Consider the following 252,399-nt stretch of genomic DNA (forward strand, 5'->3'; position numbering starts at 1 on the left):
ACGGAGGGTCAGGGCGACGGAGGGTCAGGGCGACGGAGGGTCAGAGCGACCGAGGGTCAGAGCGACGGAGGGTCAGGGCGACGGAGGGTCAGGGCGACGGAGGGTCTGGGCGACGGAGGGTCAGAGCGACGGAGGGTCAGGGCGACGGAGGTTCTGGGCGACGGAGGGTCAGAGCGACGGAGGGTCAGGGCGACGGAGGGTCAGGGCGACGGAGGGTCAGGGCGACGGAGGGTCAGGGCGACGGAGGGTCAGGGCGACGGAGGGTCAGGGCGACGGAGAGTCAGGGCGACGGAGGGTCAGGGTGACGGAGGGTCAGAGCGACGGAGGGTCAGGGCGACGGAGGGTCAGGGCGACGGAGGGTCAGGGCGACGGAGGGTCAGGGCGACGGAGGGTCAGGGCGACGGAGGGTCAGGGCGACGGAGGGTCAGGGCGACGGAGGGACAGGGCGACGTAGGGTCAGGGCGACGGAGGGTCTGGGCGACGGAGGGTCAGGGCGACGGAGGGTCAGGGCGACGGAGAGTCAGGGCGACGGAGGGTCAGGGCGACGGATGGTCAGAGCGACGGAGGGTCAGGGCGACGGAGGGTCAGGGCGACGGATGGTCAGGGCGACGGAGGGTCAGGGCGACGGAGGGTCAGGGCGACGGAGGGTCAGGGCGACGGAGGGTCAGGGCGACGGAGGGTCAGGGCGACGGAGGGTCAGGGCGACGGAGGGTCAGGGCGACGGAGGGTCAGAGCGACGGAGGGTCAGAGCGACGGAGGGTCAGGGCGACGGAGGGTCAGGGCGACGGAGGGTGAGGGCGACGGAGGGTCAGGGCGACTGAGGGTCTGGGCGACGGAGGGTCAGAGCGAAGGAGGGTCTGGGCGACGGAGGGTCAGGGCGACGGAGGGTCAGGGCGACGGAGGTTCTGGGCGACGGAGGGTCAGGGCGACGGAGGGTCAGGGCGACGGAGGTTCTGGGCGACGGAGGGTCAGGGCGACGGAGGGTCAGAGCGACGGAGGGTCTGGGCGACGGAGGGTCAGGGCGACGGAGGGTCAGGGCCACGGAGGGTCAGGGCCACGGAGGGTCTGGGCGACGGAGGGTCAGGGCGACGGAGGGTCAGGGCGACGGAGGGTCAGGGCGACGGAGGGTCAGGGCGACGGAGGGTCAGGGCGACGGAGGGTCAGGGCGACGGAGGGTCAGGGCGACGGAGGGTCAGGGCGACGGAGGGTCAGGGCGACGGAGGGTCAGGGCGACTGAGGGTCAGGGCGACGGAGGGTCAGAGCGAAGGAGGGTCTGGGCGACGGAGGGTCAGGGTGACGGAGGGTCAGGGCGACGGAGGTTCTGGGCGACGGAGGGTCAGGGCGACGGAGGGTCAGAGCGAAGGAGGGTCTGGGCGACGGAGGGTCAGGGCGACGGAGGGTCTGGGCGACGGAGGGTCAGAGCGCCGGAGGGTCAGGGCGACGGAGGGTCAGGGCGACGGAGGGTCAGAGCGAAGGAGGGTCTGGGCGACGGAGGGTCAGGGCGACGGAGGGTCAGGGCGACGGAGGTTCTGGGCGACGGAGGGTCAGAGCGAAGGAGGGTCTGGGCGACGGAGGGTCAGGGCGACGGAGGGTCAGGGCGACGGAGGGTCAGGGCGACGGTGGGTCAGGGCGACTGAGGGTCAGGGCGACGGAGGGTCAGGGCGACGGAGGGTCAGGGCGACGGTGGGTCAGGGCGACTGAGGGTCAGGGCGACGGAGGGTCAGGGCGACGGAGGGTCAGGGCGACAGAGGGTCTGGGCGACGGTGGGTCAGAGCGACGGAGGGTCAGGGCGACGGAGGGTTAGCGAGTGGGAGGGTCAGAGCAACGGAGGGTCAGGGCGACGGAGGGTCTGGGTGACGGAGGGTCTGGGCAATGGAGGGTCAGGGCGACGGAGGGTCAGGGCGACGGAGGTTCAGGGCGACGGAGGGTCAGGGCGACTGAGGGTTAGCGATTGGGAGGGTCAGGGATACGGAGGGTCAGGGCGACGGAGGGTCTGGGCGACGGAGGGTCAGAGCGACGGAGGGTCAGGGCGACGGAGGGTCAGGGCGACTGAGGGTTAGCGATTGGGAGGGTCAGGGATACGGAGGGTCAGGGCGACGGAGGGTCTGGGCGACGGAGGGTCAGGGCGACGGAGGGTCAGGGCGACGGAGAGTCAGAGCGACGGAGGGTCAGGGCGACGGAGGGTCTGGGGGACGGAGGGTCAGAGCGACGGAGGGTCAGGGCGACGGAGGGTCAGGGCGACGGATGGTCAGAGCGACGGAGGGTCAGGGCGACGGAGGGTCAGGGCGACGGAGGGTCAGAGCGACCGAGGGTCAGAGCGACGGAGGGTCAGGGCGACGGAGGGTCAGGGCGACGGAGGGTCTGGGCGACGGAGGGTCAGAGCGACGGAGGGTCAGGGCGACGGAGGTTCTGGGCGACGGAGGGTCAGAGCGACGGAGGGTCAGGGCGACGGAGGGTCAGGGCGACGGAGGGTCTGGGCGACGGAGGGTCAGGGCGACGGATGGTCAGAGCGACGGAGGGTCAGGGCGACGGAGGGTCAGGGCGACGGATGGTCAGGGCGACGGAGGGTCAGGGCGACGGAGGGTCAGGGCGACGGAGGGTCAGGGCGACGGAGGGTCAGGGCGACGGAGGGTCAGGGCGACGGAGGGTCAGGGCGACGGAGGGTCAGGGCGACGGAGGGTCAGAGCGACGGAGGGTCAGAGCGACGGAGGGTCAGGGCGACGGAGGGTCAGGGCGACGGAGGGTGAGGGCGACGGAGGGTCAGGGCGACTGAGGGTCTGGGCGACGGAGGGTCAGAGCGAAGGAGGGTCTGGGCGACGGAGGGTCAGGGCGACGGAGGGTCAGGGCGACGGAGGTTCTGGGCGACGGAGGGTCAGGGCGACGGAGGGTCAGGGCGACGGAGGTTCTGGGCGACGGAGGGTCAGGGCGACGGAGGGTCAGAGCGACGGAGGGTCTGGGCGACGGAGGGTCAGGGCGACGGAGGGTCAGGGCCACGGAGGGTCAGGGCCACGGAGGGTCTGGGCGACGGAGGGTCAGGGCGACGGAGGGTCAGGGCGACGGAGGGTCAGGGCGACGGAGGGTCAGGGCGACGGAGGGTCAGGGCGACGGAGGGTCAGGGCGACGGAGGGTCAGGGCGACGGAGGGTCAGGGCGACGGAGGGTCAGGGCGACTGAGGGTCAGGGCGACGGAGGGTCAGAGCGAAGGAGGGTCTGGGCGACGGAGGGTCAGGGTGACGGAGGGTCAGGGCGACGGAGGTTCTGGGCGACGGAGGGTCAGGGCGACGGAGGGTCAGAGCGAAGGAGGGTCAGGGCGACGGAGGGTCAGGGCGACGGAGGGTCTGGGCGACGGAGGGTCAGAGCGCCGGAGGGTCAGGGCGACGGAGGGTCAGGGCGACGGAGGGTCAGGGCGACGGAGGGTCAGGGCGACGGAGGGTCAGGGCGACGGAGGGTCTGGGTGACGGAGGGTCTGGGCAATGGAGGGTCAGGGCGACGGAGGGTCAGAGCGACGGAGGGTCAGTGCGACGGAGGGTCAGAGCGACGGAGGGTCAGGGCGACGGAGGGTCTGGGTGACGGAGGGTCTGGGCAATGGAGGGTCAGGGCGACGGAGGGTCAGGGCGACGGAGGTTCTGGGCGACGGAGGGTCAGAGCGAAGGAGGGTCTGGGCGACGGAGGGTCAGGGCGACGGAGGGTCTGGGCGACGGAGGGTCAGAGCGCCGGAGGGTCAGGGCGACGGAGGGTCAGTGCGACGGAGGGTGAGAGCGACGGAGGGTCTGGGCGACGGAGGGTCAGGGCGACGGAGGGTCAGAGCGACGGAGGGTCAGGGCGACGGAGGTTCTGGGCGACGGAGGGTCAGAGCGAAGGAGGGTCTGGGCGACGGAGGGTCAGGGCGACGGAGGGTCTGGGCGACGGAGGGTCAGAGCGCCGGAGGGTCAGGGCGACGGAGGGTCAGTGCGACGGAGGGTGAGAGCGACGGAGGGTCTGGGCGACGGAGGGTCAGGGCGACGGAGGGTCAGAGCGACGGAGGGTCAGGGCGACGGAGGGTCAGGGCGACGGAGGGTCTGGGTGACGGAGGGTCAGGGCGACGGAGGGTCAGGCCGACGGAGGGTCAGGGCGAAGGAGGGTCAGGGCGACGGAGGGTCAGGGCGACGGAGGGTCAGGGCGACGGAGGGTCTGGGTGACGGAGGGTCTGGGCAATGGAGGGTCAGGGCGACGGAGGGTCAGAGCGACGGAGGGTCAGTGCGACGGAGGGTCAGAGCGACGGAGGGTCAGGGCGACGGAGGGTCTGGGTGACGGAGGGTCTGGGCAATGGAGGGTCAGGGCGACGGAGGGTCAGGGCGACGGAGGTTCAGGGCGACGGAGGGTCAGGGCGACGGAGGGTCAGGGCGACTGAGAGTCAGAGCGACGGAGGGTCAGGGCGACGGAGGGTCTGTGCGACGGAGGGTCAGGGTGACGGAGGGTCAGAGCGACGGAGGGTCAGGGCGACGGAGGGTCTGGGCGACGGAGGGTCAGGGCGACGGAGGGGCAGAGCGACGGAGGGTCTGGGCGACGGAGGGTCAGGGCGACGGAGGGTCAGGGCGACGGAGGGTCAGAGCGACGGAGGGTCTGGGCAACGGAGGGTCTGGGCGACGGAGGGTCAGGGCGACGGAGGGTCTGGGCGACGGTGGGTCAGAGCGACGGAGGGTCAGGGCGACGGAGGGTTAGCGAGTGGGAGGGTCAGAGCAACGGAGGGTCAGGGCGACGGAGGGTCTGGGTGACGGAGGGTCTGGGCAATGGAGGGTCAGGGCGACGGAGGGTCTGGGCAATGGAGGGTCTGGGCGACGGAGGGTCAGGGCGACGGAGGTTCAGGGCGACGGAGGGTCAGGGCGACGGAGGGTCAGGGCGACTGAGGGTTAGCGATTGGGAGGGTCAGGGATACGGAGGGTCAGGGCGACGGAGGGTCTGGGCGACGGAGGGTCAGGGCGACGGAGGGTCAGGGCGACGGAGAGTCAGAGCGACGGAGGGTCAGGGCGACGGATGGTCAGAGCGACGGAGGGTCAGGGCGACGGAGGGTCAGGGCGACGGATGGTCAGAGCGACGGAGGGTCAGGGCGACGGAGGGTCAGGGCGACGGAGGGTCAGAGCGACCGAGGGTCAGAGCGACGGAGGGTCAGGGCGACGGAGGGTCAGAGCGACGGAGGGTCAGGGCGACGGAGGGACAGGGCGACGGAGGGTCAGGGCGACGGAGGGTCAGGGCGACGGAGGGACAGGGCGACGGAGGGTCAGGGCGACGGAGGGTCTGGGCGACGGAGGGACAGGGCGACGGAGGGTCAGGGCGACGGAGGGTCAGGCCGACGGAGGGTCAGGGCGACGGGGGGTCAGGGCGACGGAGGGTCAGGGCGACGGAGGGTCAGGGCGACGGAGGGTCAGGGCGACGGAGGGTCTGGGCGACGGAGGGTCAGGGCGACGGAGGGTCTGGGCGACGGAGGGTCAGGGCGACGGAGAGTCAGGGCGACGGAGGGTCAGGGCGACGGATGGTCAGAGCGACGGAGGGTCAGGGCGACGGAGGGTCAGAGCGACGGAGGGTCAGGGCGACGGAGGGTCAGGGCGACGGAGGGTCAGGGCGACGGAGGGTCAGGGCGACGGAGGGTCAGGGCGACGGAGGGTCAGAGCGACGGAGGGTCAGGGCGACGGAGGGTCAGGGCGACGGAGGGTCAGGCCGACGGAGGGTCAGGGCGACGGAGGGTCAGAGCGACGGAGGGTCAGAGCGACGGAGGGTCAGGGCGACGGAGGGTCAGGGCGACGGAGGGTCTGGGCGACGGAGGGTCAGGGCGACGGAGGGTCTGGGCGACGGAGGGTCAGGGCGACGGAGGGTCTGGGCGACGGAGGGTCAGGGCGACGGAGTGTCATGGCGACGGAGAGTCAGGGCGACGGAGGGACAGGGCGACGGAGGGTCAGGGCGACGGAAGGTCAGGCCGACGGAGGGTCAGAGCGACGGAGGGTCAGGGCGACGGAGGGTCAGGGCGACGGAGGGTCAGGGCGACGGAGGGTCAGGGCGACGGAGGGTCAGGGCGACGGAGGGTCTGGGCGACGGTGGGTCAGAGCAACGGAAGGTCAGGGCGACGGAGGGTCTGGGTGACGGAGGGTCTGGGCAATGGAGGGTCAGGGCGACGGAGGGTCAGGGCGACGGAGGTTCAGGGCGACGGAGGGTCAGGGCGACGGAGGGTCAGGGCGACTGAGGGTTAGCGATTGGGAGGGTCAGGGATACGGAGGGTCAGGGCGACGGAGGGTCTGGGCGACGGAGGGTCAGGGCGACGGAGGGTCAGGGCGACGGAGGGTCAGGGCGACTGAGGGTCAGGGCGACGGAGGGTCAGGGCGACGGAGGGTCAGGGCGACGGAGGGTCTGGGCGACGGTGGGTCAGAGCGACGGAGGGTCAGGGCGACGGAGGGTTAGCGAGTGGGAGGGTCAGAGCAACGGAAGGTCAGGGCGACGGAGGGTCTGGGTGACGGAGGGTCTGGGCAATGGAGGGTCAGGGCGACGGAGGGTCAGGGCGACGGAGGTTCAGGGCGACGGAGGGTCAGGGCGACGGAGGGTCAGGGCGACTGAGGGTTAGCGATTGGGAGGGTCAGGGATACGGAGGGTCAGGGCGACGGAGGGTCTGGGCGACGGAGGGTCAGGGCGACGGAGGGTCAGGGCGACGGAGAGTCAGAGCGACGGAGGGTCAGAGCGACGGAGGGTCAGGGCGACGGAGGGTCAGAGCGACGGAGGGTCAGAGCGACGGAGGGTCAGGGCGACGGATGGTCAGGGCGACGGAGGGTCAGGGCGACGGAGGGTCAGGGCGATGGATGGTCAGGGCGACGGAGGGTCAGGGCGACGGAGGGTCAGGGCGACGGAGGGTCAGGGCGACGGAGGGTCAGGGCGACGGAGGGTCAGGGCGACGGAGGGTCAGGGCGACGGAGGGTCAGGGCGACGGAGGGTCAGGGCGACGGAGGGTCAGGGCGACGGAGGGTCAGGGCGACGGAGAGTCAGGGCGACGGAGGGTCAGGGTGACGGAGGGTCAGAGCGACGGAGGGTCAGGGCGACGGAGGGTCAGGGCGACGGAGGGTCAGGGCGACGGAGGGTCAGAGCGACGGAGGGTCAGGGCGACGGAGGGTCAGGGCGACGGAGGGTCAGAGCGACGGAGGTCAGGGCGACGGAGAGTCAGAGCGACGGAGGGTCAGGGCGACGGAGGGTCAGGGCGACGGAGGGACAGGGCGACGGAGGGTCAGGGCGACGGAGGGTCAGGGCGACGGAGGGACAGGGCGACGGAGGGTCAGGGCGACGGAGGGTCAGGGCGACGGAGGGTCAGAGCGACGGAGGGTCAGGGCGACGGAGGGACAGGGCGACGGAGGGTCAGGGCGACGGAGGGTCAGGGCGACGGAGGGTCAGGGCGACGGAGGGTCAGGGCGACGGAGGGTCAGAGCGACGGAGGGTCTGGGCGACGGAGGGTCTGGGCGACGGAGGGTCAGGGCGACGGAGGGTCTGGGCGACGGAGGGTCTGGGCGACGGTGGGTCAGCGACGGAGGGTCTGGGCGACGGAGGGTCTGGGCGACGGAGGGTCAGGGCGACGGAGGGTCTGGGCGACGGTGGGTCAGAGCGACGGAGGGTCAGGGCGACGGAGGGTTAGCGAGTGGGAGGGTCAGAGCAACGGAGGGTCAGGGCGACGGAGGGTCTGGGTGACGGAGGGTCTGGGCAATGGAGGGTCAGGGCGACGGAGGGTCAGGGCGACGGAGGTTCAGGGCGACGGAGGGTCAGGGCGACGGAGGGTCAGGGCGACTGAGGGTTAGCGATTGGGAGGGTCAGGGATACGGAGGGTCAGGGCGACGGAGGGTCTGGGCGACGGAGGGTCAGGGCGACGGAGGGTCAGGGCGATGGAGGGTCAGGGCGACGGAGGGTCAGGGCGACGGAGGGTCAGGGCGACGGAGGGTCAGAGCGACGGAGGGTCAGGGCGACGGATGGTCAGGGCGATGGAGGGTCAGGGCGACGGAGGGTCAGGGCGACGGAGGGTCAGGGCGACGGAAGGTCTGGGCGATGGAGGGTCAGGGCGACGGAGGGTCAGGGCGACGGAGGGTCAGGGCGACGGAGGGTCAGGGCGACGGAGGGTCAGGGCGACGGATGGTCAGGGCGACGGAGGGTCAGGGCGATGGAGGGTCAGGGCGACGGAGAGTCAGAGCGACGGAGGGTCAGGGCGACGGATGGTCAGGGCGATGGAGGGTCAGGGCGACGGAGGGTCAGGGCGACGGAGGGTCAGGGCGACGGAAGGTCTGGGCGATGGAGGGTCAGGGCGACGGAGGGTCAGGGCGACGGAGGGTCAGGGCGACGGAGGGTCAGGGCGACGGAGGGTCAGAGCGACGGAGGGTCAGGGCGGCGGAGGGTCAGGGCCACTGAGGGTCAGAGCGACGGAGGGTCAGGGCGACGGAGGGTCTGTGCGACGGAGGGTCAGGGTGACGGAGGGTCAGAGCGACGGAGGGTCAGGGCGACGGAGGGTCTGGGCGACGGAGGGTCAGGGCGACGGAGGGGCAGAGCGACGGAGGGTCTGGGCGACGGAGGGTCAGGGCGACGGAGGGTCAGGGCGACGGAGGGTCAGAGCGACGGAGGGTCTGGGCAACGGAGGGTCTGGGCGACGGAGGGTCAGGGCGACGGAGGGTCTGGGCGACGGTGGGTCAGAGCGACGGAGGGTCAGGGCGACGGAGGGTTAGCGAGTGGGAGGGTCAGAGCAACGGAGGGTCAGGGCGACGGAGGGTCTGGGTGACGGAGGGTCTGGGCAATGGAGGGTCAGGGCGACGGAGGGTCAGGGCGACGGAGGGTCAGGGCGACTGAGGGTTAGCGATTGGGAGGGTCAGGGATACGGAGGGTCAGGGCGACGGAGGGTCTGGGCGACGGAGGGTCAGGGCGACGGAGGGTCAGGGCGACGGAGAGTCAGAGCGACGGAGGGTCAGGGCGACGGAGAGTCAGGGCGACGGAGGGTCAGGGCGACGGATGGTCAGAGCGACGGAGGGTCAGGGCGACGGAGGGTCAGGGCGACGGAGGGTCAGGGCGACGGATGGTCAGAGCGACGGAGGGTCAGGGCGACGGAGGGTCAGGGCGACGGATGGTCAGAGCGACGGAGGGTCAGGGCGACGGAGGGTCAGGGCGACGGAGGGTCAGAGCGACCGAGGGTCAGAGCGACGGAGGGTCAGGGCGACGGGGGGTCAGAGCGACGGAGGGTCAGTGCGACGAAGAGTCAGGGCGACGGAGGGTCAGAGCGACGGAGGGTCAGGGCGACGGAGGGTCAGGGCGACGGAGGGTCAGAGCGACGGAGGTCAGGGCGACGGAGAGTCAGAGCGACGGAGGGTCAGGGCGACGGAGGGTCAGGGCGACGGAGGGTCAGGGCGACGGAGGGTCAGGGCGACGGAGGGTCAGAGCGACGGAGGGTCAGGGCGACGGAGGGTCAGGGCGACGGAGGGTCAGGGCGACGGAGGGACAGGGCGACGGAGGGTCAGGGCGACGGAGGGTCAGGGCGACGGAGGGACAGGGCGACGGAGGGTCAGGGCGACGGAGGGTCAGGGCGACGGAGGGACAGGGCGACGGAGGGTCAGGGCGACGGAGGGTCAGGCCGACGGAGGGTCAGGGCGACGGGGGGTCAGGGCGACGGAGGGTCAGGGCGACGGAGGGTCAGGGCGACGGAGGGTCAGGGCAACGGAGGGTCAGGCCGACGGAGGGTCAGGGCGACGGAGGGACAGGGCGACGGAGGGTCAGGGCGACGGAGGGTCAGGCCGACGGAGGGTCAGGGCGACGGAGGGTCTGGGCGACGGGGGGTCAGGGCGACGGAGGGTCTGGGCGACGGAGGGTCTGGGCGACGGAGGGTCAGGGCGACGGAGGGTCTGGGCGACGGAGGGTCAGGGCGACGGAGAGTCAGAGCGACGGAGGGTCAGGGCGACGGATGGTCAGAGCGACGGAGGGTCAGGGCGACGGAGGGTCAGGGCGACGGATGGTCAGGGCGACGGAGGGTCAGGGCGACGGAGGGTCAGGGCGACGGAGGGTCAGGGCGACGGAGGGTCAGGGCGACGGAGGGTCAGGGCGACGGAGGGTCAGAGCGACGGAGGGTCAGGGCGACGGAGGGTCAGGGCGACGGAGGGTCAGGGCGACGGAGGGTCAGGGCGACGGAGGGTCAGGGCGACGGAGGGTCAGGGCGACGGAGGGTCAGACCGACGGAGGGTCAGGGCGACGGAGGGTCTGGGCGACGGAGGGTCAGGGCGACGGAGGGTCAGTGCGACGGAGGGTCAGGGCGACGGAGGATCAGGGCGACGGAGGGACAGGGCGACGGAGGGTCAGGGCGACGGAGGGTCTGGGCGACGGAGGGTCAGGTCGACGGAGGGACAGGGCGACGGAGGGTCAGGGCGATGGAGGGTCAGGGCGACGGAGGGACAGGGCGACGGAGGGTCAGGGCGACGGAGGGTCAGGCCGACGGAGTGTCAGGGCGACGGAGGGTCAGAGCGACGGAGGGTCAGAGCGACGGAGGGTCAGGGCGACGGAGGGTCAGGGCGACGGAGGGTCTGGGCGACGGAGGGTCAGGGCGACGGAGGGTCTGGGCGACGGAGGGTCAGGGCGACGGAGGGTCTGGGCGACGGAGGGTCAGGGCGACGGAGAGTCAGGGCGACGGAGGGTCAGGGCGACGGAGGGTCTGGGCGACGGAGGGTCAGGGCGACGGAGGGTCAGGGCGACAGAGGGTCTGGGCGACGGTGGGTCAGAGCGACGGAGGGTCAGGGCGACGGAGGGTTAGCGAGTGGGAGGGTCAGAGCAACGGAGGGTCAGGGCGACGGAGGGTCTGGGTGACGGAGGGTCTGGGCAATGGAGGGTCAGGGCGACGGAGGGTCAGGGCGACTGAGGGTTAGCGATTGGGAGGGTCAGGGATACGGAGGGTCAGGGCGACGGAGGGTCTGGGCGACGGAGGGTCAGAGCGACGGAGGGTCAGGGCGACGGAGGGTCAGGGCGACTGAGGGTTAGCGATTGGGAGGGTCAGGGATACGGAGGGTCAGGGCGACGGAGGGTCTGGGCGACGGAGGGTCAGGGCGACGGAGGGTCAGGGCGACGGAGAGTCAGAGCGACGGAGGGTCAGGGCGACGGAGGGTCTGGGGGACGGAGGGTCAGAGCGACGGAGGGTCAGGGCGACGGAGGGTCAGGGCGATGGAGGGTCAGAGCGACCGAGGGTCAGAGCGACGGAGGGTCAGGGCGACGGAGGGTCAGGGCGACGGAGGGTCAGAGCGACGGAGGGTCAGGGCGACGGAGGGTCAGGGCGACGGAGGGTCAGAGCGACGGAGTGTCAGGGCGACGGAGGGTCAGGGCGACGGAGGGTCAGGGCGACGGAGGGTCAGGGCGACGGAGGGTCAGGGCGACGGAGGGTCAGGGCGACGGAGAGTCAGGGCGACGGAGGGTCAGGGTGACGGAGGGTCAGAGCGACGGAGGGTCAGGGCGACGGAGGGTCAGGGCGACGGAGGGTCAGAGCGACGGAGGGTCAGGGCGACGGAGGGTCAGGGCGACGGAGGGTCTGGGCGACGGAGGGTCAGGGCGACGGATGGTCAGAGCGACGGAGGGTCAGGGCGACGTAGGGTCTGGGCGACGGAGGGTCTGGGCGACGGAGGGTCAGGGCGACGGAGGGTCAGGGCGACGGAGAGTCAGGGCGACGGAGGGTCAGGGCGACGGATGGTCAGAGCGACGGAGGGTCAGGGCGACGGAGGGTCAGGGCGACGGATGGTCAGGGCGACGGAGGGTCAGGGCGACGGAGGGTCAGGGCGACGGAGGGTCAGGGCGACGGAGGGTCAGGGCGACGGAGGGTCAGGGCGACGGAGGGTCAGGGCGACGGAGGGTCAGGGCGACGGAGGGTCAGAGCGACGGAGGGTCAGAGCGACGGAGGGTCAGGGCGACGGAGGGTCAGGGCGACGGAGGGTGAGGGCGACGGAGGGTCAGGGCGACTGAGGGTCAGGGCGACGGAGGGTCAGGGCGACGGAGGGTCAGAGCGACGGAGGGTCAGGGCGACGGAGGGTCAGGGCGACGGAGGGTGAGGGCGACGGAGGGTCAGGGCGACTGAGGGTCAGGGCGACGGAGGGTCAGGGCGACGGAGAGTCAGAGCGACGGAGGGTCAGGGCGACGGATGGTCAGGGCGATGGAGGGTCAGGGCGACGGAGGGTCAGGGCGACGGAGGGTCAGGGCGACGGAAGGTCTGGGCGATGGAGGGTCAGGGCGACGGAGGGTCAGGGCGACGGAGGGTCAGGGCGACGGAGGGTCAGGGCGACGGAGGGTCAGAGCGACGGAGGGTCAGGGCGGCGGAGGGTCAGGGCCACTGAGGGTCAGAGCGACGGAGGGTCAGGGCGACGGAGGGTCTGTGCGACGGAGGGTCAGGGTGACGGAGGGTCAGAGCGACGGAGGGTCAGGGCGACGGAGGGTCTGGGCGACGGAGGGTCAGGGCGACGGAGGGGCAGAGCGACGGAGGGTCTGGGCGACGGAGGGTCAGGGCGACGGAGGGTCAGAGCGACGGAGGGTCTGGGCAACGGAGGGTCTGGGCGACGGAGGGTCAGGGCGACGGAGGGTCTGGGCGACGGTGGGTCAGAGCGACGGAGGGTCAGGGCGACGGAGGGTTAGCGAGTGGGAGGGTCAGAGCAACGGAGGGTCAGGGCGACGGAGGGTCTGGGTGACGGAGGGTCTGGGCAATGGAGGGTCAGGGCGACGGAGGGTCAGGGCGACGGAGGTTCAGGGCGACGGAGGGTCAGGGCGACGGAGGGTCAGGGCGACTGAGGGTTAGCGATTGGGAGGGTCAGGGATACGGAGGGTCAGGGCGACGGAGGGTCTGGGCGACGGAGGGTCAGGGCGACGGAGGGTCAGGGCGACGGAGAGTCAGAGCGACGGAGGGTCAGGGCGACGGATGGTCAGAGCGACGGAGGGTCAGGGCGACGGAGGGTCAGGGCGACGGATGGTCAGAGCGACGGAGGGTCAGGGCGACGGAGGGTCAGGGCGACGGAGGGTCAGAGCGACCGAGGGTCAGAGCGACGGAGGGTCAGGGCGACGGAGGGTCAGAGCGACGGAGGGTCAGTGCGACGAAGAGTCAGGGCGACGGAGGGTCAGAGCGACGGAGGGTCAGGGCGACGGAGGGACAGGGCGACGGAGGGTCAGGGCGACGGAGGGTCAGGGCGACGGAGGGACAGGGCGACGGAGGGTCAGGGCGACGGAGGGTCAGGGCGACGGAGGGACAGGGCGACGGAGGGTCAGGGCGACGGAGGGTCAGGCCGACGGAGGGTCAGGGCGACGGGGGGTCAGGGCGACGGAGGGTCAGGGCGACGGAGGTTCAGGGCGACGGAGGGTCAGGGCGACGGAGGGTCTGGGCGACGGAGGGTCAGGGCGACGGAGGGTCTGGGCGACGGAGGGTCAGGGCGACGGAGAGTCAGAGCGACGGAGGGTCAGGGCGACGGATGGTCAGAGCGACGGAGGGTCAGGGCGACGGAGGGTCAGAGCGACGGAGGGTCAGGGCGACGGAGGGTCAGGGCGACGGAGGGTCAGGGCGACGGAGGGTCAGGGCGACGGAGGGTCAGGGCGACGGAGGGTCAGAGCGACGGAGGGTCAGGGCGACGGAGGGTCAGGGCGACGGAGGGTCAGGGCGACGGAGGGTCAGGGCGACGGAGGGTCAGGGCGACGGAGTGTCAGACCGACGGAGGGTCAGGGCGACGGAGGGTCTGGGCGACGGAGGGTCAGGGCGACGGAGGGTCAGTGCGACGGAGGGTCAGGGCGACGGAGGGTCAGGGCGACGGAGGGACAGGGCGACGGAGGGTCAGGGCGACGGAGGGTCAGGGCGACGGAGGGACAGGGCGACGGAGGGTCAGGGCGACGGAGGGTCAGGGCGACGGAGGGACAGGGCGACGGAGGGTCAGGGCGACGGAGGGTCAGGCCGACGGAGGGTCAGGGCGACGGAGGGTCAGAGCGACGGAGGGTCAGAGCGACGGAGGGTCAGGGCGACGGAGGGTCAGGGCGACGGAGGGTCTGGGCGACGGAGGGTCAGGGCGACGGAGGGTCTGGGCGACGGAGGGTCAGGGCGACGGAGGGTCTGGGCGACGGAGGGTCAGGGCGACGGAGTGTCATGGCGACGGAGAGTCAGGGCGACGGAGGGACAGGGCGACGGAGGGTCAGGGCGACGGAAGGTCAGAGCGACGGAGGGTCAGGGCGACGGAAGGTCAGGCCGACGGAGGGTCAGAGCGACGGAGGGTCAGGGCGACGGAGGGTCAGGGCGACGGACGGTCAGGGCGACGGAGGGTCAGGGCGACGGAGGGTCAGGGCGACGGAGTGTCAGGGCGACTGAGGGTCAGGGCGACGGAGGGTCAGGGCGACGGAGGGTCAGGGCGACGGAGGGTCTGGGCGACGGTGGGTCAGAGCGACGGAGGGTCAGGGCGACGGAGGGTTAGCGAGTGGGAGGGTCAGAGCAACGGAGGGTCAGGGCGACGGAGGGTCTGGGTGACGGAGGGTCTGGGCAATGGAGGGTCAGGGCGACGGAGGGTCAGGGCGACGGAGGTTCAGGGCGACGGAGGGTCAGGGCGACGGAGGGTCAGGGCGACTGAGGGTTAGCGATTGGGAGGGTCAGGGATACGGAGGGTCAGGGCGACGGAGGGTCTGGGCGACGGAGGGTCAGGGCGACGGAGGGTCAGGGCGACGGAGAGTCAGGGCGACGGAGAGTCAGGGCGACGGAGGGTCAGGGCGACGGATGGTCAGAGCGACGGAGGGTCAGGGCGACGGAGGGTCAGGGCGACGGATGGTCAGGGCGACGGAGGGTCAGGGCGACGGAGGGTCAGGGCGACGGAGGGTCAGGGCGACGGAGGGTCAGGGCGAAGGAGGGTCTGGGCGACGGAGGGTCAGGGCGACGGAGGGTCAGGGCGACGGAGGTTCTGGGCGACGGAGGGTCAGAGCGAAGGAGGGTCTGGGCGACGGAGGGTCAGGCCGACGGAGGGTCTGGGCGACGGAGGGTCAGAGCGCCGGAGGGTCAGGGCCACGGAGGGTCTGGGCGACGGAGGGTCAGAGCGACGGAGGGTCAGGGCGACGGAGGGTCAGGGCGACGGAGGGTCAGGGCGACGGAGGGTCAGGGCGACGGAGGGTCAGGGCGACGGAGGGTCAGGGCGACGGAGAGTCAGGGCGACGGAGGGTCAGGGCCACGGAGGGTCAGGGCCACGGAGGGTCTGGGCGACGGAGGGTCAGAGCGACGGAGGGTCAGGGCGACGGAGGGTCAGGGCGACGGAGGGTCAGGGCGACGGAGGGTCAGGGCGACGGAGGGTCAGGGCGACGGAGGGTCAGGGCGACGGATGGTCAGGGCGACGGAGGGTCAGGGCGACGGAGGGTCAGGGCGACGGAGGGTCAGGGCGACGGAGGGTCAGGGCGACGGAGGGTCAGGGCGACGGAGGGTCAGGGCGACGGAGGGTCAGGGCGACGGAGGGTCAGGGCGACGGATGGTCAGGGCGACGGAGGGTCAGAGCGACGGAGGGTCAGGGCGACGGAGGGTCAGGGCGACGGAGGGTCAGGGCGACGGAGGGTCAGGGCGACGGAGGGTCAGGGCGACGGAGGGTCAGGGCGACGGAGGGTCAGGGCGACGGAGTGTCAGACCGACGGAGGGTCAGGGCGACGGAGGGTCAGGCCGACGGAGGGTCAGGGCGACGGAGGGTCTGGGCGACGGAGGGTCTGGGCGACGGAGGGTCAGGGCGACGGAGGGTCAGGGCGACGGAGAGTCAGGGCGACGGAGGGTCAGGGCGACGGATGGTCAGAGCGACGGAGGGTCAGGGCGACGGAGGGTCAGGGCGACGGATGGTCAGGGCGACGGAGGGTCAGGGCGACGGAGGGTCAGGGCGACGGAGGGTCAGGGCGACGGAGGGTCAGGGCGACGGAGGGTCAGGGCGACGGAGGGTCAGGGCGACGGAGGGTCAGGGCGACGGAGGGTCAGGGCGACGGATGGTCAGGGCGACGGAGGGTCAGGGCGACGGTGGGTCAGGGCGACGGAGGGTCAGGGCGACGGAGGGTCAGGGCGACGGAGGGTCAGGGCGACGGAGGGTCAGGGCGACGGAGGGTCAGGGCGACGGAGTGTCAGACCGACGGAGGGTCAGGGCGACGGAGGGTCAGTGCGACGGAGGCTCAGGGCGACGGAGGGTCAGAGCGACGGAGGGTCAGGGCGACGGTGGGTCAGGGCGACGGAGGGTCAGGGCGACGGAGGGTCTGGGCGACGGAGGGTCTGGGCGACGGAGGGTCAGGGCGACGGAGGGTCAGGGCGACGGAGAGTCAGGGCGACGGAGGGTCAGGGCGACGGATGGTCAGAGCGACGGAGGGTCAGGGCGACGGAGGGTCAGGGCGACGGATGGTCAGGGCGACGGAGGGTCAGGGCGACGGAGGGTCAGGGCGACGGAGGGTCAGGGCGACGGAGGGTCAGGGCGAAGGAGGGTCTGGGCGACGGAGGGTCAGGGCGACGGAGGGTCAGGGCGACGGAGGTTCTGGGCGACGGAGGGTCAGAGCGAAGGAGGGTCTGGGCGACGGAGGGTCAGGCCGACGGAGGGTCTGGGCGACGGAGGGTCAGAGCGCCGGAGGGTCAGGGCCACGGAGGGTCTGGGCGACGGAGGGTCAGAGCGACGGAGGGTCAGGGCGACGGAGGGTCAGGGCGACGGAGGGTCAGGGCGACGGAGGGTCAGGGCGACGGAGGGTCAGGGCGACGGAGGGTCAGGGCGACGGAGAGTCAGGGCGACGGAGGGTCAGGGCCACGGAGGGTCAGGGCCACGGAGGGTCTGGGCGACGGAGGGTCAGAGCGACGGAGGGTCAGGGCGACGGAGGGTCAGGGCGACGGAGGGTCAGGGCGACGGAGGGTCAGGGCGACGGAGGGTCAGGGCGACGGAGGGTCAGGGCGACGGATGGTCAGGGCGACGGAGGGTCAGGGCGACGGAGGGTCAGGGCGACGGAGGGTCAGGGCGACGGAGGGTCAGGGCGACGGAGGGTCAGGGCGACGGAGGGTCAGGGCGACGGAGGGTCAGGGCGACGGAGGGTCAGGGCGACGGATGGTCAGGGCGACGGAGGGTCAGAGCGACGGAGGGTCAGGGCGACGGAGGGTCAGGGCGACGGAGGGTCAGGGCGACGGAGGGTCAGGGCGACGGAGGGTCAGGGCGACGGAGGGTCAGGGCGACGGAGGGTCAGGGCGACGGAGTGTCAGACCGACGGAGGGTCAGGGCGACGGAGGGTCAGGCCGACGGAGGGTCAGGGCGACGGAGGGTCTGGGCGACGGAGGGTCTGGGCGACGGAGGGTCAGGGCGACGGAGGGTCAGGGCGACGGAGAGTCAGGGCGACGGAGGGTCAGGGCGACGGATGGTCAGAGCGACGGAGGGTCAGGGCGACGGAGGGTCAGGGCGACGGATGGTCAGGGCGACGGAGGGTCAGGGCGACGGAGGGTCAGGGCGACGGAGGGTCAGGGCGACGGAGGGTCAGGGCGACGGAGGGTCAGGGCGACGGAGGGTCAGGGCGACGGAGGGTCAGGGCGACGGAGGGTCAGGGCGACGGATGGTCAGGGCGACGGAGGGTCAGGGCGACGGTGGGTCAGGGCGACGGAGGGTCAGGGCGACGGAGGGTCAGGGCGACGGAGGGTCAGGGCGACGGAGGGTCAGGGCGACGGAGGGTCAGGGCGACGGAGTGTCAGACCGACGGAGGGTCAGGGCGACGGAGGGTCAGTGCGACGGAGGCTCAGGGCGACGGAGGGTCAGAGCGACGGAGGGTCAGGGCGACGGTGGGTCAGGGCGACGGAGGGTCAGGGCGACGGAGGGTCTGGGCGACGGAGAGTCAGAGCGACGGAGGGTCAGGGCGACGGAGGGTCAGGGCGACGGAGGGTCAGGGCGACGGAGAGTCAGGGCGACGGAGGGTCAGGGCGACGGATGGTCAGAGCGACGGAGGGTCAGGGCGACGGAGGGTCAGGGCGACGGATGGTCAGGGCGACGGAGGGTCAGGGCGACGGAGGGTCAGGGCGACGGAGGGTCAGGGCGACGGAGGGTCAGGGCGAAGGAGGGTCTGGGCGACGGAGGGTCAGGGCGACGGAGGGTCAGGGCGACGGAGGTTCTGGGCGACGGAGGGTCAGAGCGAAGGAGGGTCTGGGCGACGGAGGGTCAGGCCGACGGAGGGTCTGGGCGACGGAGGGTCAGAGCGCCGGAGGGTCAGGGCCACGGAGGGTCTGGGCGACGGAGGGTCAGAGCGACGGAGGGTCAGGGCGACGGAGGGTCAGGGCGACGGAGGGTCAGGGCGACGGAGGGTCAGGGCGACGGAGGGTCAGGGCGACGGAGGGTCAGGGCGACGGAGAGTCAGGGCGACGGAGGGTCAGGGCCACGGAGGGTCAGGGCCACGGAGGGTCTGGGCGACGGAGGGTCAGAGCGACGGAGGGTCAGGGCGACGGAGGGTCAGGGCGACGGAGGGTCAGGGCGACGGAGGGTCAGGGCGACGGAGGGTCAGGGCGACGGAGGGTCAGGGCGACGGATGGTCAGGGCGACGGAGGGTCAGGGCGACGGAGGGTCAGGGCGACGGAGGGTCAGGGCGACGGAGGGTCAGGGCGACGGAGGGTCAGGGCGACGGAGGGTCAGGGCGACGGAGGGTCAGGGCGACGGAGGGTCAGGGCGACGGATGGTCAGGGCGACGGAGGGTCAGAGCGACGGAGGGTCAGGGCGACGGAGGGTCAGGGCGACGGAGGGTCAGGGCGACGGAGGGTCAGGGCGACGGAGGGTCAGGGCGACGGAGGGTCAGGGCGACGGAGGGTCAGGGCGACGGAGTGTCAGACCGACGGAGGGTCAGGGCGACGGAGGGTCAGGCCGACGGAGGGTCAGGGCGACGGAGGGTCTGGGCGACGGAGGGTCTGGGCGACGGAGGGTCAGGGCGACGGAGGGTCAGGGCGACGGAGAGTCAGGGCGACGGAGGGTCAGGGCGACGGATGGTCAGAGCGACGGAGGGTCAGGGCGACGGAGGGTCAGGGCGACGGATGGTCAGGGCGACGGAGGGTCAGGGCGACGGAGGGTCAGGGCGACGGAGGGTCAGGGCGACGGAGGGTCAGGGCGACGGAGGGTCAGGGCGACGGAGGGTCAGGGCGACGGAGGGTCAGGGCGACGGAGGGTCAGGGCGACGGATGGTCAGGGCGACGGAGGGTCAGGGCGACGGTGGGTCAGGGCGACGGAGGGTCAGGGCGACGGAGGGTCAGGGCGACGGAGGGTCAGGGCGACGGAGGGTCAGGGCGACGGAGGGTCAGGGCGACGGAGTGTCAGACCGACGGAGGGTCAGGGCGACGGAGGGTCAGTGCGACGGAGGCTCAGGGCGACGGAGGGTCAGAGCGACGGAGGGTCAGGGCGACGGTGGGTCAGGGCGACGGAGGGTCAGAGCGACGGAGGTCAGGGCGACGGAGAGTCAGAGCGACGGAGGGTCAGGGCGACGGAGGGTCAGGGCGACGGAGGGACAGGTCGACGGAGGGTCAGGGCGACGGAGGGTCAGGGCGACGGAGGGACAGGGCGACGGAGGGTCAGGGCGATGGAGGGTCAGGGCGACGGAGGGACAGGGCGACGGAGGGTCAGGGCGACGGAGGGTCAGGCCGACGGAGTGTCAGGGCGACGGGGGGTCAGGGCGACGGAGGGTCAGGCCGACGGAGTGTCAGGGCGACGGGGGGTCAGGGCGACGGAGGGTCAGGGTGGCGGAGGGTCAGCGAGTGGGAGGGTCAGGGCGACGGAGGGTCAGGGCGACGGAGGTTCAGGGCGACGGAGGGTCAGGGCGACGGAGGGTCAGGGCGACGGACGGTCAGGGCGACGGAGGGTCAGGGCGACGGAGGGTCAGGGCGACGGAGGGTCTGGGCGACGGAGGGTCAGGGCGACGGAGGGTCTGGGCGACGGAGGGTCAGGGCGACGGAGGGTCTGGGCGACGGTGGGTCAGGGCGACGGAGTGTCATGGCGACGGAGAGTCAGGGCGACGGAGGGACAGGGCGACGGAGGGTCAGGGCGACGGAAGGTCAGGGCGACGGAGGGTCAGGGCGACGGAGGGTCAGGGCGACGGACGGTCAGGGCGACGGAGGGTCAGGGCGACGGAGGGTCAGGGCGACGGAGTGTCAGGGCGACTGAGGGTCAGGGCGACGGAGGGTCAGGGCCACGGGGGGTCAGGGCGACGGAGGGTCTGGGCGACGGAGGGTCAGAGCGACGGAGGGTCAGAGCGACGGAGGGTCAGGGCGACGGAGGGTCAGGGCGACGGAGGGTGAGGGCGACGGAGGGTCAGGGCGACTGAGGGTCTGGGCGACGGAGGGTCAGAGCGAAGGAGGGTCTGGGCGACGGAGGGTCAGGGCAACGGAGGGTCAGGGCGACGGAGGTTCTGGGCGACGGAGGGTCAGGGCGACGGAGGGTCAGAGCGACGGAGGGTCTGGGCGACGGAGGGTCAGGGCGACGGAGGGTCAGGGCCACGGAGGGTCAGGGCCACGGAGGGTCTGGGCGACGGAGGGTCAGAGCGACGGAGGGTCAGGGCGACGGAGGGTCAGGGCGACGGAGGGTCAGGGCGACGGAGGGTCAGGGCGACGGAGGGTCAGGGCGACGGAGGGTCAGGGCGACGGAGGGTCAGGGCGACGGAGGGTCAGGGCGACTGAGGGTCAGGGCGACTGAGGGTCAGGGCGACGGAGGGTCAGAGCGAAGGAGGGTCTGGGCGACGGAGGGTCAGGGTGACGGAGGGTCAGGGCGACGGAGGTTCTGGGCGACGGAGGGTCAGGGCGACGGAGGGTCAGAGCGAAGGAGGGTCTGGGCGACGGAGGGTCAGGGCGACGGAGGGTCTGGGCGACGGAGGGTCAGAGCGCCGGAGGGTCAGGGCGACGGAGGGTCAGGGCGACGGAGGGTCAGAGCGAAGGAGGGTCTGGGCGACGGAGGGTCAGGGCGACGGAGGGTCAGGGCGACGGAGGTTCTGGGCGACGGAGGGTCAGAGCGAAGGAGGGTCTGGGCGACGGAGGGTCAGGCCGACGGAGGGTCTGGGCGACGGAGGGTCAGAGCGCCGGAGGGTCAGGGCGACGGAGGGTCAGTGCGACGGAGGGTGAGAGCGACGGAGGGTCTGGGCGACGGAGGGTCAGGGCGACGGAGGGTCAGAGCGACGGAGGGTCAGGGCGACGGAGGGTCAGGGCGACGGAGGGTCTGGGTGACGGAGGGTCAGGGCGACGGAGGGTCAGGCCGACGGAGGGTCAGGGCGACGGAGGGTCAGGGCGACGGAGGGTCAGGGCGACGGAGGGTCAGAGCGACGGAGGGTCAGAGCGACGGAGGGTCTGGGCGACGGAGGGTCTGGGCGACGGAGGGTCAGGGCGACGGAGGGTCTGGGCGACGGAGGGTCTGGGCGACGGAGGGTCTGGGCGACGGAGGGTCTGGGCGACGGAGGGTCAGGGCGACGGAGGGTCAGAGCGACGCTGGGTCTGAGCGACGGAGGGTCAGGGCGACGGAGGGTCTGGGCGACGGAGGGTCTGGGCGACGGAGGGTCAGGGCGACGGAGGGTCAGGGCGACGGAGGGTCAGGGCGACGGAGGGTCAGAGCGACGGAGGGTCAGGGCGACGGAGGGTCAGGGCGACGGAGGGTCAGGGCGACGGAGGGTCTGGGCGACGGAGGGTCAGGGCGACGGAGCATCTGAGCGACGGCGGGTCAGGGCGACGGAGGGTCAGAGCGACGGAGGATCTGGGCGACGGAGGGTCAGGACGACGGAGGGTCAGGGCTACGGAGGGTCAGGGCGATGGAAGGTCTGGGCGACGGAGGGTCAGGGCGACTGAGGGTCAGAGCGACGGAGGGTCTGGGCGACGGAGGGTCTGGGCGACGGAGGGTCAGGGCGACGGAGGGTCAGAGCGACGGAAGGTCAGGGCGACGGAGCGTCTGGGTGATGGAGGGTCTGGGCGACGGAGGGTCAGAGCGACGGACGGTCAGTGCGACGGAGGGTCAGAGCGACGGAGCATGTGAGCGACGGAGGGTCTGGGCGACGGAGGGTCAGGGCAACGGAGGGTCAGAGCGACGGAGGGTCAGGGCGACGGAGGGTCAGAGCGACGGAGGGTCAGAGCGACGGAGGGTCTGGGCGACGGAGGGTCAGGGCGACGGAGGGTCAGGGCGACGGAGGGTCTGGGGGACGGAGGGTCAGGGCGACGTAGGGTCAGAGCGATGGAGGGTCAGGGCTACGGAGGGTCAGGGCGACGGAGGGTCAGTGCGACGGAGGGTCTGGGTGATGGAGGGTCAGGGCGACGGAGGGTCAGGGCGACGGAGGGTCAGAGCGACGGAGGGTCAGAGCGACGGAGGGTCCGAGCGACGGAGGGTCAGGGCGACGGAGGGTCTGGGCGACGGAGGGTCTGGGCGACGGAGGGTCAGGGCGACGGAGGGTCAGGGCGACGGAGGGTCAGAGCGACGGCGGGTCAGGGCGACGGAGGGTCAGGGCGACGGAGGGTCAGGGCGACGGAGGGTCTGGACGATGGAGGGTCAGGGCGACGGAGGGTCAGGGCGACGGAGGGTCAGGGCGACGGAGGGTCTGGGCGACGGAGGGTCAGGGCGACGGAGGGTCAGGGCGACGGAGGGTCAGGGCGACGGAAGGTCAGAGCGACGGAGGGTCCGGGCGACGGAGGGTCAGGGCGACGGAGGGTCAGGGCGACTGAGGGTCAGAGCGACGGAGGGTCTGGGCGACGGAGGGTCTGGGCGACGGAGGGTCAGGGCGACGGAGGGTCAGGGCGACGGAGGGTCAGGGCGATGGAAGGTCAGGGCGACGGAGGGTCTGGGCGACGGAGGGTCAGAGCGACGGAGGGTCTGGGCGACGGAGGGTCAGGGCGACGGAGGGTCAGGGCGATGGAAGGTCAGGGCGACGGAGCGTCTGGGTGATGGAGGGTCTGGGCGACGGAGGGTCAGGGCGACTGAGGGTCAGAGCGACGGAGGGTCTGGGCGACCGAGGGTCTGGGCGACGGAGGGTCAGAGCGACGGAGGGTCAGTGCGACGGAGGGTCAGAGCGACGGAGCATGTGAGCGACGGAGGGTCTGGGTGACGGAGGGTCTGGGCGACGGAGGGTCTGGGTGACGGAGGGTCAGGGCAACGGAGGGTCAGAGCGACGGAGGGTCAGGGCGACGGAGGGTCAGAGCGACGGAGGGTCAGAGCGACGGAGGGTCTGGGCGACGGAGGATCAGGGCAACGGAGGGTCAGGGCGACGGAGGGTCAGGGCGACGGAGGGTCTGGGGGACGGAAGGTCAGGGCGACGGAGGGTCAGAGCGATGGAGGGTCAGGGCTACGGAGGGTCAGGGCGACGGAGGGTCAGTGCGACGGAGGGTCTGGGTGACGGAGGGTCAGGGCGACGGAGGGTCAGGGCGACGGAGGGTCTGGGCGACGGAGGGTCAGGGTGACGGAGGGTCAGGGCGACGGAGGGTCAGAGCGATGGAGGGTCTGGGCGACGGAGGGTCAGGGTGACGGAGGGTCAGGGCGACGGAGGGTCAGAGCGACGGAGGGTCTGGGCGACGGAGGGTCAGGGCGACGGAGGGTCTGGGCGACGGAGGGTCTGGGCGACGGAGGGTCAGAGCGACGGAGGGTCAGGGCGGCGGAGGGTCAGGGCGACGGAGGGTCTGGGCGACGGAGGGTCTGGGCGACGGAGGGTCTGGGAGACGGAGGGTCTGGGCGACGGAGGGTCAGGGCGACGGAGGGTCACGGCGACGGAGGGTCAGGCCGACGGAGGGTCAGAGCGACGGATGGTCAGGGCGACGGAGGGTCTGGGCGACGGGGGCTCAGGGCGACGGAGGGTCAGGGCGACGGAGAGTCAGGGCGACGGAGGGTCAGGCCGACGGAGGGTCAGAGAGACGTAGGGTCTGGGCGACGGAGGGTCAGAGCGACGGAGGGTCTGGGCGACGGAGGGTCAGGGCGACGGAGGGTCAGGGCGACGGAGGGTCTGGGGGACGGAGGGTCAGGGCGACGTAGGGTCAGAGCGATGGAGGGTCAGGGCTACGGAGGGTCAGGGCGACGGAGGGTCAGTGCGACGGAGGGTCTGGGTGATGGAGGGTCAGGGCGACGGAGGGTCAGGGCGACGGAGGGTCAGAGCGACGGAGGGTCAGAGCGACGGAGGGTCCGAGCGACGGAGGGTCAGGGCGACGGAGGGTCTGGGCGACGGAGGGTCTGGGCGACGGAGGGTCAGGGCGACGGAGGGTCAGGGCGACGGAGGGTCAGAGCGACGGCGGGTCAGGGCGACGGAGGGTCAGGGCGACGGAGGGTCAGAGCGACGGAGGGTCAGAGCGACGGAGGGTCAGGGCGACGGAGGGTCAGGGCGACGGAGGGTCAGGGCGACGGAGGGTCAGGGCGACGGAGGGTCAGAGCGACGGAGGGTCAGGGCGACGGAGGGTCAGGGCGACGGAGGGTCAGGGCGACGGAGTGTCAGGGCGACGGAGGGTCAGGGCGACTGAGGGCCAGAGCGACGGAGGGTCAGAGCGAAGGAGGGTCTGGGCTACGGAGGGTCAGGGCGACGGAGGGTCAGGGCGACGGAGGGTCTGGGCGACGGAGGGTCAGGGCGACGGAGGGTCAGAGCGACGGAGGGTCAGGCCGACGGAGGGTCTGGGCGACGGAGGTTCAGGGCGACGGAGGGTCTGGGCGACGGAGGGTCTGGGCGACGGAGGGTCTGGGCGACGGAGGGTCAGGGCGACGGAGGGTCAGGGCGACGGAGGGTCAGGGTGACGGAGGGTCAGGGCGACGGAGGGGCAGAGCGATGGAGGGTCAGGGTGCCGGAGGGTCAGGGCGAGGGAGGGTCAGAGCGACGGAGGGTCAGAGCGACGGAGGGTCTGGGTGACGGACGGTCAGGGCGATGGAGGGTCTGGGCGACGGAGGGTCTGGGCGACGGAGGGTCAGAGCGAAGGAGGGTCTGGGCGACGGAGCATCTGAGCGACGGCGGGTCAGGGCGACGGAGGGTCAGAGCGACGGAAGGTCTGGGCGACGGAGCATCTGAGCGACGGAGGGTCTGGGCGACGGAGGGTCAGGGCGACGGAGGGTCTGGGCGACGGAGGGTCAGGGCGACGGAGGGTCAGGGCGACGGAAGGTCAGAGCGACGGAGGGTCCGGGCGACGGAGGGTCAGGGCGATGGAAGGTCAGGGCGACGGAGGGTCAGAGCGACGGAGGGTCTGGGCGACTGAGGGTCAGAGCGACGGAGGGTCAGGGCGACAGAGGGTCAGGGCGACTGAGGGTCAGAGCGACGGAGGGTCTGGGCGACGGAGGGTCTGGGCGACGGAGGGTCAGGGCGACGGAGGGTCAGAGCGACGGAGGGTCAGAGCGACGTAGGGTCAGGGCGACGGAGGGTCAGAGCGACGGAGGGTCAGGGCGACGGAGGGTCAGGGCGACGGAGGGTCAGGGCGACGGAGGGTCTGGGCGATGGAGATTCAGGGCGACGGAGGGTCACGGCGACGGAGGGTCAGGGCGACGGAGGGTCAGAGCGACGGAGGTTCTGGGCGACGGAGGGTCAGAGCGACGGAGGGTCAGAGCGACGGAGGGTCAGGGCGACGGAGGGTCAGGGCGACGGAGGGTCAGGGCGACGGAGGGTATGGGCGACGGAGGGTCAGAGCGACGGAGGGTCAGAGCGACGGAGGGTCAGGGCGACGGAGGGTCAGGGCGACGGGGGGTCAGGGCGACGGACGGTCAGGGCGACGGAGAGTCAGGGCGACGGAGGGTCTGGGCGACGGAGGGTCAGAGCGACGGAGGGTCAGGGCGACGGAGGGTCAGGGCGACGGAGGGTCAGGGCGACGGAGGGTCTGGGCGACGGAGGGTCAGGGCGACTGAGGGTCTGTTCGACGGAGGGTCAGGGCGATGGAGGGTCAGGGCGACGGAGGGTCTGGGCGACGGAGGGTCAGAGCGACACAGGGTCAGAGCGACGGAGGGTCTGGGCGACGGAGGGTCAGGGCGACGGAGGGTCTGGGCGACGGAGGGTCAGGGCGAAGGAGGGTCTGGGCGACGGAGGGTCAGAGCGACGGAGGGTCAGAGTGACGGAGGGTCAGGGCGACGGAGGGTCAGGGCGACGGAGGGTCAGGGCGACGGAGGGCCAGAGCGACGGAGGGTCAGAGCGAAGGAGGGTCTGGGCTACGGAGGTTCAGGGCGACGGAGCGTCAGGGCGACGGAGGGTCTGGGCGACGGAGGGTCAGGGCGACGGAGGGTCACGCCGACGGAGGGTCTGGGCGACGCTGGTTCAGGGCGACGGAGGGTCTGGGCGACGGAGGGTCAGAGCGACGGAGGGTCAGGCCGACGGAGGGTCTGGGCGACGCTGGTTCAGGGCGACGGAGGGTCTGGGCGACGGAGGGTCAGGGCGACGGAGGGGCAGAGCGATGGAGGGTCAGGGCGCCGGAAGGTCAGGGCGACGGAGGGTCAGAGCGACGGAGGGTCAGAGCGACAGAGGGTCTGGGTGACGGAGGGTCTGGGTGACGGAGGGTCAGGGCGACGGAGGGTCTGGGCGACGGAGGGTCAGGGCGACGGAGGGTCTGGGCGACGGAGGGTCTGGGCGACGGAGGGTCAGGGCGACGGAGGGTCAGGGCGACGGAGGGTCAGAGCGACGGAGGGTCAGGGCGACGGAGGGTCAGGGCGACGGAGGGTCAGGGCGACGGAGGGTCTGGGCGACGGAGAGTCAGGGCGACGGAGGGTCAGGGCGACGGAGGGTCTGGGCGACGGAGAGTCAGGGCGACGGAGGGTCAGGGCGACGGAGGGTCTGGGCGACGGAGGGTCAGGGCGACGGAGGGTCTGGGCGACGGAGGGTCAGGGCGACGGAAGGTCAGAGCGACGGAGGGTCCGGGCGACGGAGGGTCAGGGCGATGGAAGGTGAGGGCGACGGAGGGTCTGGGCGACGGAGGGTCAGAGCGACTGAGGGTCAGAGTGACGGAGGGTCTGGGCGACGGAGGGTCTGGGCGACGGAGGGTCAGGGCGACGGAGGGACAGAGCGACGGAGCGTCTGGGTGATGGAGGGTCTGGGTGATGGAGGGTCTGGGCGACGGAGGGTCAGAGCGACGGAGGGTCAGTGCGACGGAGGGTCAGAGCGACGGAGGGTCTGGGCGACGGAGGGTCAGGGCAACGGAGGGTCAGAGCGACGGATGGTCAGGGCTATGGAGGGTCAGAGCGACGGAGGGTCTGGGCGACGGAGGGTCAGGGCGACGGAGGGTCAGGGCGACGGAGGGTCTGGACGACGGAGGGTCAGGGCGACGGAGGGTCAGGGCGACAGAGGGTCAGGGCGACGGAGGGTCAGGGCGACGGAGGGTCTGGACGACGGAGGGTCAGGGCGACGGAGGGTCTGGGCGACGGAGGGTCTGGGCGACGGAGGGTCTGGGCGACGGAGGGTCAGGGCGGCGGAGGGTCTGGGCGACGGAGGGTCAGGGCGACGGAGGGTCAGGGCAACGGAGGGTCAGGGCGGCGGAGGGTCAGAGCGACGGAGGGTCAGAGCGACGGAGGTTCTGGGCGACGGAGGGTCAGGGCGACGGAGGGTCTGGGCGACGGGGGGTCAGGGCGACGGAGGGTCAGAGCGACCGAGGGTCCGGGCGACGGAGGGTCAGGGCGATGGAAGGTGAGGGCGACGGAGGGTCTGGGCGACGGATGGTCAGGGCGACTGAGGGTCAGAGCGACGGAGGGTCTGGGCGACGGAGGGTCTGGGCGACGGAGGGTCAGGGCGACGGAGGGTCAGGGCGACGGAGGGTCAGGGCGACGGAGCGTCTGGGTGATGGAGGGTCTGGGTGATGGAGGGTCTGGGCGACGGAGGGTCAGAGCGACGGAGGGTCAGTGCGACGGAGGGTCAGAGCGACGGAGCATGTGAGCGACGGAGGGTCTGGACGACGGAGGGTCAGGGCAACGGAGGGTCAGAGCGACGGAGGGTCAGGGCTACGGAGGGTCAGAGCGACGGAGGGTCTGGGCGACGGAGGGTCAGGGCGACGGAGGGTCAGGGCAACGGAGGGTCTGGGGGACGGAGGATCTGGGCGACGGAGGGTCAGGGCGACGGAGGATCTGGGCGACGGAGGGTCAGGGCGACGGAGGGTCAGGGTGACGGAGGGTCAGGGCGACGGAGGGTCAGAGCGATGGAGGGTCAGGGCGCCGGAGGGTCAGGGCGACGGAGGGTCAGAGCGACGGAGGGTCTGGGTGACGGAGGGTCAGGGCGGTGGAGGGCCTGGGCGATGGAGGGTCAGGGCAACGGAGGGTCAGGGCGACGGAGGGTCAGGGCGACGGAGGGTAAGAGCGACGGATGGTCAGAGCGACGGAGGGTCAGAGCGACGGAGGGTCTGGGCGACGGAGGGTCAGGGCGACGGAGGGTCTGGGCGACGGAGGGTCAGGGCGATGGAAGGTCCGAGCGACGGAGGGTCAGGGCGACTGAGGGTCAGAGCGACGGAGGGTCTGGGCGACGGAGGGTCTGGGCGACGGAGGGTCAGGGCGACGGAGGGTCAGGGCGACGGAGCGTCTGGGCGACGGAGGGTCTGGGGTACGGAGGGTCAGGGCGACGGAGGGTCTGGGCGACGGAGGGTCTGGGCGACGGAGGGTCTGGGCGACGGAGGGTCAGGGCGACGGAGGGTCAGGGCGACGGAGCGTCTGGGTGATGGAGGGTCTTGGTGATGGAGGGTCTGGGCGACGGAGGGTCAGAGCGACGGAGGGTCAGTGCGACGGAGGGTCAGAGCGACGGAGCATGTGAGCGACGGAGGGTCTGGGCGACGGAGGGTCAGGGCAACGGAGGGTCAGAGCGACGGAGGGTCAGGGCTACGGAGGGTCAGAGCGACGGAGGGTCTGGGCGACGGAGGGTCAGGGCGACGGAGGGTCAGGGCGATGGAGGGTCTGGGGTACGGAGGGTCAGGGCGACGGAGGGTCAGGGCGACAGAGGGTCAGGGCGACGGAGAGTCTGGGCGACGGAGGGTCAGGGCGACGGAGGGTCTGGACGACGGAGGGTCAGGGCGACGGAGGGTCTGGGCGACGGAGGGTCTGGGCGACGGAGCGTCAGGGCGACGGAGCATCTGAGCGACGGAGGGTCAGGGCGACGGAGGGTCAGGACAACGGAGGGTCAGGGCGACGGAGGGTCTGGGCGATGGAGGGTCAGGGCGACGGAGGGTCAGGACGACGGAGGGTCAGGGCGACGGAGGGTCTGGGCGACGGCAGGTCTGGGCGACGGAGGGTCAGGGCGACGGAGGGTCAGGGCGACGGAGGGTCAGAGCGACGGAGGGACTGAGCGACGGAGGGTCTGGGCGACGGAGGGTCAGGGCGACGGAAGGTCAGAGCGACGGAGGGTCAGGGCGACGGAGGGTCAGGGTGACGGAGGGTTAGCGAGTCGGAGGGTCAGAGCGACGGAGGGTCAGGGCGACGGAGGATCAGGGTGACGGAGGGTCTGGGCGACGGAGGGTCAGGGCGACGGAGGTTCATGGCGACGGAGGGTCAGGGCGACGGAGGGTCAGGGCGACTGAGGGTCAGCGAGTGGGAGGGTCAGGGCGACGGAGGGTCAGAGCGACGGAGGGTAAGGGCGACGGAGGGTCAGGGCGACGGAGGGTCTGGGCGACGGAGGGTCTGGGCGACGGAGGGTCAGGGCGACGGAGGGTCAGAGCGACGGAGGGTCAGGGCGACGGAGGGTCAGGGCGACGGAGAGTCAGGGCGACGGAGGGTCACGGCGACGGAGGGTCAGAGCGACGGAGGGTCAGGGCGACGGAGGGTCAGAGCGACGGAGGGTCAGGGCGGCGGAGGGTCAGAGCGACGGAGGGTCAGAGCGACGGAGGGTCAGGGCGACGGAGGATCAGGGCGACGGAGGGTCAGAGCGACGGAGGGTCAGAGCGACGTCGGGTCAGTGCGACGGAGGGTCTGGGCGACGGAGGGTAAGGGCGACTGAGGGTCAGAGCGACGGAGGGTCTGGGCGACAGAGGGTCAGGGCGACGGAGGGTCAGGGCGACGGAGGGTCAGGGCGACGGAGGGTCAGAGCGACGGAAGGACTGAGCGACGGAGGGTCTGGGCGACGGAGGGTCAGGGCGACGGAGGGTCAGAGCGACGGAGGGTCAGGGCGACGGAGGGTCAGAGCGACGGAGCGTCAGGGCGGCGGAGGGTCAGAGCGACGGAGGGTCAGAGCGACGGAGGGTCAGGGCGACGGAGGGTCAGGGCGACGGAGGGTCAGAGCGACGGAGGGTCAGAGCGACGTAGGGTCAGTGCGACGGAGGGTCTGGGCGACGGAGGGTCAGGGCGACTGAGGGTCAGAGCGACGGAGGGTCTGGGCGACGGAGGGTCTGGGCGACGGAGGGTCAGGGCGACGGAGGGTCAGGGCGACGGAGGGTCAGGGCGACGGAGCGTCTGGGTGATGGAGGGTCTGGGTGATGGAGGGTCTGGGTGATGGAGGGTCTGGGCGACGGAGGGTCAGGGCAACGGAGGGTCAGAGCGACGGAGGGTCAGGGCTACGGAGGGTCAGAGCGACGGAGGGTCAGGGCGACGGAGGGTCAGGGCGACGGAGGGTCAGGGCGACGGAGGGTCAGGGCGACGGAGAGTCAGGGCGACGGAGGGTCTGGACGACGGAGGGTCTGGACGACGGAGGGTCTGGGCGACGGAGGGTCAGGGCGACGGAGCATCTGAGCGACGGAGGGTCAGGGCGACGGAGGGTCAGGACAACGGAGGGTCAGGGCGACGGAGGGTCTGGGCGATGGAGGGTCAGGGCGACGGAGGTTCAGGGCGACGGAGGGTCAGGGCGACGGAGGGTCAGCGAGTGGGAGGGTCAGGGCGACGGAGGGTCAGGGCGACGGAGGGTCTGGGCGACGGAGGGTCTGGGCGACGGAGGATCAGGGCGACGGAGGGTCAGAGCGACGGAGGGTCAGGGCGACGGAGGGTCAGAGCGACGGAGGGTCAGGGCGACGGAGGGTCAGGGCGACGGAGGGTCAGAGCGACGGAGGGTCAGGGCGACGGAGGGTCAGGGCGACGGAGGGTCAGGGCGACGGAGGGTCAGAGCGACGGAGGGTCAGGGCGGCGGAGGGTCAGGGCGACGGAGGGTCAGGGCGACGGAGGGTCAGGGCGACGGAGGGTCAGAGCGACGGAGGGTCAGTGCGACGGAGGGTCAGAGCGACGGAGGGTCTGGGCGACGGAGGGCCAGGGCAACGGAGGGTCAGAGCGACGGAGGGTCAGGGCTACGGAGGGTCTGGGCGACGGAGGGTCACGGCGACGGAGGGTCAGGGCGACGGAGGGTCTGGGGGACGGAGGGTCTGGGCGATGGAGGGTCAGGGCGACGGAGAGTCAGGGCGACGGAGGGTCAGGGCGACGGAGGGTCTGGGGGACGGAGGGTCAGGGCGACGGAGGGTCAGGGCGACGGAGGGTCAAGGCGACGGAGGGTCAGGGCGACGGAGGGTCAGGGCGACGGAGGGTCAGGGCGACGGAGGGTCAAGGCGACGGAGAGTCAGGGCGACGGAGGGTCTGGACGACGGAGGGTCAGAGCGACGGAGGGTCAGTGCGACGGAGGGTCAGAGCGACGGAGGGTCAGGGCGACGGAGGGTCAGGGCAACGGAGGGTCAGAGCGACGGAGGGTCTGGGCGACGGAGGGTCAGTGCGACGGAGGGTCAGAGCGACGGAGGGTCAGAGCGACGTAGGGTCAGTGCGACGGAGGGTCAGAGCGACGGAGGGTCTGGGCGACGGAGGGTCAGGGCGACGGAGGGTCAGAGCGACGGAGGGTCAGAGCGACGTAGGGTCAGTGCGACGGAGGGTCAGAGCGACGGAGGGTCTGGGCGACGGAGGGTCAGGGCAACGGAGGGTCAGAGCGACGGAGGGTCAGGGCTACGGAGGGTCAGAGCGACGGAGGGTCTGGGCGACGGAGGGTCACGGCGACGGAGGGTCAGGGCGACGGAGGGTCTGGGGGACGGAGGGTCATGGCGACGGAGGGTCAGGGCGACGGAGGGTCAGGGCGACGGAGAGTCAGGGCGACGGAGGGTCTGGACGACGGAGGGTCAGGGTGACGGAGGGTCTGGGCGACGGAGGGTCTGGGCGACGGAGGGTCTGGGCGACGGAGGGTCTGGGCGACGGAGGGTCACGGCGACGGAGCATCTGAGCGACGGAGGGTGAGGGCGACGGAGGGTCAGGGCGACGGAGGGTCTGGGCGACGGAGGGTCAGGGCGACGGAGGGTCAGGGCGACGGAGGGTCAGGGCGACGGAGCGTCTGGGTGATGGAGGGTCTGGGTAATGGAGGGCCTGGGCGACGGAGGGTCAGAGCGACGGAGGGTCAGTGCGACGGAGGGTCAGAGCGACGGAGCATGTGAGCGACGGAGGGTCTGGGCGACGGAGGGTCAGGGCAACGGAGGGTCAGAGCGACGGAGGGTCAGGGCTACGGAGGGTCAGAGCGACGGAGGGTCTGGGCGACGGAGGGTCTGGGGTACGGAGGGTCAGGGCGACGGAGGGTCAGGGCGACGGAGGGTCAGGGCGACGGAGGGTCTGGACGACGGAGGGTCAGGGCGACGGAGGGTCTGGGCGATGGAGGGTCTGGGCGACGGAGGGTCAGGGCGACGGAGCATCTGAGCGACGGAGGGTCAGGGCGACGGAGGGTCAGGGCGACGGAGGGTCAGGACAACGGAGGGTCAGGGCGATGGAGGGTCAGGGCGACGGAGGGTCAGGACGACGGAGGGTCTGGACGACGGAGGGTCAGGGCGACGGAGGGTCTGGGCGACGGAGGGTCTGGGCAACGGCAGGTCTGGGCGACGGAGGGTCAGGGCGACGGAGGGTCAGGGCGACGGAGGGTCAGCGATGGAGGGACTGAGCGACGGAGGGTCTGGGCGACGGAGGGTCAGGGCGACAAAGGGTCAGAGCGACGGAGGGTCAGGGCGACGGAGGGTCAGGGCGACGGAGGGTTAGCGAGTCGGAGGGTCAGAGCGACGGAGGGTCAGGGTGACGGAGGGACTGGGCGACGGAGGGTCAGGGCGACGGAGGTTCAGGGCGACGGAGGGTCAGTGCGACGGAGGGTCAGAGCGACGGAGCATGTGAGCGACGGAGGGTCTGGGCGACGGAGGGTCAGGGCAACGGAGGGTCAGAGCGACGGAGGGTCAGGGCTACGGAGGGTCAGAGCGACGGAGGGTCTGGGCGACGGAGGGTCTGGGGTACGGAGGGTCAGGGCGACGGAGGGTCAGGGCGACGGAGGGTCAGGGCGACGGAGGGTCTGGACGACGGAGGGTCAGGGCGACGGAGGGTCTGGGCGATGGAGGGTCTGGGCGACGGAGGGTCAGGGCGACGGAGCATCTGAGCGACGGAGGGTCAGGGCGACGGAGGGTCAGGGCGACGGAGGGTCAGGACAACGGAGGGTCAGGGCGATGGAGGGTCAGGGCGACGGAGGGTCAGGACGACGGAGGGTCTGGACGACGGAGGGTCAGGGCGACGGAGGGTCTGGGCGACGGAGGGTCTGGGCAACGGCAGGTCTGGGCGACGGAGGGTCAGGGCGACGGAGGGTCAGGGCGACGGAGGGTCAGCGATGGAGGGACTGAGCGACGGAGGGTCTGGGCGACGGAGGGTCAGGGCGACAAAGGGTCAGAGCGACGGAGGGTCAGGGCGACGGAGGGTCAGGGCGACGGAGGGTTAGCGAGTCGGAGGGTCAGAGCGACGGAGGGTCAGGGTGACGGAGGGACTGGGCGACGGAGGGTCAGGGCGACGGAGGTTCAGGGCGACGGAGGGTCAGGGCGACGGCGGGTCAGGGCGACTGAGGGTCAGCGAGTGGGAGGGTCAGGGCGACGGGGGGTCAGGGCGACGGAGGGTCTGGGCGACGGAGGGTCTGGGCGACGGAGGATCAGGGCGACGGAGGGTCAGAGCGACGGAGGGTCAGGGCGACGGAGGGTCAGAGCGACGGAGGGTCAGAGCGACGGAGGGTCTGGGCGACGGAGAGTCAGGGCGACGGAGGGTCAGGGCGACGGAGGGTCAGGGCGACGGAGGGTCAGAGCGACGGAGGGTCAGAGCGACGGAGGGTCAGGGCGACGGACGGTCAGATCGACGGAGGGTCAGGGCGGCGGAGGGTCAGAGCGACGGAGGGTCAGAGCGACGGAGGGTCAGGGCGACGGAGGGTCAGGGCGACGGAGGGTCAGAGCGACGGAGGGTCAGAGCGACGTAGGGTCAGTGCGACGGAGGGTCAGAGCGACGGAGGGTCTGGGCGACGGAGGGTCACGGCGACGGAGGGTCAGGGCGACGGAGGGTCTGGGGGACGGAGGGTCAGGGCGACGGAGGGTCAGGGCGACGGAGAGTCAGGGCGACGGAGGGTCTGGACGACGGAGGGTCAGGGCGACGGAGGGTCTGGGCGACGGAGGGTCTGGGCGACGGAGGGTCAGGGCGACGGAGGGTCAGAGCGACGGAGGGCCAGAGCGACGTAGGGTCAGTGCGACGGAGGGTCAGAGCGACGGAGGGTCTGGGCGACGGAGGGTCAGGGCAACGGAGGGTCAGAGCGACGGAGGGTCAGGGCTACGGAGGGTCAGAGCGACGGAGGGTCTGGGCGACGGAGGGTCACGGCGACGGAGGGTCAGGGCGACGGAGGGTCTGGGGGACGGAGGGTCAGGGCGACGGAGGGTCAGTGGACGGAGGGTCTGGGCGAGGGAGGGTCTGGGCGACGGAGGTTCAGGGCGACGGAGCATCTGAGCGACGGAGGGTCAGGGCGACGGAGGGTCAGGGCGACGGAGGGTCAGGACGACGGAGGGTCAGGACGACGGAGGGTCAGGGCGACGGAGGGTCAGAGCGACGGAGGGACTGAGCGACGGAGGGTCTGGGCGACGGAGGGTCAGGGCGACGGAGGGTCAGAGCGACGGAGGGTCTGGGCGACGGTAGGTCTGGGCGACGGAGGGTCAGGGCGACGGAGGGTCAGGGCGACGGAGGGTCAGGGCGACGGAGGGTCAGAGCGACGGAGGGACTGAGCGACGGAGGGTCTGGGCGACGGAGGGTCAGGGCGACGGAGGGTCAGAGCGACGGAGGGTCAGGGCGACGGAGGGTCAGGGCGACGGAGGGTTAGCGAGTCGGAGGGTCAGAGCGACGGAGGGTCAGGGCGACGGAGGGTGAGGGTGACGGAGGGTCTGGGCGACGGAGGTTCAGGGCGACGGAGGGTCAGGGCGACGGAGGGTCAGGGCGACTGATGGTCAGCGAGTGGGAGGGTCAGGGCGACGGAGGGTCAGGGCGACGGAGGGTCTGGGCGACGGAGGGTCTGGGCGACGGAGGATCTGGGCGACGGAGGGTCAGGGCGACGGAGAGTCTGGGCGACGGTGGGTCAGAGCGATGGAGGGTCAGTGCGACGGAGGGTCAGTGCGACGGAGGGTCAGGGCGACGGAGGGTCAGGGCGACGGAGGGTCAGGGCGACGGAGGGTCAGAGCGACGGAGGGTCAGAGCGACGGAGGGTCAGGGCGACGGAGGGTCAGAGCGACGGAGGGTCAGGGCGACGGAGGGTCAGGGCGACGGAGGGTCAGAGCGACGGAGGGTCAGAGCGACGCAGGGTCAGGGCGACGGAGGGTGAGAGCGACGGAGGGTCAGGGCGACGGAGGGTCAGGGCGACGGAGGGTCAGGGCGACGGAGGGTCTGGGCGACGGAGGGTCAGAGCGACGGAGGGTCAGGGCGACGGAGGGACAGGGCGACGGAGGGTCTGGGCGACGGAGGGCCTGGGCGACGGAGGGTCAGAGCGACGGAGGGTCAGGGCGACGGAGGGTCAGGGCGACGGAGGGTCAGGGCGACGGAGGGTCAGGGCGACGGAGGGTCAGGGGGACGGAGGGTCAGGGCGACGGAGGGTCTGGGCGACGGAGGGTGTGGGCGACGGAGGGTCTGGGCGACGGAGGGTCTGGGCGACGGAGGGTCAGGGCGACGGAGGGTCACGGCGATGGAGAGTCTGGGCGACGGGGGGTTAGGGCGACGGAGGGTCAGGGCGACGGAAGGTCACGGCGACGGAGGGTCAGGGCGACCGAGGGTCTGTTCGACGGAGGGTCAGGGCGATGGAGGGTCTGGGCGACGGAGGGTCAGGGCGACGGAGGGTCTGGGCGACGGAGGGTCACGGCGACGGAGGGTCAGGGCGACGGAGGGTCTGGGCGACGGAGGGTCAGGGCGACGGAGCATCTGAGCGACGGAGGGTCAGGGCGACGGAGGGTCAGGACAACGGAGGGTCAGGGCGACGGAGGGTCTGGGCGACGGAGGGTCTGGGCGACGGAGGGTCAGGGCGACGGAGCATCTGAGCGACGGAGGGTCAGGACAACGGAGGGTCAGGGCGACGGAGGGTCAGGGCGACGGAGGGTCAGGACGACGGAGGGTCAGGACGACGGCGGGTCAGGGCGACGGAGGGTCTGGGCGACGGTAGGTCTGGGCGACGGTAGGTCTGGGCGACGGAGGGTCTGGGCGACGGAGGGTCAGGGCGACGGAGGGTCAGAGCGACGGAGGGTCAGGGCGACGGAGGGTCAGGGCGACGGAGGGTTAGCGAGTCGGAGGGTCAGAGCGACGGAGGGTCAGGGCGACGGAGGGTCAGGGTGACGGAGGGTCTGGGCGACGGAGGTCAGGGCGACGGAGGGTCAGGGCGACTGAGGGTCAGCGAGTGGGAGGGTCAGGGCGACGGAGGGTCAGGGCGACGGAGGGTCTGGGCGACGGAGGGTCTGGGCGACGGAGGATCTGGGCGACGGAGGGTCAGGGCGACGGAGAGTCTGGGCGACGGTGGGTCAGAGCGACGGAGGGTCAGTGCGACGGAGGGTCAGTGCGACGGAGGGTCAGGGTGACGGAGGGTCAGGGCGACGGAGGGTCAGAGCGACGGAGGGTCAGGGCGACGGAGGGTCAGGGCGACGGAGGGTCAGGGCGACGGAGGGTCAGGGCGACGGAGGGTCAGGGCGACGGAGGGTCAGGGCGACGGAGGGTCAGAGCGACGGAGGGTCAGGGCGACGGAGGGTCAGGGCGACGGAGGGTCAGGGCGACGGAGGGTCAGGGCGACGTAGGGTCAGGGCGACGGAGGGTCAGAGCGACGGAGGGTCAGGGCGACGGAGGGTCAGGGCGACGGAGGGTCAGGGCAACGGAGGTTCTGGGCGACGGAGGGTCAGAGCGACGGAGGGTCAGGGCGACGGAGGGACAGGGCGACGGAGGGTCTGGGCGACGGAGGGCCTGGGCGACGGAGGGTCAGAGCGACGGAGGGTCAGGGCGACGGAGGGTCAGGGCGACGGAGGGTCAGGGCGACGGAGGGTCAGGGGGACGGAGGGTCAGGGGGACGGAGGGTCAGGGCGACGGAGGGTCAGGGCGACGGAGGGTCTGGGCGACGGAGGGTGTGGGCGACGGAGGGTCTGGGCGACGGAGGGTCAGGGCGACGGAGGGTCAGGGCGACGGAGGGTCACGGCGACGGAGGGTCAGGGCGACCGAGGGTCTGTTCGACGGAGGGTCAGGGCGATGGAGGGTCTGGGCGACGGAGGGTCAGAGCGACACAGGGTCAGAGCGACGCGGGGTCAGAGCGACGGGGGGTCAGGGCGCCGGAGGGTCAGGACGACGGAGGGTCAGAGCGACGGAGGGTCTGGGCGACGGAGGGTCTGGGCGACGGAGGGTCTGGGCAAAGGAGGGTCTGGGCGACGGAGGGTCAGAGCGACGGAGGGTCAGAGTGACGGAGGGTCAGGGCGACGGAGGGTCAGGGCGACGGAGGGTCAGGGCGACGGAGTGTCAGGGCGACGGAGGGTCAGGGCGACTGAGGGCCAGAGCGACGGAGGGTCAGAGCGAAGGAGGGTCTGGGCGACGGAGGGTCAGGGCGACGGAGGGTCAGGGCGACGTAGGGTCTGGGCGACGGAGGGTCAGGGCGACGGAGGGTCAGAGCGACGGAGGGTCAGGGCGACGGAGGGTCACGGCGACGGAGGGTCAGGGCGACCGAGGGTCTGTTCGACGGAGGGTCAGGGCGATGGAGGGTCTGGGCGACGGAGTGTCAGGGCGACGGAGGGTCTGGGCGACGGAGGGTCACGGCGACGGAGGGTCAGGGCGACTGAGGGTCTGTTCGACGGAGGGTCAGGGCGATGGAGGGTCTGGGCGACGGAGGGTCAGAGCGACACAGGGTCAGAGCGACGCGGGGTCAGAGCGACGGGGTGTCAGGGCGCCGGAGGGTCAGGACGACGGAGGGTCAGAGCGACGGAGGGTCTGGGCGACGGAGGGTCTGGGCAAAGGAGGGTCTGGGCGACTTAGGGTCAGAGCGACGGAGGGTCAGAGTGACGGAAGGTCAGGGAGACGGAGGGTCAGGGCGACGGAGGGTCAGGGCGACGGAGTGTCAGGGCGACGGAGGGTCAGGGCGACTGAGGGCCAGAGCGACGGAGGGTCAGAGCGAAGGAGGGTCTGGGCGACGGAGGGTCAGGGCGACGGAGGGTCAGGGCGACGGAGGGTCTGGGCGACGGAGGGTCAGGGCGACGGAGGGTCAGAGCGACGGAGGGTCAGGCCGACGGAGGGTCTGGGCGACGGAGGTTCAGGGCGACGGAGGGTCTGGGCGACGGAGGTTCAGGGCGACGGAGGGTCCGGGCGACGGTGGGTCAGGGCGACGGAGGGTCAGGGCGACGGAGGGTCAGGGTGACGGAGGGTCAGGGCGACGGAGGGTCAGAGCGACGGAGGGTCAGGGCGCCGGAGGGTCAGGGCGACGGAGGGTCAGAGCGACGGAGGGTCAGAGCGACGGAGGGTCTGGGTGACGGAGGGTCAGGGCGGTGGAGGGTCTGGGCGATGGAGGGTCTGGGCGACGGAGGGTCAGGGCGACGGAGGGTCTGGGCGACGGAGGGTCTGGGCGACGTAGGGTCAGGGCGACGTAGGGTCAGGGCGACGGAGGGTCAGGGCGACGGAGGGTCAGAGCGACGGAGGGTCAGGGCGACGGAGGGTCAGGGCGACGGAGGGTCAGGTCGACGGAGGGTCTGGACGACGGAGGGTCAGGGCGACGGAGGGTCAGGGCGACGGAGGGTCTGGGCGACGGAGGGTCAGGGCAGGGCGACGGGGGGTCTGGGCGACGGAGGGTCTGGGCGACGGAGGGTCAGAGCGACGGAGGGTCAGGGCGACGGAGGGTCAGGACGACGGAGGGTCAGGGCGACGGAGGGTCAGGACGACGGAGGGTCAGGGCGACGGAGGGTCAGGGCGACGGAGCGTCTGGGCGATGGAGGGTCTGGGATATGGAGGGTCTGGGCGACGGAGGGTCAGGGCGACGGAGGGCCAGGGCGACGGAGGGTCAGGGCGACGGAGGGTCAGAGCGACGGAGGGTCAGAACGTCGGAGCATGTGAGCGACGGAGGGTCAGGGCGACGGAGGGTCAGGGCGACGGAGGGTCTGGGCGACGGTAGGTCTGGGCGACGGAGGGTCAGGGCGACGGAGGGTCAGAGCGACGGAGGGTCTGGGCGACGGAGGGTCTGGGTGATGGAGGGTCAGGGCGACTGAGGGTCCGGGCGACGGAGGGCCAGGGCGATGGAAGGTGAGGGCGACGGAGGGTCTGGGCGACGGAGGGTCAGGGCGACTGAGGGTCAGAGCGACGGAGGGTCTGGGCGACGGAGGGTCTGGGCGAAGGAGGGTCAGGGCAACGGAGGGTCAGAGCGACGGAGGGTCAGGGCGACGGAGCGTCTGGGCGATGGAGGGTCTGGGATATGGAGGGTCTGGGCGACGGAGTGTCAGGGCGACGGAGGGCCAGGGAGACGGAGGGTCAGGGCGACGGAGGGTCAGAGCGACGGAGGGTCAGAGCGACGGAGGGTCAGAGCGACGGAGGGTCTGGGCGACGGAGGGTCAGGGCGACGGAGGATCAGGGCGACGGAGGGTCTGGGCGACGGAGGGTCAGGGCGACGGAGGGTCAGAGCGACGGAGGGTCAGGGCGATGGAAGGTGAGGGCGACGGAGGGCCTGGGCGATGGAGGGTCAGGGCGACTGAGGGTCAGAGCGACGGAGGGTCTGGGCGACGGAGGGTCTGGGCGACGGAGGGTCAGGGCGACGGAGGGTCAGGGCGACGGAGGGTCAGGGCGACGGAGCGTCTGGGTGATGGAGGGTCTGGGTGATGGAGGGTCTGGGCGACGGAGGTTCAGAGCGACGGAGGGTCAGAGCGTCGGAGCATGTGAGCGACGGAGGGTCAGGGCGACGGAGGGTCAGGGCAACGGATGGTCAGACTGACGGAGGGTCAGGGCTACGGAGGGTCAGAGCGACGGAGGGTCACGGCGACGGAGGGTCAGGGCGACGGAGGGTTTGGGGGACGGAGGGTCAGGGCGACGGAGGGTCAGGGCGACGGAGGGTCAGGGCGACGGAGGGTCTGGACGACGGAGGGTCAGGGCGACGGAGGGTCAGGGCGACGGAGGGTCTGGGCGACGGAGGGTCTGGGCGACGGAGGGTCAGGGCGACGGAGCATCTGAGCGACGGAGGGTCAGGGCGACGGAGGGTCAGGACAACGGAGGGTCAGGGCGACGGAGGGTCTGGGCGATGGAGGGTCAGGGCGACGGAGGGTCAGGACGACGGAGGGTCAGGACGACGGAGGGTCAGGGCGACGGAGGGTCTGGGCGACGGTAGGTCTGGGCGACGGAGGGTCAGGGCGACGGAGGGTGAGGGCGACGGAGGGTCAGAGCGACGGAGGGACAGAGCGACGGAGGGTCTGGGCGACGGAGGGTCAGGGCGACGGAGGGTCAGGGCGACGGAGGGTCAGGGCGACGGAAGGTCAGGGCGACGGAGGGTCAGGGCGACGGATGGTCAGGGCGATGGAAGGTGAGGGCGACGGAGGGTCTGGGCGACGGAGGGTCAGGGCGACTGAGGGTCAGAGCGACGGAGGGTCTGGGCGACGGAGGGTCTGGGCGACGGAGGGTCAGGGCTACGGAGGGTCAGAGCGACGGAGGTTCAGGGCGACGGAGCGTCTGGGTGATGGAGGGTCTGGGTGATGGAGGGTCTGGGCGACGGAGGGTCAGAGCGACGGAGGGTCAGTGCGACGGAGGGTCAGAGCGACGGAGCGTCAGAGCGACGGAGGGTCAGAGCGACGGAGGGTCAGTGCGACGGAGGGTCTGAGCGACGGAGGGTCAGGGCAACGGAGGGTCAGAGCGACGGAGGGTCAGAGCGACGGAGGGTCTGGGCGACGGAGGGTCAGAACGTCGGAGCATGTGAGCGACGGAGGGTCAGGGCGACGGAGGGTCAGGGCGACGGAGGGTCTGGGCGACGGTAGGTCTGGGCGACGGAGGGTTAGGGCGACGGAGGGTCAGGGCGACGGAGGGTCTGGGCAACGGAGGGTCAGGGCGACGGAGGGTCAGGGCGACGGAGGGTCAGGGCGACGGAAGGTGAGGGCGACGGAGGGTCTGGGTGATGGAGGGTCAGGGCGACAGAGGGCCAGGGCGATGGAAGGTGAGGGCGACGGAGGGTCTGGGCGACGGAGGGTCAGGGCGACTGAGGGTCAGAGCGACGGAGGGTCTGGGCGATGGAGGGTCTGGGCGAAGGAGGGTCAGGGCAACGGAGGGTCAGAGCGACGGAGGGTCAGGGCGACGGAGCGTCTGGGCGATGGAGGGTCTGGGATATGGAGGGTCTGGGCGACGGAGGGTCAGGGCGACGGAGGGCCAGGGAGACGGAGGGTCAGGGCGACGGAGGGTCAGAGCGACGGAGGGTCAGAGCGACGGAGGGTCAGAGCGACGGAGGGTCTGGGCGACGGAGGGTCAGGGCGACGGAGGGTCTGGGCGACGGAGGGTCAGGGCGACGGAAGGTCAGAGCGACGGAGGGTCCGGGCGACGGAGGGTCAGGGCGATGGAAGGTGAGGGCGACGGAGGGCCTGGGCGATGGAGGGTCAGGGCGACTGAGGGTCAGGGCGACTGAGGGTCAGAGCGACGGAGGGTCTGGGCGACGGAGGGTCTGGGCGACGGAGGGTCAGGGCGACGGAGGGTCAGGGCGACGGAGCGTCTGGGTGATGGAGGGTCTGGGTGATGGAGGGTCTGGGCGACGGAGGTTCAGAGCGACGGAGGGTCAGAGCGTCGGAGCATGTGAGCGACGGAGGGTCAGGGCGACGGAGGGTCAGGGCAACGGAGGGTCAGACTGACGGAGGGTCAGGGCTACGGAGGGTCAGAGCGACGGAGGGTCACGGCGACGGAGGGTCAGGGCGACGGAGGGTTTGGGGGACGGAGGGTCAGGGCGACGGAGGGTCAGGGCGACGGAGGGTCAGGGCGACGGAGGGTCAGGGTGACGGAGGGTCTGGACGACGGAGGGTCAGGGCGACGGAGGGTCAGGGCGACGGATGGTCTGGGCGACGGAGGGTCTGGGCGACGGAGGGTCAGGGCGACGGAGCATCTGAGCGACGGAGGGTCAGGGCGACGGAGGGTCAGGACGACGGAGGGTCAGGGCGACGGAGAGTCTGGGCGATGGAGGGTCAGGGCGACGGAGGGTCAGGACGACGGAGGGTCAGGACGACGGAGGGTCAGGGCGACGGAGGGTCTGGGCGACGGAGGGTCTGGGCGACGGAGGGTCAGGGCGACGGAGGGTCAGGGCGACGGAGGGTCAGGGCGACGGAGGGTCAGAGCGACGGAGGGACAGAGCGACGGAGGGTCTGGGCGACGGAGGGTCAGGGCGACGGAGGGTCAGGGCGACGGAGGGTCAGGGCGACGGAAGGTCAGGGCGACGGAGGGTCAGGGCGACGGATGGTCAGGGCGATGGAAGGTGAGGGCGACGGAGGGTCTGGGTGACGGAGGGTCAGGGCGACTGAGGGTCAGAGCGACGGAGGGTCTGGGCGACGGAGGGTCTGGGCGACGGAGGGTCAGGGCTACGGAGGGTCAGAGCGACGGAGGTTCAGGGCGACGGAGCGTCTGGGTGATGGAGGGTCTGGGTGACGGAGGGTCTGGGCGACGGAGGGTCAGAGCGACGGAGGGTCAGTGCGACGGAGGGTCAGAGCGACGGAGCGTCAGGGCGACGGAGGGTCAGAGCGACGGAGGGTCAGTGCGACGGAGGGTCTGAGCGACGGAGTGTCAGGGCAACGGAGGGTCAGAGCGACGGAGGGTCAGAGCGACGGAGGGTCTGGGCGACGGAGGGTCAGGGCGACGGAGGGTCTGGGCGACGGAGGGTCAGGGCAACGGAGGGTCAGAGCGACGGAGGGTCAGGGCGACGGAGGGTCAGAGCGACGGAGGGTCAGAGCGACGGAGGGTCTGGGCGACGGAGGGTCAGGGCGACGGAGGGTCAGGGCGACGGAGGGTCAGGGCGACGGAGGGTCAGGGCGACGGAGGGTCAGGGCGACGGAGGGTCAGTGCGACGGAGGGTCAGGGCGACGGAGGGTCAGGGCGACGGAGGGTCAGGGCGACGGAGGGTCTGGGCGACGGAGGGTCAGGGCGACGGAGGGTCAGGACGACGGAGGGTCAGGACGACGGAGGGTCAGGGCGACGGAGGGTCTGGGCGACGGAGGGTCAGGGCGACGGAGGGTCAGGGCGACGGAGGGTCAGGGCGACGGAGGGTCAGAGCGACGGAGGGTCAGAGCGACGGAGGGTCTGGGCGACGGAGGGTCAGGGCAACGGAGGGTCAGAGCGACGGAGGGTCCGGGCGACGGAGGGTCAGGGCGACGGAAGGTGAGGGCGACGGAGGGTCTGGGCGACGGGTGGTCAGGGCGAATGAGGGTCAGAGCGACGGAGGGTCTGGGCGACGGAGGGTCAGGGCGACGGAGGGTCAGGGCGACGGAGGGTCAGGGCGACGGAGCGTCTGGGTGATGGAGGGTCTGGGTGATGGAGGGTGTGGGCGACGGAGGGTCAAAGCGACGGAGGGTCAGTGCGACGGAGGGTCAGAGCGACGGAGCATGTGAGCGACGGAGGGTCTGGGCGACAGAGGGTCAGGGCGACGGAGGGTCTGGGCGACGGAGGGTCAGGGCTATGGAGGGTCAGAGCGACGGAGGGTCTGGGCGACGGAGGGTCAGGGCGACGGAGGGTCAGGGCGACGGAGGGTCTGGGGGACGGAGGGTCAGGGCGACGGACGGTGAGAGCGATGGAGGGTCAGGGCTACGGAGGGTCAGGGCGACGGAGTGTCAGAGCGACGGAAGGTCAGGGTGACGGAGCGTCTGGGCGACGGAGAGTCAGGGCGACGGAGGGTCTTGGCGACGGAGGGTCAGGGCGACGGAGGGTCAGAGCGACGGAGGGTCAGGGCGACGGAGGGTCAGAGCGACGGAGGGTCTGGGCGACGGAGGTTCACGGTGACGGTGGGTCAGGGCGACGGAGGGTCAGGGTGACGGAGGTTCAGGCGACGGAGGGTCAGGGCGACGGAGTGTCAGAGCGACGGAGTGTCAGAGCGACGGAGGGTCAGGGCGACGGAGGGTCAGGGCGACGGAGGGTCAGGGCGACGGAGGGTCTGGGCGACGGAGGGTCAGGGTGACGGAGGGTCAGGGCGACGGAGGGTCAGGGCGACGGAGGGTCAGGGCGACGGAGGTTCAGGCGACGGAGGGTCAGGGCGACGGAGTGTCAGAGCGACGGAGGGTCAGGGCGACGGAGGGTCAGGGCGCCGGAGGGTCAGGGTGACGGAGGGTCAGGGCGATGGAGGGTCAGGGCGACGTAGGGTCTGAGCGATGGAGGGTCAGAGCGAAGGAGGGTCTGGGCGACGGAGGGTCTGGGCGACAGAGGTTCTGGGCGACGGAGGTTCAGGCGACGGAGGGTCAGAGCGACGGAGGGTCAGAGCGACGGAGGGTCTGGGCGACGGAGGGTCAGGGCGACGGAGGATCAGGGCGACGGAGGGTCAGGGCGACGGATGGTCAGAGCGACGGAGGGTCTGGGCGACGGAAGGTCAGAGCGACGGAGGGTCCGGGCGACGGAGGGTCAGGGCGATGGAAGGTGAGGGCGACGGAGGGTCTGGGCGACGGAGGGTCAGGGCGAATGAGGGTCAGAGCGACGGAGGGTCTGGGCGGCGGAGGATCTGGGCGACGGAGGGTCAGGGCGACGGAGGGTCTGGGCGACGGAGGGTCAGAGCGACGGAGGGTCTGGGCGACAGAGGGTCAGGGCGACGGAGGGTCAGAGCGACGGAGGGTCAGAGCGACGGAGGGTCAGGGTGACAGAGGGTCAGGGCGACGGAGGGTCAGGGCGACGGAGGGTCTGGGCGACGGAGGGTCAGAGCGACGGAGGGTCTGGGCGACGGAGGGTCAGGGCGACGGATGGTCAGGGCGACAGAGGGTCTGGGCGACGGAGGGTCAGGGCGGCGTAGGGTCAGGGTGGCGGAGGGTCAGCGAGTGGGAGGGTCAGGGCGACAGGGTCAGCACGACGGAGGGTCAGGGTGACGGAGGGTCAGGGCGACGGAGGGTCAGGGCGACAGAGGGTCAGAGCGACGGAGGGTCAGGGCGACGGAGGGTCAGGGCGACGGAGGGTCAGGGTGCCGGAGGGTCAGCGAGTGGGAGGGTCAGGGTGACAGAGGGTCAGGGCGATAGAGGGTCTGGGCGACGGAGGGTCAGGGCGACGGAGGGTCAGGGCGACGGAGGGTCAGGGCGACGGAGGGTCAGGGCGACGGAGGGTCAGGGCGACGGAGGGTCAGGGCGACGGAGGGTCAGGGCGACGGAGGGTCAGGGCGACGGAGGGTCAGAGCGACGGAGGGTCAGAGCGACGGAGGGTCTGGGCGACGGAGGGTCAGGGCGACGGAGGGTCTGGGCGACGGAGGGTCAGGGCGACGGAAGGTCAGAGCGACGGAGGGTCCGGGCGACGGAGGGTCAGGGCGATGGAAGGTGAGGGCGACGGAGGGTCTGGGCGACGGAGGGTCAGGGCGACTGAGGGTCAGGGTGCCGGAGGGTCAGGGCGACGGAGGGTCAGGGTGCCGGAGGGTCAGCGAGTGGGAGGGTCAGGGTGAGAGAGGGTCAGGGCGATAGAGGGTCTGGGCGACGGAGGGTCTGGGCGACGGAGGGTCAGAGCGACGGAGGGTCAGGGCGACGGAGGGTCAGGGCGACGGAGGGTCAGGGTGCCGGAGGGTCAGCGAGTGGGAGGGTCAGGGTGACAGAGGGTCAGGGCGATAGAGGGTCTGGGCGACGGAGGGTCAGGGCGACGGAGGGTCAGGGCGACGGAGGGTCAGGGCGACGGAGGGTCAGGGCGACGGAGGGTCAGGGCGACGGAGGGTCAGGGCGACGGAGGGTCAGGGCGACGGAGGGTCAGGGCGACGGAGGGTCAGAGCGACGGAGGGTCAGAGCGACGGAGGGTCTGGGCGACGGAGGGTCAGGGCGACGGAGGGTCTGGGCGACGGAGGGTCAGGGCGACGGAAGGTCAGAGCGACGGAGGGTCCGGGCGACGGAGGGTCAGGGCGATGGAAGGTGAGGGCGACGGAGGGTCTGGGCGACGGAGGGTCAGGGCGACGGAGGGTCAGAGCGACGGAGGGTCAGAGCGACAGAGCATGTGAGCGACGGAGGGTCTGGGCGACGGAGGGTCAGGGCAACGGAGGGTCAGAGCGACGGAGGGTCAGAGCTACGGAGGGTCAGAGCGACGGAGGGTCTGGGCGACGGAGGGTCAGGGTGACGGAGGGTCAGGGCGACGGAGGGTCTGGGGGACGGAGGGTCAGGGCGACGGAGGGTCAGGGCGACGGAGGGTCAGGGCGACGGAGGGTCTGGACGACGGAGGGTCAGGGCGACGGAGGGTCAGGGCGACGGAGGATCTGGGCGACGGAGGATCTGGGCGACGGAGGGTCTGAGCGACGGAGGGTCTGGGCGACGGAGGGTCTGGGCGACGGAGGGACAGGGCGACGGAGGGTCTGGGCGACGGAGGGTCTGGGCGACGGAGGGACAGGGCGACGGAGGGTCTGGGCGACGGAGGATCTGGGCGACGGAGGGTCAGGGTGACGGAGGGTCTGAGCGACGGAGGGTCTGGGCGACGGAGGGTCAGGGCGACGGAGGGTCAGGGCGACGGAGGGTCAGGGCGACGGAGGGTCAGGGCGACGGAGGGTCAGGACAACGGAGGGTCAGGACGACGGAGGGTCAGGACGACGGAGTGTCAGGGCGACGGAGGGTCTGGGCGACGGTAGGTCTGGGCGACGGAGGGTCAGGGCGACGGAGGGTCAGGGCGACGGAGGGTCAGGGCGACGGAGGGTCAGAGCGACGGAGGGTCTGGGCGACGGAGGGTCAGGGCGACGGAAGGTCAGGGCGACGGAAGGTCAGGGCGACGGAGGGTCTGGGCGACGGAGGGTCAGAGCGACGGAGGGTCTGGGCGACGGAGGGTCAGGGCGACGGAGGGTCAGGGCGACGGAGCGTCTGGGTGATGGAGCGTCCGGGCGACGGAGGGTCAGGGCGACGGAGGGTCTGGGCGACGGAGGGTCAGAGCGACGGAGGGTCAGGGCGACGGAGGGTATGGGCGACGGAGGGTCAGGGCGACTGAGGGTCAGAGCGACGGAGGGTCTGGGCGACGGAGGGTCTGGGCGACGGAGGGTCTGGGCGACGGAGGGTCAGAGCGACGGAGGGTCTGGGCGACGGAGGGTCAGGGCGACGGAGGGTCTGGGCGACGGAGGGTATGGGCGACGGAGGGTCAGGGCGACTGAGGGTCAGAGCGACGGAGGGTCTGGGCGACGGAGGGTCTGGGCGACGGAGGGTCAGGGCGACTGAGGGTCAGAGCGACGGAGCGTCAGGGCGACGGAGGGTCAGGGCGACAGAGGGTCAGGGCGACGGAGGGTCAGAGCGACGGAGGGTCAGAGCGACGGAGGGTCAGGGCGACAGAGGGTCAGGGCGACGGAGGGTCAGGGCGACGGCGGGTCTGGGCGACGGAGGGTCAGAGCGACGGAGGGTCTGGGCGACGGAGGGTCAGGGCGACGGAGGCTCTGGGCGACGGAGGGTCAGGGCGACGGCGGGTCTGGGCGACGGAGGGTCAGAGCGACGGAGGGTCTGGGCGACGGAGGGTCAGGGCGACGGAGGCTCTGGGCGACGGAGGGTCAGGGTGGCGGAGGGTCAGCGAGTGGGAGGGTCAGGGCGACAGAGGGTCAGGGCGACGGAGGGTCAGAGCGACGGAGGGTCAGAGCGACGGAGGGTCAGGGCGACAGAGGGTCAGGGCGACGGAGGGTCAGAGCGACGGAGGGTCAGAGCGACGGAGGGTCAGGGCGACAGAGGGTCAGGGCGACGGAGGGTCTGGGCGACAGAGGGTCTGGGCGACGGAGGGTCAGGGCGGCGGAGGGTCAGGGCGGCGGAGGGTCAGGGTGGCGGAGGGTCAGCGAGTGGGAGGGTCAGGGCGACAGAGGGTCAGGGCGACAGAGGGTCAGGGCGACGGAGGGTCAGTGCGACGGAGGGTCAGGGCGACGGGGGGTCAGGGCGACGGAGGGTCAGGGCGACGGAGGGTCAGGGCGACGGAGGGTCAGGGCGACGGAGGGTCAGGGCGACGGGGGGTCAGGGCGACAGAGGGTCAGAGCGACGGAGGGTCAGGGCGACGGCGGGTCAGGGCGACGGAGGGTCAGGGCGGCGGAGGGTCAGGGTGACGGAGGGTCAGGGCGATAGAGGGTCTGGGCGACGGAGGGTCAGGGCGACGGAGGGTCAGGACGACGGAGGATCTGGGCGACGGAGGGTCTGGACGACGGAGGGTCAGAGCGACGGAGGGTCAGAGCGACGGAGGGTCAGGGCGACGGAGGGTCAGGACGACGGCGGGTCAGGACGACGGAGGGTCAGGACGACGGCGGGTCAGGGCGACGGAGGGTCTGGGCGACGGTAGGTCTGGGCGACGGTAGGTCTGGGCGACGGAGGGTCTGGGCGACGGAGGGTCAGGGCGACGGAGGGTCAGGGCGACGGAGGGTCTGGGCGACGGAGGGTCAGGGTGACGGAGGGTCAGGGCGACGGAGGGTCAGGGCGACGGAGGGTCAGGGCGACGGAGGTTCAGGCGACGGAGGGTCAGGGCGACGGAGTGTCAGAGCGACGGAGGGTCAGGGCGACGGAGGGTCAGGGCGCCGGAGGGTCAGGGTGACGGAGGGTCAGGGCGATGGAGGGTCAGGGCGACGTAGGGTCTGAGCGATGGAGGGTCAGAGCGAAGGAGGGTCTGGGCGACGGAGGGTCTGGGCGACGGAGGTTCTGGGCGACGGAGGTTCAGGCGACGGAGGGTCAGAGCGACGGAGGGTCAGAGCGACGGAGGGTCTGGGCGACGGAGGGTCAGGGCGACGGAGGATCAGGGCGACGGAGGGTCAGGGCGACGGATGGTCAGAGCGACGGAGGGTCTGGGCGACGGAAGGTCAGAGCGACGGAGGGTCCGGGCGACGGAGGGTCAGGGCGATGGAAGGTGAGGGCGACGGAGGGTCTGGGCGACGGAGGGTCAGGGCGAATGAGGGTCAGAGCGACGGAGGGTCTGGGCGGCGGAGGATCTGGGCGACGGAGGGTCAGGGCGACGGAGGGTCTGGGCGACGGAGGGTCAGAGCGACGGAGGGTCTGGGCGACAGAGGGTCAGGGCGACGGAGGGTCAGAGCGACGGAGGGTCAGAGCGACGGAGGGTCAGGGTGACAGAGGGTCAGGGCGACGGAGGGTCAGGGCGACGGAGGGTCTGGGCGACGGAGGGTCAGAGCGACGGAGGGTCTGGGCGACGGAGGGTCAGGGCGACGGATGGTCAGGGCGACAGAGGGTCTGGGCGACGGAGGGTCAGGGCGGCGTAGGGTCAGGGTGGCGGAGGGTCAGCGAGTGGGAGGGTCAGGGCGACAGGGTCAGCACGACGGAGGGTCAGGGTGACGGAGGGTCAGGGCGACGGAGGGTCAGGGCGACAGAGGGTCAGAGCGACGGAGGGTCAGGGCGACGGAGGGTCAGGGCGACGGAGGGTCAGGGTGCCGGAGGGTCAGCGAGTGGGAGGGTCAGGGTGACAGAGGGTCAGGGCGATAGAGGGTCTGGGCGACGGAGGGTCAGGGCGACGGAGGGTCAGGGCGACGGAGGGTCAGGGCGACGGAGGGTCAGGGCGACGGAGGGTCAGGGCGACGGAGGGTCAGGGCGACGGAGGGTCAGGGCGACGGAGGGTCAGGGCGACGGAGGGTCAGAGCGACGGAGGGTCAGAGCGACGGAGGGTCTGGGCGACGGAGGGTCAGGGCGACGGAGGGTCTGGGCGACGGAGGGTCAGGGCGACGGAAGGTCAGAGCGACGGAGGGTCCGGGCGACGGAGGGTCAGGGCGATGGAAGGTGAGGGCGACGGAGGGTCTGGGCGACGGAGGGTCAGGGCGACTGAGGGTCAGGGTGCCGGAGGGTCAGGGCGACGGAGGGTCAGGGTGCCGGAGGGTCAGCGAGTGGGAGGGTCAGGGTGAGAGAGGGTCAGGGCGATAGAGGGTCTGGGCGACGGAGGGTCTGGGCGACGGAGGGTCAGAGCGACGGAGGGTCAGGGCGACGGAGGGTCAGGGCGACGGAGGGTCAGGGTGCCGGAGGGTCAGCGAGTGGGAGGGTCAGGGTGACAGAGGGTCAGGGCGATAGAGGGTCTGGGCGACGGAGGGTCAGGGCGACGGAGGGTCAGGGCGACGGAGGGTCAGGGCGACGGAGGGTCAGGGCGACGGAGGGTCAGGGCGACGGAGGGTCAGGGCGACGGAGGGTCAGGGCGACGGAGGGTCAGGGCGACGGAGGGTCAGAGCGACGGAGGGTCAGAGCGACGGAGGGTCTGGGCGACGGAGGGTCAGGGCGACGGAGGGTCTGGGCGACGGAGGGTCAGGGCGACGGAAGGTCAGAGCGACGGAGGGTCCGGGCGACGGAGGGTCAGGGCGATGGAAGGTGAGGGCGACGGAGGGTCTGGGCGACGGAGGGTCAGGGCGACGGAGGGTCAGAGCGACGGAGGGTCAGAGCGACAGAGCATGTGAGCGACGGAGGGTCTGGGCGACGGAGGGTCAGGGCAACGGAGGGTCAGAGCGACGGAGGGTCAGAGCTACGGAGGGTCAGAGCGACGGAGGGTCTGGGCGACGGAGGGTCAGGGTGACGGAGGGTCAGGGCGACGGAGGGTCTGGGGGACGGAGGGTCAGGGCGACGGAGGGTCAGGGCGACGGAGGGTCAGGGCGACGGAGGGTCTGGACGACGGAGGGTCAGGGCGACGGAGGGTCAGGGCGACGGAGGATCTGGGCGACGGAGGATCTGGGCGACGGAGGGTCTGAGCGACGGAGGGTCTGGGCGACGGAGGGTCTGGGCGACGGAGGGACAGGGCGACGGAGGGTCTGGGCGACGGAGGGTCTGGGCGACGGAGGGACAGGGCGACGGAGGGTCTGGGCGACGGAGGATCTGGGCGACGGAGGGTCAGGGTGACGGAGGGTCTGAGCGACGGAGGGTCTGGGCGACGGAGGGTCAGGGCGACGGAGGGTCAGGGCGACGGAGGGTCAGGGCGACGGAGGGTCAGGGCGACGGAGGGTCAGGACAACGGAGGGTCAGGACGACGGAGGGTCAGGACGACGGAGTGTCAGGGCGACGGAGGGTCTGGGCGACGGTAGGTCTGGGCGACGGAGGGTCAGGGCGACGGAGGGTCAGGGCGACGGAGGGTCAGGGCGACGGAGGGTCAGAGCGACGGAGGGTCTGGGCGACGGAGGGTCAGGGCGACGGAAGGTCAGGGCGACGGAAGGTCAGGGCGACGGAGGGTCTGGGCGACGGAGGGTCAGAGCGACGGAGGGTCTGGGCGACGGAGGGTCAGGGCGACGGAGGGTCAGGGCGACGGAGCGTCTGGGTGATGGAGCGTCCGGGCGACGGAGGGTCAGGGCGACGGAGGGTCTGGGCGACGGAGGGTCAGAGCGACGGAGGGTCAGGGCGACGGAGGGTATGGGCGACGGAGGGTCAGGGCGACTGAGGGTCAGAGCGACGGAGGGTCTGGGCGACGGAGGGTCTGGGCGACGGAGGGTCTGGGCGACGGAGGGTCAGAGCGACGGAGGGTCTGGGCGACGGAGGGTCAGGGCGACGGAGGGTCTGGGCGACGGAGGGTATGGGCGACGGAGGGTCAGGGCGACTGAGGGTCAGAGCGACGGAGGGTCTGGGCGACGGAGGGTCTGGGCGACGGAGGGTCAGGGCGACTGAGGGTCAGAGCGACGGAGCGTCAGGGCGACGGAGGGTCAGGGCGACAGAGGGTCAGGGCGACGGAGGGTCAGAGCGACGGAGGGTCAGAGCGACGGAGGGTCAGGGCGACAGAGGGTCAGGGCGACGGAGGGTCAGGGCGACGGCGGGTCTGGGCGACGGAGGGTCAGAGCGACGGAGGGTCTGGGCGACGGAGGGTCAGGGCGACGGAGGCTCTGGGCGACGGAGGGTCAGGGCGACGGCGGGTCTGGGCGACGGAGGGTCAGAGCGACGGAGGGTCTGGGCGACGGAGGGTCAGGGCGACGGAGGCTCTGGGCGACGGAGGGTCAGGGTGGCGGAGGGTCAGCGAGTGGGAGGGTCAGGGCGACAGAGGGTCAGGGCGACGGAGGGTCAGAGCGACGGAGGGTCAGAGCGACGGAGGGTCAGGGCGACAGAGGGTCAGGGCGACGGAGGGTCAGAGCGACGGAGGGTCAGAGCGACGGAGGGTCAGGGCGACAGAGGGTCAGGGCGACGGAGGGTCTGGGCGACAGAGGGTCTGGGCGACGGAGGGTCAGGGCGGCGGAGGGTCAGGGCGGCGGAGGGTCAGGGTGGCGGAGGGTCAGCGAGTGGGAGGGTCAGGGCGACAGAGGGTCAGGGCGACAGAGGGTCAGGGCGACGGAGGGTCAGTGCGACGGAGGGTCAGGGCGACGGGGGGTCAGGGCGACGGAGGGTCAGGGCGACGGAGGGTCAGGGCGACGGAGGGTCAGGGCGACGGAGGGTCAGGGCGACGGGGGGTCAGGGCGACAGAGGGTCAGAGCGACGGAGGGTCAGGGCGACGGAGGGTCAGGGCGGCGGAGGGTCAGGGTGACGGAGGGTCAGGGCGATAGAGGGTCTGGGCGACGGAGGGTCAGGGCGACGGAGGGTCAGGACGACGGAGGATCTGGGCGACGGAGGGTCTGGACGACGGAGGGTCAGAGCGACGGAGGGTCAGAGCGACGGAGGGTCAGGGCGACGGAGGGTCAGGGCGACGGAGGGTCAGGGCGGTGGAGGGTCTGGGCGACGGAGGGTCAGGGCGACGGAGGGTCAGGGCGACGGAGGGTCAGGGCGACGGAGGGTCAGGGCGACGGAGGGTCTGGACGACGGAGGGTCTGGGCGACGGAGGGTCTGGACGACGGAGGGTCAGGGCGACGGAGGGTCAGGGCGACAGAGGGTCAGGGCGACGGAGGGTCAGGGCGGTGGAGGGTCTGGGCCACGGAGGGTCAGGGCGACGGAGGGTCAGAGCGACGGAGGGTCAGAGCGACGGAGGGTCAGCGAGTGGGAGGGTCAGGGTGACGGAGGGTCTGGGCGACAGGGTCTGGGCAACGGAGGGTCTGAGCGACGGAGGGTCAGGGCGACAGAGGGTCAGGGCGACGGAGGGTCAGGGTGGCGGAGGGTCAGCGACTGGGAGGGTCAGGGCGACAGAGGGTCAGGGCGACGGAGGGTCAGGGCGACAGAGGGTCAGGGCGACGGAGGGTCAGGGTTGCGGAGGGTCAGCGAGTGGGAGGGTCAGGGCGACAGAGGGTCAGGGCGACAGAGGGTCAGGGCGACGGAGGGTCAGTGCGACGGAGGGTCAGGGCGACGGGGGGTCAGGGCGACGGAGGGTCAGGGCGACGGAGGGTCAGGGCGACGGGGGGTCAGGGCGACAGAGGGTCAGAGCGACGGAGGGTCAGGGCGACGGCGGGTCAGGGCGACGGAGGGTCAGGGCGGCGGAGGGTCAGGGTGACGGAGGGTCAGGGCGACAGAGGGTCTGGGCGACGGAGGGTCAGGGCGACGGAGGGTCAGGACGACGGAGGATCTGGGCGACGGAGGTTCTGGACGACGGAGGGTCAGGGCGACGGAGGGTCTGGGCGACGGAGGGTCAGGGCGACGGAGGGTCAGGGCGACGGAGGGTCAGGGCGACGGAGGGTCAGGGCGGTGGAGGGTCTGGGCGACGGAGGGTCAGGGCGACGGAGGGTCTGGGCGACGGAGGGTCAGGGCGACGGAGGGTCAGAGCGACGGAGGGTCAGGGCGACTGAGGGTCTGGGCGACGGAGGGTCAGAGCGACGGAGGGTCAGGGCGACGGAGGGTCAGGGCGACGGAGGGTCAGGGCGGTGGAGGGTCTGGGCGACGGAGGGTCAGGGCGACGGAGGGTCAGGGCGACGGAGGGTCAGGGCGACGGAGGGTCAGGGCGACGGAGGGTCTGGACGACGGAGGGTCTGGGCGACGGAGGGTCTGGACGACGGAGGGTCAGGGCGACGGAGGGTCAGGGCGACGGAGGGTCAGGGCGACGGAGGGTCAGGGCGGTGGAGGGTCTGGGCGACGGAGGGTCAGGGCGACGGAGGGTCAGAGCGACGGAGGGTCAGAGCGACGGAGGGTCAGCGAGTGGGAGGGTCAGGGCGACGGAGGGTCTGGGCGACAGGGTCTGGGCAACGGAGGGTCTGAGCGACGGAGGGTCAGGGCGACAGAGGGTCAGGGCGACGGAGGGTCAGGGTGGCGGAGGGTCAGCGAGTGGGAGGGTCAGGGCGACAGAGGGTCAGGGCGACGGAGGGTCAGGGCGACAGAGGGTCAGGGCGACGGAGGGTCAGGGTGGCGGAGGGTCTGGGCGACGGAGGGTCAGGGCGACGGAGGGTCAGGGCGACGGAGGGTCAGGGTGGCGGAGGGTCAGCGAGTGGGAGGGTCAGGGCGACAGAGGGTCAGGGCGACGGAGGGTCAGGGTGGCGGAGGGTCCGCGAGTGGGAGGGTCAGATGTAAGGCTAACTGGCCTGTAGCTTCCTCCTTTCTGTCCTTTTGATAAAGGAGTTACATTCGCTATTTTCCAATATAATGGAACCCTTAAAAGAATCGAAGGAGTTGTGGAAAATTAAAACCAACACATTAATTCCCCAAACTCAATTTCTATAGGAGTCACTTTGTTAACTCATCTTTTTGAAGTATCTATAGAAACACTTACTGTCATTGGGCGGCACAGTAGCACAGTGGTTAGCACTGTTGCTTCACTGCTCCAGGGTCCCAGGTTCGATTCCCCGCTGGGTCACTGTCTGTGCAGAGTTTGCACGTTCTCCCCGTGTCTGCGTGGGTTTCCTCCGGGTGCTCCGGTTTCCTCCCACAGTCCAAAGATGTGCAGGTTAGGTGGATTGGCCGCGCTAAACTACCCTCAGTTTCCAAAAAAAGGGTTAGGTGGGGTTACAGGGTGGAGGCGTGGGCTTATGTAGGGTGCTCTTTCCCAGGGCCAGTGCAAACTTGATGGGCCGAAAGACCTCCTTCTGCACTGTAAATTCTATGATTCTATCATACCTAACTTTCCCCTCATTAATCTTTTAGTCATTCTTTGCTGAATATGAATTGAAATAGCTTCTTTGAGGTGTGATCCACACTGTGCTGTCTGAGTGTGTGGTTTGAGGGTTTAGTGGGACTTGATTCACCCCAAAATTGATCAGAAACTGAACTGGACCAGCCATATAAATACTGTGGCTACCAGGGCAGGTCAGAGGCTGGGAATCCTGCAGTGACTAACTCACCTCCTGACTCCCCAAAGCCTGTCCACCATCTACAAGGCACAAGTCAGGAGTGTGATGGAATACTCTCCACTTGCCTGGATGAGTGCAGCTCCAACAACACCATCTCAACACCATCCAGGACAAAGCAGCCCCGCTTGATGGGCATCCCATCCACTCCCTCCACTTTTGTTTGTTCGCTCTCAAAAATATTGGGGCTTGGAGGGCAGGAAAACTGTCAACTTAAGTTGCAAACCTACTCCTTTCTGTAATCCATTATAGGCAGGCATTAATGTATCTATTAATGTAGACAATGAACTTTTGAATTTGCCACAAATCAAACATCCACAAATTTGAGCTCTACCAGCCTTGATTCTGCTCTCCCAACACCCCCCTCCCCATCCCGGTTCCAATGATCTCCAAACACAGCCTGGCACTGTTTCAAGACCCAAAAATAACACTCGCAGACACTTCTTCATGTAAAAAACATCTTTATAAGTCGCAAAGAAACATTACAGGAAGAATCTCCACATTCAAGAAATGGAACAATCATTCAGACAAAGGATACAAACAAAATGTATTTCTACTAATGAAGGGAAATAGTGCGAAGGGAGTAAAGTTAGTTCATCAACTTCAACATTGGTACAAGTTAAAAATGGAACCACAGACTACAAGGAGCCATTCATGATATTCAATGTGAGGAACACAGATCGACCAGATTTCCTAATGGCTAAGTGCGTAATACTGATTCATGCAGAGATGGAGGGGCAAAGGGTTAATTCTCCAATCTGGGACCGTCATGGACCAAAATCTGGTACAAACAGCCATTCGGCCCCACCAGTCCATGCTGCCGTTTATGCTCCACTCAAGCTTTTTATCATCCAAATCTATCATCATAACCCTCTATTTCCTTCTCCCTCATCTGCTCGTCTAGTTTCCTGTTTAATGCATGTCTCCGATTCACTTGCTCTGCACTGTCCTGTAACCCATACCTGAGAGTCTGTACATCAGTAAGGACAGCAAGGGGCCCAGATGTGCAGACGCTACAGTTTCCTTCTTGCGTCTGGTCAGAAAGGACAGCTTTTCGAGCCAGGCACCAGAGAACAGCCAACGGTGTTGAATTAATAGGTCTGAATTAACACCTTCAGAAGTCCCAAATAGTGGTACCAAATAATGAATGAGCCTCGCCTGTTAAACACTGGTGTAACATCACAACATTCGAACAGCTGACTGACCAACCAGCCTGAAGGAACCCGAGCAGGGTGAAAATCCCACAACTGCCGAGGGCTGGTGCTGTAACCACATTCACTGGAAGTTTAGAGACTTTAGACCACCAGATAATTCAGTCTGGTAGAAACCTGTTTTAATCTGAGGGAAGAATTTGTTATAAACTCAAAGGCTTTCAAATTCCCCACCTTCATCCGCTGAAAGTTGCAAAGTCAAAGCCCAGTCAGAGCTGAATTTTTAAAAGAACATCCTAATTCATGTTCCTGTGCAAACAGACTGTGTAACAGGGCCCTGTTGTAGTGTACAGAACATCAACAGGATCCATTCCAGTCTATGTGATGGGGCCCTGCTGTAGTGTACAGACCATCTACAGGATACAGGCAGTCTATGTGATGGGGCGCTGTTGTAGTGTACAGAACATCTACAGGATACAGGCAGTCTATGTGATGGGGCCCTGTTGTAGTGTACAGAACATCTACAAGATACAGGCAGTCTGTGTAACAGGGTCCTGTTGTAGTGTACAGAACATCGACAGGATACAGGCAGTCTGTGTAACAGGGCCCTGTTGTAGTGTACAGAACATCTACAGGATACAGGCAGTCTGTGTAACAGGGCCCTGTTGTAGTGTACAGAACATCTACAGGATACAGGCAGACAGTGTAACAGGGCCCTGTTGTAGTGTACAGAACATCTACAGGATACAGGCAGTCTGTGTGATGGGTCCCTGTTGTAGTACAAAGAACAAAGAAATGTACAGCACAGGAACAGGCCCTTCGTCCCTCCAAGCCCGTGCCGACCATGCTGCCCGACTAAACTACAATCTTCTACACTTCCTGGGTCCGTATCCTTCTATTCCCATCCTATTCATATATTTGTCAAGATGCCCCTTAAATGTCCCTATCGTCCCTGCTTCCACCACCTCCTCCGGTAGCGAGTTCCAGGCACCCACTACCCTCTGCGTAAAAAACTTGCCTCGTACATCTACTCTAAACCTTGCCCCTCTCACCTTAAACCTATGCCCCCTAGTAATTGACCCCTCTACTCTGGGGAAAAGCCTCTGACTATCCACTCTGTCTATGCCCCTCATAATTTTGTATACCTCTATCAGGTCGCCCCTCAACCTCCTTCGTTCCAGTGAGAACAAACCGAGTTTATTCAACCGCTCCTCATAGCTAATGCCCTCCATACCAGGCAACATTCTGGTAAATCTCTTCTGCACCCTCTCTAAAGCCTCCACATCCTTCTGGTAGTGTGGCGACCAGAATTGAACACTATACTCCAAGTGTGGCCTAACTAAGGTTCTATACAGCTGCAACATGACTTGCCAATTCTTATACTCAATGCCCCGGCCAATGAAGGCAAGCATGCCGTATGCCTTCTTGACTACCTTCTCCACCTGTGTTGCCCCTTTCAATGACCTGTGGACCTGTACTCCTAGATCTCTTTGACTTTCAATACTCTTGAGGGTTCTACCATTCACTGTATGTATATTCCCTACCTGCATTAGACCTTCTAAAATGCATTACAGTGTACAGAACATCTACAGGATACAGGCAGTCTGTGTGATGGGGCCCTGTTGTAGTGTACAGAACATCTACAGGATACAGGCAGTCTGTGTGATGGGGCCCTGTTGTAGTGTACAGAACATCTACAGGATACAGGCAGTCTATGTGACGGGTCCCTGTTGTAGTGTACAGAACAGCGACAGGATACAGGCAGTCTGTGTGATGGGGCCCTGTTGTAGTGTACAGAACATCGACAGGATACAGGCAGTCTGTGTGATGGGGCCCTGTTGTAGTGTACAGAACATCGACAGGATACAGGCAGTCTGTGTAACAGGGCCCTGTTGTAGTGCACAGAACATCTACAAGATACAGGCAGACTGTGTAACAGGGCCCTGTTGTAGTGTACAGAACATCAACAAGATACAGGCAGTATGTGTGATGGGGCCCTGTTGTAGTGTACAGAACATCTACAAGATACAGGCAGACTGTGTAACAGGGCCCTGTTGTAGTGTACAGAACATCAACAAGATACAGGCAGTATGTGTGATGGGGCCCTGTTGTAGTGTACAGAACATCTACAGGATACAGGCAGTCTGTGTAACAGGGCCCTGTTGTAGTGTACAGAACATCTACAAGATACAGGCAGTCTGTGTAACAGGGTCCTGTGGTGGTGTACAGAACATCTACAGGATACAGGCAGTCTGTGTAACAGGGCCCTGTGGTGGTGTACAGAACATGCACAGCGTACAGCAAGTCCACGGGGATGGCGTTCTGATGTGATCATGGACAGAGTTTCAGTTACTCCGCACAACCAAGATATCGCAGCCACCTCCAGGATAACTCGAAGCTGATCCACTTGTGAATTGTTTCACCATGTCATAAACAGGTGGGTGGAGTCTAACATATATATAAGCGAGTTCAGTTTGAGAGATTTTTAATATTAAATGCTGAAAATCACTGACCCTCGTCTGCAAGTGAAGGATTCAAACAATCTTACATTCAATCTGCTGAAGACGTCACTGATATTTCCAACACTTGGAAACTATAAACATGTGCTGTGTAGTTTCCTAAATAAATCCCAGAATTGACAGTATATCATTAACAGTCAGATAACTGACAACATCTCTCCTTCCATCCATGCATCCCTCCCATTTAAAACCTTCAACCTCAAAATGAATGAATGGATGGGCACACGAGCTGACATCACTGGGATGTCATGGCTGCTGACCTATCAGAGGATACTATGCAGACAGCAAGAAAGTTCTGAAAGAACAGGGCAGCACGGTGGCACAGTGGTTAGCACTGTTGCTTCACAGCTCCAGGGTCCCAGGTTCGATTCCCCGCTGGGTCACTGTCTGTGCGGAGTCTGCACGTTCTCCCCGTGTGTGCGTGGGTTTCCTCCGGGTGCTCCGGGTTCCTCTCACAGTCCAAAGATGTGCGGGTTAGGTGGATAGGTCACGTTAAATTGCCCTTAGTGTCCAAAATGGTTCGGTGGGGTTACAGGGTAACGGGGATAGGGTGGAGGTGTGGGCTTAAGTAGGGTGCCCTTTCCAAGAGCCAGTGCAGACTCGATGGGCCAAATGGCCTCCTTCTGCACTGTAAAGTCTATGATTCAAATTTGGCAACAACAGTTAGATGCTAGAGGTTGTAGACAATCAATTTGTCAAAGAAAAGGTTACCATTTGGGGGGTGGGAGGGGGTGATAATTGATGTTTTTCTGTCTGCATAGTGAGACCCACCCAGACACCAGGAAACCAAACCCTTCTCCTTACCCCAGGATACTCAAATATCCCATTAGTACATCATAGGTGGATGAGCTAGAACACTATCCTCTCACTCTCGGAGTAAGGTTGCTGCAGTTCGAAGTTCACCGTAAATTGGCCATTTGATTTTCTCACCTCCGTTGTGCTGTCAAATAGAAATGGGAGCTTACTTTCTATAATACCAAACACCTGTTGTCTTTTCACTGTAGAGGTTTTCTGTCTTCATCCTCCTCAGACCTCACTATGTTTGTGTATTGAACTGCATGCATATAAACAACACCATCAGTCCACCTCCAACAGATTCCTGCCCAGCGTTCACCTCATAGCCCAAACAGTGTAAGTGTCCTTTGCCCTGAGAGCTAATAGCAACTGTCAATCAGGGTGTGAGGTCCACTGGGAGAGTATTTGAAAGGTCAAGAGCTGCTGGAGATATTTACACTGGTCGAAGAATGAAGAAAAAGGACCTGACCCTTTGAGTTGCGTGTCTGCTGATTCATACAGTTCTGGAATTTGTAACGGTGATGAAATGGGAAATGATAAGTACTCAATCGCAAATAACGTCTGCCACCACCCTTACATCTCCGATTGGCATTAGAGAAAGCTGCAGTGCAAAATAAAGGAAGCAATTGTGCTTGAGATTTAACATTTGGCTATTTACTCTGCTGGATTATACTTAAGAGGCAGGGTTTAGCCGAACAGTATTAAAGTGAGACAATTTGCTGCTTACAGGCCTATTGTGTCGCACTGAATAACACCGTGTTTAAACTAATACAGAAGGGCATTAAATCATTCTGGCTTCAAAAGTAAACAATTGAATAGGGTATATATGAAATGGTACCTTCAAAAGAAATACTTAAAGATGAATTTTGACAGCATAAAAAGCCACATTGGTGGCCCACAAGACAACGACTATATGTCTTGCAGTGATTGAGCAACAAACAAATTGGAAAACATGCAGGCTGAGACACACGCAATCCAAGATTATTTCACAAAGGAGCCACACACTTATCCTGATTATTCTTTATGTGCATGGGGAACATGGTTTTCTATGCTGGTCACTAAGGTACACATTTCCCTGACGGGTGATGTGCCATGTTGGTCTGCTTCCCATGACAGGCCCCCTTTCATCAATGAAGGACGAGGTGGAGTGGTTTGCATTGTAATCGATGCCTATTGATAAGAGGCAGCAGGCCCTTTCTCTGTCAGACCGCTGAAAAATGATTCAGGCAGGTAACAAACTGGGGAAGTCGAGAGGTTTCTTCATGGTTGCAGGAACTGGTTCCGAGAGAGACACACAAACAGACCATGGTGTGGAGACTTCTGGCTAGAGTGCCACATGTTATCTACTTGCCACCTGCGACGAGCTAAATAAACTGGTTGTTCACTAATAACCTTGACCGATATTTGCTGTGCAATGATAACTAGCTCATGCCATGACCACGGGATTGCTGGCTGTGAGTGGAACAGTGGAACCACATTCATAATCCAAATCCACGATGGTGTGAATGTTTGTGTTTAGACTGCTCATGGATGTTGCTGTCTGACGATCTCGGATACTCTGAATGTAGCTCTAGAGGGGAAAGAGAGAAAAATTATTTTCAAAATAACAGAGCACAGAGAAGGAGGCCATTTGATCACATTTGAGCTGCTTCTTTGATGGAGCTAGCCAATTAATCCCACTGCCCTGCTCTTTCCTCATAGCCTTTCAAACTCTTCCCCCCAAGTATTTACATACATACATAGAAGATAGGAGCAGGAGGAGGCCTTTGGCCCTTCGAGCCCGCTCCACCATTCATCACCATCATGGCTGATCATCCAACTCAATAGCCTAATCCTGCTTTCTCCCCATAGCCTTTGATCCCATTCCCCCCAAGTGCTATATCCAGCCGCCTCTTGAATATATTCAAAGTTTTAGCATCAACTACTTCCTGTGGTAATGAATTCCACAGGCTCACCACTCTTTGTGTGAAGAAGTGTCTCCTTATCCAATTCTGTTTTGAAAATCAATGATTGAATCTTTCAGACAGTGCATTCCAGATCCTAACAACTTGCTGTGTAAAGTTTTTTTCCCTCATGTGGACTCTGGTTCTTTCTCATGCATAAATTGGGACAGTAACCACTTCCCAGAATAAATCTGAAGGATTGCTTTTTATTTTGTCGAGGCAGCACAGTGGTTAGCACTGCTGCCTCCCAGCTCCAGGGACACGGGTTCAATTCTGGCCTTGGGTGACTGTGTGGAGTCTGCACATTCTCCCTGTGTCTGCGTGGGTTTCCTCCGGGTGCTCCGATTTCCTCCCACAAGTCCCGAAAGATGTGGTTAGATGGGGTGACAGGGATAGGATGGGGGAGTGGGCTGAGGGAGATTGATCTTCCAGAGGGTCGGTGCAGACTCGATAGACCGAATGGCCTCCTGCACTGTCGGAGGTCTATGGATTCTAAAACACTTGCATTTTCCATCAGAGTTGCTGAGGCTTCCCAGTCTAACACCAGGAGACATCGGTGGGAAATTGGTTAAGAATCTGCTCCTCTCCCCCCTCTGCATCCTCCGGTCTGTTCCCCAATCCCTTCCCCCACTCCCCTCAGGTGGCAAGATCTGCAGCCTCCCTACCCACCCTCAATTTCGGCTTCCCAATCGAGCTGAGAATGCCAACAGAAAATTGGTTGGGATCAGATTGGACAGAACTCTTACTACACTGGCATTACACCAGAATTCAACCAAAGTTGAAGCCTTGGCTTGCACATGAAGAATGGCACAAGGACAGTCGGTGGAATCACACACCACAAGAAGCCAACATCTTCTGGAGAGCTGGGGAACAAACGCAGGGCAGCATGGCCCGCCCCGAGACTGCAAATTCCCACCCAAGGTCTATGGACTTTTGAATGGTTTGTCAAATTGCCCACCCCACCCATCACCATTCCCTCATTGGGCAGGAATGGAAAATATACCCCTGGGTAAAAGCGCTCGGTGAGTAGCAGGGTGCTCTATTACATCACTCAGTCTGATTCCTTTCCTATAATTCGCTCCCATGTACACACGACTGGTAATTCTTTGTAGATTAATTATCTTACTCGACTCATGTGTTGGGATTGGTTATATATAACCACATAAATAACTGAGGCAAATCACAGAGATGCCATTGCGGGGAAGCTAGATAGGTGCATGAGAGAGAAAGGTTATGTTGACAGGTTAGGTGAAGAGGGGTGGAACATAAATACTGGCAGCAGTTGGGCTGAAATGCCTTTTTCTGTGCTGTATACCCGAAGTAATTCTGTATCTATATAGCTTAATATTGTACAGAAGAATGGAGATGGTAAGATCAAAGGGGCCCCACTCTCACTTCTCTTCACTCCAGTACTCGAGTGAAGAGAGGTTGATATCTCATACTTTACCGGTGATAGGATGTCTCCCGTGTACCGTTTGACCGGGTATGGTTTCCTGCGGTATGTGCCCTCTGTCTGAGATGCCCTCTGTCGCTTCTTTGCTTCCTGCTGTCGTATTCTCATCAACTGCACTCGTTTTTGTCGTTTACTGATAATAACTGCAGGAAGAAGAAAAGTTAGTGGCAATAGAATTTGTGTTAGTTAACAGCTTCAATGCCTTTTCTTCCTTGCCCACCCTTTACAGAATGCCTCCATCTTTACTGAAGAACAGAACAATTGAGCTAAAACCCGTTCCTGTTATTCCCATTTTCTTCTCCCTCAGCAGCAAGGTGTTTGGACCGAGCAATGTTCTTCAGTAAGAAACTGGTCATCAAATAAACAGCAGAACAGCGCCAGTCAGCAACTGAGCAGGACAATATAATGAGTCCAGCAAATCCTCCAATAGATCCACACCAAAGCACTGATTGCAGGTGGCACGGTGGTGCAGTGGTTAGCACTGCTGCCTCACGGCGCCGAGATCCCAGGTTCGATCCCGGCTCTGGGTCACTGTCCGTGCGGAGTTTGCACATTCTCCCCGTGTCTGCGTGGGTTTCACCCCCACAACCCAAAGATGTGCAGGGTAGGTGGATTGGCCACACTAAATTGCCCCTTAATTGGAAAAAATGAATTGGGTACTCTAAATTTATAAAAAAAACAAAGTACTGATTGTCCAGTGTGAGAAGCTTATCATTCAAATGGTTCAGTGGCTAAAATCATCATCCAGTATGTTCCGTGCACACAAACGAACAATGCGTAAGGTTTGATCCCCTATCTTTCATGAGTTAAGTGGAGGAAGTGCTGGGGACACTAGAATTGGCTTTGGGCCTCCCCCCAGACTAAAGGAAAGGGACAGGTATGTTTCTGCCACTGATCGCTATCCAGTGACCCCTGCTCTGAAGTGCATGCATGCGGGCACTAGATGGCAGCAAGTCCAGGCTCAGCTGGATGGCAATCACCCATTGACACTCATTGCCTGGGCTTATAGATGACAAGAGTGACAAGTTGGCAAAGTACCCAAGAGTTGTCAGCATCCATCCAACAATCCCCTCATGGCAATCTGTTTGATTACAGATAGAGAAGTAGAAAATCCTTTCCTAAAAGTTTTCCAAAAACCATTAATGTAAAAAAGAATCCCCCCTGGGCATGAGCTGGTCTTACCTTCAGTGTGTGAGTAACCTTCAGCTGTCAGTTTCCATTGGACCAGAATTCCCAGCATGCTCAGCACTGGCCAAATGCCAAGGATCACCCAACTGTACCAACAAATCGGCAGCGAGGGAGAAATCTTGAGCCTCTCGTAGACATATTGAGCCAACAGAAACAGCTCGATGAAATAGTCCACAGTCATTGTAATGATAGCACCACCAAAGACTGCAGTGGAGATAATGGTGAAGAGTTTTTGCCACTGTAAAGTTAAGACAGCGAACAGCATCCCGACACCAATAAGGAGCCCCACTGGAATCCAGATGGTGTGTGGGTGATAGAACTGTTCCATCACAATGAGAGTGACAGTTGCTACCAGCAGGCCAAGCACCAAGCCAATCATGAAGAGGCCAACACTGCGGACAAGCATGGTGACCAGTCCACACAGGATTCCGATGCCTAGACCAATACCAGCACTGGCCTCCACGCTCAACTGAATGTCCAGAACTCGCTCCTTGTAACACAGCAGGAAAATGATGATGGAGCCAAACATCAATCCGCAGAGGAACATGACGGCCTTGAAACAGCGATAACCTGCAACAAAGGTTTCAAAAAGTTACACTAATAACTTTTACACTGTAACCCAGACACAGAAACAATAACCATCATGCGGCCTGATGCTTAACACCTCCCTCACAATAGCAAACAGACAACAGTAATTCCTATGCAAACACAAGGTTGTGCAGGAGCGCACTTGCTGCCAAGGTGAAGATTGGAGTCATTACTATTTCATCACCACACTGAGGCACGTTTGTCAACAGATTCAAAAACTAGCTGATAAGTGGCATCTGGAAGACAGCAGTTTATGTCTAACAGCGGTTCTGATAAAAAGTCATCAATCTGAACCGTTAACTCTGTTTCTCTCTAGGGTGGCGCAGTGGTTAGCACTGCTGCCTCATGGCGCCGAGGTCCCAGGTTCGATCCCGTCTCTGGGTCACTGTCCGTGTGGACTTTGCACATTCTCCCCGTGTCTGCGTGGGTTTTGCCCCCATAACCCAAAGCTGTGCAGGGTAGGTGGATTGGCCACGCTAAATTGCCCCTTAATTGGAAATAAATCAATTGGGTACTCTAAATTTACAAAGAAAAAAAAATATGAATAAAAAAGAATTGCGTACTCTAAATTTATTTTTTAACAACTCTGTTTCTCTCACCAGCCTGACCTGCTGACTATTCCCAGCATTTTCTCTTTTTATTGCAGATTGACCAGTCATGGTTTGGTTTGGGGTAGCCACGGCTCTCTGGCCTCGTAAAACTCCAGAATGCGCCAATATTCTGAGATCTGTCAGGCATTTGGCAAGGTCACTACGACAATTTGGGATCTTTCCAGATTTATGAAGATACAATCTAGAAAGAAACAACTTGCACTTTATATTACGATCCCATTTGGTGTTATAACTGGAGGGGTAGATCCCAGATTGGAACCAGGCTCAAAAGACCGTAACTTTTATTTTTAAAAATAAAATGTGGAGGAACAGAGTCATAGGACCGCTAATTATTTTTAACAATAAGAAAAAAAGTATTAAACAAGAAAAAATTGGATTAATGTACAATACTCCTTTACGCCCCCTTAGCTTAACAATTAAACACAGATTTTAAAACCAACACGGATTACAAAGTACATCTTAAATGACAATGGCCTCATTAATACACAAAGTCCTCTTTAAGCACACAAGCTGACTGCGGTAAGACGCACTCCTCTCTGAACCCAAGTGAATGTTTGTGGATTTCTTGATTCTTATCCCGTGAGCTGCCTTGTCTCACTGAACTCTGGCTTCCACACCAGTGATTTCAAGTTCCACTTTCAAAAGTCACACTTTCAAATCTTCTTTTAAATGATGCCCCCCCCCCCCCCCCCCGGCCCACTGTTTCCATCAAGGTTTTGCTTATACCTCCCTGTTTTTTTGTCTTAAAGGCCAAGGTCCAGCCACTGATTCCCACAATTGTTTCAAATAATGTCTCCCAAATTGTGGTAATTTCTCTCAAACCTGCACTACTGCAGGTATTTTCCTGGTCTCTCACAATCCAATGCCTTTTCAACTCTCTGTGACTTTACTGAACAGTAATCTGTCCTGGTTTCCAGTTTCCTCTGTTCTGATAACTCGAGACTTCTCTTCATTTTGTTAGCTTCCTTTTGTTCTTTGTGACAGTTTTAGATAGAGGATCTGGATCAGCGCAGGCTGGGAGGGCCGAAGGGCCTGTTCCTGTGCTGTAATTTTTCTTTGTTCTTTAACCAGCTGGACTTTAGATTTCCAGCATCTGTTTTCTGAAAATACACTCACTGAAGTGTACTCTCACTGAGCCAAGACTGACATGCAAAGCAGAAAACAAATATCATTAACTTCATGCCAGTACTGAACAAAATCAGCTCTGAATTTTTAAGTTGGCAATTCAAGAAATGCATATTCCATATTATGGCTTTTTTTCTAGCAAGACTAAGAGCGTAGTTTCCTCTTTAGCCTTCGCAAACCAACTGCTTCCAGCAGAGCTGTCTTCTCTCTCACTACCTATCTCCAACTGCAATTAGCTAAACTTAAAAGTTTCTCTACCTTACAAGGCCCCAGTTTATAAGCAACCACTGCTGGTTTATTTACTTTTCATGCCGTACCCCGCTCTAAGCACAATGGAATCGAAACCAACCCCACACATAAAAGCACCTTTGTCCAGCATGAATCTAACTACAGGTTTTACCAGGCACAGAAAGATTAAATTAAACCCACTTAAAACTAGACCCTAATCCTAATGTTTACCAAATACAAATATAAATCCCTTAAAACTACCTTTGTTTTCCTAACACTTATATAAGGGGTGGGATTCTCACCCTTATATAGGTCTTGAACACAGAGAAACTCAGGTAGGCGGATGGAAATCAGACAGGAAAGGGAAATTAGAAGGGCAGATCAAAAACATTGTCAGAGAGTGATGGAGATTGAGAAGGTTCTTCAAGAAAGAGCCTGCATTCCTATATATAGCACCTTTCACGGCATCAGGATGTCCTCAAGCACTTTGCAGCCATTGCAATACTTTAGAAGTGCAGTAACTGGTGTAATTTAGGAAACGCAGCAGCCAGTCTGTGCACAACAAGACCCCACAAACTACAAGAAGGTAAACAAACATGTCATCAGTTTTTCTTTGAATTTGGTTGACTGATAAATGTCTGCTCTTCCTGGATAAGTGCCATGGTATCTTTTACACTGGCCTGACAGGGTAGCCTCAGTTTTATGTCTCACTGGTGCCTCTGACAAGTGCAATACTGAGGGAGTGATGCACTAAGTGTCAGTCGATCTTATGTACTCAAAAGCTCTGGAACGAGCCTCTGACCTTCTGTCTCAAAAGTGAGTGTACACTCACTGAGCCATGACTGACATGCAAAGCAGTAAACAAAAATCATTAACTTCACGCCAGTGCTGAACGAAATCAGCTCCGAATTCTTAAATTGGAAATTCAAGAAATGCACGTTGACAAATTTGGAGTCAGATTAAAAAGTGACGGCGAGTATGAAATGTGCAGATTCACTGCTCCGAAATTGAAACCACGTCCTGCAGGACCTGAAATAACTTTGAAGCAGATTCACAGTAAGAATTTTAGCCTTGTCCTAAATTCAGGCCAAGTTAGCACATCTTTGGCAATTTGAAACTGAGCAAATAGTCCCACCATGGCTCCCACAGACTTTCCTCAAGTTTGAATGATTGTTCTGGATGACAAATGAAAGCCAACATGGGCACAGGCAGCCACAGGAGCTTTTGTTAGAAGTTGTTCAGGCCCCCCCCACGAGCCAAAAGATGTGCAGGGGAGGTGGATTGGCCACGGAGTCTATCTAGGGGACAGTGTTTGGAGTGGAGACTTGAGACAACGGCTTAAGTTTTCTCATTATTAAATTGGACGAAATTTCTGCTCATCCGGTACTGGATGTGGGATAAGCAGTCTGATAATTTTGAGACAGTGGAGGAGGCGAGAGAGGTGGGGGTGAGGTCGAGCTGGCTGTCCTCAGTGTGAAAACTAACGCTGTGCTTTCCGATGATGTCACTGAGGGACAGCACGTCGATGTGAAATAGGAGGGGGTCAGGGATAGATCCTTGGGGGGGAGACCAGAGGTAACGGTGCAGGAACAGGTAAAGAAGCCATTGCCGGTGATTCTCGGACTACGATGAGATAGATCAGAATGGAAGCAGGTGAGAGCTGTCCCCACCCAGCTGGACGACAGTGGAGAGGGTGTTGGAGGAGGATGGGGGGTCAACACGTGTCAAAGGCTGCGGGACAGGGAGAGAAGGACAAGGGGGAAAGTTTCCCATTGTCCCAGTCACACAGAATCTCATCTGTGACTTTTAAAAATAAATTTAGAGTGCCCAATTCATTTTCCAATTAAGGGGCAATTTAGCGTGTCCAATCCACCTACCCTGCACATCTTTGGGTTGTGGGGGCGAAACCCACGCAGACACGGGGAGAATGTGCAAACTCCACACGGACAGTGACCCAGAGCCGGGATCGAACCTGGGACCTCAGTGCCGTGAGGCTGCAGTGCTAACCACTGTGCCACCATGCTGCCCTGTCATTTGTGACTTTGACAAGAGCTGTTTCAGTCCTGTGGTAGGAATTCAAACATGGAGACAAGTTCAAGGACTGCAAAAAAGAGGCGACCCCCTTCAACACTTCATCTGACCTGCAAATAACCTGAGTTGTATTTAAGAGAACAAATAATATTTTATTTGAGGCATATTTCCAAAGTAATCTCTAATTTCATAATCACAACATTCTCCCTTGAGAAAAAGGTGCAGTGTTATAGTCTGCTGCAAATTGCCTGTAGTACCGAAATCTATCGACAGAGGGTGCCACTGTGCCCTGGCTGAACTTAACTGAACGATTGGACCACAAGATAGCAGCAGGCTCAGAGGCAATAGAAGGATCCACAACACAAACAAAACCGACCTTCCAGCAATTTGTAAATTGTTTTTTCCTTTCTCTCGAATGGCCATTTGCCTTTCATATTAGTTGGAGTGGGGGTGGGATATTTGAAGAAGTTCATGGTAAGGGGTTGAGAGCAATGACATCCATATTGGCTCCATGACCATTGAGTCATCTTTGGCAAAGATCTCACAAAATAACTTGGACAGCATCCTTAAAAAACCCCAGCTTGGCTTCTAACTCTGATTTCAGCTTCACATCTGCACCGTTCAACCGCGGTGATATCACTATATGCCTTTCACTTAAGTTTTCTCAATTGGAAACAGACACAATAGCCAGAATTTTACACACTAGAAGCGGATGAGCATCTTACCCGAGCTGGTGTGAAATTGCATTGGAAGATGTCAGTCGAACGTTGCAACGTCATCCAGGGGTCAGAGGGCACCCACTGGCAATTAAGCCCATTAAAAAGCCAATTGTATAGAAGTTTACATTGCCGTTGTGATTTAAAAAAAAAAAATTTAGAGTACCCAATTATTTTTTCCAATTAAGGGGCAATGTAGCGTGGCCAATCCACCTACCCGGCACATCTTTGGGTTGTGGGGGCGAAACCCACGCAAACACGGGGAGAATGTGCAAACTCCACACGGACAGTGACCCAGGGCCGGGATCGAACCAGGGTCCTCGGTGCTGTAGCCACCTGAGTTGGCCACTTCCCGACTTAAAATGGAGAATCGCAGAGGCTGAAGGGAAATTCAGCCAACACAGGCAAAGACTAGCAAATACAGAAATCATGTGTATTGAAACTTGCAAAACAACCAGACAGCACTGAAACCAGCAGCCATCTGCATAGTAATGAGCGATTCCAAGGCACAATGGCAACAGTGAAGGTGAATAAAGCCAAGCCAGTCTCCTCGGCGCCAGCAGGAGCCAAGACAAAGGAAGGCCAACGGACACTCAGGGACCGCCCAACGATCAGGGAACAGCTCCAGTATTGGAGAAATCGATCCAAGTGATCGGAATGCAGTCCAATCACTTGGAACCAGGTACAGGTTCCGCCCCGAAGGGCAGGAAGCCCCTGGGGACTATAAAGTAAAGCCCCCAAGTTCAAATCGTCCTTCTTGACAGGGTCACTCAGCAACGCGAAGCAACCCCTGAGAGTGAACTGTCCAGCGGCCGCCAACCAAGTAAGTCTCAAGTCAACGCTCGCTACGAGATAGGCGCTCCTAGTTACCAGTCCATACCAGCTTTGAATCCAGCAGACTCAGGACCTGAACGGAAGGCCATTTGTTCCCCTGACCTGGTGGGCCAGTCCGAAGCTAAGTATTGGCCTTTTAGTGATAGGAATAGTCTAGAAAGTAGAGTTTATGCATGAGTAGTGATTTACTGTGTATAATAAATGTGCTTTGATTTGAATCTTACTAATTGGTGTGTTAAATTATTGATCATTACTTGAACTTGAACCTCGTGGCGGTATCATAAAGATACCTGGCGACTCGAGAACAAAGGTTCAGGGAGCTGGCCCTGCTCTACTTAAATCCCCCGTTGGGTCCCCATTGCACCTAGTGCCCAACACAACCAGCCCGCCCCCCCCCGCCCCCAATGGCAGCACTAAGTCTAGGTCCTGCTGTGTTTCAAGCTATCTGCCCTTAAATGGCCAGTTTGCATGAAATCATGTCCAGCTCGCAATCACGGGTGGGAGTAAATACCACATCCGCTTCCGGACCTGCCTATCGCATGAACACTGGCTTGTGTATTTTCACACCAGTGGCATTGCGAAGATTCTCTTTGGTGTTCTAACATCTCAGCAGCCCACAATATACATGCCGCTTTTAATAGAATTAAAACATGCGGCTGTGCAGAGAGACCTGGGTGTGCTAGTGCATGAGTCGCAAAAAGTTGGTTTACAGATGCAACAGGTGATTAAGAAGGCGAATGGAATGTTGTCCTTCATTGCTAGAGGGATGGAGTTTAAGACTAGGGAGGTTCTGCTGCAATTGTATAAGGTGTTAGTGAGGCCACACCTGGAGTATTGTGTTCAGTTTTGGTCTCCTTACCTGAGAAAGGACGTACTGGCACTGGAGGGTGTGCAGAGGAGATTCACGAGGTTAATCCCAGAGCTGAAGGGGTTGGATTACGAGGAGAGGTTGAGTAGACTGGGACTGTACTCGTTGGAATTTAGAAGGATGCGGGGGGGGGGGGGGGGGGGGGGGGGGGATCTTATAGAAACATATAAAATTATGAAGGGAATAGACAGGATAGATGCGGGCAGGTTGTTTCCACTGGCGGGTGAAAGCAGAACTAGGGGGCATAGCCTCAAAATAAGGGGAAGTAGATTTAGGACTGAGTTTAGGAGGAACTTCTTCACCCAAAGGGTTGTGAATCTATGGAATTCCTTGCCCAGTGAAGCAGTTGAGGCTCCTTCATTAAATGTTTTTAAGATAAAGATAGATAGTTTTTTGAAGAATAAAGGGATTAAGGGTTATGGTGTTCGGGCCGGAAAGTGGAGCTGAGTCCACAAAAGATCAGCCATGATCTCATTGAATGGTGGAGCAGGCTCGAGGGGCCAGATGGCCTACTCCTGCTCCTAGTTCTTATGTTCTAATATACAGTACCAACTCAGTACAATAAGAGTGGGACACAGTTAGGGAGAATTGTGTAACGAGCCAAGAAAAGGATGGAGTGCACAGCATCCATTCTGAAATGGAAACAAAATTGACGTGTCCAATTACTGCTTGTGGATAATTCTGGCACATCAGACGCCTCCAAAGCTGTGTATGTTGAAGCTGTCCGAAACTATCCCATGTTTCCATCCCACATTCTGTTGCTTCCCTTTTAATGCATTTGTATTACTTGGCAGTAACAGCACCTGTTTCCAGTCCCCGCAGACTGGATACAGATCCATATACATCAGACACTTAAAAAATAGGGATGTGAAGCCTTCACCTTAGTTAGGAATCTGAGAAGATTATATGGACTGTCTCTATTTGGATGGGAAGGATCCAATTAAGTTGGCTCACACGGGATCATTTTTTGTTGCCTTCTAATTTTGTTAAGGAATCGGGACATTTAATCCATCGCAGTTTAAGCCAGGTCAATAAATTGGAGCATCAAACTTCCTGTAAGAGGTTTAACTCACAGCAGCCATTTTGTAAAGCACTTGTTTTCAAAATGGAGGCTTTCACCAGCACCAATGATTTGTCATACAAGGATTTCTTCAATTGAAAAATCCCAAAAATGAATCTGGAAGCTCCCTTTAGGATGTGTAAGCTGGTCTGTAGCCCTCACTTAGAGGCACATGGTGAGAATGCCTGATGATGAACAAAAAAATGCTCCAAGGCCCCAAACTTGCAATTTCCTCTCTAAAACCTCTCCACTGCTCTCTCTTCAAGATGCTCATGAACACCTACGTCTTTGACCAAGCTGTTGGTAGTCTGCATTAATATCACCTTAATGTTTGATTATGCTCCTTTGAAACACCCATGAAATATGAAGCTGTTTTCAGCTGGCTTATTTCAGCTCCCCCTTGTCCTCAGGCAAGTCTGCACTGCTTTAAATACCATTAATCTCTTTTTAACTAAACTGCAGAGTGCAAAACCTGACTTGCGGTCCCAACTTCATCCAGAACTGAACTGAAAATGCTTTCTCAAAAAGCCTGATGTATTTGTTCCACCCAGCAAGACATCATCTCAACAGGCTGAAAACTAATTAACTCCCCAGAGAATCCTCTTGATCAAAACAAAATTGCATGAGCCCAAACCTTTTACATCTGTTAATTGCACCTCTGGCTCCTAGAAGCTTTGTTGTCTTTTAACCTAAGAATCTTTGAAAACATGACTTCAGCAGTCAAACACACTCTAACCCAGGCTTTTAACCCTTACTTCACCAAATATGTATAATGCAATGGGCGTGATTCTCTAATAAAGGGGCTATGTCCCCACGCCGGCGTGAATGCAGAGAACGTCCGGCGTATTACCGCGCATGCGCGGAATGGCCGTCATATTCACGTGCATGCGCAGGGGTTACTTTCTCCGTGCCGGTCCCCGGGCAATATGGCGGAGCCCTACAGGGGCCCAGAGCGGAGTAAAGAAGGCCCCCGCAGAACCAGCCCACCCGCCAATCGGTCGGCCCCGATCGCGGGCCAGGCCCCCGTGGGCCCCCCCCCCGGGCTCGGATCCCCCCGCAAGCCCCCCACCCCCTCCAGGCGGCCCCCGCACACTCACATTCCAGGTCCCACCGTGAGGGAGGTGAGTAATCCACGCCGGCAGGACTGGGCCAAACTCATCGGCTACTTGGCCAATCGGGGCCCGGAGAACCGCCAGGAGCGGGGGGGGGGGGGACCGGCGTGGCAGCGATCCCGCCAGCGCCCGAAAAATGGCGCCGGAGAATGGGGAAGCTGGTGATAGTGACACCAAGAATACAAGAACAAATGTGAGAGCAGCACTGAGAATGGGCAAGAGCGATATCTCCCTTTCCTACGAAAGCAAGAGCAATGTAAAGGCACCAATAATAAAGAATTTGCATTTACGCAGTCCCTTTCACAGCCTAAGGACATCCCCAAGCGCTTTACAACCAATGGAGTACTTTTTGTCAAGTGAAGTCATCATTACAATGTCACAAATGTGACAACCAATTTACACACGGCAAGATTCCACTAACAGTAATGCAACAATGACCAGATAATCTGGTTTTCGATGTTGGTTGAAATTAAACATTTGCCAGATCACCAAGAAAAACTCCCTTGCTCTTCTTTCAAATAGTGTCTGAGGATAACTTAACGAATGGTAACAAGGCAGAGCTCCCTCAGTAAACTCAACACCATTTGAAATGCCCATGTTAAAACAGGCAATCACCTATAACGGTCAAAACACAAAATCCATTTGCGTCTGCACATTTTAAACTTCCTGATTATAGCATTTTTAATTTTTTTTTATTGGAGGCAGAAAGAGCTGTATTTCCTCACATGTGAGATTGGACGAGGGTCGATTGTATCACAAAAGGATTATAAATATCATGGATCATGGAATTTACAGTGCAGAAGGAGGCCATTCGGCCCATCGAGTCTGCATCGGCTCTTGGAAAGAGCACCCTACCCAAGGTCAACACCTCCACCCTATCCCCATAACCCAGTAACCCCACCCAACACGAAGGGCAATTTTGGACACTAAGGGCAATTTATCACGGCCAATCCACCTAACCTGCACATTTTTGGACTGTGGGAGGAAACCGGAGCACCCGGAGGAAACCCACGCACACACGGGGAGGATGTGCAGACTCCGCACAGACAGTGACCCAAGCCGGGAATCGAACCTGGGACCCTGGAGCTGTGAAGCAATTGTGCTGTCCACAATGCTACCGTGCTGCCCACACGAAGTATATATTTATACTTCCTTTTGAGCAATTGACACATGTGCTAAACACCAAATATATGACAACCAAAACAGTCTGTTCTGCAGAGCGAACTATGTGTCGCGCTCTCATAAATTGCCAATGCCCAGGGTGTCGCTCTGTTTTACTTTGTTGCCAGACCCCAGTCTTTAGGAATCTTATAATCTGCTCGTGTCTCGAGTTTAAAACTCTTATAATATGCAGCCAGAGTATAACACTGTTATAATCTGGTGCCAGTGTCCAAAGTTAAATGCAATCTTTACTCTAATCAGCAATGCCTTGTCTGCCACAGCAGCAACTGATTTGAATCCTTCACTGGCAACTCAACTGTGCCAATGAGATATGCAAAGCTAAAGAGAAATACCCCCCATTTCAGTCCCAACCAATTAACAGGTCCGGGCAACGGTCACCCGGCCTGACTATCTGCCTCTCTTTCTCAGCCGGGTGTCCCTAGAGAGGGAGCTTGCAGTGTCCACGGGCAGCATTGAAGCCTCCCATTGCCCAATGGGAGCCGCAGGGTCTGGGGTGCTTTATTAACCCTTTTAATCACATTTCAGTTTGATGTTTTAAGGTTAATTTGTTTTTGTTTAAAGCAGTACCCCTTTAAGGGGATGCCCGCTTTAATTTGTCCCTCAGTCTGTTTAATTTAGTTTTTAGGGGCGGGGGGCTAGTCAGGCTTAATGGAGAAGCAGAAACACTCACTAAGGGGGAAGTGCATGGACAGAGATCCGAGGGAAATAGAGGGCTGAGGGACAGGCCTTTCTCAGGAATCCTGACCACTCACTTAGGTTTCCTTCTCTTTGCAGTGCACCCTCACACTACATCTCGGTGTTCCCCCAGGATCCACACCCGAGGTGGTGGTCTGCTGACTCCCACGCCCTGTTGCCGGAGATGACCTTGGGTGGGCGTCCCCTGGGATCCTGGACCATGAGAGTCCGGGCCTACTTTTGAGCTGCATGGGTGTTGTAGTGCTGCCCTCCTCAGTGTGCGGAGCTGGAGGTGTGTCGCTCACAGGGAGGGGGATGTCAGATGGACTGGATATTCCCACGGCCTCCTGGGTGGCGGGCCCCGGGCTGCGCTCCTGCCAATCCTCTTCCTTTCGAGCGCCAGTCGGGCCCTGGGCTCCTCTACGGGATAGCGGGGCAGCTGGGGTGAGGTCCAGAAGCCTGTCGCCTTCTGGTGCGGACACACATGGATTTCCACCAGGGCCTGCACCGTGCTGTTGAAACCCTCAACCACAGAGGTCATGCCCTCAGCCAGGGAGCGGACATCCCCCGCTATGGAGTGCATGTCCTGCAGCAGGGTTTCAACTATGGATGCCGCCCTTGCCGTGTTGGCCTCAGGGTGGCGGAGTGACAGCAGGGTGGCACAGTGGTTAGCACTGCTGCAACACAGCGCCCGGGTCCCAGGTTCGATTCCGGCCTTGGGTGACTGCGTGGAGTCTGCACGTTCTCCCCGTGTCTGCGTGGGTTTCCTCTCGCAGTCCAATAATGTACGGGTTGGGTGGATTGGCCACTTCATCGGCCAGGAGCTGAGCAGTGTCCCGGACTCCGGCATCCCTCCGAGAGCCGGTTCCCTGGGACATCCCTGCCTCCACCTGCTGTGGATCATCAGCTGGAAGGACATTGTGACAGGCGGACAACCCGTGAGGTCAGTGGGCGAGAGATCACCTTGGAGGTACGAGGAGTGTGTGACGGGGTGTAGCGAGAGGCTGGAGGTGGCAGGCTTACCCTGGCAGCACAAAGAAGGTAATTGACCTTCTGCACTGCTGCCCCATCCTCTGCTGCAGTGAGCTGGCACTGACCAAGGCGGTTAATGCCTGCCAGGCGGGGGTGGGTGACGATGATGGTGAGCCGCCTCCTGAATACCGGGTAGCGTACACCTGATGCACAATCAATTACTCTCGAGACAAGGTGAGTCATAACTAATAGGCTTTAATCAGCTAGAACTGTTCCCAGCAGCTTCGATACAGAAAGTGAAGGCTGCTGGGATGGCATTGGTTCTTATACCCCGCCTCTCAGGGCGGAGCTATGTGTGTTAGCCAATGGTAGACTCCTAGGTCTAGCCAATGGTCATCCACCTCTCAGGTACTGCAATACCTGGTATTACCACAACACCCCTCCTCTGCTGCACCCCATCCAGGTAACTGGTCAGGGCTCCCTCAGTAAAAACGCGGAGCTGGCTCCCCTCGAATGGATCTGGAACAAGTGCTGGTGAGGCGTTTGTATGGAGCTCCCCAGTGATTGCACTGATTAAGTTTCCCAGTGCTGCAAGACCGAGCCGGCGGATTCCTCGCCAGTTTTCATGCCCGAACCGACACTTGGCTGTTTGTTGGGAAGATCCCGCCCATACTGTGTGGCTTTTCCGACACAAAAAAAAATTCTCTTCCCCAAAATCGTGCACCTACATCTCACTGTTTATTCATTTGTTTTGTAACTACACTCGCCCCACATGCATTGCCTCAATCCTTGTCTCTCAATCCACAGCCTCCCAAGTATTCACTTCAATCCCCTGGTGACTCCACATCGCCCCACATGACAGTCATTTCAAATCTCCCATCGCCATCCTCCACGCAAAACGCACACCGCATTCTCCGGTCGCTGCTTTCGCAATGCTCCGCCCCCTCCAAAGCGAGTACGCCGCGCCACGTATTGACGGCCTCAGGCCATTGGCTGAGGCCTGCCCCCCGATGCTCCGCCCCCAACCAGCTGAATTCCCGACGCCGTGGGTCTCCCATGGTCTCACCCATCAAGAACTCGGCGTGGGGAGGCTGCAGTCCAGTGCCGCCGCAGTCGGGGGAGGGCCGATCCATGGGGGGGCATGGTGGGGGGGATCCGGGGCGCGCGAACCGGCCGAAGGGACTATTCATGGGTCAGGTTCACGAGCGGCCGCCATTGTGCGCGTGCGCGGCCACGGACTCGGCAATTCTCCGGGGCGTATCGGCAGCTAGAACCGGGTGCTCTACGCTGCTGTCCTGCCCCAGCAAAACGGGGAACCGGTGGCCGTTTTGCGTCAGTTTTTCTGGTGTAAAACGCCACCCTTCCCACGCTGCATAGCCCTAGAATCGGAGAATCCAGGCCGTGATATTCACAAAAATTTACATCCATTTAAACAATGCTTCCAACTACTTCCTCTGTGTTCCCAGGAGGGACTGCTTCAGTTTACAAAGACTTTTAATCTTAACGATCCCCAAGATTAAGAAACATTTTCTTCAACAGGATAAATGTTGAGTAGAGCAGCAATAGACGTGGAACAGCAATCGAGCATTAGCACCGCATTCTGCCTGGACAAATCCACTTTGAAATGTGTTCTTGCTCACAATGCAGAAGGCCCCTTGGTGTCCCACACACATTTGTCAATGCCTCACTCACCAAAGAAGCAGTAGATGATCCCAAAAAGGCAGCACATGGCACAAATGATGGATGGAATGAGTTGATAATTCCTTTCCACCTCCAGGTCGCACCGGTTCACAATGATGTCCTCCTGATCTGTGCCCATGAGGTTCAAGTTGTCGAGTGTCGAGGACATAGCTGTCCAAAGTCGACAGGGGAAGGCGCAAGAACGTTAGGTGGGTCTGTCCATCCAATCAGAGCACCGCACGTCCTGCAAGAGAGAGACACAAAACCAATAGAATTACATCCAACAGCTGTAAATCTGACAGGAAACAGGATTACATTTTTATTAAACTAGTGGCCATTCCAAGGGGATCCGGGGTTATGGGGAGAAGGCAAACATGTCAGCCATGATTGAATGGCGGAGCAGACTCGATGGGCCGAGTGGCCTAATTCTGCTCCTATGTCTTATGGTCTTATCCCATTGTGCCCCTGTGTCCTGACCCCCACGAGGCCCTCGGAAACCATTGTCGATCTCCCTGCAGGGCTTGTGGAGTACGGGCCTCCCGGGTAGGGGGCGGAGGCCACCCAGCGAGAGCTCGTTAGAACTGAACATAACAGCTGGCCCGAGCAGGGAGCGGGGAGTTTGTTGTCCCACCAGAGACGGGGATTGTGGGTAGTTACTGCCAAGAGCAGATTATTGTCAATAGTTCAAGTAAATCTTTGCTTCCTACTGCTGGCTTCCTCAGTCATCAATCCGCGGAACGTCAGAATGGAACCAAGTGCATTTGGATTTAGATTTGTCACGCGTACCGAGGTACAGTGAAAATTATTGTTCTGCGTACAGTTCAGACAGATCGTTCCATACATGAAAAACATAGGACATACGATAAATACACAATGTATAGACTAAGGCATCGGGTGACGCATACGGAGTGTGGTACTACTCAGTAGAGAAGATGTGTGGAGAGATCAGTTCAGTCCATAAGAGGGTCATTTAGGAGTCTGGTAAAAGCGGGGAAGAAGCTGTTTTTGAGTCTGTTCGTGCGTGTTCTCAGACTTCTGTATCTCCTGCCCGATGGAAGAGAGACTAACCCGGGTGGGAGGGGTCTTTGATTATGCTGCCTGCTTTCCCCAGGCAGCGGGAGATGTAGATTGAGTCAATGGATGGGAGGCAGGTTCGTGTGATGGACTGGGCGGTGTTCACGACTCTCTGAAGTTTCTTGCGGTCCTGGGCCGAGCAGTTGCCATACCAGGCTGTGATGCAGCCTGATAGGATGCTTTCTATGGTGCATCTGTAAAAGTTGGTAAGAGTCAATGTGGACATGCCGAATTTCCTTAGTTTCCTGAGGAAGTATAGGCGCTGTTGTGCTTTCTTGGTGGTAGCGTCGACGTGGGTGGACCAGGACAGATTTTTGGTGATGTGCACCCCTAGGAATTTGAAGCTGTCAACCATCTCCACCTTGCCACAGACAGGGGTGGGTACGATTTTTTATAATAATAATAATCTTTATTATTGTCACAAGTAGGCTTACATTAACACTGCAATGAAGTTACTGTGACAATCCCCTCGTCGCCACATTCCGGCACCTGGTCGGGTCACTGAGGGAGAATTCAGAATGTCCAATTCACCTAACAGCATGTCTTTCGGGACTTGTGGGAGGAAACCGGAGCACCCGGAGGAAACCCACGCAGACACGGGGAGGACGTGCAGACTCCGCACAGGCAGTGACCCAAGCCGGGAATCGAACCTGGGACCCTGGAGCTGTGAAGCAACAGTGCTAACCACTGTGCTACCGTCCATTCATGATATTGTAGGTGTGGGTATGGGACTCTGCAGTTTATGGAGTGTGTCTAGCCACAGATCACATCCAAGGAGACCCCAACTGAATTATCCTCATGCTGCTTAATAGATTACACAAATATGGTCCAATTTGGGATTGAATGCACTGGCTCTCTACAAATGCATCATTATGGTGTCAAAATGCCCATCTGCATAGCCTGTGGCAAACACTTTCCTCCAAAAAACCATTTGCAATAATGTTTTTTTTAATTCCTCGCTGACATTCAGAACAACACAAACAGGCATCACCTGTTGCTTAAAATCCTCACATACTTTGTGTGGTGATATACATCACTGTAAATACACAAGGGGTTAATGTAAATTCACTACGACTAAGTAACCACTAGAGGGAGCACCAGAGATGTCATGACATGCAGACATACAGCCAATGGGTCATTACAACAGGACACAACCAATGGGTAATCAGGACACCCAGAGGTAGCATTACCACAAGGGGGCACTTCACAACCCATATAAAAGGACAGGGCACACATGCTCTGCCTCTTTCCACAGTAAGAAGTCTTACAACACCAGGTTAAAGTCCAACAGGTTTGTTTCGATGTCACTAGCTTTCGGAGCGCTGCTCCTTCCTCAGGTGAATGAAGAGGTCTGTTCCAGAAACATATATATAGACAGATTCAAAGATGCAAGACGATACTTGGAATGCGACCATTAGCAGGTGATTAAATCTTTACAGATCCAGAGATGGGGTAACCCCAGGTCACCCTGGGGTCTTTCCACAGACAGACATCTAGAGAGTACATCAGGGATCAGGGTTGTTCAGAAGCATCACACCCCAGCACGTGGCTTAGAGCAGATTGGTTTAGTTAGACTGAGTTACTACAGTTAGATTAGCAGGAGAGTCAAACTCATTTAAGAACTGTGTTAATAGTTCAATAAACATATTGAACTCGTTACACAGTCTGGACCTTCCTTTGTCAAAGCATACATCAACGAAGCAGCTTATGCTACACGAAGCAACGTAACACAACACTTTGTACCGGCGTAACTGTAGAGATAGGAAAAGAAATACAGCCTTTTATCATTAACACATAACTAAACAACAGTTACTGCACTTTTAAAGCTAATGGCTGCAAAGGGGTGAGGCATGGTAAGGTGCTATAAAAATGCAAGTTTCTCTTTCGAATACGAACAATTGGATTCATAACTCAGATCATTTGAATATATTCAGCCAACTGAATGTCAACCAAGTCAATAGATTGTTCCTACTGGAGCCCAGATGTTGACACAATTTACTACATTTAAATTGCCAGTTTAAAAATCTTGTTCATTGATGCAGAACTAAACTTCAGTCTGGATGCTGCTCAAATACCCTGGGCTCAGAATCGGCACTGTCTGAAGCAAAGTTTAATTTGAAAGTGGGTTTTATCAGGGTAAGTTTATTCCACTGTCAGAAATACTGCAGAAAAAGATAGTGCTGTCTCTCAGACAAACTCTTATCACCCATTTGAACACCAGCAACTGCTCGTCAGACGGTCAGGGGAACTGCTCCTGTGTCTGAAGCCAACCTACAAATTCACATTGAAACTTCACGACACTGCAAAAAATGCATGGACTCTTCCCTGGTTCCCTTTAACGAGCAATCAGCCTCATGCACGATCAATTGCACAAAGACTAAGGTTGGGGACAACTGTGGCTTTATTACAGTCAGATGCGTGGCCTCCTGCTGCAGCTGGCGAAATGGCAGCTGAATGGAGGACATGCATATTTATACTCCTCCTACTGGGCGGAGCCAGCCGGCTGGGGCTACTGGCGAACCTGTGGTACATGTCCTACCTTACATCCCCTAATACGGGTGTACAGTGGTTCACCACACAGCCTTGGCCCAGTGTGTCGCATTCTCGTCTCTGAGTCAGAGGTATGGGACAAGTTCCACTTCAAAGGCATGGGCACAGAATCAGGCTGACACTCTGAGGGAATGCGGCGCTGTCTTTCAGGTGAAAGGTTAAGCAAGGTGGGCCTAAAAGATCTTGTGACATATTTCTAAGAAGGGGAGTTCCCCTGGACAGTTTTTATCCTTCAGCCAACATCATAAATACAAGTTACCTGGTCATTACCACATTCCTGTTTGTTGGAGCTTGCTGCATTCAAAATGGCTGCCAGGTTTCTGACATTACAAAGAGTGACTACACTTCAAAAAGTATTTAATTGGTTGGAAGGTGATTTGCGATGTCCAGTGGTCATGAAGAAATCCTATTAGTCTTTGTACAGTATCACATCAGCTGAACAACATTTACACAATCGACATCTGACATTGTTTTTTTTAAAAAATATATATTTTATTGAAAATTTTTGGCCAACCATCACCATATATTGTGTATCCTTTACACAATAATATAACAATATAAATAACAATGGCCTGTTTTATAAACAAAAAATAAATAATATATAACAAAAACTAAAACTAAAACTAAATGGCAACTGCCTTGTCTCAGATAAACACTCTCCAAAAATATGATTTAACAGTCTAATATACAATTATCTATAACAACAACCTATACATATTATACATATATATTAACAACCCTGAGAGTCCTTCTGGTTCCTCCCCCCCCCCCCCCCCCCCCCCCCCCCCGATCCTGGGCTGCTGCTGCTACCTTCTTCTTTTCCACTCCCTCTATCTTTCTGTGAGGTATTCGACGAACGGTTGCCACCGCCTGGTGAACCCTTGAGCCGATCCCCTTAGGACGAACTTAATCCGTTCCAGCTTTATAAACCCTGCCATGTCATTTATCCAGGTCTCCACCCCCGGGGGCTTGGCTTCCTTCCACATCAACAGTATCCTGTGCCAGGCTACTAGGGACGCAAAGGCCAAAACATCAGCCTCTCTCGCCTCCTGCACTCCCGGCTCTTCTGCAACCCCAAATATAGCCAACCCCCAGCTTGGTTCGACCTGGACCCCCACTACTTTCGAAAGCACCTTTGTCACCCCCACCCAAAACCCCTGTAGTGCCGGACATGACCAGAACATGTGGGTGTGATTTGCTGGGCTTCTCGAGCATCTCGCACACCTATCTTCTACCCCAAAAAATTTACTGAGCCATGCTCCAGTCATATGCGCCCTGTGTAACACCTTAAATTGTATCAGGCTTAGCCTGGCACACGAGGACGATGAGTTTACCCTACGTAGGGCATCAGCCCAAAGCCCCTCCTCAATCTCCTCCCCCAGCTCTTCTTCCCATTTCCCTTTCAGCTCATCTACCATAATCTCCCCCTCATCCCTCATTTCCCTATATATATCTGACACCTTACCGTCCCCCACCCATGTCTTTGAGATCACTCTGTCCTGCACCTCCTGCGTCGGGAGCTGCGGGAATTCCCTCACCTGTTGCCTCGCAAAAGCCCTCAGTTGCATATACCTGAATGCATTCCCTTGGGGCAACCCATATTTCTCGGTCAGCGCTCCCAGACTTGCAAACTTCCCATCCACAAACAGATCTTTCAATTGTGTTACTCCTGCTCTTTGCCATATTCCAAATCCCCCATCCATTCTCCCCGGAGCAAACCTATGATTATTTCTTATCGGGGACCCCACCAAGGCTCCCGTCTTTCCCCTATGCCGTCTCCACTGCCCCCAAATTTTCAGAGTAGCCACCACCACCGGGCTTGTGGTGTATTTCTTCGGTGAGAACGGCAATGGGGCTGCCACCATAGCTTGTAGGCTAGTCCCCCTACAGGACGCCCTCTCCAATCTCTTCCACGCTGCTCCCTCCTCTTCTCCCATCCACTTACTCACCATTGAGATATTGGCGGCCCAGTAGTACTCACTTAGGCTCGGTAGTGCCAGCCCCCCCCTATCCCTACTACGCTGTAAGAATCCCTTCCTCACTCTCGGGGTCTTCCCGGCCCACACAAAACTCATGATACTCTTTTCAATCCTTTTGAAAAAAGCCTTCGTGATCACCACCGGGAGGCACTGAAACACAAAAAGGAATCTCGGGAGGACTACCATTTTAACCGCCTGCACCCTCCCTGCCAATGACAGGGATACCATGTCCCATCTCTTGAAGTCCTCCTCCATCTGTTCCACCAACCGCGTTAAATTTAACCTATGCAATGTACCCCAATTCTTGGCTATCTGGATCCCCAAATAACGAAAGTCCCTTGTTACCTTCCTCAGCGGAAAGTCCTCTATTTCTCTGCTCTGCTCCCCTGGATGCACCACAAACAACTCACTTTTCCCCATGTTCAGTTTATATCCTGAGAATTCTCCAAACTCCCGAAGTGTCCGCATTATCTCTGGCATCCCCTCCGCCGGGTCCGCTACATATAGCAGCAAATCGTCCGCATACAGAGATACCCGGTGTTCTTCTCCTCCTCTGAGTACTCCCCTCCATTTCCTGGAACCCCTCAACGCTATCGCCAGAGGCTCAATCGCCAGCGCAAACAATAATGGGGACAGAGGGCATCCCTGCCTTGTCCCTCTATGGAGCCGAAAGTATGCAGATCCCCGTCCATTCGTGACCACACTCGCCACTGGGGCCCTATACAACAGCTGTACCCATCTAACATACTCATCTCCAAAACCAAATCTCCTCAGCACCTCCCACAAATAATCCCACTCCACTCTATCAAATGCTTTCTCGGCATCCATCGCCACCACTATCTCCGCTTCCCCCTCTGGTGGGGGCATCATCATTACCCCTAGCAGCCTCTGTATATTCGTATTCAGCTGTCTCCCCTTCACAAACCCAGTTTGGTCCTCGTGGACCACCCCCGGGACACAATCCTCTATCCTCATTGCCATTACCTTAGCCAGAATCTTAGCGTCTACATTTAGGAGGGAAATAGGTCTATAGGACCCGCATTGCAGCGGGTCTTTTTCCTTCTTTAGGAGAAGCGATATCGTTGCCTCAGACATAGTCGGGGGCAGCTGTCCCCTTTCCTTTGCCTCATTAAAGGTCCTCGTCAATACCGGGGCGAGCAAGTCCACATATTTCCTATAAAATTCAACTGGAAATCCATCCGGTCCCGGGGCCTTTCCCGCCTGCATGCTCCTAATTCCTTTCACCACTTCTTCTACCTCGATCTGTGCTCCCAGTCCCACCCTTTCCTGCTCTTCCAACTTAGGAAATTCCAGCCGGTCCAGAAAGCCCATCATTCTCTCCCTCCCATCCGGGGGTTGAGCTTCGTATAATTTTTTATAAAATGCCTTGAACACTCCATTCACTCTCTCCGCTCCCTGCTCCATCTCTCCTTCCTCATCCCTCACTCCCCCTATTTCCCTCGCTGCTCCCCTTTTCCTCAATTGGTGGGCCAGCAACCTGCTCGCCTTCTCCCCATATTCGTACTGTACACCCTGTGCCTTCCTCCACTGTGCCTCTGCAGTACCCGTTGTCAGCAAGTCAAATTCTACGTGTAGCCTTTGCCTTTCCCTGTACAGTCCCTCCTCCGGTGCCTCCGCATATTGCCTGTCCACCCTCAGAAGTTCCTGCAGCAACCGCTCCCGTTCCCTACTCTCCTGCTTTTCTTTATGTGCCCTTATTGATATCAGCTCCCCTCTAACCACTGCCTTCAGCGCCTCCCAAACCACTCCCACCTGGACCTCCCCATTATCATTGAGTTCCAAGTACTTTTCAATGCACCCCCTCACCCTTAGACACACCCCCTCATCTGCCATTAGTCCCATGTCCATTCTCCAGGGTGGGCGCCCTTCTATTTCCTCGCCTATCTCCAAGTCCACCCAATGTGGAGCGTGATCCGAAATGGCTATAGCCGTATACTCCGTTCCCCTCACCTTCGGGATCAACGCCCTTCCCAAAACAAAAAAGTCTATTCGCGAATAGACTTTGTGGACATAGGAGAAAAACGAAAACTCCTTACTCCTAGGTCTGCTAAATCTCCACGGGTCTACACCTCCCATCTGCTCCATAAAATCTTTAAGCACCTTAGCTGCTGCCGACCTCCTTCCAGTCCTGGACCTCGACCTGTCCAGCCCTGGTTCCAGCACCGTATTGAAATCTCCCCCCATTACCAACTTTCCCACCTCTAGGTCCGGGATGCGTCCTAGCATACGCCTCATAAAATTGGCATCATCCCAGTTCGGGGCATATACGTTTACCAAAACCACCGTCTCCCCCTGTAGTTTGCCACTCACCATCACGTATCTGCCCCCGTTATCCGCCACTATAGTCTTTGCCTCGAACATTACCCGCTTCCCCACTAATATAGCCACCCCCCTGTTTTTCGCGTCTAGCCCCGAATGAAACACCTGCCCCACCCAACCTTTGCGTAGTCTCACCTGGTCTATCAGTTTCAAGTGCGTCTCCTGTAACATAACCACGTCTGCCTTAAGTTTCTTAAGGTGTGCGAGTACCCATGCCCTCTTTATCGGCCCGTTCAGCCCTCTCACGTTCCACGTGATCAGCCGGGTTGGGGGGCTTTTTACCCCCCCCCTCGTCAATTAGCCATCCCCTTTTTCCAGCTCCTCACCCGGTTCCCACGCAGCTGTGTCCCCCCCAGGCGGTGCCCCCCCGCCCACCCCACCCCATGCCAGCTCCCCCCCTCTCCCCAGCAGCAGCAACCCAATAACTCCCCCCCCCACCCCCCCTGCTAGATTCCCCACTAGCGTAGTTACACCCCCCATGTTGCTCCCAGAAGTCAGCAAACTCTGGCCGACCTCGGCTTCCCCCCGTGACCTCGGCTCGCACCGTGCGACGCCCCCTCCTTCCTGCTTCCCTATTCCCGCCATGGGCCCCGCCCCCAATGGCCAACGCCCCATCTCCTCCACCTCCTTTCCTCCCCCCACCGCCACCTGTGGAAGAGAGAAAAGTTACCACATCGCAGGATTAATAACATAAAACTCCTCTTTCCCCCCTTCTTCGTCCCCCATACTCGCCCCACCACTTTGTTTCAAACGTTCTTTTTTAATAACCCGCTCATTCCAATTTTTCTTCCACGATAAAAGTCCACGCCTCATCCGCCGTCTCAAAGTAGTGGTGCCTCCCTTGATATGTGACCCACAGTCTTGCCGGTTGCAGCATTCCGAATTTTATCTTCTTTTTGTGAAGCACCGCCTTGGCCCGATTAAAGCTCGCCCTCCTTCTCGCCACCTCCGCACTCCAGTCTTGGTATACGCGGATCACCGCGTTCTCCCACTTACTGCTCCGAGTTTTCTTTGCCCATCTAAGGACCATCTCTCTATCCTTAAAACGGAGGAATCTCACCACTATGGCTCTAGGAATTTCTCCTGCTCTCGGTCCTCGCGCCATCACTCGGTATGCTCCCTCCACCTCCAGCGGACCCGCCGGGCCTCCGCTCCCATTAACGAGTGCAGCATCGTGCTCACATATGCCCCGACGTCCGCTCCCTCCGCACCTTCAGGAAGACCAAGAATCCTTAAGTTATTCCTCCTCGCGTTGTTCTCCAGCGCCTCCAACCTTTCCACACATCGTTTATGGTGTGTCTCGTGCATCTCCGTCTTCACCACCAGGCCCTGTATGTCGTCCTCATTCTCGGCAGCCTTTGCCTTCACGACCCGAAGCTCCCGCTCCTGGGTCTTTTGTTCCTCCTTTAGCCCTTCGATCGCCTGTAGTATCGGGGCCAACAGCTCCTTCTTCATCTCCTTTTTAAGTTCTTCCACGCAGCGTTTCAAAAACTCGTGTTGTTCAGGGCCCCATGTTAAACTGCCACCTTCCGACGCCATCTTGGTTTTTGCTTGCCTTCCTTGCCGCTGCTCTAGAGGATCCACCGCAATCCGGCCACTTTCCTCTCCTTTTTTCATCCGTATCCAGGGGGGATTCCCTTCTGGTTTACCGCACAGTACTTTTAGCCGTTAAAGTTGCCGTTGGGGCTCTTATTAAGAGCCCAAAAGTCCGTTCCACCGGGAGCTGCCGAAACGTGCGACTTAGCTGGTCATCGCCGCACCCGGAAGTCCCACATCTGACATTGTTAAGGTTATGAAGGTTTGAAAGGGTTCAGGTAAAGAGGATATTTCCACTCCTTGAGTGTTGGGGGTGGCGGGGTGACTAAAACTAGGAGTCATCAATATAAGATAGAGGGCAGCACGGTGGCGCAGTGGTTAGCACTGCTGCCTCACGGCACTGAGGTCCCGGGTTCGATCCCGGCTCTGGGTCACTGTCTGTGTGGAGTTTGCATATTCTCCCCGTGTTTGAGTGGGTTTCGTCCCCACAACCCAAAGATGTGCAGGGTAGGTGGATTGGCCGCGCTAAATTGCCCCTTAATTGGAAAAATTGAATTGGGTACTCTAAATGTATTTTAAAAAATATAAGATAGTTATGAATAAATTCAATAGGGAATTCACGAGACATTTTGTTGACCGTTGCCCACGCGCAGGGTCGCCACATTCCGCTGATTTCCGCCCGTGTAGTTTTTTCCCTCCCGGTGTGACTGAAGTGATTCACACGTAAAGCGAGGACAAGTGAAGTGAGGTGTGTGCTGATTGCTCACAACATTGAGTGTGAGAGGCGTACTCTGTGTCCAAAGTGGAAATATTTGTATTGTTTTCACCATTTGAAGTTGATGACAGTTCTATTAATATATAACGATGAAGCATTTTCTATAACTCGTTATGAAATATTCGGCGTGTATTAAATGTATTTAATCTTATTGATGGGGTCACGGCTAGTGAACAATCCTGAGTTCAATCTTGTGGCCCACTGAGATGAAGGAGGGTCACTCATGCGGCCCACTCACTGGCTGGGGTTGTCCATCACTGGGTCAGATGAATGGAGGTGGGAGAAGGCTCATGTGGAGTACAAAAAACCGCATGCAACAGTTGGATCAAATGGTCTGTATCTCTGCTCTAAATTCTATATACTAAATCATAAATGTGCATTCCGGGGCGGCATAATGGCGCAGTGGGTTAGCACTGCTGCCTCACGGCGCCGAGGTCCCAGGTTCGATCCCGGCTCTGGGTCACTGTCCGTGTGGAGTTTGCACATTCTCCCCGTGTTTCTATGGGTTTCGCCCCCACAGCCCAAAGATGTGCTGGGTAGGTGGATTGGCCACGCTCAATTGCATTTTAATTAGAAAGAAATAATTGGGCACTCTAATTTTTTTTTTTAAATGTGCATTCCTTCCAGTTCTGAAGTAAAAGACAGATTTGGGATTTGATCAGCACTGAATTCGCTGACTTCCGCCGGGGTGGCAAGCAGCAGAGTTGCTGTCCCGAGTCACTATCCAGTGACCCTGATAGGAAGTACACGTGGGTGGGATGTACAGCAAGAGCAGAACTGGGCCTTCCCCCACAACTGATTAACCTGCTAGCACACATTGTTTGGGATAACTTACAGGATAAAGGATACCAGAGGCTCCTAAAATTGACCCTCAGAAGGAGTGAAAACCACGGAATAAGACAGTGAAACAGAAAATAATAGGGGCGGGATTCTCCATTGCCTGACCCTGATATCGTAATCGGCAATCGGGTGGAGAATCCAATCTGACGTCCAGATCGGGGCCGGCGCCAGTTTGATGCAGTCAGCCATGCTCCGCCCCCTCCAAATTGGCGTAATCACGCTGCGCGCCGCGCACTGTTGCAACGGCGTTGGCGCATCATCGGCCAGCCCTCCCGCGATGCTGCGCCCCCGATGGGTCGCGTTGCCGACGGCACGGGGCCCGTGTGGTCTCAGCGGTCGTGAACCGGGCATGGCGGCTGCGGACTGCGTGCAGCGGCGCCACACTCGGCTGGGACACGTGCCCCTAGCTGGAGGGTCTTCCGCGAGATGGGGGAGGGGGGGGGACTGGTGGGAGGTGGCCTGTGGGGTCACGGATGGCAGGTTGAGTCCGCGCACGGGCCGGCACCTGGTTGGACGGCGCGACCGCTGCAGGTCGTCGCCGTCCGCATGCGTGGCCAGGGACCCGCCCATTCTCCCGGCGTTTTTCGGCACCGGAGTCTCACCCAGTACCGCTGCGAGCCCCCTCACCGGTCCCGGAATCAGTGAGGGGCTGGCGCCGATTTCTTCCGGCGTAGAACTCCCGCTAACTCTCCATTCCAGCCGCCACTTAGCCGCTGAAAGGAGAATCCAGCCCCAGATCTATGAGTTACAAGTGTTGCACTCAGATCTGACGGAAACTGGTCTGTATACACATCAGTACCCATGAGCAGCTGGTTTCAATATGTCGCTCACAGATGGCTGAGACAGAAACAAAAAATACTAATTTTATTTCTATTGCTTAGGAAAATCTAAACATTGGAGGTGAAAAATTGGTCATTGTCTAATAAATAAACCGAACTAATTCTATGACTAACAGCCCATGTACAGAGCCAGAATCCCCGATACTGTACAGGCTTAGGGGTTTAGACAGCTTGCTGAACAACACACATATTATTCAGGGTCAGAATGACCACTTTCTTGTCTCAGAAACTGGCCAGCACAGCAAGCAACTAATATCTGTGCTCGAGAAATGAATCTTAGTCCTGGATAAACTGACACAATTAGCAGCTTTTCCTTCCCGGTGCGAAACAATCATCTCATTCATCTGACTGATCTGCTTAGCACACTGTGAACCATCTTATTATCACTAAACCTTTTTGCTCATGGCCAAGTCAACAAGCTTGTTCCTCAATTGGCTCTTTGTGTTCTCCAACGGCCAGACATACACCAACGCTGAAATGTCAGCTTGGCTCTGTCACTCGCACCCATGCCTCTAAGAAGTTTATGGGTTCGAGTACCACTGTAAAGACTTGAGCACATCCAGATCAATATTCCAGCTGGGGTGCGGAGAGAGCCAATAGCATTGTCTTTTGGATGAGCTGTTCAAAACGTGACCATATCGGCCTAATCAAGTGGCGTTAAAGAGCCCATGGCACTATTTGAGGTCGAGCAAGAGAGTTCTGCCTTGTGCCCTCCTCATACAACATGTTAAAAAAAAAACCTCAAAATTAACTTTGGGTGGCACAGTGGTTAGCACTGCTGCCTCAGCACCTGGGTTCGATTCCAGCTTGGGTCACTGTCTGTGCGGAGTCTGCACGCTCTCCCCGTGTCTGCGTGGGTTTCCTCCGGGTGCTCCGGTTTCCTCCCACAGTCCAAAGATGGGCAGGTTCGGTGGATTGGCCACGATTGGCCCCTTAAATGTCCAAAAGGTTAGGCGGGGTTACGGGGATAGGGCCAGAGGATTGAGCCTAGGTAGGGTGCTCTTTCAGAGGGCCGGTGCAGACTCGATGGGCCGAATGGCCTCCTTCTGAACTGTAGCGATTCTATGATTGTATGAACTCGCCATTTGCAGCTGAGCTAGGGAGAATAGTGAATTGTGAGGATGACGCTGAGCGATTCCATAGGGACATTGACAAGTTGGTCAAATGGACAGATACCTGGCAGATGAATCTCAATGCAGCGAAATGTAAGGTAATGCATTTTGGCAGAAGAAACATGGGGAGACAATACAGGCTCAATGGCACAACTGTGAGGGGAGCACAGGAGCAGAGGGACCTCGCGGTTCAAGTGCATCATTCTCTGACGGTGACCAGGCAAGTTGAAACAGTTGTTAAGAAGGCTTATAGGATCCTTGGGTTTATAAATAGAGGCATAGAGGATAAAAGCAAGGAAGTGATGCTACACCTCGACAAATCAGACCACATTTGGAGTATCGTGTTCAGTTCTGGGCACCTTATTTAAGGAAGGATGTTGAAGCCCTGGAGACAGTGCAGAGGAGATTTACTGGAATGATACCAGGAATGAGGAATTTTAGATACAAGGAAAGATTGGGGAAATTGGACATTGTTCACCTTGGAGCAGAGAAGATTCAGAGGTGACCTTATTGAGGTGTTCAAAATTCTGAACAGTTTTGACAGGGTTAAAGAAGGCTATTCTGTTTCCACTAGTTGGTATGTCAGTGACTAGGGGGTCACAATTTCAAGATGGCCAGTAAGAGAGCTAGGAGATGAGGAGGCAGCACGGTAGCATAGTGGTTAGCACGGTGGCTTCACAGCTCCAGGGTCCCAGGTTTGATTCCCGGCTTGGGACACTGTCTGTGCGGAGTCTGAACGTTCTCCCCGTGTCTGCGTGGGTTTCCTCCAAGTGCTCCGGTTTCCTCCCACAGTCCAAAGACGTGCAGGTTAGGTGGATTGGCCATGATCAATTGCCCTTCGTGTCCAAAAAAGGTGAGGAGGGATTATTGGGTTGTGGGATTGGGTGGAAGTGAGGGTTTAGGTGGGTCGGTGCAGACTTGATGGGCCGAATGGCCTCCGTCTATGCTGTAAATAACAAACTCAAACTCATTGCTGCTTGTGTGCAAAATGGTTGTTGCATTTACCGACGCAATCAAGATCACTGCACTTCTAAGTAATTCACCGTACGTGAAGCATGTTGAGATACAGTATGCGATTCATTCAGGGTAAGCATGCTTCCCCTGACTACAATTGCCTCCTCCCCTCTAATCTTCTCACTTTCCAGCAGGCAATCGCTACATAAAATTATGTTGAGTCAGTGTTGATTTTGTTCCAACGACACAGGAATTTCGCTCTGCTGGGGGATTTCTTGATCGGGACGTCAGTCAGAAATACACACAGAATGGGTAACACTTGCCCAATGAACCAAGGCAACACCATTACTGTGAATGACCAATGGAGATACCCAAACGCTGATGTTACGATAAAATGACTGCAATGGGGGTTTCCCCTTCGGCTCAGTGAACCGATGAGTGCCCGAGACTTATGGTCCATTCTTCGCTGCCCTCAGCCTCGGTGGCAGTTGGCTGCTAACAACTGGGCCTCAGCACCCATGGGTAGGTTGACTGCCCCCTCCCCTCCCACTCCCCCTGGTGTGAGGCACTCCTTATCCTCAGTGTGGCCACTGGGTGGAAGCAGAGACAAACACATGCCCCTCGGTAGATGAGCAAATGGGTTTTTATCGGCATCAAGCTGCTATCTAAATGTTCCAACTTGAAAGGATTAAGGCCGAGTCGAAATAAATCCAAATGGAGTTGAGTTGGACGACTTAAGACTGTCCAATGTAGTTCGATGCATTGGTAATGTTGGATTTGTAGTGAGGAGTAGGAAAATATTACATAAGAAGCAGGAGCAGGTGTGGGCCATTCGGCCCATTCAATAAGACCACTATCCCCAAATTGCTTAATTCCTCAGTGTGCAAAAATGGTGGAGGAAGTAAGAAAAGACCTTCAACGGTGGGGCTCACTCCCACTCTCCCTGGCGGGGAGAGTGCAGACGATCAAGGTGAACGTACTGCCAAGGCTCCTCTTCCTGTTTAGATCCATCCCGATCTTCATCCCCAAGGTCTTTTTCCAAAACATAGACAGGCTAATCATGGCGTTTGTGTGGGGGGGGGGGGGGGGGGGGGGGGGGGACCCAAACCCAAACCCGAGAATTCCCAAACAGACACTGCAAAGAGGGAAAGTCAGAGGGGGCCTGGCTCTACCGAACCTACAATACTACCACTGGGCAGCAACGGCAGAAAGAGTGAGGGGATGGGTACCAGAACCCGACACAGATTGGGTACAACTGGAGGAGGCATCCTGTAAAGGAACGACCGTCCGGGCCCCGGCCACAGCAGGACTCCCATCCTCCTCAACAAGGTACACAATGAGCCCAGTGGTAGCGGCCACGCTGAGAACGTGGACCCAGTTGAGACAACACTTCGGGATAACCAAAATGTCCCTTATGGCTCCCATCTGCGGCAATCACAGATTCCCCCCCAGCCATGCTGGATACCACCTTCAAAAGATGGAGGCAGGACTGACGGTCGGGGACTTCTACGTAGGGCACAGACTGGCGACACTGGACAAACTGACGAGGAAGTGGAAACTAGCAAAAGGACAGGAATTGAGACACCTTCAAATAAAACACTTCCTCCTCAAAGAGACAGTAGGGTACCCCAGGGCCCCAGAAACCACACTACTAGAGGACCCGATAGGCACAAGCAACGAGAAGCTATGTGGGAAAATATACGGACAGCTACTGGACAGAGCCTGGACTCCACTGGATGAGACCAGCCAAAAATTGGGAGGATGAACTGGGGACAGAGGTAGGGTGGGAACTCTGGAGCGAAGCACTGAGCAGGGTGAGCTCCTCCTCCTCCTGCGCAAGGCTCAGCCTCATGCAGCTCAAAGTGGTGCACAGAGCGCACCTGACCAGAACCCGAATGAGCAGGTTCTTCCTGGAGGTGGAGGACAACTGTGAGCGGTGCCAGAGGGGCCCGGCCAACCACATCCACACGTTCAGGGCCTGCCCCAGGCTTGTCGGGTTCTGGACAGCCTTCTCCGAGGCAATGTCCAGAGTTGTGAGGGTGAAGTCCTGCCCGAGAGTGGCAATCTTCGAGGTATCGGAACAGCCAGAACTACACATGGGGAAGGGGGCCAACGCCCTCGCTTTCGCTTCCCTAATCGCACGCCGGAGAATCCTGCTCGGCTGGCGATCGGCAGCACCGCCCACAGCTGCAGATTAGCACTGCTGCCTCACAGCTTCAGCAACCCGGGTTCAAATCTAGGCCTCGGGTGACTGTCTGTGTGGAGTTTGCACTTTCTTTTTTGAAAAAAATATATTTATTAAAGTTTCTCAACACAATCTTTCTCCCTTACAAACAATAACCCCCCCCCCCCTCCCCCCCCCTCCCCCCCCCCCCCCCCCGTAACAAAAAAAAAGTGAGAAATCGCGCAGAGCAAGATATATACATGGCAAAATAATATATTTACACAGCTTTGTACACTGGCCCTCACCCGTACGTGCCAGTTTCCCCTACCCTTCATGTTATCTCTTGCCCATCCACACTCCCAGGCAGCCCCCCCTTTACCCCCCCCCCCCCCCCTCCCAGGACGTCCCCCCCCCCCCCCAAGGTTGCTGCTGCTGCTGACCGACCTTCCTCTAACGCTCCGCGAGATAGTCTAGGAACGGTTAAATTGTCCCTTAGTGTCCAAAGATGTGCAGGTTAGGTGGATTGGCCATGTTAAATTGTGCCTTGGTGTCCAAAGATGTGCAGATTAGGTGGATTGGCCATGATAAATTGTCCCTTAGTGTCCAAAGATGTGCAGGTTAGGTGGATTGGCCATGATAAATTGTCCCTTAGTGTCCAAAGATGTGCAGGTTAGGTGGATTGACCATGATAAATTGTCCCTTAGTGTCCAAAGATGTGCAGGTTAGGTGGATTGGCCATGCTAAATTGTTCCTTAGTGTCCAAAGATGTGCAGGTTAGGTGGATTGGCCATGATAAATTGTCCCTTAGTGTCCAAAGATGTGCAGGTTAGGTGGATTGACCATGCTAAATTGTCCCTTAGTGTCCAAAGATGTGCAGGTTAGGTGGATTGACCATGCTAAATTGTCCCTTAGTGTCCAAAGATGTGCAGGTTAGGTGGATTGGCCATGATAAATTGTCCCTTAGTGTCCAAAGATGTGCAGGTTAGGTGGATTGACCATGCTAAATTGTCCCTTAGTGTCCAAAGATGTGCAGGTAAGGTGGATTGGCCATGTTAAATTGTCCCTTAGTGTCCAAAGATGTGCAGGTTAGGGGGATTGGCTGTGCTAAGGAAGGAAGTGAAGGAGACGTTATTGCAGCACGGTGATCAACTTGCCTCGATGGGGAAAGAGATGCGGAAGGTGATGGATACTAACAAGGATCTGCGAGGAAAAATGGAAGACCTGGAAAACCGATCCAGGCGACAGAATCTGAGGGTCGTGGGGCTGCCCCAAGTAGTTGAAGGACCGAAGCCGACTGAGTATTTTGCCGCGATGCTGGCAAAACTACTGGGGGAGGGGGAGGATCCCTCCCGATATGAACTGGATCGGGCTCATCGGTCGTGGAGGCCTGTACCAAAGGTGAGTGAGCCGCCAAGGGCAGTGACTCTGTGCTTCCGTAGGTACAGGGTGAAGAAGGTCCTGAGCTGGGCCAAGCAGAAGCGGGTGGTGCAGTGGGCTGGAGCTGGTATACGTGTATACCAGGACTTTACGGTGGAGCTGGCAAGGAGGCGGGCTGCCTTCAACCGGGTGAAGAGGGCACTGTACATTAGCAAGGTGCGGTGCGGCATTGTATATCCAGCGAAGCTGAGGGTGACTTACAAGCTCAGGGACTTTTATTTTGGAACGGCGGAAGCAGCGGAGGAGTTTGCGAAGGCAGAAGGACTGTGGCAGAACTGACAAATTGAGGAATGGCCATGTGCCGATGTAACCTCATGACTGTATTTTCTTCTTTTTTGTATCACTGCGCACGGGTGTAGAGATTAAAGGAGCCAATGTGGTATATATTTGGACAAGGGAAGGGACGGGACTTTCATTCGAAATGAGGGCTCTTTGGGGTGTAGGTGGATATGCGGGGTTTGTGTGCTAAAATGGGATCTTTGGGCTTTCCTGGGGCCGGGCAAGTGGGAAAGGGACCCGGGCGGGGGCCTCCACGCTGGCCGGTTTAAGCCGGCCAGTGAACGGGAGTGAGGTGGGGGGAGGGGCTGCGGCCATCGGAGCCTGGCAGAACAGGGTCCGAGTGGTCTAGCTGGGGTGGAAAGTTGGGGGGAAGGAACCGAGGTTGGGAGGAGGAGTTTTACAAGAGGCAGTGGACGGGAGGAGCTGGAGACTGGAAGTGTAAAAACAAAAATGATATTGAGCCACGTAAAGAGATATTAGGGCAGGTAACTAAAAGCTTGGTCAAAAGAGTCTTCAAAGAGAAGAAAGAGTAGGACAGGTTTAAGGAGGTCATTCTGGAGCTAAGAGCCAAGCAGGTGAAGGCGTGGCCACCAATAGTGGAGCAAAGGGATTGCGGATATACACAAGGCCATTATTGGAGAGGCGTTAATATCTCAGAGGGTTGTTGAGCTGGAGGAAATAATGGAGATGGGATTGGCTGAGGTCGCGGAGAGATTTGAAGACAAGGATGAGCATTTTAAAATCAATCTGCTACAGATGGTTATCACAGCGGAGAGTCCTTCAAACTCAGAGCGTAAGGAAAAAACAAATTAAAGTGATCTAAACACTAGTCCAGGAGAAGCTCTCATTGCCAAATCTCTCAGTAAACATCAAGTATAGATGGAGAAAGGTAAATACGAATGTCACATAGTCCGAGTGGTCTAGCCGGGGTGGAAAGTTGGGGGTAGTCCCACCCTCACTCGCGGAGCAAAGCTGCTCAAACCCCCCCCATCATGCATCAGGATAATGGATTTTGTGCATCCAGCCCATTTGACCCCATTCTGACCTTTATTGCTTTGACATATGTTGGATTTAATTTGTATATCTGTTAGTGACAAGTGGCGTTACGTGATTTATCTTTTAACATCACGAACCACATGTTGGTCAGTTCAGAATAGCTTTATTTTCAAAAGTTCCAGGAAATGATGATTGTGTTAAATGGGACATGTGCGACTTAATACCCAAAATCTAAGCGCTTCCTCAAGATACTTGATGTGTGGTTACATATTTAGTTTGCCTCGATCTACAATTAAATATATGTTTAAGGGTAACTCATTAATTAGTATACAGGTTGGTTGGTGAGAGTATTAGGGGACCAGTCTCCAGTTGACCACATGGGTATTTTAGTGGAGCCCCGTTGTATGGGTTTGACTAGAGTGACCACAAGAGCAAGCTTGTTCTCAGTTCTCTTCTGTTTCCTGTCTTTCCTGCCCCTTCACACACACACACACGCCCAGACACCCGGTTTCTTTTGATTTTTAGGCACTGTGAGGTAAAACCTTCCGTTCCTTCACTCATGGAGCACGCTGAGGGAAGAATCATAGAATTCCTGCAGTACAGCAGGCTACTCGGCCCATCGAGTCTGCACCGATCCTCTGTAAGAGCACCCTACCTAAACCCACTGCCCCCCCATCCTCGCAACCCCATAACCTTACCTAACCTTTGAAAACTAAGGGACAATTTCTCACGGCCAATCCACCCAACCTGCACATCTTTGGGTTGTGGGGGCGAAACCCACGCAGACACGGGGAGAATGTGCAAACTCCACACGGACAGTGACCCAGAGCCGGGATCGAACCTGGGACCTCGGCGCCGTGAGACAGTAGTGCTAACCACTGCGCCGCCGTGCTGCCCCGAGTCAAAGAACATTTCTCAACTCAGAGACATTGGTGGCCTATTCCACCGTCGTCCTTGCAAGGGTTAATGAGGGGTTTCCTGCCCCTGCCCTCAAAGGTCACAGCACATTCTCCGTCAAGGCCAAGAAATCCATTTCTTTCTGCCCAAAATAAAGGAGGATTCCTTCAGCGATTGGGCTGTCCCACCTCGGAGCGTCGGTGTGCGACATTTTCCATGACCCATGAAATCCTCACAGCCGGCCGAGTGAGTCATTGCAGAAACATTCTCCCCTTCACATCTGGTTAATAGTCTCTAAACCGTGGCTGCAATAGACTGGGGATCAGGCTGGAAAGTCTGGCAGGGGTCCATGCACCATGTGAGGAATGAGGAGTTTCCACAACGACTTTCAGCACAGATGTCACCACAAACAAAGTCTGTTTTCCATTTCCCATTTAAGGGTCTGTCACGTCTTGGAGGGAGTAGAGAAGAAACCAAATGAGTTGCTGTAAGAGACTGAATTTTTACTCAATATAATAGAGCCTCTACAACATCACAATGGCATCTTCCTGTGGAGTATTATTTCTGACAGGTTTTTTCCGAACACTTTGGCCAATATACCAAACTCTAACCACAGTTTAACAGGGCAAGATACTTGTAGACCTTCCAATGTTTTTTTGAAAGAACTTGCTGACTTAACAATTGGCCACATCACATAAAGAAGACCAGTGCCAATTCTACCCGATGAAACAGGGAATGAGACTCAATGAGTCAAGTCTCAATTGTATTTCCATTTTGTGCTATCCATGAGCGAGCACTCAAAGATGCGCATCCAGTCACAATCATAGGTTAACCCAATCATGTCTTGTCACTCAGACAGTGCTGTTTGGAACCACATTTTCCAGGCAAAATGAGCACAGAAGATTGTAACCTTGCACCAATTTCTTCACATGTTTAAAGGCAGCACGGTAGCACAGTGGTTAGCACTGTTGCTTCACAGCGCCAGGGTCCCAGGTTCGATTCCCAGCTTGGGTCACTGTCTGCGCGGAGTCTGCACGTCCTCCCCGTGTCTGCGTAGGTTTCCTCCGGGTGCTCCGGTTTCCTCCCACAAGTCCCGAAAGACGTGCTTGTTAGGTGAATTGGACATTTTGAATTCTCTCTGTGACCCGAACAGGCGACTAGGAGCTTTTCACAGCAACTTCATTGCAGTGTTAATGTAAGCCTACTTGTGACAATAAAGATTGTTATAATTAGTAAAGGACAAAACTTCTGGCGAAGTAAGAATTGCCACTGGTTACTGTGCAGTGACACAGGGAATGTGTCTGAAAAACACAAATTTCTGACGTCATGACACGGAACAATTCCTTCCCCAAAGTTGACTTTAGGTGGCTATGTGAATGCAGGTTGTTGTTGTGGCCTCACTCCTTGACGGGAGTATCAGGTCCCAGTTTCTTTAAGACGTTTCAGTATTTGGTGCATTGCTTAAACAGTGAAACCAGCAATGCAAGGAGTCTTGCTATTTCCAATATGACTCAACTCTGCCCATCCAAAGTTTCTATGTCGGATTTTGGATGGTCTGTGCTTACAAGTTGCTCCAAGAACCGCAATTAAGAGCATAATGAGCAGCATTTTTACAAATAAACAAATAAAGACTTGTATTTGGACAGTGGACGGCAAATTCTCACAAACAACAATGTGACATGCACCAGTTTATCTTTTGTTTATTCGTTCATGGGCACCACGGGCTGCGCCAACATTTATTGCCCATCCCTGAGGGCAGTTAAGGCCCAACCACATCTGCTTTCGTGATATCAGTTGAAGGATAAATATTGGCCAGGACACTGGGGAGAACTTTCCTCCTCTTCTTTGAAAAGTCCCTTGGGATCTTTTACATTGTTGCGGTAGCACAGTGGTTAGCACTGTTGCCTCACAGCGCCAGGGTCCCAGGTTTGATTCCCGGCTTGGGTCACGGTCTGTGCAGAGTCTGCACGTTCTCCCCGTGTCTGCGTGGGTTTCCTCCGGGTGCTCCGGTTTCCTCCCACAGTCCAAAGATGTGCAGGTTGGGTGGATTGACCACACTAGCACTGTTGCTTCACAGCGCCAGGGTCCCAGGTTCGATTCCCGGCTTAGGTCACAGTCTGTGCGGAGTCTGCATGTTCTCTCCGTGTCTGCGTGGGTTTCCTCCGGGTGCTCCGGTTTCCTCCCACAAGTCCCGAAAGACGTGCTTGTTAGGTGAATTGGACATTCTGAATTCTGCCTCTGTGACCCGAACAGGCGCCGGAATGTGGCGACGAGGGGATTTTCACAGTAACTTCATTGCAGTGTAAATGTAAGCCTACTTGTGACACTAATAAAGACTATTATAAGGGGGCTGCACGGTGGCGCATTGGTTAGCTCTGCTGCCTCACGGCGCAGAGGTCCCAGGTTCGATCCCGGCTCTGGGTCACTGTCCGTGTGGAGTTTGCACATTCTCCCCGTGTCTGAGTGGGTTTCGCCCCCACAACCCAAAGATGTGCAGGTTCGGTGGATTGGCCACGCTAAATTGCCCCTTAATTGGAAAAAATTAATTGGGTACACTAAATTTATATTTAAAAAAAGAGATTCTTATAAAGAAAGACAGTTTCTGCAACAGGGCAGCACTCCCGCAGTACTGCAGCAGGAACATCAGCCTGAATTATTCACTCAAGTATTGGAAGTGGGGGCAGCACGGTGGCGCAGTGGGTTGGCCCCGTTAGCCCTGTTGCCTCACGGCGCTGAGGTCGCTTATTGTCACAAGTAGGCTTCAATGAAGTTACTGTGAAAAGCCCCTAGTCGCCACATTCCGCCGCCTGTTCGGGGAGGCTGGGACGGGAATTGAACCCACGCTGCTGGCATTGTTCTGCATTGCAAGTCAGCTGTTTAGCCCGTTGTGCTAAACCAGATCCTATTAAACTCCTGTGAAGGAAGACTGTTCTTCCGGTGCCAATCTGTGTCGGCAACATTACTGCCTCACCAGAAAGGCAGCACGGTAGCACAACGGTTAGCACAATTGCTTCACAGCTCCAGGGCTCCAGGTTCAATTCCCGGCTTGGGTCACTGTCTGTGCGGAGTCTGCACGTTCTCCCCGGTTTCCTCCAGTCCGCTGAGGGCTGAACACACTCGCAACGCCAGCCCTGAGCAATTGGCGCCGCTTAACAACTGCAAAAGTGGGACCGTGACATTCGGCACCTGGGTGCATGCCCTTGTTCCTTTCTCGTCAGCCGTGGCCCGGTTGGTAACGCCCTCGCCTCTCGGGTCAGAAGCCCTGGGTGCAAGTCGCACTCCAGAGAACGTAACCCCGGTGCCCTGGCCAATATTAATCCCTCCATCAGCATCACTAAAACCGATGATCTGGGGTCATTATCACATTGCCGTGTGTGGGAGCTTGCTGTGTGCAGATTGGCCGCTGTGTTTCCGACATTACAACAACACGTCCAAAAAACGAACTCAGTAGGGGTGGGATTATCTGACCCTACCCGCCAGCGGGATCTTCCAGTCGCGTCGAAGTCGGCAGCTTCCCCAACGCCGGGACAGGCGAGCCATGCAAAACGGGACTTCAGCCGGACCGGGAAATCCAACTGCTCGCCACATCCGCAGTGGGAAGATCCGCCACAGGGGGCTCCACTGACGGTACAGCGCTTTGCGATGTCCTGTAGGTGTGAGAGACACTGGGCGGGATTCCCCGTTGCCAGCCCCGCCACCGCTGCGAGCTTCAAACAGAACCAATCCTCTAACCTGCACGTTAACCCTTGACAGACTTTCGAAATACACGCCCTGAATTTGGGACACTCTCCCACTTCTGTTTCACACCGTCCACTTTATTCCTGAGTGTTTCTGTCAAATCTTTTGCGAGGGAGCAGAGCGCATTTTTGCAATTACCTTCAGGGCGATTTGCTCAGTACAGACTGTGCTATTATCATAGCCCCAACAATAAGGAGTTTAACATGGTGCATTACATTAGTCTGGATGAATTCAGCCAGCACAAAAGAAGACACTGTTTAAGTGGGCCAGCAAGAATTACCCGTTATATTACGTCACAAATTCCTTGTGTCAAGCCAGGGCAGTGCTTAGTATTAATTAGAAGCCAGAGAAGAACAATTCTTGTTCAGCATGAAATTCTTTTCTTCAAAAACAAAGCTACCATCAAGGCAGATATTTATGCCCACGTATTTCACACGGAGAGATGGTGGAGCATCATCGGGTTTGATTAAGTCATAGATTATACTCGTAGGGCTATGAATACATTCAAACTTATTCTCTATTCATTCACGTTCAAATTCCTGGAGTTCGCAAAAGGAAGCCTTAATCTTCCAACTGGAGCTGAAGCCTTCCAAATTCGTGGTGTTTTCCAATTCATAGAATCATAGGATCCCTACAGTGCAGAAGGAGGCCATTCGGCCCATTGAGTCTGCACTGACCCTCTCAGCATCCCACCTAGGCCCACTTACCCACAACTCCGAAACCCCACCTAAACTTTGGACACGATTTGTATAATTCCTTCTTGCCCTGGTGGTGAGGTAGATTTTTCCTTCAAAATGGTAGGATGCTCCCTCTATTCTGAGAGTCAAAGATTCTCCTGATGTGGAGGTTTGGTTGTGTTTTCCCCAGCCAGCATTTTTTAAAAGATTAATACCTATATAAAGGTAAAGTCGCCATAGTTCCAGATGACCGTAGGCTGCTTTCCCCTTTGAGAGGGGGAGCTGACTGGTGGTGATTTAACCTGAGGGTCACCACACCTCAGGTGAGGGGCAAGGTTGAGAAGGCGGGGCCTAAATACAGTTGTGCATTTGGCTCCCACGTCCCACTTGGGCGGGATTCTCCATCCCACCGCGCCCGTTTCCCGGTGCGGCGCGCCCCCGCCGGCAGTGGGATTCTCCGTCCCGCCAGCCGGCCAATGGGGTGTCCCATTGTGGGCACCCCTGTGGCGTCGGGAAATCCGCGGGCGTGAATGTGCTGTCGGCAAAGCGGAGGATCCCGCTGATGGAGAATGCAGTCCCTCATATTCATCACCTGACTGTGGACAATTTACCATTTTCCATTACGTTGGACAGCTTCGGGAACAAAGAACAAAGAACAAAGAAATGTACAGCACAGGAACAGGCCCTTCGGCCCTCCAAGCCCGTGCCGACCATGCTGCCCGACTAAACTACAATCTTCTACACTTCCTGGGTCCGTATCCCTCTATTCCCATCCTATTCATGTATTTGTCAAGATGCCCCTTAAATGTCACTATCGTCCCTGCTTCCACCACCTCCTCCGGTAGCGAGTTCCAGGCACCCACTACACTGTGCGTAAAAAACTTGCCTCGTACATCTACTCTAAACCTTGCCCCTCTCACCTTAAACCTATGCCCCCTAGTAATTGACCCCTCTACCCTGGGGAAAAGCCTCTGACTATCCACTCTGTCTATGCCCCTCATAATTTTGTAGACCTCTATCAGGTCTCCCCTCAACCTCCTTCGTTCCAGTGAGAACAAACCGAGTTTATTCAACCGCTCCTCATAGCTAATGCCCTCCATACCAGGCAACATTCTGGTAAATCTCTTCTGCACCTTCTCTAAAGCCTCCACATCCTTCTGGTAGTGTGGCGACCAGAATTGAACACTATACTCCAAGTGTGGCCTAACTAAGGTTCTATACAGCTGCAACATGACTTGCCAATTCTTAAACTCAATGCCCCGGCCAATGAAGGCAAGCATGCCGTATGCTTTCTTGACTACCTTCTCCACCTGTGTTGCCCCTTTCAGTGACCTGTGGACCTGTACTCCTAGATCTCTTTGACTTTCAATACTCTTGAGGGTTCTACCATTCACTGTATATTCCCTACCTGCATGAGACCTTCCAAAATGCATTACCTCACATTTGTCCGGATTAAACTCCACCTGCCATCTCTCCGCCCAAGTCTCCAAACAATCTAAATCCTGCTGTATCCTCTGACAGTCCTCATCGCTATCCGCAATTCCACCAACCTGCAACAGCCCTTGACTCTCTGGTTGGAAACCACCCTGTGAAAATGGACACTCCAGAATGTTAAGATCTGCTCCAGGAGACTCCAGACAAATGGAATGAACACTATGGAGTAAAATATATTGGGCTGTTTTTATAATTAGTATGCCAGTTGCTACAGTACCATATCTCAGCAATCTATAATAAACTCAATATCACCACAGCAGAGGCAGAGATCTTCAGAAGGGTACCATTAGCAAATACTTCATGAGCACTGAAGCGAGATATAAGAGTTTAATACAACGTTATTTCAAGTATGCAAGAGAAAATTCATGAGTGCTACAGATGCTAACACGGCTCGGGGTCTCACAATGGTCTGACACTGGCTTATTCCACCCAAAGGTTACAGGAGATGGGCCTCCTGATTGGCATCTGCCCCTGGCTGCCCATGGGAGGGGAAACACCGAATGGTGCTTCCTCCCTTTGCACTGTCGCCAGAACTGGCAGCCCTCTGGAAAGGTCCCCACAAGGCGTAGGGACATGGGTGAAAAGGGTTTCAGAAAGGTTTGAGATGTAGCTGGAGCAGAGGGAAACCGTTCCCAAGCACCGAGGAAGAACAGTAGGAGATTCTCCGCTAAGCACTGAGCAGTCAGTGGAGGAACAATACACGTGGTCACATCCAGGGCAAGGAGTTAAATGAATGGGTTTTGTCTCTCATATTCCCAGTAACTTCATCTACTTGTGGCACTAATAATAATAATTATTAACTAACTGCGGTATTGGAACTCTTACACAATTATCTAACCAGTTGTCATCGTAAGTCAAAGACATACAAAAGTGTTTTGTGCAACAGAAGTAATCTAAACCAAAGAATAGATGCCCAGGAGAACACCAGCACGGTGGCACAGTGGTTAGCACTGCTGCCTCACAGCGCCAGTGACCTGGGTATGATTCCGGCCGTGGGTGACTGTGTGGAGTTTGCCCGTTCTCCCCGTGCCTGCGTGGGGTTCCTCCCACAGTCCAAAGATGTGCAGGTCAGGTGGGGTTACAGGGATAGGGTGGGGGAGTGAGCCTAGGGAGGGGTGGTCTATCGGGGGCAAATGGCCTCCTTCTGCATTGTAGGGATTCGATGAATGCAATGAGAATTGTAACGTGCAAAGCCCCTCAAACATCAGCACAGCCTAAAAAGACGAGATGTGTACCAGCGAAACGGAGAAAAAGCTGACACACTTCACAAGCCTGTCAGCATTAAATCTGAGTCACAGTCATGTCATTACAATACACATCAACCTCAAATATGTGTTACACTCAGAAGCAAAATGCAACAGGGGGTGGTCACGATATCATCAATCTCTCTCCTTTTCATCTGCAGCCAACTCGATTAATCTCCTCGGGACAAGATCTGCAGAAATGTTCCCTGTCCCACAAAAGGTAATGAAGACAGACCCCAGAATAGACACACCCACCTTCCGCCACCCCCCACCCAAATCCCATTCCAGTCCTGTCTCCAGGAGACCCTCTGATCAGATTGGGGGGGGGGGGGGGGGGGGCGGGGGGGGGAGGTTGAATGGACCTTGCTGGTGTGAGATGCTGGGAGACGGCAGTAAAGGCTCGGACTCAGCTGCTGAAATTTGATGTCCCAGGTGCCACCTTGTTCAGGAGACTTGATAGTCAGGGTTAATGTTTCCAGGTGCTACAGTTTCAGGTACATTACCCTCCTCCACAAAGACACTACCAGAACTAGTGTCCACACCGTTAACAAAAGCTTACTCACAGTAGCAAATCATTATCTCCATTCACTAAGGCACTCAGTGTCCCTTAAGAACATAGAACATACAGTGCAGAAGGAGGCCATTCGGCCCATCAAGTCTGCACTGACGCACTTCCACCCTATCCCCATTACCCAATAACCCCTCCTAACTTTTTTGGTCACTAAGGGCAATTTATCATGGCCAATCCATCTAACCTGCACGTCTTTGGACTGTGGGAGGAAACCGGAGCACCCGGAGGAAACCCACACACACACGGGGAGGACGTGCAGACTCCGCACAGCCAGTGACCCAAGCCGGGAATCAAACCTGGGACCCTGGAGCTGTGAAGCCACAGTGCTAACCGCTGTGCTATCGTGCCACCATTGAGCCCCAAACGATATTGGTAGATCTCACATCTACACCTCAGGGCAAAAATCTCCGTTGGGAGACAAAGGGGGCGATTCTCTGAGCCCCGCGCCGGGCCGGAGAATCGGCGCAACCGCGCCACGACACCCCGACGCCGGCGCGGATTCTCCGCGGTGAGGAGAATCGGCGCCATTTGCGCCGGTACGTTTGGTGCGGCACCAGCCGCTGGAATCGGCGGGGCCGCTGATTCTCCGGTCCGGATGGGCCGAGCGGCCGCGCCGATACGACAGAGTCCCGCCGGCGCCGTTCACCCCTGGTCACTGCCGGCGGGAACTCGACGCGAACGGTCGGGGGGCGGCCTGTGGGGGGGAGAGAGGGGGGTTCCTTCACCGGGCGGGGCCTCCGATGGGGTCTGGCCCACAATCAGGGCCCACCGATTGGCGGGCCGGCCTCTCCCCCCCCCCCCCCCCCCGCCACACCCCCCGGGCCTACTTTCTGGCTCGGCCGGCCCCTGAACACCGACTCCATCTTGAGTTGGGGCCGGCGCGCTAAAGAAGTCCCCCGCGCATGCGCGGGATGGAGTTGGCCCACTGCGCATGCGCGGATTGGCGCAGCGCCCATTTGGCACCGCGAAAGGAGGCTGGAGCGGCGTGAACCGGGGCCAGAATCAGACGTAACGACGGCGCGAACAATCGGGCCCAATATTGGAGAATTGCCCCCAAAGTGTTGACGCTCGGGGGCGAAATTCTCCCCCAACAGCGTGATGTCCGCCGCCTGGCGCCCAAAACGGGGCCAATCAGACGGGCATCGAGCCGCCCCAAAGGTCCGGAATGCTCCGCATCTTTGGGGGCCGAGCGTCAACATTGAGGGGCTAGGCCGGCGCCGGACGGACTTCCGCCCCGCCAGTTGGCGGAAATGGCCTTTGTTGCCCCGCCAGCTGGCGCGGAAATGACATCTCCGGGCGGCGCATGCGCGGGAGCGTCAGTGGCCGCTGTCAGTTTCCCGCGCATGCGCAGTGGGGAGAGTCTCTTCCGCCTCCGCCATGGTGGAGACCGTGGCGAAGGCGGAAGGGAAAGAGTGCCCCCACAGCACAGGCCCGCCCGCGGATCGGTGGGCCCCGATCGCGGGCCAGGCCACCGTGGGGGCACCCCCCGGGGCCAGATCCCCCCCGCGCCCCCCCCAGGACCCCGGAGCCCACCCGCGCAGCCTTGTCCCGCCGGTAAATACCTACTTTAATTTACGCCGGCGGGACAGGCAATTTCTGGGCGGGACTTCGGCCCATCCGGGCCGGAGAATCGAGCGGGGGGGCCCGCCAACCGGCGCGGCCCGATTCCCGCCCCCGCCCAATCTCCGGTACCGGAGACTTCGGCAACCGGCAAGGGTGGGATTCACGGCGGCCAACGGCCATTCTCCGGTACGCTGGGGGGTCGGAGAATGACGCCCCAGGATTCAATTGTGTGCGGTTCAAGTTCCCGTTGGGGGCGCTATTTGTGGAGCAATTCAGGACATGCCAATTCTCGGCCAGATGGGATTTATCCTAGGATTCTCTGGGCAGCTAGGGAGGAGATTGCTGAGTCTTTGGCTTTGATCTTTAAGTCATCTTTGTCAACAGGAATAGTGCCAGAAGACTGGAGGATAGCAAATATTGTCCCCTTGTTCAAGAAGGGGAGTAGAGACAACCCCGGTAACTATAGACCAATGCGCCTTACTTCTGTTGTGGGCAAAATCTTGCAAAGGTTTATAAGCGATAGGATGTATAATCATCTGGAAAGGAATAATTTGATTAGAGATAGTCAACACGGTTTTGTGAAGGGTAGGTCGTGCCTCACAAACCTTATTGAGTTCTTTGAGAAGGTGACCAAACAGGTGGATGAGGGTAAAGCAGTTGATGTGGTGTATATGGATTTCAGTAAAGCGTTTGATAAGGTTCCCCACGGTAGGCTACTACAGAAAATACGGAAGCATGGGATTCAGGGAGATTTAGCAGTTTGGATCAGAATTTGGCTAGCTGGAAGAAGACAAAGGGTGGTGGTTGATGGGAAATGTTCAGACTGGAGTCCAGTTACTAGTGGTGTACCACAAGGATCTGTTTTGGGGCCACTGCTGTTTGTCATTTTTATAAATGACCTGGAGGAGGGCGTAGAAGGATGGGTGAGTAAATTTGCAGATGACACTAAAGTAGGTGGAGTTGTGGACAGTGCGGAAGGATGTTACAAGTTCCAGAGGGACATAGATAAGCTGCAGCGCTGGGCTGAGAGGTGGCAAATGGAGTTTAATGCAGAAAAGTGTGAGGTGATTCATTTTGGAAGGAATAACAGGAAGACAGAGTACTGGGCTAATGGTAAGATTCTTGGCAGTGTGGATGAGCAGAGAGATCTCGGTGTCCATGTACATAGATCCCTGAAAGTTGCCACCCAGGTTGAGAGGGTTGTTAAGAAGGCGTACGGTGTGTTAGCTTTTATTGGTAGAGGGATTGAGTTTCGGAGCCATGAGGTCATGTTGCAGCTGTACAAAACTCTGGTGCGGCCTCATTTGGAGTATTGCGTGCAATTCTGGTCGCCGCGTTATAGGAAGGATGTGGAAGCATTGGAAAGGGTGCAGAGGAGATTTACCAGGATGTTGCCTGGTATGGAGGGAAGATCTTATGAGGAAAGGCTGAGGGACTTGAGGCTGTTTTCGTTAGAGAGAAGAAGGTTAAGAGGTGACTTAATTGAGGCATACAAGATGATCAGAGGATTGGATAGGGTGGACAGTGAGAGCCTTCATCCTCGGATGGTGATGTCTAGCACGAGGGGACATAGCTTTAAATTGAGGGGAGATAGATATAGGACAGATGTCAGAGGTAGGTTCTTTACTCAGAGAGTAGTAAGGGCGTGGAATGCCCTGCCTGCAACAGTAGTGGACTCGCCAACACTCAGGGTATTCAAATGGTCATTGGATAGACATATGGACGATAAGGGAATAGTGTAAATGGGCTTTAGAGTGGTTTCACAGGTCGGTGCAACATCGAGGGCCGAAGGGCCTGTACTGCGCTGGAATGTTCTATGTTCTATGTTAATGGGCCAGCACTCTGCTGGTACGAATTCTGAATAATTCCAGGCCCAGCGGGCGTTCTAACTCCTGGGGCCGGAGTGAGTGATAAAGAGCCTGCCAGCTGGAGGTGATTTAAACGCTCCATTGCTGCCACCAAGATGGCTCACAGAAGACCTGCCCCCCCAAGGTCAGGAGTATGAGGGTGTCCAGAAGCTGACGTCTGCGGGTGTCCAGAGGGGCGGCCTGGGTGGGCTCCCACATCACCAGAGGCTCTCTGAGCATTCACAGGACACAGTGAGCAGTCAGCAGTGTGAGCAGCCAGGAACCTGTCAGTAGCACCAAAGGGGTGGGTTTAAAAGACAGACTGCAGCAATGGGGTCTGAGCCAGGCCACCCCGATTCAGAGGGGGACGCCCCGAATCCACGGACTTGCCACCAAGTCACTACCCGCTACTGCCCCCAGCCCGGGCAGCCATCCCACAATAAGCCTGAGAGTTTTCAAAGGTTTTTCAGTGTTTATTTAGCCTAATGCTCCCCCAGTCCACATTTGTCAATATTTCTAGTAATTCACACCCGTGAAACCTCCGCCTGAGAGGAGCATCACAGAAGGGCGGAGCTTACTGTGTCCAACCCGCTAATCACGGGCAGCACGGTAGCATTGTGGATAGCACAATTGCTTCACAGCTCCAGGGTCCCAGGTTCGATTCCGGCTTGGGTCACTGTCTGTGCGGAGTCTGCACATCCTCCCCGTGTGTGCGTGGGTTTCCTCCGGGTGCTCCGGTTTCCTCCCACAGTCCAAAGATGTGCAGGTTAGGTGGATTGGCCATGACAAATTGCCCCTCAGTGTCCAAAATTGCCCTTAGTGTTGGGTGGGGTTATGGGGATAGGGTGGAGGTGCCCTTGGGTAGGGTGCTCTTTCCAAGAGCCGGTGTAGACTCGATGGGCCGAATGGCCTCCTTCTGCACTGTAAATTCTATGATTCTATGATCACATTTAAACGCATGCAAATGCCGGGTTTGCATGCTGCCAGCGGGGGGCGTAAACCTAGTTATCGCCAGCAGAGAGGGACCGGAGCATGGCGCCCGAATTGGCATCAGGCGCGGACTTTGATTTTGGCTGGACGCCTCATTCCCCACCCGATCGAGGTTCACGTTTACGGCATTGCGAGGCGGAGAATTTCGCCCTCAATTTCCCAGCAACCTCACTGAAGCGAATTGCAAGATGAGAAAAGACGAGATCACAAGTCTGCTGCAGAGGCCTAGTCAGGGCTTCCAAGCTGTCGTTCACATCACCTTTTACACCCATGTGACTGTTATGCAGCTTTTATACCGCCACAGTTTTGACTGCGTGTCTTTCAGAATGGAGACATTTCATCGACTTTGCTTTCGGGGATCACACAAAACCTCACCACTGAAGAAGCACTTTGATTACAGCAGTGAAATTGCAGGAACCGGAAAGTATTGGTTAAACACGGCAGGATGGGCCTCTTCCGGACACTGCGAAGCTGCGCCTGGATGACGCTGGAGAGCTGTCCGCCAATCTGATTGGCCGACAGCTCTCCAAGCCGTGATGGAATTCCCGCCTGCACCAGTCAATACTCGCTTGAGCGTAAAATGGAAGCAGGCCTGTCTGGGTTCGCGGGGTTGTGTTTCCGCCGACTCTCCGGATGTGGCGGTCGAGCTCTTACCATCCGAAAAATTTAGGCCATTAAAAAAAACATGGCCAGGATTTTAGCTCCCCTCCCGCCCAATGTGATGTTACGGTCCTGGTGAGGCCCAATTTAAATGGCCTGCCGCATTCACCAGGGAGTTGGGGGGAGGGGGGCTATAAAATCCTGGCCATTCAGGCATTTCTGTAAACGCCCAAATTTTCAAAAATGTCTTCAAAATACAGGAAAATTACAAGTAGAGAAACTGGAGAGAACGAGGCTATCTGTACACTTCATAGAATCAGAGAATCGCCCTACAGGGCAGAAGGAGGCCAATCAGCCCATCGAACCTGTACCGACCCTCTGAAAGAGCACCCCACCTAGGCCCAATCCCACTGCCCTATCCCTGTAACCCCATCTAACCTGCACACCTTTGGACACTAAGGGGTAATTTTAGCACGGCCAATCCAGCTCAGCTTGGGGAGAAATCTTTTTTACCCGGCAAGGTGTTGTGATCTGGAAGGTGCTGCCTGACAGGGAGGCAGATTCAACAGGAACTTTTAAAAGGGGGAAATTGGAGAAATACTTGAAAAGGAAAAGGGGCAAGTGGGGGGGGGGGGGGGGGGGGGAATAAAAAACAGGGAAATGAGACTATTTGGATAGAGCTTCCTGCATAGCCGCCATTGGTCAAATGGCCTCCCTTTGTGGTGGATCATTCGATGATTTTATAAAGGTTCCTTTCTGTCTTTCAAAAAAAAAAATGCACTTTGATCAAAACGTTTATCTTTCAGCCGCACTAACCTGACCTCCAAATCTTACTTATTCATGATATCGGCACATTTTGGAGCTGGAGACTGAAGCTGTTGTTGAGGCTGTAATCTCGACCCCACACACTCCTGACTTTGGACATCGTAAATGAAGCCTTTTGTTAAAGGAATTGCACCCCTTTTGTCCAGAAATGCTGGCTCCGATCGAAAGCAATCGAGCGAACCACTCAGTTCTGTAGATTCTTACAAATGTAATTTTATTAATAGCCTTCCAGAGGCTCTTCAAGGAAGCAGTGTTAACTGAAGAGCTGTCACATTCTGTCTGAAATAAGGTCGCATTTGAAGTTTGTCCACTAATATTTATTGAAAATGGAAGATTTAAAAGTGCATTCCTTCTTAAATGGGCTTTAAAGATTATATTGTGTATAATTTAGCATTGATTGCACATTATACAGTGTGCAAATTGCGACACCATCCACACCAGATAGAGCCGTGAAGAAGGCCTATAGTGTGTTAGCGTTTATTAACAGGGGGATTGAGTTTAAGAGCCGCGGGGTTATGCTGCAACTATACATGACCCTGGTGAGACCACATTTGGAGTATTGTGCACAGTTCTGGTCACCTCATTATGGGAAGGATGTGGAAGCATTGGAAAGGGTGCAAAGGAGATTTACCAGGATGTTGCCTGGATTGGAGGGTAGGTCCTATGTGGAAAGGTTGAGGGAGCTAGGGCTTTTCTCATTGGAGCGAAGGAGGATGAGAGGTGACTTAATAGAGGTTTATAAGATAATGAGGGGGATAGAGTGGACATTCAGAGACTATTTCCTCGGGTGGATGTAGCTGTTACTAGGGGGCATAACTATAAGATTCAGGATGGGGATATAGGAGGGATGTCCGAGGTCGGTTCTTTACTCAGAGAGTGGTTAGGGTGTGGAATGGACTGCCTGCTGTGATAGTGGAGTCGGACACTTTAGGAACTTTCAAGCGGTTATTGGATAGGCACATGGAGCACACCAGAATGACAGGGAGTGGGATAGCTTGATCTTGGTTTCGGACAATGCTCGGCACAACATCGAGGGCCGAAGGGCCTGTTCTGTGCTGTACTGTTCTATGTTCTATCAGGCTTGTTGTTGAGTACAGCCTATTTATCAAGGAGGAAATCTGGGGCGGGATTCTCTGACCCCGTGGCAGGTTGGAGAATCGCCGGCCGTGACGCGCATGCGCGGACCCGCGCCGGCCGTGCTGGGGCCCGTATCGGCAGCTGGAGCTGCGTGAGGCTCTCCCGTGCCGTGCTGTGCGGCGCAGGAACGCTGCTCCTAGCGGCCAGATGACGCCGTCGCAAAACGCTCCGGCGTTTACAATGGCGTCAACACACTTAGCCCCATTAGAACATAGAAAATACAGCACAGAACAGGCCCTTCGGCCCACGATGTTGTGCCGAACCTTTGTCCTAGATTAATCATAGATTATCATTGAATTTACAGTGCAGAAGGAGGCCATTCGGCCCCCTGAGTCTGCACCAGCTCTTGGAAAGAGCACCCTACCCAAGGTCAACACCTCCACCCAACACTAAGACAATTTTGGACACTAAGGGCAATTTATCATGGCCAATCCACTAACCTGCACATCTTTGGACTGTGGGAGGAAACCGGAGCACCCGGAGGAAACCCACACAGACACGGGGAGGACGTGCAGACTCCGCACAGACAGTGACCCAAGCCAGAATCGAACCTGGGACCCTGGAGCTGTGAAGCAATTGTGCTAACCACCATGCTACCGTGCTGCCCTTAAGAACAAATTAATCTACACTATATCATTCTACCGTAATTCATGTACCTATCCAATAGCTGCTTGAAGGTCCCTAATGTTTCCGACTCAACTACTTCCACAGGCAGTGCATTCCATGCCCCCACTACTCTCTGGGTAAAGAACCTACCTCTGATATCCCTCCTATATCTTCCACCATTCACCTTAGATTTATGTCCCCTTGTAATGGTTTGTTCCACCCGGGGAAAAAGTCTCTGACTGTCTATCTAGTCCCCTGATCATCTTATAAACCTCTATCAAGTCGCCCCTCATCCTTCTCCGTTATAATGAGAAAAGGCCTAGCACCCTCAACCTTTCCTCGTAAGCCCTACTCTCCATTCCAGGCAACATCCTGGTAAATCTCCTTTGCACCTTTTCCAAAGCTTCCACATCCTTCCTAAAATGAGGCGACCAGAACTGTACACAATACTCCAAATGTGGCCTTACCAAAGTTTTGTACAGCTGCATCATCACCTCACGGCTCTTAAATTCAATCCCTCTGTTAATGAACGCTAGCACACCATAGGCCTTCTTCGCAGCTCTATCCACTTGAGTGGCAACTTTCAAAGATCTATGAACATAGACCCCAAGATCTCTCTGCTCCTCCACATTGCCAAGAACTCTACCGTTAACCCTGTATTCCGCATTCATATTTGTCCTTCCAAAATGGACAACCTCACACTTTTCAGGGTTAAACTCCATCTGCCACTTCTCAGCCCAGCTCTGCATCCTATCTATGTCTCTTTGCAGCCGACAACAACCCTCCTCACTATCCACAACTCCACCAATCTTCGCATCGTCTGCAAATTTACTGACCCACCCTTCAACTCCCTTATCCAAGTCATTAATGAAAATCACAAACAGCAGAGGACCCAGAACTGATCCCTGCGGTACGCCACTGGTAACTGGGATCCAGACTGAATATCTGCCATCCACCACCACTCTCTGACTTCTATCGGTTAGCCAGTTCGTTATCCAACTGGCCAAATTTCCCACTATCCCATGCCTCCTTACTTTCTGCATAAGCCTACCATGGGGAACCTTATCAAATGCCTTACTAAAATCCATGTACACTACATCCACTGCTTTACCTTCATCCACATGCTTGGTCACCTCCTCAAAGAATTCAGCGAGACTTGTAAGGCAAGACCTACCCCTCACAAATCCGTGCTGACTATCCCTAATCAAGCAGTGTCTTTCCAGATGCTCAGAAATCCTATCCTTCAGTACCCTTTCCATTACTTTGCCTACCACCGAAGTAAGACTAACTGGCCTGTAATTCCCAGGGTTATCCCTCGTCCCTTTTTATCGGAGAATCCCGCCTGATTTCAGAGATTGCCACTTGCTGCTTGGGACATTGGCAGGACCTGCATCCAAAATGGGGGAATTGCAGGATACTCCACGTTAAAAAGGCGAACATAACTCCCCCCCCCCCACCCCCCCCCCCCACCCCCACCCCCCTCCCCCCTCCCCCCACCACCAAAAAAAAAAAAATCCAAAGCAGGTTTTCATTTAAGGCCCTTTACAAAACCTTGGGAATTGGGGAATACGTCGCAGAGTGTTGGACCGCTTTCAAAAAGCAATCAGGAAAAGATAGCTCGAGGGTAACGAGTTCCGTCTCCAGAATTCAGCGGCCAATCAGACAGAATCTGGGCTCGGACACCTCAGCAACTCTTGATCATTCGCAAGACCGTCCCGCACATAAAGAAAACTCTCGGCGCTTTAGTCTTCTGTGATGGTGGATCATTAACTTTGCTTTCCCGTGCGCTCAAACCCTTCTCATTTGCATATCCACAAGGGAACACTGTGAGACAAACAAAAAATGCTGTAAGTCAGGGATTAATTGATTGGGCCAGAAATCAGAGCCAATTCAAAGTGGGTCACTTGTACTGTGCCAAAACAAAGCTTAACTTACTCAGTGCTCCCACTTCCTGCTTTCAATTGAAATGTTTTTGTCTATGCTCCTATAAGGCATTGATTCCATGCTCCGCGACAGTCTTATCGGCACTGTACATCCCCCAGTTCCTCTCACCAATGGTTGGTGCTCATACACGTCCCAAATGCCAGTGAGCTATTTTAGGTTTCCTCCGGGTGCTCCGGTTTCCTCCCACAGTCCAAAGATGTGCAGGTTAGGTGGATTGGCCATGCTAAATTGCCCCTTAGTGTCCAGGGATGTGCAGGTTAGGTGGGGTTACAGGGATAGGAAGCACAGCCACATAGTGGTTAGCACAGTTGCTTCACAGCTCCAGGGTCCCAGGTTCGATTCCGGCTTGGGTCACTGTCTGTGCGGAGTCTGCACGTTCTCCCCGTGTCTGCGTGGATTTCCTTCGGGTGCTCCGGTTTCCTCCCACAGTCCAAAGATGTGCAGGTTAGGTGGATTGGCCATGATAAATTGCCCTTAGTATCCAAAAAGGTTAAGTGGGGGTTACTGGGTTTTGGGGATAGGGTAGATACGTGAGCTTGAGTAGGGTGCTCTTTCCAAGAGCCGGTGCAGATTCAATGGGCTGAATGGCCTCCCTCTGCACTGTAAATTCTATGATTTTATGATGGGGTGGGGGGGGGCCTAGTTAGGGCACTCTTTCAGAGGGTCGGTGCTGACTCAATGGGCCGAATGGCCTCCTTCTGCCCTGTAGGGATTCTATGATTCTATTGGGGTGTCGTCTGTAGCAAAACAAGAGTCATCCAGTTCCAATTTCTGTCGATTGGAGGAGTTAATCCTGACCTAATCCTGATGCAGTCACCAACACGATGAGAGTTCCCTGTGGCACACAGTCCCACATAAATCACGTAATTAGCTGTCATTTTGGCTTTTGGGAGGTTGACCTTGAGAGAAATGTCCAAGCTTGGGAAAAAAACGGCCGTGAGAAAGGGGGTTAACGAAAGTCAGCCGGTGAGTGGAAATGTCAGCGCAGGAACTGGAAGGAAAGCGGAGGCTGGAGCACCGGGGAGGCCGCATCGCTCACAGCAGAAGAAATGACCAAGGTGATGGCTGTGGAACTTGAAAAACAGTTCACAAAGCACATGGAAGCGATGGAGGAGGAGATGGGGGTGGTATGGAAAGTGCTGGTGGAGGAGGCGATCTCCCCGGTGAGGGCGGCGGTATCGAGCGCAGCGGTGGAGGTGCGGGAGCAAGGTGAGGCACTGAAGTGGAAGAGGCATTATCGCAGCACATCAACTCACCTCGATGGGGATGGAGTTGCGGAGGGTGATCGAGACCAACAAGGGTCCGCGAGCCAAAATGGAAGATCTGGAAAACAGATCCAGGCAGCAGAACCTGAGGATTGTGGGTCTGCCCGAAGGGGTGGAAGGCCCGAGGCCGACGGAGTATTTTGCCACGATGTTGGCGAAGCTATTGGGGGAGGGGGACGATCCCTCCTGGTGTGAACTGGATCAGGCTCATCGGTCATGGAGGCCTGTACCAAAGGCAAGTGAGCCGCCAAGAGTAGTAACTGTGTTTTCAGGTGGTGCAGTGGGCTGGAGCTGGTATACGTGTATACCAGGACTTTACGGTGGAGCTGGCGAGGAGGCGGGCTGCCTTCAGCCGGGTGAAGAAGGCACTGTACATCAGCAAGGTGCAGTGTGGCATTGTCTATCCAGCTAAGCTGAGCGTGACCTACAAATCCAAGGACTTTTATTTTGGGACAGCGGAAGCAGCGGAGGAGTTTGCGAAGGCAGAAGGACTGTGGCAGAATTGAGAAATGGTCGTGTACCGATGTAGCCTCATGTAACTTTATTTTGTCACTGCGTGTTGGTGTACGTACTAAATGAGTTGCGCTGTATATTTGGTGAATGGAGCAAAATGCATCCTCAAGTAGACCACCATCTTGCTCCCAATGAAAAACAAATTGCACCGGACCATCAGTGCGGTCTTCAGTCAATGAATGACAGAATGTCTGGGAAATGCCAACATATCCCCCATTGTATCTTTTACTCCTATTCCTTTGGACAAAAGACAATTCGCAAAAAAGCTGTTTGCTCGTTAGTTGTTGAAACACGAAGTGATGTAATCGTCGCTTCTGGGAACAATCTGACAATCAAAATGGCTTCTTTGTGACCAATCCGTGGAGTGAGCATTTCAACATTGAATCATAGAGCACAGAAGGAGGCCATTCGTCCCATCGGGCAGGATCTTCCGGCCCCTACTCTTTTGAAGAGGATTCTAATTAGTCCCACTCCCCTGCTCTTTCACTATAGCCCCACAATGTTTTGTTTCCTTCTTTTTAAAGTACCCAATTCGTTTTTTTTCCAATTAAGGGGCAATTTAGCGTGGCCAATCCCCCTACCCTGCACATCTTTGGGTTGTGGGGGTGAAACCCACGCAGACACGGGGAGAATGTGCAAACTCCACACGGACAGTGACCCAGAGCCGGGATTGAACCTGGGACCTCGGCGCCGTGAGGCAGCAGTGTGGTTTCCTTTTCAGGTATTGATCCAATACCCTTTTGAAAATTACAATTTAATCTGCATCCACCACCCTTTCGGGCAGTCCATTCCAGCTGCTCAAAACATACCATGTCAAAAAAAGGATTCTCGTCTTCCCTCTCGTCCTTCTGCCAATTCTTTTTCAAAATGTTTCTTGAAACATTGAAGTTTTATCCAGCTCAATACAGACCAATAAACACCTCCCCCTCACCCTGACCCCACTCCACAATGACCCGATAGCAATGAGACGCCTGAAGAGGCAGGAACTCTGGTGTTGTACTGGAGACGTCTTGTTAAAACCAATCGCAATGTGGGTGCATTGTAAAATATTCCAGTTCAAAGTGCTGGTGTCATATTTTGTTTGATAACACTCCTGCACTTTGGAATGTTTCATCACACTAAAGGTGCTACACAAATGCAGGGGGGTTTCATTCAAGGGATGTGTGTGTCGCCGGCGAGACCAGCAATTATTGCCCATCCCTAATTGCCCGTTGAGAAGGTGGTGGTGAGCTGCCTTCTTGAACCGCTGCAGGCCCTGTGGTGTAGGTACACCCACAGTGCTGTTAGGGAGGGAGTTCCAGGATTTTGACCCAGCGACAGTGAAGGAACGGCCGATATATTTCCAAGTCAGGATGGTGAGTGACTTGGAGGGGAACCTCCAGGTGGTGGGGCTCCCAGGTATCTGCTACGCTTGTCCATCTAGATAGTAGCGGTCAGGGGTTTGGAAGGTGCTGCCTAAGGAGCCTTGGTGAGTTGCCGCAGTGCATCTTGTAGATGGTACACACGGCTGCCACTGTGCGTCGGTGGTGGAGGGAGTGAGTGTTTGTGGATGGGGTGCCAATCAAGCGGGGCTGCTTTGTCCTGGATGGTGTTGAGCTTCTTGAGTGTTGTTGGAGCTGTACTCATCCAGGCAAGTGGGGAGTGTTCCATCACACTCCTGACTTGTGCCTCGTAGATGGTGTGGTGATATGCATCACTGTAAATACACAAGGAGTTAATGTAAATACACTATGACTAAGTAAACACTAGAGGGAGCACCAGAGACGTCATGACATGCCGACATACAGCTAATGAACACATAGAATGGGACACGACCAAAGGGCAGTCAAGCCACCCAGAGTGACACTACCACAAGGGGGCATTACACAACCCATATATAAGGACAGGGCACACATGCTCTGTCTCTTTCCACAGGCGACACTTAGAGAGTAGGACAGGGGCAGATCAGAAGCATCACACCCACCACGTGGCTTCGAGCAGACTGGTTAGTTAGACTGAGTTACTATAGCAAGATTAGCAGGAGAGTCAAACTCATAGAGAACTGTGCTAATGGTTCAATAAATCACATTGAACTTACTTCAAAGTCTGGAGTATCTTTTGGTCAAAGCTGCATCGAGTTGCAGCCTGTGTTATCCCAGAGTACATAACACAACAGATGGTGGACAGGCTTTGGGGAGTCAGGAGGGGAGTTACTCACCGCAGGATTCCCAACCTCTGACCTGCTCTTGTAGCCACAGTATTTATATGGCTGGGTCCAGTTCAGTTTCTGGTCAATTGCCACTTGCGGAAGAGAGTTCCAAACATCTATCACTCTTTGTGTGGAGAATTGTCCCTTCTGAAAGGTCCGTCTCTAATATTTAGACAGTACCCACTCATTCTCCAACCAACGGGGAATTGTTCCTCCCGATCTACCCTATTTGTTCTCCTATTTCTTACGATGTGCGAGCTCTGCCCCAGGTGCTATAAACAGAACTCCACTTCTGCTGGCTCTCTGCCAGGATTAATGTGTCCTTACCTTTGTCACAGTGATCTTTAGCTTTCGAGTATTGGTGCAGAGAAAAAAAAAATCAAGGTCAGGAGTTTACAGCCAGCGAAATGCACCACCTCGGGTGCAGCTCCCCAACCCGTTCCCAAACCTGGTTGCCCTTCCATGCAGGCTTTCCCAGATTTTAGCTCGTTCCAGGGCTCCGTCTTGCTCTGTCAACCACTTGCTTGGGGAGACTGGGCAGTAACCCAACAAGAGCCAGTGGCAAGAGAGAAGGGGATATTTTAACCAAAGCTTGGGGTAAAATAACTAGAGTGATTAAATAACAGGGAATATTATATTGACTTGTTAAATTTGTGGATGTGGCCTAATTAGGGTTTTATGGATCACATATGGGAGTGTGCGACACGGGTTTAAAACAATAGTAAAAATTAAATTAAAAGCATGTGCGGTGAAAGAAACCTTCTCATTTGTATTGTTTCGCTAGACGCTGGTTACAAACCCACCCAAATAATTCAGCATATTAATTTAAGTCTGAGTCATATTTGTTGTAATAAACAGCAAGCCAATTGTCAAACCTGTTTTTTAAAACTATATATATTATATATATAGTTGCAAACAGGGTGGAGAGGCACATAAAGGGATCAGGGGTTATGGGGAAATGCAGGAGAATGGGGATGAGAAACATAGATTTTATTTTATACACTGCCGGATATTTCATAGATTTCATAGAATTTGCAGTGCAGATGGAGGCCATTCGGCCCATCGAGTCTGCACCGGCTCCTGGAAAGAGCACCCCACCCAAACCCACCCCCCCACCGTATCCCCATAACCCAGTAACCCCACCCAACACCAAGGGCAATTTTGGACACTAAGGACAATTGATCATGGCCAATCCACCTAACCTGCACATCTTTGGACTGTGGGAGGAAACCGGAGCACCCGGAGGAAACCCACGCAGACACGGGGAGGATGTGCAGACTCCGCACAGACAGTGACCCAAGCCGGGAATCGAACCCGGGACCCTGGAGCTGTGAAGCAATTGTGCTATCCACAATGCTACCGTGCTGCCCTATCAGCCATGTTCGACTGGCGGGGGTGGCACAGGGGTTAGCACTGCTACCTCACGACGCTGAGGACCCGGGTTTGATCCCGGCCCCGGGTCACTGTCCGTGTGGAGTTTGCACATTCTCCCCGTGTTTGCGTGGGTTTCACCCCAACAACCCAAAGATGTGCAGGGCAGGTGGATTGGCCATGCTAAATTGCCCCTTAATTGGAAAAAATGATTAGGTCCTCTAAATTTATTTTTAAAAATAAATAAATAAAAATGATTGAATGGCGGAGCAGACTCGATGGGCCGAATGGCCTAATTCTGCTCCTATATCTCTTTTTAAAAATGTTTAGTTCCACTCGAGCCTCCTCTCATCCGATCATCACAACCTTCTATTCCCTTCTCCCTCACGTGCTTATTCCAGGATCTCGCCCTGACTCACATTCTTTGGCTGGGAGGCTTGGAATAGCTATTCGACACTGCACACAGCACCGGCAATCGGATCGATAGCCTCCTGTGCAATCCCGACAGCTCTTGCCAAAGTTCCAGGGGTTTACATTCACTGCTGCCTCGAGTAGCTGAAAACAGCCCTGCTCCCCTCACAAAATGGATGCTCCCCATAGGGGAATATGAGCTTCAACAAGATTTATTTTCTGTGCTGAGGAGACCTTTCTTGAAGCATTATTTATTTTATCCAGGGGACCCCCTCGTTGATGGTGCCCCTGAGCGATGCTGAACACGCTGCATTCCAAAAGGCTATTTAAGCGTCCTCTCCTCAGAGACCCCCACAACCAAAATAGCCAATTACCAAGGTGACTGGAATTTGACCGCAGTAAAGATTTCCCTGCCAAAGATTTTGAAATGCTGCGACGCATATTGCTTGAAAAGGTGGATGATTGTAAAGCAATCACATGTTCTTTTTGCATCAATATTTGCCTCCAATATTTCCATCTGCACTTTTGAAATTAGTCTTCCCACATCTCTCACTGGGTAAATATGGTGCCAATAGCAGCCAATCCATCACACGCCAGGTACAATCCGTGATCAGGTCCAGCTGTTCTGAGATTTGCTCAATCTCAGCTGGTTTAACAGTAGAAAGCATTACAGGAATAAATACAGGTCCCCACTCTTAATTCTGCTATCCCAGTTTTATCTCATTAGCTCCTTATTGTAAAGGGATTTTGTTGCAGACAATGGTCTTTTGTGGAAAACACATTTATTTACATTCTAGCTAGTTCGATAAATACTGTGGCTTCAAGTCCAGATCAGAGGCTAGGAATTTTCTTTCATTTCTCTTCCCCCCCCACAAGTCAGAAGTCAGCAGTGTTAAGTAATGGGTTAAGAGACATTGAAATTAGTTGTCTCATTTATGTTTAAGGGGCTTCAGGTGGCCTCTGTCAGGTGATGTAAAGTGAGAGTTTTGTGCAAAGGCTGTTGGAAGGAAATAAATGTGTGTTTGTGAAAAAGGAACAGAACTTTAGACTCTTCATATCATAGCAACTAAAACGTCTAACAAGGAGTGTGATGGAATACTCTCCACTTGCCTGGATGAGTGCAGCTCCAACAACACTGAAGAAGCTCGACACCATCCAGGACAAAGCAGCCCCGCTCGATTGGCACCCCATCCACAAACATTCACTCCCTCCACCACCGACGCACAGTGGCAGCCGTGTGTACCATCTACAAGATGCACAGCAGTAACTCACCAAGGTTCCTCAGACAGCACCTTCCAAACCCATGACCACTCCCATCTAGAAGGACAAGAGCAGCAGATACCTGGGATGCTCCCCTTAGGTTCCACCTGGAGGTTCCCCTCCAAGTCACTGACCATCCTGACTTGGAAATATATCGGCCGTTTCTTCACTGTCACTGGGTCAAAATCCTGGAACTCCCTCCCTAACAGCACTCTGGGTGTACCTACACCGCATGGACTGCAGCAGTTCAAGAAGGCAGGGCGTCATGCGGCGCAGTGGATAGCACTGGGACTGCGGCGCTGAGGACCCGGGTTGGAATCCCGGCCCTGGGTCACTGTCCGTGTGGAATTTGCACATTCTCCCCGTGTCTGCGTGGGTTTCACCCCCACAACCCAAAGATGTGCAGGTTAGGTGGATTGGCCACGCTAAATTGCTCCTTCATTGGGGAAAAAAATAAAATTGGGTACTCTAAATTTAAAAAATAAAATAAAATGTGGGGTTTCGGGGATCGGGCCGGGGAGTCGGCCACGATTAGGGTGTTCTTTCAGAGAGTCAGTGCAGACTCAATGGGCTGAATGGCCTCCTCCAACACGGTTGGGCTTCTACGATTCTCCATTGCAGCAAACATCACAAAGAATATTTCTTTAACTTTATGTACAGAGGAAAATATAATCGAATATTGCATTGACTTGTCCTGGCCAACATTCCTCCCTCAATCAACACTTATCAAAAACAGATTAATTGGACACATAGCTCATTGTTGTTTGTGGAATGTTGCAGTGTGCACAATGGCATAGTAATTAGCATTTATATAGCAGCTTGAATGCAGCAACATTTTCAAGGTGCTATGTCAAACAATTTTGCACTGAGCAGCATAAGGAGATATTAGAACAGGGAGCCAAAAGTTTGATCAAAGAGTTTTACGGTGCACCTTAAAGGAGAAAGCGAAGGAGAGAGTGTGGCGAGGTTTCGCACAGCTGAAGGCACGATCACCGATGGTGAAGCAATTAATTTCAGGGATGCTGAGGAGGCCAGAATTGGAGGAATACTGTGAACCCGGAGGGTTGTAGAGTTGGAGGAGATTAAAGTAAAGTCACCAGAGTCCCAGATGATGCTTTCCCCTTTGAGGGGGAAGAGCTGACTGGTGGTGATTTAACCTGAGGATCACCACACCTCAGGCAAGGGGCAAGGTGGAGAAGGCCCTTCATGAATAACCTCAGTTGGTATGGGGATTGAACCCGCACTGTTGGTCTCGATCTGCGTCACGAACCAGCTGTGCAACCAACTGAGCTAAACCGGTCCCCAATTTCTGGGATAGCGAGAGGGCTAAGGCAGTGGAGAGATTCAAACACAAGAATGTGGCAAGTTACAAGTGCAAGTTTTTCTTAATTTCTCCGTCACAGAAAAAAAGAGGCATATTTGTATGCCACTGTAGAGCTGTGATAGGCACCAAGAACCCTTTTTCAACATGCACTCAAAACTGTTACCATCCAATTATGGGCAGTATGCATACATGGTACAATATCTACGACTGCCAAAACCTTAAACAACTCTCACCGTCTATAAGGCAGAGGACCTCATGATTTGGGAACCATGGCAGTGCCTGTTGCAGAGTCTCCGTCCCCGACTGAGCCTCAAGAACAAGTCACACATAGGGAGTCCCTCGTCCTGCTGATCAAACAACTGCTGCGTTTCCAGCTAGCCAGCTTTTAATTTAATTAAGAGCTCTGACCGGATTAGACAGCAACCTGCTAAACACAGTCGGACTTTACTGCTGCAACAAGCAGCTTACAATGGCCTCAGACTGTGTAATGTGAGCCACTCTTTAACACACATGCTGTAGAATTAGGAGTCTTCTTTTGTACCTGAATCAACAGCCACCTGCCCAAACACCGTATCGCTCAGCCGGTTTATGTAGTCTCCCCCAGGCTATCCCAAACCTCAATTTGACGGTTAAAAATGATCCTCATTTCCCCCAAAGCTTAATTCTTTTACGCTATGTCAGTAATAGAGCACTGAGCAAGTGTTGTCACCAGCAACTTATGCTACAGGGCATTGATTTTAAAATACTTCTGTAAAGTGTAAATCTATAAGCTTAGAAAATGGAGTTTTAATGTTGACCTTTTCTTACTTCTCCATGTCCCTGATTTCGGGTGCGATCCAACGGCCACACTGCAGCTGAAAAGTAGCTCGCCGCGCGCGGGGCAGCGTGGCTGATAGAAGCCGGGTGACCGAGATCTGCCCAGCTCGCAACGCCTCACGAGATATAACGCAATCTCGCGAGACTTTGCAGTGCAAATTCCGCCCATTGTGGGCGGGATCACTTTTCTAGCAAATCTGCACTCTAATGTGCAGATTCCCGAGGTAACCTGGCAGGGGGCCAGCCTGTCACTGCCCAGGTGCCCAGGTGGCACTGCCAGCTGGTGGGCACTGCCAGGTTGGCATTTTTTTGTGTGCTTGCAATCAGGCCGGAGGTGCCCTGCGCGGGTCGGAGGTCGCGCGGGGGCCTTGGAGATCGGGATGCCATTTAAAAATGGCGTCCCGATCTCTCGCTACACTGAGGAGTTCTGGGAAGCGGCGTTCCTCAGTGTACAAAATGGGGTATGTGCAGCTTCGGTCGGCCGTTCCCCACTTAGGCCCCTTATCAAACCCGAGTCGCGTTTTATAGCCATGGCCACAACGTCCTTCCTTTTTTGTTCACTTCCTCTCGCAATAAAGGACCATATTCCATTTGCATATTTAATTACTTGTTGTACTTGCATACTAACTTTTTGGGACTCATGCACTAGAACACCCAGATCCCTCTGCACCTTGGCATGAACCTTAGTTAGGCCACACTTGGAGTATAGTTTTCAATTCTGGTCGCCACACTACCAGAAGGACGTGGAGGCTTTAGAGAGGGTGCAGAAGAGATTTACCAGGATGTTGCCTGGTATGGAGGGCATTAGCTATGAGGAGCGGTTGAATAAACTCGGTTTGTTCTCACTGGAACGACGGAGGTTGAGGGGCGACCTGATAGAGGTCTACAAAATTATTAGGGGCACAGACAGAGTGGATAGTCAGAGGCTTTTTCCCAGGGTAGAGGGGTCGATTACTAGGGGGCATAGGTTTAAGGTGAGAGGGGCAAGGTTTAGAGTAGATGTACGGGGCAAGTTTTTTACACCGAGGGTAGTGGGTGCCTGGAACTCGCTACCGGAGGAGGTGGTGGAAGCAGGGACGATAGTGACATTTAAGGGGCACCTTGACAAATACATGAATAGGATGGGAATAGAGGGATACGGACCCAGGAAGTGTAGAATATTTTAGTTTAGTCGGGCAGCATGGTCGGCACGGGCTTGGAGGGCCGAAGGGCCTGTTCCTGTGCTGTACATTTCTTTGTTCTTTGTTCTCCTGCTGCATACTCTGCTTTCTTATTCTTCTCGCCAAAGCGAACTTCATCACTTCCTCCCACATAATACTCCATCAGCCAGATTTTTGCCCACTCACTCAACCTATCTATATCTGTTGGCAACCTCCTCATGTCCTCTTCACAACATACTTTCCTACCTTTCTTTGTGTCATCTGCAAATGTAGCTACCATGCCTTTGCTCCCCTCATTGGTATAAATTGTAAAAAAGCTGAGGCCCCAACACAGACTCCTGCTGTGCTCTAATCATCCTATCCTGACAATCAGAAAAATACGCATTTATGAGCACTTTCTTTTCTGCCAGTCCGCCAATCTTCTATCCATGCCAATGTTACCCCCTACACCATGAGCTTTTATTTTCCACAATAACCTTTGATGTGGCTCCTTATCAAATGCCTTCTGGACATCCAAGTACAGTACATCTACAGGTACCCCTTTATCCACAGTGCATGTTACTCCTTGAAATAAATTGGTTAAACATAATATCTCTTTCACAAAACCATGGGGACTCTTCCAGGTTACCCTGAGTTTTAAGACCTGGGTTTGTGGTTCATCAGTACCCAGGGGCTTGTCAGCCACAGCTACATCAGTTTGTTCAGTACAGCTTCCCTAGTGATTGTAATTTCACCAAGTCCCTCTCTCCCTTCCACCTCCTTTCCAGCGATTACTGGAATGTTTGTCGTATCTTCAGTGAAGACAAACAAAATATTTGATAATTTCATCTGCCATTTCTTTATCTGCTATTAACTGCCTGCTTGTTAGAGAACCAACACTGGCTTTTACTGACTCTTTTTCTGCTTAAATAGCTGTCAAAATTCTTACCATCGGTTTTTATATTTCTAGCTAGGTTCCGCTCATACTCTAATTTCTTTCTCCTAATTCACCTTTTAGTCATTCTCTGCTGTCCTTTACACTCTGACCAATCAACTGACCTGCCACTCATCTTTGTGCACTCTTTTCTTTGCGTTTGTGCTTTCCGATAACTCGTTTAGTTAACCACGGATGATGGGTCCTTCCCTTAGTAGCCAATATAACCTCCTTAAAATCTGCCACTGCTTCTCCATTGATCCATTTGGCAGCACAGTAGCACAAGTGGTTAGCACTGTGGCTTCACAGCGCCAGGGTCCCAGGTTCAATTCCCCGCTGGGTCACTGCCTGTGCGGAGTCTGCACGTTCTCCCCGTGTCTGCGTGGGTTTCCTCCGGGTGCTCCGGTTTCCTCCCACAGTCCAAAGATGTGCAGGTTAGGTGGATTGGCCGCGCTAAATTGTCCCTTAGTGTCCAAAAAGGTTAGGAGGGGTTACTGGGTGCCGGGGATAAAGGTGGAGGCGTGGGGCTTAAGTAGGATGCTCTTTCCAAGGGCCGGTGCAGACTCGATGGGCCGAATGGTCTCCTTCTGCACTGTAAGATTCTATGAATCTTAGTGCCTCTATTTCCTTTTCCATATGGTGGCCAACAACTCTGAGGGGGGTCTAATGAAAGACAGGGAACATCAGAATCCCTGCTTATACAGAGCCTACCCTCCCCACCCATCAACACGCACACACACACACTGTTTAGGTCTTTGTTCAGGGCATATGAAAAGCATAATTTGTATGAAATCAGGGACACTTCAATAAGGAAAGGAAACAGGCGTTCCTCAAACACAGGCTGGTAAAGTACTCACCACCTCACACCCAACTGTGCCCAGCAACGTCAGTCTCAATACCCTCCGCGGGCAATGTCTCAGCTCACAGCTCCTTCCCAAATGAGCAGGAAAAACAGGCTGCAATCAACTGCTTAGCTACGGACACAGGGTGACTGTGGAGAATTTGCTGCAGATTGCAGCTTTCTACCAAGTGCAGAACAAGACTGTTGACATATGGTTTTCATTTTTGAAAAAAAGAGAGGGGAAGGTTTTATTATTTTTTTTCAAAAAGACCCCTTTATCCATCAGTGAGAAACTACATCAGACCAGACTTTATTCTGCTTTCCGTGCCAGGTACTGGCTAGCGAACAATTCTCTACAATCTCTAGACGTCCTCCAACCCAGCCCCAAGCACCGCTTCCACCCACCGCACACACACACACACGTGTTTCAAACGTAATGTGACACAGAGCCACATAAGGAGATCAGGACGGGTCAGCAGGGTAAGGAGTGTCGTAGAGGAAGAGAGAGAAAAGCAGAGAGGTTTATTGAGGGCATTCCAGGGCTTAGGGCCTAAGCAGCTGACCGCAGGGCTGCCAACGGTTAGAGGCCAGTAATGGAGGGGCACACATACTTCAGAGGGTTGGGGATCTGTAGGGGATTTGATGTTAATATTCTTTTGGGGGATGCGAGCGTTGTTGGTTAGGCCAGCATTTGTTGTCCGTCCCCAGTTATAGAGCCATACAGCACAGAAAAGGCCCTTCGGTCCAGCGAGTCTGTGTTGGTCAAAAACAACCACCTAACCAAATTAAAAAAAAAAAAATTTACAGTACCCAATTATTTTTTCCAATTCAGGGGCAATTCAGCGCGGCCAATCCACCTACCCTGCACATCCTTGGGTTGTGGGGGCGAGACCCACGCAGTCACGGGGAGAATGTGCAAACTCCACACGGACAGTGACCCAAGGCCGGGATTCGAACCCGGGTCCACAGTGCTGTAGGCAGCAGTGCTAACCACTGCGCCACCGCGCTACCCCCAGCTAACCATTCTAATCCCATTTCCCAGCTCTTGGCCCATAGGCCCTGGGATCGCAAGGGCACATCTAAATATTTCTTCAATGTTATGAGGGTCTCCGCCTCCATACCCCTTTCAGGCAGCGAGTTCCAAACTCCCAGCACCCTCTGGGTGAAAAGGTTTTTCCTCACATCCCCTCTAAACCTCCTGTCCCTTACCTTAAATCTCTGCCCCCTGCTCATTGACCCCTCCACCAAGGGGAAATGTTTCTTCCTGTCTACTCTATCTGTGCCCCTCAATTTTATCCATCTCAATCATGTCCCCCCTCAGTCTCCTCTACTCCAAGGAAAACAAGCCCAGTCTATCCAATCTCTCTTCATAACTAAAACTCTCCAGCCCCAGGCAACATCCTGGCAAATCTCCTCTGCACCCTTTCCCAGTGCTCCCACATCCCTCCTATAATGTGGATTCCAGAACTGCACACAATTGCCCCTTGAGAAGGTGGTGGTGAGCTGCCTCCTTGAACCGCTGCAGTCCATGTGGTGTAGGTACATCCACAGTGCTGTTAGGGAGGGAGATAAGGATTTTGACCCAGCGACAGTGAAGGAACGGCCGATATATTTCCACGTCAGGCTGGTGCGTGGCTTGGAGGGGAACCTCCAGGTGGTAGTGTTTCAATTTGCCTATGCCCTTGTCAATCTAGATGGTTGAAGAAGGAATCATGTGCCTCCCCACAGGCATGGGGAGAATGTGCAAACCCCACACAGGCAGTCACCCAAGGCCGGAAGCGAATCCAGGTCCCTGGCACTGTGAGGCAGCAGTGCTAACCATGGTGCCCCCCTGCCACCTTTCAGGAGTCATCACCTTCAGGGCAGGAGGGTGAATGTGAATGGCCTTTGGTGACATAGTCAGGACTGGAATTACATTCCAACGGCTTCGTGGTGCCTCTGAAGCCCCCTCCCCCCCCCCCCCCCCCCCCGCCCCCCACAACCCCTCCTCCTGCATGCCTCCGCCATTGAACGTTTGGTGTCACAAATCAGAATGAACCGGGAGAGCCACAGAGTCCAGGCTAGAGGCAGATATCCATGCTGTGAGCCTTCACAGTGAGTGCTGGGTTATTTGACCACTGGGGCATCGCAGTCAAGCCCAATCATTCCATCAGACAACATCCACAGGGCTACTGATGTCACTGACTATGGCAATCAAGAGCTGGACCCACCCTTGGATTCATTTCCTCCTCTCGGCCCTCTTCAGTTTTACACCTAGCAGTGAACCATCAGCAGACTAAAGGGTTAATTAAGGAATCCTGTTGGAAGGCCCCTGACTGTAGGTATTGTTATCGGCGACAAAATGACACATCCTGTTTACGCTCAGCCACCGTGCTGGTGCTGCCATGATTTATGAACTGCACCTGGGACCAGTTGTCAGCATGAACTCTGACCTTTGACCCATCATCAAGCGGAGGGGAAAAAGGCTGTTTTTGTGTTGCGAGCGGGTTTCCAGCAATCGCTTCAGGTCAGCGCCGACGCAGAACAAAGAACAGGAAGAAGCTTGGCCAGATTTCTGCAGAGCCATTTTCCGTTCACCATTTCGGGCAGGGAACAGAAAAGAGCGCGCTGGAGGTGGAGACGTTTAGTGAGAAAGTGTGCGTCGGTTTAGCCTCTAGTTTAAATACAGGGTCGGAGTCAAGTTGGAAAATCAATTTGCTTCAAGCACAGACTACATAACGTTTCGCTTTGTGGTATTTCATTGCCTTTTTCCAGCACATATCTGAACCTCTTTTCAGGAATTTGGACAAAAAAGAGTGAGTGAGACGGCATGTTGGGCAGTGGTTAGCACTGCGGCCTCACGGTGCCGAGGTCCCAGGTTCAATCCCGGCCCTGGGTCACTGTCCGTGTGGAGTTTGCACGTTCTCCCCGTGTCTGCGTGGGTGTCACCCCCACAACCCAAAGATGTGCAGGGGAGGTGGATTGGCCACGCCAAATTGCCACGCATCCGGTGGGTGTGCGTCGAGCCGGAAAACGCGGCTTCCAGGGAAACCCCCCCGTGGTCTTTTTAATTTTAGGACCACAATATCTAATTCAAAAGAAAACAAATACAGGACTATGGGGAGGGCACAGAGGAGGAGTGGAACTAATTGTTTTTTTTCTAAGGGCTAGTATAAATATGATGGGCTGAATGCCCTCCTTCTGTGCAATCTGATTCGAAAGCGACAGCCTGGTGATGTTAGGGAGACTTAAAAGAGTGATAGTTTAAAAATAATTTGACAAGGGTGTTCAGGCAAAGGCCAGACATTAAGTCCTGGAGTTTAGTAACCTCACGTGATTGACGAGCCGCTTCATTGCTCCTTCAGACATACTCTGGGAGAGTTTGTCTGCCACAGTAGTAATCTGCTGTACGCGTCAGCTAATTTGGTTTCATTTTGAAGGTGCCGCACTGAATTAATGCCTGCAGCCACTTCCAAAAAAAGATTTCAAAGTTAAAACCCTGTCTCCAAATGCGACTGGTCTCCATTCAACAGAATTTCCCACATTGTTCACATCATTTATATTTACTGTACAAAATGCGACTCATTTTGACAGATCTATCCCTTTAGGTTCCTTGGAAGCCTAACTCACTCTTGCTGGTTATAAATCTCATTCCCAAGGTTTCACTGGGTTTGTTCCTCACTCAATCCCAAGCCAAAGGCCCCAATTTCCATGAAGCAGTGGGGACAACATGGACTACTTTAATATAAAAAGCTAAAATAAATGCAAATTACTGCTGGAATCAGAAACAAAAAAACACTGGACAATCCCAGCAGGCCTGTCAGCATCTGTGGAGACAGAAAATGAAGCTAATGTTTCGACAAAGCTTTGACGAAGAGTCATCCAGACTCGAATCGTTAACTCCCTTCTCTCTCCATGGATGCTGGCAGGTCTGCTGAGATGGAATATTTTCATGTTTCCTGCTCTAAGATGAAATTCCTTTTGGGATGGTTTACTTTGGCTGAAACCTGTTATAGTCCCAATGTTTCTGCTCCACAGGGAATCTTTCCCGGAGATCTGTGCGCTCCCCTAATTCTGGCCTCTTGAACATCCCCGATTCCCGTCGCTCCACCATTGGCATCCGTGCCTTCAGCTGCCCGGGCTCCAAGCTTTAGAATTCGCTCCCTAAACCTCTCTGCTTCTTTCTCTTCGATAAGACACTCTCCAAAACCAACGTCTTTCTTGGACACCAGCCCGAACATCTTGCGTGGCCCCGGTGTCAAATTTTGTTTGGCAATACTCCAGTGAAGCACCTCGAGACATTGTCACTACATGAAAGGTGCCATATCAATGAAGGTTATTGCTGCTAGCATCCTAGATCAGCAAAAACCCTGTTAAGTGGTTCCTCTTCAAACGGGATTGAAGAGGGGATTTGATAGAGGTGAACAAGGTTATAACAGGTTTACAAAAGGTAGACAAAGAAAAGCTGTTCCCAATGGCTGATTGTACAAGGACCAGTGGACACCAACTTAAGATTTTGGGCAGGAGGGGCAGCACGGTAGCACAGTGGTTAGCACTGCTGCCTCACGCCGCCGAGGTCCCAGGTTCGATCCCGGCTCTGGGTCACTGTCCGTGGGGAGTTTGCACATTCTCCCTGCGTCTGCGTGGGTCTGACCCCCACAACCCAAAGATGTGCAGGTTAGGTGCATTGGCCATGTTAAATTGCCCCTTAATTGGAAATAAATGAATTGTGCATTCTAAATTTAATTTTTTTTAAAGATTTTAGGCAGGAGATACGGGGGGGGGGGATAGAAGGACCAATTGTTTTCCTCAGCGAGCGGTAATGAGCTGGAACGCGCTCCCTACGAGGGGGGTGGAAGCGGAGAGGGTGAATGATTTCAAAAGGGCGTCGGATGGGCGTTCCGAGGGAAATAAATTTACAGGGTGTGGTATTATAGGTATTACGGTACCTGAGAGTACCATTGGTAGAACCTGTATGCTTGCTATTGGCTAGAGTGTATAATAGCTCCGCCCTGCTAGGCGGGGTATAAGAGCCCGTGCCGCCCCAGCAGCCCTCATTCTGTACCTGAGCTGCTGGGGAAACATCTAGCTTATTAAAGCCTTCAGTTGGACTACAACCTTGCTTTAGTGGTCATTGATCGCGCATCAATTTAATAAACTAGTTTTTTAAGAAGAAAGGATGGAGCTCCGAATCAAGCCGGAGTGTCTGCAACTCAGCCCCCACGCAGCGAACTCAGCGGCAATCTTCAAGCACTGGCTGGCGTGCTTTAAAGGGTATCTCGAGACGGCCGAAAACGCACCCACAGGAGAGCAGAAACTGCACGTCCTGCACTCAAGGGTGAGCCCAGAGATTTACACCCTCATCGAGGAAGCGAAAGACTTCGATGCAGCAATCAAGCTGCTAAAAGGACAGTATATTCGCCCGGTAAACCAGGTCTACGCCCGGCACCTGCTTGCAACATGGCGACAAACCCCTGGGGAATCGCTGGAGGAATTCTACCGTGCACTCCTGGTGTTGGGCAGAAGCTGCGGCTGCCCGCAAGTTTCGGCGAGCAAGCACACAGAACTCTTAGTCCGGGACGCTTTCGTGGCAGGTATGCTTCCATCTCAAATCCACCAGCGCCTGTTAGAGAAAGACACCCTGGGTCTTAGGGAGGCACGGGCCCTTGCAGGCTCCCTGGATGTGGCCTCCAGGAATGCCCGCGCCTACATTCCCGACCGCGCGGCAGCCCCTGGGCAGCGTGGAACCCGCAGCGGCAGACCCCGAGACTTCCCCCATTCCCCCACAGGCCTGCGCTGCAAGGCGGCCTGGCAACCCCGAGGGGCCCCGCTGCTACTTTTGCGGGCAGGCCAAGCACCCCCGCCAGCGCTGCCCGGCCCGTGCATCCACCTGCAAGGGATGCGGCAAAAAGGGCCATTTCGTGGGGGTATGCCAGGCCCGGGCAGTTGCCGCGGTCTCCAGCGGCGAATCCGGACCACCACCGCAAACTTCTCCACGGGCTCCGTGTGGCCAGCAGTCGCCGCCACCTCTATATTCCAGGGCCACGTGCGGACCCCGGACGCCGCCATCTTGTTCCACGGACGCCACGCTTGAGGGACAGGCACCACCATTTTGTGCACCCCCAGCCATGTGCGACCAATGGGAGACGCCATCTTGGATGGGGCCCCAGGACCCCAGCTCGGCCGACCACACACTGCCTGAACAGAATTCTCAACTACTGCGATTGGCCTCAGTGACTCTGGATCAATCTCGACCTCGAACACTCTCAACCGTTATGACAACTGTTTTCATCAACGGCCACGAGACGTCCTGCCTAATCGACTCTGGGAGCACGGAGAGCTTCATACACCCCGACACGGTAAGGCGCTGTTCTCTCCTCATCCACCCCGTTAATCAAAAAATCTCACTGGGCTCCGGTTCCCACTCAGTGGAGATAAAGGGGTTTTGTGTAGCAAACCTCACAGTCCAGGGAAGGGAGTTCAAAAATTTCCGTCTCTACGTCCTTCCCCACCTCTGCGCGGCGACACTCCTGGGTTTAGACTTCAAGTGTAACCTTCAAAGTGTGACCTTCCAGTTCGGCGGCCCTATACCCCCCTCACTGTCTGCGGCCTCGCGACCCTCAAGGTCGATCCGCCTTCCCTGTTTGCGAACCTCACCCCTGATTGCAAACCCGTCGCCACCAGGAGCAGACGGTACAGTGCCCAGGACCGGATCTTTATTAGGTCAGAGGTCCAAAGGCTACTGAGGGAAGGGGTCATTGAAGCCAGTAACAGCCCCTGGAGAGCTCAAGTAGTGATGGTAAGGACTGGGGAGAAGCATAGGATGGTCATCGACTACAGTCAGACCATCAACAGGTTTACGCAGCTGGACGCGTATTCGACCTGGTAAACAGGATCGCGCATTATAAGGTCTTCTCCATGGTGGATCTCAAGTCCGCCTACCACCAGCTCCCCATCCGCACTAGCGACCGCAAATCCACTGCCTTCGAGGCAGACGGGCGGCTCTATCACTTCTTAAGGGTTCCCTTTGGTGTCACTAACGGGGTCTCGGTCTTCCAACGCGAGATGGACCGAATGGTTGACCGGTACGGTTTACGGGCAACATTCCCGTATCTCGATAATGTCACCATCTGCGGCCACGACCAGCAGGATCTTGACACCAACCTCAGAAAATTCTTCCAGACCGCAAAGATCCTTAACCTAACGTACAATAAGGATAAATGCGTGTTTAGCACCGACTGTCTAGCCATTCTCGGCTACGTAGTGCGAAATGGAGTTATAGGCCCCGACCCTGAATGCATGCGCCCCCTTATGGAGTCCCCCCTCCCTCACTGCTCCAAGGCCCTGAAGCGCTGCCTAGGGTTTTTTTAGCTACTACGCCCAGTGGGCCCCCAGCTACGCGGACAAGGCCCGTCCCCTGATCCAAACCACAGTTTTTCCCCTGTCGATAGAGGCCCGCCAGGCCTTCAGCCGCATCAAAGCAGACATTGCAAAGGCCACGATGCACGCCATCGACGAGTCCCTCCCCTTCCAGGTCGAGAGCGACGCGTCTGACGTAGCTCTGGCGGCCACCCTCAACCAAGCGGGCAGGCCCGTGGCCTTCTTCTCCCGTACCCTCCATGCTTCCGAAATCCGCCACTCCTCAGTCAAAAAGGAGGCCCAGGCCATAGTAGAAGCTGTGCGACATTGGAGGCATTACCTGGCCAGCAGGAGATTCACTCTCCTCACGGACCAACGGTCGGTGGCTTTCATGTTCGATAATGCGCAGTGGGGCAAGATAAAAAACGACAAGATCTTGAGGTGGAGGATCGAACTCTCCACCTACAACTACGAGATCTTGTATCGTCCCAGGAAGCTAAACGAGCCTCCTGACGCCCTGTCCCACGGCACATGTGCCACCGCACAAGTGGACCGCCTCCGAGCCCTCCACGAGGACCTCTGGCACCCGGGGGTCACTCGCTTTTTCCATTTCGCCAAGACCCGCAACCTGCCCTACTCCATCGAGGAGGTCCGGACTGTCACCAGGGACTGCCAAATCTGCGCGGAGTGCAAGCCGCACTTCTACCGGCCAGAGAAAGCGCACCTGGTAAAGGCTTCCCGTCCCTTTGAACGCCTCAGCATGGACTTCAAAGGCCCCCTCCCCTCCACCGACCGCAACACGTACTTCCTGAACGTGATTGACGAGTACTCCCGCTTCCCATTCGCTATCCCCTGCCCAGACATGACTGCCTCCACCGTCATCAAGGCCCCCCATAGCATCTTTGCACTGTTCGGGTTCCCCGTTTACATACACAGCGATATTTATGAGCGATGAACTGCGTCAATTCCTGCTCAGCAAGGGCATCGCCTCGAGCAGGATGACCAGTTACAACCCCCGGGGTAACGGACAGGTAGAGAGGGAGAACGGAACAGTCTGGAAGACCGTCCTACTGGCCCTACGGTCCGGGACCCTCCCAGTCTCTCGCTGGGAAGAAGTCCTCCCGGATGCCCTCCACTCCATCCGGTCACTCCTTTGTACAGCCACCAATCAGACACCTCACGAACGTCTCCTTGTCTTCCCCAGGAAGTCCTCCTCCGGGACCTCGCTCCCGACCTGGCTGGCAGCACCCGGACCCATCCTGCTTCGGAAACACGTGCGGGCGCACAAGTCGGACCCGTTGGTCGAGAGGGTCCATCTGCTGCATGCTAACCCCCAGTACGCTTACGTGGCGTACCCCGACGGCCGACAAGATACGGTCTCCCTACGGGACCTGGCACCCACCGGAACCCCACGCACATTCCAGCCACCAGTCACAGCCTCCCCTCCACCGCAGCACCCTACAGGAGGATCGGTCCTTCCGCCGCCCCTGCCTAGGCCCCCCCACCCACCGACGCCCCCCCCCCCCCGCAGGCGCTCCCTCCCCAGGTCAGCTGTTTTCCCCACCAGCGCCGTCTAGGGGTGACGAAGCTGCCATGGAGATCGAAGCCACGCTCCCGGAGTCACAGACGCCCGAGCCTCCACCGGAGTCACCACCGAGGCTCCGACGATCACAGAGGACGATCAGGGCCCCCGATCGACTGATTGCTTCATTTTAACTGTAATCTGTAAATATAAACCACCAAATGTACATAGTTACCAGACTTGTAAATAGTTACTAAACACTGTACGGAGATATTACGGTACCTCCATAACTAATTATACCATGTTATGTTTTGTAGTTGCTGGCCACCACCCCCGCCGGACTTTTTTTAAACAGGGGGTGAATGTGGTATTATAGGTATTACGGTACCTGAGAGGCTGAAGTACCATTGGTAGAACCTATATGCTTGCTATTGGCTAGAGTGCATAATAACTCCGCCCTGTTCGGCGGGGTATAAGAGCCCGTGCTGCCCCAGCAGCCTTCATTCTGTACCTGAGCTGCTGGGGGAAACATCTAGCTTATCAAAGCCGTCAGTTGGACTACAACCTGGTTTTAGTGGTCATTGATCGTGCATCACAGGGATGCGGCCCTCGAGCCGGGGGGGGGGGGGGGGGGGGGTACATCAATAGAAGATGGTGACTAATAAATCCAGTCGGGAATTGAGGAGAAACTTTCGAGAGAGCGGTGACAATGTGGAACTACTAGCACAGGGAGGGGCCTAGATAAACACACCCACGGAGAAAGGAATAGAAGGTTTAACTGATGGTTGGGAGAAGGCTTGTGTGCAGCATAAACATTAGCAAGGATCAGTTGGGTCAAATGGCCTGTTTCTGTGCAGTAAATGCTTTGCAATGCTCTGTAAAACTGGAAATTGAGCCTGGAATCTCCCTGGCCTGCAGGTCTCAACATTGAACCACATGGTGCATTGACTCACCAATGTTGCATGTCCTGAGGATTTGCTACATGAATGCACCTTCTTCCCTGCCCATGTCCTCCACGGCTCAGAGGGAGAGTGACGTCTGTGTGCTGACTCCCCGTGTTCCCATTGGTAAAATATACCCTGACTGTAGGATTGTAGTCCCTTTTTCACCCAAGGGTTTCTGGGGCCCTCACACCTCTTGAGTTGTGGGTTCACGTTCCACTCCACAGACTCTCGCCCCATGCCACCCCGGTGCACATGCACACTGCTGGGATATTGAGGCCCCATCGGCCCCCTCAGCTGTGCACAAATTCACCGCCACGTTTCCTGCGTTAAAAAAAACTGCAGTTCAAAAACACTTCAGTGCTTTGGGATGTGAAAGGGGCTGTATAAATGCAGGATTCCCCTGTGGGAAGCAAAAAGAGTTGCATGCGTGGTGTGGAAGGTATTCTTCAACGGCAACACAATTGATTGAATAATGTCCTGTGACAAGCAGCAGGTAGAAATCAGGGCAGATTTGCGTTAGGAAATGCCGGCTTTCTGCTTTGCAATGCAGTAGAATTCCTACAGGATCTGTCTGGGATTGATTCCAGAAACTCGCTCAAATGAACTGTTGCCAGTGGGAGCAGCTGTTATCATCCGCTCCGTTCTGTGGCAAGCCCCACATCTCATTGAAATCAATGTGAGACCAGATTGCATTAAGTCTACAGGCCATTCGGCCCATCTGGCCCATGTTGGTATTGATGCTCCACATAAGCTGCACACCCCCACATCGTATGTTAACTGCGGAGTCGTTGGCGATACCCCAGTGCTGCTTTGACCCGCAGACTGATAGGTGTCCCACGCCGGGTCTCCCAGTGAAGTTCAAATCCTATGGGCCTGTCCAAGGCACCAGCAAACAAATCCTTTCCAAATCTAAAGCTTTTTCTCGAGAATGTAGCGGTGGTTAAAAAATTGTTCGGAGCATTTAGCCCCTTGAGCCCGCTGCACTTTTCGGAGACTGTGGCTGATTCGTATCTTAATTCCATCAATCTGCCTTGGCTTCAAGTCCCTTAATTTCCTCACAGCTCTCAATCTCGGTTTTGGAATTTTTAGTTAGTCCTCCGACCTTAGCGTTTTTGGAGGAGAGTTTTAGATTTCCATTGCCCTTTTCGTGACGATGTGCTTCCAGGACATCACCCCTGAATGGGCTGGCTCTAATTTTAAGGTCATGTATCCTTGCTTTGGATTCTCCCCTTGTCAGAAGAAATGGTTTCATCCTATTGACCCTTTGAACTCAGTTACTGCTTTCTAAAGGAAACAAGCAGCCAAGGGAGCTGCCAAAACATCTTAGATTCACCCTTTGGGGGGGGGGGGGGCGGGGGGTTGCCATGGCATCTCTTTAATTGCATAAAGCAAACACTGAATTTAATGAATAGCAGACTGGGGTTAGGGAGGATGGTGAGAGGAGAGGGAGGAAGCACTCACAAAGGGCAGCACGGTAACATTGTGGATAGCACAATTGCTTCACAGCTCCAGGGTCCCAGGTTCGATTCCCGGCTTGGGTCACTGTCTGTGCGGAGTCTGCACGTCCTCCCCGTGTGTGCATGGGTTTCCTCCGGGTGCTCCGGTTTCCTCCCACAGTCCAAAGATGTGCAGGTTAGGTGGATTGGCCATGATAAATTGCCCTTAGTGTCCAAAATTGCCCTTCATGTTGGGTGGGGTTACTGGGTTATGGGGATAGGGTGGAGATGTGGACCTTGGGTAGGGTGCTCTTTCCAAGAGCCGGTGCAGACTCGATGGGCCGAATGGCCTCCTTCTGCACTGTAAATTCTATGAAAAACTGAGTCCAGATTAACCATCTTCACTGACATCCCAAAAGCAAAAACAGCTCTCGGAGGAACATACAGGAAAGGGTAAATCTGTCACAACGCACTTGAGCAGTGAATTTCATAGAATAGGATTTATTACAAACTTGGCATGAGAAATGGTCCAGAGATGTGAGTATGGGATCAATTTCCCCTGTTTCGGAATGTTCCTCAGCCATAATTACACCGGATTCGCTCGAGTTAGATTCCAACAGCTGTTTCCATTCAAATACGCTTACACTGGGAGTTCTCCACCTCACTGACAGAGAGAGCAACGAGCTTACCAGGGCAGAAAAAAGGTAAGTCAACAGTTGCTGACAGGGATTATTCCAAACTGGCTCGCCCGTCCCTCAATGATAGAGAGCAAGTTGGAACTTAACACTGAGGTGACGTCGCACTGTCAGTTACCAACTCTGCTTGGACTTATTCCTGGAGATTTCATCACATGACGTCTCATCTCTAACTGCCCCGTCAAGTCAAATAGCTCGTTTCATCCCCCATCTCCATTACTCAAAGCTAATTAACAACAATGCTGAACAAAACATTTTAAATAACATTTTTCTGAATTTTTCTCCTGGGTTTTTGCACGTTTCCCAGGATCTCAATCGTTAATTTCTGAAGGGTTGGCACCTCTATGTCGCATTGAAACAGAATATCCAGTGGATCCACAGTTGCCATCACAGATTGCAATTGTGCCAGTTACTATCCAAGGCCAGTGCCCACCTTGAACTGTGCCACCCAGCTGAGGTTAACCCCAACTTCAATGCCAGGGGAGTTGGCGCCACTGCCTCAAGGAATGCCAAGAGCTGCCTGAAGAGATGGCCCTCTTCCTGCAACTTTTGCACGCTAGGTTGCCAACCCTCCAGGGCCTGGTGTCTCCACGAATTAAATGCTGTTTCCAGAAAAAGCGTCAAGAGCATTTTTCCAAAAGGTTTTCTCTTCTGAATGACTTTGAACACTTTGTTCTAACGGTGTCAGGAGATGGCGGCGTGTTTGGATGGGGTGGCGAAACGGGCTGTTTGATTGACAGTCAAGAGTCACTAATTAGGGGCGGCATATGGCGCAGTGGTTAGCACTGCTGCCTCACGGCTCCGAGGACCCGGGTTCGATCCCGGCCCCGGGTCACTGTCTGTGTGGAGTTTGCACTTTCTCCCCGTGTCTGCGTGGGCCTCACCCCCACAACCCAAAGATGTGCAGGGTAGGTGGATTGGCCACGCTAAATTGCCCCTCAATTGGAAAAAAAATAATTGGGTGCACTAAATTTTAAAAAAAGAATCACCCAATTGGATAACTGAGAGTGAGTTTCCTTTCCAATTGGTGAGGGAATAAGGCGTACTGCAATAACGGACATGCTGGGCGGCCATTAGCAAAAACATGGAGGTGGGACAGGCTGGAGGCAGGAGGGACATGTGATAATACCTCCAGGAATACATCCAACCCAGATTGGCAACCCAATTTGAAATCCCTGCTGTTCCTGGCAGCTACTGACCGTCAGGGTCATTAATACACCAGAAAAGGAGGCCACTTGGCCCATCAGGTCCATACTGGAGGTAGTGACACGTTTTTGTTAGGCAGCCTGTACAGTTCATTGAAACTGTGTTTTTTCCCCCCTAATTGTTGGTTGGTACAAAGTATTCCTGAAGCACGAGAGCAAGAACCAAAATCAGTCCGCCCCTTTTCCCTTCTGTTACCCAATCAGTGTGGGGTCCACCCTCGGAAAAGGGGCGAATTCTACATGGAGACACACTGTGGATCTGCACCTCTGTCTCACTTGGCATTGGGCAGCGGCGATTTGTGACCCTTGTCCATTCGAGGGAAATCCAAAAATCATGCTCTCGCCTGTCGAGGAACACTTCAAATGACAATCTCGGAAAGTATGAAACTCCCTGGAGACTTGCCGTATTCCAGAGAGAACAGATGTTGTGGAGACGCCAGACATTATTGACACTGGTTGTCGCTGGAGTTCCTGTAGCTTAACACAAGCTCAAAGAAGCCCCATTTCAAAAAGGACTTGCACACATGCCAACCTCAAATGCTAACAAAAGCTTTTAAAAAGCAAACAACTCAAAAACACTCCTAAATATAAGCCGCCAACATATCCTAAACCCTTTGATAAAGTGCTTCCTGACATCACCCCTGAGCGACGTGGCTCGAATTTTAGGTTAGACCATAAGACATAGGAGCGGAAGTAAGGCCATTCGGCCCATCGAGTCCACTCCACCATTCAATCATGGCTGATTTCAACTCCATTTACCCGCTCTCTCTCTCCATAGCCCTTAATTCCTCGAGGTTCTGTCCCCCCCACCTGTTCTGGACCCTGTCACAGAAACTATCTACCCCATCGATTCCCTTAATCAGTTTAAACACCTAATACGATCATCTATACTCAAGGGAATACAACTTTAATGTATGTCGTGCCTTTAATGTGGTAAACATCCCATGGTTCTCAGGAGCATTAAGAAACAAAATTTGATATCAAGTGACATTAAGACAAGTAGCTGGTCAGAGAGCTGGGCCTGGATTCTCCGCTTCCCGACGCTGAAATCGTGTTCGGTGACAGGGCGGAGAATCCGTTTTGGCGCCGAAATTGGGAGCGCCGCCGATTTTTCAATTCCCCGCCCCCTGAAAATCGGTGTACTCGTGGAGTACGCCACGCCGAGAATCCACCGCCTCAGGCCACTGCCTGAGGCCCACTCCGCGATGCTCCGTCCCCGACCGGCCGAAATCCGTCGGCGTGCCTTACGTCTGCTCACACCGTCTGGGATCCTCGCGTGTCGCGGCTGTGGACTCAGTCCGGCGGCACCACAGTTGGGGGAGGGCCGATCGACGGGCAGGGGGGCTTCATTCGAGGCTGCGGGGAATGTGGGCGGGCGGTCCAGGCCAACGCTGTGTGCATGCGCGGCCTCTGACCTGGACGTGCGGGGGGCCGGATCGGCAGCTAGAGCTGGGAGCTCTACCCCGGCTCCCTGCCAACCCCCAGCAAAACGGGGAATCTGTGGCCTTCTGATGCCAGTTTTCCTGGCGTAAAGGACCACTGTTTTCATGCTGGTGTGGGAACTTTGTCTCCAAAGCGGAGAATCCAGCCCGTGAGCTTTAAAGAGCATCATAAAGGGTTTAGGGAAGGAATTCCAGAGGTTAGGGCCTAGGCAATGAAGGCTCAGCCACCAATAGTGGAACTATTCAAATTAGGAATATGCCTATAATCTGTAAACTACCTCGAATGTCAATCTGTCACCTGATAGTACTTTTTATAAGCTTTTTAAAAAATAAATTTAGAGTACCCAATTCATTTTCCAATTAAGGGGCAATTTAGCGTGGCCAATCCACCTACCCAGCACATCTTTGGGTCGTGGGGGTGAAACCTACGCAGACACAGGGAGAATGTGCAAACTCCGCACAGACAGTGACCCAGAGCCGGGATCGAACCTGGGACCTCAGCACCGTGAGGCAGCAGTGCTAACCACTGCGCCACCGTGCTGCCCTGAAGACATTCTTTTTTATTTGGGAAGTTCGAGAGACAGACCATCTGTTGGTCAAGGAGGGAAATTCCCTCTCGACAAATCACAGGAACGCGTTGACGCTCGGGTGCGAGACCTCAAATTTCTAACAAACAGGGATGGAAAAATTCAGGAGGGGAAAAATACACTTTTTTCCATGCTTGCAATCATACTTTCCTGCTCCTCCTCCGGAATGTCATTTGTCACAGTCTGTACATTTTCTTGACATCTCTTGGAATCTGAGATTTGGGAGCGGTGGGGGCAGAGGTGGGGGGAGGGGGTGAAATAAAACATTTCTTCGTGTCGCAACACTTTGTTTTTTAAAAATTGCCTACGGTATTTAAAATGACACCGCCACCCTCTCAGATTGCTGCGTTAGAATTGTCACTTTTCAAACCAAGTGGCGTTCCCACAGGTGCAAAACTCACACGGCTGATTGCGACATTCTGGAACACTCTCCCCTCAAGCCTTTGGTGCTGGCGGGTAATTGGAACAATATTTTATTGGATAAGGGTAGTGACGGTTCTGGAGTAAAGGCAGGCAGATAGAGTTGAGGTACAGATCAGTTCTGATCCAATTGCAGACTAGGGTCCAGAGGAGGTTCACAAGAATGATCCCTGGAATGAAGAGCTTGTTGTATGAGGAACGTTTGAAGACTCTGGGTCTGTACTCGTTGGATCTACTTGGGGATCTTATTGAAACTTACAGGATACTGCGAGGCCTGGATAGAGTGGACGTGGAGAGGACATTTCCACTTGTAAGAAAAGCTAGAACCAGAGGACACCATCTCAGACTAAAGGGACGATCCTTTAAAACAGAGACGAGGAGGAATTTCTTCAGCCAGAGGGTGGTGACTCTGTGGAACTCTTTGCCGCAGAAGGCTGTGGAGGCCAAATCACTGAGTGTCTTTAAGACAGAGATAGATAGGTTCTTGATTAATAAGGGGATCAGGGGTTACGGGGAGAAGGCAGGAGAATGGGGATGAGAAAATATCAGCCATGATTGAATGGCGGAGCAGACTCGATGGGCCGAATGGCCTAATTCTGCTCCTATGTCTTATGGTCTTATAGGCCATGGGGTAAAATGGTCTCCTCCTGTTCCTAAAGACTCCCCATTAGTTCACAGAAAGGTTACAGCATAGAAGTAGGCCCTTCAGCCCATTGTGTCGATGCTAGCTCTCTGCAAGAGCAATTCATAGTGCCGCTCCCCCACCTTTTGAATGCCTTAGTTCACCAAGCCTTCACCATACACTCAGGCAGTGCATTCCAGACCCCAACTAGCTGCGCGAAAACAAAGTTCCCTTTTGCTATCGGCGTTCTTCTTCTGCCAATCATCTTCGATCAGTGTCATCTGGATGTCAACATCATTTTGCCCCTATCTGTCCAGACCCGCTCATGATTCTGAACACCTTTATCAAATTCCCCCTCTACCTCCTTTCGAAGGAAATCAGTCCCCGGTTCTCCAACCTGTCTATGTAATGGAAGCCCCTCATCCCTGCAACCATTCTCTCGTGAATCTTTTCTGCCCTCTCTCTAAAGCCTTCACATTCTAAAGTCCAGGGCCAGAATCATCCCTTCTCATGTGGACTTTGCAGCTCTCCGAATGGGAATAAAGGATTTTGTTTCTTGTTTTCCCCATCCTCGACCTGTCTTCAATTCTTCTAGGTGTCAGATATATCATGGTGCAGACACACACTGATGGACACACAGTGGGACCAATCAACACACACAACACCGCAGCCAATCACCAGTGAGAGCACACGCACTATAAAGACAGGGGGCATCAGAGTTCCCGCTCATTCGAGTAGCAGCTAGCTAGGAGCACAGAGCTCACAGCCTGCAACACAGACATTCACCATGTGCTGAGTGCATCGACTGGTTAGGACAAGGCAAAGGCCTTTAGTTAAAGCTGGTATCGTATTTACCCACAGTTCAAGTATGTTTAAATAGTTAACCTTTTAATAAAATAGTGTTGCACTACTTCAAGTGTTGGTGACCTGTATGTGATCCAGAACACACAACACATCACTCGGGAGTTCCGGATTGATTTTTAGTGGCTTTTTTCTCTCTCAGTTTCGATCTCTCGGGCAGGTGCTGCCGATGCAAGTCATTGAAGGATGGCAGCTGCCGTTCCATCTCAGTGCTGGTCCCGTCTAATCAGCCGCTCGTAACTTTATTTTAACAAGTATAATTTTGAAATAAATGCCTTTTAAAAGCATGAGAAGATAGTGCACAGGAATCATCATCCTGTTACGGTTTATAAACCCAAACATAACTTAATCATGTCAGAACAAAAAATTGAAAAGTTAAAACAGACAGGCTGGCATTTGCTCATCTTGGCTACTATTTTTAATCACATGTCGGCATCGCTCGCAAGGCCCAGTATGTATTGCCCATCCCTAATTGCCCTTGAACTGAGTGGCGGGCTCGGCCATTTCAGAATCAACCACTTTACTGTGGGTCTGGAGTCACAAGTAGGCCAGACCAGGTAAAGACGGCAGATTTCCTTTCCTAAAGGGCTTCCATGAAACAGATGGGTTTTCACAATAATCAGTGGTATTTGTCATGGTGACCATCACGGGTAGTAGCTTTTTTTTAATGTTCCAAATTTATTAATTGAATTTAAATTCCACCAGCTGCCCCAGAGGATAGGCCTGGGCCTCTGGATTACCAGGCTGGTGTGGAACTAGCCTGGGCCTCTGGATTACCAGGCTGGTGGGGAACTAGCCTGGGCCTCTGGTTTGCCAGGCTGGTGTGCAACTAGCCTGGGCCTTTGGATTACCAGGCTGGTGGGGAGCTAGCCTGTGCCTCTGGATTACCAGGCTGGTGGGGAACTAGCCTGGGCCTCTGGATTACCAGGCTGGTGTGGAACTAGCCTGGGCCTCTGGATTACCAGGCTGGTGTGGAACTAGCCTGGGCCTCTGGATTACCAGGCTGGTGTGGAACTAGCCTGGGCCTCTGGATTACCAGGCTGGTGTGGAACTAGCCTAGGCCTCTGGATTACCAGGCTGGTGTGGAACTAGCCTGGGCCTCTGGATTACCAGGCTGGTGTGGAACTAGCCTGGGCCTCTGGATTACCAGGCTGGTGTGGAACTAGCCTGGGCCTCTGGATTACCAGGCTGGTGTGGAACAAGCCTGGGCCTCTGGATTACCAGGCTGGTGGGGAACTAGCCTGGGCCTCTGGATTACCAGGCTGGTGGGGAACTAGCCTGGGCCTCTGGATTACCAGGCTGGTGGGGAACTAGCCTGGTCCTCTGGATTACCAGGCTGGTGTGGAACTAGCCTGGGCCTCTGGATTACCAGGCTGGTGTGGAACTAGCCTGGGCCTCTGGATTACCAGGCTGGTGGGGAACTAGCCTGGACCTCTGGATTACCAGGCTGCTGTGGAACTAGCCTGGGCCTCTGGATCACCAGGCTGGTGGGGAACTAGCCTGGGCCTCTGGATTTCCAGGCTGGTGTGGAACTAGACTGGGCCTCGGGATCACCAGGCTGGTGGGGAACTAGCCTGGGCCTCTGAATTACCAGGCTGGTGTGGAACTAGCCTGGGCCTCTGGATTTCCAGGCTGGTGTGGAACTAGCCTGGGCCTCTCGATTACCAGGCTGGTGGGGAACTAACCTGGGCCTCTGGATTACCAGGCTGGTGTGGAACTAGCCTAGGCCTCTGGATCACCAGGCTGGTGGGGAACTAGCCTGGGCCTATGGATCACCAGGCTGGTGGGGAACTAACCTGGGCCTCTGGATTACCAGGCTGGTGTGGAACTAGCCTGGGCCTCTGGATTACCAGGCTGGTGTGGAACTAGCCTGGGCCTCTGGATTACCAGGCTGGTGGGGAACTAGCCTGGGCCTCTGGATTTCCAGGCTGGTGTGGAACTAGCCTGGGCCTCGGGATCACCAGGCTGGTGGGGAACTAGCCTGGGCCTCTGAATTACCAGGCTGGTGTGGAACTAGCCTGGGCCTCTGGATTTCCAGGCTGGTGTGGAACTAGCCTGGGCCTCTCGATTACCAGGCTGGTGGGGAACTAACCTGGGCCTCTGGATTACCAGGCTGGTGTGGAACTAGCCTAGGCCTCTGGATCACCAGGCTGGTGGGGAACTAGCCTGGGCCTATGGATCACCAGGCTGGTGGGGAACTAACCTGGGCCTCTAGATTACCAGGCTGGTGTGGAACTAGCCTGGGCCTCTGGATTACCAGGCTGGTGTGGAACTAGCCTGGGCCTCTGGATTACCAGGCTGGTGGGGAACTAGCCTGGGCCTCTGGATTTCCAGGCTGGTGTGGAACTAGCCTGGGCCTCTGGATTACCAGGCTGGTGGGGAACTAACCTGGACTTCTGGATTACCAGGCTGGTGTGGAACTAGCCTAGGCCTCTGGATCACCAGGCTGGTGGGGAACTAACCTGGGCCTCTGGATTACGAGGCTGATGTGGAACTAGCCTGGGTCTCTGGATTACCAGGCTGGTGGGGAGCTAGCCTGGGCCTCTGGATTACCAGGCTGGTGGGGAGCTAGCCTGGGCCTCGGGATTACCAGGCTGGTGTGGAACTAGCCTGGGCCTCTGGATTTCCAGGCTGTTGGGGAGCTAGCCTGAGCCTCCGGATTGCCAGGCTGGTGGGGAGCTAGCCTGGGCATCTGGATTACCAGGCTGGTGTGGAACTAGCCTGGGCCTCTGTATTACCAGGCTGGTGGGGAGCTAGCCTGGGCCTCTGGATTACCAGGCTGGTGTGGAACTAGCCTGGGCCTCTGGATTGCCAGGCTGGTGTGGAACTAGCCTGGGCCTTTGGATTACCAGGCTGGTGTGGAGCTAACCTGGGCCTCTGGATTACCAGGCTGGTGGGGAACTAGCCTGGGCCTCTGGATTACCAGGCTTGTGTGGAGCTAGCCTGGGCCTCTGGATTACTAGGCTGGTGGGGATCTATCCTGGGCCTCTGGATTACCAGGCTGGTGGGGAGCTAGCCTGGTCCTCGGGATTACCAGGCTGGTGTGGAACTAGCCTGGGCCTCTGGATTTCCAGGCTGTTGGGGAGCTAGCCTGAGCCTCCGGATTGCCAGGCTGGTGGGGAGCTAGCCTGGGCATCTGGATTACCAGGCTGGTGTGGAACTAGCCTGGGCCTCTGTATTACCAGGCTGGTGGGGAGCTAGCCTGGGCCTCTGGATTACCAGGCTGGTGTGGAACTAGCCTGGGCCTCTGGATTTCCAGGCTGATGGGGAGCTAGCCTGGGCCTCTGGATTACCAGGCTGGTGTAGAACTAGCCTGGGCCTCTGGATTTCCAGGCTGTTGGGGAGCTAGCCTGGGCCTCCGGATTGCCAGGCTGGTGGGGAGCTAGCCTGGGCCTCTGGATTACCAGGCTGGTGGGGAGGTAGCCTGGGCCTCTGGATTACCAGGCTGGTGTGGAACTAGCCTGGGCCTCTGGATTACCAGGCTGGTGTGGAACTAGCCTGGGACTCTGGATTACCAGGCTGGTGTGGAACTAGCCTGGGCCTCTGGATTCCCAGGCTGGTGTGGAACTAGCCTGGGCCTCTGGATTACCAGGCTGGTGGGGAGCTAGCTTGGGCCTCTGGATTACCAGGCTGGTGTGGAACTAGCCTGGGCCTCTGGATTACCAGGCTGGTGTGGAACTAGCCTGGGCCTCTGGATTTCCAGGCTGGTGTGGAACTAGCCTGGGCCTCTCGATTACCAGGCTGGTGGGGAACTAACCTGGGCCTCTGGATTACCAGGCTGGTGTGGAACTAGCCTAGGCCTCTGGATCACCAGGCTGGTGGGGAACTAGCCTGGGCCTCTGGATTACCAGGCTGGTGGGGAACTAGCCTGGGCCTCTGGATCACCAGGCTGGTGGGGAACTAGCTTGGGCCTCTGGATCAACAGGCTGGTGGGCAACTAACCTGGGCCTCTGGATTACCAGGCTGGTGGGGAACTAGCCTGGGCCTCTGGATTACCAGGCTGGTGGGGAACTAACCTGGGCCTCTGGATTACCAGGCTGGTGTGGAACTAGCCTGGGCCTCTGGATTACCAGGCTGGCGGGGAACTATCCTGGGCCTCTGGATTACCAGGCTGGTGGGGAACTAACCTGGGCCTCTGGATTACCAGGCTGGTGTGGAACTAGCCTGGGCCTCTGGATTACCAGGCTTGTGTGGAGCTAGCCTGGGCCTCTGGATTACTAGGCTGGTGGGGATCTAGCCTGGGTCTCTGGATTACCAGGCTGGTGGGGAGCTAGCCTGGGCCTCTGGATTACCAGGCTGGTGTGGAACTAGCCTGGGCCTCTGGATTTCCAGGCTGTTGGGGAGCTAGCCTGAGCCTCCGGATTGCCAGGCTGGTGGGGAGCTAGCCTGGCCCTCTGGATTACCAGGCTGGTGTGGAACTAGCCTGGGCCTCTGGATTACCAGGCTGGTGGGGAGCTAGCCTGGGCCTCTGGATTACCAGGCTGGTGTGGAACTAGCCTGGGCCTCTGGATTACCAGGCTGGTGTGGAACTAGCCTGGGCCTCTGGATTACCAGGCTGGTGGGGAACTAGCCTGGGCCTCTGGATCACCAGGCTGGTGGGGAACTAGCTTGGGCCTCTGGATCAACAGGCTGGTGGGCAACTAACCTGGGCCTCTGGATTACCAGGCTGGTGGGGAACTAGCCTGGGCCTCTGGATTACCAGGCTGGTGGGGAACTAACCTGGGCCTCTGGATTACCAGGCTGGTGTGGAACTAGCCTGGGCCTCTGGATTACCAGGCTGGCGGGGAACTATCCTGGGCCTCTGGATTACCAGGCTGGTGGGGAACTAACCTGGGCCTCTGGATTACCAGGCTGGTGTGGAACTAGCCTGGGCCTCTGGATTACCAGGCTTGTGTGGAGCTAGCCTGGGCCTCTGGATTACTAGGCTGGTGGGGATCTAGCCTGGGTCTCTGGATTACCAGGCTGGTGGGGAGCTAGCCTGGGCCTCTGGATTACCAGGCTGGTGTGGAACTAGCCTGGGCCTCTGGATTTCCAGGCTGTTGGGGAGCTAGCCTGAGCCTCCGGATTGCCAGGCTGGTGGGGAGCTAGCCTGGCCCTCTGGATTACCAGGCTGGTGTGGAACTAGCCTGGGCCTCTGGATTACCAGGCTGGTGGGGAGCTAGCCTGGGCCTCTGGATTACCAGGCTGGTGTGGAACTAGCCTGGGCCTCTGGATTACCAGGCTGGTGTGGAACTAGCCTGTGCCTCTGGATTACCAGGCTGGTGTGGAACTAGCCTGGGCCTCTGGATTACCAGGCTGGTGTGGAACTAGCCTGGGCCTCTGGATTCCCAGGCTGGTGTGGAACTAGCCTGGGCCTCTGGATTACCAGGCTGGTGGGGAGCTAGCCTGGGCTTCTGGATTACCAGGCTGGTGTGGAACTAGCCTGGGCCTCTGGATTACCAGGCTGGTGTGGAACTAGCCTGGGCGTCTGGATTTCCAGGCTGGTGTGGAACTAGCCTGGGCCTCTCGATTACCAGGCTGGTGGGGAACTAACCTGGGCCTCTGGATTACCAGGCTGGTGTGGAACTAGCCTAGGCCTCTGGATTACCAGGCTGGTGTGGAACTAGCCTGGGCCTCTGGATTACCAGGCTGGTGGGGAACTAGCCTGGGCCTCTGGATCACCAGGCTGGTGGAGAACTAGCTTGGGCCTCTGGATCACCAGGCTGGTGGGGAACTAACCTGGGCCTCTGGATTACCAGGCTGGTGGGGAACTAGCCTGGGCCTCTGGATTACCAGGCTGGTGGGGAACTAACCTGGGCCTCTGGATTACCAGGCTGGTGTGGAACTAGCCTGGGCCTCTGGATTACCAGGCTGGTGTGGAACTAGCCTGGGCCTCTGGATTACCAGACTGGTGGGGAGCTAGCCTGGGCTTCTGGATTACCAGGCTGGTGTGGAACTAGTTTGGGCCTCTGGATTACCAGGCTGGTGTGGAACTAGCCTGGGCCTCTGGATTGCCAGGCTTGTGTGGAACTAGCCTGGGCCTTTGGATTACCAGGCTGGTGTGGAGCTAACCTGGGCCTCTGGATTACCAGGCTGGTGGGGAACTAGCCTGGGCCTCTGGATTACCAGGCTTGTGTGGAGCGAGCCTGGGCCTCTGGATTACTAGGCTGGTGGGGATCTAGCCTGGGCCTCTGGATTACCAGGCTGGTGGGGAGCTAGCCTGGGCCTCTGGATTACCAGGCTGCTGTGGAACTAGCCTGGGCCTCTGGATTTCCAGGCTGTTGGGGAGCTAGCCTGAGCCTCCGGATTGCCAGGCTGGTGGGGAGCTAGCCTGGGCCTCTGGATTACCAGGCTGGTGTGGGACTAGCCTGGGCCTCTGGATTACCAGGCTGGTGGGGAGCTAGCCTGGGCCTCTGGATTACCAGGCTGATGTGGAACTAGCCTGGGCCTCTGGATTTCCAGGCTGGTGGGGAGCTAGCCTGGGCCTCTGGATTACCAGGCTGGTGTGGAACTAGCCTGGGCCTCGGGATTTCCAGGCTGTTGTGGAGCTAGCCTGGGCCTCCGGATTGCCAGGCTTGTGGGGAGCTAGCCTGGGCCTCTGGATTAGCAGGCTGGTGTGGAACTAGCCAGGGCCTCTGGATTACCAGGCTGGTGGGGAGCTAGCCTGGGCCTCTGGATTACCACGCTGGTGTGGAACTAGCCTGGGCCTCTGGATTACCAGGCTGGTGTGGAACTAGCCTGGGCCTCTGGATTACCAGGCTGGTGTGGAACTAGCCTGGGCCTCTGGATTACCAGGCTGGTGTGGAACTAGCCTGGGCCTCTGGATTACCAGGCTGGTGTGGAGCTAGCCTGGGCCTCTGGATGACCAGGCTGGTGTGGAACTAGCCTGGGCCTCTGGATTACCAGGCTGGTGTGGAACTAGCCTGGGCCTCTGGATTTCCAGGCTGGTGTGGAACTAGCCTGGGCCTCTCGATTACCAGGCTGGTGGGGAACTAACCTGGGCCTCTGGATCACCAAGCTGGTGGGGAACGAACCTGGGCCTCTGGATCACCAGGCTGGTGGGGAACTAACCTGGGCCTCTGGATTACCAGGCTGGTGTGGAACTAGCCTGGGCCTCTGGATTACCAGGCTTGTGTGGAACTTGCCTGGGCCTCTGGATTACCAGGCTGGTGGGGAACTAGCCTGGGCCTCTGGATCACCAGGCTGGTGGGGAACTAGCTTGGGCCTCTGGATCACCAGGCTGGTGGGGAACTAACCTGGGCCTCTGGATTACCAGGCTGGTGGGGAACTAGCCTGGGCCTCTGGATTACCAGGCTGGTGGGGAACTAACCTGGGCCTCTGGATTACCAGGCTGGTGTGGAACTAGCCTGGGCCTCTGGATTACCAGGCTGGCGGGGAACTATCCTGGGCCTCTGGATTACCAGGCTGGTGGGGAACTAACCTGGGCCTCTGGATCACCAGGCTGGTGGGGAACTAGCCTGGGCCTCTGGATTTCCATGCTGGTGTGGAACTAGACTGGGCCTCTGGATCACCAGGCTGGTGGGGAACTAGCCTGGGCCTCTGAATTACCAGGCTGGTGGGGAACTAACCTGGGCCTCTGGATTACCAGGCTGGTGTGGAACTAGCCTGGGCCTCTGGATTTCCAGGCTGGTGCGGAACTAGCCTGGGCCTCTGGATTACCAGGCTGGTGGGGAACTATCCTGGGCCTCTGGATTACCAGGCTGGTGGGGAACTAGCCTGGGCCTCTGGATTACCAGGCTGGTGGGGAACTAACCTGGGCCTCTGGATCACCAGGCTGGTGGGGAACTAGCCTGGGCCTCTGGATTTCCAGGCTGGTGTGGAACTAGACTGGGCCTCTGGATCACCAGGCTGGTGTGGAACTAGCCTGGGCCTCTGGATTACCAGGCTGGTGTGGAACTAGCCTGGGCCTCTGGATTTCCAGGCTGGTGTGGAACTAGCCTGGGCCTCTCGATTACCAGGCTGGTGGGGAACTAACCTGGGCCTCTGGATCACCAGGCTGGTGGGGAACGAGCCTGGGCCTCTGGATCACCAGGCTGGTGGGGAACTAACCTGGGCCTCTGGATTACCAGGCTGGTGTGGAACTAGCCTGGGCCTCTGGATTACCAGGCTTGTGTGGAACTAGCCTGGGCCTCTGGATTACCAGGCTGGTGGGGAACTAGCCTGGGCCTCTGCATCACCAGGCTGGTGGGGAACTAGCTTGGGCCTCTGGATCACCAGGCTGGTGGGGAACTAACCTGGGCCTCTGGATTACCAGGCTGGTGGGGAACTAGCCTGGGCCTCTGGATTACCAGGCTGGTGGGGAACTAACCTGGGCCTCTGGATTACCAGGCTGGTGTGGAACTAGCCTGGGCCTCTGGATTACCAGGCTGGCGGGGAACTATCCTGGGCCTCTGGATTACCAGGCTGGTGGGGAACTAACCTGGGCCTCTGGATTACCAGGCTGGTGTGGAACTAGCCTGGGCCTCTGGATCACCAGGCTGGTGGGGAACTAGCCTGGGCCTCTGGATTTCCATGCTGGTGTGGATCTAGACTGGGCCTCTGGATCACCAGGCTGGTGGGGAACTAGCCTGGGCCTCTGAATTACCAGGCTGGTGGGGAACTAACCTGGGCCTCTGGATTACCAGGCTGGTGTGGAACTAGCCTGGGCCTCTGGATTTCCAGGCTGGTGCGGAACTAGCCTGGGCCTCTGGATTACCAGGCTGGTAGGGAACTATCCTGGGCCTCTGGATTACCAGGCTGGTGGGGAACTAGCCTGGGCCTCTGGATTACCAGGCTGGTGGGGAACTAACCTGGGCCTCTGGATCACCAGGCTGGTGGGGAACTAGCCTGGGCCTCTGGATTTCCAGGCTGGTGTGGAACTAGACTGGGCCTCTGGATCACCAGGCTGGTGGGGAACTAGCCTGGGCCTCTGAATTACCAGGCTGGTGGGGAACTCACCTGGGCCTCTGGATTACCAGGCTGGTGTGGAACTAGCCTGGGCCTCTGGATTTCCAGGCTGGTGTGGAACTAGCCTGGGCCTCTGGATTACCAGGCTGGTGGGGAACTAACCTGGACTTCTGGATTACCAGGCTGGTGGGGAACTAGCCTGGGCCTCTGGATCACCAGGCTGGTGGGGAACTAGCCTGTGCCTCTGGATCACCAGGCTGGTGTGGAACTTGCCTGGGCCTCTGGATTTCCATGCTGGTGTGGAACTAGACTGGGCCTCTGGATCACCAGGCTGGTGGCGAACTAGCCTGGGCCTCTGAATTACCAGGCTGGTGGGGAACTAACCTGGGCCTCTGGATTACCAGGCTGGTGTGGAACTAGCCTGGGCCTCTGGATTTCCAGGCTGGTGCGGAACTAGCCTGGGCCTCTGGATTACCAGGCTGGTGGGGAACTATCCTGGGCCTCTGGATTACCAGGCTGGTGGGGAACTAGCGTGGGCCTCTCGATTACCAGGCTGGTGGGGAACTAGCCTGGGCCTCTGGATTACCAGGCTGGTGGGGAACTAACCTGGGCCTCTGGGTTACCAGGCTGGTGTGAAACTAGCCTGGGCCTCTGGATTACCAGGCTGGTGTGGAACTAGCCTGGGCCTCTGGATCACCAGGCTGGTGGGGAACTAGCCTGGGCCTCTGGATTTCCAGGCTGGTGTGGAACTAGACTGGGCCGCTGGATCACCAGGCTGGTGGGGAACTAGCCTGGGCCTCTGAATTACCAGGCTGGTGGGGAACTCACCTGGGCCTCTGGATTACCAGGCTGGTGTGGAACTAGCCTGGGCCTCTGGATTTCCAGGCTGGTGTGGAACTAGCCTGGGCCTCTGGATTACCAGGCTGGTGTGGAACTAGCCTAGGCCTCTGGATCACCAGGCTGGTGTGGAACTAGCCTGGGCCTCTGGATCACCAGGCTGGTGGGGAACTAACCTGGGCCTCTGGATTACCAGGCTGCTGTGGAACTAGCCTGGGCCTCTGGATCACCAGGCTGGTGGGGAACTAGCCTGGGCCTCTGGATTACCAGGCTGGTGGAGAACTAACCTGGGCCTCTGGATTACCAGGCTGGTGGGGAACTAGCCTGGGCCTCTGGATCACCAGGCTGGTGGGGAACTAGCCTGGGCCTCTGGATTACCAGGCTGGTGGAGAACTAACCTGGGCCTCGGGATTACCAGGCTGGTGGGGAACTAGCCTGGGCCTCTGGATCACCAGGCTGGTGGAGAACTAACCTGGGCCTCTGGATTACCAGGCTGGTGTGGAACAAGCCTGGGCCTCTGGATTACCAGGCTGGTGGGGAACTAACCTGGGCCTCTGGATTACCAGGCTGGTGTGGAACTAGCCTAGGCCTCTGGATCACCAGGCTGGTGGGGAACTAGCCTGGGCCTCTGGATTACCAGGCTGGTGTGGAACTAGCCTGGGCCTCTGGATTACCAGGCTGGTGGGGAACTAGCCTGGGCCTCTGGATCACCAGGCTGGTGGAGAACTAGCTTGGGCCTCTGGATCACCAGGCTGGTGGGGAACTAACCTGGGCCTCTGGATTACCAGGCTGGTGGGGAACTAGCCTGTGCCTCTGGATTACCAGGCTGGTGGGGAACTAACCTGGGCCTCTGGATTACCAGGCTGGTGTGGAACTAGCCTGGGCCTCTGGATTACCAGGCTGGCGGGGAACTATCCTGGGCCTCTGGATTACCAGGCTGGTGGGGAACTAACCTGGGCCTCTGGATTACCAGGCTGGTGTGGAACTAGCCTGGGCCTCTGGATTACCAGGCTTGTGTGGAGCTAGCCTGGGCCTCTGGATTACTAGGCTGGTGGGGATCTAGCCTGGGCCTCTGGATTACCAGGCTGGTGGGGAGCTAGCCTGGGCCTCTGGATTACCAGGCTGGTGTGGAACTAGCCTGGGCCTCTGGATTTCCAGGCTGTTGGGGAGCTAGCCTGAGCCTCCGGATTGCCAGGCTGGTGGGGAGCTAGCCTGGCCCTCTGGATTACCAGGCTGGTGTGGAACTAGCCTGGGCCTCTGGATTACCAGGCTGGTGGGGAGCTAGCCTGGGCCTCTGGATTACCAGGCTGGTGTGGAACTAGCCTGGGCCTCTGGATTACCAGGCTGGTGTGGAACTAGCCTGTGCCTCTGGATTACCAGGCTGGTGTGGAACTAGCCTGGGCCTCTGGATTACCAGGCTGGTGTGGAACTAGCCTGGGCCTCTGGATTCCCAGGCTGGTGTGGAACTAGCCTGGGCCTCTGGATTACCAGGCTGGTGGGGAGCTAGCCTGGGCTTCTGGATTACCAGGCTGGTGTGGAACTAGCCTGGGCCTCTGGATTACCAGGCTGGTGTGGAACTAGCCTGGGCCTCTGGATTTCCAGGCTGGTGTGGAACTAGCCTGGGCCTCTCGATTACCAGGCTGGTGGGGAACTAACCTGGGCCTCTGGATTACCAGGCTGGTGTGGAACTAGCCTAGGCCTCTGGATTACCAGGCTGGTGTGGAACTAGCCTGGGCCTCTGGATTACCAGGCTGGTGGGGAACTAGCCTGGGCCTCTGGATCACCAGGCTGGTGGAGAACTAGCTTGGGCCTCTGGATCACCAGGCTGGTGGGGAACTAACCTGGGCCTCTGGATTACCAGGCTGGTGGGGAACTAGCCTGGGCCTCTGGATTACCAGGCTGGTGGGGAACTAACCTGGGCCTCTGGATTACCAGGCTGGTGTGGAACTAGCCTGGGCCTCTGGATTACCAGGCTGGTGTGGAACTAGCCTGGGTCTCTGGATTACCAGGCTGGTGGGGAGCTAGCCTGGGCTTCTGGATTACCAGGCTGGTGTGGAACTAGTTTGGGCCTCTGGATTACCAGGCTGGTGTGGAACTAGCCTGGGCCTCTGGATTGCCAGGCTGGTGTGGAACTAGCCTGGGCCTTTGGATTACCAGGCTGGTGTGGAGCTAACCTGGGCCTCTGGATTACCAGGCTGGTGGGGAACTAGCCTGGGCCTCTGGATTACCAGGCTTTTGTGGAGCGAGCCTGGGCCTCTGGATTACTAGGCTGGTGGGGATCTAGCCTGGGCCTCTGGATTACCAGGCTGGTGGGGAGCTAGCCTGGGCCTCTGGATTACCAGGCTGCTGTGGAACTAGCCTGGGCCTCTGGATTTCCAGGCTGTTGGGGAGCTAGCCTGAGCCTCCGGATTGCCAGGCTGGTGGGGAGCTAGCCTGGGCCTCTGGATTACCAGGCTGGTGTGGAACTAGCCTGGGCCTCTGGATTACCAGGCTGGTGGGGAGCTAGCCTGGGCCTCTGGATTACCAGGCTGGTGTGGAACTAGCCTGGGCCTCTGGATTTCCAGGCTGGTGGGGAGCTAGCCTGGGCCTCTGGATTACCAGGCTGGTGTGGAACTAGCCTGGGCCTCTGGATTTCCAGGCTGTTGTGGAGATAGCCTGGGCCTCCGGATTGCCAGGCTTGTGGGGAGCTAGCCTGGGCCTCTGGATTAGCAGGCTGGTGTGGAACTAGCCAGGGCCTCTGGATTACCAGGCTGGTGGGGAGCTAGCCTGGGCCTCTGGATTACCACGCTGGTGTGGAACTAGCCTGGGCCTCTGGATTACCAGGCTGGTGTGGAACTAGCCTGGGCCTCTGGATTACCAGGCTGGTGTGGAACTAGCCTGGGCCTCTGGATTACCAGGCTGGTGTGGAACTAGCCTGGGCCTCTGGATTACCAGGCTGGTGGGGAGCTAGCCTGGGCCTCTGGATTACCAGGCTGGTGTGGAACTAGCCTGGGCCTCTGGATTACCAGGCTGGTGTGGAACTAGCCTGGGCCTCTGGATTTCCAGGCTGGTGTGGAACTAGCCTGGGCCTCTCGGTTACCAGGCTGGTGGGGAACTAACCTGGGCCTCTGGATCACCAGGCTGGTGGGGAACGAACCTGGGCCTCTGGATCACCAGGCTGGTGGGGAACTAACCTGGGCCTCTGGATTACCAGGCTGGTGTGGAACTAGCCTGGGCCTCTGGACTACCAGGCTTGTGTGGAACTAGCCTGGGCCTCTGGATTACCAGGCTGGTGGGGAACTAGCCTGGGCCTCTGGATCACCAGGCTGGTGGGGAACTAGCTTGGGCCTCTGGATCACCAGGCTGGTGGGGAACTAACCTGGGCCTCTGGATTACCAGGCTGGTGGGGAACTAGCCTGGGCCTCTGGATTACCAGGCTGGTGGGGAACTAACCTGGGCCTCTGGATTACCAGGCTGGTGTGGAACTAGCCTGGGCCTCTGGATTACCAGGCTGGCGGGGAACTATCCTGGGTCTCTGGATTACCAGGCTGGTGGGGAACTAACCTGGGCCTCTGGATTACCAGTGTGGTGTGGAACTAGCCTGGGCCTCTGGATCACCAGGCTGGTGGGGAACTAGCCTGGGCCTCTGGATTTCCATGCTGGTGTGGAACTAGACTGGGCCTCTGGATCACCAGGCTGGTGGGGAACTAGCCTGGGCCTCTGAATTACCAGGCTGGTGGGGAACTAACCTGGGCCTCTGGATTACCAGGCTGGTGTGGAACTAGCCTGGGCCTCTGGATTTCCAGGCTGGTGCGGAACTAGCCTGGGCCTCTGGATTACCAGGCTGGTGGGGAACTATCCTGGGCCTCTGGATTACCAGGCTGGTGGGGAACTAGCCTGGGCCTCTGGATTACCAGGCTGGTGGGGAACTAACCTGGGCCTCTGGATCACCAGGCTGGTGGGGAACTAGCCTGGGCCTCTGGATTTCCAGGCTGGTGTGGAACTAGACTGGGCCTCTGGATCACCAGGCTGGTGTGGAACTAGCCTGGGCCTCTGGATTACCAGGCTGGTGTGGAACTAGCCTGGGCCTCTGGATTTCCAGGCTAGTGTGGAACTAGCCTGGGCCTCTCGATTACCAGGCTGGTGGGGAACTAACCTGGGCCTCTGGATCACCAGGCTGGTGGGGAACGAGCCTGGGCCTCTGGATCACCAGGCTGGTGGGGAACTAACCTGGGCCTCTGGATTACCAGGCTGGTGTGGAACTAGCCTGGGCCTCTGGATTACCAGGCTTGTGTGGAACTAGCCTGGGCCTCTGGATTACCAGGCTGGTGGGGAACTAGCCTGGGCCTCTGGATTACCAGGCTGGTGGGGAACTAGCTTGGGCCTCTGGATCACCAGGCTGGTGGGGAACTAACCTGGGCCTCTGGATTACCAGGCTGGTGGCGAACTAGCCTGGGCCTCTGGATTACCAGGCTGGTGGGGAACTAACCTGGGCCTCTGGATTACCAGGCTGGTGTGGAACTAGCCTGGGCCTCTGGATTACCAGGCTGGCGGGGAACTATCCTGGGCCTCTGGATTACCAGGCTGGTGGGGAACTAACCTGGGCCTCTGGATTACCAGGCTGGTGTGGAACTAGCCTGGGCCTCTGGATCACCAGGCTGGTGGGGAACTAGCCTGGGCCTCTGGATTTCCATGCTGGTGTGGAACTAGACTGGGCCTCTGGATCACCAGGCTGGTGGGGAACTAGCCTGGGCCTCTGAATTACCAGGCTGGTGGGGAACTAACCTGGGCCTCTGGATTACCAGGCTGGTGTGGAACTAGCCTGGGCCTCTGGATTTCCAGGCTGGTGCGGAACTAGCCTGGGCCTCTGGATTACCAGGCTGGTGGGGAACTATCCTGGGCCTCTGGATTACCAGGCTGGTGGGGAACCAGCCTGGGCCTCTGGATTACCAGGCTGGTGGGGAACTAACCGGGGCCTCTGGATCACCAGGCTGGTGGGGAACTAGCCTGGGCCTCTGGATTTCCAGGCTGGTGTGGAACTAGACTGGGCCTCTGGATCACCAGGCTGGTGGGGAACTCACCTGGGCCTCTGGATTACCAGGCTGGTGTGGAACTAGCCTGGGCCTCTGGATTTCCAGGCTGGTGTGGAACTAGCCTGGGCCTCTGGATTACCAGGCTGGTGGGGAACTAACCTGGACTTCTGGATTACCAGGCTGGTGGGGAACTAGCCTGGGCCTCTGGATCACCAGGCTGGTGGGGAACTAGCCTGTGCCTCTGGATCACCAGGCTGGTGGGGAACTAGCCTGGGCCTCTGGATTTCCATGCTGGTGTGGAACTAGACTGGGCCTCTGGATCACCAGGCTGGTGGGGAACTAGCCTGGGCCTCTGAATTACCAGGCTGGTGGGGAACTAACCTGGGCCTCTGGATTACCAGGCTGGTGTGGAACTAGCCTGGGCCTCTGGATTTCCAGGCTGGTGCGGAACTAGCCTGGGCCTCTGGATTACCAGGCTGGTGGGGAACTATCCTGGGCCTCTGGATTACTAGGCTGGTGGGGATCTAGCCTGGGCCTCTGGATTACCAGGCTGGTGGGGAGCTAGCCTGGGCCTCTGGATTACCAGGCTGCTGTGGAACTAGCCTGGGCCTCTGGATTTCCAGGCTGTTGGGGAGCTAGCCTGAGCCTCCGGATTGCCAGGCTGGTGGGGAGCTAGCCTGGGCCTCTGGATTACCAGGCTGGTGTGGAACTAGCCTGGGCCTCTGGATTACCAGGCTGGTGGGGAGCTAGCCTGGGCCTCTGGATTACCAGGCTGGTGTGGAACTAGCCTGGGCCTCTGGATTTCCAGGCTGGTGGGGAGCTAGCCTGGGCCTCTGGATTACCAGGCTGGTGTGGAACTAGCCTGGGCCTCTGGATTTCCAGGCTGTTGTGGAGCTAGCCTGGGCCTCCGGATTGCCAGGCTTGTGGGGAGCTAGCCTGGGCCTCTGGATTAGCAGGCTGGTGTGGAACTAGCCAGGGCCTCTGGATTACCAGGCTGGTGGGGAGCTAGCCTGGGCCTCTGGATTACCACGCTGGTGTGGAACTAGCCTGGGCCTCTGGATTACCAGGCTGGTGTGGAACTAGCCTGGGCCTCTGGATTACCAGGCTGGTGTGGAACTAGCCTGGGCCTCTGGATTACCAGGCTGGTGTGGAACTAGCCTGGGCCTCTGGATTACCAGGCTGGTGGGGAGCTAGCCTGGGCCTCTGGATTACCAGGCTGGTGTGGAACTAGCCTGGGCCTCTGGATTACCAGGCTGGTGTGGAACTAGCCTGGGCCTCTGGATTTCCAGGCTGGTGTGGAACTAGCCTGGGCCTCTCGATTACCAGGCTGGTGGGGAACTAACCTGGGCCTCTGGATCACCAGGCTGGTGGGGAACGAACCTGGGCCTCTGGATCACCAGGCTGGTGGGGAACTAACCTGGGCCTCTGGATTACCAGGCTGGTGTGGAACTAGCCTGGGCCTCTGGATTACCAGGCTTGTGTGGAACTAGCCTGGGCCTCTGGATTACCAGGCTGGTGGGGAACTAGCCTGGGCTTCTGGATCACCAGGCTGGTGGGGAACTAGCTTGGGCCTCTGGATCACCAGGCTGGTGGGGAACTAACCTGGGCCTCTGGATTACCAGGCTGGTGGGGAACTAGCCTGGGCCTCTGGATTACCAGGCTGGTGGGGAACTAACCTGGGCCTCTGGATTACCAGGCTGGTGTGGAACTAGCCTGGGCCTCTGGATTACCAGGCTGGCGGGGAACTATCCTGGGCCTCTGGATTACCAGGCTGGTGGGGATCTAACCTGGGCCTCTGGATTACCAGGCTGGTGTGGAACTAGCCTGGGCCTCTGGATCACCAGGCTGGTGGGGAACTAGCCTGGGCCTCTGGATTTCCATGCTGGTGTGGAACTAGACTGGGCCTCTGGATCACCAGGCTGGTGGGGAACTAGCCTGGGCCTCTGAATTACCAGGCTGGTGGGGAACTAACCTGGGCCTCTGGATTACCAGGCTGGTGTGGAACTAGCCTGGGCCTCTGGATTTCCAGGCTGGTGCGGAACTAGCCTGGGCCTCTGGATTACCAGGCTGGTGGGGAACTATCCTGGGCCTCTGGATTACCAGGCTGGTGGGGAACTAGCCTGGGCCTCTGGATTACCAGGCTGGTGGGGAACTAACCTGGGCCTCTGGATCACCAGGCTGGTGGGGAACTAGCCTGGGCCTCTGGATTTCCAGGCTGGTGTGGAACTAGACTGGGCCTCTGGATGACCAGGCTGGTGTGGAACTAGCCTGGGCCTCTGGATTACCAGGCTGGTGTGGAACTAGCCTGGGCCTCTGGATTTCCAGGCTGGTGTGGAACTAGCCTGGGCCTCTCGATTACCAGGCTGGTGGGGAACTAACCTGGGCCTCTGGATCACCAGGCTGGTGGGGAACGAGCCTGGGCCTCTGGATCACCAGGCTGGTGGGGAACTAACCTGGGCCTCTGGATTACCAGGCTGGTGTGGAACTAGCCTGGGCCTCTGGATTACCAGGCTTGTGTGGAACTAGCCTGGGCCTCTGGATTACCAGGCTGGTGGGGAACTAGCCTGGGCCTCTGGATCACCAGGCTGGTGGGGAACTAGCTTGGGCCTCTGGATCACCAGGCTGGTGGGGAACTAACCTGGGCCTCTGGATTACCAGGCTGGTGGGGAACTAGCCTGGGCCTTTGGATTACCAGGCTGGTGGGGAACTAACCTGGGCCTCTGGATTACCAGGCTGGTGTGGAACTAGCCTGGGCCTCTGGATTACCAGGCTGGCGGGGAACTATCCTGGGCCTCTGGATTACCAGGCTGGTGGGGAACTAACCTGGGCCTCTGGATTACCAGGCTGGTGTGGAACTAGCCTGGGCCTCTGGATCACCAGGCTGGTGGGGAACTAGCCTGGTCCTCTGGATTTCCATGCTGGTGTGGAACTAGACTGGGCCTCTGGATCACCAGGCTGGTGGGGAACTAGCCTGGGCCTCTGAATTACCAGGCTGGTGGGGAACTAACCTGGGCCTCTGGATTACCAGGCTGGTGTGGAACTAGCCTGGGCCTCTGGATTTCCAGGCTGGTGCGGAACTAGCCTGGGCCTCTGGATTACCAGGCTGGTGGGGAACTATCCTGGGCCTCTGGATTACCAGGCTGGTGGGGAACCAGCCTGGGCCTCTGGATTACCAGGCTGGTGGGGAACTAACCTGGGCCTCTGGATCACCAGGCTGGTGGGGAACTAGCCTGGGCCTCTGGATTTCCAGGCTGGTGTGGAACTAGACTGGGCCTCTGGATCACCAGGCTGGTGGGGAACTAGCCTGGGCCTCTGAATTACCAGGCTGGTGGGGAACTCACCTGGGCCTCTGGATTACCAGGCTGGTGTGGAACTAGCCTGGGCCTCTGGATTTCCAGGCTGGTGTGGAACTAGCCTGGGCCTCTGGATTACCAGGCTGGTGGGGAACTAACCTGGACTTCTGGATTACCAGGCTGGTGGGGAACTAGCCTGGGCCTCTGGATCACCAGGCTGGTGGGGAACTAGCCTGTGCCTCTGGATCACCAGGCTGGTGGGGAACTAGCCTGGGCCTCTGGATTTCCATGCTGGTGTGGAACTAGACTGGGCCTCTGGATCACCAGGCTGGTGGGGAACTAGCCTGGGCCTCTGAATTACCAGGCTGGTGGGGAACTAACCTGGGCCTCTGGATTACCAGGCTGGTGTGGAACTAGCCTGGGCCTCTGGATTTCCAGGCTGGTGCGGAACTAGCCTGGGCCTCTGGATTACCAGGCTGGTGGGGAACTATCCTGGGCCTCTGGATTACCAGGCTGGTGGGGAACTAGCGTGGGCCTCTGGATTACCAGGCTGGTGGGGAACTAGCCTGGGCCTCTGGATTACCAGGCTGGTGGGGAACTAACCTGGGCCTCTGGGTTACCAGGCTGGTGTGAAACTAGCCTGGGCCTCTGGATTACCAGGCTGGTGTGGAACTAGCCTGGGCCTCTGGATCACCAGGCTGGTGGGGAACTAGCCTGGGCCTCTGGATTTCCAGGCTGGTGTGGAACTAGACTGGGCCGCTGGATCACCAGGCTGGTGGGGAACTAGCCTGGGCCTCTGAATTACCAGGCTGGTGGGGAACTCACCTGGGCCTCTGGATTACCAGGCTGGTGTGGAACTAGCCTGGGCCTCTGGATTTCCAGGCTGGTGTGGAACTAGCCTGGGCCTCTGGATTACCAGGCTGGTGTGGAACTAGCCTAGGCCTCTGGATCACCAGGCTGGTGTGGAACTAGCCTGGGCCTCTGGATCACCAGGCTGGTGGGGAACTAACCTGGGCCTCTGGATTACCAGGCTGGTGTGGAACTAGCCTGGGCCTCTGGATCACCAGGCTGGTGGGGAACTAGCCTGGGCCTCTGGATTACCAGGCTGGTGGAGAACTAACCTGGGCCTCTGGATTACCAGGCTGGTGGGGAACTAGCCTGGGCCTCTGGATCACCAGGCTGGTGGGGAACTAGCCTGGGCCTCTGGATTACCAGGCTGGTGGAGAACTAACCTGGGCCTCTGGATTACCAGGCTGGTGGGGAACTAGCCTGGGCCTCTGGATCACCAGGCTGGTGGGGAACTAGCCTGGGCCTCTGGATCACCAGGCTGGTGGAGAACTAACCTGGGCCTCTGGATTACCAGGCTGGTGTGGAACAAGCCTGGGCCTCTGGATTACCAGGCTGGTGGGGAACTAGCCTGGGCCTCTGGATTACCAGGCTGGTGGGGAACTAACCTGGGCCTCTGGATTACCAGGCTGGTGTGGAACTAGCCTGGGCCTCTGGATTACCAGGCTGGTGGGGAACTATCCTGGGCCTCTGGTTACCAGGCTGGTGGGGAACTAGCCTGGGCCTCTGGATTACCAGGCTGGTGGGGAACTAACCTGGGCCTCTGGATTACCAGGCTGGTGTGGAACTAGCCTGGGCCTCTGGATTACCAGGCTGGTGTGGAACCAGCCTGGGCCTCTGGATTACCAGGCTGGGGGGGAACAAGCCTGGGCCTCTGAATTACCAGGCTGGCGGGGAACTAGCCTGGGCCTCTGGATTACCAGGCTGTTGTGGAGCTAGCCTGGGCCTCTGGATTACCAGGCTGGTGTGGAACTAACCTGGGCCTCTGGATTACCAGGCTGGTGTGGAACTAACCTGGGCCTCTGGATTACGAGGCTGGTGGGGAGCTAGTCTGGGCCTCTGGATTACGAGGCTGGTGGGGAGCTAGCCTGGGCCTCTGGATTACCAGGCTGGTGGGGAACTATCCTGGGCCTCTGGATTACCAGGCTGGTGGGGAACTAGCCTGGGCCTCTGGATTACCAGGCTGGTGGGGAACTAGCCTGGGCCTCTGGATTACCAGGCTGGTGGGGAACTAACCTGGGCCTCTGGGTTACCAGGCTGGTGTGAAACTAGCCTGGGCCTCTGGATCACCAGGCTGGTGGGGAACTAGCCTGGGCCTCTGGATTTCCAGGCTGGTGTGGAACTAGACTGGGCCTCTGGATCACCAGGCTGGTGGGGAACTAGCCTGGGCCTCTGAATTACCAGGCTGGTGGGGAACTCACCTGGGCCTCTGGATTACCAGGCTGGTGTGGAACTAGCCTGGGCCTCTGGATTTCCAGGCTGGTGTGGAACTAGCCTGGGCCTCTGGATTACCAGGCTGGTGTGGAACTAGCCTAGGCCTCTGGATCACCAGGCTGGTGTGGAACTAGCCTGGGCCTCTGGATCACCAGGCTGGTGGGGAACTAACCTGGGCCTCTGGATTACCAGGCTGGTGTGGAACTAGCCTGGGCCTCTGGATCACCAGGCTGGTGTGGAACTAGCCTAGGCCTCTGGATTACCAGGCTGGTGGAGAACTAACCTGGGCCTCTGGATTACCAGGCTGGTGGGGAACTAGCCTGGGCCTCTGGATCACCAGGCTGGTGGGGAACTAGCCTGGGCCTCTGGATTACCAGGCTGGTGGAGAACTAACCTGGGCCTCTGGATTACCAGGCTGGTGGGGAACTAGCCTGGGCCTCTGGATCACCAGGCTGGTGGGGAACTAGCCTGGGCCTCTGGATCACCAGGCTGGTGGAGAACTAACCTGGGCCTCTGGATCACCAGGCTGGTGTGGAACTAGCCTGGGCCTCTGGATTACCAGGCTGGTGGGGAACTAGCCTGGGCCTCTGGATTACCAGGCTGGTGTGGAACTAGCCTGGGCCTCTGGATTACCAGGCTGGTGTGGAACTAGCCTGGGCCTCTGGATTACCAGGCTGGTGGGGAACTAGCCTGGGCCTCTGGATTACCAGGCTGGTGGGGAACTAACCTGGGCCTCTGGATTACCAGGCTGGTGTGGAACTAGCCTGGGCCTCTGGATTACCAGGCTGGTGGGGAACTATCCTGGGCCTCTGGTTACCAGGCTGGTGGGGAACTAGCCTGGGCCTCTGGATTACCAGGCTGGTGGGGAACTAACCTGGGCCTCTGGATTACCAGGCTGGTGTGGAACTAGCCTGGGCCTCTGGATTACCAGGCTGGTGTGGAACCAGCCTGGGCCTCTGGATTACCAGGCTGGGGGGGAACAAGCCTGGGCCTCTGAATTACCAGGCTGGCGGGGAACTAGCCTGGGCCTCTGGATTACCAGGCTGTTGTGGAGCTAGCCTGGGCCTCTGGATTACCAGGCTGGTGTGGAACTAACCTGGGCCTCTGGATTACCAGGCTGGTGTGGAACTAACCTGGGCCTCTGGATTACGAGGCTGGTGGGGAGCTAGTCTGGGCCTCTGGATTACGAGGCTGGTGGGGAGCTAGCCTGGGCCTCTGGATTACCAGGCTGGTGGGGAACTAGCCTGGGTCTCTGGATTACCAGGCTGGTGGGGAGCTAGCCTGGGCCTCTGGATTACCAGGCTGGTGGGGAGCTAGCCTGGGCTTCTGGATTACCAGGCTGGTGTGGAACTAGTCTGGGCCTCTGGATTACCAGGCTGGTGTGGAACTTGCCTGGGCCTCTGGATTACTAGGCTGGTGGGGATCTAGCCTGGGCCTCTGGATTACCAGGCTGGTGGGGAGCTAGCCTGGGCCTCTGGATTACCAGGCTGGTGGGGAACTAGCCTGGGCCTCTGGATTTCCAGGCTGGTGTGGAACTAGCCTGGGCCTCTGGATTACCGGGTTGGTGTGGAACTAGCCTGGGCCTCTGGATTACCAGGCTGGTGGGGAACTAGCCTGGGCCTCTGGATTACCAGGCTGGTGGGGAGCTAGCCTGGGCCTCTGGATTACCAGGCTGGTGTGGAACTAGCCTAGGCCTCTGGATTACCAGGCTGGTGTGGAACTCGCCTGGGCCTCTGGATTACCAGGCTGGTGTGGAACTCGCCTGGGCCTCTGGATTACCAGGCTGGTGGGGAACTAGCCTGGGCCTCTGGATTACCAGGCTGGGGTGGAACTTGCCTGGGCCTCTGGATTGCCAGGCTGGTGTGGAACTAGCCTAGGCCTCTGGATTACCAGGCTGGTGGGGAGCTAGCCTGGGCCTCTGGATTACCAGGCTGGTGTGGAACTAGCCTAGGCCTCTGGATTACCAGGCTGGTGGGGAACTAGCCTGGGCCTCTGGATTACCAGGCTGGTGTGCAACTAGCCTGGGCTTCTGGATTACCAGGCTGGGGGGGAACTAGCCTGGGCCTCTGGATTGCCAGGCTGGTGTGGAACTAGCCTGGGCCTCTGGATTACCAGGCTGGTGTGGAACTAGCGTGGGCCTCTGGATTGCTAGGCTGGTGTGGAACTAGCCTGGGCCTCTGGATTACGAGGCTGGTGGGGAGCTAGTCTGGGCCTCTGGATTACGAGGCTGGTGGGGAGCTAGCCTGGGCCTCTGGATTACCAGGCTGGTGGGGAACTAGCCTGGGTCTCTGGATTACCAGGCTGGTGGGGAGCTAGCCTGGGCCTCTGGATTACCAGGCTGGTGGGGAGCTAGCCTGGGCTTCTGGATTACCAGGCTGATGTGGAACTAGTCTGGGCCTCTGGATTACCAGGCTGGTGTGGAACTTGCCTGGGCCTCTGGATTACTAGGCTGGTGGGGATCTAGCCTGGGCCTCTGGATTACCAGGCTGGTGGGGAGCTAGCCTGGGCCTCTGGATTACCAGGCTGGTGGGGAACTAGCCTGGGCCTCTGGATTTCCAGGCTGGTGTGGAACTAGCCTGGGCCTCTGGATTACCGGGTTGGTGTGGAACTAGCCTGGGCCTCTGGATTACCAGGCTGGTGGGGAACTAGCCTGGGCCTCTGGATTACCAGGCTGGTGGGGAGCTAGCCTGGGCCTCTGGATTACCAGGCTGGTGTGGAACTAGCCTAGGCCTCTGGATTACCAGGCTGGTGTGGAACTCGCCTGGGCCTCTGGATTACCAGGCTGGTGTGGAACTCGCCTGGGCCTCTGGATTACCAGGCTGGTGGGGAACTAGCCTGGGCCTCTGGATTACCAGGCTGGGGTGGAACTTGCCTGGGCCTCTGGATTGCCAGGCTGGTGTGGAACTAGCCTCGGCCTCTGGATTACCAGGCTGGTGGGGAGCTAGCCTGGGCCTCTGGATTACCAGGCTGGTGTGGAACTAGCCTAGGCCTCTGGATTACCAGGCTGGTGGGGAACTAGCCTGGGCCTCTGGATTACCAGGCTGGTGTGCAACTAGCCTGGGCTTCTGGATTACCAGGCTGGGGGGGAACTAGCCTGGGCCTCTGGATTGCCAGGCTGGTGTGGAACTAGCCTGGGCCTCTGGATTACCAGGCTTGTGTGGAACTAGCGTGGGCCTCTGGATTGCTAGGCTGGTGTGGAACTAGCCTGGGCCTCTGGATTACCAGGCTGGTGTGGAACTAGCCTGGGCCTCTGGATTACCAGGCTGGTGTGCAACTAGCCTGGGCTTCTGGATTACCAGGCTGGGGGGGAACTAGCCTGGGCCTCTGGATTGCCAGGCTGGTGTGGAACTAGCCTGGACCTCTGGATTACCAGGCTGGTGTGGAACTAGCCTGGGCCTCTGGATTACCAGGCTGGTGTGGAACTAGCCTGGGCCTCTGGATTACCAGGCTGGTGTGGAACTAGCCTGGGCCTCTGGATTACCAGGCTGGTGTGCAACTAGCCTGGGCTTCTGGATTACCAGGCTGGGGGGGAACTAGCCTGGGCCTCTGGATTACCAGGCTGGTGTGGAACTAGCCTGGGCCTCTGGATTACCAGGCTGGTGTGGAACTAGCCTCGGCCTCTGGATTACCAGGCTGGTGTGGAACTAGCCTGGGCCTCTGGATTGCCAGGCTGGTGTGGAACTAGCCTGGGCCTCTGGATTACCAGGCTGGTGTGGAACTAACCTGGGACTCTGGATTGCCAGGCTGGTGTGGAACTAGCCTGGGCCTCTGGATTACCAGGCTGGTGTGGAACTAGCCTGGGACTCTGGATTGCCAGGCTGGTGTGGAACTAGCCTGGGCCTCTGGATTACCAGGCTGGTGTGGAACTAGCCTGGGACCCTGGATTGCCAGGCTGGTGTGGAACTAGCCTGGTCCTCTGGATTGCCAGGCTGGTGTGGAACTAGCCTGGGCCTCTGGATTACTAGCCTGGCCTCTGGGCCAGGCTGATGGGGAACATTAAACCTGGACGGTACGTGTTCCTCGGCTGTGCATCCATTGTGGTCTGATTCCGTCCTCAACTTGGATACAAAGGGTTTGAAGAGATTTGCGGAATAGGATGGGAGTGAAATTATGGTAGAAGACCCTTGAATTGAACAGGAGGCTGAAGGGGCTGAATGGCCTCCTCCTATTTGTCTGTTATGTCACTCACACATCTATTACCCAGCAGGAGCCTCAAGGGGTTTGTCTTTTCATCCCTGCAACCTCGCTTCTTGTATTTGTGGACCCAGCGCCATTTACAGACATAGCCACCTTAACTGGTTCAAAGATGAAATAAGTTATTCAAGGCTGACTCCACAACATGTTGCCAAGTATCCTTCTGTAATGATTGAAGCCAAGGCACGAAGCATCGGCAAATGCTCGCCCTTGAACGAGCTTTGCAAATCCCCCTCACCCCACCCTATGTGGATGGGTCAGAGATCTCACAGTATCTAAGAGGCCGCTTCCCATCGTGCCCCCAACCCCCTCCCCACCCAAATCAACAACAAGCTGCATTTATGTAGCAGCCTTAACTTGGGAAAAATATCCCAAGGCGCTTCACAAGCGTGATTAGCAAACACAGTGCGGCATCCCTGTATCACCCGCATTCGGATGCAATGAGACAACATGAAACATTATCAGACTTAAAATATCGGGACTTCTGCAAATCCAGAATAAAATCAGAAAATAGCAGAATGATACAGCAGGTCAGCCAGCGTCTGTGGAGAGAGGAAGGTGAGGGTTAAATGTTCAGATCAATCGCCTTTCGTCAGAGGATGTGACAGATGAGCCGCATATAGAATCATAGAATCTACAGTGCAGAAGTGGGCCATTCGGTCCATCGAATCTGCACTGGCCCTTGGAAAGAGCAATATAAGGAACAGAGCCAGTAAAGAGACCACACTGTGAGGAGGCAGTGTACTGAGCTTGAAGTTTAAGTAAGCCACTGTTTCACCTGGAAGGTGGCACGGGCGGTGGTGAAAGGGCAGGTGAGGCATGTCCTCCCACCCGCAAGTGCCAAACTGAGATACTGGTCAGGTTGATTGGCCGCTCCAGTCCCACACTGTCATTGTGTCCTCATGGTTCTACTTTACAGCGGCACAGTGGTTAGCACTGCTGCCTCACAGCGCCAGGGACCCGGGTTCAACTCCGACCTCGGGTCACTGTGCGCGCGGGGTCTGCGCGTCCTCCCCGTGTCTGCGTGGGTTTCCTCCGGGTGCTCCGGTTTCCTCCCACAGTCCAAAGATGTGCTTGTTGGGTAGGGTGGAGGGCATAGAGTGGGGGATTGGGCCTAGGTAGGGTGCGCTTTTGGAGGGTCGTGCGGGCGCGATGGGCTGAATGGCCTCCTTCTGCACTCTCAGGATTGGATGGAATTCTCTGGCCTTAACCGTAACAAAAGGGTGAGTCTGCACTCTCCGCGACCACCTGCCTCAATTTTAAAACAAAATCATTCACTGGCTAGGCCGACATTTATTGCCCATCCCTAATTGCCCCTTGTGAAGGTGGGGGTGAGCTGCCTTCTTGAACCGCTGTAGTCCCTGTGGTGTAGGTACACCCACAGTGCTGTTAGGGAGGATATTCCAGGATTTTGACCCAGCGACAGTGAAGGAACGGCCGATATATTTCCCAGTCAGGATGGTGAGTGACTCGGAGGGGAACCTCCAGCTGGTGGGGTTCCCAGGTATCTGCTGCCCTTCTCCTTCTAGATGGTAGAGGTCATGGGTTTGGACGGCGCTGTCTAAGAGAGGGTACACACGGCTGCCACTGTGCACCAGTGGTGGAGGGAGTGAATGTTTGTGGATGGGGTGCCGATCAAGCGGGGCTGCTTTGTCCTGGATGGTGTTGAGCTTCTCGAGTGTTGTTGGAGCTGCGCTCATCCAGGCAAGTGGAGAGTATTCCATCACACTCCTGACTTGTGCCGTGTAGATGGTGGACAGGCTTTGGGAGGTCAGGAGGTGAGTTACTCACCGCAGGATTCCCAGTCTTTGAGCTGCCCTGGTAGCTGCCATAATATCCACTCATGTATATAATGAGATGCAGACAGGCAGTGATTGACACACCGGATAACCAATGAACACACACGACACAGAACAACCAATCACCAGACAGGACACCACCACTGTAAAGCACACAGGGCATTAAGACTCTCTCTCCCACAGGACACAGCTACTGAGATAGTTAGAGTGCACAAGCCAGTGAGCACTATCACCATGAGGTAGAGAGTTAGTCTGGTCAAGCCAGTGGGAGGTTATCAGTTAGATTAATAGAGTGTCAACTCACAGCAGACTATGTACAGCAATCAGGAAGTTCAATAAAACAGTGTTGGACCATCTCCTGTGTCAGAAGCCTGTTTCTAGTTTCACTGCATCCAGTTGCAGTCAACGCTGAACCAACTCACATAACACATCAGTAGCCACAGTATTAATGCGGCTGGTCCAGTTCAGTTTCTGATCAATGGTAACCCCCAGGATGTAGATAGTGGGGATTCAGCGATGGTAATGCCATTGAATGTCAAGGGGCGATGGTTAGATCCTCTCTTGTAGGAGATGGTCATTGCCGGGTACTTGTGTGGCGTGAATGTAACTTGCCACTTGTCAGCCTGAGCCTGGATATTGTCCAGGTTTTGCTGCATTTGGACATGGGCTGCTTCATTATCTGAGGAGTCACGAATGGTGCTGAACATTGTGTAGTCATCCGCAAACATCCCCACGTCCGACCTTATGATGGAAGGGAGGTCATTGATGAAGCAGCTGACGATGGTTGGGGCCGAGGACACTACCCTGAGGAACTCCTGCAGTGATGTCCTGGAGCTGAGATGATTGACCTCCAACCATCACAACCATCTTCCTTTGTGCCGGGTATGACTCCAACCAGCGGAGAGTTTCCCCCCTGATTCCCATTGGCTCCAGTTTAGCTCGGGCTCCTTATGGCAATACTCGGTCAAATGCTGCCTTGATGCCAAGGGCAGTCACTCTCACCTCACCTCTGGAGTTCAGCTCTTGTGTCCATGTTTGAACCAAGGCTGTAATGAGGTCAGGAGCTGAGTGACCCTGGGCGGAACCCAAACTGAGCGTCCGTGAGCAGGTTATTGCTGAGTAAGTGCCGCTTGATAGCACTGTTGCTGTCTCCTTCCATCACTTTGCTATGATGGAGAGTAGACTGACAGGGCGGGAATTGGCTGGGTTGGATTAGTCCTGTTTCTTGTGTACAGGACACACCTGGGCAATTTTCCACATTGCCGGGTAGATGCCAGTGTTGTAGCTGTACTGGAACAGCTTGGCTAGGGGTGCAGCAAGTTCTGGAGCACAAGTCTTCAGTACTATTACCGGGATATTGTCAGGGCCTATAGCCTTTGCAGTATCCAGTGTCGTCAGCCGTTTGGACATCACATGGAGTGAATCGTATTGGCTGAAGACTGACATCTGTGATGCTGGGGACCTCTGGAGGAGTCAGAGTGGATCATAGATCATAGAATTTACAGTGCAGAAGGAGGCCATTCAGCCCATCGAGTTGGCACCGGCCCTTGGAAAGAGCACCTCACTTAAGCCCACACCTTCATCCTATCCCAGTAACCCCACCAAACCTTTTTGGACACTAAGGGCAATTTAGCGTGGCCAATCCACCTAACCTGCACATCTTGGGACTGTGGGAGGAAACCGGAGCACCCGGAGGAAACCCACACAGACACAGGGAGGACGTGCAGACTCCGCACAGACAGTGACCCAAGCCGGGAATCGAACCTGGGACCCTGGAGCTGTGAAGCAACAGTGCTAACCACTATGCTAACGTGCCCCCCACCCCCACTCGGCACTTCTGGCTGAAGATTGTTGCGAATGCCTCAGCCTTGTCTTTTACACACGGGCTGGGCTCCTCCATTATTGAGGATGGGGATATTTGTGGAGCTTCCTCCTCCAGTGAGTTGTTTAATTGTCCACCACCATTCACGGCTGGATGTGACAGGACTGCAGAGCTTAGATCTGATGCATTTGTTGTGGAATCGCTTAGCTCTGTCTATCGCTTGCTGCTTCTGCTGTTTGGCACACAGGTAGTCCTGTGTTGTAGCTTCACCAGGTTGACACCTCATCTTTCGGTATGACTGATGTTGCTCCTGGCACGCTCTCCTGCAGACTTCATTGAACTAGGGTTGATCCCGTGGCTTCTAGGTAATGGTCGAGTGGGGGCCATGATTGAGGTTGAATACAACCCTGCTGCTGCTGATGGCCCTCAGCGCCTCATGGAGGCCCAGTTTTGAGTTGCTAGATCTGTCCCGTTTAGGATGGTCGTACACAACACAATGGAGGGTATCCTCAGTGTGAAGACGGGACTTGTCTCCACAAGGACTGTGCGGTGATCACTCCTACCAATACTGTCAGGGACAGATGCACCTGTGATAAGCTGATTGGTGAGGATGAGGGCAAGTAGGTTTTTCCCTCTTGTTGGTTCCCACCTGCTGCAGTCCCAGTCTAGCAGCGATGCCCTTTAGGACCCGGCCAGCTCGGTCTGTGGTGGTGCTACCGAGCCACTCTTGTGATGGACATTGAAGTACCCCACCCAGAGCATATTCTGCACCCTTGCCACCCTCAGTGCTTCCTCAAGTGTTGTTCAACATGGAGGGGCACTGATTCATCAGCTGAGGGGGCTGCAGTAGATGGTAATCAGGAAGGTTCCTTGCCCATGTTTGACCTGACGCCACGGGATTTCATGACATCCGGAGTCGATGTTGAGGACTCCCAGGGCAATCCCCTCCTGACTGTATATCACTGTGCCGCCGCCTCTGCTGGGTCTGTTGGTGAGGTAGGACATACTCAGGAATGGTGGTGGTGTTGTCTGAAACATAGCCATACTCATGAAATCATGCCTTCACGACAATATCAGGCTGTTGCTTGGCTAGATTGTGGGACAGCTCTCCCAATTTTGGTACAAGCCCCCTGATGTTAGTCAGGAGTTTGCAGGGTCGTCAAGGCTGCCTAATTAGATGCCGGTTGGTCTGTCTGGTTTCATTGATGGTGGTTTGATACAACTGAGGGACTTGCTAGGCCATTAAGAGTCAACCACATTACTCTGGGTCTGGAGTCACATGTAGGCCAGACCAGGTGAGGACGGCAGATTTCCTTCCCTAAAGGACATGAGTGAAGCAGATGGGTTTTTACAACAATCGACAAGGGTTTCATGGTCATCATTAGACTTTTAATTCCAGATTTTTAACTGAATTCAAATGTCACCCTCTGCGATGGTGGCATTCCTGGTCATCACCCAGGATTTCTAGATTACTAATCCAGCAACCATACTGGACACCACAGCCTCCCCAGAGATCGTGCCGGCAGCAAACAACTGATAAGGATTTATTTTAAACAAAACGTCACCAAAAGCTTCTGCCATTAGCTTTAGTGGGTAACTAGAACCATAGAATGCGTCCAGCGCAGGAGAAAAAAATCGAGTTACCTTCTGAAACAATTTAGCTGAAACCAAAAGCTCAATAATGGGGATTCTTCGTTGTAGCTTGGCGAATAAGCACAGAAGAGAAAGCTTTCTGTGCGCCTGCAATGCTGATTACAGAGTAAAGTTAAAGAACTATCAAACCACAGGACATTTTGTCTCTCGAGATTTCTCTGCAGTAATCCTCAGGCCAAATTTTTTTTTTCTCTGGAAATGTCTTTGGCTCGTAATTGTTTCCACAGTCATCAGAAGGGTTTCGGCAAACAGAACACGACTGTTTAACCTGAAGGGACTGAGGTCAAGAGGGAATGAGCCGCTGTCTGAAATCAATTAAAAAGGCACAAAGTGGTCCAGATGCTCAATCTCCAGCCCCCCGCACCCCGACCCTCCCCCAACTGGAGACTTCTAGGCATACATCACGTTCAAACTCAAACACTCGGTGCATTAAAACTGTGGCATTGCTCAGAATGAGGCAAATAAACAATGCAGCAACTTGTGAAAATTTGCAGTTAACAGAAAAGTAATCTCCAAACACGAGGACAGCAACTTGCATTTATATAGTGCCTTTACCTCAGTAAAACTTCCCAAAGTGCTTCATTGGAGCAGTTAGCAACTAAAATTCAACTTTGAGTCACAAAAAGAGATTTTGGTGTCGAATGTGTATTCATGTATATATATTGCCATGATCTGTAGACAGGAAGTGACATGTCGGTGGTGCGGGAAGTTCTCACTGGTTACAGGCCACAGATGAGGCCACATATTGGGGCCGCGATTCTCCGAGCCCGCGCCGGGTTGGAAAATCGACGGGGGCGGGGGAAATTCCCGTCGTGCCGTTCCGACGCCAGGCTGCCAATTTTCTGGCGACCGGAGAATCGGCACCAATCGCACTTGCGTGGTCGCCGCGGCGCCAGTTGGGGGCCGCTCAAATAGGCCCCCGCGGTGATTTTTCGCCAGCCGAACTCCCGCCGGTGGGGTTTACATGTGGTACCACCCGGCGGGAGCTGGGATTCGTGGCCGCAGTGGCAGTCCTGGTGGGGGGAATCTGACTCCGGGGGGAGGCGTCAGCGATGGCCAGGCCCGCGATCTGGGGGGGACCTACCTTTCTCCTCGCGGGCCCGCTGTGAGGCTCCGCCAGTTAACAGAGATTGCAGAGTCCACAACAAGCTTATTCACAGCCCTGCCCACTGGAGGTGGTGGTTAGAAATCCTCACTCGCTGCACAGTCTGCTTTTAATCTGGCCAGATTGTGTAACTGTTGTGAGAATATCCCAACACCAGCACCACTAAAATCATTGTTGCCAGCATCGCCGCCAACACTTCCAGCTGCTAGCACCAACACCTCCGCTAATGACACCACCGGCACTGCCAGCACCAAGTTAGCAAGTAAGACGAAGCGCGTTTAAGTTTAAGACAGGGCAGGTGAGGTCAGCCGAGTAATGTGTGACCTGTCATATGTGGGAAGTCGTGGGCCACAAAGAAAAAGGAGAGTGTGTACAGGCCGAAAATGTTCCCTTCAGCGGGAAATATAGGAGCAACAAAGCCCAGAGAACCTTGGATGTCGAGGAATATTCAGGACTGGACAAGAAAGAAAAGAGAGGCTTTCAGCAGGTACAAAGGGAGCAAATCAGCAGAGACCTTAGTGGAGAATAGAAAGTGTGGGAGGGAACCTAAGAAAGCAATTAGGAGAGCAAAGAGCAGGCATGAAAAAGTACTGGGGGATAGGATTAGGGAGAATCTAATATATTCTATAAGTATATTAAAGGGAAGATGATAACCAGAGAACGAGTAGGGCCCATTAGGGACCAAGGGCTCAAGTTGTGCGTGGAGCTGGAGACCATTGGTAGGGTGTTAAACGAATACTTCATATCGGTCTTCATTCGGGAGGAGGAGGACGTAGGGACGGAATTCAGGGAGAGGGATTTGACACAGGGAGTGAGGAGGGAGTGAGGAGGTCTTGGAGGTTTTGGCCAACTCCGAGTTCCGGATGAGGTGTATCCCAGGCTGCATCCTGAGCAAGGATGGTGACTCCAGGGGCTCTGATCCAAATTTTTAATTCCTCTCTGGCCAAAGGGGAGGGACCAGAGGATTGGAGGACAGCTAATGTGATTCCACTTTTCAAGGAGGGTGGTAGAGATAAACCTGGGAATTGCAGACCAGTGAGTCTGACGTCAGTGGTAGGGAAACTATTGGAGAAAATTAATCTCCACTGGGAGAGGCAAGGTTTGATAAGACATAGTCAGCATGGCTTTGTCAGAGAGAGGCCATGCCTAATGAATTTGATTGAATTTTGAGAGGAGGTGACCGGATGTGTAGATGACAGTAGTGCAGTGGATGTAGTGTATATGGATTTCAGCAAAGGAGACTGAGAAAGAAGGTAAAGGCACATGGGATCCAGGGTGACTTGGCAAGTTGGATCCAATACTGGCTTAGTGGCAGGAGACAGAGGGTGTTAGTAGAAGGCTGTTTGTGTGACTGGGACTTGCTGGGTCCCTTATTGTTTGTGATATGTCTAAATGATATAGATGAGAATGTGTGTGTGTGTGTGTGTGTTGGGGGGGGGGGGGGGGGGGGTGATAATTAAGTTTGTAGATGACCAATCTCGGTGGATTGGCCACGCTAAATTGCCCCCTAATTGGAAATAAATAAATAAATAAGTGTGCGGATGACACGAAGATCAACAGGGTGGATAATAGTGAAGAAGGTGATGTTCTGGTCACCGCACAATAGGAAGGATGTGATTGCACTGGAGAGGGTACAGAGGAGATTCACCAGGATGTTGCCTGGGATGGAGAGGTTGGGTAGGCGCAAGTTGTTTTCTCTGGGGCAGAGAAGGCTAAGAGGGGACCTGATTGAGGTGGACAAGACTGTGGGGGCTCTGGGCAGGGTGGATAGGGAGCAGCTGTTCCCCATTCCCCAGAGTTGAAGGGTCAGTAATGAGGGGGCAGAACTCGAAGGTGAGGGGCAGGAGGTTTCGAGAAACGTTTGTTTCACCAGAGTGAGGTGGGAGTGTGGAATGCACGGCCTGGGAGGGGAGTACAGACCAGAACCATCACAACATTTAAAAACTATGTGAAGGAGCAGTTGAAATGTCGCGGTGTTGGAACGTGGGATTAGTGGGGATTTAGTGTAGTTTTGTCAGTGCTGACTTTTCAGTAATCTATGACTCTCTGACATCACCGCTGCCGACACTGCCAATACCTCCCCCGATGACACTGCCAGCACGGCAGAAACCACTGCGGCCAACACAGCAACCTCCACACCCCCAGCAATGCAGCCCCCAGCAACGCAGCCCCCAGCAACGCAGCCCCCAGCAACGCCGCCCCCAGCAACGCAGCCCCAAGCAACGCAGCCCCCAGCATCGCAGCCCCCAGCAACGCAGCCCCCAGCAACGCAGCCCCCAGCATCGCAGCCCCCAGCATCGCAGCCCCCAGCAACGCAGCCCCCAGCAACGCAGCCCCCAGCAACGCAGCCCCCAGCAACGCCGCCCCCAGCAACGCAGCCCCCAGCAACGCAGCCCCCAGCATCGCAGCCCCCAGCATCGCAGCCCCCAGCAACGCAGCCCCCAGCAACGCCGCCCCCAGCAACGCCGCCCCCAGCAACGCAGCCCACAGCATCGCAGCCCCCAGCATCGCAGCCCCCAGCAACGCAGCCCCCAGCATCGCAGCCCCCAGCATCGCAGCCCCCAGCAACGCAGCCCCCAGCATCGCAGCCCCCAGCAACGCAGCCCCCAGCAGCGCCGCCCCAGCAATGCAGCCCCCAGCAACGCAGCCCCCAGCATCGCAGCCCCCAGCAACGCAGCTCCCAGCAACGCTGCCCCTGCAACGCCGCCCCCAGCAACGCAGCTCCCAGCAACGCCACCCCCAGCATCACAGCCCCCAGCAACGTAGCCCCCAGCAACGCAGCCCCCAGCAACGCAGCCCCCAGCAACGCAGCCCCCAGCAACGCCGCCCCCAGCAACGCAGCCCCAAGCAACGCAGCCCCCAGCATCGCAGCCCCCAGCAACGCAGCCCCCAGCAACGCAGCCCCCAGCATCGCAGCCCCCAGCATCGCAGCCCCCAGCAACGCAGCCCCCAGCAACGCAGCCCCCAGCAACGCAGCCCCCAGCAACGCCGCCCCCAGCAACGCAGCCCCCAGCAACGCAGCCCCCAGCATCGCAGCCCCCAGCATCGCAGCCCCCAGCAACGCAGCCCCCAGCAACGCCGCCCCCAGCAACGCCGCCCCCAGCAACGCAGCCCACAGCATCGCAGCCCCCAGCATCGCAGCCCCCAGCAACGCAGCCCCCAGCATCGCAGCCCCCAGCATCGCAGCCCCCAGCAACGCAGCCCCCAGCATCGCAGCCCCCAGCAACGCAGCCCCCAGCAGCGCCGCCCCAGCAATGCAGCCCCCAGCAACGCAGCCCCCAGCATCGCAGCCCCCAGCAACGCAGCTCCCAGCAACGCTGCCCCTGCAACGCCGCCCCCAGCAACGCAGCTCCCAGCAACGCCACCCCCAGCATCACAGCCCCCAGCAACGTAGCCCCCAGCAACGCAGCCCCCAGCAACGCAGCCCCCAGCAACGCCACCCCCAGCATCGCAGCCCCAAGCAACGCAGCCCCCAGCAGCATCGCCCACAGCAACGCAGCCCCCAGCAACGCAGCCCCCAGCAACGCAGCCCCCAGCAACGCCGCCCACAGCAGCATCGCCCACAGCAACGCAGCCCCCAGCAACGCAGCCCCCAGCAACGCAGCCCCCAGCAGCGCCGCCCCCAGCAGCATCACCCACAGCAACGCAGCCCCCAGCAACGCAGCCCCCAGCAGCGCCGCCCCCAGCAACGCAGCCCCCAGCAACGCAGCTCCCAGCAACGCCGCCCCTGCAACGCCGCCCCCAGCAACGCAGCCCCCAGCAACGCAGCCCCCAGCATCGCAGCCCCCAGCAGCATCGCCCACAGCAACGCAGCCCCCAGCAACGCAGCCCCCAGCAACGCAGCCCCCAGCATCGCAGCACCCAGCAACGCAGCCCCCAGCATCGCAGCCCCCAGCAGCATCGTCCACAGCAACGCAGCCCCCAGCAACGCAGCCCCCAGCGGCACTGCCCCCAGCAACGCAGCCCCCAGCAGCATCGCCCACAGCAACGCAGCTCCCAGCAACGCAGCCCCCAGCATCGCAGCACCCAGCAACGCAGCCCCCAGCATCGCAGCCCCCAGCAGCATCACCCACAGCAACGCAGCCCCCAGCAACGCAGCCCCCAGCAACACAGCCCCCAGCATCGCAGCCCCCAGCAACGCAGCACCCAGCATCGCAGCACCCAGCAACGCAGCCCCCAGCATCGCAGCCCCCAGCAGCATCGCCCACAGCAACGCAGCCCCCAGCAACGCAGCCCCCAGCAACGCAGCCCCCAGCAACGCAGCCCCCAGCATCGCAGCACCCAGCAGCATCGCCCACAGCAACGCAGCCCCCAGCAACGCAGCCCCCAGCAACACAGCCCCCAGCATCGCAGCCACCAGCAACGCAGCCCCCAGCGGCACTGCCCCCAGCAACGCAGCCCCCAGCATCGCAGCCCCCAGCAACACAGCCCCCAGCATCGCAGCCCCCAGCATCGCAGCCGCCAGCAACGCAGCCCCCAGCGGCATCGCCCACAGCAACGCCGCCCCCAGCAACGCCGCCCCCAGCAACGCAGCCCCCAGCATCGCAGCCCCCAGCATCGCAGCCCCCAGCAACGCAGCACCCAGCAACACAGCCCCCAGCATCGCAGCCCCCAGCAATGCAGCCCCCAGCAACGCAGCCCCCAGCATCACAGCCCCCAGCAACGCAGCCCCCAGCAACGCAGCCCCCAGCATCGCAGCCCCCAGCATCGCAGTCCCCAGCAACGCAGCACCCAGCAATGCAGCCCCCAGCATCGCAGCTCCCAGCAATGCAGCCGCCAGCAACGCAGCCCCCAGCAGCACCGCCCCCCAGCAGCACCGCCCCCAGCAGCGCAGCCCCCAGCAATGCCGCCCCCAGCAACGCAGGCCCCCGCAACGCAGCCCCCAGCAGCGCTGCCCCCAGCAACGCAGCCCCCAGCAACGCAGCACCCAGCAACGCAGCCCCCAGCATCGCAGCCCCCAGCAATGCAGCCGCCAGCAACGCAGCCCCCAGCATCGCAGCCCCCAGCAACGCAGCCCCCAGCAACGCAGCCCCCAGCAATGCAGCCCCCAGCGGCACTGCCCACAGCAACGCAGCCCCCAGCAGCATCGCCCACAGCAACGCAGCTCCCAGCAACGCAGCCCCCAGCATCGCAGCACCCAGCAACGCAGCCCCCAGCATCGCAGCCCCCAGCAGCATCGCCCACAGCAACGCAGCCCCCAGCAACGCAGCCCCCAGCAACACAGCCCCCAGCATCGCAGCCCCCAGCAACGCAGCCCCCAGCATCTCAGCACCCAGCAACGCAGCCCCCAGCATCGCAGCCCCCAGCAGCATCGCCCACAGCAACGCAGCCCCCAGCAACGCAGCCCCCAGCAACGCAGCCCCCAGCAACGCAGCCCCCAGCATCGCAGCACCCAGCAGCATCGCCCACAGCAACGCAGCCCCCAGCAACGCAGCCCCCAGCAACACAGCCCCCAGCAACGCCGCCCCCAGCAACGCCGCCCCCAGGAACACCGACCCCAGCATCGCAGCCCCCAGCATCGCAGCCCCCAGCAATGCAGCCCCATCAACGTAGCCCCCAGCAACGCAGCCCCCAGCATCGCAGCACCCAGCAACGCAGCCCCCAGCATCGCAGCCCCCAGCAGCATCGCCCACAGCAACGCAGCCCCCAGCAACGCAGCCCCCAGCAACGCAGCCCCCAGCAACGCAGCCCCCAGCATCGCAGCACCCAGCAGCATCGTCCACAGCAACGCAGCCCCCAGCAACGCAGCCCCCAGCAACACAGCCCCCAGCAACGCCGCCCCCAGCAACGCCTCCCCCAGCAACGCCGCCCCCAGCAACGCAGCCCCCAGCATCGCAGCCCCCAGCATCGCAGCCCCCAGCAACGCAGCACCCAGCAACACAGCCCCCAGCATCGCAGCCCCCAGCAATGCAGCCGCCAGCAACGCAGCCCCCAGCATCGCAGCCCCCAGCAACGCAGCCCCCAGCAACGCAGCCCCCAGCATCGCAGACCCCAGCATCGCAGCCCCCAGCAACGCAGCACCCAGCAACGCAGCCCCCAGCATCACAGCCCCCAGCAATGCAGCCGCCAGCAACGCAGCCCCCAGCATCGCAGCCCCCAGCAACGCAGCCCCCAGCAACGCAGCCCCCAGCAATGCAGCCCCCAGCAACGCCGCCCCCAGCATCGCAGCCCCCAGCAACGCAGCCCCCAGCAACGCAGCCCCCAGCAACACAGCCCCCAGCATCGCAGCCCCCAGCATCGCAGCCCCCAGCATCGCAGCCCCCAGCAACGCAGCACCCAGCAACGGAGCCCCCAGCATCGCAGCCCCCAGAATCGCAGCCCCCAGCAGCATCGCCCACAGCAACGCAGCCCCCAGCAACGCCGCCCCCAGCAGCGCCCGCCCCAGCAACGCAGCCCCCAGCAGCATCGCCCACAGCAACGCAGCCCCCAGCAACACAGCCCCCAGCATCGCAGCCCCCAGCAACGCAGCCCCCAGCATCTCAGCACCCAGCAACGCAGCCCCCAGCATCGCAGCCCCCAGCAGCATCGCCCACAGCAACGCAGCCCCCAGCAACGCAGCCCCCAGCAACGCAGCCCCCAGCAACGCAGCCCCCAGCATCGCAGCACCCAGCAGCATCGCCCACAGCAACGCAGCCCCCAGCAACGCAGCCCCCAGCAACACAGCCCCCAGCAACGCCGCCCCCAGCAACGCCGCCCCCAGCAACACCGACCCCAGCATCGCAGCCCCCAGCATCGCAGCCCCCAGCAATGCAGCCCCATCAACGTAGCCCCCAGCAACGCAGCCCCCAGCATCGCAGCACCCAGCAACGCAGCCCCCAGCATCGCAGCCCCCAGCAGCATCGCCCACAGCAACGCAGCCCCCAGCAACGCAGCCCCCAGCAACGCAGCCCCCAGCAACGCAGCCCCCAGCATCGCAGCACCCAGCAGCATCGCCCACAGCAACGCAGCCCCCAGCAACGCAGCCCCCAGCAACACAGCCCCCAGCAACGCCGCCCCCAGCAACGCCTCCCCCAGCAACGCCGCCCCCAGCAACGCAGCCCCCAGCATCGCAGCCCCCAGCATCGCAGCCCCCAGCAACGCAGCACCCAGCAACACAGCCCCCAGCATCGCAGCCCCCAGCAATGCAGCCGCCAGCAACACAGCCCCCAGCATCGCAGCCCCCAGCAACGCAGCCCCCAGCAACGCAGCCCCCAGCATCGCAGACCCCAGCATCGCAGCCCCCAGCAACGCAGCACCCAGCAACGCAGCCCCCAGCATCACAGCCCCCAGCAATGCAGCCGCCAGCAACGCAGCCCCCAGCATCGCAGCCCCCAGCAACGCAGCCCCCAGCAACGCAGCCCCCAGCAATGCAGCCCCCAGCAACGCCGCCCCCAGCATCGCAGCCCCCAGCAACGCAGCCCCCAGCAACGCAGCCCCCAGCAACACAGCCCCCAGCATCGCAGCCCCCAGCATCGCAGCCCCCAGCATCGCAGCCCCCAGCATCGCAGCCCCCAGCAACGCAGCACCCAGCAACGGAGCCCCCAGCATCGCAGCCCCCAGAATCGCAGCCCCCAGCAGCATCGCCCACAGCAACGCAGCCCCCAGCAACGCCGCCCCCAGCAGCGCCCGCCCCAGCAACGCAGCCCCCAGCAGCATCGCCCACAGCAACGCAGCCCCCAGCAACGCTGCCCCCAGCAACACCGACCCCAGCATCGCAGCCCCCAGCAACGCAGCCCCCAGCAACGCAGCCCCCAGCAACGCCGCCCCCAGCAACGCCGCCCCCCAGCAGCACCGCCCCCCAGCAGCACCGCCCCCAGCAGCGCAGCCCCCAGCAATGCCGCCCCCAGCAACGCAGGCCCCCGCAACGCAGCCCCCAGCAGCGCTGCCCCCAGCAACACAGCCCCCAGCAACGCAGCACCCAGCAACGCAGCCCCCAGCACCGCAGCCCCCAGCAATGCAGCCGCCAGCAACGCAGCCCCCAGCATCGCAGCCCCCAGCAACGCAGCCCTCAGCAACGCAGCCCCCAGCAATGCAGCCCCCAGCAACGCCGCCCCCAGCATCGCAGCCCCCAGCAACGCAGCCCCCAGCAACGCAGCCCCCAGCAACACAGCCCCCAGCATCGCAGCCCCCAGCATCGCAGCCCCCAGCAACGCAGCACCCAGCAACGCAGCCCCCAGCATCGCAGCCCCCAGCATCGCAGCCCCCAGCAGCATCGCCCACAGCAACGCAGCCCCCAGCAACGCCGCCCCCAGCAGCACCGCCCCCAGCAACGCAGCCCCCAGCGGCACTGCCCCCAGCAACGCAGGCCCCCGCAACGCAGCCCCCAGCAGCGCTGCCCCCAGCAACGCAGCCCCCAGCAACGCAGCCCCCAGCATCGCAGCCCCCAGCAACGCAGCACCCAGCAACGCAGCCCCCAGCATCGCAGCCCCCAGAATCGCAGCCCCCAGCAGCATCGCCCACAGCAACGCAGCCCCCAGCAACGCCGCCCCCAGCAGCACCGCCCCCAGCAACGCAGCCCCCAGCGGCACTGCCCCCAGCAACGCAGCCCCCAGCAGCGCCCGCCCCAGCAACGCAGCCCCCAGCAGCATCGCCCACAGCAACGCAGCCCCCAGCAACGCTGCCCCCAGCAACACCGACCCCAGCATCGCAGTCCCCAGCAACGCAGCCCCCAGCAACGCAGCCCCCAGCAACGCCGCCCCCAGCAACGCCGCCCCCCAGCAGCACCGCCCCCCAGCAGCACCGCCCCCAGCAGCGCAGCCCCCAGCAATGCCGCCCCCAGCAACGCAGGCCCCCGCAACGCAGCCCCCAGCAGCGCTGCCCCCAGCAACACAGCCCCCAGCAACGCAGCACCCAGCAACGCAGCCCCCAGCATCGCAGCCCCCAGCAATGCAGCCGCCAGCAACGCAGCCCCCAGCATCGCAGCCCCCAGCAACGCAGCCCCCAGCAACGCAGCCCCCAGCAATGCAGCCCCCAGCAACGCCGCCCCCAGCATCGCAGCCCCCAGCAACGCAGCCCCCAGCAACGCAGCCCCCAGCAACACAGCCCCCAGCATCGCAGCCCCCAGCATCGCAGCCCCCAGCAACGCAGCACCCAGCAACGCAGCCCCCAGCATCGCAGCCCCCAGCATCGAAGCCCCCAGCAGCATCGCCCACAGCAACGCAGCCCCCAGCAACGCCGCCCCCAGCAGCACCGCCCCCAGCAACGCAGCCCCCAGCGGCACTGCCCCCAGCAACGCAGGCCCCCGCAACGCAGCCCCCAGCAGCGCTGCCCCCAGCAACGCAGCCCCCAGCAACGCAGCCCCCAGCATCGCAGCCCCCAGCAGCGCAGCCCCCAGCAGCATCGCCCACAGCAACGCCGCCCCCAGCAACGCAGCCCCCAGCAGCATCGCCCCCAGCAACGCAGCCCCCAGCAGCACCGCCCCCAGCAATGCAGCCCCCAGCAGCATCGCCCCCAGCAACACCGACCCCAGCATCGCAGCCCCCAGCAACGCAGCCCCCAGCAACGCAGCCCCCAGCAATGCCACCCCCAGCAACGCAGCCCCCAGCAGCGCCACCCCCAGCAGCGCCGCCCCCAGCAATGCCGCCCCAGCAGCACAGCCCCAAGCAACGCAGCCCCCAGCAGCTCTGCGCCCAGCAATGCCGCTCCCAGCAATGCCGCCCCCAGCAACACAGCCCCCAGCAACGCCGCCCCCAGCAACGCAGCCCCCAGCAACGCAGCCCCCAGCAGCACCACCCCCAGCAACGCAGCCCCCAGCAGCGCCGCCCCCAGCAACACCGCACCCAGCAATGCAGCCCCCAGCAACGCAGCCCCCAGCAACGCAGCCCCCAGCAACGCAGCCCCCAGCAACGCAGCCCCCAGCAACGCAGCCCCCAGCAATGCCGCCCCCAGCAACGCAGCCCCCAGCAACGCAGCCCCCAGCAATGCAGCCGCCAGCAACGCAGCCCCCAGCAATGCAGCCCCCAGGAATGCAGCCCCCAGCAACGCAGCCCCCAGCAACGCTGCCCCCAGCAACTCAGCCCCCAGCAACGCAGCCCTCAGCAACTCCGCCCCCAACAACGCCGCCCCCAGCAACGCCGCCCCCAGCAACGCAGCCCCCAGCAACGCAGCCCCCAGCAACGCAGCCCCCAGCGGCACTGCCCACAGCAACGCAGCCCCCAGCAGCTCTGCGCCCAGCAATGCCACTCCCAGCAACGCCGCCCCCAGCAACGCAGCCCCCAGCAACGCAGCCCCCAGCAGCGCCGCCCCCAGCAACACCGCCCCCAACAATGCCGCCCCCAGCAATGCAGCCCCCAGCAATGCAGCCCCCAGCAATGCCGCCCCCAGCAATGCTGCCCCAAGCAACGCTGCCCCCAGCAACGCCACCCCCAGCAATGTAGCCCCCAGCAACGCCGCCCCCAGCAACGCAGCACCCAGCAACGCAGCCCCCAGCATCGCCCCCAGCAACGCTGCCCCCAGCATCGCCCCCAGCAACGCAGCCCCCAGCATCGCAGCCCCCAGCAGCATCGCCCACAGCAACGCAGCCCCCAGCATCGCCGCCCCCAGCAACGCAGCCCCCAGCATCGCAGCCCCCAGCAGCATCGCCCACAGCAACGCAGCCCCCAGCATCGCCGCCTCCAGCAATGCAGCCCCCAGCATCGCAGCCCCCAGCAGCATCGCCCACAGCAACGCAGCCCCCAGCATCGCCACCCCGAGCAACGCAGCCCCCAGCATCGCAGCCCCCAGCAGCATCGCCCACAGCAACGCAGCCCCCAGCATCGCCGCCTCCAGCAACGCAGCCCCCAGCATCGCCGCCTCCAGCAATGCAGCCCCCAGCATCGCAGTCCCCAGCAGCATCGCCCCCAGCAACGCAGCCCCCAGCATCGCCGCCTCCAGCAACGCAGCCCCCAGCATCGCAGCCCCCAGCAGCATCGCCCACAGCAACGCAGCCCCCAGCATCGCCGCCTCCAGCAACGCAGCCCCCAGCATCGCCGCCCCCAACAACGCCGCCCCCAGCAAAGCAGCACCCAGCAACGCAGCCCCCAGCATCGCCCCCAGCAACGCAGCCCCCAGCATCGCCCCCAGCAACGCAGCCCCCAGCATCGCAGCCCCCAGCAGCATCGCCCACAGCAACGCAGCCCCCAGCATCGCCGCCCCCAGCAACGCAGCCCCCAGCATCGCAGCCCCCAGCAGCATCGCCCACAGCAACGCAGCCCCCAGCATCGCCGCCTCCAGCAATGCAGCCCCCAGCATCGCAGCCCCCAGCAGCATCGCCCACAGCAACGCAGCCCCCAGCATCGCCGACCCCAGCAACGCAGCCCCCAGCATCGCAGCCCCCAGCAGCATCGCTCACAGCAACGCAGCCCCCAGCATCGCCGCCTCCAGCAACGCAGCCCCCAGCATCGCCGCCTCCAGCAATGCAGCCCCCAGCATCGCAGTCCCCAGCATCGCAGCCCCCAGCAACATAGCCCCCAGCAACGCCGCACCCAGCAACGCAGCCCCCAGCAACATAGCCCCCAGCATCGCAGCCCCCAGCATCGCCGCCTCCAGCATCGCAGCCCCCAGCAACGCAGCCCCCAGCAACGCAGCCCCCAGCAACATAGCCCCCAGCAACGCAGCCCCCAGCATCGCAGCCCCCAGCAACATAGCCCCCAGCAACGCCGCACCCAGCAACGCAGCCCCCAGCAACATAGCCCCCAGCATCGCAGCCCCCAGCATCGCAGCCCCCAGCATCGCCGCCTCCAGCATCGCAGCCCCCAGCAACGCAGCCCCCAGCAACGCAGCCCCCAGCAACATAGCCCCCAGCAACCCAGCCCCCAGCAACGCAGCCCCCAGCAACACCGCCCCAGCAATGCCGCCCCAGCAACGCAGCCCCCAGCAACGCAGCCCCCAGCAGTGCCGCTCCCATCAGCGCTGCCTCCAGCAACACCGCCTCCTGCACCGCCGCCTCCAGCAGCCCCACCGTCCACACCAGAGCCACGCTGGTCACACCACCGCTGCCCACACCAGCGTGTCACTGGCACCATTGTGACATCACCAGCATTATCGCTATATTTCCGTGGAGAACGCACCAGGGAACAGTTCTACAGTTATACAGTTACGTTGCCAATCAATCAGCAACCTTTTCACGTCGTATAACTTGTTCTTTTTGAAATTTTGCATTCTCACATCTGTCCTGATCAGTGCAAGACGAAAAGCTTCAACAGCATGTCTCTTTGCAGCAATACTAAAGAATGTGAAAGTTCCCCCCCGATGTCCCGGTCAATATTAATCCCTCAATCACATCACGAAAGCGGATTATCTGATCATTATCACATTGCTGGGTGTGGGAGCTTGCTGTGCGTGAATTGGCCGCCACATTTCCTCAATTCCAATAGTGACTACACTTCAGAAAGTACTTCTGTGAAGTGCCCTCAAATGTTGTGATGGCGAATAAGGCACCAATGGAAATGCAAGCCTGTCTTATCTTTGTGAGCACAGTAAGAAGTCTTACAACACCAGGTTAAAGTCCAACAGGTTTGTTCAAACACTAGCTTTCGGAGCGCTGCTCCTTCCTCAGGTGAATGAGCAATGCTCCGACAGCTAGTGACATCGAAACAAACCTGTTGGACTTTAACCTGGTGTTGTAAGACTTCGTACTGTGCCCACCCCAGTCCAACGCCGGCATCTCCACATCTTATCTTTGTGAAGCTGCGATCTGTCAGTCCACTGCGCAGGGCTCCCATCCGGCTCAGCCAAGGCATGAAGGGCCCTAAATGCAGGAACAGGTTCCTGCAGGTGGATCTGTCTCCTGGTAATGGAGGGGACGAGCTCGGAGAGGAGGTTAGAAAAAAAATTGGGACTCCTCCACCTTGAGAAGGGGATGAATGAGAGTGATCCTTTTGGAAGGTACAAGACAGTGGAGGGAATAGAATCATCATAGAATTTACAATGCAGAAGGAGGCCATTCGGCCCATCGAGTCTGCACCGGCCCTTACAAAGAGCACCCTACTCAAGCCCATGTATCTACCCTATCCCCGTAACCCAGTAACCCCCACTTAACCCTTTTTGGATACTAAGGGCAATTTAGCATGGCCAGTCCACCTAACCCACATGTCTTTGGACTGTGGGAGGAAACCGGAGCACCCGGAAGAAACCCACGCACACACGGGGAGGATGTGCAGACTCCACATAGATAGTGACCCAAGGCTGGAATTGAACCCTGGAGCTGTGAAGCAACTGTGCTAACCACTGTGCTGCCGTGCTGCCCACGGTGATGTGATTGAGGGATAAATAGAAAGGGTTAATCCCAAGGACTCAGTCAGGTTGAACCACAACCACAGGGACACGCGTGCAAACTGACAAACTCAGGAATGTTGTCAGGAAGTTCTCCTTCACAGACAGTGGCCAGTCCCCACAATGGTATCCCCAGAATCAAGAGGTGGAGAGAACTCTGAGGCGGCGATCATCTTTGTGACCACAATATTAAATCATGTCAGACATGGGAAATGTTCAGAATGGAGTACAGTCACAAGTGGAGTACCACAAGGATCTGTTCTGGGGCCGTTGCTGTTTGTCATTTTTATCAATGACCTAGAGGAAGGCGCAGAAGGGTGGGTGAGTAAATTTGCAGACGATACTAAAGTCGGTGGTGTTGTCGATAGTGTGGAAGGATGTAGCAGGTTACAGAGGGATATAGATAAGCTGCAGAGCTGGGCTGAGAGGTGGCAAATGGAGTTTAATGTAGAGAAGTGTGAGGTGATTCACTTTGGAAGGAATAACAGGAATGCGGAATATTTGGCTAATGGAAAAGTTCTTGAAAGTGTGGATGAGCAGAGGGATCTAGGTGTCCATGTACATAGATCCCTGAAAGTTGCCACCCAGGTTGATAGGGTTGTGAAGAAGGCCTATGGAGTGTTGGCCTTTATTGGTAGAGGGATTGAGTTCCGGAGTCAGGAGGTCATGTTGCAGCTGTACAGAACTCTGGTACGGCCGCATTTGGAGTATTGCGTACAGTTCTGGTCACCGCATTATAGGAAGGACGTGGAGGCTTTGGAGCGGGTGCAGAGGAGATTTACCAGGATGTTGCCTGGTATGGAGGGAAAATCTTATGAGGAAAGGCTGACGGACTTGAGGTTGTTTTCGTTGGAGAGAAGAAGGTTAAGAGGAGACTTAATAGAGGCATACAAAATGATCAGGGGGTTGGATAGGGTGGACAGTGAGAGCCTTCTCCCGCGGATGGATATGGCTGGCACGAGGGGACATAACTTTAAACTGAGGGGTAATAGATATAGGACAGAGGTCAGAGGTAGGTTCTTTACGCAAAGAGTGGTGAGGCCGTGGAATGCCCTGCCTGCAACAGTAGTGAACTCGCCAACATTGAGGGCATTTAAAAGTTTATTGGATAAACATATGGATGATAATGGCATAGTGTAGGTTAGATGGCTTTTGTTTCGGTGCAACATCGTGGGCCGAAGGGCCTGTACTGCGCTGTATTGTTCGATGTTCTATGTTCTATTAATTGACCCTGCTGCCAATGAAGGAAGCAAGCGGGAACCTTTGCAGCAACACACATGTCTGCTTTTCTCACGTGTGTCCCTGGTACCACCTTGGGCTCAATGCCAGGACCTCATTGGAGAATGGGTAGCGAATCGTGAACCACCTTTCTCTTCCCACGGGTTCGGACTGAGCCCGTCTCTCACATGTGACTGTGAAGTCCCTTGTCTCTCCCCAGCCTGATTGACTTCTTGCTGTGTGGGTCCTGTCCCCTTGCACGCACCATTATCCCACGTCTCCCCAGCCTGAGGAAGGAGCAGTGCTCCGAAAGCTGGTGACTTGAAACAGGACTTTAACCTGGTGTTGTAAGACTTCTTACTGTTCTCCCCAGCAACAGGGCTTCCCCTCTTGCCTAGAGCCTGAGCGATACTCGATTAACAGAGCAAAGGGAACTCCCGGACTGCAGGACTGAGCTGGGAGAAGCAAAGCTGTGGCTGAACAGCTTCAGCGATAGATCTGTCAGCCCGGCCTCGTGCAAACAGTGAACAAAAGCCGGCAGGCAACACACGTTACTCACCCTTGAATCGAGCAGCCTCTCAGCACTTGTGTGCTGAAACCATTTCCTCTGGAGGGGGGTAAAAATATCTCGAGTGCCAACGACTGCACAAAGCAACTTCCAAATTCCTCCTGAACTCCTTGTGAATCATGCACTAGACTCGGTGGCCTTTGCAGAAACTGGTCCCCACACACTGGGAACAAGCTTTCCCCAGCAGGAAGGGAGAGAGACACAGAGAAACCAACTGCTCACTGGAAGCCGAGCCTGCAAGTCCCTCAGTTTGGGGCTGGCATTTAACTATTTCCTGTCTCTCCAAATATGAGTGTCAGTCCTTTTCTCTGAGTGTGTCTGTCTCTGCTCACTCACTATTCTTTCACAGAGTTTCGCTGTCATTCATTTCTCACAACTCTTATTTCTCACAAACTAAGTTTGAAACTTTATATCCTCTACTAACTGCCCCCCCTCTCTCTCTCTCCTCTACTAACTGCCCCCTCTCTCTCTCCTCTACTAACTGCCCCCCTCTCTCTCTCTCCTCTACTAACTGCCCCCCTCTCTCTCTCTCCTCTACTAACTGCCCCCCTCTCTCTCTCTCCTCTACTAACTGCCCCCCTCTCTCTCTCTCCTCTACTAACTGCGCCCCCTCTCTCTCTCTCCCCTACTAACTGCCCCCCTCTCTCTCTCTCCTCTACTAACTGCCCCCCTCTCTCTCTCCTCTACTAACTGCCCCTCTCTCTCTCTCCTCTACTAACTGCCCCCCTCTCTCTCTCCTCTACTAACTGCCCCCCTTCTCTCTCTCCTCTACTAACTGCCCCCCTCTCTCTCTCTCCTCTACTAACTGCCCCCCTCTCTCTCTCTCCTCTACTAACTGCCCCCCTCTCTCTCTCTCCTCTACTAACTGCCCCCCCCTCTCTCTCTCTCCCCTACTAACTGCCCCCCTCTCTCTCTCTCCTCTACTAACTGCCCCCCTCTCTCTCTCCTCTACTAACTGCCCCCCTCTCTCTCTCCTCTACTAACTGCCCCCCTTCTCTCTCTCCTCTACTAACTGCCCCCCTCTCTCTCTCCTCTACTAACTGCCCCCCTCTCTCTCTCCTCTACTAACTGCCCCCCCTCTCTCTCACTCCTCTACTAACTGCCCCCCCCTCTCTCTCCTCTACTAACTGCCCCCCTCTCTCTCTCTCCTCTACTAACTGCCCCCCTTCTCTCTCTCCTCTACTAACTGCCCCCCTTCTCTCTCTCCTCTACTAACTGCCCCCTCTCTCTCTCTCCTCTACTAACTGCCCCCCTTCTCTCTCCTCTACTAACTTTCCCCTCTCTCTCTCTCCTCTACTAACTGCCCCCTCTCTCTCTCTCCTCTACTAACTGCCCCCCTCTCTCTCTCTCCTCTACTAACTGCCCCCTCTCTCTCTCTCCTCTACTAACTGCCCCCTCTCTTTCTCTCTCCTCTACTAACTGCCCCCCTCTCTCTCTCTCCTCTACTAACTGCCCCCCTCTCTCTCCTCTACTAACTGCCCCCCTCTCTCTCTCCTCTACTAACTGCCCCCCCTCTCTCTCTCCTCTACTAACTGCCCCCCTCTCTCTCTCCTCTACTAACTGCCCCCCTCTCTCTCTCCTCTACTAACTGCCCCCCCCTCTCTCTCTCCTCTACTAACTGCCCCCCCTCTCTCTCTCCTCTACTAACTGCCCCCCTCTCTCTCTCCTCTACTAACTGCCCCCCTCTCTCTCTCCTCTACTAACTGCCCCCTCTCTCTCTCCTCTACTAACTGCCCCCTCTCTCTCTCCCCTCTACTAACTGCCCCCCTCTCTCTCTCCTCTAGTAACTGCCCCCCTCTCTCTCTCCTCTACTAACTGCCCCCCCCTCTCTCTCTCACTCCTCTACTAACTGCCCCCCTCTCTCTCTCTCCTCTACTAACTGCCCCCCCTCTCTCTCTCCTCTACTAACTGCCCCCCCTCTCTCTCTCCTCTACTAACTGCCCCCTCTCTCTCTCTCTCCTCTACTAACTGCCCCCCTCTCTCTCTCCTCTACTAACTGCCCCCTCTCCCTCTCTCCTCCACTAACTGCCCCCCTCTCTCCCTCTCTCCTCTACTAACTGCCCCCCTCTCTCTCTCTCTCCTCTACTAACTGCCCCCTCTCTCTCTCTCCTCTACTAACTGCCCCCCTCTCTCTCTCTCTCCTCTACTAACTGCCCCCCTCTCTCTCTCTCTCCTCTACTAACTGCCCCCCCTCTCTCTCTCTCCTCTACTAACTGCCCCCTCTCTCTCACTCCTCTACTAACTGCCCCCCTCTCTCTCTCTCCTCTACTAACTGCCCCCTCTCTCTCTCCTCTACTAACTGCCCCCCTCTCTCTCTCTCCTCTACTAACTGCCCCCCTCTCTCTCTCTCCTCTACTAACTGCCCCCTCTCTCTCTCTCCTCTACTAACTGCCCCCCTCTCTCTCTCCTCTACTAACTGCCCCCCTCTCTCTCTCTCCTCTACTAACTGCCCCCCTTCTCTCTCTCCTCTACTAACTGCCCCCCTCTCTCTCTCCTCTACTAACTGCCCCCCTCTCTCTCTCTCCTCTACTAACTGCCCCCCTTCTCTCTCTCCTCTACTAACTGCCCCTCTCTCTCTCTCCTCTACTAACTGCCCCCCTCTCTCTCTCCTCTACTAACTGCCCCCTTCTCTCTCTCCTCTACTAAGTGCCCCCCTCTCTCTCTCCTCTACTAACTGCCCCCCTCTCTCTCTCTCCTCTACTAACTGCCCCCCTTCTCTCTCTCCTCTACTAACTGCCCCCCTTCTCTCTCTCCTCTACTAACTGCCCCCCTCTCTCTCTCTCCTCTACCAACTGCCCCCCCCTCTCTCTCTCCTCTACTAACTGCCCCTCTCTCTCTCTCCTCTACTAACTGCCCCCCCTCTCTCTCTCTCCTCTACTAACTGCCCCCCCTCTCTCTACTCTACTAACTGCCCCCCCTCTCTCTCTCCTCTACTAACTGCCCCCCTCTCTCTCTCTCCTCTACTAACTGCCCCCCTCTCTCTCTCCTCTACTAACTGCCCCCTCTCTCTCTCTCCTCTACTAACTGCCCCCTCTCTCTCTCTCCTCTACTAACTGCCCCCTCTCTCTCTCTCCTCTACTACCTGCCCCCTCTCTCTCTCTCCTCTACTAACTGCCCCCCTCTCTCTCTCCTCTAATAACTGCCCCCTCTCTTTCTCTCTCCTCTACTAACTGCCCCCTCTCTCTCTCTCCTCTACTACCTGCCCCCTCTCTCTCTCTCCTCTACTAACTGCCCCCCTCTCTCTCTCCTCTACTACCTGCCCCCTCTCTCTCTCTCCTCTACTAACTGACCCCTCTCTCTCTCTCCTCTACTAACTGCCCCCCCTCTCTCTCTCCTCTACTAACTGCCCTCCCTCTCTCTCTCTCCTCTACTAACTGCCCCCCTCTCTCTCTCTCCTCTACTAACTGCCCCCCTCTCTCTCTCCCCTCTACTAACTGCCCCCCTCTCTCTCTCCTCTACTAACTGCCCCCTCTCCCTCTCTCCTCTACTAACTGCCCCCCCTCTCTCTCTCTCCTCTACTAACTGCCCCTCTCCCTCTCTCCTCTACTAACTGCCCCCCTCTCTCTCTCTCTCCTCTACTAACTGCCCCCCTCTCTCTCTCTCCTCTACTAACTGCCCCCCTCTCTCTCTCTCCTCTACTAACTGCCCCCTCTCTCTCTCTCCTCTACTAACTGCCCCCCTCTCTCTCTCTCCTCTACTAACTGCCCCCTCTCTCTCTCTCCTCTACTAACTGCCCCCCTCTCTCTCTCTCCTCTACTAACTGCCCCCCCTCTCTCTCCTCTACTAACTGCCCCCTCTCTCTCTCCTCTACTAACTGCCCCCTCTCTCTCTCTCCTCTACTAACTGCCCCCCTCTCTCTCCTCTACTAACTGCCCCCTCTCTCTCTCTCCTCTACTAACTGCCCCCTCTCTCTCTCTCTCCTCTACTAACTGCCCCTCTCTCTCACTCCTCTACTAACTGCCCCCTCTCTCTCTCTCCTCTACTAACTGCCCCTCTCTCTCTCTCCTCTACTAACTGCCCCCCCCTCTCTCTCTCTCCTCTACTAACTGCCCTCTCTCTCTCTCTCCTCTACTAACTGCCCCTCTCTCTCTCTCCTCTACTAACTGCCCCCCCCCTCTCTCTCTCCTCTACTAACTGCCCTCTCTCTCTCTCTCCTCTACTAACTGCCCCCCCTCTCTTTCTCCTCTACTAACTGCCCCCCTCTCTCTCTCCTCTACTAACTGCCCCCTCTCTCTCTCTCCTCTACTAACTGCCCCCCCTCTCTCTCTCTCCTCTACTAACTGCCCCCCCTCTCTCTCACTCCTCTACTAACTGCTCCCTCTCTCTCTCTCTCCTCTACTAACTGCCCCCCTCTCTCTCTCTCCTCTACTAACTGCCCCCCCCTCTCTCTCTCCTCTACTAACTGCCCCCCTCTCTCTCTCTCCTCTACTAACTGCCCCCTCTCTCTCTCTCTCCCCTCTACTAACTGCCCCCCTCTCTCTCTCTCTCCCCTCTACTAACTGCCCCCTCTCTCTCACTCTCTCCTCTACTAACTGCCCCTCTCTCTCACTCTTCTACTAACTGCCCCCTCTCTCTCTCACTCTTCTACTAACTGCCCCCTCTCTCTCTCTCCTCTACTAACTGCCCCCCTCTCTCTCTCTCCTCTACTAACTGCCCCCTCTCTCTCTCCTCTACTTACTGCCCCCCTCTCTCTCTCCTCTACTAACTGCCCCCCCTCTCTCCTCTACTAACTGCCCCCCCTCTCTCTCACTCCTCTACTAACTGCCCCCTCTCTCTCACTCCTCTACTAACTGCCCCCCCTCTCTCTCTACACTACTAACTGCCCCCTCTCTCTCACTCCTCTACTAACTGCCCCCCCTCTCTCTCCTCTACTAACTGCCCCCCTCTCTCTCACTCCTCTACTAACTGCCCCCTCTCTCTCACTCCTCTACTAACTGCCCCCCTCTCTCTCTCACTCCTCTACTAACTGTCCCCCTCTCTCTCTCTCCTCTGCTAACTGCCCCCCTCTCTCTCTCTCCTCTACTAACTGCCCCCCCTCTCTCTCACTCCTCTACTAACTGCCCCCCTCTCTCTCTCACTCCTCTACTAACTGCCCCCCTCTCTCTCTCTCCTCTGCTAACTGCCCCCCTCTCTCACTCCTCTACTAACTGCCCCCTCTCTCTCTCTCCTCTACTAACTGCCCCCCTCTCTCTCTCTCATCTACTAACTGCCCCCCCCCTCTCTCACTCCTCTACTAACTGCCCCCCTCTCTCTCTCCTCTACTAACTGCCCCCCTCTCTCTCTCACTCCTCTACTAACTGCCCCCTCTCTCTCACTCCTCTACTAACTGCCCCCCTCTCTCTCACTCCTCTACTAACTGCCCCCCTCTTTCTCTCCTCTACTAACTGCCCCCTCTCTCTCACTCCTCTACTAACTGCCCCCCCTCTCTCTCCTCTACTAACTGCCCCCTCTCTCTCACTCCTCTACTAACTGCCCCCCTCTCTCTCTCTCCTCTACTAACTGCCCCCCTCTCTCTCTCTCCTCTACTAACTGCCCCCTCTCTCTCTCTCCTCTACTAACTGCCCCCCTCTCTCTCTCACTCCTCTACTAACTGCCCCCTCTCTCTCACTCCTCTACTAACTGCCCCCCTCTTTCTCTCCTCTACTAACTGCCCCCCCTCTCTCTCTCTACACTACTAACTGCCCCCCCTCTCTCTCTCTCCTCTACTAACTGCCCCCCTCTCTCTCACTCCTCTACTAACTGCCCCCTCTCTCTCTCTCCTCTACTAACTGCCCCCCCTCTCTCTCTCTCCTCTACTAACTGCCCCCCCTCTCTCTCCTCTACTAACTGCCCCCCTCTCTCTCACTCCTCTACTAACTGCCCCCCTCTCTCTCTCTCCTCTACTAACTGCCCCCTCTCTCTCTCTCCTCTACTAACTGCCCCCCTCTCTCTCTCTCTCCTCTACTAACTGCCCCCTCTCTCTCTCTCCTCTACTAACTGCCCCCTCTCTCTCACTCCTCTACTAACTGCCCCCCTCTCTCGCTCTCCTCTACTAACTGCCCCCTCTCTCTCTCTCTCCTCTACTAACTGCCCCCCTCTCTCTCTCTCCTCTACTAACTGCCCCCCTCTCTCTCACTCCTCTACTAACTGCCCCCTCTCTCTCACTCCTCTACTAACTGCCCCCCTCTCTCTCTCTCCTCTACTAACTGCCCCCCCTCTCTCTCTCTCCTCTACTAACTGCCCCCCTCTCTCTCTCTCCTCTACTAACTGCCCCCCCTCTCTCTCTCTCCTCTACTAACTGCCCCCCCTCTCTCTCTCCTCTACTAACTGCGCCCCCTCTCTCTCTCTCCTCTACTAACTGCCCCCCCTCTCTCTCTCTCCTCTACTAACTGCCCCCCTCTCTCTCTCTCCTCCACTAACTGCCCCCCCTCTCTCTCTCCTCTACTAACTGCCCCCCTCTCTCTCTCTCCTCTACTAAATGCCCCCCTCTCTCTCTCCTCTACTAACTGCCCCTCTCTCTCTCTCCTCTACTAACTGCCCCCCTCTCTCTCTCCTCTACTAACTGCCCCCTATCTCTCTCTCCTCTACTAACTGCCCCCTATCTCTCTCTCCTCTACTAACTGCCCCCCCTCTCTCTCTCTCCTCCACTAACTGCCCCCCTCTCTCTCTCTCCTCTACTAACTGCCCCCTATCTCTCTCTCCTCTACTAACTGCCCCCCTCTCTCTCTCTCCTCTACTAACTGCCCCCCTCTCTCTCTCTCCTCTACTAACTGCCCCCCTCTCTCTCTCTCTTCTACTAACTGCCCCCCCTCTCTCTCTCCTCTACTAACTGCCCCCTCTCTCCCTCTCACTCCTCGACAAACTGCCCCCCTCTCTCTCCTCTACTAACTGCCCCCTCTCTCTCACTCCTCTACTAACTGCCCCCTCTCTCTCTCTTCTACTAACTGCCCCCCCTCTCTCTCTCTCCTCTACTAACTGCCCCCTCTCTCTCTCTCCTCCACTAACTGCCCCCCTCTCTCTCTCCTCTACTAACTGCCCCCCCTCTCTCTCTCTCCTCCACTAACTGCCCCCTCTCTCTCTCTCCTCTACTAACTGCCCCCTCTCTCTCTCTCCTCTACTAACTGCCCCCTCTCTCTCTCACTCCTCTACAAACTGCCCCCTCTCTCTCTCTCCTCCACTAACTGCCCCCCTCTCTCTCTCCTCTACTAACTGCCCCCCCTCTCTCTCTCTCCTCCACTAACTGCCCCCTCTCTCTCTCTCCTCTACTAACTGCCCCCTCTCTCTCTCACTCCTCTACTAACTGCCCCCTCTCTCTCTCTCTCCTCTACTAACTGCCCCCCCTCTCCCTCTCTCCTCTACTAACTGCCCCCTCTCTCTCTCTCCTCTACTAACTGCCCCCCTCTCTCTCCTCTACTAACTGCCCCCCCTCTCTCTCTCCTCTACTAACTGCCCCCTCTCTCTCTCTCCTCTACTAACTGTCCCCCTCTCTCTCTCTCCTCTACTAACTGCCCCCCCTCTCCCCTCTCTCTCACTCCTCTACTAACTGCCCCCCTCTCTCTCTCTCCTCTACTAACTGCCCCCTCTCTCTCTCCTCTACTAACTGCCCCCTCTCTCTCTCTCCTCTACTAACTGCCCCCCTCTCTCTCTCCTCTACTAACTGCCCCCTCTCTCTCTCTCCTCTACTAACTGCCCCCTCTCTCTCTCTCCTCTACTAACTGCCCCCCTCTCTCTCTCCTCTACTAACTGCCCCCTCTCTCTCTCTCCTCTACTAACTGCCCCCTCTCTCTCACTCCTCTACTAACTGCCCCCTCTCTCTCTCTCCTCTACTAACTGCCCCCCCTCTCCTCTCTCCTCTACTAACTGCCCCCCTCTCTCTCTCTCTCCTCTACTAACTGCCCCCCTCTTTCTCTCTCCTCTACTAACTGCCCCCCCTCTCTCTCACTCCTCTACTAACTGCCCCCCCTCTCTCTCCTCTACTAACTGCCCCCCCTCTCTCTCTCTCCTCCACTAACTGCCCCCCTCTCTCTCTCTCCTCTACTAACTGCCCCCTATCTCTCTCTCCTCTACTAACTGCCCCCCTCTCTCTCTCTCCTCTACTAACTGCCCCCTCTCTCTCTCTCCTCTACTAACTGCCCCCTCTCTCTCTCTCTTCTACTAACTGCCCCCCCTCTCTCTCTCCTCTACTAACTGCCCCCTCTCTCCTCTCACTCCTCGACAAACTGCCCCCCTCTCTCTCCTCTACTAACTGCCCCCTCTCTCTCACTCCTCTACTAACTGCCCCCTCTCTCTCTCTTCTACTAACTGCCCCCCCCTCTCTCTCTCTCCTCTACTAACTGCCCCCTCTCTCTCTCTCCTCCACTAACTGCCCCCCTCTCTCTCTCCTCTACTAACTGCCCCCCCTCTCTCTCTCTCCTCCACTAACTGCCCCCTCTCTCTCTCTCCTCTACTAACTGCCCCCTCTCTCTCTCTCCTCTACTAACTGCCCCCTCTCTCTCTCACTCCTCTACAAACTGCCCCCTCTCTCTCTCTCCTCCACTAACTGCCCCCCTCTCTCTCTCCTCTACTAACTGCCCCCCCTCTCTCTCTCTCCTCCACTAACTGCCCCCTCTCTCTCTCTCCTCTACTAACTGCCCCCTCTCTCTCTCACTCCTCTACTAACTGCCCCCTCTCTCTCTCTCTCCTCTACTAACTGCCCCCCCTCTCCCTCTCTCCTCTACTAACTGCCCCCTCTCTCTCTCTCCTCTACTAACTGCCCCCCTCTCTCTCCTCTACTAACTGCCCCCCCCTCTCTCTCTCCTCTACTAACTGCCCCCTCTCTCTCTCTCCTCTACTAACTGCCCCCCTCTCTCTCTCTCCTCTACTAACTGCCCCCCCTCTCTCTCACTCCTCTACTAACTGCCCCCCCTCTCTCTCTCTCCTCTACTAACTGCCCCCTCTCTCTCTCCTCTACTAACTGCCCCCTCTCTCTCTCTCCTCTACTAACTGCCCCCCTCTCTCTCTCCTCTACTAACTGCCCCCTCTCTCTCTCCTCTACTAACTGCCCCCTCTCTCTCTCTCCTCTACTAACTGCCCCCCTCTCTCTCTCCTCTACTAACTGCCCCCTCTCTCTCTCTCCTCTACTAACTGCCCCCTCTCTCTCACTCCTCTACTAACTGCCCCCCTCTTTCTCTCCTCTACTAACTGCCCCCCCTCTCCCTCTCTCCTCTACTAACTGCCCCCCTCTCTCTCTCTCTCCTCTACTAACTGCCCCCCTCTTTCTCTCTCCTCTACTAACTGCCCCCCCTCTCTCTCACTCCTCTACTAACTGCCCCCCCTCTCTCTCCTCTACTAACTGCCCCCTCTCTCTCACTCCTCTACTAACTGCCCCCCTCTCTCTCTCTCCTCTACTAACTGCCCCCCTCTCTCTCTCTCCTCTACTAACTGCCCCCTCTCTCTCTCTCCTCTACTAACTGCCCCCCTCTCTCTCTCACTCCTCTACTAACTGCCCCCTCTCTCTCACTCCTCTACTAACTGCCCCCCTCTTTCTCTCCTCTACTAACTGCCCCCCCTCTCTCTCTCTACACTACTAACTGCCCCCCCTCTCTCTCTCTCCTCTACTAACTGCCCCCCTCTCTCTCACTCCTCTACTAACTGCCCCCTCTCTCTCTCTCCTCTACTAACTGCCCCCCCTCTCTCTCTCTCCTCTACTAACTGCCCCCCCCTCTCTCTCCTCTACTAACTGCCCCCCTCTCTCTCACTCCTCTACTAACTGCCCCCCTCTCTCTCTCTCCTCTACTAACTGCCCCCTCTCTCTCTCTCCTCTACTAACTGCCCCCCTCTCTCTCTCTCTCCTCTACTAACTGCCCCCTCTCTCTCTCTCCTCTACTAACTGCCCCCTCTCTCTCACTCCTCTACTAACTGCCCCCCTCTCTCGCTCTCCTCTACTAACTGCCCCCTCTCTCTCTCTCTCCTCTACTAACTGCCCCCCTCTCTCTCTCTCCTCTACTAACTGCCCCCCTCTCTCTCACTCCTCTACTAACTGCCCCCTCTCTCTCACTCCTCTACTAACTGCCCCCCTCTCTCTCTCTCCTCTACTAACTGCCCCCCCTCTCTCTCTCTCCTCTACTAACTGCCCCCCCTCTCTCTCTCTCCTCTACTAACTGCCCCCCCTCTCTCTCTCTCCTCTACTAACTGCCCACCCTCTCTCTCTCCTCTACTAACTGCGCCCCCTCTCTCTCTCTCCTCTACTAACTGCCCCCCCTCTCTCTCTCTCCTCTACTAACTGCCCCCCTCTCTCTCTCTCCTCCACTAACTGCCCCCCCTCTCTCTCTCCTCTACTAACTGCCCCCCTCTCTCTCTCTCCTCTACTAAATGCCCCCCTCTCTCTCTCCTCTACTAACTGCCCCTCTCTCTCTCTCCTCTACTAACTGCCCCCCCTCTCTCTCTCCTCTACTAACTGCCCCCTATCTCTCTCTCCTCTACTAACTGCCCCCTATCTCTCTCTCCTCTACTAACTGCCCCCCCCCTCTCTCTCTCCTCCACTAACTGCCCCCCTCTCTCTCTCTCCTCTACTAACTGCCCCCTATCTCTCTCTCCTCTACTAACTGCCCCCCTCTCTCTCTCTCCTCTACTAACTGCCCCCTATCGCTCTCTCCTCTACTAACTGCCCCCCTCTCTCTCTCTCCTCTACTAACTGCCCCCCTCTCTCTCTCTTCTACTAACTGCCCCCCCTCTCTCTCTCCTCTACTAACTGCCCCCTCTCTCCCTCTCACTCCTCGACAAACTGCCCCCCTCTCTCTCCTCTACTAACTGCCCCCTCTCTCTCACTCCTCTACTAACTGCCCCCTCTCTCTCTCTTCTACTAACTGCCCCCTCTCTCTCTCTTCTACTAACTGCCCCCCCTCTCTCTCTCTCCTCTACTAACTGCCCCCTCTCTCTCTCTCCTCCACTAACTGCCCCCCTCTCTCTCTCCTCTTCTAACTGCCCCCCCTCTCTCTCTCTCCTCCACTAACTGCCCCCTCTCTCTCTCTCCTCTACTAACTGCCCCCTCTCTCTCTCTCCTCTACTAACTGCCCCCTCTCTCTCTCACTCCACTACAAACTGCCCCCTCTCTCTCTCTCCTCCACTAACTGCCCCCCTCTCTCTCTCCTCTACTAACTGCCCCCCCTCTCTCTCTCTCCTCCACTAACTGCCCCCTCTCTCTCTCTCCTCTACTAACTGCCCCCTCTCTCTCTCACTCCTCTACTAACTGCCCCCTCTCTCTCTCTCTCCTCTACTAACTGCCCCCCCTCTCTCTCTCTCCTCTACTAACTGCCCCCCTCTCTCTCCTCTACTAACTGCCCCCCTCTCTCTCTCTCCTCTACTAACTGCCCCCTCTCTCTCTCCTCTACTAACTGCCCCCTCTCTCTCTCTCCTCTACTAACTGCCCCCCTCTCTCTCTCCTCTACTAACTGCCCCCCTCTCTCTCTCCTCTACTAACTGCCCCCTCTCTCTCTCTCCTCTACTAACTGCCCCCCTCTCTCTCTCCTCTACTAACTGCCCCCTCTCTCTCTCTCCTCTACTAACTGCCCCCTCTCTCTCACTCCTCTACTAACTGCCCCCCTCTTTCTCTCCTCTACTAACTGCCCCCCCTCTCCCTCTCTCCTCTACTAACTGCCCCCCTCTCTCTCTCTCTCCTCTACTAACTGCCCCCCTCTTTCTCTCTCCTCTACTAACTGCCCCCCCTCTCTCTCACTCCTCTACTAACTGCCCCCCTCTCTCTCACTCCTCTACTAACTGCCCCCCTCTCTCTCACTCCTCTACTAACTGCCCCCCCCTCTCTCTCTCCTCTACTAACTGGCCCCCTCTCTCTCTCACCTCTACTAACTGCAACCTCTCTCTCTCTCTCTCCTCTACTAACTGCCCCCTCTCTCTCTCTCCTCCACTAACTGCCCCCCCTCTCTCTCTCTCCTCTACTAACTGCCCCCCTCTCTCTCTCTCCTCTACTAACTGCCCCCTCTCTCTCTCTCTCCCCTACTAACTGCCCCCCTCTCTCTCTCTCCTCTACTAACTGCCCCCCTCTCTCTCCCCTCTACTAACTGCCCCTCTCTCTCTCTCCTCTACTAACTGCCCCCCTCTCTCTCTCCTCTACTAACTGCCCCTCTCTCTCCTCTACTAACTGCCCCCTCTCTCTCTCTCCCCTACTAACTGCCCCCCTCTCTCTCTCTCCTCTACTAACTGCCCCCTCTCTCTCTCTCCTCTACTAACTGCTCCCTCTCTCTCTCTCTCCTCCACTAACTGCCCCCCTCTCTCTCTCTCCTCTACTAACTGCCCCCTCTCTCTCTCACTCCTCTACAAACTGCCCCCTCTCTCTCTCCTCTACTAACTGCCCCCTCTCTCTCTCTCCTCTACTAACTGCCCCTCTCTCTCTCTCCTCTGCTAACTGCCCCCCCTCTCTCTCACTCCTCTACTAACTGCCCCTCTCTCTCTCTCCTCTGCTAACTGCCCCCCTCTCTCTCTCTCCTCTACTAAATGCCCCCCTCTCTCTCTCCTCTACTAACTGCCCCCTCTCTCTCTGTCCTCTACTAACTGCCCCTCTCTCTCTCTCCTCTGCTAACTGCCCCCCCTCTCTCTCACTCCTCTACTAACTGCCCCTCTCTCTCTCTCCTCTGCTAACTGCCCCCCTCTCTCTCTCTCCTCTACAAACTGCCCCCCTCTCTCTCTCTCCTCTACTAACTGCCCCCCCTCTCTCTCTCTCCTCTACTAACTGGCCCCCTCTCTCTCTCTCCTCTACTAACTGCCCCCCTCTCTCTCTCCTCTACTAACTGCCCCCTCTCTCTCACTCCTCTACTAACTGCCCCCCTTTCTCTCTCTCCTCTACTAACTGCCCCCCTCTCTCTCACTCCTCTACTAACTGCCCCCCTCTCTCTCTCTCCTCTACTAACTGCCCCCTCTCTCTCTCACTCCTCTACTAACTGCCCCCCTTTCTCTCTCTCCTCTACTAACTGCCCCCTCTCTCTCTCACTCCTCTACTAACTGCCCCCCCTCTCTGTCTCTCCTCTACTAACAGCCCCCCTCTCTCTCTCCTCTACTAACTGCCCCCCTCTCTCTCTCACTCCTCTACTAACTGCCCCCCCTCTCTGTCTCTCCTCTACTAACAGCCCCCCTCTCTCTCTCCTCTACTAACTGCCCCCCCTCTCTCTCCTCTACTAACTGCCCCCCTCTCTGTCTCTCCTCTATTAACTGCCCCCCTCTCTCTGTCTCTCCTCTACTAACTGCCCCCCTCTCTCTCTCTCCTCTACTAACTGCCCCCTCTCTCTCTCTCACTCTTCTACTAACTGCCCCCTCTCTCTCTCTCCTCTACTAACTGCCCCCCTCTCTCCGTCTCTCCTCTACTAACTGCCCCCCTCTCTCTCTCCTCTACTTACTGCCCCCCCTCTCTCTCTCCTCTCCTAACTGCCCCCTATCTCTCTCTCCTCTACTAACTGCCCCCCTCTCTCTCTCTCCTCTACTAACTGCCCCCTATCGCTCTCTCCTCTACTAACTGCCCCCCTCTCTCTCTCTCCTCTACTAACTGCCCCCCTCTCTCTCTCTTCTACTAACTGCCCCCCCTCTCTCTCTCCTCTACTAACTGCCCCCTCTCTCCCTCTCACTCCTCGACAAACTGCCCCCCTCTCTCTCCTCTACTAACTGCCCCCTCTCTCTCACTCCTCTACTAACTGCCCCCTCTCTCTCTCTTCTACTAACTGCCCCCCCTCTCTCTCTCTCCTCTACTAACTGCCCCCTCTCTCTCTCTCCTCCACTAACTGCCCCCCTCTCTCTCTCCTCTTCTAACTGCCCCCCCTCTCTCTCTCTCCTCCACTAACTGCCCCCTCTCTCTCTCTCCTCTACTAACTGCCCCCTCTCTCTCTCTCCTCTACTAACTGCCCCCTCTCTCTCTCACTCCACTACAAACTGCCCCCTCTCTCTCTCTCCTCCACTAACTGCCCCCCTCTCTCTCTCCTCTACTAACTGCCCCCCCTCTCTCTCTCTCCTCCACTAACTGCCCCCTCTCTCTCTCTCCTCTACTAACTGCCCCCTCTCTCTCTCACTCCTCTACTAACTGCCCCCTCTCTCTCTCTCTCCTCTACTAACTGCCCCCCCTCTCTCTCTCTCCTCTACTAACTGCCCCCCTCTCTCTCCTCTACTAACTGCCCCCCTCTCTCTCTCTCCTCTACTAACTGCCCCCTCTCTCTCTCCTCTACTAACTGCCCCCTCTCTCTCTCTCCTCTACTAACTGCCCCCCTCTCTCTCTCCTCTACTAACTGCCCCCCTCTCTCTCTCCTCTACTAACTGCCCCCTCTCTCTCTCTCCTCTACTAACTGCCCCCCTCTCTCTCTCCTCTACTAACTGCCCCCTCTCTCTCTCTCCTCTACTAACTGCCCCCTCTCTCTCACTCCTCTACTAACTGCCCCCCTCTTTCTCTCCTCTACTAACTGCCCCCCCTCTCCCTCTCTCCTCTACTAACTGCCCCCCTCTCTCTCTCTCTCCTCTACTAACTGCCCCCCTCTTTCTCTCTCCTCTACTAACTGCCCCCCCTCTCTCTCACTCCTCTACTAACTGCCCCCCTCTCTCTCACTCCTCTACTAACTGCCCCCCTCTCTCTCACTCCTCTACTAACTGCCCCCCCCTCTCTCTCTCCTCTACTAACTGGCCCCCTCTCTCTCTCACCTCTACTAACTGCAACCTCTCTCTCTCTCTCTCCTCTACTAACTGCCCCCTCTCTCTCTCTCCTCCACTAACTGCCCCCCCTCTCTCTCTCTCCTCTACTAACTGCCCCCCTCTCTCTCTCTCCTCTACTAACTGCCCCCTCTCTCTCTCTCTCCCCTACTAACTGCCCCCCTCTCTCTCTCTCCTCTACTAACTGCCCCCCTCTCTCTCCCCTCTACTAACTGCCCCTCTCTCTCTCTCCTCTACTAACTGCCCCCCTCTCTCTCTCCTCTACTAACTGCCCCTCTCTCTCCTCTACTAACTGCCCCCTCTCTCTCTCTCCCCTACTAACTGCCCCCCTCTCTCTCTCTCCTCTACTAACTGCCCCCTCTCTCTCTCTCCTCTACTAACTGCTCCCTCTCTCTCTCTCTCCTCCACTAACTGCCCCCCTCTCTCTCTCTCCTCTACTAACTGCCCCCTCTCTCTCTCACTCCTCTACAAACTGCCCCCTCTCTCTCTCCTCTACTAACTGCCCCCTCTCTCTCTCTCCTCTACTAACTGCCCCTCTCTCTCTCTCCTCTGCTAACTGCCCCCCCTCTCTCTCACTCCTCTACTAACTGCCCCTCTCTCTCTCTCCTCTGCTAACTGCCCCCCTCTCTCTCTCTCCTCTACTAAATGCCCCCCTCTCTCTCTCCTCTACTAACTGCCCCCTCTCTCTCTGTCCTCTACTAACTGCCCCTCTCTCTCTCTCCTCTGCTAACTGCCCCCCCTCTCTCTCACTCCTCTACTAACTGCCCCTCTCTCTCTCTCCTCTGCTAACTGCCCCCCTCTCTCTCTCTCCTCTACAAACTGCCCCCCTCTCTCTCTCTCCTCTACTAACTGCCCCCCCTCTCTCTCTCTCCTCTACTAACTGGCCCCCTCTCTCTCTCTCCTCTACTAACTGCCCCCCTCTCTCTCTCCTCTACTAACTGCCCCCTCTCTCTCACTCCTCTACTAACTGCCCCCCTTTCTCTCTCTCCTCTACTAACTGCCCCCCTCTCTCTCACTCCTCTACTAACTGCCCCCCTCTCTCTCTCTCCTCTACTAACTGCCCCCTCTCTCTCTCACTCCTCTACTAACTGCCCCCCTTTCTCTCTCTCCTCTACTAACTGCCCCCTCTCTCTCTCACTCCTCTACTAACTGCCCCCCCTCTCTGTCTCTCCTCTACTAACAGCCCCCTCTCTCTCTCCTCTACTAACTGCCCCCCTCTCTCTCTCACTCCTCTACTAACTGCCCCCCCTCTCTGTCTCTCCTCTACTAACAGCCCCCCTCTCTCTCTCCTCTACTAACTGCCCCCCCTCTCTCTCCTCTACTAACTGCCCCCCTCTCTGTCTCTCCTCTATTAACTGCCCCCCTCTCTCTGTCTCTCCTCTACTAACTGCCCCCCTCTCTCTCTCTCCTCTACTAACTGCCCCCTCTCTCTCTCTCACTCTTCTACTAACTGCCCCCTCTCTCTCTCTCCTCTACTAACTGCCCCCCTCTCTCCGTCTCTCCTCTACTAACTGCCCCCCTCTCTCTCTCTCCTCTACTAACTGCCCCCTCTCTCTCACTCCTCTACTAACTGCCCCCCTCTTTGTCTGTCCTCTACTAACTGCCCCTCTCTCTGACTCCTCTACTAACTGCCCCCCTCTCTCTCACTCCTCGACTAACTGCCCCCTCTCTCTCTCTCCTCTACTAACTGCCCCCTCTCTCTCCTCGACTAACTGCCCCCCTCTCTCTCTCTCCTCTACTAACTGCCCCCCTCTCTCTCTCTCCTCTACTCACTGCCCCCCCTCTCTCTCCTCGACTAACTGCCCCCCTCTCTCTCTCTCCTCTACTAACTGCCCCCCTCTCTCTCTCCTCTACTGCCCCCTCTCTCTCTCTCCTCTACTAACTGCCCCCCCTCTCTCTCTCTCTCCTCTACTAACTGCCCCCTCTCTCTCTCTCTCCTCTACTAACTGCCCCCCTCTCTCTCACTCCTCTACTAACTGCCCCCCTCTCCCTCTCTCCTCTACTAACTGCCCCCCTCTCTCTCACTCCTCTACTAACTGCCCCCCTCTCCCTCTCTCCTCTACTAACTGCCCCCCTCTCTCTCACTCCTCTACTAACTGCCCCCCTTTCTCTCTCTCCTCTACTAACTGCCCCCCCTCTCTCTCTCTCCTCTACTAACTGCCCCCCCTCTCTCTCTCTCCTCTACGAACTGCCCCTCTCTCTCACTCCTCTACTAACTGCCCCCTCTCTCTCTCACTCCTCTACTAACTGCCCCCCCCTCTCTCTCTCCTCTACTAACTGCCCCCCTTTCTCTCTCTCCTCTACTAACTGCCCCCCTCTCTCTCACTCCTCTACTAACTGCCCCCTCTCTCTCTCTCCTCTACTAACTGCCCCCCCTCTCTCTCACTCCTCTACTAACTGCCCCCCCTCTCTCTCTCCTCTACTAACTGCCCCCTCTCTCTCTCTCTCCTCTACTAACTGCCCCCCCTCTCTCTCTCCTCTACTAACTGCCCCCCTCTCTCTCTCCTCTACTAACTGCCCCCTCTCTCTCTCTCCTCTACTAACTGCCCCCTCTCTCTCTCACTCCTCTACTAACTGCCCCCCTCTCTCTCACTCCTCTACTAACTGCCCCCCTCTGTCTCTCTCTCCTCTACTAACTGCCCCCTCTCTCTGTCTCTCCTCTACAAACTGCCCCCTCTCTCTCTCTCACTCTTCTACTAACTGCCCCCTCTCTCTCTCCTCTACTAACTGCCCCTCTCTGTCTCTCCTCTACTAACTGCCCCCTCTCTCTCTCTCCTCTACTTACTGCCCCCCTCTCTCTCTCTCCTCTACTAACTGCCCCCCTCTCTGTCTCTCCTCTACTAACTGCCCCCCTCTCTCTGTCTCTCCTCTACAAACTGCCCCCTCTCTCTCTCTCCTCTACTAACTGCCCCCCTCTCTCTCTCTCTCACTCTTCTACTAACTGCCCCCCTCTCTCTCTCTCCTCTACTTACTGCCCCCCTCTCTCTCTCTCCTCTACTAACTGCCCCCCTCTCTGTCTCTCCTCTACTAACTGCCCCCCCTCTCTCTCCTCTACTAACTGCCCCCCTCTCTCTCTCCTCTACTAACTGCCCCCTCTCTCTCTCTCCTCTACTAACTGCCCCCCTCTCTCTCTCTCCTCTACTAACTGCCCCCTCTCCCTCTCTCTCCTCTACTAACTGCCCCCTCTCTCTCCCCTACTAACTGCCCCCTCTCTCTCCTCTACTAACTGCCCCCTCTCTCTCACTCCTCTACGAACTGCCCCCCTCTCTCTCTCTCCTCTACTAACTGCCCCCCTTTCTCTCTCTCCTCTACGAACTGCCCCTCTCTCTCACTCCTCTACTAACTGCCCCCCCTCACTCTCTCTCCTCTACTAACTGCCCCCTCTCTCTCTCTCCTCTACTAACTGCCCCCTCTCTCTCTCACTCCTCTACTAACTGCCCCCCTTTCTCTCTCTCCTCTACGAACTGCCCCTCTCTCTCACTCCTCTACTAACTGCCCCCCCTCACTCTCTCTCCTCTACTAACTGCCCCCTCTCTCTCTCTCTCCTCTACTAACTGCCCCCCTCTCTCTCTCCTCTACTAACTGCCCCCCTCTCTCTCACTCCTCTACTAACTGCCCCCCTCTCTCTCTCTCTCCTCTACTAACTGCCCCCTCTCTTTCTCACTCCTCTACTAACTGCCCCCCTTTCTCTCTCTCCTCTACGAACTGCCCCTCTCTCTCACTCCTCTACTAACTGCCCCCCCTCACTCTCTCTCCTCTACTAACTGCCCCCCTCTCTCTCTTCTCTACTAACTGCCCCCCTCTCTCTCACTCCTCTTCTAACTGCCCCCCTCTCTCTCTCCTCTACTAACTGCCCCCTCTCTCTCTCCTCTACTAACTGCCCCCCTCTCTCTCACTCCTCTACTAACTGCCCCCTCTCTCTCTCTCCTCTACTAACTGCCCCCTCTCTCTCTCCTCTACTAACTGCCCCCCTCTCACTCTCTCCTCTACTAACTGCCCCCCTCTCTCTCCTCTACTAACTGCCCCCTCTCTCTCTCTCCTCTACTAACTGCCCCCCTCTCTCTCACTCCTCTACTAACTGCCCCCTCTCTCTCTCTCCTCTACTAACTGCCCCCTCTCTCACTCCTCTACTAACTGCCCCTCTCTCTCTCTCTCCTCTACTAACTGCCCCCTCTCTCTCTCCTCTACTAACTGCCCCCCTCTCACTCTCTCCTCTACTAACTGCCCCCCTCTCTCTCCTCTACTAACTGCCCCCTCTCTCTCTCTCCTCTACTAACTGCCCCCCTCTCTCTCACTCCTCTACTAACTGCCCCCTCTCTCTCTCTCCTCTACTAACTGCCCCCTCTCTCACTCCTCTACTAACTGCCCCCCTCTCTCTCTCTCCTCTACTAACTGCCCCCCTCTCTCTGTCACTCTTCTACTAACTGCCCCCCCTCTCTATCTCCTCTACTAACTGCCCCCTCTCTCTCTCTCTCCTCTACTAACTGCCCCCTCTCTCTCTCCTCTACTAACTGCCCCCCTCTCTCTCTCTCCTCTACTAACTGCCCCCCCCTCTCTCTCTCCTCTACTAACTGCCCCCTCTCTCTCTCCTCTACTAACTGCCCCCTCTCTCTCTCTCTCCTCTACTAACTGCCCCCTCTCTCTCTCCTCTACTAACTGCCCCCTCTCTCTCTCTCTCCTCTACTAACTGCCCCCTCTCTCTCTCCTCTACTAACTGCCCCCCTCTCTCTCTCTCCTCTACTAACTGCCCCCCTCTCTCTGTCACTCTTCTACTAACTGCCCCCCCTCTCTCTCTCCTCTACTAACTGCCCCCTCTCTCTCTCTCTCCTCTACTAACTGCCCCCCTCTCTCTCTCCTCTACTAACTGCCCCCTCTCTCTCTCTCTCCTCTACTAACTGCCCCCTCTCTCTCTCCTCTACTAACTGCCCCCCTCTCTCTCTCTCCTCTACTAACTGCCCCCCTCTCTCTGTCACTCTTCTACTAACTGCCCCCCCTCTCTCTCTCTCCTCTACTAACTGCCCCCTCTCTCTCTCCTCTACTAACTGCCCCTCTCTCTCTCTCTCCTCTACTAACTGCCCCCCTCTCTCCCTCTCCTCTACTAACTGCCCCCCTCTCTCTCTCTCCTCTACTAACTGCCCCCCTCTCTCTGTCACTCTTCTACTTACTGCCCCCCTCTCTCTCTCCTCTACTAACTGCCCCCCTCTCTCTGTCACTCTTCTACTAACTGCCCCCCTCTCTCTCTCCTCTACTAACTGCCCCCCCTCTCCCTCTCTCTCCTCTACTAACTGCCCCCCTCTCTCTCTCTCCTCTACTAACTGCCCCCCTCTCTCTCCTCTACTAACTGCCCCCCTCTCTCTGTCACTCTTCTACTAACTGCCCCCCTCTCTCTCTCTCCTCTACTAACTGCCCCCCTCTCTCTGTCACTCTTCTACTAACTGCCCCCCTCTCTCTCTCCTCTACTAACTGCCCCCCTCTCTCTCACTCCTCTACTAACTGCCCCCCTCTCTCTCTCTCTCCTCTACTAACTGCCCCCCTCTCTCTCTCTCCCCTACTAACTGCCCCCTCTCTCTCTCCTCTACTAACTGCCCCCCTCTCTCTCTCTCCTCTACTAACTGCCCCCCTCTCTCTGTCACTCTTCTACTAACTGCCCCCCTCTCTCTCTCTCCTCTACTAACTGCCCCCTCTCTCTCTCTCTCCTCTACTAACTGCCCCCCTTTCTCTCTCTCCTCTACGAACTGCCCCTCTCTCTCACTCCTCTACTAACTGCCCCCCCTCACTCTCTCTCCTCTACTAACTGCCCCCTCTCTCTCTCTCTCCTCTACTAACTGCCCCCCCTCTCCCTCTCTCTCCTCTACTAACTGCCCCCCTCTCTCTCCTCTACTAACTGCCCCCCTCTCTCTCACTCCTCTACTTACTGCCCCCCCCCTCTCTCTCTCTCCTCTCCTAACTGCCCCCCCTCTCTCTCTCCTCTACTTACTGCCCCCCCTCTCTCTCTCTCTCCTCTCCTAACTGCCCCCCCCTCTCTCTCTCTCCTCTACTTACTGCCCCCCCTCTCTCTCTCTCTCCTCTCCTAACTGCCCCCCTCTCTCTCTCCTCAACTTACTGCCCCCCCCTCTCTCTCTCTCTCCTCTCCTAACTGCCCCCCCTCTCTCTCTCTCCTCTACTAACTGCCCCCCCTCTCTCTCACTCCTCTACTTACTGCCCCCCCTCTCTCTCTCTCTCCTCTCCTAACTGCCCCCCCCTCTCTCTCTCCTCTACTTACTGCCCCCCCTCTCTCTCTCTCTCCTCTCCTAACTGCCCCCCCTCTCTCTCTCTCCTCTACTTACTGCCCCCCCTCTCTCTCTCTCTCCTCTCCTAACTGCCCCCCTCTCTCTCTCTCCTCTACTTACTGCCCCCCCTCTCTCTCTCTCTCCTCTCCTAACTGCCCCCCCTCTCTCTCTCCTCTACTTACTGCCCCCCCTCTCTCTCTCTCTCCTCTCCTAACTGCCCCCCCTCTCTCTCTCCTCTACTTACTGCCCCCCCTCTCTCTCTCCTCTCCTAACTGCCCCCCCCTCTCTCTCTCCTCTACTAACTGCCCCCCCTCTCTCTCACTCCTCTACTAACTGCCCCCCCTCTCTCTCTCTCCTCTACTTACTGCCCCCCTCTCTCTCTCTCTCCTCTCCTAACTGCCCCCCCTCTCTCTCTCCTCTACTAACTGCCCCCCCACTCTCTCTCCTCGACTAACTGCCCCCCTCTCTCTCTCCTCTACTAACTGCCCCCCCTCTCTCTCTCTCCTCTAGTAACTGCCCCTCTCTCTCTCTCTCCTCTACTAACTGCCCCCTCTCTCTCTCTCCTCTACTAACTGCCCCCCCCTCTCTCTCTCTCTCCTCTACTAACTGCCCCTCTCTCTCTATCCTCTACTAACTGCCCCCTCTCTCTCTCCTCTACTAACTGCCCCCCTCTTTCTCTCTCCTCTACTAACTGCCCCCCCTCTCTCTCCTCTACTAACTGCCCCCCTCTCTCTCTCCTCTACTAACTGCCCCCTCTCTCTCTCCTCTACTAAATGCCCCCTCTCTCTCACTCCTCTACTAACTGCCCCCCTCTCTCTCTCTCCTCTACTAACTGCCCCCCCCTCTCTCTCTCTCCTCTACTAACTGCCCCCCCTCTCTCTCTCTCCTCTACTAACTGCCCCCCCTCTCTCTCTCTCCTCTACTAACTGCCCCCCCTCTCTCTCTCTCCTCTACTAACTGCCCCCCTCTCTCTCTCTCCTCTACTAACTGCCCCCCTCTCTCTCTCTCTCTCCTCTACTAACTGCCCCCCCTCTCTCTCTCTCCTCTACTAACTGCCCCCCCTCTCTCTCTCTCCTCTACTAACTGCCCCTCTCTCTCTCTCTCCTCTACTAACTGCCCCCCTCTCTCTCTCTCCTCTACTAACTGCCCCTCTCTCTATCTCCTCTACTAACTGCCCCCCTCTCTCTCTCTCCTCTACTAACTGCCCCCCTCTCTCTCCTCTACTAACTGCCCCCCTCTCTCTCACTCCTCTACTTACTGCCCCCCCCCTCTCTCTCTCTCCTCTCCTAACTGCCCCCCCTCTCTCTCTCCTCTACTTACTGCCCCCCCTCTCTCTCTCTCTCCTCTCCTAACTGCCCCCCCCTCTCTCTCTCTCCTCTACTTACTGCCCCCCCTCTCTCTCTCTCTCCTCTCCTAACTGCCCCCCTCTCTCTCTCCTCAACTTACTGCCCCCCCCTCTCTCTCTCTCTCCTCTCCTAACTGCCCCCCCTCTCTCTCTCTCCTCTACTAACTGCCCCCCCTCTCTCTCACTCCTCTACTTACTGCCCCCCCTCTCTCTCTCTCTCCTCTCCTAACTGCCCCCCCCTCTCTCTCTCCTCTACTTACTGCCCCCCCTCTCTCTCTCTCTCCTCTCCTAACTGCCCCCCCTCTCTCTCTCTCCTCTACTTACTGCCCCCCCTCTCTCTCTCTCTCCTCTCCTAACTGCCCCCCTCTCTCTCTCTCCTCTACTTACTGCCCCCCCTCTCTCTCTCTCTCCTCTCCTAACTGCCCCCCCTCTCTCTCTCCTCTACTTACTGCCCCCCCTCTCTCTCTCTCTCCTCTCCTAACTGCCCCCCCTCTCTCTCTCCTCTACTTACTGCCCCCCCTCTCTCTCTCTCTCCTCTCCTAACTGCCCCCCCCTCTCTCTCTCCTCTACTAACTGCCCCCCCTCTCTCTCACTCCTCTACTAACTGCCCCCCCTCTCTCTCTCTCCTCTACTTACTGCCCCCCTCTCTCTCTCTCTCCTCTCCTAACTGCCCCCCCTCTCTCTCTCCTCTACTAACTGCCCCCCCTCTCTCTCTCTCCTCTAGTAACTGCCCCTCTCTCTCTCTCTCCTCTACTAACTGCCCCCTCTCTCTCTCTCCTCTACTAACTGCCCCCCCCTCTCTCTCTCTCTCCTCTACTAACTGCCCCTCTCTCTCTATCCTCTACTAACTGCCCCCTCTCTCTCTCCTCTACTAACTGCCCCCCTCTTTCTCTCTCCTCTACTAACTGCCCCCCCTCTCTCTCCTCTACTAACTGCCCCCCTCTCTCTCTCCTCTACTAACTGCCCCCTCTCTCTCTCCTCTACTAAATGCCCCCTCTCTCTCACTCCTCTACTAACTGCCCCCCTCTCTCTCTCTCCTCTACTAACTGCCCCCCCCTCTCTCTCTCTCCTCTACTAACTGCCCCCCCTCTCTCTCTCTCCTCTACTAACTGCCCCCCCTCTCTCTCTCTCCTCTACTAACTGCCCCCCCTCTCTCTCTCTCCTCTACTAACTGCCCCCCTCTCTCTCTCTCCTCTACTAACTGCCCCCCTCTCTCTCTCTCTCTCCTCTACTAACTGCCCCCCCTCTCTCTCTCTCCTCTACTAACTGCCCCCCCTCTCTCTCTCTCCTCTACTAACTGCCCCTCTCTCTCTCTCTCCTCTACTAACTGCCCCCCTCTCTCTCTCTCCTCTACTAACTGCCCCTCTCTCTATCTCCTCTACTAACTGCCCCCCTCTCTCTCTCTCCTCTACTAACTGCCCCGCTCTCTCTCTCCTCTACTAACTGCCCCCTCTCTCTCTCTCTCCTCTACTAACTGCCCCCTCTCTCTCTCTCCTCTACTAACTGCCCCCCTCTCTCTCTCTCCTCTACTAACTGCCCCCCTCTCTCTCACTCCTCTACTAACTGCCCCCTCTCTCTCTCTCTCCTCTACTAACTGCCCCCCTCTCTCTCTCTCCTCTACTAACTGCCCCCTCTCTCTCTCACTCCTCTACTAACTGCCCCCTCTCTCGCTCTCTCCTCTACTAACTGCCCCCCCTCTCTCTCTCTCCTCTACTAACTGCCCCCCTTCTCTCTCTCTCCTCTACTAACTGCCCCCCCTCTCTCTCTCTCCTCTACTAACTGCCCCCCTCTCTCTCTCTCCTCTACTAACTGCCCCCCCTCTCTCTCACTCCTCTACTAACTGCCCCCCTCTCTCTCTCACTCCTCTACTAACTGCCCCCCCTCTCTCTCTCCTCTACTAACTGCCCCCTCTCTCTCCTCTACTAACTGCCCCCCTTCTCTCTCTCTCCTCTACTAACTGCCCCCCTTCTCTCTCTCTCCTCTACTAACTGCCCCCCTCTCTCTCTCTCCTCTACTAACTGCCCCCCTCTCTCTCTCTCCTCTACTAACTGCCCCCCTTTCTCTCTCTCTCCTCTACTAACTGCCCCCCTCTCTCTCTCTCTTCTACTAACTGCCCCCCTCTCTCTCTCCTCTACTAACTGCCCCCTCTCTCTCTCTCCTCTACTAACTGCCCCCCTCTCTCTCTCTCCTCTACTCACTGCCCCCCTCTCTCTCTCCTCTACTAACTGCCCCCCTCTCTCTCTCTCCTCTACTAACTGCCCCCTCTCTCTCTCTCCTCTACTAACTGCCCCCCTCTCTCTCTCTCCTCTACTAACTGCCCCCTCTCTCTCTCTCTCCTCTACTAACTGCCCCCCTCTCTCTCTCTCCTCTACTAACTGCCCCCCCTCTCTCTCACTCCTCTACTAACTGCCCCCTCTCTCTCTCCTCTACTAACTGCCCCCTCTCTCTCTCTCACTCCTCTACTAACTGCCCCCCTCTCTCTCTCTCTTCTACTAACTGCCCCCCTATCTCTCTCTCCTCTACTAACTGCCCCCTCACTCTCTCTCTCTCCTCTACTAACTGCCCCCTCTCTCTCCTCTACTAACTGCCCCCCTCTCTCTCTCTCCTCTACTAACTGCCCCCCTCTCTCTCTCTCACTCCTCTACTAACTGCCCCCTCTCTCTCTCCTCTACTAACTGCCCACCTCTCTCTCTCTCACTCCTCTACTTACTGCCCCCCCCTCTCTCTCTCTCTCCTCTACTAACTGCCCCCCCTCTCTCTCTCCTCTACTAACTGCCCCCTCTCTCTCTCTCTCCTCTACTAACTGCCCCCCTCTCTCTCACTCCTCTACTAACTGCCCCCTCTCTCTCTCTCCTCTACTAACTGCCCCCTCCCTCTCTCTCCTCTACTAACTGCCCCCCTCTCTCTCTCTCCTCTACTAACTGCCCCCCTCTCTCTCCTCTACTAACTGCCCCCACCTCTCTCTCTCCTCTACTAACTGCCCCCCTCTCTCTCTCTCCTCTACTAACTGTCCCCCCTCTCTCTCCTCTACTAACTGCTCCCCCTCTCTCTCCTCTACTAACTGCCCCCCCTCTCTCTCTCACTCCTTCATTAACTGCCCCTCTCTCTCTCCCCTCTACTATCTCTCTCTTTCACTCTCTCCTTCACTAACTGCCCCCTCTCTCCCTGTCATGATATGCAGACACACACATAATGATATACAGACAAGCAGCTAATGGACACAGAGAACAGGACATGACCAATAAGCAGGCAGGACACTCGGGGGTGGGATAAAGAACAACAAAGAACAAAGAAATGTACAGCACAGGAACAGGCCCTTCGGCCCTCCAAGCCCGTGCCGACCATGCTGCCCGACTAAACTACAATCTTCTGCACTTCCTGGGTCCGTATCCCTTTATTCCCATCCTATTCATATATTTGTCAAGATGCCCCTTAAATGTCACTATCTTCCCTGCTTCCACCACCTCCTCCCGTAGCGAGTTCCAGGCACCCACTACCCTCGGTGTAAAAAACTTGCCTCGTACATCTACTCTCAACCTTGCCCCTCTCACCTTAAACCTATGCCCCCTAGTAATCGACCCCTCTACCCTGGGGAAAAGCCTCTGACTATCCACTCTGACTATGCCCCTCATAATTTTGTATACCTCTATCAGGTCGCCCCTCAACCTCCGTCGTTCCAGTGAGAACAAACCGAGTTTATTCAACCGCTCCTCATAGCTAATGCCCTCCATACCAGGCAACATCCTGGTAAATCTCTTCTGCACCCTCTCTAAAGCCTCCACATCCTTCTGGTAGTGTGGCGACCAGAATTGAAAACTATACTCCAAGTGTGGCCTAACTAAGGTTCATGCCAAGGTGCAGAGGGATCTGGGTGTTCTAGTGCATGAGTCCCAAAAAGTTAGTATGCAAGTACAACAAGTCCCCTGAGGAGCATGTTCCCCGTCTCCAGCAGGTATTCCGCCATGTCCACGCCAATGGCCTGAAGCTGAACAGGGCCAAATGTTGCTTTGGCCTGTCGACACTCAAGTTCCTCGGTGACCAGATCTCTCAGCAGGACGTGTGCCCCGACACGGACAAGGTCAAGGCCATCGCAGCCATGAAAGTCCCGTAACACAAGAAGGAGGTATTGCGCTTCCTGGGCATGGTCAATTTTCTGGGCAAGTTCATCCCAAACATGGCCTCACACACCACGGCCCTACGAAACCTAGTGAAGAAGGCCACTGCCTTTGAGTGGAAGGCGGCCCATCAGGCAGAGTGGTTGGAGCTGAAAGCCAAGCTCACCACTGCACCCGTATTGGCATTTTTCGACCCAGACAGGGAAACGAAAATCTTGACAGATGCGAGCCAGGATGGCATCGGTGCGGTCCTGCTGCAACGCGATGACACTTCATCCTGGGCACCAGGTGCCTACGCATCAAGGGCAATGACGCCCACCGAACAAAGATATGCACAAATCGAGAAGGAATGCCTGGGCCTTCTCACTGGCATTCTCACGTGTCACGACTATGTCTACGGCCTGCCGACATTCACAGTCGAGACCGATCACAGGCCCCTGGTCCACATTATCCACAAGGACCTTAATGACATGACGCCTCGGTTGCAGCGCATCCTCCTCAAACTCAGAAGGTACGACTTTGACCTGGTCTACCCGCCTGGCAAGGAGCTCATCATTGCCGATACATTGTCCCGCCCCATCGCTGTGCCTAGTGAACCACCGAACGTCATCCATCAAATTGAGTCACAGGTCGAGTCACAGGTGTAGCTATGTGCTAGCACCCTCCCGGCATCTGATGAGAAGGTGATTCGTATCCGTGAGATGACAGCCAAAGACCCCCCTCTTACAGCGTGTTATGCAACACCTAGCCAGTGGCTGGCAAAAAGGGCAGTGCCTTCAATTTTTCAATGTAAAGGACGACCTGACGGTGATTGATGGTATCCTCCTCAAACTGGACCGGATTGTAATTCCACACAGTCTCCAGAGCTTGGTGCTCCGTCAAATCCATGAGGGCCACCTGGGTGTGGAAAAGTGCAGACGCAGAGCCAGGCAGGCTGTCTACTGGCCCGGCATCAGCCAGGACATCGCAAACATGGTCCTTAACTGTGCGACCTGTCAACTCTTCCAGCCAGCGCAGAGTAAGGAGACACTTCAGCAGCATGAAATCAAAACCTCTCCGTGGTCCAAGGTTGGCATCGACCTCTTTCACGCAAACGGTCGTGATTACATGTGAATCACTGATCAGTTTTCCAATTACCCTGAAGTCGTGAAGCTCTCAGACCTCACATCTCGGACCTTTATCAAGGTCTGTAAGGAGACGTTCTCCAGGCATGGTATCCCACTCACTGTCATGAGTGACAATGGCCCGTGCTACAGCAGCCACGAATGGTCTCTGTTTGCCCAGCCGTATCAGTTCAAACACGTCACTTCCAGCCCACACTATCCGCAGTCAAACAGAAAAGTTGAGAAAGGGGTGCACATAGTGAAGCAGCTCATCTGCAAGGCCGCGGATTCTGCGCCTGACATTCACCTTGCGCTGCTTGCATACAGGGCGACCCCACTGTCCACTGGCATGTCGCCGGCTCAACTCCTGATGAACAGGGACCCGCGGACGACACTTCCAGCCATACACCTGCCCAACCTGGATCACCTCCCGGTGCTGCAGAAGATGCAGCAACTCCGAGACCGGCAAAAACAGGGCTATGAGGCTCATGTCACCGATTTACATAAGAACATAAGAACTAGGAGCAGGAGTTGGCCATCTGGCCCCTCGAGCCTGCTCCGCCATTCAATGAGATCATGGCTGATCTTTCGTGGACTCAGCTCCACTTTCCGGCCCGAACACCATAACCCTTAATCCCTTTATTCTTCAAAAAACTATCTATCTTTATCTTAAAAACATTTATTGAAGGAGCCTCAACTGCTTCACTGGGCAAGGAATTCCATAGATTCACAACCCTTTGGGTGAAGAAGTTCCTCCTAAACTCCGTCCTAAATCTACTTCCCCTTATTTTGAGGCTATGCCCCCTAGTTCTGCTTTCACCCGCCAGTGGAAACAACCTGCCCGCATCTATCCTATCTATTCCCTTCATAATCTTATATGTTTCTATAAGATCCCCCTCATCCTTCTAAATTCCAACGAGTACATTCCCAGTCTACTCAACCTCTCCTCGTAATCCAACCCCTTCAGCTCTGGGATCAACCTAGTAAATCTCCTCTTCACACCCTCCAGTGCCAGTACGTCCTTTCTCAAGTAAGGAGACCAAAACTGAACACAATACTCCAGGTGTGGCCTCACTAACACCTTATACAATTGCAGCATAACCTCCATAGTCTTAAATTCCATCCCTCTAGCAATAAAGGACAACATTCCATTCGCCTTCTTCATCGCCTGTTGCACCTGTAAACCAACTTTTTGCGACTCATGCACTAGCACACCCAGGTCTCTCTGCACAGCAGCATGTTTTAATATTTTATCATTTAAATAATAATCCCTTTTGCTGTTATCCCTACCAAAATGGATAACCTCACATTTGTCAACATTGTATTCCATCTGCCAGACCCTAGCCCATTGACTTAGCCTATCCAAATCCCTCTGCAGACTTCCAGTATCCTCTGCACTTTTTGCTTTACCGCTCATCTTAGTGTCGTCTGCAAACTTGGACACATTGCCCTTGGTCCCCAACTCCAAATTATCTGTGTAAATTGTGAACAATTGTGGGCCCAACACTGATCCCTGAGGGACACCACTAGCTACTGATTGCCAACCAGAGAAACACCCATTAATCCCCACTCTTTGCTTTCTATTAATTAACCAATCCTCCATCCATGCTACTACTTTCCCCTTAATGCCATGCATCTTTATCTTATGCAGCAACCTTTTGTGTGGCACCTTGTCAAAGGCTTTCTGGAAATCCAGATATACCACATCCATTGGCTCCCCGTTATCTACCGCACTGGTAATGTCCTCAAAAAATTCCACTGAATTAGTTAGGCACGATCTGCCCTTTATGAACCCATGCTGCGTCTGTCCAATGGGACAATTTCCATCCAGATGTAGCTAAAGGACACAGCGAACAGGACATGACCAATAAGCAGGCAGGACGCTCAGGGGTGGGATCTGACTATAAAAGACACGAGGCACTCACACTCCGCCTCTTTCCACTGATGAACATCTAGAGAGTCAGTCAAGGGTGTTGTTACAATCTCACACCTCCACCACGTGGCTGAGAGCTAGTCTGGTTTAGTTAGACAGAGTAACCACACTTAAGTTAGCAGAGAGTCGAACTCACAGAGAACTGTGCTAACTGTGCTATTAGTTCAATAAACCTGATTGAACTAACTTCAACATCTGGAATATCTTTCTGATCTAAGCTGCATCCAGTTGCAGCCAGTGTTAGACCGGTGTACCTAACATGACACTCCCCTCTACTACCTCTCTCTATCACTCTCTCCTTCACTAACTGCCCCTCTCCCTCTCCCCTCTACTCTCTCTCTATCACTCTCTCCTTCACTAACTGCCCCTCTCCCTCTCCCCTCTACTCTCTCTCTATCACTCTCTCCTTCACTAACTGCCCCTCTCTCCCCTCTACGCTCTCTCTTTCACTCGCTCGCACACTAACTGTTCTCCCTCACAGATTGAATTTAACATTTTCTCCCCACACTCAGTTAGCAATGACCTCACTTCCAGACTCGACCATTTAAGCAGACCAGTGAATGGAGAGAGAGAGAGAGGGAAATCTTCACCTCCCAGTATTGCTGCTTTACAATTGAGTGTAAAATGGTACATTCCTGTAATGCAATCCTTCACGTTTGAATTTTAAAGAACAGCTGAGATTGTTTTGCATGAACTTAAACCTACTTTTCGTGTTCCCATTTAACAGAGAGACACAGTGCTGCATTCTAATGACAGATAATTGCGGTACTAATTTGGGGCTATTCATGTTCTTGACGGTCCCTGTGTGCCTGTCTTAGAACAAGTGATTTTGCCGGAGTGGGGTTGAATCGAATAATCCACCTCTTAACGAACGTGTCAACAGTTCTCCAATAATAGTTTCTTTCACTTATCAAATATTATTGCTGGTTGGAGACTGAGCTTTAGTCTTGACTCCAGCTTATGTTTCCATCCCCCAAAAACCCCAGAGATCATTCTGTGCCTCAGGTCAGTCAGCGACTCTTGTGGAGTTAGTGACACTGGCGCTGGGAGCCGTCTGTATGATCTCGAAGTATCAGTTAGAAGGTGGGGGATCGAGCCCCACTCTCGGACTTTGGATGCTTCATTTAGGTAGATGTTCTGCAGGCAGCACTGGGGAGGGTGTAATGTGGCCTTTTGAATGAGGTGTTCGACTGAGGGCACTTGTGCCCAGTCAGGTGGGTCGAAAAGACCCCATGGCATTCAATAAAGAGGAGCAATTGCTCTACCCCTTCAACCAAGAACCCCCCCCCAAAAAAGCTGATCATTAACAGTGGGACCGCACTGTGCGCAAATTGGCTGCCGCGTTCTCTACATTACAACAGTAATTACACTTCGAAAGTGTTTCATTGGCTGGAAAGCACTTTGAGACATCCTGAGGGCATGATATTTCAGTCCAAGTCATTCTTTACCACTGTGAGGTGAAATGGGACTCCTGTCAATCAAAGTCTAATTTATGCCTTTACAATGCAGCCTATTTACCCAGAAAACAAACAGTCTGCATGGGCCACAGCAGACAGGACTCCTGTCTGAAAATACCGCAAACTCTCCCGACAAAAGCGGCATTATTTGTCCAGCAAAATACAATAAGTGGAGAAATCTCGATCCCAGTCATTTGGGGGCTCAAAGCATGATTGACAGGGGAAATACCAAATCATCTCCATTCTGGACTCGTACATAGCAGCCTAAAAACAACAGGGGCAGGGTTCTCCGTTTTTGGGACTAGGTCCCCACGCCATCGTAAACACTGTGGCCTTGCACGCCAGAAAAACTGGCGTCAAAAGGCGCCATAGTCAGGGGCTGAATCTCGCAGCTTTAGCTGCCGGTACGGGCCCCCGCACATCCGGGTCAGAGGCCGCACATGCGCAAGGTGGCGTCCTCCAGCGGACTCAGACCGCGGAGCTGGACTTCCTAAATAGCGTCTCCGATCCACCGCGCGCCCCGACCCTGACTGCCTGCCCAAATATAGCCCGGTCCAGACCATGGCGAGGCAGGACCACATTAGAAATACGCTGTTGGGACTTCGGCTGGTGCGGGGGCGGAGAATAGCGGTGTGGGCCTCTGACAGGTAGGGGCTACGCGGCGTGGCGTACTCTCTGAGCACGCCGCTTTTCGGGGGGGCCGGAGAATCGGGGAACGGCGCCGGTCCCGATCCCATGCGCGGAAATGAATCCTCCGCCCCGGCGCCGGACGCGGCAACGGGGGGCGGAGAATCCCACCCCAGACCTTTCCTGAAAACAGGTTTCTTTTGAAGATGCTCCAGACCTAGTTCAAAACTAGGTCAACGAGGTCAACGATATAAGAGAGCCTCGAAGAAATCCAACCGGGGAATTCGAGAGAAACTTCTTTCCCCAAAGAGTGACCTGGGAGTGCATGGACTACACACGGACCGCAGCAGTTCAAGAAGGCATCTTCTCAAGGGCAATTAGGCATGGGCAATAAATGCTGACCTAGTCAGAAATGCCCTCTGTAATAATCCAGGAAACACAAAGAAGAAAGCTAGATAGGTTTATTTTAACTCAAAAGTTAAAGCCGCTCCCACGACATACAACACAAATGTCCCAATCCTTGACTATCGGAAGTCCGGGAGGAGTATTTGAAGGGCTCACTCACGAGTCCTGGCTGGGAGGCCGTCCACCGAAATTCGAACTCTACGAGCCCCACGGGGAGATCGATTCGTGATCCCCCCTGATCCTCGTGACGGTTACCACACCTCTGTCATGTTCTGTAGACTGGCCAAAATAAATGATAAACCTACAGAACATCTAATTTAAAGAATTTATTATTTAACAACTGTTTGATTCAGATAACTAAACTACTGAACTATTAACAGTAGAGCTACTGTAAAATACGTCTGTCTCCAAGCACAATCTACTCCCAACTCCCAGAACCAGAGTCACGTGGTGGGTTAACACTGCCATCTATTTGGGGGTCCAGGTGGCCAGGAGCTGGGGGGCCCTGCATAGGCTTAACTTTACAAGGCTGGTGGAGCAAATGGAGGAGGAGTTCAAGAGGTGGGACGTGCTGCCGTTGTCCCTGGCGGGTAGGGTGCAGTCAGTCAAAATGACGGTGCTCCCAAGGTTTTTGTTCCTGTTCCAGTGCCTCCCCGTGTTTATCCCGAAGGCTTTTTTCAGGCGGGTTAACAGGAGTATAATGGGGTTTGTGTGGGCGCGAGGGACTCCGAGGGTGAGAAGGGTGTTCCTGGAGCGGAGTAGAGATAGGGGGGGCTGGCGCTGCCCAACCTCTGTGGGTACTACTGGGCCGCCAATGCGACAATGGTGCGCAAGTGGGTGATGGAGGGGGAGGGGGCTGCATGGAAGAGGCTGGAGACGGCGTCCTGTGTGGGTACGAGTCTGGGGGCGCTGGCAACGGCACCGCTGCCGCTCCCTCCAAGGAGGTATACCACGAGCCCGGTGGTGGTGGCGGCCCTCAAAATTTGGGGGCAGTGGAGGCGGCATAGGGGGGAAGTTAGGGCCTCGGCGTGGACCCCATTACGGGGGAACCACCGGTTCGCCCCAGGAAGTACAGGTGGAGGGTTTTCGGGGTGGCACAGGGCAGGCATACGAAAGTTGGGGGACCTATTTGTGGACGGGATGTTCACGAGCTTGGGTGAGCTGGAGGAGAAGTACGGGCTCCCCCCCGGGGAACACCTTCAGGTACTTACAGGTAAGGGTGTTTGCCAGACGGCAGGTGGTGGAATTCCCACGGCTACTGCCACACACAGTACAGGACAGGGTGCTCTCGGGGGGGGTGGGTGGGAGTGGGGAAGATCTCGGAAACTTACCAGGTGATGCAGGAGGAGGAGGAGGCCTCGGTGGTGGAGTTGAAAGGTAAGTGGGAGGAGGAGTTGGGAGAGGAGATCAAAGAGGGGACGTGGGCAGATGCCCTAGGGGGGGGGGGTGAACTCTTCCTCTTCCTGCGCGAGGCTCAGCCTCATACAGTTTAAGGTGTTGCACAGGGCACACATGACCGGGACAAGGATGAGCAGGTTCTTTGGGGGTGAGGACAGGTGTGTTCGGTGCTCAGGGAGCCCAGCAAATCACACCCATATGTTCTGGGCATGTCCAGCGCTGGAGGAATTTTGGAAGGGCGTAGCGAGGACGGTGTCGAGGGTGGTAGGATCCAGGGTCAAACCAGGCTGGGGGCTCGCAATATTTGGGGTGGCAGAGGAGCCGGGAGTGCAGGAGGCGAAAGAGGCCGGAATTCTGGCCTTTGCGTCCCTGGTAGCCCAGTGGAGGACTCTCCTTCAGTGGAAAGATGCGAGGCCCCCAAGCGTGGAATCCTGGTTCAGCAATATGGCAGGGTTCATTAAATTGGAGAGGGTGAAATTCGCCTTGAGAGGGTCGGTACAAGGGTTCTTTAGGCGGTGGCAACCGTTCTTAGACTTTCTGGCAGAACGATAGACATTGGTCAATGGCAGCAGCAGCTCGGGGGGGGGGTTTACTTTATTTTTGTTTATGTTATTTACACTGGAAGGGTCTGAGGGGGTGTATACATCTGTTGTCTTAAGTCGGGGTGTGAATGTTAATTTATTATTTAGGTACGGGGGGGAAGGGTTTGGGGGGTTGCTTTTTTAGATTGTGTTTTGTACTTAACCCTGTTGGGTTCTTTTTTCTTTCTCATTTTGTTATTGATATTTTATGAAAACCTTTAATAATTTTTTTTTCTTTTTTAAACACTGCCATCTAGTGGTTGGAGGTTGTGCATTAACATTATCTACATAACATTTTTAAAAATAAATTTAGAGTACCCAATTCATTTTTTCCAATCAAGGGACAATTTAGCGCGGCCAATCCACCTACCCTGCACATCTTTGGGTTGTGGGGGTGAAACCCACGCAGACACGGGGAGAATGTGCAAACTCCACACGGACAGTGACCCAGAGCCGGGATCGAACCTGGGACCTCGGCGCTGTGGAGCAGCAATGCGACCCACTGCACCACCGTGCGGCCCTCGTAATAGGCTTTTCACAGTAACTTCATTTTGAAGCCTACTTGTGACAATAAGCGATTTTCATACACAGAACTACATTTTGCATTTCATCACAATCTCCATGAATGAAGTTTTCAGAAAGAATGTGGAACTCGCTCCCACAGAGTGTGGTTAGGGTGACTAATAAAGTGCTGCATTTGAAGAGAAGCTGGATGAGCACGAGGGAGAAAGAAAGATGCTGATTGGGTGAGATGAAGTAGGGTGGGAAGAGACTAGTGTGGAGCATTAACACATGTACAGACTGGGCCAAATGACCAGTTCTGTAGATTCTATGTAATTCTCTGTTAACTGTTTTCCCACCAGGGTGAATCACAACTGGCTGTAAACAGTCCACCAGCCTCCGATCCTCCTTGGGAAAAAATACAGGAAGATATATCTGAAAACAGATTTAGGTTGAGAGGCGGTAGATTTAGAACTGAGACGAGGAGGAACTACTTCTCGCAGAGGGGGGTGAATTTGTGGAACTCGCTGCCCCACAGTGCGGTGGAGTCGGAATCATTAAATGGTTTCAAGAAAGAGATAGATATATTACTGATTTTAAAAACAGGTTGAAGGGATATGGGCAACAGGTAGGGACGTGGCTTTGAGACCAGGAAAAGATCAGCTATGATCTGACTGAATGCTGGAGCACGCTTGAACGGCTGAATTGCCGACTTTTGCTCCTAATTCTTCTGTTCCTCTGACCTGAACCAGAGCCCTAAGCTCTGGCATCCCCTCTCTCCCACCTCAGTGGAGAAGGAGGCCATTTGGCCCATCAAGTCTGCACCGACCCTTGGAAAGAGCACCCTACCTAAGCCCACACCTCCTCCCTATCCCCGTAACCCAGTAACCCCACCTCAACGTTTTTGGACACTAAGGGCAATTGATCATGGCCAACCCACCGGACCTGCACATCTTTGGAGTGTGGGAGGAAACCGGAGCACCCGGAGGAAACCCACGCACACACGGGGGAGAACGTGCAGACTCCGCACAGACAGTGGCCCAGCGGGGAATCGAACCTGGCACCCTGGAGCTGTGAAGCCACAGTGCTAACCACTGTGCTACCGCGCCACCCCTTTAAGGCAGTTCCTTTAGTCACCAGCCTCAACACCTCCTTGTGTGGTTTGGCATTGCATTTTGACTGGCAACATCCTTTGAGATTTTTGCCACATCGAAGGGGGGGGGCGGTATGTAAAGTCAAGTTGTTGTGCACCAGCTACCCCAACACCACTGAGCTATGTGACAGAGATAGTACAAGAGCTTGCCCCACACTCCATTCCATCCGAACTTGCACGGTTGCAAAAAATTGATGGATGTGAATTCATTTCATCTGACTCCACTTTTTATTTTTGATTGTTGTGGCCTGGCGGTACTGAATCTTTCCCCTGGGTAAGACTCTCTGTACTGTCACACACCAGCCTCTCTCTCCCTGCAGCCTGTGGGGCAGTGAGTCCCTCTTGCTCTTTTGATTCTGTCGGTTATTGAGCTCACAGTAAAATGGGGAGGGCTATAGTTCTTGTGGTGTTGGGTGTTCTGACACACAGATGAGCCAACACGGTTGTATATGGTACAACGCTATTTTATTCAAACTTACTATGTACAGTTGTGTCTTTGCACTCTGCACGTGGGGGTTCCCTGCTTGTGATGTTGTAACAGCTCTTCTCTGTTTCTTTATCCCCAGACCTACTGACCACCAGGTGTCGTGCTCGTGCTTTTTATGTGGTTGGTGTTCTTGTCTGTGATTGGTTGTGGTGTTGTGTGCTCTGATTTGCCTGTTGGTGTGTCCATCATGATGTGTGTGTTTGAATATCATGACATCCCCCCTTTTTACAAAGATATGTGCCTACGTGGTAATAAATATGATCGTGTCGTGAGTGCATCTAAGAGTGTGTGTGTGTCGTGTGCAGCATGTGCATATGACGGAACTAAGTACATGGGGCGATGTCGGGTGCGTCACATGAACCAAGTTGTACCATAACATAACATAAATGCGAACGAGAGAAGAAGAAAAAAAACTTGAACAGTTGTCCAGTCAGACGACATCTGGAACGATAAACAACAACAGGTTATCATGTAAAATTGTGCAACTTGTTAAACATATGAACGGTATTATAAGTCCAGTCTAATGGGCTTGCGACGAGTTTGGGTTGACCGTCAGGGTGGCACACCACTCATCGGCTGGATTGATGGCATTGACCTTGTTGACATCGATGACGGAAACGCGGAAGGCATCCTGGTCATCTGCATCACTTAACTGGAAGTCTTGATGCGTGGGCTGGACGGTCCTGACTTGTCTGCGAGATTGTCGAGGATGCGCCGGATCCATGGGTTGAGCCGAACGACAGTGGGCTGCGTAGTGGCCCATCTTGCCACATCTGAGGCACTGTCGGTTTTTTGCAGGACATTGCCCTTTTAAATGTAGAGCTCCACAATTGCCGCACGTCATGACGTCACGGCGTTCGTTGCGCCACTGCGCATGCGCAGTGCGATCTTGCGGTGGGCGCGCCTGCGCAGTGCGTCCCTCGTTGTGGCCGTTATTTTTGGCGCGCACCTGCGCGGGAGACCGCGAAAAGCGCGGGAAGCGGCCGCTGTCGTCCGGGCCGTGGGTCGGGAAGTAATCGACGGCCTGGATGCGTTCGACGTCGTGGGCGGCCTGGCTTGCCGATTCGACGGCTGGGGACCCCCTCCGTGCCAACTCGGACGCCTGAAATCGGGCAAAACGGCAGGTAGCATTTTCGTGGAGGACACAGGCTTCCACAGCAGACGCTAAGGTGAGGCTTTTCATTTTAAGAAGCTGCTGGCGTAGGCCACTAGAGGCAACGCCAAAAACAATCTGGTCCCTGATCATGGACTCTGTGGTGGTGCCGTAACCGCAGGACTGCGCTAGAATCCGGAGGTGCGTCAAGAAGGGTTGAAAAAGCTCCTCCTTACCTTGCAGGCGTTGCTGAAAGAGGTATCTTTCAAAACTTTCATTTACTTCAACTTGAAAGTGCTGGTCCAGTTTGAGGATGACCGTGTCATATTTGGATTGGTTTTCGCCTTCTTCGAACACCAGTGAGTTGAAGACGTCGGTGGCGTGCTGACCTGCGTAGAAGAGGAGCATTGCAATCTTCGTGTCATCCGAGGCACTCTGTTTTTCGGTGGCACGGATGTACAGGTCAAATCGCTGCCTGAAGAGCTTCCAATTGGTACCTAGGTTCCCCGCGACTTGCAACGGCTGCGGTTTGTCGGTGCGGTCCATGTCCAGAATGGCAGGTTAGTAGGCAGGTATCGATCCACTCCTGTACCATGTGGTGTTGGGTGTTCTGACACACAGATGAGCCAACACGGTTGTATATGGTACAACGCTATTTTATTCAAACTTACTATGTACAGTTGTGTCTTTGCACTCTGCACGTGGGGGTTCCCTGCTTGTGATGTTGTAACAGCTCTTCTCTGTTTCTTTATCCCCAGACCTACTGACTACCAGGTGTCGTGCTCGTGCTTTTTATGTGGTTGGTGTTCTTGTCTGTGATTGGTTGTGGTGTTGTGTGCTCTGATTTGCCTGTTGGTGTGTCCATCATGATGTGTGTGTTTGAATATCATGACAGTTCTGTGTAGATCATAGAATCTACAATGCAGAAGGAGGCCATTCCGCCCATCGAGTCTGCACCGGCTCTTGGAAAGAGCACCCTACCCAAGGTCAACACCTCCACCCTATCCCCATAACCCAGTATCCCCACCCAACACTAAGGGCAATTTTGGACACTAAGGGCAATTTTAGCATGGCCAATCCACCTAACCTGCACATCTTTGGACTGTGGGAGGAAACCGGAGCACCCGGAGGAAACCCACGCACACACGGGGAGGATGTGCAGACTCCGCACAGACAGTGACCCAAGCCGGGAATCGAACCTGGGACCCTGGAGCTGTGAAGCAATTGTGCTATCCACAATGCTACCGTGCTGCCCTAAAATGATCACCCGGACAGGGACTTGAACCCTGGACCCTCAAATTAAAAGCCTGATGCTCTACCGACTGAGCTACCCGGGCTCTCGATTTAGCCACTCTCTTCCCCAGCCCCTGGCTGGCACCCCAATTCTGTCTGTTTAATTGACAAATTTGGTTGTAACTGTTGAACAGTCAGGGGCCTTTGAGTCAGTTTGTCCGAATCCAGCGCTTAGCTGCTTCACACAATGAGTTACTTTTTTAACTGCAATGACTATGCACAGTGCTCACATTCACTTGAACAATGACTTGCAGCTCACTGTTATATAATGAAGGGCCCCAAGCTATCCTGTGGGTGTTTATATCAATCCTAGCGCAGCGACGTGACCTCTGACCCAATCCAACACGAGGATGAATGTGCAGTGGGCGGCCCCTCCCCCCCGACACGGTTTTATCTCTCACGTTTCGCCATTCAGCTCTCAAATCTTCCACGTCGCTTTTTTTAATGTTGTCCTCCCCCGCCCTTGCCCGCTTTCTCCTGAGGTAATCATTCTTGCGCTGGCACCGTGCCAATGTTCTGTTGGCCACACCTGCGTGGCGTGGGGAGGGAGCGGGCATTACAGCTAAACCTCACCCGGCCCTCAATGTCGACACGTGCGCTTGTCAATAAACGTCGGTGGGGACCGTGCTTTCGGAGGCATTCCTCTGCTGTTTTAACGGAGATTTTTTTTCGTTCTTTTTTTCAAATAAATTCAGTGTACCCAATTCATTTTTTCCAATTAACGGGCAATTTAGCGTGGCCAATCCACCTACCCTGCACATCTTTGGGTTGTGGGGGCGAAACCCACGCAAACACGGGGAGAATGTGCAAACTCCACACAGACAGTGGCCCAGAGCCGGAATCGAACCTGGGACCTCGGCGCCGTGAGGCAGCAGTGCTAACCCACTGTGCCACCGTGCTTTAATGGAGGACTTAAGCCTTTGAAAAGAAGAGTGAGTGCCCATGCTGAAATAACAAATCCAGCCTTAATTAATCCCTAATTATTTTCCTGCTTAAGTAGGGTGCTCTTTCCAAGGGCCGGTGCAGACTCGATGGGCCGAATGGCCTCCTTCTGCACTGCAAATTCTATGATTCTCTGATATCACCGGGTCACTGTTTCCTTTCAAACAATGTGTGCTTTTAGATAACTGATCTATGAATCATATAGCCTCTCTCTTACATCTTCCTTTTACTTGTTTCTCTCTCTGTCTTTTTCCTCATTCCTTCCTTCCCACTACCCCGCCCCCACCCCATCGTGTGTGGGAGCTTGCTGTGAGCAAATTGGCTGCTGTACTTCCTGCATTCCTGCAGTGATTCCAGCCAGTGAAACATTTTTTTGAAGTGTAAAGTGCCCTGGGACACCCTGGTGGTGTGAAAGGCGCTACAGAAATGCAGATTGTTCTTTGCTTTCCGATACAGCCCGGTTGTTCGATATGCACAAGCGGACAGTGTGACAATCGTATCCTACCAGACCTGCACTCCGAGTTCTGTGCAGAGCAATGAAAATGATGCAATTTGCCCCAGTCTGTGCTTGCCCACCAACTCGCTCGCGGACATGTGAACATGGAAGACAAATGATAAATCAGGACTTCCACCCTGGAGACGGCATTGGATGAAACGGGCAATGGGAGTTTTAGGTCCTCAGTCAATGGCGATTATTGATGCAGGACTGAAGGGAGTTCAGTTAATGTTTCCGCAAATGCTCTCAAACCATTTAAAGATCACCCCTTTCTGGCTCCATCTACTTCCCTTCAGATCTTCTTGATGCTCAGCGAGATCCTCAGAACTACAGTACTTCCAACGCGAGGGAAATGTTACGAGGAAGTGAGCACATTTCCAAGCGATCCGGAGATGCTTTCGCCCCCTGGGAACTCGGAATTCTCGCAAAATCGTTGCCGCCTTTTTCTCTCGAAGAGAGAATGCTGGGAAGGTGTCCTGTAGAGGGCTTTCGAATTCTTGATAGGGTTGGGTAAAATAAAAAAAATGCTACTACTTGTAGGGGAGTCGGAAATAAAATAAAGATAAATAAATCCCAGAGGATTCATGAGAAACGTTTATGCTCTCGAGAATTGAGAATCTGGAACTCGCTACCACAGGGAGTGGGTAAGTTAATATTATAATACATTTTTTTTTTAATTTAGAGTACCCAATTAATTTTTTCCAATTAAGGGGCAATTTAACGTGGCCATTCCACCTACCCGGCACATGAAATGAAAATGAAAATCACTTATTGTCACCAGTAGGCTTCAAATGAAGTTACTGTGAAAAGCCCCTAGTCACCACATTCCGGCGCCTGTTCGGGGAGGCTGGTACGGGAATTGAACCGTGCTGCTGGCCCACCTTGGTCTGCTTTCAAAGCCAGCGATTTAGCCCAGTGTGCTAAACCAGCCCAACATCTTTGGGTTGTGGGGGTGAACCCCACGCAAACACGGGGAGAATGTGCAAACTCCACACGGACAGTGACCCAGAGCCGGGATCGAACCCGTGCAGTGCAGTGCTAACCACTGCACCACCGTGCTGCCCAGCATAAATATATTTAAAGGGAAACTGGATAAACACATGAAGGAGGAGGGGATAGAAGGATATGCGGGTAGGGTGAGATAAATGAAGGAGTTTATAATAATAATAATCTTTATTAGTGTCACAAGTAGGCTTACATTAACACTGCAATGAAGTTACTGTGACAATCCCCTCGTCGCCACATTCCGGCGCCTGTTCGGGTCACTGAGGGAGAATTCAGAATGTCCAATTCACCTAACAGCTCGTCTTTCGGGACGGACTTGTGGGAGGAAACCGGAGCACCCGGAGGAAACCCACGCAGACACGGGGAGAACGTGCAAACTCTGCACAGACCGTGACCCAGCGGTGAATCGAACCTGGGACCCTGGAGCTGTGAACCAACGGTGCTAACCACTGTGCTACCATGTGGAGAATAAACACCAGTATGGACCAGAAGGGATGAATGGCCTGTTTCTACACTGTAGACTCAATGTAACTTTCTTTCACAAGATGGTCATTTCTTTCATTTCATATCACAGGGAATATTTATAGTTTGGAGATTACAATCTGTCGGCGGCTGGTTAGAAATGAATAGACGGTGGAAGAGCTGAAGACATCCAAACCGAGTGCTGCCGCACCTATGTTCAGCTGTGTAGAGCGGTTCCTGAGGTAAATGTAACAGGGTTTAAAGATGCAAGGTATACGATACTGGAGAGATCAAACGCAGGCCTTCCCTACCCCAGGGGAAAGCAAAGGCCTCTTTCTGTTGATCAGAATTGGTGGTCCTGCCATATGGAGTTCAATTCGATGGAAAACCTCACACTTTGGTGCTGAATAATTTGAGGCCCACCCCAGCCGTTTGCTTTCGAAGCATTTATTTTCAAGCCCAAAATGTTGGCGCTCCTTGGCTTTGGTTGTCAATTTAAGACAATGAAAGGATTTGCAAGGGTAGAGAGAAACTATTGCCTCTGGTGAGAGAGTCCAGAACAGAGGAGGTAGTTTAAATAAAGGATATTCTCTTTGTAGTGAATACAGAGCAAATCAGAACAAAAATCCATTTGTTTTATGACAGCAAACATTTCGTAATTGGATTTGAAGGAAAACTGCAACATAAACTCCATACTGCTGTCATCTGATGCCTAACACAGCCCTAAAATGTGTTTATTTAAAAAAGCTCTTTGTGTTTTAAAATGTATATTTTTAAAGGCAAACGGTATTTCAATTTGCCGCCTGTCCCCTCTCACCACAGCCACATCTTTTTTCAGGAGAGACAATTCCAGATTTCTATCATCTTTTTGTAAAGACTTTGGGCTGGATTCTCCGATTTTCAGGCTATGTCCCTGTCATAATACACACCAGTATATCATGGTGCAGACACACACTGATGGGCACACAGTGGGACCAATCAACACACACAACACCGCAGCCAATCACCAGTGAGAGCACACGCACTATAAAGTCAGGGGGCAGCAGAGTTCCCGCTCATTCGAGTAGCAGCTAGCTAGGAGCACAGAGCTCACAGCCTGCAACACAGACATTCACCATGTGCTGAGTGCATCAACTGGTTAGGACAAAGCAAAGGTCTTTAGTTAAAGCTGGTATCGTATTTACCCACAGTTCAAGTATGTTTAAATAGTTAACCCTTTAATAAAATAGTGTTGCACTACTTCAAGTGTTGGTGGCCTGTATGTGATCCAGAACACCCAACACATCAGTCCCCACACCGACGTGGGAACGGTGGCGCTTTACGACCGAAAGTTCGGTGCAAATCGGCCTCCGATTCCCCGTTTGGTGGGGGGGCTAGCAGGCAGGCAGCATAGAGCACCCGGCTCGAGCTGCCGATACGGCCCGGAGAATTGCCGGGTCCGTGGCCGCGCATAAGCACGGCCTGCAGCGGCCGCGCGGTGCAACATGGCGCTGGCCGCGCGTGGAGCCGGCCTGCCAAATCGTGCCCCCCCTTTTGGCCGGCCCGTGACCCCCGGATCACACCCCCCCCCCCCAACACTGCCCCCAGCCCTTGCCAAAGTCCCCCCTGCCCGCGGATCGTCTCTCCCCCGACTGTGGTGGCGCTGGACTGAGTCCGCAGCCGCCACGCCATGTCCCCGACAGGTAATACCATGAGAGACCCACACAGCCGGGGACACGGCCGGTCGGGGGTGGAGCATCGGGGGGGGGGGGCGAAATCAGGCAATGTGCTGAGGCCGTCGATATGGCGGCGCACTCCTAGAGTACGTCACTTTGGAGGGGGCGGCGCCTCGCGAAAGCGGCGCCTCCCCCGATTTCGGAGTGAACGTTGCTTCTCCGGCCGATCGCCGAACGCAATTTTGGCGTCGGCGAGCAGCGAATCCCGCCCGTTATTCCTGACATCACCCTCTGAATGGGCTGGCTCCAATTCATGTTTTATTCCCCCCCAAACCTCCTCTGGACTCTCTCACCAGAGGCAATAGTTTCTCTCCACCCTTGCAAATCCTTTCATTGTCTTAAACACCTCAATTAGATCATCCCCTAATCTTCGATACTGAAGGGAACACAGACCCAGTCTGTGCAATTTGCCCTCATAATTTGATTGTTTCGCGGGGAGAAGGGAATTGGAACGGAATGGAGAGGTTGGTCGGAAACGGGAAGGAAGCAGATGGAGCAGGGATCAGAGGAGAGGGAAGGATTCTATCTGGATGATCTCTATTATGTGAATAACGTATTTACCAACCAAGGCACCAGACTAGTTTTGTAAGAAACTTGCATTTCCTAAATCTGAAGGTTTACCCTTTTAAAAGACGACATTTCAATGACTACGCACCAAATTGCATTTGGGGACAGATCAGAGGAACACTCATGGCACCACAAATGATTTAAGTGGTGGTTGCCATGGGGACTGCAATAAAGTAACTACGGCAGCATCACAGACAGATTGACTCATTGGCAGTGGCTCTTCCTAGTCCGGACAAGATGTAAAGAAGCAACTTGCATTACGTAACATCAGGCCACTTGAGTGTGTAACAGTCACTTTTGAACTTCTGTCATGTCGGAAATGCAGCAAATTACTTTGCACATCGCAAGTTCCCACACCAGCAATGTGGAAATGAGAAGATCGGTGTGAGCTGAGGGATACATGTTGGCCCAGGCACTGGGGAGAACGCCCCTGACCGTTGTTGCCTCTCTGTTCACCTGAGAAGCAAGACCGACTCCCGTTTACTGCCTTACTTGAGAGGCAGCACCTCTGACAGTGACGCACTCCCTCAGAACTGTACTGGAAGTATCACTTCCGATTATCTCCTCCAACCTCGAGAATGGGGTTTGAAACTGCAACCTTTGACCCAGAGGTAGACCTTTGACCCACAACGACTGACAATCATCTGAATGTGGGATTTTTATTGGCTGGAAAAGCAACTTTTATTTAATAAATTTAGAGTACCCAAGTCATTTTTTCCAATTAAGGGGCAATTTAGCGTGGCCAATCCACTTAACCTGTACATCTTTGGGTTGTGGGGGCGAAACCCACGCAAACACGGGGAGAATGTGCAAACTCCACACGGACAGTGACCCAGAGCCGGGACCGAACCTGGGACCTTGGCGCCGTGAGGCTGCAGTGCTAACCCACTGCAATGAAGTTCCTGTGAAAATCTCCTCGTCGCCACACTCCGGCGCCTGTTCGGGTACACAGAGGGAGAATTCAAAATGTCCAAATGAGCTAACAGCACGTCTTTCGGGACTTGTGGGAGGAAACCGGAGCACCCGGAGGAAACCCACGCAGACACAGGGAGAACGTGCAGACACCGCACAGACAGTGACCCAAGCGGGGAATCGAACCCAGGACCCTGGAGCTGTGAAGCAACAGTGCTAACCACTGTGCTGCTTCATTATTAAAAAATAAATCCCCATTTCCAAAATTGACGGTTATATAGAAGGTTTAAAAAAACAAGAGTTAAAAAATAGTGAGGGAGGGCAGCACGGTGGCGCAGTGGTTAGCACAGCTGCCTCACGGCGCCGAGGTCCCAGGTTCGGTCCCAGGTGGGTCACTGTCCGTGTGGAGTTTGCACATTCTCCCCGTGTCTGCGTGGGTCTCACCCCCACAACCCAAAAGATGTGCAGGTTAGGTGGATTCGCCACGCTAAATTGCCCCTTAATTGGAAAAAAATGAATTGGATACACTAAAATTTACAAAAGAGAAAAAAAAAGTTTTTTTAAAAAAAGAAAATAGTGAGGGATCGGTTAATTAGAAGATTGAAATGTGAATTAAGTAGGATTGAGAAATAAAATGGTCAAGAGAGCAGCCATAAAGCAACAGGAGGTAAAACTTTTTGTGTGATTAATTCAGTAGTTTAAGGTTAACATAAATTTATTCCTGGGGTTTGAATATCTTTATTACAGTGTCAGTGACTAAGCTGAAAACAAAGCTGAGGAAGGAATGAGAAGCAACTTTGCTCCTTCTCTTCCACCATGGTACGTGAAACTGCCGAGATCAAACTGATGGGGGGGGGGGGGGGGGCAGCACGGTAGCACAGTGGATAGCACTGTCGCTTCACAGCTCCAGGGTCCCAGGTTCGAGTCCCCACTTGGGTCACTGTCTGTGCGGAGTCTGCACATCCTCCCCGTGTCTGCGTGGGTTTCCCCCGGGTGCTCCGGTTTCCTCCCACAGTCCAAACATGTGCAGGTTAGGTGGATAGGCCATGATCAATTGCCCTTAGTGTCCATAAAAAAGGTTAGATGAGATTGCTGCTGACACAGACCACGAGTGTGACCAAAGAACTGTCCTTCACGACAGTGCCTAGTTCCTGCACGTTAAACCTTGATAGCAATGGAAAAGGCATCTTCCAGACAAAAGGAGCCTGGCTTTGAAAGCAACAACAACGTGCATTTATGTAGCACCTTCAGTGCAGCAAAACATCCCAAAGCACTATTATCAAAGAGACATTATCGAACAAAATTGCCACCGAGTCGTACAAGGAGGTATCAGGACAGACGCCCAAAAGCTTCAGCATCTTAAAGGAGCAGAGAGAGGGAGAGAAGCGGAGATGTTTTTTTTAAAAATTTTAAATTTAGAGTACCCAATTCATTTTTTCCAATTAAGGGGCAATTTAGCGTGGCCAATCCCCCTACCCTGCACATCTTTGGGTTGTGGGGGTGAAACCCACGCAGACACGGGGAGAATGTGCAAACTCCACACGGACAGTGACCCAGAGCCGGGATCGAACCCGGGTCCTCAGCACCGTGAGGCTGCAGTGCTAACCACTGCGCCACCGTGCTGCCCAGAAGCGGAGATGTTTAGGGAAGGAATTCCAGTGCTTAGAACCCACACAGCTAAAGTCACAGCCTATGGTGGAGTGATTAAAATTGGAGATGTGTGTTAGGCCAGAACTGGAGGAGCGCAGAGATTTCAGAGGTTTGTCGGCCTAGCGAGAGACAAGGCCATGGAGGGATCTGAAAACCAGGATATGAATTTTACAATCTAGATGTGGCCGGATTGGGAGGCAAGGTATGTCAGTGAAGAGGGATGGGGTGATGCCTTGTGGCAGAGGAGATTTAGATGAACTCAAGTTTACAGAGTTTGAAGGGAGTTCCCACCCTTAATTGTGTTCTCACCCTATGCGTTGACACAATGACAAGTTGTTGTCTGCAAATTATCAGATACTTTGACCAGATTATTATTAAAACCTTTTACCCAGATGCCCTTATTTGCGAGATGAACAGGTTGACGATTCAACCCAAAGTTAATCACAAACACGATGATCAGTTATTCTCCCAAACATGGGGCGGGATTCTCTGATCCTGAGGCTAAGTGTTGACAACGTCGTAAACGCCGTCGTGTCTCCCGACGGCGTCAACATGGCCTCAGGAGCAGCGACCCACGCCGCTCCAGCTGCCGATCCCGGCGTCAGATGGGCGCCCCGGGTCTGCGCATGCGCAGTGGGACCGGCGCCATTTCGGCGCATGCGCAGCGGCGCGCTTCTCCGCGCCGTCCCCGACGTAACATGGCGTAGGGCTACAGAGGCCGGCGTGGAACAAAGGAGGCCCCCAGCCTGAGAGGCCGGCCCACCGATCTGTGGGCCCCGATCGCGGGCCAGGCCACAGCGAAGGCCCCCCCCCACTCAGGGGTCGGACCCCCCCCCCTCCCCTCCCACAGGCCGCCCCCGGATCCTTCCATGCTGAGGTCCCCGCCGGGTAAGACCAGGTTAGAACGCCGCCGGCGGGTCTCAGGTTTTTTTGTACGGCATGCTGGGCGGAGAATCGGCGGGACGACCCCCGTAGAGCGGCCCCTGACCAGCGCCGCGCTGACCACACCGGCGCCAATGATGCCAATTCTCCGCTCTCTGGAGAATCGCGTCCCAGCATCGGGGCGGCATGCCCCGGTCGCGGCGATTCTGCGGCCCGGCCCCCGGGGTGAGAGAATCCCGCCCATGATCTGCCCAAGATTTGAATGCGACCCATACTGATGAACGTGACCAAGCTGCGGGTCCAATCCTCTGAGCATCAGTCATCTCAAGGCCCTCGTCTGCGAAGATGGTTCTCGCACGCCCCTTCCGCCCGCCGCTGGTTCACCGTCGAGTCTTCTCTGTTGTCTCCATGTCAGGTCTTCGCTGAGGAGAGTCTCTGGGTGTCCCTTCATAGCCCCCTCTTCACGCCCTTCCAGAAGTTTCTCTGGCCCTCAGCCAACGAGGTAACTGGGCGGGGGTCGCAACACCCAATAGAGTTGCCGATTGCAACTTTGCAGGACATCAGGATTCTCTCTCCATGGCCCCCTCCCCCCTTACAGGGGTCCATCCTCAGGTGCATGGTCCGCATGTAACCTTTACCCTTATAAGGGGTATTTCCCACGTGGGAAATCAAGGTGCCAGAAAGTCTGGCTTCATCTGGGCAATCCACAACGATCGATCTATCTGAATAGGGCTTATTATCTCCAATCATCTATCTACAGGACAGGCTTAGACTTGCCCCGACTGACTGTCTCTGTCCAGCCTATTCGCACTTGGCTGTTTGAATTCCCAGCAGACTTGTCTGTGGACTGTGGTTCAATTTATAATGTCCAATTCTGAATTTAAAGCATCCAATTCTGTGTCGGGCCTACGATTCAGGCTGTTGACCATTTTACCACAAAGTGAACTGAGGATCAGACTGCAAGAATGCAGGAACATCCAGCACATTTAGAAAGTAGCTAAGTGACATTATATTCTTATGTAACACTGACAACAATTCTTCAAAGAGTCAACGATTGATTGCAAAAACATGGAGGGTCATTGTTACTTTTTGAATGCTATTTTTAATGGATACCAGAAATGAAAATATGGTGGTGTTTTTAGAAGATTTTGTTTATTCGAACACTAATACTCAGCCTTGCATTACAGACATGAATGGGGTTAATTTAAACCTCACTGATTGCTCCCCTCACTACCTGCCTGTAAACAGAAAGATGTTTTGATTTGTTTCCCTCTATATAAGCAGTGGCGTATTTCACAACCCCTCCATTGTGGAGTGAACCAATTTCTAGTCATAGCCCCACAGCAAACTCGTGATCGGATGAACTCAAAGGGTTAGTTTATTTGCACACATTCAAAACACAGGAGGATGGTCACCTTGTAGCCTTCTTTTCATTCATGAAGTAAGACTGATAAAGAACGATTTACAGGGAAAATCGCACAGAAACAATAATTATTGTTTCATGTGGGACCAGGGTTCAGCCCAATGAGGTATTCCTTCATGGAGGTCAACAGGCTGAAAAGCGACACTGTATAATTCACTTTTTGGGTAGAGTTCACCTCACACAATGAGATAGGTATGCAGAGATGAATCCATCTTGGAGGCATTGATACTGAAGGCCCAATGTGGATGGGGCCAGGTGCTGAATCTGAGCAGAGCCGCCTTTTTCTGTTGCTGCTTGTAGCTGGTAAAATGGCAGACTGCGAGCTTGCTGTGCAGCAAAGCAATATCCATGTCACATGACTCCCACCACTTCACAATGTCTTTGACAAGGGATGTGTATCCCTTGTCTGGTTCCCCGCGATGGTTAAATGCCTCAACCATTACGAATTGAAAGGAAGGTGCTGGCGCACTGTGTCTAACAGACGAATAGTCGTCAGATGGCCAACATGGGTTCTGAAATGCAGATGGCCTTTGTATAGCTCTCTTTGAATTTGGTCTATGCTGCCACACGGTGTTGTTAGTGAACTTTAACCCAGTAAATGGGGGGGAGGGGGAGGCCTCGGGGGAAGTCAATGCAGTTCCAAAAATAAGTAGCAGGGCAGAGAGTAAAGAAACAGTCAGGATCCCAACTTCAGGAACTGCAGCTAAAGGCAAAACTATAATGTGATTGCTATTAGGGATGGCTGCAGGATGGTGGGGACTGGGAATTAAATATAGCTGGTGATAAAGTTTACAGGAGGGACAGGGAAGACGGCAGAGGGGTTGGAGTTGCCTCACTGATTAGAAATACTATCACCTCAATGGTGAGGGGGGTTTAATGAGGGGAAAGCATCCAGTGGCGACCATGTGGGAGGAACTGAGGAACAGAAAAGGATCTAAAACAGTAATGGGTGTTGTGTATCAACCCCTGGTAACAGTTCTGAGGTGGTAGATTGTATAAATACAGAAATTAGCAAAGGCAGAGTGGTATTGATGGGGGATTGTAATTTATATATAGATTGAGAGAGGCAGACAAACACCTGTCAGAAAGGTATTGAAATTCTGGAATGTGCCCGGGATAGTTTCCTGTAGCAATATGTTCCAGATGTAAGGAGGGGGCAGGCAATATTAGATTTAGTTAAGAGTAATGAGCCAAATTTAATAACAGCCCGACTGTGCGTGAACATTTACCAAATAGTGATCACAACGTGACTGAATTCAGTGTAGTTTGAAAGTGAAAAGCACGATTCTGATGCCATGGATGTCATTTTAGACTTGGGTAAGGCTGGCTTTAGCGGGATGAGACTGAGACTATCCACGGTGAACTGGGAACATCTGTAAATGGATTAAACGAGTGAAGATCAGTGGAGAATGTTTAAAGACACATTTTTTTCCCCCATTTTTTTTAATTCTCCTCCATTTTCACATTTTGTCCCACATTTACATCCATCACCAATAAACAATAATCAGCAAGATATGTCAGTCCCCATAATAACAACGATCCCATCTACCCACCAACCCCCGAACCTCAACCCGCATGTTTCCATAAACAAATGACAAAAATAAATCCGGGATTACCCGTAGTCACCCTTAATCTTACACAGCTCCCCCCCCCCCCACCTCCCCCCCCCCCCCCACCACCAGTTGAGAGAGGAAGGAAAGGCTGCTGCACAAGGTACTGCCAGCTGCTGAGGAATGGGTAACCCTCGCACTTTTGGTGCCTGTAGGGGAGTGGGGGAGGAGGGGAGTGATGTGTTGGGTGTTCTGGGTCACATACAGGTCACCAACACTTGAAGTAGTGCAACACTATTTTATTAAAAGGTGAACTATTTAAACATACTTGAACTGTGGGTAAATACGACACCAGCTTTAACTAAAGACCTTTGCCTTGTCCTAACCAGTCGATGCACTCAGCACATGGTGAATGTCTGTGTTGCAGGCTGTGAGCTCTGTGCTCCTAGCTAGCTGCTACTCGAATGAGCGGGAACTCTGCTGCCCCCTGTCTTTATAGTGCGTGTGCTCTCACTGGTGATTGGCTGCGGTGTTGTGTATGTTGATTGGTCCCACTGTGTGTCCATCAGTGTGTGTCTGTACCATGATATACTGATGTATATTATGACAGGGAGGAAAGAATCAACAACAAGGGTTTGCAGGTCCTTTTTTAAGTAATGCGCCCAAGAGCTGGTACATTATTGCTTTCTGTGAGATCTGCGGTGAGGGAGGGAGGGAGTGGAGCCTGGTACAACGTGCTTCATTGCAGATCACATGATTCACAATACTTTGATCTTAAGTCCCTCATAATGGAAGCCATTGTTTGATCATTACGGGTATTCTGTTAACATTAAGCTGTCTGAGCATTGCAACCAAACAGCTTCGGAGCCTCTTAGTCGACTGTTAGCCACGACGCGTGCTCAGGCGCGTACCTTGTGCTGAGGCGCAGTGCCAGCGTGTGGTCTGACTGAGACTCCTGCTTATGTGAGCACGTCACCGACTGAGGCTGAGAACGCGGCAACTTGCTTTCCCTGGGATTGGAAAGGCCGTTCCATGGCAGCCTGATTCGAACCAAAGGCGCCACTCGACACTCATCGTGAGCGCGCAGTAGAGAGGTACAGGCAGCAACGCTTGTACCAGTGGCCCAGAGCTGGGATCGAACCTGGGACCTCGGCGCCGTGAGGCAACAGTGCTAACCACTGCGTCACCATGCTGCCCAGCTGTCCTTTACTTTTGTCATGATCAGAAGGCATGAAGGGAAATATATATATGTCTGTATCATCTTGGCTACTTTATAAAATAATTATTATTTTGTTAAAATGGATAGAGAAAGGGCAGCACAGTGGCGTAGTGGTTAGCACTGCTGCCTCAGGGCACCGAGGTCCCAGGTTCGATCCTGGCTCTGGGTCACTGTCCGTGTGGAGTTTGCACATTCTCCCCGTGTCTGCGTGGGTTTCGCCCCCACAACCCAAAGATGTGCAGGGTAGGTGGATTGGCCACGCTAAATTGCCCCTTCATTGGAATATTTTTTTTTTAAATGGATGAAAGACATCAAACCCTTGGAATGTGATACTCCTTGCATTTGTAAACATTCCAACGCCAACACAAAGGACTAGTCAACACGATGTCTGCACCAGACAGTTATGACTCCTCATCTCTAACATTGTTCTGCAGTTACCTGCTCAATTATAACAATCTTTATTAGTGTCACAAGTAGGTTTACATTAACACTGCAATGAAGTTACTGTGAAAAGCCCCTAGTCGCCACATCCGGCGCCTGTTCGGGTCACAGAGGGAGAATTCAGAATGTCCAATTCACCCAACAGCACGTCTTTCGGGACTTGTGGGAGGAAACCGGAGCACCCGGAGGAAACCCACGCAGACACGGGGAGAAGGTGCAGACTCCGCACAGACAGTGACCCAAGCCGGGAATCGAACCTGGGACCCTGATGCTGTGAAGCAACTGTGCTAACCACTGTGCTGCCGTGCCAACCGAAGGACAGGTAATAAGTGGAGGAATCAGGGCTTTTTAAATTAAACTCCCTCCTGCCCAGAACACTATGCATTTTCCAAACTGCATGCTTGCTGCCCGGAAAGTATCGTGCACGGATCTTGGGCAATGGTTTTTTTTGAATCAACAAGATCGGGCAATGGATTTTTTCTCTTCTGCTTTGATTTTCGCCCTTCGTTTGCAGAAGCAAGTGGGTTTATTTTGCAATACAGACCTACGGGCTCTGGAAGTCCATTGTCACCGGTGGCCATTCTTTGTCTCTGAGCCTCGCTGCCTATAGCAGCTCTGACAACCAAGTCCACTGCTCTTCTCAGCCAATATCCAAGGACATTCCATTAGAATTCACTGGATGATGATTGGGTGCTCCTGAAGTGTATCTATTTTCTCTCTGCTCATTGGTGGTCATGCCTCCAGTTGCCAGGGCCCCCAAGCTCAGGAATTCTTCCCCCTGAACCAGGCATTGTCAAACTCAGGGGCGCGACCCGCGGGTGGGTCGCATGCGGGTGTCGGGATGGTCGCGGAGCCGTCCGTTGCGGCGCTCCCAATTGCGCAAATCCCCGCGCAACAGCCGCAGCAGCCGTTTTAACTATGCCGGCTGCAAGCGGCCTTCAAAAAGGCCGCGACAATATTTTAAAAATTCGGCCGCACTGCGCATGCGCACCGATGATCGGGCACGCATGGGCTGTGTGCCTGCATTTTTTTTAGACGGTCGCAGCCTTTTTTGTTTGCAAGTTCGGGGGGGGCCAAAGGGATAAAGGGACAAAGGAATCATTGGGGCCAAAGGGACCCAAAACCATTTCCTCCATTTTTGTCAGCAACAAACAAGGTAAGAGAAAATGGTGGGTCGCTCAGGTCGGCCGGCGTGGGTCGCGAAGGTCGGCCGGCGTGGGTCGCGAAGGTCGGCTGGCGTGGGTCGCGAAGGTCGGCCGGCGTGGGTCGCGAAGGTCGGCTGGCGTGGGTCGCGAAGGTCGGCCGGCGTGGGTCGCGAAGGTCGGCCGGCGCGGGGCGCGAAGGTCGGCCGGCGTGGGTCGCGAAGGTCGGCTGGCGTGGGTCGCGAAGGTCGGCCGGCGTGGGTCGCGAAGGTCGGCTGGCGTGGGTCGCGAAGGTCGGCCGGCGTGGGTCGCGAAGGTCGGCTGGCGTGGGTCGCGAATGTCGGCCGGGTTGGATCCCGAAGGTCGGCCGGCGTGGGTCGCGAAGGTCGGCTGGCGTGGGTCGCGAAGGTCGGCCGGCGTGGGTCGCGAAGGTCGGCTGGCGTGGGTCGCGAAGGTCGGCCGGCGTGGGTCGCGAAGGTCGGCCGGCGCGGGGCGCGAAGGTCGGCCGGCGTGGGTCGCGAAGGTCGGCTGGCGTGGGTCGCGAAGGTCGGCCGGCGTGGGTCGCGAAGGTCGGCTGGCGTGGGTCGCGAAGGTCGGCCGGCGTGGGTCGCGAAGGTCGGCCGGCGCGGGGCGCGAAGGTCGGCCACGTTGGGTCCCGAAGGTCGGCCGGCGTGGGTCGCGAAGGTCGGCCACGTTGGGTCGCGAAGGTCGGCCGGCGTGGGTCGCGAAGGTCGGCTGGCGTGGGTCGCGAAGGTCGGCCGGCGTGGGTCGCGAAGGTCGGCTGGCGTGGGTCGCGAAGGTCGGCCGGCGTGGGTCGCGAAGGTCGGCCGGCGCGGGGCGCGAAGGTCGGCCACGTTGGGTCCCGAAGGTTGGCCGGTTGGTAAAAATGGGTCCCCGGAAAAAAAGTTTGAAAAACACTGCCCTAAACTTCACTTTCCTCTGTTAAGGCGCTCCTTAAAAACTAGCCTGTGACCAAGCTTTTTGATAGCATGCCCTAATATATCCTAATATTGACCAAATATGGCCTTCTATGTGGAATGTAGATTGATAATCACTCTGCTGAAGGGACGTTTTACTACATTAAAGGCGCTATATAAATGCACAGTGTTTTGTTGCCGCACTGTTGGAGTCAGGTGGCATGGTCCTTTCCTGGCTAATTCCAGTGGTTGTTTTTCACAAGTGAGCTCGGAGGCACTTCGACAGCACAAGGCAGCACACCTGATTCCGTCAGCAGTTGGCGTTTGCACACGCGCGCTTGCAGCAGGCCGAGCCAGCGGCCCGGCGCTGGGAACGGGCGCACTGACACGCGCGGGTTCGCAGCTTGGGCCTCTGTGCAGCCGAAGAGCAGCTGATGATTCTCAATGGCTGACTGCATGAGTTAAAGGAAGACGTGAAGCCTGGCGAGAGGCAAGGATCAAATTTGAACCATGTGTTTTTCAAATTTGGCTCGACTCGATCTCAGGCAACTTCAGCAGACAAAGGAAACTGGACCAAAAAATATCTCCCAACAGGCAGGGGGGTGTCCCACTCCAGGATCTTGGGCCAAAGACTGACATTCGACAGAAGTCTACCGCATGTTTCGAGGGGATATATAAATGTCAGCGTGATTCCTCTGATCGGTCGGCGAATGAGAGCGAATTAGAACTAATCAGATTCAATTTTTAAAATCAGCAATTTGGGGCAGCACGGTGGCGCAGTGGTTAGCACTGCTGCCTCACGGCGCCAAGGTCCCGGGTTCGATCCCGGCTCTGGGTCACTGTCCGTGTGGAGTTTGCACATTCTCCCCGTGTCTGCGTGGGTTTCGCCCCCCACAACCCAGACCTCCATCCAGCAGCTCTTGCAAGAAGTGGACATCTGAAGAGGACAGCGTTTGGATCAACTCCAACACTCCCTGCAGTCAAGATAATTGGCTCGCGATCACTCGGCCCGCACATGAAGAAAGGTTGACCACGTGGACGAGGTGACTGGCTCCAGTGGAACTGCTCCAACACCTTCAGGCCATGACTAATAAACCAGCTGTATTGTTCAGATTTTATAAGGATTATAAGCGGAAGAAAGGCTTGCGGCCTTCGCAATCATTGGACGAATCAAAGCGTTTTGCAGCCAATGAAGCACCTTTGAAGTGCAGTCACTGTTGTGATGTCGGATAGATTACACAGCAAGCAACCAGGTCATCTCTTTTTGTCATGGTGATTGAGGGATTAATATTGACCTGGACACTGGGGTCAGCTCTCCCTGCTCTTCAATATAGATCGATGGGATCTTTTATACCCACCTGAGGGGCCACACTCAGCCTTGGTTTAATGATTCACGCAAAGAATGCAGAGCGCGATTTAGCAGCTACACTGCGCCCGAAAAGCAGCTCGCCGCGGCGCAACCTGGCCGATAGAAGCTGGGAGACCCCGCTCCCAGGATCTACCCGGCTCGCAACGCCATCGCGCGAGATCTAACGCGATCTCGCGAGACGTTGCAATGTAAATCCCGCCCATTGTGGGCGGGATCACTTTTTAGCAAATCTGTCTCACTTTAGAGTGAAAGAGTTGGGAGTTTTTTTTAAATAAATTTAGACTACCCAATTCTTTTTTTTCCCAATTAAGGGGCAATTCAGCGTAGCCCAATCCACCTACCCTGCACATCTTTGGGTTGTGGGGGTGAGACCCACGCAGACACGGGGAGAATGTGCAAACTCCACACGGACAGTGACCCAGAGCCGGGAGTGAACCTGGGACCTCGGCGCCGTGAGGCAGCAGTGCTAACCACTGCACCTTCGTGTTCTGCCCTTGCTAGTCTCACTTTAATATGCAGTTTCCCGAGCTACTAGAGGCGTTGGGATCTATTCCCTTTGCCTCGGAGATCTTGGGCGAGCGCTGTTCAGTACTGGTCTCCACAAATGGGGACGAGACAGAACGGCCATCGTTGGGGTCTCCCAGGGGATTGGAGGCTTCCAAGTGCATGCCCTTTGAGCAGGGTGGCGCTCTGGAACAGCTAGTGCCACCTGGACACCCTGGCACTGCCACCTGGGCACCATGGCCCTGGGCACCATGGCAGTGCCATCCGGGTGGGTGGCACTGCCATGGTGCCTAGGTCGCACTGCCAGGCTGGCTGGGGCACTGCACAGGGGGCACTGCCAGGTTGGCTGGGGCACTGCCAAAGTGCCCAGGTGGCACTGCCAGGCTGGCTGGGGCACTGCCCAGGTGGCACTGACAGGCTGGCTGGGGCACTGCCCAGGGGGCACTGCCAGTTTGGCTGGGACACTGCCAAGGTGCCCAGGTGGCACTGCCAGGCTGGCTGGGGCACTGCCAGGGTGCCAAGCTGGCAGTGCCAAGGTGCCAAAGTGGCATTTTGTCCACGCTGGGGATCAGACCTGGGGGTACCCTGACCATAATGAGGTGGGGTGTGGGGGGCTCGAGGACCCCCCAACAGGTGAGTTGGGGCATTGGGGGAATCTGGGGCTTGTGTTGGGGATGGAGACAGCCCAATCTCTTCCTGCATCAAGGAGTGGAGGGAGTTGGAGCTCCCCAACACAGGAAATGACACTAAGTCACTCACTTAACATTCCCCATTGAGGCCCGGAAATACCCCAGTGCCGTTAGATAGTCGGGTGATTTCCGGCACTACGAGCACCGGGAATGACCCTTCTAATCCCGTCCAGAACCAACTCTTTTTTTTTGGGGGGGGGGGTCAGATCGCGCCCGTAGTCACTGTTGTAGGAAACATGGCAAAGGGGAAAGAGGAGGCAATCGGGATTCAAATCGATAACTCCAACCTTGGAGCGAACATCGGAAAAAGCTGCACTCAAGATTGCCAGGAATCGACAGTCACAGTTTGCAAATGAAACATTAATAATGGCAGCAGCAAATTCAATTAACTGTAAATGTTTCCATTGGGTCGTCATGCTTGTCATTCAGGCGATCTCCCTTGCCATCCCTTGAAGATTGGTGACACAGAATGACCTTGCAAAGTGACAACAGACACTAAACGAGTAGTCAGTGGTTAGCAAAATAAACCAAAAAATAGCCTCAACAATGGAAATAGACTCCACATCTCCTTTTCGAACTATCCTGATCTGAAAAGATTAACAAACTTTTGCACCCGTTAAGCTGCATGCAATATCGCCCAGCTCTTCATTTAAATTGAAATATCGCCGAACGACTTGAAATATTGCAAAGATTGCCTTTTCTCCCGTCATGAAAACTCGCAACGGAGAAGGGAGCTCCCAGCTTGCGAATGAACCTCACATTCACACGAGTCGGGGAATGAACCCTGCATTTTTATTAGAAAGCCAAATGTTCCCGAGTTCAAACGCCGAAAGAAAATGTAAATTGGCACCGGTGGCCTACGTTGAAAACCTCACAAAAGAAACTCCCTTGCGAGACAGCAGGAAATTTAATGCAGCTCTGCCAAAATCAACAACAAAAAAAACCAGCAAAACTGGGAGGAAATGGAAGAGACTTTGCATCCAATTCAGTTTCCATTTGCTCAAGAAATTAAGCCATTGATTTTGTTAGAGGGAAGGAATCTCTCCTTTCCTCTCTCTTCCAATCGGTTTTTCAATGAGCATTAAATCACCAGCATATCCTGTTTCCCATTCATAGAACATAGAACATACAGTGCAGAAGGAGGCCATTCGGCCCATCGAGTCTGCACCGAACCACTTAAGCCCTCACTTCCACCCTATCCCCGTAACCCAATAACCCATCCTAACCTTTTTGGTCACTAAGGGCAATTTATCATGGCCAATCCACCTAACCTGCACATCTTTGGACTGTGGGAGGAAACCGGAGCACCCGGAGGAAACCCACGCACACACGGGGAGGACATGCAGACTCCGCACAGACAGTGACCCAGCGGGGAATCGAACCTGGGACCCTGGAGCTGTGAAGCAATTGTGCTATCCACAAGGCTACCGTGCTGCCCCACGGTATTATTCCTCCCCCTCTTTAATCCGGTTTGTATGTTTCCTGTTCCTCTCTCTTTTACCATGGTGGTTTGTTACCCTCCCTATTTGAAAGCAACGACTTAAACGATCAACAACAACAACTTGCATTTACATACTGCCTTTAGTCAAGCATCCCAAAGTGCTTCACCAGATCTGTCATCAGACAAAATTGACATAGGGAGATATTAGGTCAGGTGGCCAAACGTCAAGTCAAAAACGTAAGTTTTAAGGAATGTCTTAAAGGAGGAATGATGTGGAGATGCCGGCGTTGGACTGGGGTGAGCACAGTAAGAAGTCTTACAACACCAGGTTAAAGTCCAACAGGTTTGTTTCGAATCACTAGCTTTCGGAGCACTGCTCCTTCCTCAGGTGAATGAAGAGGTGGGTCCCAGAACCACATTTATAGACAAAGTCAATGATGCAATACGATATTTTGAATGTGAGTCTTTGCAGGTAATTAAGTCTTTACAGGTCCAGACGGTGAGACTGGAGAGAGGGATAATCACAGGTTGAAGAGGTGTGAATTGTGTGAATTAAAGGAGAAAAGAGAGATAGAAGAGGAGAGAGGTTTTAGGGAGGGATTTCCAGAGTTTGGGATCCAGGCAGCGGAAGGCATGGCCGCCATTGGCGGAGTGATGGAAAGTGGGAATGTTCAAGAGACCGGAATTAGAGGAGCGCCGAGATCTTGGAGGGTGGTGTGACTGGAGGAGGTTACAGAAATAGGAAGAGCTCAGGCCATGGAGGGATTTGAAAACAAGGACGAGAATTTTAAATTGAGGCGTTGCCAGACTGGGAGCCAACTGGCAGCACGGTAGCACAAGTGGCCAGCACTGTGCCTTCACAGCGCCAGGGTCCCAGGTTCGAATCCCCGCTGGATCACTGTCTGTGCGGAGTCTGCACGTTCTCCCCGTGTCTGCGTGGGTTTCTTCCGGGTGCTCCGGTTTCCTCCCACAGTCCAAAGACGTGCAGGTTAGGTGGATTGGCCGTGATAAATTGCCCTTAGTGCCCAAATCAGGTTCGGAGGGGTTATTGGGTTACGGGGATAGGATGGAAGTGAGGGCTTAAGTGGGTCGGTGCAGACTCGATGGGCCGAATGGCCTCCTTCTGCACTGTATGTTCTAAACATATGTCAGCAAGCACAAGGGGTGGTGGGTGAATAGGACTTGATGCAAGTTCAGACCCAGGCAGCAAAATTTTGAAGGTGCCTGATAAGACATAGGAGCAGAATTAGGCCACTCGGCCCATCGAGTCTGCTCCGCCATTCAATCATGGCTGATATTTTCTCATCCCCATTTTCCTGCCTTCGCCCCTCACCTCCTGATTCCTTTATTAATCATTAATATGTTTGAGCTCAATTCCTGGAGTGGTCCAGGTCATTGTCTGTGTGGAGTTTGCGCATTCTCCCCGTGTCTGTGTGGGCCTCACCCCCACAACCCAAAGATGTGCCGGGGAGGTGGACTGGCCACGCTAAATTGCCCCTGTTAAATCTTGGATTAGAAAAGCCGAGAAGCAGTTCAGTATCTTTTGAAACAAGCAATGTTTGCAGTGTGTCAAGCAACAGGACATGAAGGGACTGCAAATTTGGAACAATGACACATAAACCTCAGGGCAGGAGAGAAACAGCGATTTAAAGATTATTTACACCAAGCTTCTTTATATCTGTGTTGTTTTAGAGACAGGAATGAACCTGAGTGAGAAGGTGAGAAAATGTAACAATGAAGTAAGGCCATTCACCTCTGCAATGCCACTCAAAGCAGTTTAAAATATGGAGCAGATTAAAAATTACAACTGGAAGAGAAATGAAGATTTGTTCCCATATGTTATTCCTAGTCCCCAGATACAAGCTCGCAGTCCACACACTGCCACTCATACATCCCCCCAACACATACACACACATAGGCAGAGACACCAGTACACACACACACAGGCATACGCGCACACATATACACAGGCATAAGCACATACCCATGCGCAAACAGATACGCACACCCTTCGCACGCATCACACACACACACACACAGGCATGAACATGTATCAGTCCTGTGGAGATTGTTACTTGGTGATTCCTGGGTTAATTTCCTCGGGTCACAGGTCTTAATTAACAGCAGAGTTGAACAATGCAATCATTTTCTGTGAATATTCACTCTGAAGTTTGCACTTGAACAGTTTGCAAAGTGGCCAAATTCCTTTCAGGTTGTTTGTTCTTGAACCTTCGAGGGGATTCAGCTGTAAAATCCACCTCAGCATCACAGTCAACTAGACTGTGAGCCCCATTTAGCACCACTGTGCCAAATAGATACCATAACTCAAATGTGGCTACGGGAGCACAGCGGTTACTGAACTAATAATCCAATGGCTTGGGCTCCTGCCATGGCTGTTGGGGGATTTGAATTTGATTTGTTAAATAAATCTGGATTGAACAAGCCGGTATCGGTATTGGTGATGAAGAAACTGCTGGATTGTTGCAAAACCCCATCTGGTTCACTTAGGTGACGGAAATCTGCTGTCCTTGTCCGATCTGACCTCTACGTGACTCCAGACCCAGGGCAACATGGTTGACCCTAAATTTAGAGTACCCAATTCATTTATTTCCAATTAAGGGGCAATTTAGCGTGACCAATCCACCTACCTTGCACATCTTTGGGTTGTGGGGGCGAGACCCACGCAGACACGGGGAGAATGTGCAAACTCCACACGGACAGTGACCCGGGGCCGGGATCGAACCTGGGACCTCGGCGCCGTGAGGCAGCAGTGCTAACCACTGCGCCACTGTGCCGCACTACATGGTTGACCCTTAACGCCCCCTGAAAAGGCCTCGCAAGTCACTCTATTCATGGAGGTGACTGACCAGCAATCGAGGGCAATTAGGGATGGGCAATAAATGTGTGACACCCACATCCCAAAAATGGAGCTTCAGATGCGAATAAAATCCCGTTTCCAAAGATGACTCAAAACATCCGGATGTTTTGCTGGAACATAGATCAAAAGATTTTATTTGGACTCAGCCCAGGATGGAACAGATAAAAGAGGACACGGACTGAATCCTATTCTCTTTATCTCGTCATTATGTACCACACATGGTGCTACCCTTTAGAGCTGCTCTCTGTGCTTCAGATAAGCCACCCACTGCCTTGGACTTAGCAACGCTGGAGAGTTCAAGCACCGTTTCCTGTCCTACACACCCTGACCTCATTGAAACAAAGATACTTTATCTCAGTTCAGTGTTTAAATGAGCTAAAAGCCATTGATTTGCTCCTCTGTATTGGGATTTATCGTTCTTTTCCATGTATCCAGTTTGTGAATGGGTGGTTTATACCTGCTTAAGTTTATACCAGACATTCCTGCTGTGTACAAAGCCCTAGCAGGCAGCTGGGGACAGAAGGAAAATGACAATCAGGATATAAAGAGGGATACAGGATCGAGTAGTCTCCAGTACCTGGGTGGGAGAGGGGAAGGTATCGGATATTTACCAGGAACATTCGGAGGCGGAGGAAACTCCGGTGGAGGAGCTTAAGGGCAAGTGGGAGGACGAGCTAGGATGAGAGATAGAGGCAGGTCTATGGGCGGTTGCCCGAAGCAGGGTTAATACCTCCTCATCGTGCGCCAGGCTTAGCCTGATACAATTTAAGGTAGTCCACCGGGCACACATGACAGCGGCTAGGATGAGCAAGTTTTTCGGGGTAGAGGACAGGTGTGCGAGGTGCGCGGGAAGCCCAGCAAATCATGTCCACATGTTTTGGGCATGCCCGAAGCTGAGAGGGTTTTGGCGGGGTTTCGCTAAGGCAATGTCCACGGTGCTAAAAACACGGGTGGTGCCGAGTCCGGAGGTAGCGATCGGAGTGTCGGAAGAGCCGGGAGTTCAGGGGGCGAAAGAGGCCGACGTCTTGGCCTTTGCCTCCCTGGTAGCCCGGAGGCGGATCTTGTTAATGCGGAGGGACTCGAAGCCCCCCGAGTGTAGAGACCTGGGTTAGGGACGTGGCTGGGTTTCTCAGTCTCGAGAAGATTAAGTTCGCCCCGCGAGGGTTAGGGTTCACCCGGAGGTGGCAGCCGTTCGTCGACTTACTCGGGGAAAATTAAAATGTCCGCAGAGGCAGTATTCCGGGGGGGGGGGGGGGGGGGGGGGGAGCAACACAGTCACAGCCTGATGACAGTGGCTGTGTGCAGGGCAGACACTAGGAAAGGGGACAGTGAGATTGCGAAAGTGAAGGTGATCCCCGTGTGGGAGATTCTGAGTGAGAAAAGGCGAGACTGAGAGCTGGTGCAGGAGAGGAACACGGGAGGGGGCAATTCAGTGGCCTTGTCGCGCCCCACCCCCATGTCCACGCCCCCCCATCCCCGTTTCCCATAACCTAATATGCACATCCCTGGACACTAAGGGGTAATTTATTAAACTGGCTAGTCTGCAAATTAAAACAGTTGGAATTGACGGTCTCTTTTTTTTTACATTTAGAGTACCCAATTCATATTTTTTTACAATCAAGGGGCAATTTAGCGTGGCCAATCCACCTACCCTGCACATCTTTGGGTTGTGGGGGCAAAACCCACGCAGACAC

The 252,399-nt window shown here is 57.2% G+C and overlaps 1 protein-coding gene and 1 non-coding gene across 5 annotated transcripts; both read right to left on the bottom strand.

Moving 5' to 3' along the window:
- Positions 1-57,180: 57,180 nt before the first annotated feature.
- Positions 57,181-190,310, bottom strand: LOC140405399 (transmembrane protein 198-like). Of its 4 annotated transcripts, none has more exons than XM_072493754.1 (5): positions 190,078-190,310; positions 78,060-78,291; positions 64,360-64,935; positions 63,172-63,320; positions 57,181-61,351 (listed from the first exon to the last, which is right to left on the bottom strand). In XM_072493754.1, the coding sequence occupies exons 2-5, from the start codon at positions 78,214-78,216 to the stop codon at positions 61,208-61,210; spliced, it is 1,026 nt and encodes a 341-aa protein (XP_072349855.1). In that variant the 5' UTR covers positions 78,217-78,291; positions 190,078-190,310; the 3' UTR covers positions 57,181-61,207. The 4 variants fall into 4 exon arrangements, with proteins under 4 accessions (XP_072349855.1, XP_072349858.1, XP_072349857.1 ...); XM_072493757.1 differs by lacking the exon at positions 190,078-190,310 and adding an exon at positions 173,957-174,081; XM_072493756.1 differs by lacking the exon at positions 190,078-190,310 and adding an exon at positions 127,134-127,430.
- Positions 190,311-228,472: 38,162 nt separating this feature from the next.
- Positions 228,473-228,545, bottom strand: trnak-uuu (transfer RNA lysine (anticodon UUU)). Its single transcript has one exon. It is a non-coding gene; the product is annotated as a tRNA-Lys (tRNA).
- Between the last annotated feature and the right edge of the window lie 23,854 nt (positions 228,546-252,399).

This window comes from Scyliorhinus torazame, chromosome X (genome assembly GCF_047496885.1).
Source record: "Scyliorhinus torazame isolate Kashiwa2021f chromosome X, sScyTor2.1, whole genome shotgun sequence".
Lineage (NCBI taxonomy): Eukaryota > Metazoa > Chordata > Chondrichthyes > Carcharhiniformes > Scyliorhinidae > Scyliorhinus > Scyliorhinus torazame.

Bases quoted from the DNA above. Each gene is read 5' to 3' on its own strand.
- LOC140405399 (XM_072493754.1), bottom strand. From the start codon at position 78,216: ATGTCCTCGACACTCGACAACTTGAACCTCATGGGCACAGATCAGGAG. The intron at 64,936-78,059 runs GTGAGTGAGGCA...CCTTTGTTGCAG, and splicing joins GATCATCTACTGCTTCTTTG to GTTATCGCTGTTTCAAGGCC. The intron at 61,352-63,171 runs GTAAAGTATGAG...TTTCCCCTCTAG, and splicing joins CGGGAGACATCCTATCACCG to AGCTACATTCAGAGTATCCG.